This window comes from Pogoniulus pusillus, chromosome 17 (genome assembly GCF_015220805.1).
Source record: "Pogoniulus pusillus isolate bPogPus1 chromosome 17, bPogPus1.pri, whole genome shotgun sequence".
Taxonomy (NCBI): domain Eukaryota; kingdom Metazoa; phylum Chordata; class Aves; order Piciformes; family Lybiidae; genus Pogoniulus; species Pogoniulus pusillus.
The window spans coordinates 12,266,912-12,555,269 of NC_087280.1; the positions used below are offsets into that span (position 1 = coordinate 12,266,912).

Here is a 288,358-nt window from a genome sequence, read left to right on the forward strand (position 1 = left end):
GGGCGGGCGGCCGCGGCCCGGCGGCCCCCGGGGGGCGCTGGCAGCCAATCGCCGCCCGGCGCCGGCTCACGCGCCCTCAGCCCGCGAGGGCGGGCGGGACTCTCTGGCCGGTACCGAAAATCCCGCAAGAGCCCTTCTGGGCACCGAGCGCCGCCCCCGCCCCGGCCGTTCTCCTTCGGCAGCGGTAGCGACAAGGGATGCAGCCGGGACTGTGTGTGTCCGCGCCTTGTCCGCCCGGCCCGGAGGGAAGGACAGGCTCGGCCCAGTCCGCAGCCCTGGAGGGGAAGGCCCGGCTTCAGCATCGCACGGGTCTCCAGCAGCGAAAGGAGCCTGCCGCGTCTCATTTCCTGACCGAAAATATCTGGGCCCGCAGCACAAGTAAACTCGGCTCGGGGTAGGGCTTCGCCCACTGGAGTAGCGTGATGGGAAAATAAACGCAACACCATGAGGTCAGGCTGGCGCAACGGGCTCGGTTCATGCCCCTAGCCGGGGTCTTTCCTCGGGCTATGTTTGCGCTACTACGTTCACCTTCCTGATGCTGACGGAAGTGGGGACCCCACCCTCTCCTCGCCTTCAGTGCTGTAAATCCGCGCTTGCCTCCTGTCCTAGCTAGCAGAGAACGCTAAAATCAGGGGGAGAGAGAGATGGAGGCACACAGAGCACTCAACGCAAGCATTGCATTTTCTCCTCTCTTGCATGAACGCTGCTATTAATCCAAAAGATGTCAGAGCTGCTGCAATAAAGCAGTGGAAAACCCACTCTTACATGCTTCTGGTGAAATACGCCTCAGAGGAAGCAGCTGCTTTTGCATCAATCCTTCTTGTGGAGGATAGCTCAGACTGATCACAAACATTAAACCCAAAGGCAAAACCTAGCCCAGCCACAAGTTACAGAGAATGACTAATTTCTCATGAAGCTTTAATGATAGCTTTGAGCACAAAAGGGGAGAAAATGTGCAGGAGTGAGGAACGGCCCTACTGCTTGTACATAAAGCACAGAAACTGCTTGAACATTTTCCGTTCTTCACACCTTCATTTTGATGGCGCACCCAAACATGACATCATCACGGGTAGAAGAAGCCTCTGGGATGCAGAGGCCACAGTGCCCACACAGGCAGAAAGGAGAGATCTGGGGCTGATGCCCCAGATTTATTACTTCTGTAAAAAAACATGTAACCAGACAACCCTAATCTCTTCCTACCAGATCAGTCTTTCCCTCTATCCCATCTTTTCTTAGAGCACCAAGTATGAGTTTTTCTGTCTTAGAGTTGATCTTGACATAGCTGATGGCACCAGAAGAGGACAGCTTGGTGAGCAGGGTGCTCCCCTAGGCCTCAGTTGAGGTAGATACTTGTTTCTGGCCATGGGGTACCTGTGTCTGTTCTGATCCTTATCTCCTGAGACCTACCATCTGCTCCTTCCTCAGGAGGCAATTTCTGCCTTGCTTATGAGTGCAAGAGAAGGACCAGGCAGGGTCTCTGACTGCCCTGCAAGAAATGAAAGCCCAGCTGTGTCCTACTACAGCTAACAGAGGTGGCAGCTGAAAAGGATTAACAAGACTGGCTTTAAATGTGCTGAGAAAATGAACTTTTTGAAGAAAACAATAAAACGAATGCAATAACATAATAACATGTCCTTCACTGATCACCCAAGAGCTGTGCGTGGAGGCCTGCATGGGACCAACACCTGCTGCCCCCATGGCTAAAGCAGGTGCCAGAAAGACTTGAAGAGGCTTCCCCCAAGGCATGAGGGAACCCAGGACATGAACTGTCACTTGTCATCTCACAGGCACCAGCAAGCGTGACCAGAGTGTGGGAGGTGAAGAATAGCTCGTGTTATACAGCAAGTTCCAGAGAAAAATGCAATTGTGACAAGCTCTGTTTTCAGCACAATCAAGAATTACAAGCTCAACAGAGCAGAACCCAGCAAAGAGCAGCATTGTCCAAGGAATAGTAGCCATTAGGAGGAGGAGGGAAAAAAAATGCTATGCCTTTGTAAATGAAAAAGCTTTTTTTCTTAAGGCTAAAAACAAGATTTCTGTTTAAGATACTGGGAAATCGTCCTCTAACCAGCACAGAGAACAAAGCGCCTTTAAGCCCTGATGAAATTGAGCCTACAGCCTTCCATGCTGCCTAAAAGGAGCCTGTGTTTCTCACAGCTCGAGTTCCCAGTTGCTTGCAGTGCTTGTGGCCCAGGGAGTTGCCCCAGCTCCCCTGCCTGCTACTGCCCCAGCAAGACACAGAAAAGAGTCATTTTTGCCTCTCACATGGTGCTGGCAATGGCAGCCAGGGCTGCCCCATGCGTGTTTTCTCAGGCTCTATGGGGATGCCCTTCCTGGTGCACAGTTATGAGTTAGAGTCTCTCAGTCACTATGTTACCAGCCCCATCACCCCCATCACACACAGCCCCACAGAGTCTCTCAGTCCAAATACGCTGCATGAAGAAGTGATGGGAGCAGCCACAGTCACATATTGTTATATGGGCCAGGAGCTTTAGCAGGTATAGCCACTCTGTCAAGGCAGCACCATTACACAGGAGCAGGAACAAGAAGTTACCAGGTACACCCACTTCTAACAGAGCCACAGAAAAGGAGGCAAGCTAGCAGCAGCCACATCTCCAGTATCACCACAGGGAGCCTTTGCAGCTCAGAACCCCAGGAGCCCTCAGGCACTATTGGAAGTGACACCATTTCAGAGTTGGAGCTGTGGGATCATGGCTGTGGCAGACACCACGCTTCCCCTTGCAGTGCAGAGGCCAGGGAAAGCTGGACATGGTACATGTGGTGCTCACTGACAACAGGAAAGCTCAATGCAAGTTGAGAATCAATTTAGAAAATAGCAGCCATCTCAACAGCCCCACACTGGGAATGTGTGTAGACAGCATGGGGAGGAAAGCTGCTACCCACCTGCAGAGCACACCTGAGAGCAGTCACACTCTTGCAGGAGCTTAGAGAAAGCTGCTAATGTGCTTCTTGCAGCTGGCATGACAGAGCTCAGCTTTTGTTAGAACATGCAGGAAATAGGGGATTTTTCCCCCCATATATAAATAGCAACAGCAAAGTTAATTCATGCCAAGGTGCACTGAACTGATCTTCCTTCCTCATTGACATGCCTGGCTGATGCTGGCAGAAATAAGCAAAGTATTACAGAACAGCAGAAAAACCCCACAAGCAACAGCATGGTGGCAGGTACCTTTGGGAATCCCTGGAGCAGTTATTTGCACTACTGAAAGTCACACACCACCACTGTTTCACTTCAATTGAGAGAAATGTATTTTCCCACATATTGAATCATTTGCACTGTTTTATCTCCTGTACCTTTCCCTTGTTCTGGCAAGTGCAGCCCACCTACTTCTCAGGGGAGTCAGAGAGGGTTTGCATGGGCTAAAGAAACAGAGCTGAGAGCTAATGGGCTTGCGGAAGAGAAGGGCACAGCCCTGGATACAAAGCAGACAGATCAGACTATCACTGCTTTTCTGATGTTCTAGCACTAAAGGATCCAACAGTGCCAGAAAACATGTCCTAGGGCGACATACAGACAAGTTGCACATCACAGTTGACCCTGTTTAACCATTCACAGCAACTCTTCTTTGCCCAAACCCACAGCTATCAGGCAGCAGCAGCACGCTGAAATAAGACAGCATAAGGCAGGGCTGCCCTGCCTGGGTAAAAGGCACATTCTTGCACCTGAGCACAAGTGTGAGGACCCTGCATGACCTTAGGGCTTAGTTAGATATGTATCCTGTCCTTCCTTTTTGCCTCCTCTTTGCCTGGCAACACCACCACTTCAAACACTGACAGACTTTGCCTTTCACACCAGGGCAGTCCTATAAAACATGGGAAAAGAATGAGCAAATGAGAGCAGAATGAGTTCTGTGCAAAAGCCCAAATTTCAGAGTCTGAAGATTGCTCAACAGTCAGCACAAGGTCAGTCCATCAATTCTGAAGGAAAGCTGTCATCAAAAATAAGCCCAATATGCTGCAGGCTATCAACAGTATTTGAGAAAAGGCAAAAGCTGAACACTGGAGGAGCACAACGTGGAAGATCCTTGCCACAGCAGTCCCTTTTGCAAGGTGGATAAATGCCAGCAGCTTCTGCAGACTCAGCAAGGATGTACCAAACATAGAGCTAGTTAGAGTGGCTGCAACCCACCAGAAAACAACACTGCCCTAACCACTGCTTTCTGAAAAGAGATCTACACACTAATAGCTCAAAGACACATTCAGCAGCATTTGCTGACCAGCCTTAGCACTACTCACAAGGAGACTGAGTAACCTTGGGCAAAACCCAGCATTATCTGATGTCTGTTGTACCACAAAGTGCTGAAAGCATCAGCAGATTAAGCATCTAGTACCTGTCTACGGCTTTACTTGCAGCCTGCAGTAAGAGGGACACAAAGACAAATTTTAGCCTGAAGTAGCCTAAAGCTTCATCTCACCACATGAAAGAAGTTGCAGCAACAGCACCACAAAAGTACTGACAGCTCAAAAGGTAGTTGGAAGCAGTCGTGCTTTAGTAGCATCAAAAGGCTTGGTATCCATGCAGCAGTGGGCAGGGAGCATCCCTTCTGGTAGCCTGACTTAGAGCTGTGTTTTCAAAGGACGATCCACTAGTACATACCTGAAAATAATAAATCCCACAACACACTTGAACTTCTCCCAGTGTCTCCTCAGCTTTACATAGGAGACCCCAGGAGATGATGAAGGACACACCCACAACTCAGCATCTCCTGCTTCCATCCGTGGATGGTTGCCTTTAACTTAGTTGTAGCAAATGAGAAAGGAAACCTTGACATCATTCTAATTGCTGTGTTTTGGTTAATTTGCTCTCTTCCTCTGCAGTCAACTTTGCTCTACAACAAAGGTTTAGCAAGACCTTCTTCCAGATTTTGCCACCCATGGCATTTTTGCCAGACAGCCCCATCTCTCCAGTGCTCACCTACTCAAGACAGTTGGTGGCAGAAGGAGCACTCCATTCCCAACCACAGCTTGGCAAATCCCCACAAGTCTGAAACAATTCTCTCAGGAGCATAATCAAACTCAAAATGCACCTTTCCCTTGCAGGAAATGAATGGTAGGTTGCTTACATCATCAAAAGTTTTAGTTTTCCCCTGAAAGATGCCACCCACCAGGACTCCTAGAGCAAGTTCGGGGTTTTATTTTAGGGAACTCTGACACCACATTCCCACCCCTCCAAGTTTAAGGTTATGTTTAGCATTGCTTTGGAATTCTGCAGGAAATGAGTAACCTACTATATAGGCACAAAGTAGTTTTAAAGGTAGTGTGGACACATTAAACTTCCCTATAAATAAGGGCTGGACAGCTGCCTACCTGGTGCTGCTGCAGCCATCCTGGGCAGAGCTGCCACACAGGTAACTGCAGGAAATGCAGCTCACTCAGGGACTCCTCTCCCAATTACTGAATTCCTCTTTACTCACTGAAGAACTATCCTTGGAAAAGAACAATGCAAAAGAGAGATGGGTTTCAGATTGTGTCCAGATGGACACCCACACACATCCACCTCACAGGAACACACTCACCCAGTGTCACTGGGAAAATGGCATTTAAGAGCTACGAGCAAAGCAGAGACTGTGTAGCTGCCATCAAAGTAGATTCCAGCTGAGGTTTCCCTGCATTTTGTGCTGCTGGTAACTTGTAAAAGACCCCAAAAAATAAACAGCTGTCAGCTGCATAATCTCCTTTGGAGTCGAGTGTGGGGTTTATTCAGGCACTACTGGAGGGTGAAAAAAAAGTAAACCCTAACTTGATACAGTGATCCTAAAAATCTGAAAGCAAATCCAAAGAGCAATCACTGTTGCACAAATAGTGCAATTTGACTGACTAGAAGCTTTCTACACGTCACAGATGTGCAGATTTATGAACTACCAGTCCAGTCAGTATGAAACTGATCAAACAGAGCTCAGGTTGCTCTAGCACGCCTAGCAACTTCAGTGCAACAATGTCAGGATCAGGTTTTTTCTTGTGATGGTTCTTCCATGTGTGCAGCAATGCAAAGCACCAGCACCATTAACTTTTTTTTCCAAGAGGCAAAGACCTTTCCTCAAGGGTATAACAAAATGGTGTTTTTCAAATGGTGATGAAATGGAGAGGAAGAAAAATTCAGCTTATAAGGCTTTAGAGTAATTAATTTTCCTGTCATTTCCACAGCACAAGTCACATGGTGCCACCTACTATTTTGTACTTTTCAAAACTCCTCTCAGGCTGAGAAGAGGCAGGCAAAACCCAGATGTAATTTTGACAGCAAGTGTTAGCACCTACAAAGTAAAACTTGTAACAGAAACTCTTTCAGCAAGACAACTGGAGCAGGAGAATTGAAATGTGAAATTAATGCACATAAATAAAAAAACCCAAAATTACAGGATGAAGCTGGATCCTTTTTGAATTGCTGCAAATACTCTCACACGTGGGAGTTGCAAAAATCAGTTAATGACACTGTTACTAAAGCCAGAGAAGGGTAAGCAGTTACCAGTGAGTCACTGGAGAACAGAGGACAACATGCTGAGACTTCCGTGTTACTTTCCAAAGGCAATTTCATGCATCAGCTTATAAATAATGGAAAGTCATCTTAAAGTCTCATTAGTAACATTTGAGAAACCCTAATTTTTGGAGACGCATGTAGTCATTCTTACTTACTCATTTGTTTTTAAGTACAATTTCCTCCTCAATATTCTGGACCTAGTTCAGTCTCACAGACTCTGAAGAATGGTAGGTTTTCCTCAGTAATGTTTTTCTGGTCATCAGATGGTGCATGGCAGCAGACCTGGACTCCAGAATGTGAGCCCTCCACTAATCTTGGTTTTCACTTCAGCCTATCTCCCAGTGACTCTTCGGTCTAGGTGGTCAGAGGTGGGGCTCAGCTCCCTGCACTGGCTGTCATCCCTGAGCTGGGGCCGGGGCATCAGCAGCCAGAGGCCAGGAGCCACCACATGGCTTCTCCACCCTGTGGCCAACTAAGGTGTGACACAGATCTCTTCCATCTCCTGTGATGCCAGGGTGGCATTTGCAAAGAAAGAATAAAAGTATTTGTGAACAAACACATAAATGTAATAAAGCTGTAAATGTCTACAATCATTTTTATTAGTTATGGAAGAACCCCCACTAGTATTTACATAGTGCAAAAAAGCTGTTATTACTCCAAAAAGTACGACAGACAGAACAATTATCCTTCATACAGCAAAAAAAGAAATGGAACAAACCCCTTCATATTGTATTTCATTGTAATTTTTCTACTGTTTCAACCTAAATATTACTATAAATGTTAAGACATTAAAGATTAAACAGCTTTCCTATTAGAATCTATTTTAAAGTAAAATATCTGAACTATTCATGGACATTTAGAGGGTGGGCTGTGCCAACTGGTTTTCTACTTTCAGTGTTACCATCTGTTGGTGAGGAAGTTTCAAGTTAGACGTTCTGACATTCTCTTGTGTGGGGCAGGGTGGGCAGAAACCCTAACATTACCGGTTTCTATGGCTTGCTTCTGCTGGTTTTTGTTCCCTTAACAAATCATCACATCTAATTGTTAAATGGCTAACATGGAATTCGACTCAATAGCTCCATTAGTTGGCACAACTTCACAGGAAATACTTAATGACAGTTTCAGCAAACAGCAGCTTCTCAAACAATAACACTTTTAAACACACGTATCTGAAGTAACAGTATTTAAAGTTTGTGTTAAAGAACTGGACAGAATCACACTGTGTAAGCTCCCACCCACCCAAATGAGCATGAAGACACCCCTTATCTTTACCAGAAGAACACCAACAAGTGCATTACTGAACATTTTCTATAATGAACTTTTAAAACACAGGTCAATACCCTCTGTCATGGTTTAGCTCCAATCCTAAAACTACCTGCACACAACTGAAGCAGAAAAACACACCACTGATACAAGCCAGTGGAACTAATGCTCTTTAGTGTGTGCTAGCAGGATAAGGTCCTTCACCTCAGCCAGACATTGTTACTTGGTCCAACTACGGACAAAAGTTCTCCAGAATTTTTCCCTTTTATGTTATTTGTAATTATTTTTTATTATTATTTTGACAAAGTATTTATATAAATAGGTTGTATACACAGCCACCTCTATCAGTTTTACAGAACCCTATCCCTACCACAGATACATTATTTTTGACTTTACCAGATAAATTAAGTGGTGAAATCATTTCTATAAAGAAGGTCTTAAGAAAAAGTAGTTTTCCAAATAATCATTTTCACAACAAAAATATCTATACACCTATTAACTACAGAAACACCTTTTCCTGGGGACAGTAGCAACCTGTATAACAAACTGCATACTTTTACACTGAAATAGAAATTCAGCTACTTCCAAAAAAAGGACAAAATCACGGTACTGGAAAACAGTTTTATGCTTCCTTTTTTAAATTCTGGTGATAACAGAATCAAAATTACCACAGTGAGATACTCTCCTCAAGTGCTTCAAGTGGCAAGGAACTTCCCTAATTTCAGATGCAAATGGATCACTCCCAAAGGAACTGCAATTTCTTTCTCACAGTTATTGCTCATTCCCAGCTTGCCGAAGAGGAAACGCTAAAAACAGTTTCCTTTACTTAGCCTCAGTTTGCTCCTGAAAGGGTGATCTGCCACATTTTAAAAAGAGACTAGTTCCTTACTTGCTGGCAAATTGAGAGATATTAGAAGTGCTATATCACCTTCAAGAACTCTATTAAACCTGTAGCAAAACTGCAGTTAAATACTGGGCTGAATATTACAAGACCTCTTTGATATAAATGTCAGAAAACTTTAAAATGACAGTCCAAGTTCAGAAAAGACGTATAAAAAGATGCGCCTTTGATGTTAATACTTCAAGATCAAAAGTTATTTGAATCACTGGCACTGAAAAAGCAAAATAAAAAGTTACAAACACCTTTGTTTTTGATGTTCTGGTCAAGTTCTGCCCTCAGTGTATACATGGATCTCAGCTGCTTACACATCCAAGGGCAAGTTTTGCTCATCAGCAGTTCAAACACCTATCATTTCCTAAAGCAAAAGCTCTTTCAAAACATACAGGCAGTAGAAATCTGCCATATGTACAAGAAAAGGTTTAACATTCAGGAGGCATCATTCTTTAGTCTTTGTTTTCCTACAAAATGCCTGTTCTAACATCTACAAAGATTACATTAAGGAACTAAGCACGTGACAGAACAGCCAGGTGTCCCAGCAGCTCTCTATACTGCTTATCTACATAGCATTTGCTATGCTTGTACCTAGCAGAGCATTATTTACATAGTACACACAGCTTCTAGTATTCTTATCAGCATCCAAAACACCCAGGGGTAGATGATTTCTAAACCTGGTGTTGTCTTTTCCCAGTGCAACTTAAAATGCCAGCTTCCCTAGTAAGTACTATAAGCCTTGGTCCTGTATTAATAGGCGTGGACTAAATACCCAAGTTACTGATTTCTTGTGACTTTCAGCCTTCCCAGAAGGTTTTTAGGCATTTTGATAAAGTGATGAGGAAAAGTGAAGTGGAATTAAAAGAAACATCCATCTGCTACAAAAGTGTTATTCATGTGAGTTACTCTTTGGCTGCTCTTGTGATGAAACTCCTGTTGCTGGCAGTTTCAGTACATCCCTTGCCAATATATGGCAAAGACAGAAAGACTCCTTAGACACATCAGGTTTAGACACGTGCTCCATCTTCAGTTTTAAATCAGTTTATCATTGGTTAGTGGATTTCACTTCAATAGTCAGAATGAAACATGGAACAATCCTCTAGCAACATGTATGTTTCAGGGAGGGAGTATTTCTTTTTCTTCTGCCTCTGAACTACTGAAATACCTCCCCATACTCTAGGCATTTCCTCTTTACTTGGAGTAACTACCTTTTCTATTCCAGAGGTCAGCTTCTAAAGCTGCTACAACTATGAGAACAAAGAGAGGTCATATTTTGAGCAAGAACTGTCAAGATATAGCTTGAACTCAACACAAAGGTGGCCAGGATCAAAAGCATGCAGATGAACATGTAGATGCCCTGAGCCACCATTGAATTCACACTTGCTGTTCAAGGATATTCTTGGAATTTTTTTGCAATGTTACATAGATGACAATATGCAAAACAGCATTCCTGAGGTAAGTGACAGGAGAAAGAGCAAATCATCAGTTTACTAGAAGCCCTGGATAGGGATTATGGTTAATGAATCATGTAGTGTGGTTTGGCAGACAGCAACTGGAGAGCATGAGGAGTTTTTGTTTCCCGTTCCCTCCTCCACCCCCCCTTGTAAAAAAAACAAAACCCAAAACAAACCACCAAACCTCAAAAAGGTTAATTGTATCACTCTGGTTTGACGTTTTTCTGGAATCAAAACTGTTATAGCTTATTGTAACCATCTCAACTATCAGCAGCTTTTTAATGATGCATTTGCTGAGACCAACTAAGAAGCGCAAGAATCACACAGATTCCTCTAGCATTTACTTTTCATTAAGACTGCAAATGGGTTTCTCCAGCTTTTCTTTAAAGAGACCCAAAATATTACTTTTATCTCCAGACAGAACTAGAAAATTGTGACCAAATATGCTGATGTGTCTGACAACACTGTAACACCAACATGAAGTGCTGGTAATTTGTCAGTCTTAATGTAAATGATGTGTTTGAAAATGAGCTCAATAGTCACATCCCAAAAGAATTTTGCTTAAAGCTGGTCAGTTACAAGATGTTTCCTTTTTCAAAAGATCAAATGAATACTTACTACTACGATTTTCCACAGTTTCTACTCTGGGCAATAGGAAGTGACTGAAAAGCTAGTTTTTAAATCAACAAAGTAACAGACAGCTACAAAAACATTGTTGTGAATTAAATACACACATTAAATGTTTAACAGTGCAAAATGCTGAGATGAAACGTAGGAAATAAGGGCTGCAACCTTTGCAACAGTTAGTTTTAGTACAATTTCTAAAAAGTTCCTGAGTTTCTGCTTTTTCTCACGGCATGTAGATGGTGTCTGTGTGTTCTTTATTCACAGAACTGCAGATGGTGGGTTTATGTTGAGTGTTGCTTGCGTGCTTATCGTTTGTCCATTCCTCACCATCAGTGGCTGGATCGCCTTGCTCAGAAGTCTCTACTTCTTCCTCTTCACTTTGTTCGGCATTGTCTTCTTCAGCACCACTAAGGGTCTTCCCAAGCTGAAGGGTCTCCATAGTTCTCTGGGTCTCTGAAACCCAAGACTCAATTCTGCTATTAAGCTGAACCTCTACAGAAATTGGTTCGTGGGCATAATCCTCATCATCGTCATCCTCATCCTCCTCCTCCTCTTCTAACATTCCTGGTACAAGAGTACTGGTGGTACTGGTCATGGAGGAATTCAGAAGATCTCGGCAGCTGCCATCCAGTGACCCTGTTTCTGTACTCTGCTGTGAGGCCCACTCCAGATTGTCATCTGGTTTCACCTCATCTTTGTCACCTGGTGTGGATTTTCCATGATTTGTTGCTGAGGTAGTGCCAGTTGTAGCCAGAGGTGGCTGTTTATTAACAGTGGCTTTTTCAATTTGACTACTGCCAGCTTTTTCTGGTACTGCAGTCTTACCCGAGGATTCTCTCTCATTTTCAGAGGTTTCTAACCCATCAGATGTTTCCACCATATTTCTCCAGTTTGTTTCTACAAATGTCAAAAGAAGTTTAAGTAGGAAATATTAATTCTTTCCATACGAAAATATTTCTTCTGAACATTTGAGAATTGTTTAAATAGCAACAGGAGTGAGTAATTTTAATATTCTGTGCTTGCTAGAAAATTTTTACTTTGAAAAATGAAGGCAGATGGGAGAGATGAAGCTGTGAATAAACTTGGGCTTTTACAGTAGCCTAAATCAGACATTACAGAAAGTTTAAAGTTTGTGCATTTAGGTTCCTGCTTAAACTGTGGAAACAGCAAATGTACCAGGGAGTTCCAAAGTGATTACTCCCAAGAATAACCAGGAAGCAGAAGACTGCCTCCGTATTTTGAGAAGTCCTTAAAACAAGTGAAGCAAGTTTACAACATCACAAATTAACTAAAACCAGACAGTAACCTTTAATCCAGTAGGAGAATGGAAAAAAAGAGAAGTCTGACTTGAAGTAAGCGTTTTTCCTCTTTTGCCCCCTCTGTCATCTGGCCTTAAGCAAGCAGAAATAAATTTGGCTTTTGCTCATACTGGAATCATTCATTGCTGCCTCAAGTTTCAAAATTCTAAACCACATGCCTTATCTTCGGAGACCTCGATAAATTTGTTTCTACCTTCTGTCGTTAGTTCTTCCTCAGTTCTGTGTTTGCTATCAACTCAAAAAGTTCAATGAAATGGGAGAAGCTACCCCCACTGATGGGAGGTAATTAACTCCTCTGAAGATCAGAAATTAGTTTTGATACAATTTGGTGGGATAGAAAACAACTTACAAAGCTACCTGAAGACTAAGCAATGTTCTCTTATCTCTGAGAACTGTAGAATACTGCAAGTTAGGAAGAAACACTAGGTTTCACTACACTTTGCAATAATCAGCATTGGGAAAATTCCAGCTTCTGGTTAGGTAACTTTTAAACACACTTACCATATTCTTTCTCATTCACTTCAGATATGGGTTCAGAAATAACACTACAGAATGAGATAGCACTTGCTGCAGAGGGGTTACGAGAATGACCCATGTGATGGGGTGCCTTCTTGACATTCTTCAAGGCTTCTTCTGCCTGCTCCTGTTCCATTGCAGCAACCATATCTCTGTATGCTTTTCTGGCCTCTTCAGTAAGTGATACCAGCTTATTAAATAGGTCCTAAATGAAGGTAGTTTTTATAATCAGTACTACTTATTAAAAATTTTCACTTCAAGTTACTCCTTTTAGTTAAAAACACTCCACAGAGTGAGCCTTAAGCTTATTAAGACCAAGTATTTGCTTCCACACTAAAAGTTAATTCTTTTCTGCATTAAATAAAAAACATAACTTTGAGATGTCCTGGCTTCCAGATACTGTTTTTCTTACAATATTAAGGCCTGCAGAGAATTTTAGATAGCAAATACAAATATCTGAGGGGTGGGTGTCAAGTGGATGGGGCCAATATCTTTTCAGTGGTGAGCAGCAACAGCTACAAACTGGAACATAAAAGGTTTCACCTCAACATGAGGATAAACTTCTCTACAGTGAGGGTGACAGAGCACTGGAACAGGCTGCCCAGAGAGGCTATGGAGTCTCCTTCTCTGGAGGCTTTCAAAACCCACCTGGATGCGTTCTTGTGCGAACTACCCTAGGAGATCCTGCCTTGACAGGGGAGTTGGACTTGATGATCTCTGGAAGTCCTTTCCAACCTCTAAAGTTCTATGAGATTCTGTGATACAAGTCTATTCAAAAGCTACAGTGATGTTGCTAGAGTGTTTTGACATAGTTCTCTCAGTTCTGTGAATACTGAATTGAAAAAAGCTTCATAAACCCCAAGATCAGGTCAGGGCTTAGTGCACATTAGCTAAGTGAGCTCTATGAGCTGTAACGTAAACCAGCTCTTAACTACAAGGCACGTAACTGTTTACTTAGGCAATTTAAGGGAATGGAATTACTCACCTCAGCACCCGAGTAATTGAAGATACCCACGACGCTAACAGGAACCAGCTTGTTCACACAGCGGCCAAGAGCTTTACGGCCAAGCGCAAAGACAAAAGGAATTTCCTGTTCCCGTGCCATGGCTATTACGTTATAGAGAGCCTCATCTAGTCCACCTTGAAGAAAGCAATTTTGAATAGGTATCTTCTCAGTTAAAGTCATAGTACAGTGCAGTGCAAAACTATCCCATTTGAAATGTAATTAGCCAGTAAAACTTCCATACACACAATCATCCCCAGCTACTATGCCTGACAGAACAGCAAGTGACACATTTCATTTAACAGTACAGATTAAGGCAATGTTCTGTGTTCTCTATTAGTCCTGCACAAAAACTAAACCAAAGTTTTTCACAAAGCCTTTCTGGAGCAGAGTTTTGCTCTTCTCTTATCCCAGAAAGCCTTTGTTTACATTTCTGCTTGTGGCAAAATGTGTTGGTTGGCCAACTAACAAATACATCCCTTGTGAATAAGATTGCTCTAGAGCAGATTAGAAGAGGCTCAATGTGGAGCGGCAGTTACCCTTCCCATTTGGGAACTGACTGTGGAAATGTTACATCATGCATAGCAACTAAAAGAAGTCCTGACCTTGCTAACCCGCACAAGAAAACAGTGAACAGCCCAAGTGCACCACTTGTTCTATCATTTATACCTTTTGACTGGATTTTCTCACAGTTGGGAGATATGATGACACACTTGATCTTGTTTAGTTTCATATGCTTAGTAACCTCACGCAACCCCATAACGAGCCTTCTCCTTGCTTTAGCTCTCATGGGATCCTTCTGATAAATCCGTTCCTGGAAGCTGACAAGCTCTTGCAATAGGAGAGTTACACACTCATCTATCTCTTTACTTAGAACTTGGTTACAGTATCTGTCAATTAAAACAAAACATTAAAGTATTGGCAGTAACACATAACCAACACTACTTCAGAGTCTATTCTTTTACCAGAGAAAAATAATTCTGCTTCCCTAGAAGTTATTGAAGTTACTAAAACAATTTCTAAGACTGTATACTTTAAGTGAAAAATAAATTTTGAAAACATTTATATTTCCAGTAACATACCTCACTTCCACAAGTCAAAGAGACTACTAAAAAACACAAAATAAATATTCCAATAGGTGCCACAAGCAACTATTATTTTCCTTAATGTGGTACACTATAATGACATTAATAAGAACACCTAGTAATGTATTAAGGAAGTGGCTATTACAGTATTTTCAGCATTCATAAGTACTCCTACCTTTCCATCCAAACTGTGTGCAGCACTCATTTAAAATCCATTTTTGTAGAGTACTTCTACCTAGGTTATTTCTTGCAGTGACCAAAGAAAAGTCCAAAGCACATGTGTCTGCCCACACATACACACACGTGTTTGTACCCACGCAGCAACCCACATTTGGCAAAAAGCCCAAACAAAACCAAGCAACTTGCAGAAGCAGCTACTGAGGAAAAGGGAGCTCATTTGTTAAACTCCTCCTGCATCCACTAATCCCATCAAACACTTAAAGGGGATTTAAGTAGAAGCCTTGAATTTGTATCAATAATGCAGAACTTACTCTCTAAATCTCTTGCTGTGAATTTTTGTTATGGCAGAAGATGCCATTGGACTGCCTATTCCAGAACTAGCAGGTGAACCTTGTGACACTGGGGTCATGCAGTATGGAGAATTCTGACTTGCTGGTGAAAGTGAAGTATCACTAGGCATACTCAATCCAGTTTCTGAAAGACAATTTTGAAACATTATAAATACCTTTTTACATTAAAGAAGCAGAATCAGACTTGTTATGTATCATTTCCTTGTTTTTTCCAAGCTTAGCTCAGAAAACACTAAACAGTTTTTATCTCTGGAGGGGTATTTGAGGGGCAAAACACAACAAGCATACACCCCACACTCAGTATAGGTTGGGGAAATAATCAAATTTGAATATTCATCAAAAAGTATACTTAGTTTGGGCAGAGCAAATAGGAGTGGAAAACACAGCTAACTGCTACAACGTTCAATATTTAACTAACTTCTTATTCCTAGAATATTTAAGAGTGTTGCACTTCAGTCAAGTGAAGTCAGTCACATAAAAAAAAAATTCTCTGATGTAGTCCATCTGGAATTGTGATTAAGACACTTCCTTTCTTCCCACCTCCCCACCCGAAACACAAAGACACTGAAAACTTTTTGGAGTTTCCCAGTGGCTACAAATCAACAGTCCAGACACTGCAACTGACTGTTTATCAAACTGGAAAAACTTATTTGCAGTTTGCAACTTCTGTCTGGAACATTTTCAGAACAGTCATCTTCAAAAAGCACTACGATCAATCCGGCATGGGTTGACAACATGTCACATTTTGTCTGCTAATGAAAAATGCTGTCAGCTCTGGCCTATGTTTGGAACATCCACTCATGAGAAAATTAAAAAGCTGTATGGAGATTATGTACTTAGAACCCATACTACTTGAGCCTTCCACAACTGATGGACAGACAAGATGGTTCAGAAGAAAGTTCTCATTTGCAGTATTTTGTAATGATAAAGAAGTTAAAAGATAACATCAATAAACTGTGCTGCACAAAGAGGAAGATAAAATATTAAAGCAAGCAAGTCAGTACAAACTGAAGAAGGAGAAAGGAATAGACAAGATACCTACCCTCTTGAGAGGCCAGCTCCTGAGACTGATCAGCAGTCAAATTTATATGGACCTCCTTCTGTTCTTCGGATCCCAAAAGGCCGTGATCAGCAGATAAACGGCCTTTCTTCTCTTCTCTCTCTTTCAAAATAATCTGGGAACAGAACCAACAGCTATCAGCATCTGAAAGTTATCAGATACTTAGAAAAATGTCCATTTGATTGAAATAACAAAGCAAGTTTAACCAAGTTGTTTTGAATCTCCCTACTCATGCTAGGATAGGTATCTCTGAACTCATTTCAAGCTCCTCTCTGATCACAAAGCATTTTGTTCCAGTGTTTTACAGATAGTATACTCAACACTCACACTTCTACATAAACAGAGCTTTCAAAAGCTGAAGTATTCAACTTTGATAGTTAAAGTACTATCATGGCCTCTTTATAATACATAACATTATTTCCTCGTTTTTTAAAGGATGACAAACATCTTACGTAAGAATACTAATCATTCTTCTGAGGCATCACAACTATGGAATTATGTCTATAAAGCTCAAAGGTAAGCACCCATGGATAGATTGGTATCACTGTGGTGAGTAAGAACAAAGTCATTGACAATAAAGAGTTTAGAAAACTTCTCTGAACTGTGGAGTTGTGAATTCCTCTAACTCAAGTAGGTAAACCAGAAAATGAGACTCCTGGCAAAGAAAAAAAACACCCACCCAACCAACACAAACCAGGCAGCTTACAGATACTGTAACCAGTATCAGTGTGTAGCCAGCTGCACCAGATTTTAAGTCATGCGGTGCATGAGTACAGGTAATATGCAAAGTTCTTGTTTTAAGAGGGCTTTCACATCATCTTTTTTAGGGCTTTAAAAAATTACCTTCTGATATTCATACCTACTGCATTTCCTCTGTATAAATTAATCTTGGGTGCATATAGTCACATACAATCAATTATGCCTAAATGGTAGTTTTACTTCAAGTTCTATAGCAATCTCTAAACAGCAAGCTGTAAAATATTAAGTTGGCATACGACATTGCACTGCACACTAGGATTCATCAACATTGAAAACTATCCAAGTTTTCCAAAGAAGGGTGTGTCCAGCAGGTCTAGGGAGGCTCTCCTTCCCCTCTACTCTGCCCTGGTAAAGCCACATTTGGAATACTGTGCCCAGATCCAGACTCCCTAATTCAAGGGAGACAGCGACCTGCTGGAGAGAATCCAACAGAGAGATACAAAGACAATCATGGGACTTGAATGTCTCTCCTACGAAGAAAGACAGAGATCTCGGGCTGTTTAGTCTTAAGAAAAAAGGCTGAGAGGGGATCTCACCAAGGTCTACAAATATCTGACAGCTGAGTGTAAAGATTAAGGTTCCCAGTGATAGGACAAGGAACAACAAGTACAAGCTTCAACACAGGAGGTTCCACCTCAACATGAGGAGATGCTTCTTCACTACAAGAGTGATAGAGCACTAGAACAGGCTGCCCAGAAAGGATGCAGGGTCTCCTTCTCTGAAAAGCAGGAGAAATTGGATTCCCTCTCTGGAGGTCCCTTCCAACCCCTAACATTCTGTGATTCTAGCGTTTATACTTAAATATATCAATAGAGGTTGCAAGAATGTATTTCTATTTCCTTCAACTCATTACAGGCGCATAGAAGTTATGTTACATGCCTAGATTCAAAGGACAGGGAATCAATGCAACAGGAACTAGAGCCAGAATCTCTTGACTTGCACACTCTCACTCCATACCTACAGTTGCTAGCCTTAAGTTAAAAACCACCAGTTTTCAGTTCTGAAGTATGAGTATGGGTCCAACTCCAGGGTTGACATGTTTACCTTTTTAAGTGCTGTAGGGCGTTTCAGTTTTGCAATCTCTCTTTCTTTTCCTCGTTTCACTTTTGGGGCAGTTGAATCCAAAGGATTAAGGCAACCCATAGACGGCTGTCCCTTTGTTAAGGACTTTCTGTTGGCAGATTCTTTGGTATGAAAGGGAGCAGCACTGCCAACTGAGTACAAGATAGATATTAGTTTCACCAAAAGACAAGTCAGCTTTATTTCAATGCTATTTTCAGAAATTCCACTAATGAATTCTCAAAGTACATTTTCCTTCCTTGGAAAAAAATAAAACAACAGCTCCTAATGACAGGAAAAATCACGTCATCAGATATTGTTGCTTCCAGATGGTTATAAGCTTTCTTCAACTTAGCTTCATGTTTTAGGAAAGGAATTACTTTAATACTGGTAAGGCATGTCTCTCAAATGACTACAAGTAGCTTTATTAGTAAAATGCTAATAGTACGGTAACTTGCAAATATTTACCCAAACATTTTTGGTTGTCAAAGACTTGATTAATTGACAGGACAAAACAAATGAGAAAGTGCAACATGTAGTTAAGTATCATCTGCAAAAAGGAATAATGCAGTCTCCAATGGAAATAGCAACTATTCTTTGCTGAGCTGTGTTTGATATGACCTCGGCAACTTGAATTAATGTTTGAACACAGCTGAAACTCAAAGCAGGTAAATGAAACACCACAGAAGCAGCAAAGTGGTAACTATGTGCATAACGATGGGCTCTAGGCTACATCCTACTGCTCAGGAATGAGATTCATGTCTTGTAATAGATAACTACAAGAATGTCAGTTCTGTATTTAGCAGCAAGGATTAAAAAAAGTTGATTTAATGTTAACTGTTGATAAAGAAAGAACAACAACAAAAAAAAAGAGTTAAGCCACTGGACACATTCATGATGGTACTAAATATTGTGTGCATACCTGACCTTATTTTCAAAAAGATAGAGCAGAACCACACAAAGGCACAGAGAAAGTGATACAGATTATTGGAAATGACATGCTTCCACAGTGGAATAACTAACTAGACTAGAACTCTTCTTCAGACCAGAAAGGATGACAGATCTCTGAATGTCATAGAGGAGGAGAGAAGAAAATGATTGCTCATTCTTTTGCAATATAAAAGTGATGAAAGCTAATAAAATACTGAGTAAGGAAAAAAAAAAAACAAAAAAACTCACTGAACTCCTGACCCCATCCTAAAAACACACAGTAGAAGGAAAAAGTGAAGTGATTGTGCCCCTGTTAGTTAACACTGGTGAGGCTACACCTCAAATACTGTGTTCAGTTTTAGGCTCCTCACTACAAGAAAGGCATTGAGTTACTAGACCATGTCCAGAGAAGGGTAAAGCTGGTGAAGGGTCTAGAAAATGAGTCTTATGAGGAGCAGCTGAGGCAAGTGGAAGTGTTTATCCTGGAGAAAAGGAGATGGAGAGGAGACTATTACTTTCCACAAGTCTGTGAAAAGAGGTTATACCAAGGGAGTCAGTCTCTTTTCCCAAGCAGCTAGTGATAGGACAAGAGGAAACAGCCTCAATACAGGCTAAGGGCAGTTTAGATTGGGTATTATGACAAAATTAAGTCAAAGTGTTAAGTATTTGAACAGCCTGCCCAGCAGAATGGTAGAGTCACCATCTCTGGCAGCGTTCATAAAACACATAGACATGGCACTTCAGGGTAAGGTTTGGTGGGTGTAATGGTGTTGGGTTGACTGTTGGACTGAACAATCTTACAGATCTTTTCCAACCTTACTGAGTCTATGAATCTGTAAGAGCTTCTCCACACAAAGTTGTAAGGTTAGAATTCAATGCCATTGGACCTTACAGGCAGTAAAAACATGATGGAAGTTATGGATAGTTTATGTAATAAACTTAAGTATGAGAAAGCCTTGGGCCAGGAAATCCCAAAACTATCAATAGAAGCAGGAAGAATATCTTGAAGAGTATCCCACTGCATTACAGTTGCAGATAACCTCTCCAAGCTTCCTCTAAAGATTTCTGTAAAATCTGTAGTAGGTTTGGTTTGACCTAGTGCAGCTCTTTGATCTCAAATTCTACATGGACTTTCATTACTTTGTACTACAACTTGAAGGAAAATAGCACAGGTGAATTTTTCAAGAAATGCATTTAGAAACTATTCCCAGGTTATCATGTTTGCATTCAAAAATTAAAACTTGGCAGAAAGAAAGCATATTTTAAATGCTCAGATCAATCACATTCATATTGCCACAAAATACATTCAGCAATAATCAAGCAGATTAGAAATACCTGTGTATGAGAGAGGCCTGGTGTTGGTGATCTGACGAGCTTTCATTGCTTGCTGCTGCTTTTCAAGAGCTGCCAGCATGTCACCCAAATCTAACTGAACAGGGGTCTTGCTCTTCTTCCCAGCTGCTTTTGACAGAGCCTCCTGTAACATCAACACCACACGCTGATAAATGCAAAGAATGGTTTGCAGGAAAAAAAGATTCTTGCCATTATAAAGAGGAGCAACACCTCTTTACTGGGGGTGTGGGGAGTTGTGCTACACACTTGAAGTTTTTTCTGTTCCATGCTTATCTCTGAATACTCTTGAGCTGTTGCAAGTGCTGCTGCCAGGGCCTTCTTCTTCTGACTTTTCGCACGCTTTGGTACAGAGGTTGTAATGGGAATGGGAGTTTGGACTATATTGATTGGAGAATTCTCTGGTAAGTCATCCAACTAGGATTTTAAACAAAGTGCAAAAACACCCCCACAATTAAAGACCTCTTCCTCAAAACCACAAGACCTGTGCCACCCCAGAAACCAAATGAACCATTATTTCCATCAGTGTGACACTCCAATTAAGTACAGCTACATGACACAATATATCAGTACAACTAGAAAAAAAAATATGTATCTTATTTTTGTAGGCAAAACCAATTTTATTTATTGCCAATTATGCTTTCAGAAGGTTTTCCAGTCTGATTACTACATAAAGGAATGTTTTTATCCCCCATGAAGATATCAGATAAGGCTTTATTTCCCGGGAAGCAGTCAGATTAACTAATGCCATAAATACATGAAATCAGTTTTCATCTCAAAAGTCCTGTTTCATCTATTGTTCACCCAAAAATTATCATGGAACTCCAAAAACACACAAAGCTCATGAGAGACCATCAGTAAGACAGAAGTTGGGAGTTGGACTTGGTCCTCAGAATTCTTATCTGGGATATCCCATGATTCTAAGTGTCTGTGTTAACGTATTTTACAGTGACACTTGCTAACGACCTCACAGCAGTCTTTGTTAAGATGGGTTCTCTGTACCATTTAACTGGCATTTCTCTAGCATCCAAAACTAGCAATATAAATACCCTAAGAACATCACAATTACCACAAAGTATTGCGGCAGAGATTCATTAAAAAAAGGAGCCTGACCAAGCAGTCTCAGGACAGCTCAAATTACAAATGCTTTGCAAAATGAAATAACTACTTACTACTTTGGGTGAAATCTTTTGCTGGATGTTTTTATTTTTGCTACTGCTGTTGTCACTATTTAGCTCTGGAAATTCTTCTTCATCCTAAACAACATACAAATTAAGATTGAACAGAATGAAACCAGAAGTCACAAGAAAAGCACCAACTGAAACAGCCAAAGCTAAAACAATGCACTGAATTCTGAAGTCCTACAAAAGCTAGAAGGGCTTAGAAGTGACACAAATAGAAAACAAAGAGAAATTAACAAAGCCTTCCCTTATCCAAATAACCTTTTTCAACAAAAGAACAATTTATTAACGTTTTATACTAATGAAATCCAGTTAGAAATAGGGAGGAGAAGGGATAAAGCAAAGAACACAGTAATTTATCTGCAAGCAAACGGAGACAGTTACTGGAAAGTTCTTAATTTGTCAGTCATGGATAGTTCTAAATTCTTACTTTCCACAACACAACTGAAATCATATAATAAAGTTCATGCATTATACTGTACACTTCTGGAGTCATGTGGTTTTTCAGCTTAACCTTGTTGAGTATATTGCTTATGCCAACACCTTGAATGACTACACAGAAACAACGTTATCATACAACACTACCTCAAAATACAGAGGCTCAGGACTCTGCTCTGTTCTGCTCGACTGACTTGTAGTCAAAGGTTTTTCATGTCGTTTCTGCAAAGTCTGTCTTCTTTCTGAAGAAGTGCTGTGGTCTCTGCACCTGAAACTGGACTGAAGAGTACAAATGTGATTGGCACTTCGCAACTTCCATTTTTCAAGAAGAGTGCATGCTCATGTAAGGCATTCTCATGTCTGCTTACTGGCAACCAGGAAAATACAGCTTTCACAGAATTGGATTTAATGAACTCTATTTTGGTGTTTTGTGCTGGTGGGGGGGCTGGTTGGTTGCAGGGCATTTTGGTTTTGTTTGTTTTTTTGTTGTTCTAAAAATCTGCACAAATGTATTCTACAGATCATTCCCCCTCAAAGCCAAATACAGTGTCTCTACATATTCATCCTTAAATTTCTAATTTAAAAAATAGGATCTTTGTGGCCAAACAAGAGAACAAGAGTTGCTGGTGATTATATAACTGACACAAACCCTCAGGAACTATCTGTAACCATGATCAAAGAACTTTCTCCCACTATGTAATTTTCTGCAAGCAATTACTGCAATTATTTCAATGTGTTTTATGACAATGCACAGGCACAGAGCTCTACCAGAGACCTCAGTATACTGATACAAACGCTACGGGAATTGTTGGTATAAACCCATATGCAAGATTGGCTGGCTGAAAGCAAAGCACAATTTGAATCTCTCACACTAATGCATTTCTCAAGACAATTTTTTGCAGACCTCGTACAAATTTAGTTTCAAAGGGAAATAGTTTCTAGGACATTTCTGCCTTGAGGAACAGTGAATTTGGCTAGGAAAACCTCATTTAAAACTCCTTGTGCCAGCTTTGTTTCAAAATCTCTAAAATAATTGCCAAATTTAGTCGGAACTATGAAAGGAAATTTGGTTCTTCTTATTCTCCCAATGTCATAAACCAAAAATAGTGGCTTCTAAAAGCCTCCTACTTGACTCAGAACTGCTACATCACCAGATACAAGGATCAGCAAGCTTATACACATATAAATCCATAGATATCAAAACGAGAAGACTCAAGACAAATTAACAATTCCATTTAAATAACTGAACAGGGCAAGCTAGCTCATCTGTGCATGCATGTATGTCTAAGATAAAGCTTCCACTTCAAGCTCAGCTGTTCTTGTCTACAACAACTAAGTCAAAGCAAAACCCATGTTAAAGCAAAAGACTGATGTTAGCCTCCCTTTGCCTGCTCTGCACCCTAATCTGCAACAAAATTAGTAGGAAGGCCACCTTCTCCCCACATACTAATTGCAGAAATCCTCTTCTGCTTGAATAAAGTTTTACAGAACCTGTAAGACCTAGCACAAACCAAAATTAATTCTTTTATTAATTACAAAATATAGAAGTAGGGTATGCTTTATAAAGAGCGTTTCAAGGATAACAGGAGTGGGAACAGAGGACTCCAGTTCTTCACCACATCAGAGCCTAGAAAGTTTGGCATTATTTTCCTTCTAAAGTGGAAGTGGGTCAAAAATTGAATTAACTTTTCTACACCCATACCATCCTCATTTTACCAGTTCCTACATATACCTACAAAGAACATTAGGTAAAGAACAGCCTATAGGCAGACTGCCAGAAGCATGAATTTATATGCATAGATACATATGCACACATACTTTTATGTATATACATGTATGAGAAATAGTGCTAGCTCAAGAAACATACAAGGCAGAAATATAATGTAAACCGACTTCTAGATTATGTTTCTACACTTCACATTCATTGTTTGAAATATTCATTAAATGATAAATTTTAATCAATTTGAGTTCCTTATTTGCATATATTGCAAGAAACAGGATACTTAAATTTTAGAACCATTAACAACACACCTGTGAACTATTTCTTTGTTCAGCTTGTCTTCCACCTCTAGAAAATGTCTGAGTTTTTTCAATCCAAGGTTTTTTTTGAGTTGCCTGAGAATTAACATTAGTCCAATTTACACCAGCTGAAAAAGAAGTGCCATATATGAGAAAATTAATTAGCAGAACAAAATGTGTCATAATGATACCCATGCCACCATAACCAGAAACACTATTTCGATAGAAATAAAGTTCTCTGAGAAAGCCTGATTATTCTCCTCTGACATTTACTTCTGCAGCTATTTCTAGATACTAGAAGAACTGCCTTTATGCAAGTGTCAGATGACAGACACATAAATTGCCAATAACCAGAAAAGCAGTCAAAAGAAATCTCTGGTTCACAGGTAATAGCCATTAGTGGCATCCATTACTACAAGACTAATGAACATATTTGTTCATGTTACAGCACTCCTTTAAAGCTTCTAAAAGTATCAGCACTTCTGCTATAGAGGATGAGAACTGCTTGGCTCTATTGCTACCTAGGTACAAGCTCAGTCAAATGGGTAAGGAAGCTTGAGAACAAAATGTAACAGTCACAGCCTTGTCTGAATGCTTCCACTGAAGTGCTGGATTTTTTCATCCTTTCAAGAAAGGCAGCTGTTAATAGGGCCAGTCTGGAAAAAGCTCTGAGCAGCCTGGTTTAGTAGGAGGTGTTTCTGCCCACGGCAAGTGGGTTGGAACTAGATGATCTTCAAAAGGTCCCTTCTGACTTCAGCCATTTCACAGCTCTACGAAATCTTTAGTGGTAACTACTCATACACTTGTTCATTCAACAAGTAACAGGGATCTTGATAGAGATGGTGGAAATCACAGCAAAGATATCTTCACAAGTATCTGATCAGTAACATGCTGCAAGTAGATCAAGAGATAGTTGCTAGCAATATGTAAAGCAAAAATAAAGAAGTGGTCCAGCCAAAATTATAACAGCTCACCAATTAAGATAATGCTTACTTGTATTTATTGATGGGTCTGCAACCTGAAAAGGAAAAAGCATTTTTTAGTTATTTTTAGTAGCCGTTAGGGTACAAATATAGCTAACTTATTCATTTATATTTACATACATTAATTGCACAGGAATCTGTATTTCTTGAAGCCATAGCTGCAGCCTGGTTATTGCCATGCTTAGGACTACAGTAGCCACTGTCACTGTCAATGTCTGCTTCACTTGCACCCTGTTCACTAGATGACTCTGCAGCAGGGTGAGAAGTTCTTCTGCGTCTGCCTTTTGATTTCCAAAGCAATGCAGAAGAGCTCTCAGAAAGTGACTTATTAGCTATATCTGAAGGAAAATCTGCAAGAACACACACAAAATCGTACAAGAATTATTAAAAGACACAAAAAAAGGGGACATCATAAAAACAATTTAAAAGCCAAGACACCTGTGCACATGACAACAATATCCTTTATTAAAACTAAAACCAGCAATGAATTTAAACAAATTGACTAGGTACAACTATTAATAATAATAGTCAACTCCTTCAAGTGTGGCAGGAGTACCAAATCATTGCAATGTTACAATGTGACATGTTGAGTAGGTCTCTCCAACCACCAACGTCCTTGCTTCATTATATTTTTGATCTGCAAAGACTTCTCTTAGATCTACGAACCCATGTTTCACCTTTTTTCAGGAAGTACACTAAATAGTATGTAATTCTAGTTGCTTTGTATACCCAGAACGCAACAAATTACCTGTTTGCTGTGATGCATCAACCAACAAAACAATCTTTGATCTATTTTCAGGACCTGATGAACTGGTCTCCTTTTGAGTGGCAACATTTTTCACTGGAGGACGTTTATTTTTTATGTGCGTCTGTAACTGCTGTTGCTGTTTTAAAAGATCAGCCACACATACATGTTAAGTTAAATGAGGTGACTTCATAGTTGTAATCAAAGCAATTAAAATTTCTAATGCTCTCCGCAGAAGTCATATGTTTAATGAGGTTAAGGGAAATATTAATAAAAGTATTTATTAACCTCTTTGCAGCACTTTTTATGAACTGTTTGAAATAATGTGGAAGTATCAAAAAAGTAAAGAAATCACAGGTATAATTCTTCTGTTCTCTAATAAAATAATATGAAGTTCAGACCAAACTAGCAGAGAGGCAGATGAAAGGAGTTTCACAAGTTATAATTGCAGGTTTTAGAAACTCCTGAAACATTTACCACAAAATATCATAGTAGATAGTTCTGCTACAATCTGAGCAGGCCCTTTTCTGACCACCTCTTCTGGCATTGATACTACTGACATACATATTCTAGCTCAAATGAGATGCATGCTTCCCATGCAAAGATGTTTTCTTTATACAGTTCTTCCACTAAAAACAGACTTACTTTTTGTACGACTGGACCTCTGTTACTGCTCCTGCTTCGCTGACTGGACAATGGAAAGACCTGGCCTGATGGGCTGGGACGCTCAGTGCATTCTGTAGTAACTGTATTTACAGCATTTGCTGTTTGAAAGGGTGCAGAATAGGGAGTAGGGAAAGGATGATAGAAACCCATGACCTGAGCACATGGTGCTGGCATCAACTGATAGTATGCATATTCTGTAGAAACAGGTGGCTGTGCAGATATTATAGGATAAGCAAGGTATGGTCCTGCAGGATTTGGGTTGGGCTGCTGCCATCTGATGTCATTGTTGTACAATGGAAACTGTCTGTGAAAATCGAAAGCAGAGATAAATGTTCAGTAAGCTGCTTTTCCCTCAAGAAAATGTACCTTTCTACTAAGCCCTTAAAAACAGCACACCAACCAACCAAATAACTACAACTCATTTGTCTAATGAACTCCCAGCTTTTAATAGTTGAATTTACATTTAATAGGACTGTTTAGAGATGCCAGTTGAATATAATGTGAGTTTATGAATCATTTAAGTGCACAATAAATATCTCTGTTAATTTTGCATTTGTATAAACTTACATTTCTAGTGTTAAACACAAATAAAATATATGCATTTCCTTTGACAAGTATCATAGAGTCAACCAGGTTGAAGATACCTCCAGGATCATCCAGTCCAACCTATCACCCAGCCCTATTCAATCAACTAGTGCACTAAGAGCCTCATCCAGTCTTTTCCTGAAGACCTCCAGGGAGAGCAACTCCACTACCTCCCTGGGCAGCCTGTTTCAATGGCAAGTACTTCAGATCCATTATAATTTAATCATTTCAGAGAACATATAACCTAAGTGGACATAACCTTACAGAAGGTAAGTTAGCAGATAGATGGAACCGTGACCTTCATCAGCTAACTCATGGCCAAAATTCTCATCAAACTGCAAACATGAAATTTGGCATTTACAACCTCACTACAGAAACCAGGAGTGAGAAATCTTCTTGTGTTTATTTGGGTTACAGCACACTACAAGAACTCCTTGGAAACTATTAACCCAACTCTCTTCAAACCCCCAAAAGACCTGGAGACCATCTACATGGAAAATGAGGAGGTACAAACATTAGAGAAACAATAGAAGTAAGTATTCAGGATAATTTGAAATAGTCAAAACAGACAGTGTCTAAAGGATTTTGTTCTTACCTATTCAAGTTCAGCAGCTCTAAAGTCCTGACCTAAGCAAACACTGGGCATATTTTTCAGAAATAAACAGCAATAATCATTTATGCCTTAAATTAAAATAAAAAACCTTAACATTGAAGCTGTGCATTCAGTGAACACCACATTTGGGCTAGAACAAAGAATTCCTAAACTCAATGCATTGTAACACCTTATGCAAAAGTAACTGGATAGAGCAACACTCAGTACAAGCGTCAGCCGCACAGAGTTTTGCAATAGGAGAATTCAAGCTGGACACCTGGAGCCTTGCTTCAGTATCAGAGATTCACACACAGAGCCCTTGACTGCTCTGGATAATGCAAAAGCACAGCAGGTGACCTTATAAAGGATTTGTACCAGACCTCTACAGTCAGGGAAAGAAAAGTAGCAAACACTATGAATAGAGAAATGCAGAGGGGAAGGAAGGAAATAGGTTAAAAAAAGGAGTCTGGTAAGAAAGAAAGTTCATCCTCACCCACAAAGGGTCAGAAGACTAAAGAGTGAACAAAATAAATGCACAGCCAACAGTCACTGAAACCTTTCAAGTTCACCAACAGTTTAGACTCATTTAAAGTTAGATCATCTTCCATGAACACCACAACCACTTATTACCTATTGGATTGGTTCTCCTGCACAAATGGATAGCAAGTGATCAGGTAGCTTGGGATAGGAGTTGGTTCCATGCCATTAATTCCTCCACTGTCATTAGGAAGCGCCATTGGGATCATTAGTGTTTCTGGACCCTTCTTCTGAGGAATAAATGGTTCTACTTCAGCTGACAGCTTGACATTCTTAAGAAAGAAAAGAGACAATGTCTTCATTAGATACAATCCCAAATTGTTTCAGAAAAATAAGACTCATAAAGCTGCATGGTAACTACAACAAGTAGCAGGCAAATGGATGAGTCTTGGGAAACAGTTGGCAAGTGCTTGTTACATCCTCTCAGTCAACATAGGGTATAATGCATATCATCAACATGTAGCATTTGTATTAACCTTTACATTTGCAAAGTGCAATACAAACACTAATTAATTTTGAAGGAACTGAAATTTGGCTCTTGCAGATAATATACTAGTCTAAGCACAGAAAGAAATCAAATTAGCACAGCTAATTTGGAGCACAGCTGTGTAGGCTTCCATAAGTGAAACTACCATATGGAAGATGTAGTAATGCCTGGTCTACTCTACAAAATTGAATATGTTCCTAGACAATTATAAATGAACTGCTATATCACAGAACCACCACACACATAGCATCTACACAATTTTAAAGTATTGGGTATGGTTAAATTTTGTCATGAAGGTGGCATTAAAGACTGTTTACAAATAAGTTTTAAATTGTGCTTTCAGAGAAAAGTATCTCCTCTGATCCTGCAGATATCCTTAAAACTTGGTAAAGTGTTTTTACCCACGTTTTTGGACATGAACAGAATAGCTGGATCTTAAACAAGTGCTGTACTCTGTTGTGAAGCTGAAGTACCCTTAAATTCTATATTCCATTATGTCACACTCAGGCAAATCCCTTTTTTTGTACAAAGACATCAGCTTAGTTATACTTGTCTCATGTTAATATCTTACAGAACACCAGCCTCTAAGAAATTCTCTGTAAAGCAGACAAAGATTATAGAAGATTTTCCTGCCGTTTGTCTAAGAACAAATTCTAAAGCCAACACACAACTTGTAAAAGTATGTGCTTATGTTCCACAAAAATGAGAGTCTGAAGGTTTGATGTGATAAGGACTGACATATGTACTTGCCACTACCTGTCAAATGTCTATATGATCAATTATCAATGGGAGCTGTGAACGTATTGTGGCAAATAGTCCATGTCCTTCCTATGTCAAACCCACAAAGCATCCAGTGACAGTCTCACCATCCAATACCAAATACATAAACTTAGATGAAAAAAAATAAAATGAGGACTTTTAAAATAAGATCCTATATTTACTTTGCAGCATGGGGGCAGAGGACACAGGAGAGGCAAGTCTGAAATGTTTTGCAAATACAGTTGTTCCCACTAGTAAAAAAAAAAGCAAGCTACTTTCACTGAATGAGTAGGCACTACATGTATCAGACTAAACAATAAAAAACAAGGTCAGGACCCACTCACACAGATTACTAGATCTTTGTTTAGTTAATATGACTTACATGCAAGAAAACTTAATTACTGAGCAAAAAATAGAATCAACTAAATTACTAAGACAAGTTAAACTGTACTGAAGTTGCAAATCAATTGGTATTTAAGTACTTTGCAGCCAGGTAATCTTAGAAAGAGGAGAAAAACTGAGACACAGGAAAGCTAGGGAACTTGTACCATGTACTTTATTCACCATTAAAACATAACTGAGTGACTGATACATTATTTTTTCATAATACAGAAGTATTTTCAATACATACTACTTATGATTTTAGTATTATTTTCTAAACTGGCAGGGAACTCTAAACTCGAAGTTCAGCTCAGCACATCCTTTTCAACTCCTAATAAAACATTCAAAGTAACTAACTACAAAGACAGACATTCTATAACTGCTATTTGGATGACCTGTACAAGTGGAACCAAACTTTCCCTACAAAAAGTCTTATTATATATAAAGCATCTGCCTGTTTATTCTTTTAGCCTTCCATTGTCAAATTTGCTCATACCTCTTTTGTGAGATTTTATGCTGTATTAGCTCAAATTTAAACTGTTAGCTGTTTCCGTAAACACAAGTTCACCAAATAATTTCTATTTAGACATCACTCATTTTTTCCCCAAGTACTGTGCACCTCACTGAAAATGAACTTTATAAACACAGGAGGAAGCTTTCTGAGCAAAACACTCAGAAATGTGTGGTATGCCTGCATGTATTAACTTGAGATCAAAGTAACATCCTTCACAAATTTGATAGTCGGCCATTCTGCAAATAACATTGACCAGGACCAAAGTAATTGAACTGTGAGTCCAAGAAGATGATTCAAAACAGGAGGGGACAAAAAGAAAGAATTGTGGAGTCCATGATTATTTTCAACCATATCTTGAGAAACTTCTGTGTCTCTGGACTTTCCAAAGTGTGTGACTACCACCAAAACAAGTCCCTGTTTTGATAAACTTGCTTAGTAGGAATATCTGTCATTTACAGACAAAACTGTCATATGAAAAATCATAAGTTTGAGCAGTAATTGTAAGTGGAAAACAAAACATTAAAAAAAAAAGGATAAAAGTGGAACTAGCAAGGGAAAAAGTATTAGTAAGTGATGATACACTAACCTTGTCAAAGTGGTTATTAAAGACTGCTCTGAAATGCTTATGGCTGTAAGTACCAACACACAAGTACCACTACCTGCTGTACAACTAGGTCTGCAGTACATTGAAAGCATTTCTTGACCAGGCAGTGAATAAGCAGTCCTTCCTTTTATGCTAATTCCTTTTCGATGCCTGAAAGTTTAAGAGGAAAAGCTGTGACGCTGCTGCAGCAGCATCAAACTTGTGCAACATAAATCCAGCACCCTGACCTAGCCAGAGCTTCAACAGCTACCTCAGGCACATCTGTCAACCACCAGCTGACCCACCCACTATCTGCAAAACAGAGACGTTCTCCTCAGGCAGCACCATGAGGATAAACACCATTTATTGAAAAAAATGAAATCAAGTGCTTATGTACAGTGATCATATAATAACAAAAAAATTGACACTAAGATCCCTCCTGGAAAACCAGCTTTTTTCATGCTGTTTCAAGAGTGCCAGGCAAAAATATCTGTTTAAGAATAGAATCAGTTGTGGGCCAGCCTACTAAACTGCGCAGCATAAACGTTAAAAGGAACACAACAAAGCTCTCATCCATAGATTTTTTAACAGTAAGATTAGGAAGAGTGCTTTACAAACATACTATTACTAACAAAGCACCAAAAACTTCCAAACAACTATCCCTAACCTGATGGTCACTATCTCCCAGCAACATGCAAAATTAACTTTAGCCAAGACACTAATTATAAACCACTGATGCCGTCTCAGAAACAGTCAAAATATTTTATTTCTGATTCATGTTGAGACAAGATTCCTTCTTTTAAAGATCTTTCCTGTCTGTCTGGCTGCTCTTATCCCTCTATTATTTTAGCAGACCAATAGGGAAACAAAAAAGAATACTTGATGGCAAGTCACTTCCATAATGCTCTCATTATAATTATTTGTATTTTGTAGTGTACCATCATTCATTATTGCTATTATTATAGATCAGTCTTTCAAGTCAAGTATGGAAAAAAAAGGGGATATGCAACAGATCAAAGCAGAAGCTGAATGACTCGCATCAGCAAGGCTGCCATAGCAAAGTATTCGTCAATTCACAAGGATAATCTCTACCCTACTTTTCCATCCAAGTGTTCTGGATAAAGTTTGGGTTTTTTTTTTCATTCTATCCAGTGAAAACATTATATATATATATATATATATATATATATATATATATATATATATATTAGTGTTTGGGGTTGTTTTTAGTCATTTATTTTAAAACAAATAAACAAGCAACACAGTGCTACTATATAATTTGACCAGTTTAGGAAAGTTTAATTTTAATTAATCTCTCAGTATTTCTAGGAGATGCCCAAGCTAGAAGGACAACTTTAATGTTCCCTTTCCTGTTGTCCAGTCTCTTAGACAGGTAGCAATTAACTATTACTATGAAGGAGGAATTGGCTGATAGTTAATTATCACTTTCTGTACAGCTCATAACATAATTAGTTTACCCATAGTGGTAAAATAAAGACACAGCACATCCTGTAATCATGAACGCATATGGGTGTATTTGAAAGTTAATTTCCTTTTTCGCCTACAGAACTTTGATAATGGCTGTTATTTAAAGGAATTAAAACTGCATTTCAGAAATCTTTAACATGCATTATACCTCAATCAACACTGTCATGCAATGTTTAATCTGTACCTACAGGTTTGTGGAGGCTTTATTAATGCTTCAAAGAAGCTTGTTTCAGCAAAAAATTTAGAAACCTCTGTCTCTAAACATTGCATTTTGTTCTGTAGACACTACAAAAACATATCTGTCTTACGAGAACAGCAACTGAAAACTTTAAAATCTTAAAGCAGGTGTTTCAAAATCATTCCACAAGCACAATACAAGCAATCCTTAGCACAACTAATACATTTCATTAGACAACAAGACCACGTTTGCACTCAAGAATAGAAAACAGAAAGCCAGTTCAAGCATATTAACAACTAAAACTAATATTCAACATATTGCTTTCTTACAGCATTTTACTAGTCTCTAAAATACTTGAAAGTTCCTTTTCATGTAGTATATGCCTTCAGATGAGTGCAGTAAACTTCACTACAACAACTAGGGGAAACAAATGTACTAAGACAGGTCAGACTGCCAACCAACCCAAGATGTAGACAGAATTAACTCCCCTAGGAGATTATGCAGACATTTCAGTACATTTCACAGATGGCTAGTGGTTTCATCCGACGCAAGGGAAACAGCAGTGCTAAGTAATTCCCCCAAAGTTATCCAAGCAATTTTTTTCATTGAACTGTTGTTTTCTCAGATAGAAATAAGGGTAAGCAATGCAACTCCTCTTTTTAATAGATGGCATTTTAGGTCTCCCAGCTCCTAATATGTTGCCAGAGCAACAGAAATAATATTCACTCAACACAAGAAAGTGAATAAAAAAGACAGTGAAGAGAACAACCAGTGTAGAAGTAAAGGTGATGTTAACTTCTCACTGCACTGAATAAACAGCTGAGACTTACTTCTTTTAACAGGTTGTCTTCATTTCTTTGTCCAAATACAGAAATAACAACATAAAATAAACCACTTTGCTTTTTGTTGTTGTTTCTGGGTGGTTTTATGGTTGGCTGGGGTAGAGGGTTTTTGGGGAAGCGGAAGGGTGTTCGTATTTGGCTTCTATATGATAGCTGCATTTGTTTCCTTTGTTGTGTTTTATTGTTTGTTCACAAATAAACACTGACATACTTGAGATTCAGTGGAAAACACAATCAATAACAGCTTAACTCCAGAATAAAAGATGAAATGCTTATTAAAAAGTGGCTTGTTTCAGAAGCAAATACAAACTGAGTGACAAGTGCAGATGAACAGAACTAACAGCCATTCATGCCATGAGTTTTTAACCAAGGATAAACCAGAATAATCTGACAAGAAGTATTTGTCAAATCCTAAAGAATTTGAGGGAAGGTTCCTATACATTCCCTAATCCTTACAAAATATGATACTAATTTATACTCCCATTGCTCTTTCAATTTTGAGATTTATTCCAGCCCATATCCATTAAAGACCAGTACTTTGCCACTAACATCAGTGAATGTAGGGTCAGACTCTAAACAGCCAATAAAAAGTAATACATGTTTTCGACCAGGCAATCTGAAGGCAAACATTGCAAATATTGCAAGACCAAACTTAATTTTGGAGTGCAACTTTTCCATGTTTATTCAACCTTTCACATCATAAAGCTAACAAACCTGTACTGAAATACTTTATTGAACCTCTGATAACCAACTCTGCCCTAAATATAAATTTCAGTCATGCTGAAACATCAGATTTTCAATCAGTTGCCTATAAATGGAAGCACATACCTTCAAAAGTAACCAAGATTTATACAGAAGTCTCTTTTGTAGGTATCCCTAGTTTCAATTTACAAAATGTTTTTCAGTAGCTCATTACATATTTCAGTCCAACAATTACAACTCTTTCAAGACAGCATATATACTGAAGAGACCCTTTGTTTCCTATATAAAAGCTACTGTAGTCATCAACAGCTGCAAAGACAGAAGATGACACAAGCAAGAACAGAATGGTAAACTTTGTCCTATAGTTACGGCACTGTATGTTTAATCCTAGAAAAGTTTTTGTTCACTGTAGGTTACTGTTATTCAGCGTGTTGCATTAAATAGGGTCTCTGTCAGCTTGCGTTCTTAGAAGAGAACACTTGGCTATCAATTTTAGCATTTACAGGGTGAGAAAACAGACACAGATGCAACCTCTCAGAGGGCGGTAATAAAATCAGCTGGCTTACTGTCTCAGTCTGGAAACAATACGTCTCATTACAAACTTGCAATAAAACATAACTGAACACTTTTTTTTTAAGCACCCTGCTTCTAAATTTTGGATTTCATCACTTAAAAGTAATGTTAGTAGTAAGACAGGTCACATTTCATCTATTTTAAGGGAAACTCTACAAATATGGTAGTCATTGTTTCTATAATTAGTGGCTTATAAGTGGCAGATACTTCAGGAATGGTAAATATGCAGTCCAACTGGAAACACCAGCAGCAGGCCACTAAACAAAGTGCAGAATTTATTCCTCCCTATTTAGATTAAATTTCAATGCAACACTTAGAACAAATACACTATGAAGTTAGCCCTTCTTTTCCCCCAGCTCATTAAAGAAAGGAAACAAGGATAATTCTCTACCCTTTCACAGCAGAAAGTAACAAGTTTTTCAGTATGTAGAAATTGAGCAAGTGGCACAAACCGACAAGCTGGCACATTTAAACTCAAACCCAGAATTCTCTCCCCAAAAAAAATTTACACATTTTGTCCAAAGATAAAAGCTACAAATAGGATTCCTCTTCACTTACTAGTTTACAGCACTTCATAGTACAGACAAACTTCTGAACTCTCACTATCAATGTGAAGTAGTAACGGTTGAGTGTTCTGCAGTCTAGGTACTAAAATTATTGATACAAACCACTCACGTAAGTCAACTTTATCTCCACAATCAGGTCAATAATAAATATGATATATAAACACCTTTTTTATCACATCACTAACATTTTAATTCACTGGAGGACATTATATAATAACACAAAACTCTCAAACCTCAAATTCTTCTGCCTTTTCAAGGTTTAAGAGAAAGTAACGTGCAAAACATAGTACAGAAAAACTGACCTTTTCAAATTTGTCTCAGCTGAATACATCTGTCACGGGTAAGGAACACCAAAGGAAATTGGATAGGATAAACAGCACAAAACATTTATCTAGATCTGCTTCTATGGTAAGCATATTATCCAGCCAGCTGTTGAACGGTCAGGAATAGCAGAGGCAAGGAGAACAGTCTGGTTTTAAGCAATACTAATACAAAACACAGGTCACTGATTTTGCAACTTCTCATGATTTCTCAAGTGCACTAATGGAACCAAACATCTTAATCATAGGGCAAGATATACGTACAACACTTACAAAAATAAAAGCAGAGTGGTAGTTTTGAGAGAGGAAATTGTTTCTCATATTTTTTTTTTACCACAATCAGCTTCGATAGAAAGAGCACCAGAAGTTGAGAGCCAAGTTTGATCTCTTGTAGGAAACAACTCCCACTTACCTACTGAAACCATGCACTTTTAAGTGGGAATGGTTTCAGTTCTGGCATAGACAGTAGAAGTAAATTCCACACCCACTGCAAAAATCACAACATGGCCTATCATAATTTTCCTTTAGTGGCTTCATTACATTCTCTTCTATGTGAGAAAGCTTCCAAAACATTGCTGAGTAGATGTTAATAACCACAGTCATACCACAATCTAAATAACAGAAACCCTAAGGGCAGTCTACAAGTAACACCTCGGTCATTTAGCTGTCTGAATATTCAGCTTACTGAGCTACTCACAAATCTCTGTTCAGATACATTCTCTATCAGAAGTATCTTGAAATTCCACGCTTCAAATACAGATTATGAGGGAAAAGGAATTCTGTGCTAATCCCACCTGAGTTATTCCTATCAGTAGGCATGCTTACCATACCACAACTGCCAAATATTCTGGAGCAAAGAGAAGTACTGTTAATGCACATCTACATGTTTTAGTATTCATTTACCAGATGCCAGAAAATACAGGTGCAGAAAAGAACCCAGATGAAAAGATGGAACAGCATCCAAACCTGATGCAACCATACAAAACACACTAGCAAAAGAGATTACATGGAGTTCTTACAGCACAAAGGGCTCAAATCCAAAGCATGTAGGGAGCTCCTAATCAAGATACTAGTGTATAACAAGAAGAGAAAAAGAACAAGATAATTGCATCATTTTAGAAACTCATCAGGTATGAATTATTTGCCTGCCTAGAAGCCTTACTAGTGGATAAGGAATCAACAGGACTAGATATGCTGCAAAGAGAATAAACAAGATAAAGCTCCTGCTTCAAAGAGCTAAACTGTACCTCAAAGTTGAAACACTGTACTGAATTAAGGTAGTCACAGAGTCAACACTGAAAACCACAATGATTCTCAGTTTTCATGAGCTATGAGAATGATTTAATAGGAGCATGTGTGTGAACTTTCAGTAATGAAGAGCTCAAGCAACAGAGAATGACTACAGCAAGTTTTAGAGAATAAAAACAGTTTTTCTATATAAAGACAAATAGTAAAGCATGAAAAAAAGGGAATTTAAAATAATGTTCTTACGAGGCTTTCTGGTGTGATAAAGATAATAGGAGCTATACAGTAACAAGACACACTGTTCACTAACTTCCTTTGACATATGCATAAAAGGAAAAGCAATATATCTTTACAGAGTGCATTATTACTCAGTTACCTACTCTGCCACAGGATCCACAGCTGAAAACCACAAAACCAAAAAGCCACCCAAACAAAAAGCCCAACCAACTAAAACCGGCAAGAACTCATGACTTTTCAACACCTTCTGCTGAAACAGAAGAAAATTCAGATTGCTACAGATTTCAACATTCATTTCAGATATATCACGTAGAGCTACCTCCCAATGATGAAATATTTTATTGCATATATGTAACAAATCATATAAACTCTTAAGTCCTAGCTTAAGCTCCTTCACGCTGTAGGTGTGAAGGGTCTTAAGAGTAATGCAAAGCAATTACCTTGACAAGGCCAAGCTAAATTAAACAAAAGTAATTTTCTGAATTAATGAGCTACACTCAACTCTTCCCCACTCGCCAGCTAAGACCATTAGCTTTCCTAACGCTGAAAGCTTCAATTTAAACCCTGTATTTACAGCCTTTTAACAAGGGTGACAAGTGCCTCACGTTGCAAAGTACCCGAGAAACCTGTAGAAGTCTCTTCGAGTAACCAGGCAGGTTTAAATTAGGTGTCACTAACTGCAATTACTCTCCAAGCTTGAAACAGAGCCTACAGAAACAGGACAAAGCCAAAACTGCGTTTTACATCTCCTTAAGAATTCAAAGGGAGACTCTCAAGAGTTTTTCAGTTCTCTCAGACAGAGCAAACTGAAGCTAGGGCAGGCACGGCGGAACGTCTCTCACAGGAGCCAGCGCCCAGCCTCCTGCACTAGGAGAAAAGAACGCGGACGCGATACAACACGCAAATACGCGCCCAGCTCCCGCTTCTGGCCTTAAAAATGCCTCGTCCAAACCTTCCTGAGGGCCCTTCTTTGGCGGGAACGTACGGGAGCTCCCTGTCACGACAGGTCCCCGCCGTCCTCCCCTACGACACCGCTGGCCTCACAGGCCGCGGACCGCGCCCTGCCGTTCTGCTCGGCCGCTGGCTGACAGGCCGGGCTGGGCCTGACAGACACGGGACCAGAGGAGCCGGCCCGCCACCGCTGCCCCAGAGCGGCGTTCCCCTTCTCCTCCCTCCCGGCCACTGTCACCCCTCACTCCCTCACCGTGGCACCGGAACAGCGAATACCCCTCCCGCCGCCACTGTTTACGGTCTCCCCAGAGCCGACCCGCCCCTCGCACCTTGTCGGCTTTGTCCATGGCTCCAGCTGGGCTGGGCGGCGGCTCTAATAAAGACGGCGCAGACTGCAGACTGCCTCCCCCATTGCGCACGCTTCTCCTGACGGGCTCTCACACACACCCGGAACGACGCGGCCCTTGCTCGCAGCTATCACGGAAACCGAGCCCGGCTACGCCACGGCCGGGGGCGGAGAGGAGGAGAGTGACGGCGGAGCGAGGACGGCGGGGCGGGATTGTCAGGGACGGAAGCCGGGCGGGCCCACGCCGCAGCGAACGGCTGCGCTCGGCCGCGGGCGATCACGGCGCCTGCTCCGGCAGCCTTCAGGCCGCCGAAAACCAAGCGAGCTTGTAACTTAACCATTAGGGACCTTTTGAGAGATAAACGGGGAACAGGGTCGCGTCATTTTCCCGATCCAAGGGGCCTCTGGCTGTGCGCGGGATAGCAGGTGCACTGCGGGCACGGTCTGCTCGGAGGCGGTCTCGGGGGAGCCGCAGACTGGCGATGTCCTTGAAATTATCTGGAACGTGGAAGTTTAAATAAATCGCTTTTTTTTTTTTTTTTTTTTTCCTTCGGAGGCACAAATCTAAAAGTCCCACAAGTGTCTTGAACGCAGGGCTGGGCTGTGAAGGGGATCATGGGCAGGGCCCCGCCGCTTTCCTCGCTCGTCGCGCCCAGCACCCGCGGCTGGAACAGTCCCCTCCTGCTCCAGACCGAGCCCCAGCCCGGGCAGCTGACTTCCATCAGCTCATGTCAGTTGTGACTAGGCCCCTAGCATTTGAAGAGGGAAGTTCTCAGACATGGGTTTTCGCACAACTTTATATTGCTGCCCTAGTTTTAACTTGTGCTTAATTATCATGAGTAAAGCCAGCAAAGTCCGTGAGACCACCCCTGGGGCTGTGGAGGACAGGGAACGAGTGTACCAGCCAGCGCAGCAGGGTATGTTCCCAGATACATGTTCAATATGTAACGTTGCTGCGTTTCATTACCATAACACATCTGTCGCCTGGGGTTTAATGGCAGTCAAGCACGATGTATTTACAACGTGCTTGATACTGTTTTATCAACAGTCCTACACCATGGCAAGGGAGAAGAAAAAAAAAGTAGACTACCTCTGTAAAAGAAATACAAAAAGGCTATTCTAGAGCAGACTCCTGAGCACTTCCAGGTAAAACAGTCATGAAATACGTTAACGCAAGAAGCAGGTTTCTGATTGATAGAGACACTTGCAAGGAATAATGGCCAAGAGGAAAAGGAAGCAAGCCTGTATCTGATTTTGATAGAGGTAATACTACCAAAAATGTTTCTACAGAGCTCCATTGCTAGATCTACCTCAATTTAACCTTTATTTTCTAATTGTTTCATCTTTACAGATTTATGTTTATCATGCTCTGTAATTTGTTCTTTATAAAAAAAATATTTATTGGAATAATTCACATAATCCCTTTGTATTATGAAGATGGCTGTTAGATTGTACAGCAAGATCTCATCTCATAAACATGTCAAACAGAACTTGTGCAGACTTCTCTGCTGTTTCTGCTAGTCCATCCACAGCTGCAGATCACCATGAAGTGTAAGATCTAGCTGTATGTCTGCAACATTGCTTATGTTCTATGACAAGTTTTCATGGGGTTGCTGACATCCAAATCATAGGTCCTGGGGATCACAGGGGAAAGGGAGAGGGCAAAGTTAAAATCCCAATCCAAACTAAATTTAACTGGTGTTTCTATTAACTTCAGAGGGGACAGTGTTTTATTACAAATGGAGAGGACAGGAGAGATGCTGCAGCAGCATCATAACTGATAAATTTCATCTTGACTGCTGCAGTTGTACACTTTATATGCACTTCTGTATCCCAGCACTTTTCTTGACTAGATTAAATAGTCAGCAGAACTGAAACAAGTGTTTGTAACCCTATGAAGCCATTTCAAGGTCGCAACACAGATTAATTTGGCATTATGATGTTCCCAGGAGCTTTTACACAATGACATTTGTTATTTCAACACAATAAGTCATGAAAGTAAAACTAAGGATTAAGCTGGTTCTATCAAGAGCTTTCAGCTGATGCAATGGAACAGCATTTCATCAGTCATTGATGAACTTAAGTGAGATGTAAAGCTACAGATAAATGATTATGAAATATAAAATAAGACACCTAAACTTCATCTCTGTAAATCAAACAACAAATCTGTACTGAGCGAAATGTATTTTATTCCCAAGAGTTGAACGTGGTTTGCTTATTTCTGCAAAAATTAGGTTGAATTATTTAAAACCTAGGCACTTTTTATCTCCCAAGTAATGTGGGAGAATTTGCCCGACTGGACAGAAAACAGTAAAAAAATTCCACTGAAACAACTACAATTGCCTCCTTGTATTAGCACGCCAGCATTTTAGTGTGGAATGCAGCTTAGTTTGTCCAAAATGGTGCTGACCATAGAATATATATTATGACATTTGTTTAAGATAGTTGCTGTATTTAAAAAAAAATAATGACTCATTATGGCAAGGCTGTTCATTATGAAATCCTTCTTTTGTTCCCAAGATACATACCAACAGAAAGGTCACACTTGAAAGGGCTGTTATGCATACTTAAACAACAATAACAAGAAGTTCTAAGATCTAAATTGGCCAGTGATTAAATAGACATCAGATCTACATAAATCTATACAATATACATAATACAGAAGAGTCATGTTGAGTGACCCAAGTGGCCACTTGGGTGAAAAGAACTCAAGTGTCCCATCAAGTTTAACTCTGTGTTATCATCAAAAGAAAAGCATACCAAAGCACTTGGAACCAGTTATGTTAGATCCTCTATCCACAGCTATCACAACTGTGCCAGGGTATCTGGTTACATCAGCACCATCTTGATCGAATGTTGTGTAAGAGAACTCTCTGTTACAGTCCTGAAGGAAGTAATTAAAAAAGAAAAAAAAATGTTTAAACCCTGTTCAATTTGGAGACAGTGGTAACTGCAGTAGCTGTTTTTGAGGTTCCAGTTCTCAAATCTTGCAGTTTGTACACAATTACTGCTATCTTTTTTTCTTTATTACTTTGCAACATGGAGTAAGTGAACAGTTTGGAAGAAAAAAATATGCTTGAACCTAGCAGGTGCTGGCTGCAATTTGCTAGGAAGTTGTTGGGTTTATTGCTACATCTGCTGGATAATGGAGATGTCCTCCTGAATAAAATGGAGGACACCAACGAACGAAGAAAATCTAGGTCAACACAAAAATATCTCAGCAGTTTGGAAAGGCACTTGGTAATGACTGTATTCAGAATTAAAACCACAAGATTACAAACAAATTTAATAGCTACTCACACTCCCTACTTACATAGGCTCTATTTACATCTAGTGGGTATAAAGTCCTACAAAACATAAAAGGATGTAAACAGATCTCACAGAAATCAAGGCAGCTTCTTACATTGAAAGCTAAACATGTATAAGCTTAAATTACCCTGGCATGGGAGGATGAAATAAGGGTAGCTCCGTAACATCCCTCTCCACCCCCAAGGTCTAAGCAGGCTGGGATGGAACTTCATGGCATTACAGCTCAACAACAACAGCAGGTTTGCAGGTTGCCACAGTGAGCAAGTGGAAGAGGCACAGGAATGAAGGTGACTCCAAAATGTCAGTTTTACTGAACTGGGACTAAAATCTTCAGCATAATTATCAAGGACAAATACAAAAAGCACATTATATCTTGGCAAGTAACATTTGTGTCTGATGATCTGACACATAACACCCTGCATAGGCACCAAAGGGCAAACACAACAGGGAACACAATGCAACCAAAGTTGGAAGGTGAGCTGGGAACTAGTCCATCAATCCAGAGTCACGATTCTGATGGCACCATGAAATTACTACCTGATGGCAGCCGGAGTGAACCCAGCACTTCCACTGAGACCACCTGCAAAGAGGCAGCAGAGCCAACCAGGACAGATCCTGCCTTGTAGCTCTTTGTAATATGGCCAGAAGGGGATTAAGCTCTTATTCTTACTGTAATGCTTACAGTTACTACACCTAAAATTTAGTGCTAAACATGCAATTATTCTAACGCAGATGCAGTTTTGAATCTACCTTTCCACAGTTTTACAGATGTTTAAGGCAGCAGATAATCCTTTCTGTCAGTGTCTTAACACTTAACTATGACTTACGTAGCATTTACCTAGTTCTCTACCCTCGTTCTTGCACTTGGAAAATAGTAAAGCAGCAACTAAATTTTGCAAGTCAATATTAACATATGGAGATTTACTTAAGTAACTGCTATACTTTTGAGAAAGCAAGGGCTGCTGCTGAGAGTGATGTCATTTTACTCTTCATATATACAGTTCCTGCTCAAGTAAATTAATTCACTATCTCAAAAAGTAAATTTGAAAATACAATCTTAAAGTACATCCATAATGTTTCACAGCTGACTTCTGTGTAATTACAAAAATCAGTGTTTATTTACAGACTACCATCTTTGTTATCCTACCAGGTACATTTCAGCTGCCTGATCTTTTGCCAGTTTTATTTATTTTATTCAATGTATTTCTAAGTTTATTTAAAGTTTCATTCCTCCAAAGTACGTTTGCTAAAGAATAATAAAAAAAATCTAAAATGCATGCAGCACCCACATCCTCCTGGATTTCATCTGCTTGACGTTCAGTTTTAATTCATAAGCTGCTAGCAACTTGCAAAAGGTGTTTATATATACACAGCTTAATTTCTATTGTAACCTCACATAAGATTACAACAGCCATTAAAACGTGGGGTGGTTTTTCTTGCAAACAGTGTTACTGGTGCTAGCTAAGTTGCCAGTTTGTCCGTCTTATACCAGCAGTAACAGAAGATAAATCAAAAATACCCAAAAAGTTGTGGAAAATGTGGCTCTGACAATTAATGACAATGGCAGAAACTTAATGATTGGAACTGGGATTAAAGAACGCAGTGAGGCTTCTTAGCACCTCTTAAAATGCAGCGCAGTTGCACTACTTAGGAAAAAATAAACTAACAAATCATTCACCTGCTTCCTTCAACTGCTTGTTCACTCTTCCTGAGGCAGCAGAAATGACATCACAGCCAGATCGACCAGGGACTAAGTGGGCTACAGCAACTATTAGCAATTTTGCTGTAGTTGTATGACAACAAAGCTCCTCTCTATTTCCCCACAGAAAATCTTCACCTTCCAGTTTACAAATTATGAGAACTCAGAAAAGGGGTAGAATCCCTTAGGGATTATATAAATCTTTGTTACGTGCCTACAGCACAGATGCCAAGGCACTGTGTGCATGAGTGAGAACTCAAGTCTGCCAAAATATAATAATTTATTAGAGGTAGATTTACACTTTTTTTGGTCTAAAACCACACTGCTAGCCCTCACTGTTCAAACCAATAGTCCATCACTAGTTGGACTACTACAGTTAATCTGTCACAACAAAAAGATAAAACAAGGGAACTGAATAAATATGACAACATTTACTGCACTATTCCCATTTCCTTCTTCAAAGGCCCAAGCATGCATCTGGAGAAGGCATAGCTGGAATGGTAAAGGTTACATCAGTTACAACAGACAAAGTCAACAAGACTCTTTTTGTTAAGTGCTACTAAGTTTACACACAGTTCTTTTTTTGCCCTCCCTTAGAAGAGAGTAGTTCCTGCACATAGCAAGGGTGGTAGGAAATAGCTGAGAAAGGATGAAAGATGTCAAGAGTTCCAATGTAAAGAACCATCTTGCAAGACTGGCTATCCAGATTAAAGTCTCTGGAACTGGAGAGAAGGGTCTCAATTACCATGCAGTTTTTAAAAGTTCAACTTCACATCATCAGATACTAGTGGAATTCTCTAAGTGAAAACTACGTTACCTGTCACATCTCTGCAAGGAAACAAAATAGGAACAATGTGCTTTAGTAAATGTTATCTGCAGATTTTAGGAAGGAAAACACTTCACCTTTTGTTAAAAATTAAGTTCAATTTATATCCATATTTTGCAATTATTTTAGAAACCACTATTGGTAAAAATATGTATCAGTGAAAGAGATCTGCTTACTCGAGATGCAGCATCGTGCTTCCATGCAACACATTAAGTCTTATTTAAACTGTTTAGAGTGTAAACTTAGGGGGAAAAAAAAATCACTTAATTTGAGAAAAATAATTTTCTGAGACATAGCTATGCTGCAGATGAAAGTTACTTTTGTTCCATTTAATTACACAAATACCAATTTAAATCTTCTCCTCGAACATTGAGTTTAGCATGCTGTCTTGCACGTATGTGATAGACATCTAACTCATTAAGCTCTTTTGTTATTTTGATGGTTAGTTGCTCTAGATACATATTTTTCCTTCTGCTGTAACAATGAGTGTGTGTGGCACTGCTTTGTGCACCATTATAGCATACTCCCAGCTTTAAAAAGAAGTACTTGCAGTTATGTAAGAAGTGACCCTGTAACACTTCTTCCATGTTTCTGAGATCTGCAAGAGATTTTTTGTCAGTTCCAGACAAGCTGCTACAGAAAGAAAAGTTGTGGTCAACACTGCAGCTCTACATTTTAAATGGATCTGATGACCCCAAAATGTTACAACATAAAAGGCATGTGCCTACTGTACAGGTAGGACTTCAGGACTTGAGTAGCGCCTCTGAAGGGACTGCAATACAATCAAACATTTCAGATCAGATTCCATTACCACTGAGTTCACTATACTTGGTCCTTACTCTATACACAGTGTTCTTTAATATACATTGAATTCATTCAGAAAGAACACAGAGGCTCTGGATTAGTCAAAGAGTAATAAGCAGGGTCTGCATTTCTATTGCCAGGGTACTGCTTAGCAAACCTGTGTTCCTAAAGTACCAAAATAAAAAATGAGCATGTTCCTGAGAAATGCCAAATACTCACCAACGTCAACTAGATGAGAAAGCTTGGTATCCTGCAAAATATCTAATGCTAAATGTCAGCTTTTAAACTCTTTAGTATTTAACTAAATCAAGGGGGGAAAAAAAGAAAGAAAAATCAGCAGCACGCATACCAAGGTCTAGACTTAAAATCTCCAGATTGTCCTTCATAAGTGATGTGAGGATGAAATAAAAATCGAGTATAATGAAAGCACATCAAGAAACAAACTGTACAATTTCTGAACTGCACTGTTTATTTTGCTGCTTGAAACCTAAGTGACAGTATGCCACTATAATTATGGGGTTTCTTCTAAACCTTTACTACGCTGCAGGTACAGAAATATACGGACACATTTTTGGAGAACTGACATTTTGCAAAATGCAGCAAACATTTCAATTTATACATGAGAAAAGGAAGTGTTCAAAAGGGTATGCATTTCAAGTTATTGCAGGTTATTTCTGTGAGAGAATTTCTGCAGGTAAAACATGTTTAAATTTAACCAACAGTAACGTGTCAGTGTATTTAAAATCATGACAAAAATCTTCTCTCTGGTCATTAATTGCCCTTCCACAATTTACTAGGATGTTGTATGTTTAGGGCAAGATGTCAATACAGCATAAATCCCATGGCATTTTGGTTTTCTTCTGGAGATTAAAGCTGTTTTGGTTTTGTTTTTTCTTGGGATAAATGCAGCAGCAAAACACAAACCAGCTGATCAAAAAAGCACTTCTGCCATAACTCCAATAATTTCAGGGCACACCAACCGACAGCAGTTTTGCCATTCCCAGTTCTTTTAAGGTTTACATCACTGCACTGTTGCCTTAAGTACGGTTGTAAAAGCTTGTTTTCTGTTAGGCCAGCTTGCTGACTACAGCTTGGTTGAGAGAATTTAGTTGGTTGGTCCATTTATCTAATGCAGTATACCGTGCACCGCCTCTCTTCTGATGATCCAGTTCTAGGAGCTGGTTGACTTGATCAATTCGGCCATGTATAGTGCTGGAAGTAAATAAATAATGATAAATCACTAAAGCAGAGGGAAATACAAGCTAACAATAAATTGGATGTAAAATTAAAAGTTGTCTTATACCAGACAGACAAAGCCCATTGTATAATTCAGCAATTTTATAAATATATTGTCTTGCATAGTGATGCCTATTTAGTCGTCATCATGAGTGGAAATCAAATGCACTAATCCACTGTGCAAAAGGATTTGATCTGCCTAGCTATGACCCCCACATAAAGTCAAGCAATAGGAGGCAAACACATTTTCATAGTCAAGGAATCATGAAAATTTGAGATTTATGTAAAAAGACATGAAAACATAAATCCATATAGATTATATTTCCCTCGTAGATGTAATAATCTACCCTCCAGAGAAACATTTTACAAATTGCATTTCAGTTTTTCTAGTCAAGAGCAGACAACTGATTTGTGGATTTGAATATGTACTTGCAAATATGCATGGCTTTAAGCAGCAATTAGAAAGAATAATAATTTTAATAATTTCATAGTAATTCAAGTAATTAATTACATAATTCTAAAGTACAAACATGCCTCTCAATCTTTCTGTAATTTTCTTGGCTTCTAGCTTACAAATAGACTTTATTGCTCGTAAGCCAAGCAGTCCAAACCAAGTCAGCATTATTACATTTGGGTTCCAAAATCAACCATTATTGTCACAATGCACAAAAAGACGGCCTTTATTGCTGTTGTACATTTTGATTATTTTGAAGTAATCAAAGATCAGTAATCAAGAATAAAGAACGTACTTATCCAATATGCACTGCACAAGCAAGCTTTCCACATCAGCTACATCTATGTTTAACTCCTGAAAGAAAAATACAACTCATTATGCTGCTACTCTCTTTTGCAACATCAAATCCTTCCAATCTTTATTTTCATACATAGAATCTGGTTTAATTTCTGTTTCTTATTATTGAAATGCATCAATTCAATAGCAATCTATCCAGCAAAAGAACTCCATTTGAAGTATATGTGGCCAGTGGATCAAGAGATCTGTAATACCTCCTAGAAATGCCTGAATAGGCTAAAGCAAATTTTTGGAAGCTCCAGAAATTAGTTCCTTTACTGACTTATTGAAAAAACAACAAATCACCACCACAAAACAAACCCCAATCAAACAGAAACAAAACAAAAACAAACAAAAAAAAAGCCCCACCCCTCCCAAACCCCTACAAACACAAAAACCCTCAGGAAATAAAAGGAGACAAAATTATCAGGAAAGAATGAGTACACTCAAAACCATTTACAGGGATAATTATATATTCTGGTACAAGCAGTTTCTATAAATGTTACGGCTAGCTTAGAAAGAAATAAAAGCATACACAGCTGTAAAGAGAATTTAAGCATTAAAAAAACCCAGGCATCTCTAATGCTTCACAGTGTATCTTGGAATGCTGTGTATTTTTGCAAGAAATTTTAATCTCCTGTGAGTGTGATTTAAGTTAACTAGTATCACTAGGTTTTGAATTTATCCTGCCAGATTAGCTAATGAAATCAGTGATGCTAGTATAATAGTTGGTTTATTACCCATGTAACACAAACACATGAAGATATCTTTTGAACAAAGAGAAATTAAGTTTGGATTTTTATTTTCATAAAACTTACATTCTGAATGGCATAAATTTCAGTTTTTCTTTTCAGAAAAGTGCTTTTCTACACCAAGTAGAAATATATCCTACACAGTTTTAGAAGTATGTAGGCATTGTAAAAAACATTAGGATGACACTTGAAATTTGTACTTTTGCACTGCAAAGTTGCCAGCAGTGCCTTAGTACTATTTATGGTTTAGATTATGTTTTAGATGTTCTATTTCTAGAAGCAAAGTATTTATTTAAGCGCTTTTATTTACAATGAATCATTTGTTCAAGCAAATGCGAGGCTCTACCAACACATACCTTAGAAATAAAAGGAATATGTATCCTTGTGTAAGGCTTAATTAATTTTATAAGCACTTGTGTTCTGATGTTTCGCAATAGCTCTGTAAGAGAAGAAAAAACAAACAGTACAAACCCACTAGTACTGAAGTAAAGATGCAATACATGTCCGTATGGAAAAACATCCTAATACCATCATCTTTTAAGGTGCTAATTCAGTGAGGTGGGAAAGTGCAGCAAAACAAAGAGGTTTTCTTTTTTCCAGGGATCCAAGCAACTCTGAATGTGGACAGACAGAGTCGAAAAGTGTTTAAACATGGAGCAGTGCACTGAAACTAACTGGAGAAATCATATAGGTATGTCTGCCCCTCTAATTTATGGCTAGAATGCTTCTCAAGTTAAAAAAATGGGGAAAAAAAAATCATCATAAGGCTCTGAAACTTACATGCATTTATATTCCTGGGGAATATTCACATTTTAAGTTAAAAGATCAAGGCCTAATGGTGTAACTATGCTAAAGAACTGAAGAAGTAGTATAAAACAGTCTGCACAAAGATAAGACAGTGCAGCCACTGTTTTAGAAGTTTTTACATTATTAAACTTGGATGAAATTAAAATTACAAAGTAACGGGAAAAAGAGTAAGATCCAGTTTTACCTAACTAGTTACACAAGGACTGCTTATATAATTAAAAATAATACTGATGCTCTGATTACATATCTCAATAAAACTAAGGACATTAAAACAATGAGAAGTATATAAACATTCTAACCACCAACACACATTCTGTAACGGTAGTGAAAATGATGACAATGTCTTCATTTTTCCTGGATATTACTAGCAGACTACTACGATCAAAGAGGTGACACTCCAGTTCTCTTCAATCCTTTTATTCAACTGTCCTCCTTCTCTTGCTTTCCAATTCTGTCATACTTTATTCCCTAAGCATCCATCTTTAATTGCAGAGTCTCCCTACAAGACTTTGAAGCTTACCAGTAGTCAACGTGTAACCGAGGTAGCGGTGTTATATTTAGTTTCCCCTGCTTTTTGCCATGTTCTCTTTTACAAACAAGAAGTGCCAGAAAACCAGGTCTCTGGATTTAACTCTTTCCTTTCATATAGCTATCCAGCTAAATTACCTTGCAATGGCACAGTAAGGCCTACTCTTGATGAAAACAGTCATTATTTGAAAAACTGGATGCTATATTCAAGTGAAGGGACTTGTAAATTCTCAAGATACAGGGCAATTGCAGGGGGCAACTTTATTCTGTCATGTAAATGGAATGGAAGGGCATGTGTTTTTTTGTTCCCCTGTTCTACTAAGTATAGGTACTATAAATCCAAACATTGTTTTCAACATATACATTAGAATTACTTATTTTGTTATATATTTTATTACTATGTATTTATTAATGCAACCTTTAGTATGCTGCCTACATATGCCACCATAGAGGTTATTTTAGAACATCCACTCTTGCTAGAACTTTCTCCATCATTCTTGCCATACTTTGCAGTTCTACTACATGTCTGGATGCATGTTGACCTTGACCAACTTCTAAAGAACTTAGAATGAGAAAAGAGATTATCCACAAGTAATTAAGAGCTCTCATTCTGCCAGGAAGGAAGACAGACCATGGAAACAAACAAACAACAAAAAAAATCCCAACACCAAGCAACCAAACAACAAAGGCAGCTTAGCAAGCAGTGAAACAAAAAAAGACTAATATATCCTGCAAAAATACCTTCAATGTGCTCCCTTATGAAGGGATCATCCATGATGTTGCTGTGATTTGTTTTCAGAATCTTCTCAAATTCAGTGATGTCATTATTCTGATAGGCACTTCAGAGAAGATGAGATTCAATGATTATTTTTCTAAGTTCATCAGAATCATAAGACTGTATTCTACAACTTCTAAACCCCCCCTGTCTGAAGTCTTGCTGGCAAATAATTATGTTAAGAACCTTTGTCAGGAAAAAGTATTTCACAGTGAGATACGACAGAAATTACCTTTCCCCTATTTCAACTTTAACAGCATTTACAGAAGTTTAGCATGGACACTTCATTCATTTACAGGCATGTTTTAGCTTAAAAACTTTGGTACTTTCAGAACTTATACTTTAAAGAGGCCCACACCTTAAAAATAGGCAGTTTTGTAAAGTATCATTACTTGAATTTTGGCAACATGAAGCAAGAAGAGTTAAAAAGAGTGTGGAGAGCTGCTGCTGTCTCTAGAATGTCCATCTTAAACTGATTTCTAAAAATATTGGAAGACATCCTGACTTCTACAAGTCAGCATCAATAATTCTGGCATAGTATTACCTAATATTTAGGTTCTTTATAGCTTTTTCTTGTATATATATCATTTAACTAGTAAATCTTGTTATCTGAGGAAGGGTTACACAAGGGACATAGACTCGGACACTTGTTATTCAATAGTGGCACCACAGCATCATTTAAAGATAAAAAGTTCTAACTTCTGAAACAAGACATTTTCTCTGAAATACCATGGGTTTACAACTCAAATCTGTCTTTTTTTCTTACAGGAACAGTTACCTGTAGTCAGAACCAACTGGTCAAATTTACAAGAGTAATTTAGCTGTATGAAGTTACAGGCTGTCAGTATTTACCTGAAATACATGACCACAACTTCTTATTTAATACTAACTTCAAACAGTTTAAAAACAGTATCTGTTTTTTTCTCCATAGTCTGTGTACATTTTCAAATTGGTTTTAAACTTGTAAAAAAAAAACAACTTTATTATCAAGCAAATTGGGAAAAAAATATATTAAATTTAAGGTGGAGCTTGAATTTACAGATGGAGTTATATGAGTGAAATGTGCTGTACTACAAGAAATCAGAAAATTTTACTTCCTAGTTAAAAGGAATTTCAGTTATTTTATTCTTTATTCCAAAGGCATTTTTTGTCATATAAAAACCTCTCAACTTTCCAATGCAATATATAAGAATAATTAAAACCAAAATTGTAATCTTTGAAATTGATTTTTTAATTGCATTATGAAAGAAACAGTTATATTCAACTGTAAGGATAAACTACATAAATCAGGACTACAAATAAAATCAGATTGGGTAAGGCCACCTGGAGTTCCTTCTGTCTCAAAATTCACATGAAACTATGACAGAGACGTAGAAAAGACATGTCTAAAGGAGAATTACTAAATAGATCCTTAATAAACCACCAAATAATTTATTCATTATCATGTCAATAATGGATGAGCTTCCTCACTGTCAGGAACCATTTGTGTGCGTACAACGGTATAGCAGTACAGCAGTATTACAACATAGTTTGTTCCAACATGAGATTAGCTGTGTATTCCAAGATGTGAGCAGGCATGACTTCTTACATAACGAAAAGGTGGAGCAAATTTCCCTATTGTTTTTCTTTTTCCACTTGATAAAGCAAAAGCAGGATAGAGTGGATGGAATAGGTTATCTTCAAAGCACAGTATATAAAAACTGTCTTGGTTCAATTTCTTTTGACTCATGATTTTAACACACTGGATTTTCTAAACAGTTGCCTCAAGGAAGTAATGAAGACTCCTTTTGATTTTCACTTATTTTTGAAGGATAGAGGAGAGAACCTTTGAGTTCAGTTTTGTATTCCTGAATTATGAAAGTCCTTTAGTAATCCCAACATATCCAATTATTCTACTGGCTCTGGTATGTCAGTCATCTCAGTTTCTGGTGTATAATCAGCTGAACCCTGAAGACCAATTGCAGTACAAGGTAGGACAGATTTACTTAAGGTACGAAACGAGGGGTTTGCCATTGTGTAAGAAACTCACCACAGCAAAAGATAACAGCAGGTTTCTATACCCTGGTATAGCATAAATACTTTGGAATTTCACAGCAGATTAAAGTTTCTTAAGAAAATATAAGTCTACAAGTATTTGCCCAGTACTTGTAAAATAACTATGGTGCCTGTGCAGAGAAAAGCCATTTCTAAAAATATTCCATTTCTGGTTTGGATGCTACATCTTTGTATTTTCTTACCTTACTAAATTCGTCATTGCTAGAATCTCTGGATCATTTTTGTATGGTTTAGCCTACACAGAAGAGAAAGCACAATATGCATGTTTAGTTTTGTATTTTTTTCATTTCCATTTTTGTCTTTTGGGTAATTTGCATATCAATTCAGCAAGGGGGGAAACAAGGAATAAATAAATAAAAAAAAACAACAACCAAACAAACACACAACAACAAACAAACCTCCTGAGAGTCAAATGGATTTATTCCAGATTTCATGAGCATGTTTGCTAAGACCAAGTATTTTAAGCAAGTGGTTCTTCTGGGGCTCCCTGATTCATCATAATTCTTGAATGCTTCAAAAAAATCAGTATGTGCCTTTTCAAACTCTCCTTCTCTTAAGTGCATTTTGCCTCCACATTCTGAAAAGAAAACACACATGAAGAGAAAAAGAACACTGTGTGCTTGTTGCTGACTACAACAATTGTACTCAGAAGTTCCACGCTATTTCTAAATAGATTATTGAAGTAATTTCAAGAGTCTATTCATTCTCTGAAATCACCAGAAAAAAAAAACAACACAACAACAAAAAAACAACTAACCAACCCCCCCCCCCAAGTCATTAGGGCTTTTATATCTTTCATTATGATTTGAATAAACCCATTCCAAAGAAAAAAACAAAACCCAACCACATTGTAACTCATAATAAGAACATTAATCCTCACAGCCAATAATTATTTCAACCCTATGTTAAAATACTGTAAAAAATGAAATTTCCATTTCAGAGGCAATGGACTTCCTGTATTGATGGAATTTTTTCCACCTGATGAGGAAAACCACACAGAAGAATTGAGAAGCTCTGTAGCTTCTTCTATTTGTGAAGTACCCACTGCTGCCAGATTATCTATACAAGTGCCTACACTAGAGGAAGAGGTAAGAAAGGCACAACGCTACTCTGGAGAAAGTTTTTTCAAGCCACATGGCACATTTCTAATGTAATTCATCATTATGGATAATAAATAATATTTACAAACACATCTTAAAGCCTTTCAGTTCCTGATGAATTTTACTGAAGTGAGTAGCAGTCCTGCTGAGCCTTTGTTTTTACCCTTGCAAATGCCTTTACATTTATTCTTTGTTGCCTACCACACTGCCAAACAGTTAAAGTTTTTCTCTTGTTCTTCTATTGCTTCTCTCCTACATTACATGCAGCCAACTGTCCTTCCCTTCTGACCAGTGCTTAGGCACCGGAACAGCAATACTTTAAGTCCTACATGAGGCAAACATTAAGTGATGAGACCATAGCTATTGCATTTATAGTCCTTTATTTGCATGCAGTTTATCTGCCTCTGAATCTACAGGATCCTCTTTCTTTACAGTTGAAATTGGAAAAAACCCTTAACTATCAGATTTTCATGGAACTACTCTATGCAATGGAAGTTAAATGATAAATTTGAGCTTTACTTGCCTCTGATGACTCCCATGATCAGTGGATGAGGAATGGCTGACTTGATGTGCAATGACTGTTCATATAGTGCTTTAAGTTTTTTGTTATTTTTCTGTGCTGTGTACATCTGAATTTCCAAAGCATAAATTTCCAATAGTTGAGTACCTTTCTTTAGATCATCTTCCCCATCATCAGTCTAGGATAGATTAAGTAATAAATACTGTGAAATTTCAAGAGAACAGCGATTTCAGTTTTATACTAGTAATAAACTGATTATCAAATACTCTCAGTAATTTCCTGCCACAAATAAGGCTATTTCTAAAATTTTAGTTTTAAAATAACTATTAACACAAACCATAACACTCAAAGAACTTAGATGACTAACACACATGCATTTACATAAATAATACACACAGATCTTCTGCTGCCACTAACAAAACCATTTCCCTGATACTTGTAACCCACTTTCCATGTTGGAGGAATAAAAGGAGACACAAACAAGCACAGCAGGCTACACAGCTAATTCTCCCCTCCTCCAGGTGAAAAAGTTAAGAACTGTACTTTCAGTTTTGAGTGAAGCTCACTCAGAGTTTTCACTACACCTTGAAATAAATGCCTATGCATTACAGATTGTTTAAATGTGCTTCCCATCCTTGCATCTGACTGAACTTAATTGGAAGTTGTGAACAATGTTTTAAAAATCGTCTTTAAGCAAAAAATAAAACACTCTTATTTTCTGTTCCAAGTTATCAAACAGATAAATTACAGCAGCCACAGCTTTTCTTCCCCCTGCACTAAAGCTCAGGCAGCCAACAACAGATGTAAAAAGAAAACCCAAAACAATCCCTGTTGTTTACTAAGCTACAGTGACTTAGAATATAAAGGTACCTGGCATGACTGATGCAGCTGACGCAGAATCTTTTGTAACTTTCCATATTCCTCTCGTTCTAAATATAATTTGCCAAGCTGTAATGAGAAAGAAGTTGAAGTGCTAAGGTCTACTGAGATTTCACAATTACTATTCATAAGAGTTAGCTGAAGGTGTCACAAACATACAGTAAGTCATATATTTTACCTTTGTGTTTGTCTTAAACCACAATCTATCATTCTTAGCATCTTTCAGAGCTTCGAGTGTTGTTTCATAGAATTCCTGAAGCAAATCCATCTGACATAAAAAATCAGAATTCTATAATTGTAAACAGCAAATTTGTACCTGTTAATAAAGTCAATCTGAACAAACTAAAAGTGCATGCTTGAACTTCAAAATAAGAAAGGTATCTATTACTGTCTGCTTTTAAATCATAAAGACCTTCTTAAGTAACAAAACTAAGTACACTTACTTTTATTATACAAAACAGGTAAAATTTGAAAAGCATTCACATTCTGAGATTTGCAACCATCTATCATGCCAGTGAAAAACGAAAGCTACGTTATACAAGCCCATCTTATATAACCAAGTAATAAAATTCTTATGTTGTGTAACAAAAGGCAAACACAGGCCACAATGCTCCTACTTTAAAGAAGAAAAACAAAAATAATTTACATATCAAAAAGGAAATACAACCTACAAAGAGGAAAAAAACAGTCAAAGGAAAAGATTCCTTCTCATTTCTATACTAGCAACACTGCCTTAAGCACATCAAACTTTTTTCTTTGCATAAAACCCAAAAATAGAACATTCAAAATGGAAACGAAAGTGTCAAGTGTGCCCTTTAACGAAGGTTCTGCAGAGAACACATTAGTATTGTTTATGGCCATTGTTATTTTGGAAATGACAGATCTGTGCCTACATATTAAGATTTCCAGACTGTCCCTCCAGGTCTGACTCCAGCTGCATGTAGATCAAACACACTGATTACTGCCAACAAGGTTCAGCCTAAGAAAACTCTTCAGATCTTGAGAGTAAACTACCATTCAACTATTAAACTTCAATTTCCTATGAGTGGCAGGACAGGAATCGTGATAACAACAGAGGAGTCGTCACTAAAGACTAGTCATCCTCCATATGCAGATGCTACCTCCAGATAGCCAGTTAGGGTAACTTTTTACTCTGCATTTTGCTGCAGTTTTTCAAAGGTTCCCTGCACCCCCCAAATTTAAAAAAAAAAAAAAAAAAAAGAAATTTTATTAATTACAAATTCTATTTGAGAAGACACAGCGAGCTAAAAACCAGAAAGGTCTTCATTGTGCTCACTAGCATAGACATCCCATGGAAATATTGCCAAAAAAAGACAAATTTATGAAAAGTTATCTGTTGACAGAATCCATTAAATGTATTTTAACATTTGACAAACCTCCAAAACCAACAGACCACCATGTACAAAAAGGTCTACAGTTAAAAAATGCAAATAAGTAAGGCCATGAAGGTGAAAGAACTGATGATCTAACCTGCTTGGAAGTAGAGATATAATCAAGAATAGAATTGATGGATTTTTCAGAGTAATTCCTTGTAACTGCACTCCGTATGTAGGTCAATAGCTGTTTATATCTGTTCATCATTTCAGGAAAGTTAGTCTAAAAGAAAACCAAAATTACAACACCATTTTTGTGTTAATGATTAGAACCCCAGTTACATCTTGCAAATACACATACAGAAAAGAAAGCGTAACAGAAGGACTATGCAGTAGTGATTGCTATTAGGAACTTTTACATCATCACTTCATTCAGAAGCAGCAGAATCAAAAATAACTTCAGCAAGACTGCATGGAACAGACATATATTTATCTCAACAACAACAACAACAAAAAACACCCAGAAGTTGGCTATACAACTGTTGGGAATGGTTGCATATATAGCATATACATTTTCCACCGTTAGTACACACATACAGAAACATTGCTGGTTTCAATGGTATGGTACCTCAGGATAGCAAGGACTGAGCCTCAAACTTGTAAACAGTATCAGCTGAGTACAGCAGATATTTTGCATCCATTTTGCCTTTGACTTGCAACTACCACATAATTTCCCTGCCATGTCTGTATTTGCCATTAAGGGCTGCAAAAGACAGGTTCTAGCAGGTTTAGTTGTCACAGCCATAAATCAACAACTTAAGACCTCTGGGTCAAATATATATTTATGCCATTTACTCTAAAGAGACAGACGAAATTCCTACCAATTTAAAGTTTATTTTAATCATCTGTTTCAGGGCTTTGAATCCCCATTCTCCTTTTTCACCTTCAAGCTCCAAAACCTGAAATAGAAGAATTTAAAAAATATTTATAAAAGCTTTATTCAAACTGAAACTGATTTGCATCTTATTTAAAATGTACGTACCCCATACACATCTTTTTTCTCTGACTTTTTTCCTCACTAAGTAATGCTTCACTCTCTACTGTTCTTTCTTCTCTGATATTATTATTCTCTTGCAGGAAATATTTCTTTCCTAATCCAATCTAAACCTCCCCTAGCACAATCTCAGGCCATTTCCACTTCTCCCTTTTAACAGGTGATAGGACAAGAGACACACCTCCCCTCCTACAAGCTCCTTTCAGGTAGTTGTGAAGAGCAATGAAGTCTCCCTTCAGCCTCATCTTCTCCGGATTAAACACTCCCAGTTCCCTCAGCTGCTCCTCCTAAGTCTTGTTCTCTAGACCCTTCAATGGTTTTGTTGCCCTGCTCTGGACATGCTCCAACACCTTGATGTCCTTCTTGTAGCGAGGGCCCCAAAACTGAACAAAGTATTCAAGGTGCAGCCTCACCAGTGCCAAGTACAGAGGCATTACCACTGGCCACACTATTCCCGATGCAGGCCAGGATGCTCTTGGTCTTCTTGGCTACCTGAGCACACTACTGGCTCACAAAAACACAATTAGACGCATGCAATTAACTTAGTAAATCCTAAAGATTAAAAATTCAATCCTGGAGTAAAATAGGCATATTCCACATCCTGTTTATGCTTCCTAAGAAAGATATTGAAAGGCAGTCAGCCAAGAGTCTAAGTCATCCAATAACAGCACAATACTAAGTTAAAACATAAACCCTGCTCTTAAAATTCCAACACATAACTCCAATGGTAAACAAGCATTTTAACATGTGAAGTAATAGAAATATAAGAGATGTAATGTAAAGACAGAAAACCTTCTGGAAACTGCTTAATGCTGCTTTGGGATCATCTTCCTTCAAAGCTTTCGAATTGTAGTACTGATTTTCCAGATCCACATTTGGTTCAGAATTGCTGTCCTCAGAATATTCCTACATTTTAAGGGGAAAGGAAACAAAACAAAAAGTTCAAACATTCAATATTGTGCTGGAAATTGGTAAGATATTGTAAGACTTACTGCTCAGAGTGAAACAAAATGTTTGTACATCAACAAAAAATCTTCCATTTTAGAGTACATAATAGGTATGGCCTCTTAGGATGATTTCATCTCCCTCCTGTTAGTAAGCCAGCCTCACCACCTACCAGCACTTGTCTGTCAACAGATTTCTTTTTGGACTAATGAACTCAGCCCTACCAACTTAGCCTTTATGACAAGAACAGATTGCATTATTAAAATTCTGCCCATTTTGGTGTTAAAGGACAGCTGTCTAATAACATAATGTCATTTCTGTATGGAGAAAAGAACATGCTGGCCTTGTCTTCTACAAGGTGCTCAATTATATGACCTTTGCTATCCACAGAAAAGACTCTGACTGAGCTGCCATACAAGTAATGATTCAGCAATGAAAGATAAAATGCTTCCATGAATCTCTCTCTAATCTGCCTTTTTATGTTGTAACGATTCATACTTGTCTGAGGAAATGGAAAAAAAAAGAGTAATGATGATAACACCAGCTGCTTCTCAGCACAGAAGCGGTAGATGACTGAGAAAATGCTAAAATACTGCCAGAGACAGCAGGGTGGGGCACAGGCACAATAATTTAATCAAATAATTACCCATCGTTTATGGAAGTGCCAAACAAATTAAAAATTAAGTAGTAGTTGGTAGAAGCAAATTCTTCAAAGAAATTATTCTGAGGCTTTCTTTGATCAGAAAAGTTAAACATTTTATTTTTTACTGAAGGACAATGTTGTGAGTTTGAATCAAAGACTAACAAAACTCAAATAATTTGGGGCTGTTTATTTATTTAAATAATAATTTACACGAGGCAAAAGTATTTCACACCTCAGCATTTTCATGCCAACTTCTCTCAAGGGCGCTTAGCTATTAGGAGATGAATTGAATCTATTTAAATCTCAAAACTGCTGTTCTCAAGTAACTTCCCCATGTATTAATACAAAGAATGCATAGTCAGGTGCTCTTCGTTAAGCTAGAATTTCATTACTGTACTTCATCAGGCACACTTATTCTTTTGTTCATTCATATTGATAATATTAATGGGATCCTTTGAAACCACAGGAAGGAATAAAAAAAGAGATGTGGCAAAAGAGTTTCAAATTAACTCTCTCTTCCCTACAGTTCACGTAAATCTTTCATGGTTTAAGTCTTCTGGCATTCTAATGGAAAAAATAATTATGGAAGCTCACAATTATCCCAAATTTTATTAAATGTGGTCCTTGAGATATTCATCCTTTAGTGTTTCTGCATGTTACATGCAAGCATGTTGCTCATAGATGTACATGATGCGTTTGCAATAGTATTTAGTAAGAATGAATAGGCTTAAAAGCCTACTGAATTCCATACACCTGTTTTCTGAAGTCCTCAAGAACCATAAAACTTAACACTGAAAACTGCAAAAAAACCCAAGGAAACAAGAGTCTTATTTCACTGGTTAGCTTTTTTTGATAAATTCTTTACCCTACTGCTCCAATAGACAACAGAACACATGCACAATGTCAACTGCCCTAAGTGTATCAGGCAACTTATGATGCTGCAGGCTGCAAAAGCTTAAACACAGCATTTGAGACACATGCAATCAGCTGATGTCTTGTTTATATTGAACTTCAACATTGGGGAATATTTTTGGCAGAAGTACCTATTTGTAAAGGTAAAAGGAGAGCAAACTAAATTAATTCCTCTTAGGAAGCAATCTGCTTGGTTAGCCTAAAGCCAAAAACATCTCAATTTTCATCCTAGCTCTGGTAGTGATTTGGACTGTTGAGTCATGCAGGAAGCCTGCTTTTCAGCTATTTTTTCCTCATAAAATAAATATCCCATTCAAAATAATAAGCAATAAGAGTTAAGACTAGAGATCATGTTTTTCTAATGGAAACACTTTTAAATGCATCACAGGTAGTGTTTTATGTTTCAATAGCTTTATTTTTGTTTTACTTGATGCCTGTTTGTCTCACTTCAACTTTAGGATGTTGATATGGGCTCACTGTAGGCAATCAAAATGAGGGAAAAGAAAAAAAAGGTCAGCCATGTAGATACTGCATCTTAACTTAAGCATCAATGCTAACTACGCCAGTGCTGATTAATTCAGAAGACCAGCACTCTTCACTCTTCCTTTGATGCAGGGATGGCTTAGAGCAGTATGCTACAAACGTGAGAACGTTCTGGCTTTTGCTAAAAGCAGAAGAGGAGAAGTATTAAGTTGTATTCTCAAACTTCAAGCCAAGAAAACAATACCTTTCCTTCTCAGTACTGAAAACAGAAAATCTCTTTTAATAATAAATTCAGATAACAAATGCTTAAACTTTCCTCACCCTCATTTTTAAAACCCCTGCTTCCTACCTCTACTCCCAACCCTTTTAGGTGTAGTTTATTGCCTCAAACAACGCACAACCAAAATAGAAGTGAACAAAAATTAGTCTGAATACCAGGTTTACAAAAAGCATTTCTACTTAACTCTCTAATGCATACCATCTAGATTTAATATTGAATAATACCTTTAGCCATAGCCTCAAGATATAAAAGCACCTGTGTGATATACTTTCAGTTCCAGTTAAAAAAAATAGAAGGCCTACACAATTTTTAGTAAGCTCTTGGTGACTATTTTTTAAATGGACACCAACACTAATATGGGTATAAATGAAAACAACAGAAGTCCATGAATTTAGAACTGATCTTTGAAAGCTTTTTAGTTCTCCCTTCCTGTGAGAATCAAAACAAACAACTGAGGTTTTTTTGTTATTACCCATGAAATTAGAAAGCCCTTATACAGCTTTTTTAAAATGTGGTTTATAGGAAGTTAGGACACTATTTAAGCATTGGTCTACTGTGTTCTTGTTCTAAATGTTGTCAGTTATGAACAATCTAATCCCATCATATCACTTTTTGGGGGGGGGAAGAAAAAATTGCTGTAACAGCTCAACTATAATGGAGATAAAAATCTCTGATATAGCTTACTCTGCCTGGAACATAGTTATTTCAAATTATTTTAATAGAAGTTAATTAGTAACAATTATTTATTATATTATGTATTAAGTTTTCACTAATTTCATTTCATCTAGTAAACAGCCTTAAAACATTAAGCCTCAGCTTCTGAAATGAACACATACAGAAGACAATTCACCCCAGTCATCTCATATCATCCCTTTTAGGGCATAGATGTAGCTTCTCAGGCAAACAAGCACTGCAACTCTCCCTGTTCATTTCTGGTCCGAGCATCCTGAGCATCACTGCAGTGATTTAACATCTTATACTCTATGAGTACCTGATGATGGCTGATTCTGCCTGGTTTGGGAGAACAGGCCTGTCAACCCTAACACAGATGCAGTCCTGAGGCCGGTGAGCTATGGCAGAGAATCAAGTGACTAGGAAGAGTAAGAAAACCAGATGTAGCAGGAGCCTGTAATAGAGCTCTTGAAACCCAGCACCTCTCCTCAATGACAGAACACAGTACCTTAATTTGGAGACCAAAACACTGTATCAGTGACATTTCAGGCTAGATTTGTGGTATTCTAGCAGATTAGAGTGGCACATGAACCTGGTAAACATTTACAAAACTAAAGATCAAATATTTTTTGAAAACCACTGTTGCCTCCTCTTTTGCCTGGAGCCCTCCCCTAACCTCTATAGCAGAAGTGGAGTAACAATCTAAATTTTTGTTTCTTTGTACATCACCCAGTAGCTGTACAGAAACCAAACTTGTACTTTTCTAACCTCTTTAATAAAATCCAAAACAGGGAAAGCAGCTATACCAGGGATCACTTTCCAGACAAAGACACAATATGAAGAGCTCCATTTCTGTAGGAATTAACCCTTCAAGGACATTGTTAACAATACTTATTACTGACAATTTTCAATTGCTGGTAACTTTACTGGATTTCAACCATTGGGCTGATTTGAACTATTCTGTTTTTTTAAATGCAGCACAATTACTTCTGAGAATAAGCCTGGTACAAATTTGATTTTACTTCAGCTAACTTTGTTTCATAACCATGGCATTTAGAAGGCCTTCCTACTCTAGGGTTTGGAGCAAAAACCTGCTATTTTGCAAGAGTGGCAGTGATGCAAGGTTGGTTGTTTTTAAAAACACAATATAAAAATGCCCAGAAAAACAAACAACCCATTAACAGACAAAAAACCCCACTCATATCCCAAATTTCTCAATACAACAATATATCAGGTTACCAGCTACATTTCTTCAACATTTCACTATTCTTACACAGCTCATATGCACTGGGCCCAAAAGTAACCAACTGAACAGCATGCCAGTGGTAAGTACAACTTCTCTTTGCATTTCTCTTCCTGAACTACTGGCCTCCAGGCACCAGGACAAAAAAAAGCAAGTTTCTATGTGCATTTGCTACTGGTATCCAAGCAGATGAATATAAAGAAAGCAATCAGACTGGAATGCAAAAGACTAAAGAGGAAGAGAACAGAGACAAACCGTGAGAGTAAAAAGCAAGAGTGTGACTTGTGTAAGAAGCCCTCAATCTCTCAATCATGAATTGTGAGTCTTGGTTTTCTTTTCCCTGCTCAGGTCTCTTTGCTCTCCTGCTCCCGTCGGCTAACTCTGCAAAGTCATTTAGTGCCTCTTGGCTCACAGTGAGGTTGACATCAGGAATAAGAACTTCGTGAAGCCAGCAATTTGCAACGGGGTCAGTACAGCTCCATGGAAAGACTTTAGTTTTACGGGTTTTAAGCAGAAGTTGGAAGATGTACAGAAATAAGACAGGAGACTGGCGGTGGGAGGGGAAGATAATAGAACACATAGAAAGTATTGAAAAAAGTGCCTAATCTGTCTGCCTCTATCAGGCAGGTCTCCTATAGTTCTCTGGATCCTTTCTAGAAGTCCAGTTTTAGCATAACTGATTTACTTCTGTGTGAGAACCAACTGCCCATCATATCCTAAGACCTATTTTGAAGAGAGTGCTTAATGACTCTCTCAAAAGAAAAAAATTACACACATCCCCAAACAAACACACACCCAACACCCAGACAAACAAAACCCAGAACACTGTTTATGTTCAGATGGGAAAAAATTACTGATTATTCTCATGCTTTTTGCCTAAATACTTCCAAGATATTATGACAGTTAGAGAAATAAGTTCTAAATATATTAATTCTGTGCTTAAAGATGAGTCTGAAGAGAACACACAGAGGTACTGGAACATGTCCAGAGAAGGGCAACGAAGCTGGTGAGGGGCCTGGAACACAAATCCTATGAGGAGAGGTTGAGGGAACTGGGCCTGTTTAGCCTGGAGAAGAGGAGGCTCAGGGGTGATCTTATTACTGTCTACAACTACCTGAAGGGACATTGTAGCCAGGTGGGGGTTGGCCTCTTCTCCCAGGTAACCAGCAATAGAACAAGGGGACACAGTCTCAAATTGTGCCAGGGTAGGTATAGGCTGGATGTTAGGAAGAAGTTCTTCACAGAGAGAGTGATTTCCCATTGGAATGGGCTGCCCAGGGAGGTGGTGGAGGCACCGTCCCTGGGGGTCTTCAAGAAAAGACTGGATGAGGCACTCAGTGCCATGGTCTAGTTGACTGGCTAGGGCTGGGTGATAGGTTGGACTCGATGATCTTGGAGGTCTCTTCCAACCTGGTTGATTCTATGATTCTATGATTCTATGACTATCAAGACACATTTAATCCATATAAAATGTTAACTAGTAATCAACTCAGAGAATAGCATATTCTGTGTCCTCTATGAAGCTCTCAGATTTGAAGACACATATTTGTGCAATTAAACAAAACAAAGAAACAGAAATGAGTAATGTGAGTGTGCTCAATTTGGTATTTCCCTAGTTCTGTTCTTGCTTTAGCAGCATTATCACTTTCTTATTTGCATTGTGTATGGGTTTTTTTTGTAAGATTACAGCAATACTGAAACAAAGATTTGGGAAGAGGTACCAGCATGAAATTTCACCTGTTTCTATTAAGACTGCATCAACATGAGGTAGGAAAATTTCCTTGTCTACCGGCAAGATCAAATTTGGTTAACATACAGAAATTCCTTTTGAAATGGAGTTTATTTCTCACTGCTGGAACAAGAGAGTGAACCAATTGAAATCTATAAGCTGCCATCCTGACAGCTTGAAATTTAAAAAGACTATTTCCTAAATATTAGCACAGCCTGAAAAGGTAAATCTCAATCATCTGAAAGCATGCTCCCCGCATATGTAAGTGATGTCAATTCTCATGAACCTGCTGACATCTCACCAGGGTGCAAACTGCTGGCTGTACATTGCAATTGTACACAGCTCTTCTAATGAAGTTGCTGAAGTAATACAACTCCATAACATAAAAATGCAAGTAGCTCATCAGGCAGATTTGTCTATCCTTTCCCTAGATTAACTTTGAAATTGAATTTTAGAACACAATGTCTCATTAAGAACACCACAGACAAATTACTTAGTTATTTAAAACAAAACAAAACAATCAGGTAGATCTATTAACAAAAAGCTGTCAATGTGTTGTCATTGTACTTGGAAGAATCATTTTCTGAAGAAATGCTGAGTTTGAAAACTCAAAATCAATTCCAATTACAGCTTTTTGCCTGAGACTAAAAACAAAAATGGAATTTAGAGTGCTCCTCCCTTCTTTCTCCATCTCCACCCTCAAGTTCAAACTAGTAAAAAGAACCTGGACAGAAAACTTATAAGGCACCTAACAGCAACAAACTAGAAATTACATTTGAGTGGTTTTCATAATGACCAGTAAACATTAGTCTGCTCACGGAAGCATAAAGTGGAATAATCGATGTTATAATCAAGGTTGTCACTATACATTACTAGCAAATCGTGAATCTAGATCCATCCACCCAGGAACATAAATGGAATCTTTTCCTGGTATCAAGACATCCAACAGATAAAGTTATCTTCTACAGGAACCACTGAAGTCATTTATGTCCAAAACCTTGATTTTTAACCCAATGAAAAAGTAAGCAGAAGCACTAATCTACGATCTGTAAAGCGAGTAGTCTTCAATTGTTTAACAGTGTAGTAATTAATTATACAAAAAGCTAGGATGAAGCTGGGAAAGAGCTGGGCCTTCAGACTATCTGTTCACATTTCAGCTGAAGTGCAAAATATTTGCATACTTAAGAAAATTTAACTGACTGGTCCTACATAAATCAGCAGGTCAAGAACACATTAAAAAGTGACAGCCATGATCACTTCTAGTAAAAGCTGATGTGATGAAAACACTTTTGAGAACCTTCTTTTCACTATTTTTATGCTAGTAGCTATCCTAGGAGAGCTGAGTATTGTTTCACCGTACTGTATTTTTGACAAAACAGCAATTTCCCCCTTCATCAACTGCTTCTGTAATTACCACCATTCCTATTCCTTTAGAAAGGAAAAAAAAGCACCAACACTTGCATGTGCTTTTTAACTTTTTGTACCTATCTCTCAGTATTGTGCCTTGTGCTCAGTTTGCTTCAAACTCTTCTTCAGCAGCCTTTACACTGAACTTCGGAATCATGCATCCTTTCATAGTCTGCTCTTAACTAGATTCATATCAACATGAAGAAATCAGGCCCTTTTTTCAGGGCCCTTCAGTATTTTCCAAAACAGCTTTGTGGAACGCTGCAATTACATTGTTGAGCATATCTGAAAACAACATTCAGTCACGGTTTTTCAGTCCAAGAATTCTGAGACTAGTGTAGCTGGAATATTTTTATTCTTATGTTCTGTGGTTTGGGGTTTTTTGCATAAACTCAAAAATTTTAAAATCTAGTTTATTTAAGGGTGCCTCTTAAGTATTATTTGATTGTTTAAACGGATATTATGGACTGAAAAGAAAACAATAACTTGTTCCTAATTATTACAAGCATTCTTTTTAAATGTTGGAAAAGTCTGGGCTAGTGGTAATTAATGGCTAGGAAAACACTACAGGAAAAGTAACTACAGTCAGGAACTCAAATTTGTCGCAAGCAAGACATTTCAAAAAGGTTTTCCAATGAGAAATAAGGTACTTATAATAACCCAAATCACAACCTAACAACCCAAACAAACTCCTCCATATGCAAGAACAAACAAAAACAACCACACAGGAGAAAGCCTTAGACCACCATTCTTGGTGAAAACTAACATCATAAGCTTCGAGCTGTATTCTTACTCAAATTTCTACGTAGACAGCTGCATTTAAAGATTGACACATGTATTTCCAGTGCTTTCTCTACACATCCAGTTCTCAGTGTTACGGATAGTCAACACATCAACATCTGCTGTTTAGTATTCCTTTGATTGCTATACATAGGAAAAACACCACATTTTAAATCAGGACGGGAATTTCAGTGGTAATGAAAGGTAATGGAAACGTATTTGGGAACCAACTGGACAAACAAAATATTTTTAAGAGTCTCTGCATTTCATTCAGAAACCTTGTTTCTAGAAGTTTGTGAATTCATTCATGGACTTCGGGAGAATACTAACAGTTCTTGGAATACTGACACAAGCTGCTTATAGGGTTAAGATGACAACACGTGTCAAATAAGCACTCTTACATGAATTTTAGAAACTCAAACCCAAACACAGATGCTTTTCTTGTACATCCAATGTAATCCAGACATTCTGAACAGCTCATAACAAAGACTGCTCAGAAACTATTACAAATAAAACTGGACAAGTATTTTAAGTGATTTTTTTAACCAACAACAATTATTAAATAATTAACAATTTGTTAAAAAAAGGAAATGTTCCAGAAGCAAGTGTCTGGTTTTTCAGTGAAACTGATTTAGCTGAAATGAATGAAATACAGACTGTCGAGCCTCAAGCATACCTATCTTTTTAAAAACATGTTTTCATTTCAGATATCTGGCTTACTCAAGATGGTTTTACTTATTGCAAATATCTGAGGTGTAAGAGTTTAAAGAAGACTCATCACAAACAGGCTCCAAATTTTCCCCGAAGTTGGTCTGTTGATTACTGCAAGCAGCAAGGTTTTTTAACTATAAAAGCTTAGTTACATCTTGATAACAGGTTTTTGTTCTACATACAACAACAAAACCACCAAACCTTGACATTAAAAAAAAAAAAAGCATAAAAGCTCAGAAAGATAAAGAAACAAGAACTTTGAAAAAGAGTACACTCCGGGCATGTTGCATCAGAAATCGGCTGTGTGGCCGTTTCTCCTCACTCCCTTTTCTCTTGCCCCCATTCTTCCCTGAGTTTGACGCTCATGCCAGCGCACGAATGACATCCACCTCTAGGGACCTCTCGCCGCCGTGGGTGGGGAGGACAGCAGGCAACTTTGAGAATTTACTTAGTGCCCAGCACTTCGGTCAGAGGCAGAAGGTGCAAGGGGAAGCAGTGAGTTCACTCGGACACCAAGGGAAAACAAACGGGAGCTGCGCTCGCTCGGCCCGAGGGGGCCTGCCCGGGGCCTAGCTAACTTCCCGGGGCCGGAGCTGGTCTGCTTTTCCGCGGAGAAGTGGCAAAGTGTCTGGCGGTGCCTTCTCCGAAACCAGCACCGTCCTCTTACAGCCGCTGCCCACCACCACCATCCCTCCTCCGCAGAAGGGAAACTCATCCTTTCATCGCTCTCCCACGGGGCAGCACCCGCCGGGGCTGCTGCTCCTGTAGCGGCGAGGGACGCATGGCGCCGACGCCGGCCCCAGCCGACAGCGGCATCGCTCCCGCGAGAACCCTCGACCGCACCGCGGGCCCATTGCGCCTTACCAGATCGTAGTCCTCTTCATCATCGCACATGAAATCATCCTCCATGTCAGACATCTTGGCCGGAGGACGGGCGGTGGGAGGAGAAAGCAGAGGAACGGCCTCTTCTCCCACAACCCCGCGCGGCGCTGCCCAATGCAGCTCCGCTCCGCCCGGAACCTGCCCTTGTCCGCTCCCTTCGCGTCCCCCGGCGCCGAGCACACGGAGCCTAATCCGCGCTGCACCACCGCCGCTTTCCTCTCTCTGCTAGCAAGCGGAGCGTAGCAACGGCAGCCTGCAATCACAGCCCGCCTCGGCTGTTTGTGGCGGCAGCGCTAAGGCACCGTCTCGTCTCCTGACGTCGGAGGGGCCTCCTCGGCGGTGTCGCGCCGCGGTGGGTGCTAAGCAGCATTTCTCCCGCCGGGTCGGGGCGCAGAAAAGCGCTGGCGCCCGTTGCCGTGTATGCAGGTTGCGAGCGCGGCGAGCACGGCTCTCGAGCCTGTCAGCCCTCGGCTTGTGTCTCTGGACGGGAAGTTCAAACAGCCTGGCCTCTCGCCGGTACCAGTAACGTCGCTTAGCCTGAGTGCAGTTATCTGCCTCACGCAGTGCCGATCGATTTATCTGCGCTGCATTTACTATGTGCAGGTAACACTACAGCAGCAACAGCAGATCTATGCTGTACAAATCACAGGGCTTGCAAAGCACTGACTTGCTGAAGATTATTAAACACCAAGTTCTGCTGTGAGCTTCAACTGAGTGAGACAAGAACCCCTAACAGACTTTGCCTATTCCCAGGCTCCAAGAGGCCCATTATTCTCACAGACTCTGAGGTGCATTTGTAGTCTGTATTTGGGTCTCCGGATTTTTGTGTTGTTACAATTTCTGACGTGTTGGTTTGGGGTTTTGTTTGCTTGTTTATTTTTTCTCTTGCTGCAGCTTTCTTAAATGATGTTTCAGTTCTGGTAGTTAATCAGGAGAAAATAGTTTTTACTTGGACACGTAAATCGCAGTGAAACCTCAGTGTTAACCATGCCGCTCAATCCAAGCACTTAAAACTTCACAAATGCAATATTCTGGGTTGTAAGACACACACCAAAACAGACAATGAACGAGTGAGCTTGGAAATGCATTTGAAAGCTCAGATCCCCAAAGTACAGCCATTAATTTGGAGAGTCAAACAGGAGCCATGAGACTGAGGGAAGCTGACAGAACTATAAACCAGAGAAGAAAAGCCAAAAAAAGAAAAACCACAGAAAAAAAAAAAAAAACAAAAAAAAAAAAAAAAAAACAAAATCAAGGGGGAAATAAATAATGCCACGGGGAACCACACTGCCAATGTGTTTTTTTCCATTACCGGCTCTAGCCCAGCGCCGGCCGCTGAAGGGGGACCCCTACCCCGCGGGGCAGCCTGTGCCTGGCTCTGCACACAGTCGGGTGCACGTTCCGAAGCTTCCCTGCTGCCAGCTCTATTCTGAGCGGAACACAGGGAAAAACAAAACCAAAAACGCTTCCTTCACACGTCGCAGCAGCTTTCCTGTCGCGTCGGAACTGTGGTGGGCGAGGACCTGAGGGCAGAGCGGCCCCAAAGTCGAGCGTGGGGGGTGTCTGCGAGACGGGCCCTGGGGCTGAGCACCGTCGCCTCAGCGGTACACCGCCTCTGGGCTCGGAGGAGGCCGAGCCGCCAGCTTCGCCGCCCGGAAGGACGGTGTCCGCCTGTCCCGTGACAGGCCCGCCCGAGGCGCCGCACCACGCTGCTGCCCGCAACGCAGCCCCCATGGCGGCAGACGCCCCCAGTACTCTTCCGGTTCAGCTGGTAGAGCAGCCCAGGTGGGTGGCTTACTCCCCTCGACCCTAGCTCCGCGGCGGGAAGCCACATCCACGGCCGTGAGGCGAAAGCCCGCCTCCGTTTGTGCCGGGGTGGGTGGGCGGTCTGCAGGCAGACTGGGGCGGTGGGCGGACAGGTGGGACGGTCTGTCGCCGCGTCCCTAGTCTGAGGTCTGAATGAGGTTTAAGATCGGGCGGTCTTTTGGTTCGTCTCAACACAAATAGCGCGACACCGGCATTTCGTGCGACTCCGGGAGCACCCTTGCCGCAGCCACGTTGGCCTGGGCGTCGCCGAGCTTCCCGCCGGCAAGCGGGTCTGCTTGGCAGAGGGCCTGTGGCCGGCCGCGGCTCCTCCCGCCCTTCCCCACCAGACAACTCCCTGCAGGCTGGTAGCCCCAGCTGCCTTTCCACAGTGCCACTGTGGCTGGAGGGAGAACAATTCATTCATCTTCCCTCATAATTTTTTTTTCTCCCAGACTGGAGAATGCTGATTTTATCCGCTTGTCCTTTTGGCCATAACAAATGCCCACGCGGATCCCTGGAACAGCATGGGCCTGGCTCTGCCACTGTGCGCCCACAGGACATGGCAGCCCCTGCTCTTTCCCCGCTGGTGCGCCCTCGGTGTGTGGAAGCAACGCACGAACGCTTTGAGCTAACCGTTTTTCCTGTGTTAGCGCTGCAGAAGGGTCATTCTAAAATCTTTGATCACTTGTATACGGTTACACTGCGTTCCCACTGTGTTCCCGCGTAAGTCTTGTGTAAAGGACTAGTCCAGCAATTCCGGGCTTGGATGTGTGAAGTTGTGAGGGATGCTTTTGTTTAACACATCTGACAATCGTCTTGGATGTAGGTGCTTAAAATGCAGCATGGGTGTTACAGCATCAAGGCCAAAGCCTATAAATAGTATTTCATTAGGCCTGCTTGTAAAACCCTCATTAAAACGAGAGATCAATCAGCACTTAGATAAACATGCCCCGATGACTGCTCTGTTTGTTCTCTGTCTCTTAGTACCAGCACCACTATAAAAATATCTTTGAAACAAAGAAGCATTCTAAGTACTGACACAGAAAGGAAGAAAGTCAACACCTAAAATTCTGCCAACAGATCCCCCCCGAGGACTATGATATCGTTAATATGATCTTGAAAAGGGATTGTACAATGAAATGGCAGAAATTGCTTCTGCTATTTGGAAGAGTGATAATAGGAGAGAGATTATAAAAAGGGGAAATTAAAGAGGGACCTAATACATCTTTGTTACTGAACACCAAAATGGTAAAGTACTGAAACGTGTGGTTTTTTTTTTTAAAGCATTAAATCACAACAAATAATATTTTGTAGTTTTTCATCTAAAGAAAAGTTACCAAACATTTGAATATATGTACGTGGGCAGTAACAGAGCTTTTACAAAGAAGTACAAACTAAATAATTGACTGAAATTTTTAACATCTTTTTCTCATTGCTGCCTTCTTACTTACACTTTGCTTAACTGGGCTTCCAGTTCTAGTTCTAGATTACATGTAGGTACCTTCACAGGGCTCATGGTACTTTGTTAGTGGATGAAAACCCCTGTTCAAAAATGTAGTTGGTTACATGCTTTAAAGTCAATAGAGCAAAAGCCAGTGAAATAATTTAAGCCCCATTTTAAAGATTATTTTTCCTATGTTTCTACTGCTTTTTTATAATTTTAGTTTGTTGCATACATTAATGACAGTTCGCGGTTTAATGTGCAACCTAAATTGCTTTAAGGTCGTTTTGAAGTCTGTCAAGTTTCTTACACTTCACTAAGATGATGACCTAATGACTTCACAGACTTTGTTTACCTGTGGTTCCTACACGTCATGCCAAAGCAGCTCAAGTCTGCAAACACAAGGGGGTTTAATGTTGCTCTTCATCTAACAGAGAAACCTCCATGTACTTAAAAAAAAAGGAATTTACTTAAAGAATCATGGAAAATATTGGTGTTTTATGGAAATACAGCCCTTCTAAATGTTTCTAACCTGTCTTTCAGATTGCAGAAGCTGAAGGACATGTTTATATCAAAATTTGGATCGGCTCCCAAGTTTTATGTTCGTGCGCCAGGGCGAGTCAACTTAATAGGTAAAAGAGAAAAAATATTCTGTTATTATGGAAGCCCAATAGTTTAAAACACAGAATCAAAATAATGTTGGTCCTAAATTTTTTTTCCAGAGAAGATGGAAATCCAATCTGAAGTAGCTGCTGAACAGTGCATACAGGAATTAGTGTAGTTTTTTTCTCTTGTTATAATTTACCAAATTAACCAGCCACACAGCAATGCATGTGATAAAACGATTCTGCTACCATCTCCTCTTCTCTACTTTTCCATAGAGTTATATCCACCAAACTTAGAACAGTTAGTTGTGAGTCACTGGCAGACTGGAGAGACACAAATATTTTGTGTTTAAGACTGACTTGTATTTCGGAGTTTGCCTTGGTTTAGCGATTTCTTTATCCATGGTTAGGTTTGTGTTCTCCCTAGATCTCACAGTATCACAGTATCACAGTATCACCAAGGTTGGAAGAGACCTCACATATCATCAAGTCCAACCCTTTACCACAGTGCCCAAGGTTAGACCATGGCACCAAGTGCCACATCCAACCTTGCCTTGAACTGCCCCAGGGACGACGACTCCACCACCCCCCCAGGCAGTTTCTTTTGTATTCATAAAGTAACACTACACATTTGAAGATATTGTAAGTAAAAGGATCCTGCAGAACAAAGCTGTAGAAACTGATTAGTCCGTTGTGCAATTAATTGTATTTTTTTATCTCTGTGTTGTGTGATTGTATAGATTGAGTAGACAGCATATGCTAACTGGGAATTACTCCACAAGAGGAGATGTTTATTACATTTTATATATGAATGTTACTTTATGTGTCATATGCAACTGTATTAGTGATTATTTAAATTTAATTATTATCTTCCTGGTAAAAGGTCCAAACATTTTATGGAAAAAGAAAAAAAAAGTCATGAGCCCTAGCTAATGGCAAATGAATCACTCACATGAGTAGAGATCACATAATGAGGAGTCATGTGGTGTCTTTATCTCTTCCAGTCATCAATGTGATTGATCCAACTTAATTTTTCTTTTATTGCCACAACAGTATACTTGTAGCCATAGTTAGTGCTGAACAATAGCATTTTTAAATTTTTTTCAAGCCAGCATTAAAACTTGAAGAATTATAAACAGATGCAATGGATAAAATCACTGTGCAGGAATGTGGAATCACAGAATTGCAGAATACGTCCGGTTGGAAGAGACCTCAAAGATCATCCAGTCCAACTCTCAACCCACCACTGAAGGGTCAACACTAAACCATGTTCTTGAGTGCCAGGTCCGCACACTGCTTAAGCACCTCCAGTGGTGATGACTCCACTGCTGCACTGGGCAGACTATTCCACTGTTTGATAACTCTTTCAGTGAAGGAATATTTCCTAACATCCAGCCTGAACCTCCCCTGGTGCTGCCTTTAACCATTTCCTCTAATCCTGTTGCTTGACACCAGGACGAAGCTGGCCCCCTCCTCATTACAACCTCTGTTCAGGTAGTTGAGAGTGATGGGGTGCCCCCTCATCCTCCTCTTCTCCAAAATGGAGGAAGTGCACCCCAAACTTTAAAATATGAGTTATAGTATAGTCAGACATTGTCTTGTACAGTAAGCAACACTGAACTGCTGTAGAAGCCCTGTTCCTACTACTTTAGAAAGAACTATTTCAATTTTTTTCAATTGTTGGTTTCTTTGGTAGGAGAACACATAGACTACTGTGGTTATGCTGTGCTCCCTATGGCCATAGAACAAGATATACTGATTGCAGTAGAGCCTGTAAAAACTCAAGTTGTCCAACTGGCAAATACCAATTCTTTGTACTTGTAAGTAATTACTTTGTTTATTCATTAATTTTTACAAACCTCTTTATGCAACAGGTTACCTTTCAGAAATCTGACAAACTTAGATTGCAACATAAGATTTGATTGTGTTAAATCAATGATACAAGCAGGCAGAATCCCATTGACTGTGCATATTGATTTAGGTTCTCTGCTTTTGCCTCCCGCCTGTTTGTTCAAATTTCTCATGAGGCTTCTAATGTTTGCCTTTTTCTAAAAGTGCAATCCTGTCTTCCCTTCTTCTAGCTCATCCTTCCTGATGTAATTCCATAACTAGCAGCAGTTCAATTTCTCCCTGAGAAGGGAGTGAAATGTTTGGTATCGATTACTACACATGTAAGTTAAGACTCCCCTTGCTCTGGAGGACCTGGAGCTATATTTTCACAACACAACTTTAGCAACAATCCTGGCTCAAAGATTCTGTATTCTCTCTGTTCCACTTCCTCCACAGCTGCTTGTTTGTGGAATCACAGACAATTTAGATTGGAAGGGACCTCTAGAGAACCCTTGTAGCCATCTTGATGGCCTTCTGCTGGACTCCCTGTAATCTGCCTGTGCCTTTCTTGTATTGGGAAACCCCAAAACTGGACATAGTATTCCAGCTAAGGTCTCACAAGTGCTGAATATAGGGAAATAATCCTGCCATTGTTTTCAACTTCAGACACATTTTTCTGCCTCCTTCCTTGTGACAGACTGGTATTTGTGTGGTTGCGCAGTTCAGATCGGGTCACTCATCCACATGAACTTTTGTGAGCATTTTGCAAAAATCAGAATAAGCACAAGCTTACTTTAAGCCACTTTTATTAAGCCATTGTACATTACTCTCTGAGAGCACAGAGTATGACAGCACAGGGGCAGGAACATATTGACAAAAGCACATATTCCTGCTTAAAGCTCAGTTATAAAAATATGTTCTGAGCTGCTGCCTGTAACTAAAGCAGTTGAAAGGAATTTTTACTTACATGGTAAGTCTTGAGTGCTGAGGTATTTTTTACTCAGTTTATGGAGTATGTATTCACATAATAGCTTAGCTGAATGAAGGGTTTACCACTGCCAAAAGGCAATGGCTTGCTTCTTTTACCCTTGGCCTCTCTGTTAGCTTCTTGTAACATTGATGCAGTGTCTGCCTTTTACCGGGTGCAGTACTTGTCTAATCTTAATGTCAGATGCACCATTCCCATTTTTTTATTGGTTAATTTTATGCCATTGTAGTGAATTGAACTGCTGTGCACTCAGTAGTATAGCTGACTTGGGGTAAACAGTGGGAACATCCAGTGCTGAGCAGGGAGAAAAGACCTGGAAGACGCAGGCAGGACCTTACCCTGGGTGGGGAAATAGCAACCTCTATCAGGGTATTGCAGAAGCATTCTGCAAGGCCTGATAGTCCCAGGATTAGAATAGCTTTGATTAGGAGAAGTTGTAATAATGGATACTAAAAAAACAGTAACCAAAAGATAAACATTTGTACTTGGTCTTTAAGCTTTGGCACAATACATTGCAATTGGAATGCCCTTCTCCTATGGTACATACAGTCCCTAACAACTCTAGAATTATAGCTGTTGATTGATACTGCATAAACAGTCAGTATATTTTTATACCTGCCCTGTTTTAGTTTGAAATCATATGTTTTAAACCATGAATCAAGAGGAGGTCTCAGAGATGCTTAATACTCTATTCTGTTTTGTTGAGACACTGTTAGTTAGAAACAAAGCTAAAACATGCCCATAATTTCATAACAAAGAAATATTTTTCAACACTTTGAATGTTACACCACATAACAAAACTGTTGACAGTAAAACTTCTTTTCCCAGCCTGCTACACTGGTGGATTTACGCCTGTGGTGAATGCATATATATAGGCCTTTGGCAAACAAGTACTAACCATAATCCTCTCTAGAATTGGTATTTGCTGTTTCATTCTTACTTTGTGAATGGGTGAAATGTGTAACAATACTCTATCCCTTTTCTATCCTGAATACTTCATGTTAACGTTTAGGAAAAAACAAGGCAGAGAGCAAGTTGCAAGTGAAACTATTTATGTGTTTTTCATAGTAAATTATCCCGTCTGATGCCTCTTACATTGTTTAGGCTAAAACAGTATTCAAAATTGAAAGCCTTTCAAAGTTCCCTTTGCTTCACATCAAATCTTCGCAACGGAGAATTATGCATACAGACACTACCTGACACAAAACTTCTCAAAGTGCCACAAGATGTCAATTACCAGTTGGCTTTCATCTTGTGGCAAAATCTAAAATCCATTAAAAAAAAAAAATCAGAGGGAGAGAGGACTTCAATTTTGCCTTCTGTTAATCACTTTTACGCATTGATTTTCATCAGCCTTGCTTTTTATACAATAATAATTTAGGATTATTGTAGAAAACAATCCTATGCAAAGGCAGCATTTTTAACATTTTCATAGCTGTTTGCAAGTATTTTCTATTTTTCAAATACTTCTGTTTTTTTCAATATTCAAATGCCGTAGGCAAAGTTGTGCTGTTTACTCTGGGCAATTGTTCTCAATGCACGTGAATCACTAATTGAAAGAATTTTTAATTTTTCAGCTCTTCTCAGACTTTCCTTGTAATCTCAGTACTCCCTTTCAGATACTCTGTGTTACTCTGCAACCACCACCACCCCATCCCATAACTTGTGACTCTTAGCTCTCACACTAGCATATTCTTTGATGCTGCATTGTTGCTAAAGTCCTGTAAGTGGCACTATTTTGAACAGGTCAGACTGAAAGACAGCAGTTTACCCATTACACTCAACACCAGTCTCTGATATTTCTGCCTTGTATTAAATGTCGAAATGGAATGTGTAACTGACAAAATGGTAATCCTAAACTGATACTTAAAGTGCAAGATCTGTTGTGTAATGTTGAGCTGGGAGTAGGTTATAAACTGGTAATGCAAGTGAAATAGCTCACTGGTGCTTAGCTAGCATTAGACCACATGAAGAAGAGACAGGATTGTGGGTCCAGTTTTCTACTGGTTGTCAGATGTGGGGGCTGCGTAACACAAAAAATGTAACCTGTAATTGTATTAGAATGCAGTGAACTTGTCAGCCCTCACTTCAAGACAATGATATAATTGTAAACACGCTTTGCATTAGCATAGCTGTTTCTCAGTAACAGAATTCTTTGTCAACAAAAACACCTTTACATCAGCACTCATTCCAAGTATTAAGTAGAAATATTGTTTTGTATAGAAGTAAACCCACCACATCACTAACCTACACTTTACAGATACAGAATGAGACTAGCCTAAGAACAAAACAAAACAAGAAATCCCATTAATCTTACTTATTTCCAGGGTTTTCAGCTGCCTCTCTGCATATGGTTTGTCAGGCCTCCCTTTTTATAGGGCATGACATAGCCTGCAACTTCTGAATATTTTTTCTTACCTTTTCTTGACATTCTCATTGCCTTTCCTCTTACTGTGTTGGACATCTGCTCTTATGGCACCAGGTAGATCTAATTATTGGGTATTCAACAGTACAGACTTACAGAAAACCTGCACTTTTTGGTGATGAATGCTTATTCCTCTGACACATCACTTTGTGCCCATTCTGATAGCACCTCTGTGTAGCATTCATTATTGCAGAAACTTTCAGGCTGACCATTTTTGTTATTCTGAAATGGCAGTGGAGAACAAAACCATTATAAGTATTACTGTGGAGGAACCAGATGCACTATTTTAAACTACATTATCTTGATTATATCTTGTAACATACCATCATTTTGCAGCATTCGGCCTGTTTTAGTGAAGTACCATTCTGAACAAAAGATGATGAAGATTAATTCCTGAGCAGAGATTACCAGAGAGCCTGAAGTGTTGTTTTTTTTTTTCTATTTTAGGTTTGGCAGATAGGATTATTTTAGATTTTTCACTTTTAAGAGATCGAGAGAAAATAGGCACAAGTGATGGCAGACACGATGCCTTAATTAAAGATGCTAAAGACAGCTTAATTCCTGACTTTATTTAATAAATTTTGTAACTTAGGCAGAAAGTTTTACACTTCTATTTAAAAAAATGCGCTTAAAGAACTGAGTAATAAAGATCTTCACAGAACTCCCCGGAAAACATGGCACTGGAAAAACCCTAAGGTTGCAATGTCATTGTTCATCGGCAGGTGGCAGTAACAAGCCACGGGTTTTCAAACAAGTTAAAGCCTCAAGGTTTTTCTGTTTTTGCAGGGATTTCAGTGCTGGTGTTAATAACATTCAGATTAACAAAACCAAACCCCAGTGGCATAACTACTTCCTGTGTGGACTGAAGGGTATTCAGGTAAGACAAATCCATTTAACTTATGAAATTAATGTAGAAGTGACACATGACAAACATACCTATTCACCTTCAAAATATTTCCCTGCATCTGATAGTTTTTCTTAAGGTGCACTTGTTTTTCTTAAAGTTTGAAGAGGAGATACAAGTGGGCTCATTAAAAAATATTTGCAGAACACTTTTTATTACATAAATTACAATAACAATTCTGTATTTAGTAAAGTCATAAATTAATTATCAATGTGCTATTTCTGTATTTTGAAGCAGAAAAGAATGCTTTGCAGTGGAATAATCTGATTTAAAATTTGCTTTTAAAAAGGTTTGGAGGGGTTTCTGTCAGGACACTAAGATCCAATTCTAGTACTTTTCTTCCTATGGAAACATTTTAAAAACATTAATTGCCAGTACCACAGCTTGTACACAACACTGAGTGAAGCTGACTCCTGCAATAGGCAAAGGAAAATGTAAAACATAAGTAAACAGAATAGAGAAGAAATAGTCGAGTAAGAACCATTACTTATCCAGATTTTCTGTGTGTGGAACTTGAATGGGATTTTCAGAATGTTCTGAGTTAAGAGTGCAGCCATGCAGGAAGCAGCACACTTACAGTAAAGACAGGAACACTGAACAGACAGACATTTTTCTGTCTACTCATTTGAGCTGTATCTTCTCCTTTGTGAGTTAGCTTGTCTGCAGACTGACTTCAAGACTGAACTGCTTGTGAAACCAAGTGCTGATCATCAGTGTTGTCCTGGGAGGCAGTCTGATCTCACAACTGAAACTTGGTGACTTCTTAGCTTGATGTCAATTGAATGATGTATGTGGAAAGGCAGATGGGATAAAAAGTGATGGCTAGGTCAAGAACAGGTTACCACAGCCAGCCCAAATTATAGGTAAACTTTCTTTTTAAGCACATGAAGCTTGCCTCAGGATAGGCCATTTAGATCTCATCCTGTAGATAAGGACCACAGAGAGCCAACAAAGCTTGCCTCAAATCTGCCACTTCAGTCTTCAAAATACAATATTTGTAGTAATCAGTGCCAAAGATCACTTTATAATAATCCACAGTTCCTAAACAGAGCCCCACCTCTCTGTTTAGACCCCAATAAATTACTTAGGTTTTCTGTAACATGAGTATTTTCAATTTTGTATTGCGCAGTAACACAGGCATGTAAATTGCATTGACTGTGAAGATATAGATTGGGTTTCTTTACAATATATCCTTTCATATATTAAGGCTAGCATGACCAATTGACTTTATTTATTTTGCAGTCTGCTACTGAGATTTGTTTCCTAAGGACAAGCTTGAATATTTGAAGGTTAATTTGCAAAGCAGGTTTGCAGACTAGCACTGGCAGAAAATAAGCATAAATCTTACAGACTTAAGAAATACTGAAATACAAGTACTCAGAGGGTCCCACGGGATAATCTGTTTATATTAAGTTGAACATGCTATCCTTTTGGGACAGAACTATTGCAGAACTTGGCAAAGCCCATTTTAATTTTTGAAACTGAAGTAAGTTTTCTATTTAAACATTGCGTGATAAGTTTGCAATCCTGCTTCACATTCAAGACAATCCTGAAACTATGGATCAGTTACTGGTTACTCAAGCACTTACTGGTTCTGAACAAGCCTGTATAGTATTCTATATGAAGGGCCATGGACAGCAATGGTATTTTAGGTATGAATTCCCTTATATGTGTAGAATAAGAAATTTAAGATAATTTGAAGTGATGGCAGAAGACATTAAAAGAAGCTCTTTACTGATTTATACCATTGGTATTTATGGTTTAAGTTGTTTCAGGAAAAACAGTAAAAATCTTTTGCAAGTAGGCATTTCTTTATGGAAACTGCCATTTTTCCTGACTGCTGACTCTGTAACATAGTTCATTGATTTAGTAATCTGAATCAGAATGTGGCTATTCATATACCCCCCCCATATACTTTCAATGACTTTTTAATAAGTACGGCGTGTTTATTTTAAACTAACAGCAGAGGCAAATTGATATTAAAAGTGTTTATAAGTAAAAAGACAAAGCAACTAAAGGGTAATTAAAAGAGCATGCACACAAGGGTTTATGACTTGTGGATTAAATGTACTATCAGTGATATCTCTCATGGATGTAAAAATATTTTGAACTTTATTCTAAAAGTGGCCTGGCAGAGACCGTCACCACTGGTCAGCATCTCTTTGTGCCTCCTGGAGCATGGTACCTTCAGGTACTGCTGTGGTTCAGTGTCAGTTTTGGTGTCAGTTTTGTGGCTGCTTCAGGAGCTAGGAGTATGGGAATACAGCTGCATGGTGACTAGCTTCCCATCAGCATGATGCAGCTCCCTAATGTGATACATCAGTATCAGAAGCATAAAGTGGACCTTAAGCTCTTCAGGATGCCTTAAGTGAGGAGCTGTGGAGAAAAGAAAGGTAAGGTATAAAATGGATGATAACCTCCAGTACTATCAAAACAGCAGCTCAGAGCAGAGGTAGTTGCTGCAAAGCCCACCCACAAAGCTTGGTAAATTTACTCCATATTGAATTCTGCTTGGAATACAATTTTGTTAGCTCATACATGTATGTGAACAGGAATTGCAGATATACCTTTGGCTGAAGCCATTTGCTTTGTTCTTAAGGAACAGAATGAAAAAATTGCTTTATTTTGGAGATACCAGAAACAGGTCTTTGGTCCCAGCAACTCAACAGAAAGATTCTCTTTCTAAGTATCAGATAATTGCAAGCCTGAGCCTGTCTGTACTTGAAACTGAGATTGTTTATTTTTTCATTGTTAGGAACATTTTGGTCTTAATAACCCAACTGGAATGAATTGTCTGCTAGATGGAACCATCCCTCCAAGTTCTGGTCTCTCTAGCTCCAGTGCTTTGGTGTGCTGTGCAGGACTCGTGACACTAACAGCTAATGGAAAAACCCTCTCTAAGGTAATTTACTGTAAAACACGAGAGTGTCAGCAGTAAAATTCTACTTAAAATTAAATATTGTTAATGCCTGTAAACATTAAAAACACGATAAAATTGTTTTGCAAAGAGTTGTTGGATATAAACTTCAGATATTGCACAACTGAGCAAACATCTTTGGCCAAATTTTGGCAGGATTTGAATTTGGCAAGAAAACAGGCTTACATTAAAGCTGAAAAAAGGAGCATTATTGTAAGCCTGTACTTTGGCCAACCATCAGGTCCATGCCTGGACCAGATGTGCTATCTGCAGGCCAGGACTGAGGATATATGTGCTGAAGCATGTGGACCACACCCCCGAGGCCTTTACCCTCTCCCTGAATGACTTTTCATGGCTATAACAGCAGAGCATCTGTTGAAGGCCTGTGCAACAACTTCTTGATAAATTATATAATCAGCACAAAATAGAGATAAAATTCTTCCATCTGACTGCCCTTACTCTCTTCACAGTTTTTTTGGAATGAATATATTTACAATCCAAAATGCACTCCTTGCTTTTTTAAACAAACATTAGTCTGAAAACAAACCCCAAGTATGTGACCTGTTAGCAGTACAACTGTTAGTAGAATTTGGCTCATGTAATGCACATTTCTGGAGGAGTCATGGTCCTTGAAGGTGCCATATGGGAATGAGGTTCTCTCCAGTAAAAATGTCTGGTTAAGTGAAACTAGGATCTTAAATTAGAACATTGTCAGGAAGAGAAAAGAACGATCTAAATGTGACTGTTACGCATATTTGTCCCTATTGTCTAAGGCAGACATTCCCAACTTGTACAAAGCCAACTTGAAGTGGTACATGATGATGGCAGCTGCTAACTGTACTTGTATACAAGCACTTATCTGAGCCATGAAGTAAACAGATCCACACGGAAATTGTGACTTGTAGCTGCAGCACTCTGCTCAGCAGTAATGCTCAGTACCACAGTGCACAGCTCACAGGGCTTGCTTCAGGAAGGAATCAAGCAGAGTTAAGGCAGAAAGAAGCAGGGTAGCTTTTCTCAGTGCGAGGGTGTGGCTACAGTCACTGTCATCCAACTTTGTGTTGGTGTGATGTATGGTCACATGGTAAGTCAGGCTTGGACACTTAACAGAGGCTCTAGTTTGTGAGGTAAGACATGTAATGCAGTCATAGATGGAAACATGGAACTGAGGATCCCATCTTGATGTTTGAGACTTTGCAGTAAGAGAGGTGGAGGTGACACACTTGCTTTTTTATACCTATGAACCTAGCCTGGTAATAAGCTTCTGGTGTTTGCGTAGAAGGTCTTATCACAGATCAGCATCGTCTCTGATGGTGGTAACCAAATAAGCTAAGCTTGGGAACTGCTGATGAAAATCACTGGAGTGCACATGTTCAGAAACTGGTTGTCTGCAAAACTCATAAAACTGACAGAGGTCAGAAAACCCAAATTTTACTAGGTAGTAGAAAGCTGTATCTGGAAAACCAGAAGCCAGGTTTTCATTATTCCAAGAAATACTGCACAGCAATCTTCAGAGAATAAATGATACAGCGTGTATCTTGAGCTGAATTTACACATGGCTCGGGGGTACCAGACGGCATTATGCCAGACCTCTTTTGAACAAACGTGCTACAGCTCCTTCTGGCACTTTCATAGAAACTCGTGGAGGAACAGAAAGAAGACAGAGACTCCACTGAGTGTCTTTCCTTCTCGTGTCCTTTTCAATCAACCCAAAATCTCTTCTGCTTACCAGTTGGAAAATGTGCCGAAAGTTATAGTTGAATGAACAGAGGAGACACAACTGCATGTTTTTGTTAGGAAATTCTGCTGTCTGCAGCCAAATGTTTTTCACTTGTGTTGAAAAATGAGCAATTAATGTATAGATGAAAATTCCCAACAGCCAAAATAGGAGCACTAAAGGGCATGTCCAAGGTTTAGTGAGCTTTCATAGACCAAGACACCTGGTTGTGGTGGTTGAGACAGGATGATAGCTCTGAAGACAGATTACTTTTGCCCAGGCTCTCAGATCTTACAGGACAGTAAAAACAAGTTCAGTGTTCTTGCCTAATTTATGATTTAGCATTAGAGACCTCTTCTATCTAGCTAAATCCAGATTCTCCGTTGCACCGAATTTATGCTTAGCCTCACAGAACTGCCTTGTGTAGTCTGAATATAAATTAGAGCAATCTAGGTATGTGAGCCTTCAGAAGTATAAAACGTGCTCTGACCACTTCTTTCCAGCTCCTAATGCATTCTCTGCTGGTGTCAAACGGTATCTGTGCAGGATCCACTAATGCTGGCTGTGTGTCAGCTGTGAGCTCCCCCATGGCAGGGGAATTCTCAGCTGAACAGAAATAGGGGCTTTCCAGATCCTTTCTACTAGAAAGCAAACCAGGACCTTGCATTTTTAGGGCTCTGGATACTTCTGTATTTGTTTATTTTTAAGGAAGAAGCCTCACTTTACCTCTTCCCTCTGTCGTTTTGGGTTTTTATCCCCAAATGCTTGAGAGTTGCGAAAGTTGTAAATAGTAGTGTTTATAAGTAACAGTATTTGGTCATGGTGGTAATTTTATGAGAAAAGATTGACTTTTTGCCCCTAATTAGTCTGATGGACTTTGCAAAATCTTAATGTGATGGTCTGTAGCAGCAAGACATAGAAACTTTTTGGCTTCAGAATCAAGTCTGGCTGAATTGTAGGGCTTCTGTAGCCAAAGTTATGAAAAATTGACCTTTTCCTGAATGGAACATTTATCTGTTTTGTTTCTGTGAAACTATTTTTATGAGAATATTTCCGTTTATGCCCTTTTGCCTGATAAATCTAAGTTTAAAATAGTAGCTGTAGAGTAAAAGTCATTGAAATTTTGAGCTTTTATGAGATAACACTTCCAGTGTGAAGTTTGAGCCTATGAGATTAAAAGCCAAAAAAACCCCAAACCAAACCCAAAGTGAAAAAACAGTGCTGTAAAAGCACGGCTAGGATTCCATGGTGGCTTACTTCAAAAATAGCACTTCTTTGATGTTGAAAACAAAATCAGAAAAAAATATGCTCTTACTAATTATTGTCTGTAGCAGTCTGCAATAGGGCATTGTTTCAGTGTGCATACAGTATTTTTTTTGTAAACCCGTCACACACATACACAATAGTTTAGGGAAAATACCAGTCCAAGACAATTCAGCCAGATGTGCAGTGCTAACCAGTTGCAGCAGTGCAATTGCATTCAAATAACAAGATGGAAAATTTAGAATCTGATCTTTAAAAAGAATCCATTTTTCTCCTCCAAACAGGATACCAGTCTAAGACTGTGTTGGCATCACTCAAAGAACAGCAATGCTCAGTATTAGCTTTTGATTTTAAAGTGATTTTTAATTTACTGTTACAAAATCAATCTTTTGTACAACTTTTCATCAGGAGAAGACACTTTTTTCCTAAAGGAAATAAAATAATGCTCTAAATTGTCCCAGCTTTGTGTTTCGTGGTAGGAATTAATGAGTACAGAAAATCACTTAGTACTTTTGAGTTACTAGATTTACTTGAAATACATGAAGCTCTGGGACAGCCTTGGTTGCAGTGACCATGACACAGTTGAATTTAAGATCCTCAGGGCAACCAGGAGGAGGTATTCTAGGTTTACAACCCTAGACTTTAGGTGTTGAGACTTTGATCTCTTCGAGGATCTGCTGGCCAAAGTATGGTGAAATGAAGCCCTAGAGGGAAAAGGGGCCCAGGACAGCTGGTTAGTATTCAAAGATCACCTCCTCTGTGTCCAGGAGCAATGCATACCAACAAAGAGGAAAGCAGGGAAGAATGCTAGGAGGCCTGCCTGGCTGAGCAAGGAGCTCCTGGACATGCTGTCACACAAAAAGAAACTCTACAAGGAGTGGAAGAAAGGACAGCTAGAATGGGGGTTATATAAGGAAGCTGCCCAAGCAGCTAGAGATCTGCTTAGGAAAACTAAGGCATAGTTTGAATTGAATCTAGCCAGGGTAGTCAAAGGGAACACCAAGAATTTCTACAGGTATATTAATGGTAAAAAGAAGCCTAGAGAACGTGTGGGCCCCCTCAGAAAGGAAACAGGCAAAATGGTCACAAGCGACATGGAAAAGGCTGAGGTTCTCAATGCCTTCTTTATCTCAGTCGTCACTGCAAGGCCTCCAGCCACACTGCTGGAGCCATGGAAGATAATAGCAGGGACTGGAAGGAAGAGCTGCCCATCCTAAGTGAAGGTCAGGTTCGTGATCACCTGAAGAACCTGAAAGAGTTAGGGATGTTCAATCTGGAGAAGAGGAGGCTTTGAAGTGACCTTATTGTGGCCTTTCAGTATCTGAAGGGGGCCTACAAAAAATCTGGGGAGGGACTTTTCAGGATATCAGGGAGTGACAGGACTAGGGGGAATGGAGCAAAGGTGGAGATGGGTAGGTTCAGGCTGGACACGAGGAGGAAGTTGTTCAGTGTGAGAGTGGTGAGAGCCTGGAATGGGTTGCCCAGTTTGGCGGTTGAGGCCCCATCCCTGGAGGTGTTTAAGGCCAGGCTGGATGGGGCTCTGGCTAGCCTGATCTAAGGTAGGGCGTCTCTGCCCATGGCAGGGGTGTTGGAACTAGATGATCCTTGTGGTCCCTTCCAGCCCTGAGTCTATGATTCTATGTGATGACAGTGTTGATGTCCAAATGTTAAATCTTCTTGTACTGAGTTCTGTTCAGCCATTCTTAACATTTTTTAACTGTTGCTCAGGACTGGACAGCTGTGCACAAACTTATTGGGAAAAATAGATGAAAAGTGCATAGGTTTTATTGGGAAAAATAGATGAAAAGTGCATAGGTTTTATTTATTTTAATGTGATATGTTGAGCACAGGAAGTTGAATTGTATTTGGCTCTATGTAGACTGAAAAGTCTAAGTCAGACACCATGACAAAGGACCTAAATCTAATCTGTAATCTCATAGTGTCCACTAGCTTCAGTTTTCTCAAATGTTGGCTCAGATAGATCTGACATTGGATTTTCAAAACATGCAGCATTGTCCTGTATTTATAAACAGTTACAAGACCTGGTAATGCCATTGATTTCAGTGGAAGAATAGACAATTGGGATCCTTTTTGTGTTTCTGAAGCCTGTATACAAGAAGGAAAAGTTTTTACTTGAATATGTTACTGCTTCCTGGTATTTTTTTCTGACCTGCAATAGGGCTTTAGTATCTAGCAATCTGATAGGAAAATCTGTGGATACTCACATTGATATTGTGGCTTGAAAATTGATAATGTGCATTGATAATATAGGTTATTTTATAATCTTGCTGCATCAAAAATGTTTGCTGCATGAATGCTTAGGTTATTAATATGAGAAACTCTAATCACACAGAAATGATACACAAATATTGTATTTTAAAACGCTGTTAGTACTTAAAAATGTTGAAGTTCCTTTCTGCCTGTGGACTTAAAAACCAGGGTTCTTTAACGTGTTAAGTTTGATTACGTGTGTTTGCAATCAAGGGGAAAGAGAGTACTTTGGAGCAGTGGTAATCAAAGACCGTAATCTCTCATCAACTAAATTGATAACCTTCTATTTGAGCATGTTAGAGGGCAGACAAAGTCAAGCTAAGATTGCTGTGCTTATGAGGACATCCAGATACTATCTGACAAATATCTTCCCATTTGGGGAAAAAAGTAAGCATAATTACCTTGCAAAACATATATGAAGTTTAGCTAATTGGGATTTTGCTTGCAAACTGGAAGCAGATGGTAACTTTCAGTAATCCATTCCTAGTCAAGACCAGATATTAAAAATAAAGACATTCCTGGTGATAAAAGCAACCCTAAAATTTAGGCATGGTTTTATACCTTAACAAATGAAACACAGTGCCTTGAATTTCAGAAGTTACTTTTGTACAGATACAAAAATGTGTAAAACACCCACAGATTGGAAAAAGGTCACCATTTAACTAGACTTCAAATATTGCCTTAAGTGATGGAGACTACTTTCTTCTCACTGTAAACACTCATCTTTACCTAGAAATGTTTATTCTCCAATTGCAACCTTGTGTGCTATGAATCAAACCTTGTAGAATTTAATAGAAAATCTTCACTAAATTCACTGTAACATCACTAACATTATTTGGTGCGAAGGGAAGCAGCAGCCTGAGTCTGACTTTCCAGATTGAAGTGGCCAAAATGTTAATGAAAGTGCATTAGAGAACCATTACCTTATTATTGATGTATAGACAGTAAATGTACACACAGGTCTTCAGCTCAACAGATATTTAAATGCTCCAGATACTTAAATTTACCTGCTGAAGAGACTTTGGCAGCACTGAAAATGACAGTCTGAATATAATTAACATGAACAAATGTATTTTCTTTATGTACCTTTCATTCATGTACAGTAAAATGTAAAGCAGGTTTTTGGTTGTAATTGTAAAGATTAGCTATTGCTACACCTTCACTGTTAGCTGCAGAAAATCTAGCATGTTTAACTTTGGCCAGCATGAGCCTCTATAAAAACACCAAGGAAGAGGTAAATTAATACTATCATTTTATAGGGAAGGTTGCTTTAGTTTAGCTGCTGTCATTCTGGGTTTGTCTATATCAAGTTTCTGGGTAATGTAGGGTGAGCTGTTCCAAAAAAATACTAAGCAACACTAATTCTGTTTTAGTAACAAATACTTGCCTGTCTCCTACTCACTAATTGTCTTACTCTTTTAAGGGGTTTAATCTTACACAAGTTTATTTCTTTAAAGTTCTATGTGAGACTGAAAGGGATTGATCACTGGTATGAAACATATTGACAGTGACAGTTATATAGGGACAAATTCTGTCACAGTTTACATACTGTCCAGACTCACTGGGTGAGTGAAAATCAGAGCAGTTGAACCCTGGCCTCTTTGTGAGCAAGGGGACTATTAAAGGTGAAACTCTCTTATCTGTTCTCACCCAGATAATTCTCTAAGCTCCATTTTTAGGAATTTTTTAATAAGGAAGTGATCCTCTGATCACTTTCTCTATCAGATGCCTAAATACTTCTGTATATTTAGGCCTTCATGTTCTTTATCAATAACATTGAACTGAGAGAAACTAAAGTAAATGATGGGGCAACAGAGAATCAAGTGAGTTGTATTGGGTGGTTCCTAATATATCACGCCAGTGAACTATTAACGTATATGTGGCCAAATCTCATACAACGTTGGATTGTGCCTGCAAACAGTCAGAAAAATATTCTTCCATCACTTCTCCAACGTTTCTTAAATACCAAATAATTGAAAATCAAACCCTGAATTTTAGAAGCTCCATATTTTTTAAATAAAAAATCCCAAACAAAGTAACACGATGCAGAGCTGTTGCTGAGTTCTTATTACCAAAAATTTGTCCATCTAAAGTAATGAAACATAAGGCAACTAATAATAAAAAATCAATCCCTTTTTTTTTTTTTTTTGTGTCAGACTACATTTTATCTCCACTAATATGATTTCCCAGATTAGACTTTCTGCATGCTGGATAGGAAATCTTGTGGCTCAAAGATAAAACAGATTTGAGTGGTAGTAATTTCTTTCTTTGTAACCTAAGATTGACTTGCTTCTTATCAGGGAGAACCTTAAATTGTTTCAAACAAAAAGCAGAGGTAGTTAATAGAGCTCTTAGATCAAAGGCTAGCCTAGGTCTGCACATGGGGGCCAGTTGCCTAGTAGACAAACTGGTGAATGCTGCCTCCTGCAATAGGAGACATTCTGAGCAGACTTTAGAAGTAAACTTCTAAGTAAACTTCCTAAAAAGGAAGAGTCTGAAAAAAAAACCAACCAACCAAATATATTTGTACATTGTTACTTTTAGATTTTTCCAAATGCTTCAACTAAAGTTGTCTAAAACCTAAGAGCTCAGTTTTGAAATTTTTGAGATGCAACAGATTCCTTAGATAATGACTTCACATAGATTTCTTAATTTCTTAAGAAGTGTCTTCATCACTTAAGAAGGCAAGTTAGTGAATTGTATGCACTGAGATTCTACTCTTAATTATGTTGCTTTGCACTGGTTTATGTCCTGTAACTTTTTTGTTGGCTAAACAACAACAACAAAACCAAAAATCACTGATACTAAACATGTTCCATGGAAGCACAGCCAACCTGGTTGGCTGTGTACTTGCCAACAGCTGTAAAAGTACTGTTTGCCTTTGTGTGCATTGGGTCTAGCTTTCAAAACCGGCAATATTTAGTGTTCCTTGACAGACCACCAGGGAGACTTCAAGCTTTAACTCATCTACTAGCTACTACTACTGTCATGTTATGCTCATCCTTCTCCTGCATTCAGAGGCTGAACAGACAAATTGTACATATGAAATAGCCCAAGGTATTGCTGGACTAACTAGAATTTTGTTTCTATCTCAGCCTCCCTACATGCTATCACTTATTTTTACAGACCTCACTACAGTCACCAGAAAGCAACAGTTTTCTTCAGCCATGCCACTGCAAAGCAGGTTTAAACATAGGAACTTAGCACAGGAGTGGCTGGAAATGCGGTCACAGTCTCTCCAGTTGACTGCCGTGTCAGGACAGTAACCTCAGTGAAAGAAGTGGAATAGCAGTGCTGAAATGGATGAGGTCACATTAGCATGTGTCTGTGTCAACACTAATTGACACACGTGTTATGTGGCTCATTTGCCACATCAAAATAGCAAAAGATACAGTGACATTTTCTCTGAGGTACTTCAGGGAAAGCTGTAAATCTTCCACTCTCCTTTCTTACCAACCAACAGAGTTAAAAAGATTCAGGGAAAAGCTACATGGATGATCAAAGGTACAGAAAAACCTCTGTAAAAGACAAGAAAAAGAAGGAGGAAATGATGAACAGACAAATTGTACATATGTCCACAAAATTATGAATGCTTTTAATAGACATCACTTGTTCTTTGCCCCACACATTACGAGAGCAAGAACGTATTTAAGTTAGTAAGATGCATGTTAATAATCAACAAAAGAGATGACTCTTCGCCTGACAAGTTGTAGCTGACCTTGTTATGGGATGTTTTACCTTTAAAGCAGGAGTCTGGAGAAGCTCATATATAAGAAATTGTTGGTAACTAAAGTGTTGATCTCTTCTCCCAAGTAACTAGCAACAGGACGTGAGGAAATGAGCTTAAGTTGTGCAGGGGAGGTTTAGATTGGATATTAAGAAAACTGTCTTTACTGAAAGAGTGGTGAGGCACTGGATCAGGCTGCCAGGGAGATGGTGGAGTCACCATCCCTGGAGATGATCCAGAAGTGTATAGATGTTGTGCTACAGGATATGGTTTACTGGTCATGTTAGGTTATGGATGGACTTGATGATCTCAAAGGTCTTTTCCAGCTTTAATGATTTATGATTCTATAACACTACTGTTCAGATCCATTTTTATATTTTAGTATCATTACCATAATCTGAAAAATGGTTTTAAACTCACACTGCAGCAGTTTCCCTGTGACCATATGCTCTAGAAAAATAAGCCACAATATTGGAAATAGGGAGGGGTTTGGATTTTGATTTCAGCTTTATGACTGATTCACACAGCTTTGAACAAATCATGTTAATATCTGTGTTGTCTCTGAACTGAAGATAAGAGCAGCCTTATAGGAATACTTTGAAAGTGGAGCATGCAATATTCCATTAAGACAAATTATGATTTATTAGTGTTTTTGAAATACTCCTTCAGGGAAGGAAAAAACATGCTAGAGAATCTTGGGTGTGTAGAACTAGTTATGTTTTGTGGTAGGCTTGAAATGATCTCCCGTACAGATCAGAATACATGGGATGGAAGTGTCTATGTGCAGAAGGGATTTATGCTGTTAGCATATTTCTTATGGTGCTCCACAAAGAACAAATGCCTTCTTTCACCTATCTCTACAAGAAAGCCTGTGTAGGACTTCTGCAGAACTCAGTAGGGGTGGCACTGTTTCTTCGGTATGCATAACAGTTGTACTTAGAGCCCTGCCAAGGAGTGCCTGGCTCCCTCTGACCTACCTGCCTGGCAGGTGGTGCTGCAGTGTAGCCTGCGATGTGTAGTCACCATAACTGTGGCTGCCAGAACTCTCTGAGTTACTTCTGTGCTGGAAGTGCAGTGCAGCCCTGAGGAAGAAGGTGATGCATGCCTAGGTATTGTTCAGATGTACGTTTGAAATGTTGCCAAATTGTGCAGTGAAATCTGGGACCTGAGAAGCTCTGCATGTTTACAGGTGAGACATACACTACAGAGAGATACAAATAACAGATGAGTGAAACGGTCCCTGCCCTAGTGCGCTTCTGAGTGTTGCATATTGAATGGAAACGAGGCGTTGCTCTGAGATAAGCAAAAGTTCTTTCCTTTCACAGCAAGATTCTAGCAATATTTTTCCTTAGCAATATCTTCTGTAGAAGCATAAATTCAGAGGACTTAGGTAGCAAAACTATTTTTTTCTCATGTTGTAGTAATGAAGTCACACATAGTTAACTGCATTACCATCTAGGAATCCCAAGCAGCAGTTATAGTTCAAAGAAGGGGAAGATACTCCTCATTTTACTAAGGAAATGGAGCCATGATGAATTAAAGGGACTTTCCCTGAATCACAAGAAAGTTAATGTGGAGCTAGAAATTGAGCCCAGACCTCCTGACATTTGGTTCACTCTTTCAGACCATCCTTCTCCAAGTATCAAATACGTACGCAAGGCTTTCCAGTTTAGTCTTCCCATTAATTTCCAGTGCTACAATTGAGTCCCTCTGAACATTGCCCTTTCACTCAATTTAGCAAAAGGCAAACATTTGCCCATTTGTCTCAGTAAGTACAAACTGCTTTCTATACAGATGACGATTTTCTCTCCATTCACATGCTTCTCATCCTAGTATTAGAAGGCCAGCCTGTGTCAGCAAGGGCCTGTTTAAATTAGAAACCAAATAATGTTTCAGGGATGCCTTGGGCTGTCTTGTGGAAAGGGTTCTTCTCAACCCTTGCCAGTTACTACTTGGTGGTCCTGCCAATCCTCGCTAAGTTTCAAAACAAAAGTTGCTCAAGCTGGAACAGCACTGTTAGTCCAGCATACGCAGCTGGACAGCTGGTGAGCTGGGACGAAGCAAGGCCCAATGCTTAACGAGGCACAATTCACCAGACCATGTAAAGGGACAGGGGAGTGGCACTCTCCTAATTGTTAACATTCCTCCTCTGCAAGACGTCTCCTGATATTTGTTTAATAAGCCCAGCCTCATAAAGTCTAAATGATTTAAGCAATCAAGCAGTAGCTGATGTGTATATTGAGATGACATGCAGCCAGACTAAGTGAAGGGTGAAATGCTCCATTTCTGACTTGGCAAAGCTCTATCTGGCAGTTGCAGATGAAATAATACCTCAGGCAGCTGTGCCAAAGAGTGGAATATAGACTGCAAGTACCTCAGGAGCTGTACTTCAGGCCAGGTTTGCACAGCCACAGCTCCTGTTTAAGTGTGCATGACCAGGGTACTAGCGTGGTCTTCTCAGCCAGTGAGGAGAAGTTTCTGTTGCTGCCAGCAAGTAATGTTCATGAACTCCACTCTGATGTTTTCTGTCAGTGGCTACAAAAAATCAGGGATGCTGTATTGCTGTGTTTTCAGAGGGGTGAAAAGGCAGGTGCAGCAGAGCTGGCTGAAACAGCAGCATTTCCACACGGCAGCAGCAGCTGCTTTCTGTGTGTGGGCACATCTTAGGTGCAGAAGGAGTGAGCATCTAGAGATGCTGCCTGTGGAGGCTTGTTCTTTCTTTACTGTGGAGCTGTTGCTGAGTATTTCAGCATCAAATGGGAGGGGGAAGAGCATCACTACACCCATTAGCATTTCATTCAGAATTATTTCCAACTTGTAATGGAGCAGGGCCACAGAGTTGCTGGATGCTAAAATTTCATTTATGTCATGAAGAGGCCTAAGGTTCAAACTGGAAATAGGACTGCTTGGAGTAGGTGTGGAACAAGGGAGGAAAAATGGATTTTGATGAACCTAATGTTCAGCAAAAGTCAGGCACCAGGACATGGCTTTTGTTAGAAAGAGACCTCAAAAATTGTGATGTGCTTATAATTCTCCAGAAAAGTAAAAGCAACATTATCTCCAGTACAGCTCATCTTTAAAATGCACAAAGGCAGTACAGAAAAGGAGAGCATTTTTGCCAATCGTACCTTCAATGGTCTCTCATTAATGGTTGTTTCCTTGTAAGTGTTTACTTACCATGTTTGATCAAAGAGATCAAAGTTTTGGAGTTGTTTGCTAACTTCTGCTTATCAGCCTAAGGGTTACTGCCCACAGCTGCAGTGTGAGTTGAGTAAATTGATTGGTGGTGTATTTGCAAACAGCTCAGCTTGACTACATTAAGCACCAATTTTACAACTTTGTGGTGCCATTACAGGAACTGAGCAGCAGGCACTCTGTACATGCCTCTCTCTTAGCAAGGTGATTTACTACTTCTGTCTGCTGCCTTTTACAGTTGTGTGCTGGCTAATGTCCCTTCCTTGCTTGTTAGCTAGTTTCAATCCTACGGTGCTGCATCCTTGGTATGAAATCTGAATCGGGATTTGCCTCCAGACTGAAAAACAGCCTGTAGCTTTTCTGAAGTTCTCTTCCTGTCTTCCCTGTGGTTACCCTGTGCTTAGAGAAACAAACTGGTAGGCTTTATAGCAGGTGGACATGGATGTTTCTTTTCTGACCTTTTTTTTAATTTAATTAATCTGTGTTCTTCAGCCATTCTCCAAGGCTTCTCTTGTGGTTTGTTTTCATTTTGTTTTACTTTCATCTATCAGCTGAAAGCTTTATATTATTATTTTTGGCAGTTACAGTAGTGATATTCCACCCTCCCATAGTATCCTCTGACCTGCAGGTATCAGAATGCACCAAGATATGCCTAAAATGGCACAAAAGAATGCAGATCATATATAGTTACAAATTAGTTTTGATAAACAATGTAAGCAGAGTACAGTATATCAAGAAGAAATGACAAACACCACTGATTAGAATGTTTACAGTGAGAAAGAGTTTCTAAGTTCAATACTTTTTTTTTTTATGGATTCAGCACATTGAAATAGTCTGAAGTAAAAAAAAAATCCATTTTTTGTAAGCTACCAAGATGCATATATCAACTGACTCAGCATGGGAGGACAGCTACAAGAGTCGAGCATCTAAACAAGTATACTCTGAAAAGCAGCTGTCTTTGGTGGGTCCAATGGAAGCTGAATAGTTGATTTCTTTTATACTTCAGAACAGAAGGAAAAAGGGTTCTTGTGGTATCTTGGTTGTTACCAGTTTACACTACTTGGTGTGTGAGAGACAATGATTTCAGAGCTCTGTCATTAAGTCCTTTGTTTTGTCACTGGTCCATACGTTAGCAGAATAAAAGTATCACCCTTACCCTTGGCTGAAGATTCATGTTAATGTTCTTTTCAGGTGGAACTTGCAGAAATTTGCACAAAGAGTGAACGTTACATTGGCACGGAAGGTGGAGGAATGGACCAGTCCATCTCGTTTCTGGCAGAAGAAGGAACTGTATGTGGATCTTTGTAATGTAAACTAACACTGTAATACTAATTTATATAAACAAAAAATAACTTCAGATGAATCTAGCAGAAAAATAAGAAATGAGTATACATTAGTAAGCAGTATAAGCACCACTGGTATGCAAAAGAAGCAGGAATTATATGTATAGCTTGTGTACAGTTGACTATGACAAGGCTAAAAGAGTAAGAGAATGAAAAAGAGCAGTGGCAAGAAGAAAAGATGTGGGGAAAGATGCCCTCTAGAAGAGCCTTGGGTTCCACAGTGTTTGGCGACTCACTCACTGAAGGTACAACACTTGACATATAATGAAATCTGAATGGTCTGTATGCCTTGTATTCAGTGCAAATGGGATAATTATTGCAGAAATGCTTTCTTGAAACTTCTTATAACCAAGCAGTTCTAGAAAGTTTTGCCAGGTCTAGTTACAAAGACAATGAAGATTTTTCCCCTCAGTTTTGCTAATTCCAGACAATTCTTTGTCTGGCTTCTGATGTAACATTCAGCTGCCTTAAACATAGTGACAGAAGGTATACTAACAATGACAAACAGGACTTGCCAAGTTATGCACGAGTGTTTGCAGTGGAATTTACCTGCTTTCCAAGAAGGTACACAGGACTGCAGCTGCCCAAATCTAAACGTATCAAAATACTTTTATTGCAATGAACGTAGTATTTCATGGCCACCTTTCCTTTCCTTACAACTGTCATGTCATACCTCTATGGCTTTTGTTCCTTAATGCTATATCTCAGATGAGCTTATAAGGAAAATTAGCTATTTCATAGAATTATACCAAACATTTAAATTCCCTCAAGAGACACATGTATTTTCAATTTCACATGAAGTGTGCTTACTCTACACTTCACCTTCACACTACATACAGTTAGTAGTAAACACACAGCTATTTGAATGCTGAAGGAAGCAGTGCATTTTCCTGACACACACACAGATGATGATGTAAGTGGAGGCTTGCCTGGTATATAGAGGTGAAGATCAACAAGGCAAAGAAAACGTTAGAAAAAAAAAAACAGAACAGAAATTTTGAATGAACCAGAAAATCTCCTTGCTACATTGTACTTGCAGCTGAATGCAGTTCTGGCTTCCCATCTCAAAAAAATGTCCTGCAATGAGGAAAGTACAGTAAGAATACTGAGGTTGATCAGAGCTATTTTTGATACCAGCATTGAGTGAATAATGAAAAACTTTTCCGCTTAGAAAACCAGTATCTTCGAGAGTAATGTTTTGAAGCTCTGTAAAACCTCTTAATGGGTAAGAGAAGGTAAATCAAGAATTCAGTGGTTTTCATAACTGAAGAACTAATAGAAACACAATGACATTAGCAAGCAGCTTGTAAAAAAACAAACAAGGAAGTTTGTTTTTTTCCAAAACAGTCATTGTTAAATTGAGAAATACCGAACATTGTGGAAGGCAAAAGTTTATAAAGGGTTCACAAAAGAACTTCTTGGATACACTAATGGAGTATTAGCCTATTTGTAGCTATTAAACATAATAGCCTGATGTTTCTCCCAGGGTAAGTATAGCTGCTGTAGTCTTTGCTTATGGGATGCTAGAAGAATACACCCCAAAAGAAGATTGCTTTGTTATATGTCCTATTTTTATGTTCTCCCTAAATAGCCATTTATGGCTAATGTCAGAAACAGGACAGCGGATCAGCTCAGTGGTACATTCTGATCTAATGTAGCAGTTCTTAAAGGGTCTATTGAAATGTAAGCAAGTTTCTCTGTCTTGATAGTAATTTTGTGATGTGGTCCAGAATCTCAATGGCAGGGAGTAACACACATGCTGCACATAATGTACAAGCAGATTTGTCATTGTTTATTTAGCACTCTAGCTGCTCAAGGAACTCTCTGGGGCTGAACAATGCCAAAACCAGTGAGACGACCCTGCTTAGAGAGTTGCAGTCTATTCTAAGAAGCCAAAGCAGGGCACATGATTTACAGCTTATCCCAATGAAAAACCAGATGTGAATTTAATCTCCTGATTACATTACATCCTGAATTATTTAATTAATGGATGCCTAGCTTATTCCTTGAAAAGGTCACAAATGTTGGGAGCATCTTAGGCAGCCTGTGTCAGGCATCTGCGAAGCAAGGCAGTCTCATCTGAGAAAGGAGACAACAACTACATTCTTACATACAGTGTTATTTCATTTCTCTCTCTTTGGTTGTCCATATGTAACATGACCACTGTCTCCATTCAGTCCTAAAATTTTGGTGCTGTTTTGTACCTCAGCAAAATAACCTTGATTTAGGGGAAAATCATAGAGCTAAAGGGCAGATGGGTATTAGTGAAGGGGAAGGGAATGTGAAGCCCCTTGTTTCTGGTGGCATGCACATTAGCTTCAGTCAGGCCTGCTACTTTTCGGTAGATCAAAGAAGAACTGTTGTCTTAACTAGGCAAGAAAAATAGGTTAGGTGGGGTTCTGTGAAATGCTGAAACAAAGAAAGACTTAATGGAAACATTTTAACATCCAACTACAAGTGAAAGATTTTAAGTGTATGTGTAACTTGGCCAATGAGGTTAAACCTTTTTTCATGCTGTTTCATGTCAGTTTTCTTTCCTTAACTGTCCCTGGATTTCCAAGAGGAAAAACGTGCAAATTTGCATTTGATTTATAGGACTGAGTGCACTGTTAGGTAGTAGTAAATTAAAACTAACCATTCATTTTTCTGTCAATAGGCCAAGTTGATAGAGTTCAGTCCTCTGAGGACAACTGACGTTATACTTCCAAGCGGAGTGGCATTTGTTATTGCTAACAGTTGCGTTGAAATGAATAAGGCAGCAACTTCTCATTACAATATAAGGGTAATGGAGTGTCGTCTGGCTACAAAGGTAACGTATGGCTTATGTCAAGCTCTAATGAAACCTTCATCTGAGTATCTGCTTTTCACCACTTCTGATCAACCATGTCTTTAACACCTAGCTAGGTGCTACTTTAAGTAGCACTTTTCTTTCCAGAACCAGACACCTCCATTTCTGCAGAAACAAAAGTCCTGCTGAGTTACATGCAAGTGTAAGGACTGTGCCCTTATATAGAAGATTATGTGATTTAGTTCCATTCAATTTTGTATTATAATTCAATGGAGAAAATAAGGTCCTTTTCAGCAAAAAGTATTCTCAGTTAATAAGATAGACTGTTTCTAATTAAAGCTGAATAACGACAAATAATGGAAAGCAACCAGTGTGGTCACATGTTTATATGTATAAATGGCAATAGATGTGTATTTTCTAGGATTTAGAGGACATCAAAGCTCCCAGTTGGAGGCCTGGAAGTAATATTGGAAATGCTGAATAGTAGCATGTATGTCAGTGTAAAGTTTAAAAATGGACTTGCATCAAACCACTAACATTTAGGCTGTGCTCCCAGTTTACAGCTTGGAATTATCTCTAAAATGGATGGAATTTGAACATGAAAAACCTAAGTTCACTTGAATTCTGGATTTTGTAGACTGTACATTTAGGAATATGTAAGGTTTGTTACTCATTTATATATAGTATCACAGTATCACCAAGGTTGTTTGATTTCACTTTCGAGGAATACAGTGGATATTTTGTGGATTAGACTATAGGAGAAACAAGCAATTATCCCTCACATAGTGTGCTGTGTAAAAGAACAGAATTTCAATCACAAAATCTAAATGAAAGTTTTAAAAACTGCAACATAAAACCCTTTGCCACAAAACATTTGGCCAAAATTTTGACAGTACTCAAAAATACATCGAGCCTCAGCTGGAATCTTAGTTCTATGAAAAATTACCATAGCTAGTGCTAATAAAAAAAAGATCATAGAATCACCCAAGTTGGAAGGGACCTCTAAAGGTCATCTAGTCTGACCCCTCTGCAGTGTGCAGGAACATCCTCAGTTAGATCAGGTTGCCCAAAGCCCTGTCAAGCCTCACTTTGAATAGCTCCAGGTATGGGGCCCCGACCATTTCTCTGGGCAACCTGTTCCAGTGCTCACTGTAAAGAACTTTTTCCTAACGTGATCAGATACTGACAAAATGTAATGTAAAATGCAATTTTATTAGGCAGCTAAATTTCAGATGACTTTTTAAATGGGCTTTACACTTAAGTATAAAGAATACAGCTGCATTTTAGGTCTATATAAGACATGCTAAAAATAATGAATGACCATGGTTAAAGCTGTTGTCACTAAAGTGACTCTTACACCATTAAGGAAATGAAAGCCCTGTCTGTGTGTTGGTTCTGGTATAACTGATAAACCTCTAATTTTAGACAGTTAAAATTAACTAAGCATGTCATTTAGGAAAAGCTTCTTTTGGAATGTTTTGCATAAGAAACAGAGAACTTTCAGAGCTTACCTGTTCTAAGAGGCAAACTACAATGTGTTCATTGTTACAAAACCTTTCAAAGGATCGTTCTGTATACCAGATTTTGTAAATTGAATCACACTTTCCTATTTTGCTTTAAATTACTGGTCCTGTGCAGGGAACTGAAAAGATGGTAAGGAAGGTTTGGGTTTTTTTTTTTTACATTTTTTTTTAGCTATGATGCAATCTCTGAAAAGGTAATTTTAGCAGATGCTTGATTTTCAGGAGACTAATAACATACACCTGTCCATTTTTAAACATATGCTACCCACATGGAAAGTTGCAGACACTGTAAAACTCATTGAGCCAGGAAAAGACTGCCTTAAGGACAGGTTACAGTGGAGTGAAGGAGACCAGGTATGTAAGTGAAAGCAGGGAAGTCTTTTAAACACCATTAAGTTAATGGAACTAGGAAATAACATGCTGGGCCTCGCAATAATGCTTTAAAAGAAAGTCTCCTTGGTAAGTATCTTAGGGAAGGCTTTTTCCTTCCTGGTGTAAAATTTGTGCTCACGGGCTCTCATCCTGCTAGGGGATTTCGACTACCCCAGTATCTGATGGAAAGGTTAACAGAGCAAGCTGTAGGCAATCCAGGAGAGGCCTGGAGTGCCTTAATGATAACTTCTTCAGAGAGGAAATAGACAGCTCTACCCAAGAGGATGTGATATTCCATCCATTGGTCACCAATACAGGCAAGCTCATCAGGGTTGTCAAGGCCTTATGCTTGGGTGAAGTTCACAGTCCAAAGGAATACAAGTTAGGCAAGGAGCATAATCAGGACCTTGAATTTTAGGAAAGCAAACTTTCAGCTCTTCAAGTGAGTCAATATGGTCCCTAGGGGAATGTCCCTCAAGCAGGGACAGGTATCTTGGGAAGAGGGATGTTGCCTGGTTGTGTAGGAATAAGATCAGGAAGGCCAGGTTGCAGCTGGTGCAAGACTCTCATCCTGTCACTGCAAGGACAACGTTTTTAAACTAGGGAAGGGGAAATTTAGATTGGATGTTAGGAAGAAGTTATCTACTATGAGGGTGGTGGAACGCTAGAACAGGTTACCTGGGGAGGTGGTGGAGGCCCCATCCCTAGAGATATTCAAGGTCAGGCTTGGTGGGGCTCTGAGCAACCTGATCTAGTTGGGGATGTCAACCCAATGCCTTCTGTGATTCATACTATTCACAGAAAGGTCTGTGTAAATAAAGATGCCAACACAACATATCCCTGCTAGCATTAATGTAGAATTAATGTCAGTCTGTCCTACAGCAAGGGAGCTCCTGATCATCCTCGCAAAATTATCTTCCTCAGGTTCTGTTCCTCTATTCCTTTCCTTTCCCTTCTGGATAGTCAGTCTTCTACTTGTTTTTCTTGGTTTGTTTGTTTGTTTTGGGGGGAGATGTTTTTGTTTCTTTGCTTTTGCTTCTTCTTTCTTTACTTCTGTTGTAGCCTCCAAAGACTTTCGTGTACTCTATGAAGCAGTCTGTTTAAAGACACTGAGGTACTACAGAACACACACAGTTCCTAAGGAAATTAATTTGCCTGTTGCACTTCAGGAAACTCACGCAGTAGGTGCTGCAGGATGGAGACAAGCGTTACTGAAGGCTGTGCTCTCCCCTGCTTCACTGTGTGTGGTTTGCTTCACTGTCAGCTGTAGAGTAGCGCCAAGAATGCCTGCAACTGGAATGCCATGTGGTTAAACAACTCATGTTTGTTAAATGTGGAAAGATGCACAGATGACATTCTAGAAATGTGTAAGAAAGTGATGTTGCTATATAAGGGCTTAGTATTGCTCTACCTACTGCTAGTCAAACTTTCTTTTATTTACACTTGTCCAGCCATTTACTAAGCATGTTTTCCTCTCAGTTCTTATTTCTCCACTGTGCCTGTAATGAACAATAAAGGGCAATAAAACCTACAAATACTACATCCTGGCAGTTAAGAGCCAGCTGCATGATGTCCACCTCTTTAATCCGTTTAGTCAGAGCTCATCAAGAAAACAGCGAACTGTGGGATCAGTATTAGGATTACCATCTTACATTAAAGAGATGGGACTTCTTCCTATTTCAGTTCTGTGTCCATTACAATACAAGCTGCTGCAGCTAGACTGTTTAAAAAAAAAATTTCTGTTTGCCCATAACAGGGTTGCTGAGTTGAAACTTTGCTATAAGCAGTACAGGCCTTTTGTACAGACCATTCCAACAATGTGCTGCCTACTGGCCTTCCTGGGTCAGTTTCCAGGTGGAGCATTTGACCTGTGAAACCCCAGTGTAGTCTCTTCTCAAATACAGCACCTTCTTTGAAGTACAGAAATGGGAACAGATGTGCCAATGCATGGGATGTATTTCTACATGGGGCTTATTTATTTTGAAAGGAAGTAGGAAAGTGTGTGTTTCCTTATAGAACATTATTTTTTGGTAAATTCTTGATTCTGTGTAATTTTTGGTAACAAAGTCAGCATCTAGAGAGAGCGCTGAACATTAGGATTACAATATGAAGAGAAAAAAATTGATTCATTTAGCACCTTGAAGCCAAGAATGGCATAAGAGAGAACAAGTATTGACATAAAACAAATGAAGTAATAATTGCAATTCTAACTTATCAATAAGTAAGCTAAACTACAATTACATAAAGGCTGTGGAGTTCTAGGTACTCAGAGCCTTTGAAAAGCAGACTAGAAGCGACTTAGTCTCTTAGAAGAACATTTTCTCACCTCGGTTTTGCATTAGCCTCTAGACAGTGCTGCTTCTTTCTCTACCATTGAACATACAGTACTGTGTTTTGGATGGCAGCAGAGTCATATGGTTAGGATTTTGTTTGTTCAGTTCTACAAAGCCTCACATAAATCATAGCAAGTCACTAGATGGCACCAAAAGTAGTTATTTTTTTACACTGTAATAAAGCAAAACGAAGACCCACTGCAAATGCACTGTTGGAGGAGAGCAGGCAGTGAGACTGAAGTATAGTTGGGCAGCAGATCTGCTTAAATTTTGTGCTGTAATAGTGCACAAAGCAAAGCAGTTATTTCTCAGACGTGTATGTAAATCTCATTATCTTTTTAACACAGGAAGTTAAATGGCTTTGCTATACTGAGGTGTGAATGATTTCAAACCAATCTCACTTAAAACCAGTTTGTGGAAAAGAATAGCACACACACTGTGTGAAATATTTGCCCTGTTGATTAGAGGGTTTAGTGGTGATTTGAACAGGAGAAGTATTTCATTCCCTGGTCTTGCTGCGCTGACTTAAACTCTTTAGAAACATACAGCCTGCTCTGGTATATTTAGAAGCTTTAATATCAACTAAAATGGTGCAGAAGAGGAGGTATGCCAGGTACCTAAGGATACAGTAAAATGACATCCGTCCATACCTGCTCATCTGCGTTTTAGTCAGTAGTAATCTGTTAAGTGTAGCCTGTCAGTAGGGTCCCACAATGGCCACTTAATAGTCTTCTGTAATTTGTAATGTTAAAATTTGCCCACCTAATACGAAAAGCTGCTGTCCTCAACCATTTTCATTAGGCACACGAGAGCATCAACACATGTAGCAGCCTCCCAGAGAAAAGCCACTTTGGCATTTCTTTTCAGGATTCTGTTATGTTGAAGTAACCACTGTCAATTGCCAAACCATCACTAAGATACATAAAGCATGATATCATTGTCTGGAGTAGGAAAACCAGATACATCTATAACTAATTAGCCTTGTAGCAGTCATACGGCAGTAGAGCAGACTAGCACGTCATAACCTTCCTGTAAGGCTCAACATTTCCTTTCAATTGCATAAGAATGTACTTAAAATTTACTTTAAGCTCTATAGAGATTGAGCAAGCATACAGTTAATTCTCCTACACAGACCTTAGGCCCATGGTCATATTTTTAAGACTGTTACGAGAAAAGGTTTTAGTGACGACCTCAAATGTTTAATCAGAAAACTCCAAGAGCATATTGGAAAGGTCAAAATGCTAGTGCAAATTCTCAGAGCATTTGTGTTAAGCAACTGGCTGAACGTGATTGCAAAAGGTTTGTGTCTGAGGTAAGAAAATCCATGGAAAAGGATACTTCACCAATTTGATATCACACAAATAATGGCAGTAGGGTTTTTGCAAACGGTGTCTGATTTGAGGGAAGAATATCTGTCATTCAGACCTTTTGTAGATAAAGACAGTGATTACCTGCTCTGTACTGATAGAAAGAAAGTTGCTGATGGGTCCTAGTTAAGAGGTGAAAAGACCAAGCAGGTCTTAAAGGAGCTTAAGGACAATTCCATAGTTTTAAACAAGAAGGCACAGCATTTTCTGCTTTACTTTTTGAATTTTAGCTTCTCTCAAAGGCAAAAGGCTTGGACTGGAAAAAAACACTGCGACTCCATGATGTGCAAACCAAGCTAGGAGTTAGCCTAGAGGAAATGCTGACCATTGTTGAAGAGGTATTACATCCTGAGCCTTACAGCACAGAGGAAATTTGTAAATGCCTGGGAATTAGCCTGGAGGAGCTCCGCTCTCAGATCCTCAGTCAAAACACGCAAGACGGTAAGTATACATGAACTGGTGGGGTTTAGCATACAGGGTTTGTATTGTATAAAAAGTTCATGTATTAATAAGTAGTGCAAGTGAAAGTCTTGCCAGAATACTTCCCTGGAATTTTGGGTGGCAAGTAAGAGAACTGGTATCACAATTTGCATTGTAACTTTAAACTTCAAACAGTGCAAAGCCTTGATTTCGATTGAACTATTTCAGAAATGGCAGCAGTGTCAGGTCCCTTACTATTTTAGGTTAGCCTGTGCTGTTTGAGAGTCATCTCTAAATAACCCAGGTTTGATTCTAGGGAAAAGTCTCAACTGGACTTCCTTTTTAGGCAATAGCTCTAACAAAACCAAACATTTTAGATGGTTACGACATCAATGTGTTTGCTCTCCCTCAAACTGGTGTTAAGCACCAGCAGAGATGGAGCTTGTATTTCCAGGTTTAAGTTGATCAATGCAGAAGCACATCCTAAAACGTGCAGCAAGTCTTCTAGGCCTCTCCTGAGAAAGGAGTTTCTGTCACTATCTTTTATTTTTCTTTTTTCTTTTGGGAAAATATTGGTGGAGGTGAACAATTTGCTCTTTAAAGTATTCCCCATGCATTATTGCATATGATTATAGCGTGCCGCCATAAGCACACCTGAAATGGATCCTGGATGCATGTGGTAAGGTTACTAATAATACTGAGTAACAGAGCACTTAGGAAATAGCCAGTTTATATTAGTAACCAGTTTCCAACTGAGACTGCAGTCTTTAAGAACCATCCTTGTTTCCATTCAGTAACCTTAATATTTCTACTGCTTTGTGGCTGAACCAAGGCTGCTTTAAGGGACATACATCTTTGATGGAGCTGTTCAAGGCAGGATTGGACGTGGCACTTGGTGCCATGGTCTAGCCTTGAGCTCTGTGGTAAAGGGATGGACTTGATGATCTGTGAGGTCTCTTCCAACCTTGGTGATACTGTGATACTATATAAATGAGTAACATATCTGTGTGCTTGTATTTAAATAATCTGTATACCCCTAATGGTTGTGGACTTTATATATAGACTGAAGATCAGCTCCTGAATCTATGACCTGTTCTGCACTCCAGTGGTGCTGGAAAGTATAAAACTAGCTTACTGTCTAATGACACTACCAGAGAGTCCCAGGATGGAATATGATGTCTTCATCCAGGTCTTTATCTCTGTAGAGTTAGGCTAGCTGTACTGTAAGTACATGGGGAACACACTGAGCCATGTACCTGCGCTCTGCAACACTTGCATGGGAAACTACAAGGTTGTAAATCTTTTTTGCTGTCCCCCTTCATGAAGCAATACAAGACCATTAACTTACAGATATTTATACTCCTTCTATCCGGCTTCTGACCCAAAATTCTGCAGAACTGAGTTGTTTATACACTGATTTTAATTTTTTTTTCAAAATAAAGATCAGAATTTAAAAAAAAAATATAAATGAGATAGGAGAAACACGAAGGAAATGCTATACTGTGGCTCTGAATAGCATTTGCAGATGTTAGCTGAACAGAATCTCTTCAACTTGCATGACCATAATTTCATTTGATAAGGCAAATTAAAATGGGTTACGCTGAAAGCTTCCTTGCATGTACAACATAAAATTAAATAACAGATTCTTGTAAACCTATATACAAAGAAGAAACAAGACAGACACAGAAAGAAGGAATCGAAACCCACTGTTTGTTTTTGTTACACACTAAACAAATTACATTTCATGTTTGCTTTGGAAAACCAGAGGCCGTGTGACAAAAATGTTTTTCTTGTTTCCCCTCTACTTTCCCACTGTATTTTAATGACAACGCCTGGCTTCTTCATGTGAGGGGAAACACACCAAGCAGTAGCCTCTGCAAAGAATTTCAGACTGTTGTGGAACGACTTTGTTCAACATGAGAAAAGAACCATAATGTTTAGGGTAACTTTCTTCCTTTGCACATGTTTTACCACCAACTTTTCTAATAAAATATTAGTGTTCAGGGTGAATGATTTGCATGAGAAATACTATAACATAACTTACTGTATTATGACTTTTCTCTGAGGTTGAATATTAATTGTCAGTAGTTTTAAGTGAAAGTGGCAAATAATGTTATGTATTGGCATTGCATCTCGTTGTTTAGGGACCTGAAATCACTAAGTAAGTATTCTTTTAGTCTTAAGTCTAACTTCCACTCCTCCACTGTTGGTGCTGCATACTTAGGTAAAGTTTTACAAGTACATGAGACTGACCAGATAAAAATTCCATGCCTTAGAGAAAAATAGTAGGAACAGGCCAGGGCAAATCCTAGGCCAGGGCTTCCACTTTGTGGAATTACACATCAGCTTTGCATCTCTTCTATAGGCAGATACTCAAGGATTTCTGCAGTTCCCCACTGTACAGCCCATTTGTTCACCACATTTGGAGAAGTACAGATGGCGCATAAATTTCTTGCAGTCATTCCTTGGTCAACTCAAAATCCTGAGTTTAAATCTCCCTTGCAAAAGTTTACACATGGATTGAACTTGTGGCTTCTAAACATCTCAAGAAAAATAATTTTTATTACTTTCTAAGGTGCACAGTGCCGTAATTTTGGCTTGGACTTGAGTGTTTCACAGAACATTTGGTGTGTGGTGATTGTGGGACATTAAGTATTTATAAGCCTTGCCACAAAAGTATCCTTCTCCTGTAAAACTGTATTCTTTAACCATAAAATGTTGGGTTTTTTCCATCTTAAATGAGGTATTTTTAAACCCATTTTTCCTTTTCATGTATAAAACTGTAATCTAATTTTGACATTTAAACTGGGGAATGAATTGCCATGGGAGCAGCAGACATCCATTTGCTGTGTGGATTTGGCTGTTTAACTGCTCTCCTATTTGTATTCTAGAAGGAGAATTTGAAGTCTGTGCTGTAGCTCCAGTGAGTGGTGCCTCAGCAGCCTTTCATTCCCATAGCCAAGTAACTTGTATTAATGGTGACTTCAGTGCAAGAAGAGTTTCAACTTTATTTGCACAGACAGGTGTACATGGAAGGGGACTCTCAGCTCTTCTGTCAGGCTGCCCTGGGATACATAAAGCTTTGTCCCGTGCAGCAGTAGGGTGCCCTTATCTTACACTAACAGAAGTTATCTTCAGAATGGTATACATAAGAGCACTCCCAAGCCTGAGGGTCCAGATGCCTACTCCAGCCTTAGCCTGATCTGTGTCATGAACAAATTTGGAATGGCAATTTACTTGGGATGATTTTCAGAGAGGTGGCCACTCTCAGGGGATGCCATACAGCTACGTAAAGGATACAGGCCTCTGAGGTGTAGCGCAAGTTAGGTACAGGCACTGCCTAGTCTGAGTTAGTTGCAAAAGCCTTGCTAAAGCTAGTGTTCCTTTGGAGGGGAGAAAACCACTTTAAATCAATAGTTACCATAATCTTGACGCAGGTGTCTGCTAAATGGGTCACCACATCCAGCAAGGACTCATCCCCTGGTTTATTTTCAGAAAGCCAGATTGCAAACAGTTACTTGAGCAGTCCCAGCAGAGTAACTGTTCCCCACTTTGAGTAGGGGGTTCACAATCTGGCTCAAATTAAAGCCATCTGGCAGCATTTTCTTACACACATTATAAGCCAGCAACCTTCACCCTCATCATGTTCAATCAGCAGGATGCCTAACAGAGAAGGTACTACTCCATATGAGTAATGGTAGTAGAAACTGTCCCCTACATGATTTTGTGTCGGTGAGTTTTTCCTGTTGTAAATTTCCAACAGAACCCATCAGCCATGTGTAGTTTATTAATCTACAGTGAAACATATCTTAAGAAGTTGCCAAAACAACTAGAAAAAAAAAATATATCGCCTGAAGAGGTTGGTCCTGAGCTAAAGGTCAGATAGAATTGTACAGGAAGTCTCTAAAGAAAGGAATCTGCTGAAACTGAAGTAACAAATAGTATGAGTTGCTTAGAAGCCACAACATTCAATTATAAAGAACAGAAAACCTGCCTGTAAATGGAGTGGACAGCTTTGCACTGTTTTTGTAAAGCTCAAGTTGAAAATATGACCATACCATTGAAAACCCACAATAGACTTTTCTGTTACATTTAATTAACCCACAGTTATTTGGGAGTAGTGGCCCAAGATTTTTGAGTTTTAAGATATTTTATATGGATTTTGGACAAACTTTCCTTAGTCTGCTGTGTCTTAACAACTTGGAAAGTTCTTGCTACAACGTGAGCTGTGAGTGCACTAGAAAACGTCAGTGTTTCTTTCAAGCACTTTTGGTGCTTTGTAAGGGAATTGAATCTACCTGTTTGTGGATGACATTACTGACAACCTCTGCAGAGGACAAAGTCAGGGTGCAGAGAATCCACAAAGGGTCAGCAGGACATGCTGGAATTCTCTGAAAGAATAGATGAGGACCAAAAATGCAAAGCAGTTGACAATGGAGATTCCTTGTAGAAAGTTCACTGTGTCTGCTTTGAAACTGCGTAAACACGGTTAGTGAGGCAATGACACAGAAGGTGGATTAGCTGTTCCGTTAGCAAGCCGAACACCAGTGAAATCGGTGTCCTGCTTTGAGTTAGAACAGAACTAATTCTGGGATTTCACTTTTCAGCTCAGTCTCTTCTGAGTAGCTGCACTTTCTGACATTAGCAGCATGTTTTCACAAGCAGTGTCTGCTTTTCATAGTCATAGGCTCCGTGTTTTTAGTTAGTTGCAAGAATTGGTGTGCAGTTCAAGGTCACTCCTAAATCTTGTGTACTGTGTTGGGGGTGCAGAGTAAAAGTCTGCACCTGCATGGAGGAGCAGACAGTTCAGGTGACCCTATATGAGCCATTCCATCTCATGAATATCTTACTCGATACAGAGCTGGGGGATCATGAGGGTCATGTTCTTTTTCTTCAATGACTGGCATCAGAGGAGGACTGCCCATTCTGCCTGTGATCCTCATCCATGGGCTCCTGAATCTAGTTCCCATGTGTCACCAAGTCTAGCCTGGGACTTCTGTCACAGCATCAGTGACTAACTGCCATCAGAGGGGATGGGTTCAATTTGGCTTTCTATATGTAATCTTGTTATTGTTTGATTAGTTTTAGTCTTCCAGTTCTGAAGTCTCTCTCGATTATTCTGTTTCTCTTCCCTTTAGGAATGATGTGAGGCTGTCATTTATTTAGTGACCAGCCCCTCTCTAACCCTTGATAATGTGTTAAAAACCTGACTGACAGAAGGTCACTAAGAGCAGACCCAGGTGTAGGATTCCTTGTCCTTCCTTGTCCAAACCATTATTTGGTTTCATTTTGACTTCTCAGGTTTACTTTAGTATCTAATGACCTGTATTTGTTTCAGTCCATAAAAGGTATTGCTTACCTTCACTTGAATCCATAAGAAACTTTCCGTGCACAGTGATTTATTTTGTACAGCATCAGCTATGTCCATGCTGTGCTTCTAGGAATCCAAACCTCTGTCAGTCCCAACAGTGCTACACCACTTTGAACTAGCAGAGCACCTGAGCTGAGTATTGCACAGGTCCTCTTCAGGAAGAGACTTCAGACATTCCCTAAACACTATCTAAACTCTAATGCCAGCATAGCAGCCAGCTGGTTTCATTGGATCACAGGTTGTAGATTTCCCTCTAAGTCACCAGAGAAATGGGTATCACAGGGCAATCTGGATCGTGGAAGGCTAGGGAATCATCCCGCACATTTTCACTGAAGATGGAGCTGATGGTACCTAATTTCCATACACTGTAATAGATTTAAGGATCCACATGCTTTTAAGAATCTGGTATTAACTCCCTAAGCCCTGCTTTGCTCTTCCTTGCATGACAGAAGGTGAGACCCAGTCCTCTGCAATACTGGAAGGTTTACTTTGAAGGCTTCAGTTTTTCCCCTTTCAAGAGCACTCCAGCCCTAGTTGTGCACACTTGGGTTTTGTTTCTTTTAACCATGACAGAGCATGACTTAGGAAATTAGTCAAACACTGTGGCTGCATGAAGCACACAAACTCTGTTCAGTTTCTACACTCTCCTAAAAATCACAACTTCCATAGCTCTTTGGCATGTCCTGTTAATTCAGATGTTATCTGTGTGGAGCCAATATACAGGCTATGGTGTATGCAGCAAGGCGGTTCCTACGTGAATGCAATTTTTAGAAGTATCACATGTGCTCTGCTGTGTTTGTGGGGAGATGGGGAGTTGAGCTACCCATGCAAGCAAAAGGGGTTCAGGAGAGTTGCTGTATTACCAGATGTATGGCATTGAAAGCTGAAAACACATCATTCTTTTAGGACAGAGTACAGAGCTGTTTGGTATCCTGAAGATAATTTTACCTGAACAGTACACTGCCAAAGGGGAAGAGCAAACTATAAACCCCGTTTAAACACCGATGGAATGTTCTGAAATACAATGCTGCCTATAGCCAAACACTAGCTGAGATAGCAATGTCGGCCGTTAGCCACTGCTAATCCAGTAACCATGCACAGAGCAATCTGAAAACAGCACACAGCCACTCTTCGTATGTGAGAGCTGCCTGAAAGGATTGCTTTTGCAGCCAGAGAAAGTCCATGTCAAGGTAGCAAATTCCCCCCTACACGGAGTGGCTCTCCTGGGGGCAAATGCTCTCAAGGACACAGCTCAGACCTTTTGGCTGGCATCCAGTGCCCTTTCTGGTTGCCAGTTCATAACGTGATGAGCACAACACAACCCCAGAGATTTTTAAGGTAATCTAGCCAGTAGAAATTGCTCTTCCAAAGGGTGGTCTCTGAATCAATCACAGCCTTTGGCAAGTCTCTTGCCTTACAATTGAAACCAGACATGTTTTCAGTTCATTCTTTGGGTTACTACTGTTCAATGGTGATTTACAAGAGAGTGTGAGCTATGGCAATCTCTCACGCAACTTTAGATATTCCCTAAACAAATGCACATTTAGAAATCTCCTTGCTCTAAAACAATGGCTTATACAAAGACTGTTTAAAGAGAAATCATCCTTAAAAGTAGGCCAAGCTCCCTTTCTTCAATATTTATAATACTGAGACATTGCTCTGCAAAAAAACAGTGCAAGTAACTCCAGCAGCAACAAAACCCAGTGGATTAAAACACACCTCTAAATGGGAAACTAAAACAGGCTCTTGCTTTGTGATACTCTCCAGGATGATGTTTCTGGGGAGTTTTCTCATTTCTGTCCTAGAATGGGGCATTCAAAAGGCTTGTTCAAAAGCAACCCAGGGTTTCTCAGGAGCAAACTCCATTGAATTACAAAATGAGTATCACTAGAAGCCATATCCCCAGTAGCAGAACACTGCCATGTTCAGTGTTTTTCTCTCTCAGTGCTGCAATTTACAACATTTACAGTTGTGATTTACACTTACTCTGGGGAAATACAACAGAATAACACAGGTACTGAAGAAGTTTTTCGTCTGTAAGGGTTGCAATCTGGAATATACATGCAAGAGACTTAGTACTGGACAATTTTCTTTCCAGTCTTTTAAAGAAGATTTCTGCATACGCTTGCAAATGTAGATTGCTGAAACCATCAGAAGTGGTTCCAGAACTTGTCTGTCTCTGCAGATTAGCCAAATAGGAACTCCATGTGTCTGGGCCAGATAGCAAGTTCTGTTTTGAATACAGGGCTTGCATCTCATCTCCTTTTGCCTCTGAGTAGTTCATCAACCATTTTAGGAAGCAAGAGACCAGAACCTGAAATGAGGAAAGAGACCTTACTCTAAAGAAGAATTTACACATAGAAAGAAAATGAAAGATTATTTGAGGTGCTTTCACGGGAGTGTGCTTGAATTGTGATGAAATAAGGAAACACACTGCAGTAGATGCTCCACATAGAGAATAGAGGTCATTTATCTAATATTTAGCACCCAAACACCTCAAGTAAATCAACTTTATCAAAACCTAAATTATGTCACATGTTTCTGATGAACAAAACTTCCTCAACAGCAGTCACAATACTGAAGCAAACAGAACTATATCAGGAGAGAAAAACAGCTATAAGACAAGCTTGAGGAAGACAGATCACTTCTGAGATATTAGTTACAATCCAAGCACTCCTGTAAGTAGGAGTAACTTGAAGAACCTTTTACTACAGCCATCCCTTAATTTTAATGTCCCACTGTTGAAGTCTTTATCCCAGTGGCCTTGAAGTTTTGGGCATTCAGATGAACTGCTTTTTAATGGCACAATAGAAAAACATTACTCAAAATCCTTACACTAGATTTTGATCTCAGTAAATCCATACTAAGCAATACCTGTCAGGGCTTGATGTCTCTTCACAGACACAGCACTGACACTCTGGCCGGTAACACACACCAAAAATAAACCTTGAAAACCAAACTGAAAGTACCTGAGCTCTTCACTATACCTTTTATCTAATATTATTTCAAGTCAGAGTGAGCCTGCATCATTGTGACAATAATTGAGAGTGTTTCCTTACCTATGCACCAGAAAATATGGATGACAGCATTTTTGTTAATCTCAGGTTAAAAAAAAAACAAACAAACCAAGAAATAGTTGGGGGGGTTGTGCTTTGGTGGTTGTTTCAATTTTTTTTTTGTGGGTTTTTTTGGTTTTGCTTGTGTTGTTTTCCAAGAAAAGGTCCACGTGCACAGCTCTGTAACTGATGCAGAATTGGCCTGAAGCAGTCACACACAAGGCCCTGGGCCAGCAAGTGCTAGCTAATGACTGCCCTCGAGGCACTGAGTGCCATTCTGATGTTCTCATGACCTGGTTTAGCTGGTATTTGAAAACCTGGAAGCTTTAGATTAATGCCCTGAGGCATATTGCTTCAAACTCTTGCACTTGTGGCTTGCTGGATCTGTTCAGTGACACAGCAAATAACCAGAGCATGTGGATGAAGTTATCAACATGAAAAAAATGTGTACACTGTATTTTGATGAACTCTAAATACTATTTTGTTAGGGCTTTAAAAGAAGACATAGGTGAGCTTTTGCAGAAAACTACTAGCCTAGCAAATCCTAACATGAAATAGAATCACTACAAAATAATTCTGCTATGTTTGTTACTTTTGCAGTGACTCTGAATGCATTATTGTAGTACTTCATTTGCTACTTCCTTTTGTTTAGTTTCCAGCTTTAAGCTATACCAGCGTGCAAAGCATGTGTACAGTGAAGCTGCCAGAGTGCTGGAATTTAAGAAGATATGCAGTGAAGCACCTGCCAATGCAATCCAGCTGCTGGGAGAATTAATGAACCAGAGCTATATCAGCTGCAGGGAAATGTATGAGTGCAGCTGTCCTGAACTGGATCGGCTGGTAGACATCTGCCTGTAAGTTCTGACCACAAGGAAGAGTAATTACCTGTAGAGAATGTTGCTTGAACTGATGAGAAAATATAACATCATTGGCTATTGCAATTTTAAAATGAAAGTATTCTTGTCTCTTTATTACAGAATTGATGTCCTGCAGGGCCCTTACATGGTCAATTGTTTCCCTACTGACATCTGTGTAATACTTTTAGATGAAAGCTTCAGTTTATGACTTTATTACAGACATTGCTTTTGCACTGACTCATCATCACAAGTGTTACATCAGACTGTTGGCTATTCCACTGAGTCGTAGAAGTAGTCATAACTAGTTTTCTTAAAACATCATCTTACTTGTTCTAATTCAACTCTGTTGCTTTTTGTCTATTTCTTCACCATTTCAGAACTGCTACTGTGTGAATTCCAGAGCATAAGCAAACTGTTCTGCAGACTTCAGTTGCCTTGAAATCATAATGGTATATTGTGAAACACTATTTCAGTTCTTTGAAATCTGAAAAAAGATGTTGTTTGGGGTATCAGCTAGCTTGGACAGCATTTCACTGTTTAAAAGATGAGTGCCTTAACTGTTAGAACAGCTAACACTGCTTCTTCTCCCTGCATTGTGTCTTTGAACTTTCCCCACAATTATTCTGCCCCAGCTTCATTATTTTATCTGGGTTCCTTAACTCAGCTTGGCCACGATAAAACAAGTCCTCTCAGCTCCAAAATACATTCTCCCATTTTGTCTCTTCTCATCTCTCACTATTGCTCCCCAGCTTCCTATCCTCTAGCCAGAACAAACCAAGTTGGAGAAATGAAGAGAGCTGGAAGTCACAGGTTGTTGTATTATGGCAGGTTGCTATTTTCATAGGTCTGCTGCAGTGGGTGATGAGATCTGGTATAACCATGTGTTAACGCAGACAGTAAAAACAAATACTTGGTAGTCACATTCTACATAGTATTCATCCGTACCACAGGATCAGCAGGAAAGATTGTATACATTTCAGTCCCTCTTAATTTCCATTTTTATGATACTTGAATCTTGGGGCAGACATTTTTTCACTGACTTCAATTTAATTTCAGTGCCTATAGGAGGAATTCAGTGGTTGGTGATCATTTTAACAGTGGCTTGGGGGAATAAACAGCTGCCCACCCGGGCTTTGCCAACACTACTCCGTCCCCGCCTTGGTCACAGCCATCTTCTCCCAGCTGCTTCCCTCATTCACTTAACGTGGCTGCTGGTGATGCTGCCTTCTGCCTACTGCTCATCTGTTAGAAGGGTGTGCTTAGTTTGGGGAACTCTGCCTTGAGTCAGAGTGTTACTGCTCTGCCAGAAGGGAAATGCAGGCCTGAGGCCAAGAAATGTTGTTTCACTGTATTTTATATGCAAGTACCCCATCCTTTCTGTATATCTTTCAGTCTTGGAAAAGAAAACAAAACAGAAACTGTTTCAATTCAAAGCTAAAAAGAAAAAGCAATTCTTTCCACACAAAGATGGAAGTTACCAAAATAAGGTACGGAAGTACCTTCTTCACCAACAAATGGCTTTTGATTTTTTTATAAACTAAGAAAGGAGTCAGGCTTCTAATACGAATTTCACAAATGTGTGGTTTTGCCATAAGCTTGCTTGTGTTCTCACCTGGATGTTGTAAGTTGTAATGCCCATTTAGCAGGTTTGTATGTTGATAGAGTACGCTAGAGATGATTACTTAGGGTAGTGCGATTTCTGTTTCAGACGAGATGGAGTGGCCTGTCAGCCATAAAATTACAAACTTAAAAACTCAACAGAAGACTTTTGGACATTTGCAGATTATTTTGCATATGGGATACACATGTTGTTTTGTGATAAAACACAAAGAAGCCCTGATAGCCATTGGACAGTCTGAGAGTAATTTAGCAGTACAATTTCTGTTTCTTCTCTTGGGATCTGATCCAGCTTGTAACTCACTGGCTGTGTTCAGTTTATTGTATCACTTAATGATCACATAATGGAATAAGCTACGACAGTCACTCAGCAGGGCAGTTGCACTGTGGTTATTCCCAGCTACTCAAAGGGAACTGCTGATCTGTGTGCAAGAAGGGAGAACTGTCTCCAGAGTGCCACTCTTCAAGCTAACTATCCTGTACTGGGTTATCATAAATATTGGCCTGCGAAGTCTTGATCCAGAACAAGGTAACAGCACTGCCCATTCTGTGACACTTGACAGAGGAATAGCCTTAAAACTTAGTATCTATGGTTTATGTACCCAGGGTTGATGCTTCAGTCAGCAGCAGCTGATTGAGCTTCAGGAAGTGACTAGCCATTTTAAGCACCTTCCCAGGTTGAATCATGCTGACAGGGCCTGCTCTCAGAAACGCTGTGAGGAAACAGTCCTGTTTCAAGTAGGGGAAAACAAATAGGTATGAAGTAAGAGGATCTGTACTACAGTGTGGGGTACCAGTGCTCCATTTCAGTAAACTCGTATGGATGCTAGCAACAACCAATTGCAGTGTGAAGTTCGGCACAGGGATGGAAATTCTGTTTCTTATTTGTGCTGAGCCCTGTGCTTTCACAGCTAGGCAGCAGCTGCTCTCTGAGCTAGCTTGGGTATCGTGACACTGATTTGCAGGCAGTAGCATTGACACAGCCACAGAACCCGAAGGAAAGGAGCATGCAGTTAGGATTTTACTAAATCAGATTAAAACTAATCACAGCATTTAAATTCCAGCAACCAAAATATAAATAGCAAAGGAAAAAAAGTGTTCTGTGTTCCCATGTTACATCAGATTTCTAACTTACCAGCAGAAGAGCCCACAACTATTACCATGAGGAGAGCTAAGCACTGCAGTGGAGTGTCATGTATTGCAGTTTGAAATCACTGCAGACACTGAAGTTATTTAACCTGTTGGGTTTTTTAATTACAGTAATTGCACAGAAACAAGTAAATTATTTGTTAATTATTCTTTGCAATCTTATCAAGAGTACTTCCTAGGAAATATATCTTCTTTGGAAGATTGATATTCATTAATGTTTTTCTGATTCTGTGCTTAGATTTTTAGAAGTATATAGTTATTCTAGGTGAATGTAGCCCAAGTCTGCATCTAATTTTTGGAAACAAGTCTTGGCTTTTCTCGAGTTGTACATTAAAAAGCTAAGGGACATAAAATCACTGGTCACTCTAGGAAAATCTGGCTGATAGGATTACAAAAATGGCCAAGAACTACATAAATGATATTCTTTACTTACAATGGTATACAGCTGCCCTGTAACTTTAAAAAGCCTTTCCAAAAATACATTCCACAGAATTGCCCGAGTCTACTGCTGTTCTCTCCTTACAAGGTCTAAACTGTGAAGAATAATCTGCATATCCAGATGTTTTCTGTTTCATCTAGATCTTTATGTTTTGCTGTACAACCTCTGCCAAGAAAAAAAGAGATCCATACTTGCTGTGGTTTGTGCTGCTGAAAACTGTAACCACTAGTTGGTCACTTGCTTTTTTTTTTGTTTTTTTTCCCTTTTGCAAAGACAGAAGAGTTGCGCTTTCTCTAACCTATCTTATGCTGCTAATGACTGTTTTTCCTGTTAGCCTTTTAAAGTAAATAACACAGAAGATTTACTGAGCAATTACAAACCAAAAAACTGAATCTGAGCTCCTGGATTCCTTTTGAAAAATCTCTCAGAATGAGTTTTGCAAATAACTTTCTTTCATTCTCTCATTCTCCATCTTGTCGTGGTGTAAATCCCAATAACCTGTGTTACCAGCCATGCCCCTTCCCACTTGAAGACAGCTGAATCCTCTAACATACAGTTTTTACATGACATCCAGGCGCATCATGGTAGCTTAGACAACTCTGCTTTTTATCAAGACTCTTACCACTGATGAGTTTCTTAAACCTGCAAAGCCTGGAGTCATGGCAGAATTAGACAGTCTACCCTACAAAAAGCAGTTTCCAGCTCTTTCAGAGACAGAAAGGAGTAAGTGTAATACCTGCCCTCTCCGTTTATGCATTTAAATCTCATCACGTTAACTCCAGCCTTTCTGAATAGCTGGTTCATAAGCTTGAATATTTGAAATTACCAACATTGCTCTATTTTGTTCACCTCTTACAGCACGGTGTTTTTGCAGTGAGTTACTGCAGTATCTTACCTATCATTTCCATATATCAAACTATGGGACATCGATTTTTAGCTTTCTTTGCTGTCACACTCATGCGTTTTCTCACTTACACACCCTCTCTTCCTCATGAGATAATTCTTTTCTTTATCCAATGAACATTGGAACAAGATGTAGAAACTCTTCCAGAATCATAGGCCAGAACCGAGGGCTGGGAGCCAAGTGCCTACTACACTGCACTGCTTTACTTTATCCTTCTTACGTGCTCCATCTCTGCCTCTATCACTTCTCCTCACAGCTGCAGCAGAACCCAGGCAGTGCCACAGGGTACTTTCCCCATACACTGAACCCATGTCACTCACCATGTGGCTGAGCACTCCATCCACAAGAATGTCTACTCATACTCCTCATAAATGCATGACGTAGATGCCAGTGAAGAAGAGAGTGTCTGGCTATGAATCCCACTTTACAAGAGGAGTCTAGCTTGGAGGTAAACTGATGAAGACTTGTTCAAGACAGTTTCAGACCTGTTCCAAAGTTAACTTTCTTGTGTTTGCTCTAGATACCAGCCATACACAGCTTCTCCAGTAGATGCAGAATTAAGTGCTCACTTCTGAAGCTGTGTAATACTAGATACCTAGTTTTCCAGTCTTACAGCAATGCCCATCGAAGTGCCAAGTTCCTCAGCCTTAAGCCTCAAGTGTCTAATCATATCACCACATTTGAAACTGTTAGCCATGGTATTTTGAAACACAATGACTTCAGCTCTGAAATGGGCATATTTTCTGTCTACGTTATGCTGTGTTGCTGTATTTCAACTAAGTATTTTTAAATGACTCAGTAAAAATGAGCCATGAGCATGACCACAGAGAATTACGAAATCAAGAAAAGGTTTAGAACAATTCTGAAGGGATTTCAGTTGCCTACCAAAATAAAAGCCAGATACCATCTGAAATACGAAGTTCTGACTGAGGTAACAGACCAAATGAGCACAGACAGTTGATCTAGCAGACTCTGAAAAGTGGATTGGATCATATGAAGGCAAATGAAATCTCCCTATTGATTGCAATTGAGACTGGATTGGATTCTGCTCATTTTGAGTTTGCTCCATGGACCAGAAATGACAAAAATTGCATCAGAGAATGAGTGGCTTACAGGAATAATAAGTAAAATAAAACACCAACAGGAAATAAAGAATGAACATAAAATTGAGTCAATATGAAGGGTGGCACCACACAGACACACTGAAGAAAGTGTTTCTGTTCAAGAAGAGATGTAAGCGTGTTTAGAATCAAACACACATGTAAGTACTTGCTTGAAATATGACCTAACCCTCTAACCCAGCAGTATACCAGATTCATTTAACATAAAATGTACATATTAAAAATAACTGTAGCCTACTCAGAATGAGCTGTCAGTTTCCAATGTTCTTCACATGATGTTGTTCTTCCTTCAAACACATTCTAGGACTGGGAAGTCTCTCTGTGCATGGCTTTTGAAAGCACAGCAGAGATACTGGGTTGCAAATCAGATTGGATCTCTTATTCTTACAAGATTTCAAATGAGTTTTCTAAATCATCCTGTGCTGACTGGGTCAAAAAAAGTCCCCAAGAAATGCATTACATGCTAATTTCCCACTTTTTTCTGAATCAAACTAAACGTCAGGGACACAGGTAAGCAAACTAAGGGAAAACATTTCAACTAAATTCTAATGAGACAGCATCTGAATCTTGAAGAGTATTGGCATAGGATTTGCTGTAGGACATTTCTAGCAGACCAGTAGCTTGAGGCTAGGAATGGTTTATATTTTAGATGTAATTTGTCATTGTTCTTTCTATCCACTCTCCTTATTAAGAGCCTTTTTTTCTTTTGGGACTGAATTCTTATTTTACCTCTAGTGCTGTAAATCTGCTTAAGTTCATGAGGTTCTCCTGAAGAGAGATTCCTAACTCTGTCCGTTCAGCATAAACAGATGTTTGAGTGCAATGACTCTGTATGACTTTTTAAGACTTCCTGAACTCTCCTTTTCTTGACTGGCACGCTCAGCAGTCCTGCAGAAGCCTGTGAATCTTCAGTTTTAGATCTGTCCTGGAAGAATAGAGCTATTTGTCTTTGCCACATTAGAAAATGGCTTGCATGCCTACATCCTGTGCAATTAGTTTATGAACCCTCTTTTGTGATTTTTGTCATGTATTTCTGTTTTCGCTTCTGATGTCTTATGAATGTTGCTAATAATTTCCTTCTTGTGCCTTTTCTTCCTCCTCAGCTGTGCTGTGGTCGTTCACACAACTGATACTGAAGCATTATAAGAGAGAGTGACTTTTAGAATTGACAGAGATTACTATAGTGCAGTTTAAAGCATCAACATCTCTCATTTTTCTTTTTGTCTGAAATGGAAACTGCAAATTGCTGTCATGTTGGCTGTAACCAAATGAGCATGTTTTGAGTGAAATATTCACCAGTTTTCTACAGGAATTTTATATATGACAAATTACCCCTTTTTAAGCTTATTTTACAGGATTTTCTTGTCTTTTTTTTCTTTTTAGACAATCTGGGGCCACTGGGTCACGTCTGACTGGAGCTGGCTGGGGTGGCTGCACTGTGTCAATGGTGCCTACTGACAAGCTGAACACTTTCCTAAAAAACGTTAAAAAAGCTTACTACCAAACCAATGTCCAAAGGTTAGCCCTGGAGAATAATTGCCTGTTTGCTACCAAGCCTGGAAGAGGAGCTTTGGTTTTTGTTGAGGCCTAAAGGACGCAAAAATTGTAAAGCAACTATGTAGGGCATTTAGAACTGGCAGTACTCCCCCATGCCACAGCAAGGGAATGCCTCTTCTGGCTTTGATTGTAATGAGCAGTTGCTATTATCAAAATATATCCCTGAAAAAGTGCTTAAAAGAAAACTCTGATTACAAAGCCTGTTTTTTCTCATAGTAAAAATATCTTTCAGTATAAACACTGACTTAAATCTATTGACAAGGAAAACAAATTGAAATAAAGATGATAATTTGCTACAGTGGATGTCTCTTCTGTTTACTTGTCATAAAAGCAAGATCAGGTAGAGCGATGAACTATTTCATTGTAGGGTAGGAACCTTGCAGGGCTGTTTGGTGCTTACTCTCTTTGGATGCTGGATATTCTTTTGTATCGAGTGTCTTGCGGTAGTGGAAGATTAAACTCAGCCATTCAAAAAATTGGAATAACCTTGCTAAACATTAGAAGCTTTATACTCTACTCAAATAGGATTATTTCTGTTGCAGTTCATGATGGTGCTGGAGGAGCACCTGCGGGCCAAGTCAGACGTTAGGAATACATCACATTAGGCCAGAAGACTTGCCTTCTAGCTGCATTTCTTCTGTTTCTTTGTGCAAGGGTGACTTGTTATGAGTTTCAACATGCCATCTATGAGCTGTACAGTAAGACTACATACTTCTTTAAGTGAATGAAAAAACAACAAAGCAAAGTTTTCTTTTGAGCTATCCAAACCCCACATTCTAATTGTTGAGTCCCAATTGTGCTTTTACAAGGCAGAATATTTGTATTTTAATGGAAAATTATTATGAAGGCATGTCTATGCTCCATTGACCATTTAAACAAATAACCAAAAAATAAAGTACAAGGAATAATTAAGGAGATAATTCACTCAAAAGGTAAATAGATATGACCAAGAGTAAATAGGTCTGACGAATTGCTGACAGACACGTGTTTCACTTCCAGTTCATGCTCCTGACAGTCACTGAATGCTTTGGGTTGAAAGGAACTTCTGAAGGGCAGTCTCAATGTGCTATCTGCAATGCATTGGAAGTACAGCCTCAATAATTCATAATCCATCCTCAAAGTGGGACAAACTATTGTGACTGTACAGCAAGATACCCCAAAGATGTCCTAACTCTGCTGCTAAATGGAAAATTAGGTTCCTGTGCCCTCTCTCCCACAGCTCACAAGCTTCCCCTTCTCTGATATTCTACAATGACAAGAGAAGTTTTTGCTACTGCCATAAACAACACAGCATCACGAAAACGTGCACAGGGACAAATCTTGCTAACATCCAGAAGTCTGCATCAAATTAGAACTATCTCATAAGAAATCCTCTGTATTTTACCCATGCTAATTCAGGCCAAAAACTAGTTCTTGGAGACTACTAATTCTGTGACAGGGCTCTGCCAAATTCAAACACAGTCCATGAACAACAGCCAATGCAAACTGCCAGATCTTTTCAGGAACCTTAGAAGGGATGCAGAATGGTAATGCTATCACTAGAGAAGATTTCTAGTTTTGGACAGCCAGGAAAACTGGAATGGAATGTGCTGTAGATCAAGCAAATGAGGCACTTGAGAGGAAAAGGAAGGTGTCTGGGCATGATGGGGAGAGATCGAAAGACAGAATTTAGTGACAGTGAAAAGGATGCATCTGTGAAGGGAAAAACGGATAATGGAGACAGTGAAGAATAGTAGGCAGAATTATAGAAAGGTTTCATCTCAAAACATTGATTATTGCTGTCTGTGGAAATAGAATATCCTGTATTTACAGAAATGGATTGTCTTGTAACCTATTTGTAATGTACAGCAGATAGGTTTGTACATTCAACTCAACTTGTAAATACAGGATTCCAGAAATGAAAAAACAGAAGGTAAATTAAATAGCTTCTAAAATCTCCAAGGTAACCTTAGAAATGTTGAACAAAATCATATGGATTTGTTTCCAACCACCTTACTAAATATGTAATCCTTATTCAGCAGGTTTCTATTTCTTGTGCTATCATAAAGATGGAGTACACCACAGCAAACATCAGTCCCTTCACTGATACATATGCATTGAACTTCTTCAGCTCTGCTGGACTCATGGAAGCACTCACAGGTTTATGAGCAGAAGACAGATACATTAGGGTTGATTATTTTTCCTCTTCCTTTTTCAGAGTCCACAGACTCATGGAATCTTACCAAAAACATGCAGACAAGTTTTTGGGCTGCAGTGCCTTTCAAAATTTTTCTGTCAATGAATCTTAAATGATATTCTCAGAAACAAAGATGAAGAAAACAGAAAATTGGCACAGTATAAAAGAGTGAAACTGAATGTTCTTAAACTTCTGATTCATTTCTTGCTTTTTATTGCTTCAAGGTCTTTCCCATACTTTTGCTAAACTCTTTAAACAAAACTGAGACTTAACTTCCACTGAGAGACCTGCAATATTCAAACTATATACTTAAAAATGGCACTCTGGCATTTTTATTTACAGTTTCTTTCTAAACAGTAACAAAATACACATTGGAATGAATTGCTGGTTTGGGATGGTGTTTTTTTGTTTTTCTTCTGTAAGATCTCAGAGTATAGCAACATTGTCTGGTGCTATATCAGTGCTCTGCCTCATCTTAATCCGACTGACATGGGCGTCATCATCGCCATTATTTGCTAACTGCGTGTCCTGTATCTCAGGCCAGAGCAGAACCACAATCATTTGACCATTCACTTGGTGCAAGGGGATCATGATTGTGTGGTTGACATTTGCTGTCCCGGGCACAGCACACACATATGGCAGCCTAACATACAGTCATTATTTACTTACATAACATCTTCAAGAATATTGGTTTCTGGTTAATATGATCTGAATGCCAACTTTTATTTTAGTAACTGCTGCACACTTAACTGTATAATCCTTCTGAAATTCCTCTCTGAGTCCATGTGTCACTTTAATAACATCTTGATATGCTGGAGCAACTGCTGAGCTACAATTTCAGTCAAGTGAAAGATTTGTGTTTTCAGCTAACTACCAAGTTTCTGTGCTAGACCCCATTCAGAGTCAAAGAAAGATACAGCCAGAAGAACATTCACGAGAGCTATCTTGTTCTAAAAAGGTATTTTTGCAAACCATACTTATTACGGGCAGGACTGAAGTAGTGTTTTCTGATCCTCATGATTATATGCTTCATCAATAAAAATTAACTCTATAAAAAGACTTACACTGCAAAGGAACAATAGCATGAAAACCAGAGTGGCAAGACTTAACATCACAAATCCTGTGAATATATGTTACGTTCTATTTTAAGGGCTAATTTTGAGGTGTAAAGCTAGGTATTGATAAGAGACTAGCTCACAAGGCAGAAAGGGAGCACAATGGGGAATGTGAAATTGTAACTGCAAGTTGCTTCCTGTGATACAGCCTTGTTTGACAGATTTTCCCTGCACACACTGGATTGGCAGAAAAAGTTCTGCCAAGCAATACTGCTATCACATCTGTCCTGCCTCTTCACTTTAGCCAGCTTTTTCATTGACCACTCTTCTAAGATTCATTATCTCATAAAAGAGGGACAAAAGATTAATTCTGTTCATGACCTTATTTCTTAAACTCTGCCTTATGCTTTTGGACTTGTGTCAAAAGAAATTAACTACAAGATTCTGCAAGGTACCACATCATAGCCTCAGAAAACAGCACTGTATTCGCTGGAAGGCAATCTGCCATGATGCTGGTGGTGGATGGTACCTGAGATCCTCTGTAATTTCTCATGCTTCAGTGGGACTGCGGTACTGGCTATGGGAGTAAGACCAAGATTTAATTAATATATTAGGAACTGCTGTTCCCTAGGGCAGACTTCTTGTCCTCAGGTGAGCTACACTTGTTTTACTAGTGAGATCTGTAGATGAATGCCTTCTGAAGCCCTTAAATACTCTGCAGATTTGGTCACTGAGTTCAGCAGAACATACATTTATCCCAGCCCATATTCCCTAGCAAATAGTTCACTCAGCAGGGTAACACATAGTAAGTGTTTGCACATAAGCTGATGTGTCCATAACATATAGTTAGGGCACTCATGCTGAATTCATCATACATGTAAGACTTACTAATGGAAAATCTGAAAAGTAAAAGCTACTGAAACTGATTAGATGAGAAGGCACTAAGGAACTTTCAAAATTGACCAATAAAACATTTGAGATGGATTTTCAGCAGCACTGAAACAAACTGGATTAGGATTCATACAAAAGCATTTGGTATATTTATTGGATTTTAAGTCTAATGCATTTAGAGAATTGCTATTGTGTCCTAAGCACTGCTTTGTTGGCCAAAATTACACATTAATATTAAAAAGAAAAAAACCAACAACACTCCACTCCCCATAAAAGCCTTTCTGCACTTGGCACACAAGGCTCAAATAACTCAATAAAGATTAGATGTACTTAGAACTAAAACATACTAGTGCCCAAGCAGATGTCTTCTTTCCAGACAAGCTGTGTGTGATTTGGGGTGGGAATAAAAGTGTGTTCTATTAGCCAGCGATCAAGCCAGATGTGTGGGTTGGTCTGGATTTTTTAAAGTCCAAATTCATTTTTCAAGGGGCACTGAAACAGGTTTGTATGAAATTCTTACACCACTTCCCAAGGAATACAAGGGTCTTAATTTTTGTCAGACTTGATGCAATGGAGGTTTTATTTAAGTTGGTTAACATTTTCTGATTTCTGTCCTTTGTGTGATAAACACATATTTTTGTTGGCTAAGCTGTTCTGACTTTGAGCAGAATTCTTTAGTTATATTTTATTGATCAATTAACAACTAAATCATTCTCATTAAATGTTGAAGATTTTTCCATTGGCTTTCTCCCAGTGAACATCCTTTCTTGTAACTGTTTCCCTTCTTTCTAGAGAAGAATTAAGAGAACAGTTTTACCAGAAGAATTCATGGGGAAGAATTTGGTGAGCCACTTTAAGCAGCAAAAGCAGCAGCATAATTTTTTTTTATGAAGGTCTGAGCCTTATTTTCTGTCAGAAAGAAAGCTCCAGCTTCCATGGCTGAATTAAAAAGTCTAACAGAAAACAGGAACCAACACGAGAACAAAAAAAGAGCCTAGTGAGGATTTACAGAACTTCTGTCATATAAAACTATGCGGTTGAATCAGAAACTTAAATCAGAGCCAAATACTACAAATGGAAAGATTTGAGGACAAAGGGTTAAAGATCAAGGGAAAAATACCTAGCTGTTTTCAAAGCTAGTTATGATCAAGTCTCGTCCACAAGAATATATCCAGTTCAATTCCTGTCCTATTCTCTCTACAGCAAATCTAACTATATCAGCAGCAGAACAGTTGATCAGCTTTGAAAGGCCTGATTATTTGGGCCTTTTTTTATTTTCAGAAGACCATTTGAGAGAGTGAGAGGAGGCCTGGGCAGCTTTTGTTTCTGAAGATCTATAACCTGATGATGGCCATCAGGGAGAGAGAGGGACTGTTGCAAAGGATTTTCAGTACTTCCTCTAGAGGGAATAGCATGGCTAGTGTGAGCTGCTCCAAGAGACAGACTTACAAGCCTCTTGCTATTGTTGTTGAAAAACTCCAAAATTTATTGTCTTGTCTGAAATTACTAAAATATTTTGCTTTCTTGATTATCAGATATCAGGAGTTTGCCTTTGCAAGTAAGTACCTGGTCAAATTCACTGAAAGCGAGGGCACATCTGTGTCAAGAAATGCACATCATCCCCTGCAGCACAATGGAATCGGAGTCTTGAGACATCAGTGCACGTTTTATACTGCAGTTCCATCACCAGGAAAACAACAGCGACTTTGCAAGCTCTTTCAAGTGAGCTTAAAGGGTTGGGTTAGCAGAGTCTGAATCCCAACTATCTGTCTTAGTTCCACTAATGAGATTTATTTTATTTCTACGTAGGTGGTCTCTTATTTCTCAAATGCAATTAGCATGCAGTTGTTGCCTGATGGTTTTATTTATTTTTGAAAGTGCCGACTACTGGACTTGCTTTCATAGTTCTAGAGTTTCCAGAATTGAGTTTTGTGCTTCACAGGACTATTTTCAGGAAATACTTTGTAAGAGGGATAATATTTTGAGTTCTGCTTTTATGGCTGCAAAGGCTTCTCCTTTTTTACTCCCTTTGTCTGTTCATTAGGGGCCATCTTTAATTCCTAGATTTGTTTTTGGAGATAAGTTCCTTTCCTTTGAAATACATACCAATAAAAAAACACCACTAAAAGTACTTTAAGCCTTTAGACAAATTTATGCATTTATTTTATGAGATTCAGTGTTGTGTAATGTTCCAAGTGGTGCACTGAAATTAAGCTATTTGCCCATTTTTAGGTTTTCCCTAGATAATTCATTAGCTGCCTTTTGTTCACTATGTGAAATGCATGAAAAAACAAATCCCTCTTGCTCTTTTAGCTGTAAAGCGAACAGCAACTTTTAGCTTTTAAACAGCTAAGAAAAATCTCTACACCCTGCATCTTGTGAGGATGACATAGATGAATGCTGCATAGTATTTCCAACTTTGAAGTGTTACTACAGTCCTGCTTTCTGCAATTCATTAATTTACAATTCATATTCTCTCTCCAAAAAAAAAAAGGGAACATTTTCGAAGACCAACGTCATGCATATTGCAAATTACAATAAACATGTCAGCAGAAGTGGATATACTAACAGTTTATGGTGTCTAATTTGCTAATTTGTTCTTTTTATATAAATGGACAAATTACAAATGCCCATTGTGGTCACATTAAAGGCAGGATGGTGTGGAAATTTCTGTTCTCAATAAACCCATAAAGTGGACGCAACTTATTTTTAGACAGAATTCTGCTCATTATGTCTACAGTCACCTAAAAATCTGCTGAGAAAAACAATCAGTTTCACAAGAAGTCCAACATTTTCTTTTTATCCCATTAGTCAGCTTAGTAACTAGCTTTACAATTTTCCATGCAAAGTTCATAAAAACAATATCACAAAAAATATACTGAAAGCTGGAAAAAAAGAAGTTTTCCACACTTCTATATGATGTTGTGACATTTGTTGAAGCCTGTGAAGTTAAACTACTAGAACACAGAATCTTATGCCTAAATACACTGCTGAGAGGTCAGTATTCTCTATAAGCAACGTGTGACTTCTCTATGCTAAAAACTCTACACTGAAAAGCAGTGGCTAGATATGTTGTGTGAAAACTCTTGAGTACACAGATCAGAACTCTAAGAGTACCCAGAAAATATTTCAGGGGACCTTGATTAATTCTTCATTAAATCCTCCAAAACCAGTCTAGTTAGAAGAATTTCATACATATCAGGGAAAGGACAGAAGTCTTTGCTTCAGTTTAAGAACTAAAGACAAAGGGCTCCAAGTACTTATGCTACACAGCAGATAAATGCTCTCTACACTTGCAACAATGGGCAGAGAGAAGTATGTCTAAATTCAGAAAAAGTCTAAAATTCCTCAAGATTTATAGATGTTTGGCTCCAAATAGTATAGGTCATGGCCATAATAGAGCCAAATCAATATTTAAAGCAAGAATCCAGATATGGTAAGAGTTCCATTCTGCTTTGTCAGGCTTGATTTACATTTCTCATTCAACTTTAATCCCCCCGAAATCTAACTGGGACAAAGTAACCTAGTTAAAGTGCCTTCTCACTGAAGACCTTTTAAATCATGTTAGGTTAAAAGATAACAAGATGAAGGACCAATCAAATTCTTGTCTGTATTTCTAAGTTTCTCTCTTTTGGGTAAACCACTTGCTGAGATTGTCTGCATTACTGTGGTCTGTCTTGGTCTAGAAAAGAGAAAACTCTCCCAGCTATTGTGGATCACAGCAGAAAAAGGAAACAAAATAAATGACCGAGACTTCAGCAATGCATTCTTCTCCCTGCCCCAGCTGGTGGCAAAAAAACTATGGTGACAAAAAGTGACAAAACGTTCCGAGGAAAGGATTTTCAAAACAAAGCAGGTTGGGAGTCAAAAAGCTGGTTTGTTGTTGGTTTTGGTTTTTTTTTTAAACCAGTACCATCAGTCCTGCAGGTCAAGCAATATGACAGCAGCATTGCCCATTTCATGGCTCTAAGATAGAAGACCAAAGCACTTTTTACCACTGAAGCGTGAGGAACACAGGCTTGAATTCTGGATCTGATCTGGTACAAGAGGACTGGGTAAATGGGAGAAATATCAGTAAAGGATATTATCAAACTAAATCTCTTAAAGTAACAACAGAACAGACTATGAATTCCTGCATCCATATTTCCAAAAAGCATTTATGCTGAAAGTGTTTTGGAGGGGGAAAAAAAGAAGAAGAGTTTAAAACACCCACCACAGTGTGATATACTCCATCATGGTGATATCATTATAAGAAAGGATCAGAATTTCTGACAAAGACTGATGGCCATGATCTAATGTTATAGGAGATTGTTCTCTATCTCAAGCAGCAAAACTGCAGACTACAATAAGCACAAGACCAAGTCCTTGGCATGAATTATGAACACCTGCAAGTAAGCCTGAGCTATCTGAAAATCAATGCAATATTTTATGCACTGTAATAAACCAAATTCTTTTTTAAAATCTAAGTATGTGATATGGACTTGAGTGAGCTGTTCTAGTGGGAGGTGTCCCTGCCTATGATGGGGGGTTGGAATTAGGTCATCTTTGAGGTCCCTTCCAACCTAAACCACTCTATGATTCTATAAAATTAGAATTTCATCAAGAACAAGCCTAGTGAATCTCAATTGAAACTGCAGTTTATTACCATCACATTTTACCTTAATCTGACCAATTAATTTTATCTAAGACAAAAGAATTTTCCCCTTGTAGAACACTGAAATATATGGAAGAAAGGAAATGTAAAATACCCCACCAGAAATACAGTTTATAAGAAGGAGAATTTCAGCAAAACACAGAACTATTCAAATCCACTGAGAGTATAATATACACAAGCTTGAAGATTACATTGATGCCTGATCTTCTGCTTGCTTTTCTTTTAAAAAACACACCTAAAATTATTGCAAATGTAAATCAATAGAGCAAAAACTCATTGTAGCTTTCTCTCCACAACTCTCTGTATTCTGTTATTGCCACTGTGTAGACAGCTTTACTCTGTAGACTGTTTTAATTGCATAGTTCGTAAGGATTAACAGAGACATGGTTTTTGTTTCTGAGCTGCCCATAACAAGCACCTTTTAATATCAGAAGTATGTAAACCAAACCTCTATTATGAGTTGGATTCCTTTGGAATATCACTTACATGATCACCATCTTCGCTTCTTCATCAGCCATATATTTTGTACCTGCAAGTAGATCTTTCTGAATTATATCCTCTGCTAGCAAAAATAGAGAGACCATACACCTGCACTTGCTGGCAATAGGTAAACCTTGCTGTCTTCCTGTTTTTCTGACAGCCTTTTTCATTATGCAGCATTTTCTTGGTACTGTAGGATACACATCACACTTTCAGGGAAGTGTTAATAAACTGTATTTCTCCTTCATGCATTTTCCACTATTTTTTCCAGACCAAACCACCAAAAAAAAAAAACAACCAAAAACTAGGCAAAGAGATTTCACAACTGAAAATTAATCACTAATGAAAACTGGTTCTCAGAAGGTTATTTAGTCCACTTCCTGTACCTTGAAATGTTGAAGTGCATTATTGGGGACATACTGATGTGTCCATTCATTGGAAACTAGACAAGATCTTACTAACACCAGAGATAAAACACAGATCTTTAGTTCTGCCAATCTCTGGTCTTTTTAAAAGACTACTACTAATAATCCTGGATGCCCATGGTGGTAGGAAGTCGAGATTAAATATCCAGTTTCACAAGATTGAGGTTGTGCTAGTTTGAAGCAAGCTAGAACTAGATTACAGATTGTAGAAAGAAAACAATGGTGATGTTTACTTCGCTCACAGGCTTGCTGAGATGAATAGGAACAAGAAATAAAAACATTAGATATCACTCTCACTGGGGCTGCTGGATGAGCTGCATCTCTCTAACCTCACCCTCCATTTTGGACTTATCCACTTTGCTTCCTAACCCCCTGGCCAAACCTCTATGCTTCCTGGGGACTGGGGCAAGGTTGAGAGGGGTAGGGGGAAGGTGAAGGGGTGGTTGAGAGCCCCTCCTGGGGACTCAGGTTTCTGGGAGGGGAGTTGTGTTTCTGTATTACCTTTTACCTTGTATATTTCTGCATATGACTGTATATACTGTAGATATCTGCTTGTATATTGTGCTAGCTGTAAATATAAGCTTCATTCAAATTTCCAGAGCCAGCTGAGTCTAGTCTGGGTGATTTCTTAAGTGGGGGGGGCAGGGAACACCCAAACCATCACAGAGGTCTTTCTGCCCACATGTGCCCATCATGCCTGCCTACTGAAGTGAAAAACAGGCTGTAAAACAGAAGCATGGAAGTATTCGTGCAGTTTGAACAGGGAGATGGCTGCTGGGATTTTGCCAGAGCCCCATGTAGAAGCACTGCACTTTACGAGGTGCACACATATGCACACACACATTGTCCAAGTGCAAGCCTTATATTCTACAGAACTCTACTGTAATTCTTTGTTACTGTTTCTAACAAATTAGTACAATTACTGGACAAATGGAGTGTGTAAGCATAACATGCTTAATTTTTCAGCTACATCTTCAGAGCCCTCAGAAAAGCTGTTAAAAGAAGTTGGTCACTTCTTCAAGGTCTTGAAACAAAAAAGCAGGACTACTAACTTGCAGATTTACAGTAAGCTGCCAGGCATCCATGAAGACAAAGCCAGATCTTAACTGGGCAAATACATCTTAGCCACAGGTCGTAAAGCAGACACAGATGTAAAAAAAAAAAATATCAAGACAGGAAAACAAAAGTTTGGAAGAACAGTGAGAAAAACTTTACATTTTTGCATAACAGGAAATCCACTGAACAAAAAAGAATTACAAATAACCACTAACATGCCTCATTTGCCTTAAAGAAATACAAATGCTCCTAAAATAAGAAATATCACCAAATAAGAACCACAAAGTGAAGAATTCTATTTCAAAAATATGTCTTTGAACACAGCAGCTCAGTGCACAGAGAAGATGGTGGAGTTGAAGACAAAGGACTGCTAAAACAGAACTGGAATGAAAGCCAACATGAAATAAACTCCTCAAGTTCTGATGCTTTTGCAGACAAATAGCATTCAAAACCAATTTTCCAGTAATGACAATTATCCCATAGGAGTTCAAAACAATTTATAGACTCACAAGAAGAATACATGTGAGAATAATGTTCCAGACCGCTGAAAACTAGCAAAATGAGGAAGGAGGTATGAAGCACTTTCACATCAGTTAACATCTTCCTAGGAATTCAAATTAATGGGAAGAAATGTTCCTCCACACTGAGATATGCTGGCTCACGGGCAAACTTTTACCCCAGGAGCCTGCATCTCACAATTTATCTTTTTGCAGCATACACAGATGATGCAGACACCTTTTTCACACCCTGCTATGTGCACAGGGATACACAGTTCTACACAGTTTCAGAAGCTTTTAAAAGAGATCTGAAGAAGAAAGATCTGTGACAAAACAATGACTCTTCCCTGGTTTCTACTTGTCTTTTTCTACAGCATGACTGAGGAGGCTGCACACCCCTCCTGAAGCTCAACAACTATTTCAAAATGTGTCTGAGTTCTCACAGCAAAGCAATAATTCAAGGAGTGCAAGGAGTCATTGTAGTCAAGCACAGAGCTTCAGAAAAGCATGAATGCAGCTCCAGGTTATCTCCACTGCAGAGATGTGAAGTCGAACAAGTCTTTGGCCTCATCCTTGCTGTAGTAAACTCTTCCTGGAGCAGGTCTAATCACAATGAAGAGTAGAATTTTAATTGCTTCACAGCAGTTGTTTCCATGGCCCATCACTTAAGTGGTCACTCCTTCTGCAGAGATGTGTGTAGTAATGTGTCTCAGCAGTAAAACTGAATGAAGAGATCATTGAAAAGGCCTGTTTTTTCAAACACAGATCAAGACTTCCTGAAACCACTGAGCACAGGAACACTTTAGCCCCAGGATGTGAACTTCATCAAGAAAACAGATAATGTCCTGGCTCAAACTGAACCAGAGTCTAACCTCATTCACAACATGGAGTTCAGACATATGCTATCTGGGAGTAACAATTGTGTGCTGTATGAAAGTCTCTCACTGAGCGCAGATAAGCATGAAAAAAATCATCCTTCCATGGAAAGGTGCAGCAGCAAGCAGGCAGACAAGTGCCTGAAAGACTGATCAACCTCTGAGAGGAAACATCCAAGTTCCAGGAATGGAGAAGACAGAAAGCTCCTCTGATGGGGTACTAAGGGCAGAAGTTATACTGCTTATTAAAATCAGGATCTCAAATCCTTGCAGTGCTCTTATGCTATGCAGTAATGTTCTCCTTGGAAAGCGTAAAGCAGATAGAGTGGAACTGGATTGGTCCCTGACAAGATGGTGCTAAAGAAAAGCAGCTGTCAAAGACCATGCCAGATGATCAGAGAGGAAAAAAAGGAGGAAAAGATACCAGTGAATGTGAACACTTGCTCCTCCGACCTTCATACCCAGAAGACCTCTATGTCCCAGGCTGATCGAGATGGGGAGATAGTACCCAGCTCAGTTTGACAGCCTGTTGAGAACAGCAGTAAGAGAAGTCACATTTCAGAACATGTTTGCACCCTGCAGCCTGACAAGTCAATAACAACATCTTTGTTGACAAGACTGGAGCGTGACCTGAATCACTGAGTACCTGTCAAATAGAGGAAGGAGCGCAGGGTTACCAATGATACCTCTTCCCCTTTGCTGCACTCCAAGCTCAGTGGCACTGCTATAGAAGTGCCATCAGAGGCCACACTTAAGTGTATCTCAGCATTTTCCAAGTCACTGTCTGTCTCTGATAACATGAGGATGAAAACTGGATCTAAGAGAGGGCCTGCATGTCTGAAAGCTGACGTTTTTCAGATCACATCATTTGGTTTAATTAAAATACAGCTTCTTCCCACAAACTTTTCTCATTTATGGTACACATGGACACTAGATGCTCAAATCCTTGAGAAATTTAAACTTAAGATAGTCAGTTTGTCAACAGGGCTTCTTTTATAACTCCTATGACCTCACTCATCAATCCTTATAAGTAATGCAAAAATAATAGCTCTGAGGTTTATTCCTCTTCCTTTTACATTCCTCCACAGTAGGTACATTCAGAAACCATTTCAACAGATGTAAGTACTTATAAAGAATAAGAAAGAATTAAGGAAGACTTTATAAAAAAACAACTGGGACTAGACAAATCCTGATTTTGACAAGCTTCTCATCAACAGAATCAACATTCATTTACAGTCCAGTGAAAGACAGTTTAACTAAAGGTATACTATACTGTGAAGAAACTTTTTACTGCTGACAGTAATACTTGGATTAAAATTAGCACAGTGTGATTCTTAAATCCCAAACTGAGTTTGCAGAGAAGGCAGTTTTTAAAAGGTTGGGTTTTTACTTGCAAACTGAACAAACTTGATCTGGAAGTCATTAACAGATAATAAACATAACCTTCCCCCACTCAATCCCAAGATGTCATCTCTCCAGTCACTTTTCAGATTACAGTTGTATTTTTACAACGTCATCCTACAGAGAAAAGCCTCACAGGCTCTCATTTTATCTGCTTTGTCCCTTACAGCGAAGGAATTAATGCCTTCTCTTCAATAGGACTCAGTTCCTAGCAAGGATAAAGAAACTGTATCAAGAGGAGAAGGAAAAGTTGAGTTTCCTCAGTGAGATATACTACTAAATTATCTTCAGGATGACAAAACCACCCTGAAAAAGAAAGAAAGAAATTATAGCAAGTTAAAGTATGCTGCAACCATCAGCCTTAAAAAGATACCTAATATAGCTAGCCTGTGATCAAACAGGCAAAGGGACCACTTCCCACAGGATCATTTCTTAAAGGAATCTTTTCAAGTAGCTTTGGATATTTTAAACTAATCTTGTCACGTGAAGTATTTGCATACTCTGGGGTTCAAAAGCAACTGGCTTATTTTGCAAGACAGTCTTGTAAGTGAAGTTAGAGTTGTTCTCTCTGAATTGTGACTGGCAAGAGATTTGATGAGCCACACACTGCTATTATCAGACTAGGCTTGGAGATGAACCTTTTTTCCATTTCTTGCTTTTCAGATAAAAAAAATAAGTAATTTGAACCAACAGCAATAGTGGCCTACTAGAACAAAACTTTTAAATATATTTAATTATAAAGAATTGCTCTGCTAGCCACTGCAAGAAATCTAATCTGGTGTCTCCGTGAGTCCTTTACAGCCATGGTGACATGGGGAAAATAGATCAACCTTTGACATTTAAATGAGAAACGTTGTCACTGATTATCTGAACAGGGGACAGCACTGCTGTACAAAGTGCTCTAACCTTTGACTTTTCCAGATATACAAGAATTATAAAAGTACATTTCAAATCTTTATAGGAGAATATTATTGCCATCTTGGTTGAGATGTGATATAAGGTTTCTATTGAAGAGAACCTGGTTTGCTACTGAAGACAAATGAACAGCTTAACTTTTTTCCTTACCGTGTAAGAGATCTGAAACTAGAATTAACTGGTCCTATGGGCTTCAGAGAAAGATGGCTTTGTTAGAAGGAGCAACAACTGGTGACCCAATGAAAATTAAAGGGGAAGACTTTCAGTACTGAAGAGATTAAATGCAGAATAAAACAAAGATGTACAAAAGGTATAAGATTCTCACAGGTAAACAGGGACAGGAGGGAACAGCCTCAAGCTGCAACTGGGTAGGTTTAGGCTGGACATTAGGAAACACTTTTTTACAGAAAGAGTGGTCAGGCATTGGAATGGGCTGCTCAGGGAGATGGTTGAGTCACCAACCCTGGAGATGTTTAAAAGTCATTTAGATGTGGTGCTTGAGGATATGGTTTAAAGATGAACTTTGTAGAGTAGGGATAATGGTTGGAGTTGATGATCCTGAGGGTCTTTTCCAAGTGGAACATTTCTGTGACAAGATATCAGACAGAGCCTGGACATTCAAAATGTTCAAGAGATCAGTGGTATATAGATATTTCTAAACTTGGCCAACACATCACTCTAACAGCAACACAGAAGAGCAATGCCAACAACCATCAAATACCACTTAATTTCTCTGAATCTTCTACAATAATAAGATAAGGAAAAGATATTGTGCTAGGCAAGCCTGTGAACCTAAGGTATGCAGGCCCTGAGTGGAATTACATAAAAAAAAAAAAAAAAAATCAAGAAGATCTGCTATTGGTTCCTTCTTAAACAGAGAATCTATGGATTAGGTTTTCCACTCCTTGTTGGATGGGAACACTTGAAAAATTAAAATGGACATGTTGAAAGTTTGTATGCTTAGAAGTCACCAGAGCACCAAATGCTGCATCTGTTTTACTGAAAACCTGACTTCTCTCAGTGGGCAAAAAATAAAACATATCTGGATTGTTTCCTATTATAACAGGCAAATACAAGAATAGCTGTACTCAGTCAAACCAAAGGTACATAGAGCACAGTATCCAGTTTCCAGATCTGACCAACATCAGATGCCTAAGGAAGACCAAGAACGGTGCAAGCACACAGTGATATTTCCACAGAAGTCTCTCTTGCCCACAGGCATTCTGTGGCTCAGGGACCAGAGGTAGTGACTGTTTAATGGCTCTGAACAAGGTTTTTTTTTTTTCCTAACTAGTTCAATAATCTTTGAAATGTTGAAAAAAGTTACTATCTATAGCATCCTTCGGTGTTTGCCAATAGTCTATGAAGAGACATTTTAAATCTGGTAATTGGCTACTCTTACTTAAGAAACAATCAGAGAACTTCTCCAAAACTATAAAAGCTTACTCAGAACAGCTGAAGACTTTTGCATATGAAGGCATCCTACAAACACATCATTCATCTCCCAGAATGTCCTCTGGCAGAAGGAACTGAGGTTCCTTTTCCTCATCCTGCTTAATTAATATTCCCAAACTATTGGATAAGATTTTCTGCTTTCTTGATTCAGCATTTTCGAGTTCTTATACTATAATCAAAACTTTGAAACACTTGATGAAACTGCTATTAAAAGTTACAGTGTATTTTTTTCTGACTCTACAGCACTCCTTAGCCAGATGAAGCTCAGCTCTTCTCCCTACCATTTCATAAACCACCATGAAAACACACTTCTTGGCAGACCAAGATACTGAGATGCACACTGTTACAGTGCACCTTACTGATCTCAGCTCTTCAATAAAGCAAACACACCTCACTTCATTCTTAAGCAGAACAAGTAGCTTAGAGATTAAACAGCTTTCCTCAGTAATTATTTACTCTGAGGCAGTGCCAGCATGTAGCAATTCACAACCCAAGCTTCTCAGTAGGCCTAGCAGCAGGAATAGGAAACAGAGAGAGCAGCTAAACTGGACAAGAAGAGCAGAGCAGCTCTGAATAAACAGTGACGTTTCAGGATTTGCCTGGCCCTAATTCACTTATTCCTTTATTGATATTGTTAGCTTTATGCAGACATTGTTTTGGCGAAATAGTGGACAATCACAATGCTGTCTAGGAAAAGTAGAAAATAAACTATATAGAAAAGCATCATCCTGAAAACAAAGGCCACTTGAGTGAAGCTAGTCTGTTGCCCGAGATGCACAGACATGCTCAATCTGCATGCCTACCTGGCATGCAGGTAGGATCAACCAACTAACCATGAAAGAACAGTTTACTGTTCTGGTGCAAGCCAACTACTGTAATACATCTTCTTGCTGTCAGACTTCTGTTTCTGCAGAACCAGGATTGTTTCTATCAGTAGAAGAATTGTTTCTATTTTTCCTTTCTATTTTTTCCCCCTTGATAACTTTGTTTCTTAGAAGCTGACTTCTACTGTAGCAGGCACAATGAATTAATTATAAACCACATTTGTTCACTGATTGCCTTGATAACAATGCTGCCTCCCAGAAAGTAAGGGAAATCTCTGACACTAGGTTATTTTAGACATGTGCATAGTGCACAGAGGCACAGTTATTGCACCGCTCCCAGGTAGAAATGTTTCAGGAACATGGTTCTGTAAGTCTAAAGTCTTTAGAGACTACTGCAAATTATATGTTGCATATGATCAAATTATACCACATGAGCAGTATGCACACCTTACCTCATGAATGTCTGAGTAGTAGTAGTGCCTGTTGATCTCATCACACCAGCAATATCAGCAATAACTAGAAGTACATATCAGGCTTGCAGCTCACATCCAGTACTTTGCATCATTTGCCTCTGGTGAACAAGTGATTGGGAGTTCATGACTTTCAGTCTTATTACTTTTGTATCACCTTTAGTGTTATCTCCCATATGCAACTGGGGAATAGTATGGGAATTAGCCAAGCAGCCCTAACAAAATATGGCAGTAATAGTAAGACCTTAAAACAAATATGTTTGTATTACTTCAAATGCTGTCTTTCTTGATATCTTACCTACATCTTATCTCAGCAATATCTTTATGTGTGGTGGGAAGGACTGAAATGTGGTGTTGCTAGCTGAATGACCTGAAAGCATCTTGAGTAACATTCAGAATAGATCAATTGAAGAGAAGATAAGGAGGCCACCCAGAAAGACCAAACCATCATGACTGGCCTCCAGAATATTTTTAATCTTCTGCAGTACAAGATAATAATTGGATCAGAGCTTGGCTTTAACATCTGCTGCTGGTTGAGATCTCCGAGTGGCTTTTCCAGCTTCAATCTGAGATATATTTTGAACATTATTAATCCCCATGACCTAGTGTCAAGGTCTGATAGGGAAAGTGATCTGACTCTGTTATCTTCCAGTATTTAATATCAGTTCTAGGTAGAAACAGCTGGAAACAATATCACATTTGCTACAACACATTTTCAGAGGAATTTGTTGAAACAATCTCACACCTACAGAGATCCAAATTAGAAAACAGACTTCTAAATTGAGGTTGTGTATAGGAAAAGCCACACGGGCAAACCACTCAAGGTAAGTACCTCATCAGGACATTTTCAGACATCTGACACCTTACAAACTAGGTATTATTTTAACCCAAACTCCAGATCCAAATTTTCTCAATTAAAATGGAATCAGATTATCTCATATTAACTATTTCATAATCATTAAGTTCTGAATGAGTTCTGCAGTACTTCCTTATGCAGCCATCAGTGATTTCAATAGATTCTTAGAACGCAGATATTTCTGAACCTGCTCTAGCATCATACACAAACTGAACTCTATGAGCTTTTACTCTGCTGGGTTTTTTCCATGTTCAATGAAAGTAATTAACTTTTTTAAAGTGTTTTTTATTATTTTGATTTAAAAACTGAGATTATTCAGACTGTCATTAGTTAACATAGCATGCCACAAATGAAAGTAAGAAATGAAGAATTACTAACAACTCAAAGCAAGGCTTTATTTCTAATTACCTAGTCAAAAAAGCATGACATGATTTAGATGGCTCCCATCCTCCACCCTGTAATGAGGCAAATAACTGTGGGATGCACATCTAGGAAATTCTACTAACAGTGTGTGCACTGTCAGAGAGACTACACGGTGGATGAATGCTTCCAGAACCTTTCTCAGCAGTATTTGCATGTCAGAAGAAAATGGGGGGGAGGAATTCTCCATTTTCAACTAGGGATACCAGAAAAATATTTCTATTGTCTAGAGCAACAGATTTTAGGACATAGAAGGGGACTCAGTCCATAAGAGAAAATAAGTTTTCTCTCTTTTCATCAATTGACAATCAACAAACCTATATAAAGTGTTTTGCATGTTTTTGCATCATAGAAGAGGAGAAGGCATGAAAATTCTTTCTTTCCAGTTAAATACTGCATGAAACCCTATGACTAACAGCAGGAACAGTTTTGGTGACAAAAACCTGGTGCATTTTTAGCATGGTGGCAAATTTTTTATACACGAATGTCTTGAAAAATGGTTAGCAATACCTTGGTCACTCAAACATTCATGTACACAAAAAAACCTTGCCCCAATAAGCAGGTACAGAAGTTCTGTTCCCCATTACTGTCATTCCAATGTGAAGATACTTTTGACTGAAAGAACAACTTCCAAGAGGTTTTAGGAATTCATCTTGTTTCCATTTTTTTCAACAAATAATGAAACACTCCAAGGCCTTTTTATTCTCTGAGGCTATTTAAGGCTTAGAAAGAGGAAGGAATTATGATTCTGGTTCTAATTATTACGGTAATTTTGAAGGAACAACTATCAGGTGATGAGGATCTGGGAGCACTTTATGATGTTCCCTGACTTTCAAAGGTGGAAGCAGGAAAGAATTGGTGCTGTAGATGGAACTCAGATCTTTCTGAGGTCTGTTTTTCTTGTCAGTTAAATACCTGAAGTTGTATCTTCTGCACAAGTTTATACAAATCCAGAAAACTTGCCCTTATGTATGATTTTCTCTTCCACAGTAATGGAAATTGTGCCTTGGTTTTGTCCCTGTCTTCTTGACTACCAGGAGATATCTTACAATTCCTAATCGCTAATTATTGCCACCTATAAAGCAATTCTGAGTGCTTTAGAAGATGACCACCAGAGTTTCTTAAAGATAGGCACTGTAAAGGTGCATCTGAGTGGAACAGCACAAATATAGTTAAATCATTTTGAGAGTCTGACAATGAAGTTGCATATGTAAATGAATACAGACAACATCTGAGCAAAAATATGTATTTGTCTATATTACTGTGTCTTGTGATTGAAACTAGCATTAGATGTTAAATAATAGATCTACTGCAGTTTTCTCCAATGTAAAGGAAAGGTATTGTGGTAAAGTTTATCAGCAAAGGTTGTTGATAAAGTTCATCAGCAAAAACGTCTGAAATGAGGTTCTGGATGAGAAGTCATTTGAGCTCTGCTCTTTATCTCGAGTTCTATTCACTAAACTGCACCATCAACTTACAGATTAGAGCATCTGAAATTAAAGAACTTTTTAACCTGAAATTGCAGTAGTAGCAGCGAGGGAAAGCATGATTTCATTTTTTTTTCCTTTTCAATTAAGATGTCATCACGAGTGGGAAAGCAGTATGCTCTCTGGGTCTCTGAATACAATGGCTGCTGTTGCCCAGAAGGCGCTAGACACACGTCTCCATTCAAAAGGCAGCTGAGTTGCCACACACACAAATGTATTCTCAGAATAGCAAAAACCTTGAACAGGTGCAGCTAAGCAGAGAATTGCACACACATGCAAGCATGTGGCAGAGGATCTAACAGGAGTCCAGTTCTATGACATCAGGCACTCTCCTACAATTTGAAACTTTATCTCCAAATAGTGAATTTATCTGTTTGCAATTTTAAAAAAGGGAGGGAAAAAAAGAAGGGGAACAGACTGGGTCAAACGCACAGGCTGACTCATCTCTTCAAGGAGCTGCCAGAATAATTTATTCTGGCAAGCATGATCCTGACCTAGTCCATACCAGACTTAATCTGTCACTCTTGTGACTAGATTAAAACAACCAGAATAAAAATTAAACAGAAAAACTGCATTAAGTAGTCTTTAAACTGTAAGCAAAGATTAAAGTAACATTTTAAACTCAGGTTATAAAATATTTTCCATACTATGAATTAGGGAATGAAATACACAATTAATTTGGAATTAACTTGAATTGCCTTGGACTAAGCATGAAAAAAATGCATTGATTTTAGGAACTCATTCTAGGATAGTGTTTAATTTAAAAACAAATCTGGCATATTCCAAGTGTAGTTAATCAAAAGGGATTGATTTCTGACAGATGTTATTGTTTGAGAAGTTAATATCTAGGAATTTCGTATTGGTTTGAAAGGGCATCTGTTTCTAGAATGTGTAAAGCTTTGATAATGCAGATATAATTTATTTGCTTTCTTTTTGTACAAAAAAAAAGCTGCTCTTAATATACTTATCTTGGAATATTGGATATTAAATAGAGTGACTTTATCATGCCATCAGTTTTTAAGATAAGTCATTGAATTCAGGTGGGTTTTCTGTTCCAGAACAGAGGAATGATATGATCCAGTATCATCTTACTTGTAATGGGAAAGTGAAGGAAAACTAATGATGTGTAGCTATAAAATGAAACAGAAAAGGCTGTATTACAGTACTTGTTTATATGTAAGTTTGCTCATTGAAAAGATGAGAAAATTTACTTTAGAAACTATACCTAAATTTGTATTTCATTCTATCGTAGATTTATGAAAACTTACTTGACTACTTGGAGAAAGTGAGTTGGCCCCAAATATTTCTCTCAGCCTCTCTCCTACCCACCGCCCATCTTATTTACTCATTTAATTAGCAAAATTCCAAACTGATACTACACAAAGAGAAAGAGTAATTTTAGCAAACCAGCTGTTTCTGGAGCCAAAGGAAAGTTTGAACCAAATTCCATGAATAAGACAACAGCATCAACCAAAAGAGAAGGTGCAGCTAGTGACTTCCAGTCACAGAGGAGGAAGGAAGTGTTCTGGCAACAAAAGCACCCATTCTGGTACTGAAGTCAGGGAGAGAGTTGTGAAAAACAACATGTTTGGGCTGTAACTAGCTGAGAAATACATTGGATGGGGGCAGAAAAGTAGTTCTCAAAAGCCACAGAAATTCCATGCCTTCCAATCATTTACTGAGCCTTCATCCCATCCTGGGAATGTGTTTTATTTGACAGTGCAGATACTGTTCCTAAGTACACATACATAGAAAACAGCAAACATTTGTGTTCTTTTAGAACTAGTACAAAACTGAAAAATATGTAAGAGGGGAAAACTAGAAAGTGAAACACACTCCACCATGCAGCCCAAGTGGTTACTTTCATTCTGAAAGCTCCTGCAGTGAGGCCACCTGGACTTAACTCCAAGTTCTACAGCTATCTCATTTTACAGTCTTGGAAAAATTACATTTTAAATCCCCCCCCCCGGTATATATCTCTCAGTATGGAATTTGCAAACTTTATTTTCTGAAGAGAAATGCCAAGTTTCTGAAACTATCTATACACACATATGTAGGGAAGGATTTTCTCCTTCATTATTTACACACTTATGCCCAAGTATCCTAAAAGCATTTATGCAACTCATGTAAAAGTTACGTAGAAGACATAACAAGAATACAGAAGTTAAACCCAAGATCTGTATTCAGGGTAAAATTTCAACACCAGAAACAATAGCCAATGACTTCAACAGCAATGGGTACTGAAGCAGCTTGAAACTGATTACTAGAGAAATCTGAAAGTGCCAAACAGAGTTAGTCTCCAACCCTTTCTTCAGTAAAACAAAATTATTTTCTGTCTCATGAAAGTCCTTTCAAACTGGCACACTGTAAGCATGAAAATAGTTCATAAAAATTTCAGGATTTTGACTGTATTTATGTCAAAATAGGAATAAAAGCCAAACAAATAACATCCATTTTGCCAAAGGAGCATTTAAAAGAATCTTCCATATTTCCATTGTATAATTCACCCCTAAATGAAGTATTTATGAATAAAAAAAATTAAGGCAATCCAACAGAGAAATAGAATAGCTACACAATAGGATGAAGGTTGTGATGTACTTTTGCACATAGCAGGTAGTAACATTTCCAGTTACCTACCCCACTGAAATGTGTCAATGTCTACCAGGAAGGTATCATCAGTTTAAATCAGAGCAATGAAAAGCACTTGACAATCTTACAGAGATTCCCTCTTGTAAATGGGCAGCAGATAATAGAACACCACATTTGATGATGATGGAACAAAACTATTCAAGACGTTTCCTCTGCCAACACAGGGCTGTGATACTATATATACTCTGCACTTGTCCCCGATTTAAAAATGCAAACCAAAAACTTAAGTGATGAGAGATAGTTTGGCTCTTGTGCTTTAATATGTAGTCATTGGATATCCCTGCCCTGATAGTCTGACCTCAAGCGCAGGTTATTTACAGAAGTTCAGATACAGTATTTCAAAAGCTTAGCTCCTTCAAAATTTGCATTGCTTTGCTCTGATGTTTTGTAAAACTCACACATTTAGAAGTACAAGAAAAAAAGCTTATTTTGCTCCAAATAATAAGATTATTGAAATAAGATATTAATCCATTAATCAGTTGTCTCAAGATAGGAAAGTGAGCTGATAAAACAAATTAAGATCAGTGCTTCTTAGAGAAGTAAAGAAACCTGCTGTGGAGTTTAATTTGTATCTCTCCATGCTCTCCTAACAAGAATACTCATTTTTAGGAGAATTCCTCACAGTGACCACAGGTACAGTGCTTTAAAACATAACCACTCCTGTGTTAAAAAATAAACAACTATTTTTTTTTTCTTTTAATTTCAGGCTTTACCTTTTCCTAAAACCAGCAGAGCAGAAAGAGATCAACCTCCGAAACAACTAATGTATATCACACTGTCATCTTACCAGGAATGTCACACCTGGTTTGACCACACCTGTATTAAATCTGACTTTCCAATTTCAAATATCCTGCATCCTGCTTCAGTGAAAAGCTTTGCTGAAGTCAAGAAAGAAGCAGGTATATATTAAAGTGACAGTTTCAAGAAATTATTTAAAGCCTGGATGAAAGGTTTAGAGTACCATAGAATCAACCAGGTTGGAAGAGACCTCCAAGCCCATCCAGTCCAACCTATCCTCCAGCCCTATCCAGTCATCTAGACCATGGCATTAAATGCCTCATCCAGTCTTTTCTCGAACAGTGACTCCACCACCTCCCTGGGCAGCCCATTCCAATGGCAAACCACCCTCTCTGTGTAGTATGCTATCACAGCTTTCTCAGTGAATAGAGCATATTCCCCCCACCTCTCAAAGTTATTTCTGAAGGAGACTTTCTTCAGATTTCTCTGTAATATTGTGAAGCCTCATCTGCAGATGGTTTTGGAATGGATATAAAAGTGACAACACAAATATGAATGTAACCAAGATAGATCCACACTCCAACAAAGCCTTGCCTTGTCACGTAAGATATTGGAGTCTGCTGCTTTTCTGGACTATTGCAAACTTAACTTGTTTTACATAATTGTGTGTATATATCAGGGAAAAAACACTCTCCACTTCATTGCTGGCTCAAACCAAGACAAGAAATACAGAAAACAAGTTCTACCAGTTGAAGGCTGTTTGGCAGCCTATTAGAAATGGCAGGTCACTGTTTAACATCTAGCAGACAGCTTTTTTAATACAATAACTTCTGATGCTTTCTGGTAGTCTTACCATATATGCCAAGTACTAAATTAATTAACAAAGTACAGAAAAACTACACAAAGACCTTTAGTCCTATCACTTCTAGACTCAGAACTGCATGAAATGAAAGGCAGAACAAGTCTGCATGTAAACTAGCATCAGGGCTACTTTAGCCAATTCCTTTGTCAAGTGATTTAGTCTCCACAACTGCCAGGTTTGCACTTGCTCAAACGAATCAGAAAAAAAACCACCACACAAAATAGGAATTCCTGATGGTTTTAAGCATTTGCCTATGCGGATGTCAGATATTCCTCTGTTTTTAGGACCCAGGGTGGGTTTAATCTACAAAGCGATCAGTTGGCCTACATCATTAACACACTTCTACAAACAGTGGATAAAATGGTCTTAAATTACCAGAAGTTGCATCATTATGGATTATTATTTTAGCATTGTTAGCCTTCTATAATATGATGTTGCTCTCACAGGAATACTGATTAAAATAGGAACCAGATGTGCTTTTCATGACCAGATTGGAAAAGATAAACAACCAGAAAATCAATTCAAATAAAAAGGATGCCCTAGGGGTATTTCTCAAAACTGAAGGAGAGAATATATATCCTTTAGAAGGGTGGAGTAGGAACTGAAAAACATTTCAAACCAGAACTGTCCTTTTCCATAAAAAACACCTCAAGAAACATGAAACAGCCTAGTTGTTCAGACACCTACTTTGATTATACTCCAGTGCACCATTATCTTAAAACTCAGTGCACTGGCCAACACTAAAACAAAGAAAAATCAGTAGTTTTGGTTTAGCTTATAAATACACAAGAAATAAAGCACATAAGGAAAAAGAGCTCGTTCACATTTAGATCTCAACATTTTACGGGGATATTATTTTGGTTTATTGGCCTCTCAGTATGGATGGAAGGTTCAAAAAAGCCTTTGTCATCAATTCCAGAGAGCCACTTAAAGTAAGCCTTATTCTCATGCCAGTCCTAAAAGGAGCTCTTTTTGTGCTAAATGCTTGATCAGCTCTGCAGTCTTGAAGACCGAGTAGGACTCAATGAGACTATTTCAATTAATAAGTAAGTAGCTTCTTCACATTCATTCACAAAGGAACAGGGGTCACAAATCACAAAGGAAATTACAGAACCAATCCTCAATTGCATAGCTTCTGTTGCAGGTACAGTGTGAGAAGCAGTATTTATAGATACTGAAAGGCTGGTACCGGATCAAATTTCCATTCCTTGATACATCTTCTGCTATGCATAAGATGCTGTACCTTGACATTGCAAACTGCCCCTCCGGAGGCATAAGAAACAATGTTTCCACAGAGTAAAACAGTAGTAATGGAAAAAAAAAAAGCAGCTTGGGGGAGAAGGGATGGGAGAAGGGTGTTAAAGTTTTTCCATCTTATACTTCCTCCTCACTCTACACACAGTAAATCAACAGTTATAATTATCAACTACCCTAATATCAGAATAAAGTTAAGACCCCAAAGTCAAAGTCTCCAAACTTGGGAATCAGAATTAAAACTGTTCATGTATCCTTACTTCAAATTTTCTGTGTAAGGAGATAATCTTTCTTTGCACTATCACACACTTCCCTCCCCCTGCCCCATTTGTACACCTAGAGATACCTGTAAAAGATATCTTCTTACTGCTGCTCAAGTAATAGCTATCAAAATCATGCTGGGATTTAGGAGTATTGATAAAATCTCACTGAAGAGTAAGAATTGGAACAAGCCTGCAGATTTCAGGATACTTGAAAAGAGCTGCCCCTGCTTCCACAGCCTTCCCAATCAAGAAGTGATACAAAAAGTTGGTAACTAATCACAAGGGGCACAGCCCATTTACTTGAGCAGAAAAACTAATCTGCAACTCAAGATTATAGAATACATCTTAGATTTGATAAACTGTTCACCAGAGATCTTTTAGAGACCAAGAATTCATAGCAGGCATTGCCAAGGTATTGTTCCTCTCTAACAATGCTAAGAAACAAATAAACAACAGCATGATCTTCAGAAAGGAATTTTATTGAAAATTACAGTTAACAAGAACAAACTTTGTGAAAATTATTTTTTTTAAAAAAAGCTTTTCAGTAACTTTTCTTAAATATTTATATCTCATTCTGTAGCTGGAGTCAATGGGATTAAAAAGTACAAAAACTTCTTCTGTTTGACTGCCATGTGAAGGGATCACCACATTCCGTACCTCAGCATGGTGCAGTTCAGCACAGTTACTTCAGCACTGCAGCTCATACATCCACCCATTGTGAAAAATGTTTTCACAAAACCTTTTGTTTCTGGGGAAAAAAGAGAGGTTGGTGGTTTGTTCGTTGTGGGGTTTCTTTGGGTTGGGTTTGGGTTTTTTTTTGGGGGGTGGGGGGGTGTTTTGGTGTTTTGTTCGGTGGGTGGATTTGGCTTTTTTTCCCCCCATTTATAAAGTATCTAGAAAAATCAGTCCAGTGTATGTATAACTATGGAATAGATATGAAAAGTGATTTTCAAAGTATTGGTTATTTAAGAATTAGCTCCTGGACTCTGTGTGGTCATAGCCTACCAAATCAAGTATTTCTACTGCCTAAGCAAGTTACTAGCATTCTTAGAAACACCTATTCCTTAAACTTGTGTTTCCACACATATGCAGTACCCATGACAACTTGTACTATTTAAGTCCTTGAAGCAAAAGGTCATATCCATACGGCCTCTGACAATGTCAGCTTAACCAAGTTTTTTACTATACAAAAAGTCTTTGTTGCTAACAAGCAATGCAGGAGGTACAAACTAGACAGATGCTGCAGATGTACTCAATCCAACACAGTAAAAAAGGTAAGGAGAAGGTAACACTACACTAGACAAATTCCTACCAGGGAATTGAGTTTTCCCTTCTCTTTCACAGGATTAAAAAGTTATCTGCCCTGAGATAAAGGGAATACAGAGATCATTCAGTCCTAGCTTTCCTTCACCCCCCACCCCTCTTTCTATCTATCACCTCCCAAATGTTCTATATTCCAGCTTCACATAACAGTAATATTTAGGTTTGTCTGAAGACTAGTTTAGTTGCAATGGACAGTTTTCATTAGAAGCAAGTGTGAAAAACTAGAAACTGGAATTAACATTAAAAGGGCAGAAATTATTTTAGTAATATGATAGTTATGATAAGCAAAGTAAGCCAGAAGTAGAGAGGCAGATCAGAACATCAATTTCAATTAAGATCTGTTTCAAAGCCTGACCTTCATCAGTTGCTGACAAAATTCAATCCTCACTGATGCCACAAGCCAGGCAAATAACCGTCTAACAGCAACAGCTGCAGTGGAAGACATTTAAACTCTTGAAGTACAGCTGTTCACAGACAGAAGGGATCATTCCTTCATTCTACGGAACTACATGTACAGAGGAGCAGGATGGTGCTATTTGCTCAAAGTCCAAACTATCTGGCAATCCTCAGTTTAGGCATCTTTAAATTACAGTCAGTTCAAAATCAATAGTGTTCCATCTTGCCTAATCCTCATGTGTGAGCTCTGGAAGTAACTCTGCCATTTTTGCATAGTCTCTATTTGCCCTACTACTTTGAACACAAAAGTATTTTGACTTTTTTTTTTTTTTCCTAATTATAAAAAGAAGAAAAAAATAGGCTTATTGGTCCCTGCACACACTGGATGCCTCAAGAATGATACTGACATGCTCATTCTAACTCTGCACTTAATACAGAGAATTGCACTCAGATCCCTAGCCCTTTATATATTCTCCTTTCACATCCTTACTAGATTATTGAATTATTATTCTGGCCTGAATTTATGAAGACTTACTAGCACTTCATTATCACTAAATGAGGGAACAGAAAAAGTGAGGAACCTGCAAACCTATTACTAAACATAGATTGTCTAGTAATAACACCCTTCCATTAGATTCCCTCAGTCATGGAAATGCTTATCAACCATTTAAAAAGCTCACGGTTTTTGTGACTAAGTGGTGTCCCTGTCTCTGACACGAGTAACAAATAATGCAATTATTAGAGAAAATTGCTCTTGTTCTGCATCTGCTGCTGAGTTTTTAACTCTGCAAAGAACACAGCCTTTCAGGGGAACAGAACACTTTCCCCCTACGTTATTTTGCTTTTAGAACATGTATAGTAATAGGCCACATAATTAGCTGAAGATCAGGAAAGGTCTTATTTCAGCTGTTTCCTAAAGTTATATATTAAATGCACAGTAGTAATCTATTTTGCCATACACAGTTACACTTTTAAAATTATTATTTTTCATGCTTTGGTACTAATTCCATCAACCTGCATTATTGCATACTTTTTTTTTTCCAGTGGCTTGCTCTTCTCTAAAGTCTAGTTAACTCTTGAGATCTACGACATGTGAATATATTGAACTACATAGGTACTAACACAAGTCCAAAACTATATTTTAGTTTGTGTTTATTGCTACGAATAGATTAAATAATGACAGCTAAAATGGAGGATATGTAAGGAAGCTGCCTGAGCAGTAAGAGACCTGGTTAGAAAAGCTGAAGTTGTTAGAATTCAATTTAGCCAAGGAGATGGCAAGCATTTCTACAGGTATATTAACAGTAAAAAGCAGACTAGGAAAGGTGTGGGCCCTCTCAGGAAAGAAACAGGTGAACTGGTGACAAGTGACATGGAGAAGGCTGAGGTTCTCAATTACTTCTTTACCCAAGTCTTCACTGGCAAGAGCTCTAGCCGTGCTCCCAGAGTCACAGAAGATAATGGTAGGGGCTGGAAGAAAGAACTGCCCACTGGGAGCAAAGATAAGAGTTGTGATCATCTGACAAACCTGAAAGCATTCAAGTCCACACACAGGTACTGAGGAACTGGCAGATGAGGTTGCCAAACTGCTTTCTATTATATTCCAGAAGCCACAGCAGTCCAGTGAAGTCCACACTGAATGGAAAAGGGGAAACATAACTCCCATTTACAAAAAGGTAAAGAAGGAAGAGACAGAGAACTACAGGCCAGTCACTCTCATCTCTGTGCCCAGTAAGATCATGGAGCAAATCCACATGGAGGCGCTGCTGAGACAGAAAAATAACAAAGTGATGATTTGGTACAATCAACACAGCCTCACCAAGAGCAAATTGTGCCTGACAAACCTGGTGACCTTCTATTAAAAAGTTCACAACATTAATAGATGAGGGACAAGCAAGTGATATCATCTACCTGGACCTGAGCAAAGCTTCTGACACTGTCACACATGACATCCTGGTCTCCAGACTGGTAAAACATGGGTTCAATGGATGGACAAGCCAGCAGATAAAAAACTGGCTTGATGGCCACAACCAAAGAGTGGCTGTCAATAAGTCCATATTTAAGTGGAGGCCAGTGACAAGCAGAGTCCCTCAAGGATCAGTACTGTTTAACATCTTTATCAGTGACATGGTCAGCGGGTTGAGTGTGCGACACCAAGCTGTGTAATGCAGCTGGCACGCTGGAGGGAAGGGATACTATGCAGAGGGACCCTGAGAGGCTGGAGAGGTGGGCCCAAGCCAGCCGCATGAGGTTCAACAAAATCAAGTATGAGGTCCTACATCTGCGTCAGGGCAAGTCCAAGCATCGATACAGGCTGGGCAGTGACTGGCTTGAAAGCAGCCCTGAGGAAAGGGACTTGAGGGTACTGGTGGATGGGAAGCTCAACATGAGCCACTAGTGTGCACTTGCAGCCCAGAAAGCCAAACACATCCTGAACAGCATCAAGAGAAGCATAGTCAGCAGCTCAAGAGAGGCGATTCTCCCCCTCTACTCTGCTCTGGTGAGACCCCACCTGGAGTACTACATCCAATTCTGGAGCCCCTATTACAAGAAGGACATGGATATGCTAGAATGTGTCCAGAGCAGGGCCGTGAAGATGATCAGAGGGCTGCAGCACCTCTCCTATGGAGACAGACTGAGAGAGCTGGGGCTGTTCAGTCTGGAGAAGAGAAAGGGTCCAAGAAGAGCTCATTGTGGCCTTCCAGTATCTTAAGGGGAACTACAAGAAAGCTGGTTAGGCACTTTTTAGGATGTTGGGTAGTGATTGGACTAGGGGGAATGGAGTAAAACTAGAAGTGGATAGATTCAGATGGATGTTAGGAAGAAGTTCATCATGAGGGTGGTAAGACACTGGAACAGGTTGCCCAGGGAGGTGGTAGAAGCCACACCCCTGGAAGTATTTGAAGACAGACTGGATGGGGCTTTGAGCAACCTGATCTCATGTGAGGTATCCTTGCCCATGGCAGGGGGTTGGAGCTAGACGATCTTTGAGATTCCTTCCAGCCTTGACAATTCTATGATCTATAGTCATTGGAACAATAGGTTTGTGCAAGGTTTTCAGACACTTCAGCAAAAGTCCACAAATCTAGGTCTTAAATCTGATTCTTGTCCAACCATCTTGTATATAAAAAGATGCTGTACATTTAAGACTTGTGGAAAAAAATATTAAGTGAGGCAAAAGAAATCAATTGCATCTATTTTGGTAAAAGTAACATTTGAAAACATGATAATTTTAAAAATTGAGAATTCTGAACCTCATAACTGGTAATAAATAAAACATTTTCTCATATCAGTTCTACATTTTCTTTGTATCACCACCAAAAATGTACTTTTACAGTCCAATTCTGCAACAACTTAAGTTATTATCATAAGTCTGAGTGTCCTGATGCCATCACAAGTAGGACTCCCTAAAGCTGAGGGTTATAAAGCTGTGCATAATAAGACCACTTATCCTAACCACATACTGTGCAACATCCATTAAAAAGGATAACTGCCATTGTATTATTTTTTAATTCCATCTCCTCCAACAGTCAGTATTATGATACTCAATTTTCCTATTGAAGTAGGCCTGGATGGCTTTATCTTCTAAGTTTCTTACTGACTGAACTAAGGTATGCCCAGCCTTTGTTTTCCTTAAAATAAGCTATACAGAACACATTTTCTGTAGCTAATGAAGAAAAAAAGGGAAATTGTAACATAGTTGTCAACTATTTGATAGTTTGGTGTTCTGGGGTTTGGTTTTTGTTTATTTTTTTTTTAGCGTCAATTGCATCCCATTCAAATTTTCCTGTAGATTTAAATCATCTCAATATGATCTGGATGAATAGGAGGAAACAAAAAAAAAAATTAATGGTGTTTAAAGGATCTGTGTTGAAAACTGCTAGGAAAAAATATTGTTGTCTTTTCAATATGATTTTAATAACTCACATCAAAACAAAAAAGACATTCTTATAGTTATGCAGACAAAGGATTTATAATTGAAGGTTTTAATCTTAATTTTACACTTAAACCCTGAAAAGATAAATCCTCCTTCATCATCTTTCTTTTGGTTTTACTACCTTGTTAAATGAGTCCACTTTTCCAAATATCAGTGTTTACAGAACATTTTCTCCAACAGCAACACTTTTCTTGTAACATTCACATGTAGCAAAAGTCAACCTTGACCCGATCCCATTTTGTAGATCAGGGAACTTGAGATAAGGGTTTAACCACAAGACCATTCAGCACCTTCACATCTGTGTATTTTTTTTCCATAGGACCTTCCAATCCCATTTCAGCTGTTGCTGCAGAGCATTGCAACTCAACAATTCAGGTTTAAAGTCTGATACAAAGATTTTTATATTCCTACTGTCTTAAATTCTGAAAATTGTAGAAGATATTCTGAAGTAAATTTGAAAGTAATCAGGAAACGTAGAGAAGATATGTGTCACCCTGAAGGCAAGCTGGACCAAAGGGAGGTTGTCTTAAAAAAATTGCATTCATCACCCAATGCCAAGCTTCAGCAGCACATATTACAACAGGCCAGCCTGCAGATAAGGAAAGCATGGATCCCTGTGGTCAAGTTTTCATCTAAAAGGACATAAAAAGTCATTTCCTACCTAAGGGAAAGGGGACAGATTTTATTAAACAGTTTCTATTTGAACTGGAGGTCTATGCAGAATCATTGCAATTGGAAGCAAAAGCACTTGCAACTCATTTCCACTTGCTCTCTTTCACACGTGCACTGCGGCAATGCCGTGGACAACAGTTTACCAATGCAAGGGTTCATATACAGGGAACAGATTTAAATATTAAAGGATGGCTTACAGCATGTGTATTTTGCACCTTTTACATCTCATGTGGTCTTAATACTGTAACACATTCCTTCAAATACAATCTCACCAAGAAACACAAAATCAGTATCATTTTAGGTGAGTAATTTTTATGTATATCATTAAAGACATACTCAAGATTAGACTTTCAAAGTCATGGGTATGTATGATTTTAAGATGATGAAGAAAAATGTCCCAGTCCAGCCATAAAACAAAAACAGTTCAATTTGAGAGAGATACTAGTTATGCTAGGTTTAAACAGAAGCGGACAGAGACATTCAAGGGATCAGACATGCATGCAAAGAATTCTGACTTGCACGTGCAGCTCAAGATGGCATCCTCTCAGTAAAAAGAAAAATCTTTACTAGTTGTGTAGCGAGGAATAAAACAATGATTAATACAACTGCAGTTCAGGTATTTTGGAAAACAGTTACTTTAGAAAATATAAGGATATTAATGTTATCAACAGTAATTAAAGATTAACTGTATTGTTGGCTGACTGAACTTATAGGTAGTGCTTATTGAAATTGCTTTTCCTTTATTCTAAATACAACACAGACAGCACATGATTTTTTTTTTCAGAGCCAACAAAAATACATACCTATGCCTGGATCATAAGTAACTCCAGCCTTCTGGAGCCAGTGCCCCAGGTATATATTTTTATTTCTCTTACTAACTATCAGAAACAATAAATGAGCAAGGAAAAAAAAAAGAAAAATTAAAACCCACATAGACCTGAAAGTGAAAGCTGCACATAAAAGACCTGAAATATTTACAGAAACATTTCTACTTGTGTCCTGCTTTGGTGAGTAAAACATGGATTACCTTTTATCCTTGATTGCTTTTTTTATAATACACAACAGATAAGCCTTTTGAATACCACAAATTTTTTTCATTGCTATCATTCTGAATTCAGACTGTGGAATGGATTAGAAAACAGACTGATAAAAATGCAGCAAATGTACTGGCAAAGGGCACAACTGAGATAAACCACTGCAGTCCCTACTTCTTGTCAAAATGGTGGTCATAGGTTGACACGATACAAGTCAAACCATAAATAGCTGTAATCACAGTTTATAAGGGTTAAAGTCACTTGTTCACGTATCCACTGCAAGCATCCAGACTTGGAAATTCTTAAGTACCATACCTCTCATATCCTAACAATGCATATATTGCAGCATGTGCTGAACCACAAAGTAAGTGGAAAAGCCTAACATGCTGAATGGAGATAACAGCAACAAAAGTTGACCAACCTTGGACTTTCAGTGAAAATGTTTGAAAAAAGAATGCAAAGTGAGTTACAAATGGGATTAATCCAAGTGAGCAATGAGAAGGAAGCTGAGGAAGGATATTACTCATTCTCTGTGCATAGGAAGGGTTGAGTAATACAAGGTTGCCTGGTGCCATACACTTTTACGCTCATTTTGGATGGCTCCAGTGAAAAAGCCCAGTTTACTTATGTCCCACTCACCACGAGGTGGCACATATGTACACCCTATAATCTTTAACTGCCTCTACAGTTTGCTCCACTTTAAAGAATTAACAGTTATCCATTTCTACAGCGAAGGAGTGGGGGATGAGATAAAAGCAGGGAGTGATGGATTGATTTATAGTATTGGGTAGAGACAACTAGAAAGTAAACTATTCTTAATATGTGGATTAATTTCACACTTTCCTTGTTACTATTATTTTACAAAGGAGTCCAGGTGTATTCCCTTCAAGAGTGAAGAAATCAAATAGGATAAGGAGCTACTGAAAACCTGTGGAATTTCTGGTGAATGTAAGGGTGAAGTGGAACATGGACTTTGGACAGCAGACTGGTGGCAAAGATTGAAATAAGCATAGAGAAGCAGAAAAACAGGCATATCTATCAATTATTTTGTTTATCTGTATTTTAAGCCTACTGACCACCTACTGGTTAGCATGCAGTTTAAGGGTTTTCCTGGCATTGCTGCCACATTTCAGTCTCATGTTCCAAGTTTCAAGAACTAGTAACTACGTATGCTAAGAAAGGCTGTTCCCTAGCAGCAATTTTCCTTCACGCTGATAAAGGTTCTGTTTGAACATCAGACTTGGAAACATCCAGATACCTTCTCATTTTCATCCCTGTGCAGTTGTCCCTCTTTTCAAGTCTGTGATATAAAAATGTAAGGCATCATCTATAATTGCTACTGCAAGCCCTTCTCCACAGTGTAAAATAGACCCAAGTTTCATACATCCATCAGAAAGGCACTAAGGAGACAATGAATCCACAGTCTCAGAAGAGATTTGAAAGCAAACCGAGATAAGCATGTGAGTACAAAAGACTGGAGGAGAAATTTCTTTTGTGAGTAGAAAAACACTGACCTAAATCAAAGCACAGAAACACCAGCTGGCATGCAAAGAAATTCTATCCACACAGCACGGAATATATGTTTTTTAGAAAGTAGATTCTTGGAGACTTAAAGCATAAGCTATGTACATAGCTCCCTCTGATGACCACTGGACACGATACAATGCAAGTCTCTTATTTTTATTCGTGCATTCAACTGACAGCTGAGTGGTTAAATTCTAATTGCTTCCAAGTGAGGTCAGCAAAGGTATTTATCGAAAAGGACTGAACAACAGGCTCGACACACACATGCACGCATAAGCACATACACACCATCTCTCCAGCGTGTTGATTTATGGAAACAATTATAATTCTGGTGGAGTCTTTCTGAGCTGAGGACATTTATAGCTACAGTAGAGTGTCTCATGTTGCAAAAAGCAGACAACCGAAATGGAGTGCTCGGGTATTCAGCTCTTATCAACAGCAACAAGTAAGTTATCTGTCCTTTACAAGCACATTCAACAGTTTCTAATAGCTAATAACTTTTATCTTCATTCATATATGCTAGATGCTAAGAAGGCATTAAGAAAACTATTTATATTAAGAAACTGAAAAGGATCGGAATAAAAATACAGGGCTGAAACTATGAGGTCTATTTTGAAACTTGAACTAGAGAAAAGTTGTCTGATAAATTGTGCTAATGGTAAATACATAGACAAGAAATCATCAGCAGAATTTTATCATGCATGAGAAAGTAGCTTGACAGAATGGCTAAGGCATTTTTTGGAAGGACTTAGAACTGAAGACAGAGCTATGTTTATAATCTGTTTAAAATGTCTGTGCAAAATTTTATATGAGAGGTATCTTGTATATACATTTGCATCTTTTTAAATGTGGGCTGAGCATGTTATGTGTTTATGTATAGTTCTTTGCAGTAGCATAACGTATCCTTGCACGTTTTTAACAACTGAGCATAAAGACTTACACATGCACCTTTTCTCACAGATCTTTTACTTTCAGTGCAAGCAGCAAATTCAAGTAGTACAGAAGGTCACAACAACAAAGGTTTTTTTAACTTGTGTCTTTAAAGGATATTCTGACTGAAGAGATATTTAAGAAGCTCTTCTGTTTCGCCATTAACTATTAAGGAATAACGATCAGAATTCTAGAAGAGGGAACAATCTCATTTAAAAGAATCTGTAACTCGTAAAGACAGAAGGCAGGTCGGTGACCTAACAGCAACAGTCTACTTGAGATTTAATTTTCATTATGTTGTTCATGAACACCCAGAACACTGCACTATAATGCACAAATGGATACTGACATGGATCCTGCCAATTTTGCTCTACAGATCTTACTTTTACATTATCTTTCTAATGGGCACTATATCTTTAGCTTGCAATGACATGACTCCAGAGCAAATGGCTACAAATGTGAACTGTTCCAGCCCTGAGCGACATACCAGAAGCTATGATTATATGGAAGGGGGGGATGTAAGAGTGAGAAGACTTTTTTGTCGAACTCAGTGGTATATGAGGATTGATAAACGAGGCAAAGTAAAAGGGACAAGAGAAGCAAACAACAACTACAGTAAGTAATATTTTTGCTTTTCCTATTTCTATGCTTTTAGATATGTACACATTGTTTCCCACCCCCTGATTTACTCTAATTTCCAAAGAATTTTGTGTAGTCTACTGAACATTGTATAAGACACGTTTTCCAATTAACCCTACAACAGGACATTTGTTATTGATTTTGAAATGCGTCATTTTAAATAATACATTGTAGATCTGCTAATATATTAGCTACAGCTGGTAACTATTAGCAAACAGAGAGCCTATTTTAACAAGTGAATTAAGGTTGTTAGGATGAAAATGTATAGCCACAAACTCTGCTCATAAATTGCTTATGAAACATTAAACCACATTCGTATAGTCCATGAATTATCTCAAAGTTTGGTCTGTTTGAGTTAACAATTAAAACATATGCAAGACTAGAAAGTTTAATGGAAAGAATTATGTAAACTCTTGCAAAATCTTTTAGATAGTTTGCCAAGCCAGGAACAAAGTCTATTATGGTTTCTGCCGTTCACTATTACAATGATCATGATGCTGGGGATGGGGGGGTGGGGAGGAAATCTCTCACTTTTCCTCCAAAAACATGACTCATCTAGGGAGAATGGACATACAATATTTTGAAAAGCTGTACCAAATACAATTTTTGGACTGGCAAGAGAATTGTTTCACTAGTGTTTATTTTTCCAGACAAATGCCTATATATCTTCCATTTACAATCAAAAAGCATCAATTTTTGCAGCCATTACCTTTGCCCCTTTGGCTTTCATGTTATTACAAATATCCTGTTTATTTATAGAAACATGACATCTGCTCACAGAGACATTATTTTACTAAGATGTAACAGGAAAATACATAGGATTATATTGTGCATTTTAAAATTAAATTATGAGGAAAAAGGGGCCAGATCCATGCTGGTCTAGTGTTTATAGCCAACTGAAAGGACAGCTGTATTTCCAAGGATGCTATTAAGTACAATTTTAATGGAGGTTGTTAGGATTATTTTGCTTTCTATAATGGCAGCAGCAAAATTAATTGCATTTCAAGAACTGTAAGTGTGATTTAGCTTTGAACTGAAGTTCACTTATTTTCTGTAAGAACAGCAGTTTTGCATACTAAGCGCCTGGCTAGTAGGCTTCATAATTGATTTCTTTACTTCATAACTTCGTTAAGTGCTTGGCAACTTGCACGGCTAAAACTTCACTGACTAATGTTACTGTTTCTTTTAAAATTTGTTTCCATGTGTCTCCTTTCATCCTATACTATTATACAGTGAATAACCATACTCCTCTCAAAGCCAAACACATGGCCAGCAGCCAAAGAAATTATCTGGTCCGTGTTCAAGAAGACTCCCATTGAGTTTCAGGACATTGCTACAATAGAGATCCACAAGGCTAGTTTTGAAATGTTGTTCCCATAAGACTCACTAGAAAAAAAAAGTTACTAATTGTTGAAATATTTTCTTCTAAATTTTTGCTGAGAAGTGAACATTGACACAACTTTTTCTGTTACTGAGATCATGGCATCATATAGAGCTTGAGTTATTCTTTACATTCGTGTTTTTGTTTCCCAGTTCCACAATGCTTAAGTGAAAACTTTGTTAGAATTTGAAATTATGCTAAATTACAAGCAAAGGTTCTCTGCATGATCCCATGCTGATGAAGCACACTAACAACATCTTGAATCCTTCTGCAGCAAGGCCATTTGAGAATATCAGATCATATACTAAAGGCAATCCATTTTCTTGGAGTTTTCTGAACACTTCAAGAATAATTTGTGATGATGAACTATTGTAAATTACAGAAAAAGGTAGCAAGTCGTTAAATACATACATTTATATTGCAGTAAAAAAACACCAAATTAATCTCTTTTCTCGTAAATGTTATGAGCATCAGAATTAACACAGCCAACAACAAATTAACCACCAGAAAACCAAAATCCGATAACTGATGTGAACTACAATGAATGGTCTCCACTAAATTTAACTAAAGCAGGTGAGAAGTCTCTTTCTATAATTTACCTACTGTATACTATGAAATAAGGTCCAAATGCTTTTGTTGGGAGTAGGGAAATAGAGGTAAAGGGCATTAGAAGTATGTGAGTAGTGATAGTTTAGATTACACTTAAAAAATAGTGTTATGAAAAACTTCTTTTGTTATGCCCTCTATGGAAGAGAACATAAGACAAAGGGTATGAGAAGAGATCTGCAAAACAAAACAAAAAACTCCAACTAAACAAAGGAAAAACAAAACAAAACCCTGCATCTGAACTATTGCAAAAAATTTAACGCTAGAAGACTAACTCAGCTTATCCCAGGTCTCTGAAAAGCATAATTTGAAAATCGTACCTATTACAAAAGTGTATTAATTAGGGTGTTCAAATATTCTTGTTCACAATTTCAAGTGCTGAAAGTTAGCATAAATCAGACCTGTCTCTCAGGATGAAATCCCAGAAGAGCTGCAGTCAAAGCAATCAGTGGGTACAAAAAGTGCTGCTCTGAGAAGAATCGTATTTCCACATTGTAATAAATAAAATTATTCCTTTTTGCCTTCTGAATCACTACTACAAGCTACTAAAATGAAGACAACAAAATATGTTTTATCTGTCAAAACTTTGCTTCATAAAGGAAGCTGCATTTACAGTTTTGCAGACAGTCAGCTACTTGCTTTCAACCCAAGAATCATGAAGCATAAATACAAATAGCAATCTTCATATTGAGAAGTGTCTGTAGAACAAATTCACCATAACTTTGTCAACTGCTAAAATCGACAGAGCTTCTCATCAGTTGAGACTATAAATGTAGGAAAGCCAAGACACTGAGGAATTAGGATTTTGATACTTAAACTTTCTCTAGTAAATTACAGGAAGAAGAAAAAAAATCCATGTCTTACGAAAGTAACAGTGAAAGTGTTAACATTTCCCAAGACTTTAATTCAAAAGTCATGGTCTTAAGTGTTTGCTAATTGAATTTTCAGGATAGAATTAAACACTGAACAAAACTCTCAGCCATTAAATCTAATTAATCTGTATTTATCATTCACTTGTTTAAAAACATATGAACTTCCGAGTCCAAGAAATATGTATGTGTACTGTTTCAGTTAAAGCAAATCATTGAATTCTGTTTGCTGCAGTGATGACCTTATTAGGTACCCAAAGAATACTCATCTGTGCACATTTCACAAAGCAGTAGAGCCTTCTGGTGGACATAAAGGTGGACACTCAAGAGTAAACTAAACAAACCAGAGGACAGTGACCTCCACTGAGCAGAGGAAATAACTTTGCACCTGCTAGTTTTCATCCTGAACGCTAAAAGATAGAGAGGAAAAACCAAGAGTCACATTCTCAAAAACTAAAGCAAGAAATTAGGAAACAGTCCAAGAAATGAGGTCACCCAGAAAAATCTGTTGTTCTTCACCAAACAAAATTTCTCTTTGACAATCACTTATTGTACCTTGCCCAAGCCTAAACTGTATGCTTTTCATTTAAAAATAAACTTTGTATCATGTTAACACAAAATAGCCTATGTGGACTCACAAAGCAGATTTTTAAGTTAATGACTGTAAGAAGCAAGAGTGGCAGATGGAGATAATATGATAATTTGTTAATTTTGATAGAAATTCAATTTCTCCTCATCACTACTGACTCCTTTCATGTTAGTGTTTATGAATTTTATTTTATTTTGTTCAGAAAAAAAAAAGGCAGTAAAAATCAGAGTTTGTTTTGACTCTGTTCAAGAGGATTTACAACTACAACTAGATGATGCTTTAGGACTTTCCACGCTCTGTTGCTTTTGGAATCTCATTTTAAGACTTCAAAGGGTCTCTTAGTTACTAGAAAAGCCTTCCCAGAACCTGAATCCTAAGATGTCTGATCCTATCATATTCCATGTGTGCTCTAAACCCAGAAAGTGTCCATTTCCTCTTCTTTTCAGTGGATAAAGCTAATAATAAATATTTTTTTGTAAAGGTAAAGTAAGAGCATATAGTCCGATGAGATCATGGCACAAAAAGGCTTGACTGAAATTTTTATCCTGGAAAACTACTTCAATTTTGATCAAAATCCAACAAATGACAGTTTTCAGCAATACAAAATGAACTCTAGTTCAATTTCTTCAAACCTAAACGCTAACTGATGATATCTTGGTAGTTAAATAGCAAGAAATCAAAACTATTTTTCATAGCATTTTATATATGTTTCTTAGGGTAAGACAAATGTTGGACTACATATGATGTGCCACTACATAAATAGAAGGGCAAGAAGATCCAGTAGACAAAAATCAAATATTTGAAGGCAGGTGTTAATGTGCCAGATTGAGTTAAGTATTATATGTGCTCCAAACAAAGAGAACATTTCAACTGCATTATTGATTTTTCAAGAGCTTGTTGTCTTGACCAATACATTGGCATCAGGAGAAAACAAACTTTCATTAATGTGGAAGTGCCTTTGGTTTGCATTAGTGCTCTCCTATTCTTTTCCATGATATCAAAAATACGTCCAATTCCAACAGCAATATATCTCAAAACTTAACCTATAGTGCCAAGAATAACATCCTGTCCTACAACAATTAATCAGATTTACATGTAACATTTCCCTGCTCACTCTCAAGCTCATTGGCTAGCACTGGTCGCAGATAGCACATCTCAAATTTCAACCAGTAGAAGAGAGTCTATGCCTGTACCTCAGCACAAACCCCAGGTTTTGCCCAAATGTTGGCAAGTTTTAGCAAAGATGCAGGTGACAGATGCAGCTGAGTGATGCCTGTTCTCTTATAGCTTCTACTGACTTTTTTTTAATAGAAGTATTTTTGGGAGAAGCAAGGAGGAGGAGGGAGTAAAGTCTTGAACCACTGCAGCAAGATTCTTCAGATCTCACATATCAATGCCCAGACCAGTGCTCAGTTGACACAGTACATGACAGGGGTGCCAGAAAACACAATTAGAGCTGCTCATCACTTCTCAATTCACCTCCTGAATCTTCATCATCTTGTCTATTCTGTGGTATTTACCAGATGAAACATACGTGTAAAGTCAGCACAGTAGCTGTTCATATTCACTTCTCACTCAGGACAGAAAATGATTGCGTGAGCTCTGCAAGGCAAGAATCAGACCTCTGGGCTGAGGCATAGGCAGCAGCTTCAGAAGCCTGAACCATTAGGGCTACGTCTGTGTGTGCTGCTGGAATATGAGCCAAAAATCAATGAGCAGTGAAAAATATCTAAGTTGAATCTGTACATACCATGCTTAATCTGATCTTAATGCACCTTTGTAATTCAGCAATTTATTTGAGTTTCTCAATATCCAGATTTCTCAGAAACAGGAAATGCTACATTTTTATAGAACCATCAATCAGCTTTAGCAGCCAACTGCCAGAGCAGTTACAGGATACATTAAAAAAGACAAATTGCAGCCTCTTCTCCCCCCTGAGCTTTTTTTCCCCCCTAGTTGTTTACAATTTCTAAATGTACAAACATTTCAGTATTGTATCATTAAGCATATTATTGCTCCATCCTGAAGAAAATGTGCTGAAGTGGCCCTGACCTGAGACTCAAGAGACTTGAGGCTAATTCAAATTTTTAAGCAATATGCTTACAGACTTTGGGAAAATTCTTCAAGCTGTCTGTGCCTCTATGAAAAAGAATTACTCACTTCTCACAAAAAGCTTTAAAAATTATTAGTGTACACACTTCCAAGCCTACAAAAGAGTTGTTTATATAATGTTGTTCATGTTATAGATATTAAATACTTCTCTTATAGAATATTGAGTAAAAGAATGTTAACTAAACTAACTGAAGTCAATATATACAACAGAAAAACACAGAGATGAGATGAATCTTAAGGAAATAATTTTCTATACAGGCAAACAGAATTGGGTAGACAGTTTAATTCCTTATACAATAAAAGCATCTCAAAACAAAACCCAAAATCCAGACATCTCCCTTCACAACTTTCAGCTTTCCATATTGTTCAAGTGCCTGAAAGCCATTTTCTTTAGATTTCTAGGATATTGGAGTACGGAACACAGCTGATTTTCCTCTCCACCTTCCTTAAACCTAAGGGAGATCTAAACTTCCTAGTTACACTGTTCCACACTACAAGATGTATCAACTAGCAGCATTTTTCTGAACACCTTCCTCATAAGATCACAATAAGTTTAGGCAGATGAAGACTGTTACTCTTCTTGGGTGGCACACTGCTTTCATTGCATAATTGACTGTCTATGACTATATCTGGCAGCTGTGTTTCAATTGTCTTTTTTGACCTTTGACTTAATTTTTAATTTTAAACTTTGGATAGGAGCTAGTGGAAATGTCAAGTTAGCCTTTTGGTGTGTATAATTTGGAAATACTTTTAAGTAAAGAGTGAAAATTCCTATAGCAATAACATAACAGAGGTTAACAATCATAGCACTGAGTTGTCACACTTGAAAACTTTCATAACACATGACATCATTTACACAAATGGAAAAAATTATTTGTAACAATTGGTGCTGAAAAGTTGGGAGTGGATGTTCACAGATGGCCCACAACTTCATGAAAACACAGCAAAAAAAAAAGAACCCACCAAGACCAACCAATGCAATCAATATGTGCTCTCAACTATTATTTAGCTTTTGAAGCAAAGAACAAAATGAGGATTTTTGCAGCATTCACACACTGTCTATAACATGATTTCAGTACCTGCATAGTTCGTCGCCAGAAGACCACAGTGTTCTAAACAGGATGAGGGGATCAGACAGGTAAATCCCAGCTAATGTCAGAAGAGCTATGTCAGTTTATTCCAACTGACCATTTGCTCTTTTGAAGTTAAAATGGGAAACTGACAGTTCAGAAGCAGGATGCAATTATTCAAAAGTCTAGGTATTTTCCTTCAGTATGCAATCCTTCAAAACTAAACACAGTTAGAACACTGATAGATTAATGCAAAAACCATAAACAAAACCACTGAAAAAGTCTGTTTCATAGCATTTATAACCACAATAACTTCGACAGGCAGTCAAATCACTCATCTACATCACTTCAATCAAAACACTTTTTGAATACTCCCATTAACTGTGGCTTGGGTTTTGTTTTTGTTTGTTTTTTTTTGAAGGACTCTCCTAGTGTTATTACTTCAAGGTTTAATTGCATACATGTTTACCTTACATCCATTTCTGGTACGCCAGTTGTTTTGTTTCAAGCATGTTAATCGACACTGGGAGGTGCTACAGACTATAAAAAGCAACTGATCAGACTTGTCCTTGGCCATTTTGATACCTTGGAGTTTTGATTTTTGTTTAACTAGAAGGGAATATATTTCAAACAAAAAAAATGCCCACACTTGTTAACAAGAAGCATATTTTTGTTAATAACCTGTACTAATCTTCTGAGATTTTATTATAACCTTTAACTATCAATATTTTAACCAGAAGTAACTGTTTACAGGGTAGGGAGGAGGCAGAGTAGAGAACTCTATAACTGTTAAAGACACAAATTATTATAGATTAACGTACATTATCATCAGGAGATGAAGATGTTAGGGGGGAAAAGACGGCCACAATCAACATCAAATATTAAATCTGTGCTGAAGTCTCAGAGCTGCTCAGGTGAACTGGTGGCATAGTTCTGCTGGCTGTTGGCATGCAGTGCTGCAAGCAGCACAGCAGCAAATGCAAAGTTTTATATGCTTGCCAGGTGTTGTGACTTCTCGAATGACACATGCACAACTTTGCATTATGATGATGGATTTGCCCTTTGAGTCATCTATGTGAAGTCTAAGGGTCTAAGGGCTGCAGTGTTCAGGCCCTCCAGTTAGCCACTAGGCAGATGGATCTGAGAGAAAATGTGGATCTAAGTCAAGGGAAGAAGGCAGTAGAGAGAGTGAAGAATCGACAGTGCTTGTGTAGTTTCTGCAGCAAAGACCTGGTGAAAGCAAGAGATGTACTCCCTGATCAAGTGACATAAAAAGGGTATCTGAATCCTAGAGGGTGCAGCCAATACCAGTATCACTTGAAAAATGCAACTTCCACCAGCAAAATCAACAATTCTATAATATTAATTTATCCTTTGGAATAGTCTATGTAGCTTAGTGCTTGAACATAACATGCAAGATGGTACAAAGATATCCAAGCAGTTCTTGAGTGCTTAGTGCTGACATCTCATAGTTAGAGAATTAGCTATGCAAATCCACCACATAATGATTCAACTAATGAGACTTGATTGTTAGGGCCACCTTGCAACAAGAGACAGATTTACGCTGTGGGAAAGGCCAGTACAAAATCTTCCCCTGCAGCAGTCCTTTGCTTATGTGGGGAAACTGCACTTAAGAAGTCATCACAGCTATGTCATTTTCCGAGGCTACAAAAATTGTAATGCTACCTTTGCACAGGGACAAATACTCATGCCTAAAGTGAGACTCATGCCAATCAAATTCCCAACCCAGCACTGTTGCTTGTATTTAGCAATACCAACAGAGCATAAAAAACCTGGATCTCTGCCATTTACTAAGCACATCTCTAGCAACACATGAACTGAAAGCATGACAAATACTAAACAGTACTCTGGCTACAAATGTTGTTACTAATCAAAACTGTAATTGGATAATACTTCAAGAGACTATTTTCAAACTAACTGGTGACAAAAAGGTATTCTTCCAACTAACATAAGCTCCATTCTTCTAAGTGAAATTTTTGGTTTTCTGAGTATGGGGATCCTGGTCAATATTTCCAACAAAGACCAAAACCCAAAAGCAAAGAAAAAGGTATCTTTTATTCCATGGCACACAAGTCCTTCTTCAGAGCATTTATAACACTGCATACATGAGAGAAAAAAGGGGTATTTTATATCTAAATTATGTTTCCCAAAAGACCATTCATCCACTCAGGAAAGTAGTATTACCACCAGGTAAGAAACACAGAGAAAACCACAGTAGGAAACACAAAGTTGATCCTCTTCTGCATTAGAAACCCTCCTCCCTCACTGCTGGCTAGTTAGAAAGACCTGGCCGTGCCCTCCTTCCTCCCACTTACTAATGTAACTAACCTTACAGACCTTTTGAGCCTCACTCTCTTTTACCCCATGCCACACCAACAGTCCTTGCACTGTGTTTTAGGCTGCTGAGTAATCTGTCTGAGCATCTATTTCAGCAGTCCAGAAGGATGTTTTCTTACTGAGTACACAAAAGATAAACTGTCTGACTTGTTTTCCTACCTCACTAACAGTGTAATAGCCATGTATTTGGATTAATTGGTATTGGAGTTGGCAGTTAGTAGTTACTAGTTGAAAGGAAAGCAAGTATTATATGAATTGAGAATAGCCTTAGCAGAGTCTCCTCAAGTAAATGGCAAGAGTCCTACACCACTTACACTTGTCCTTTTAAATGCCTCTTAAGTTGAATAATGATAATACAGCTGTTAATAAAACCATTCTTTAAATTTATTATACACCAATCTATATCAGAATGTTCAAGTAGCAAACTGATGCTGAGGCTACTTAAAATTCCTCACTATCTTTTTGTGACTTGGAAAATCCAGACTATATAACTGAACGTAACTATCAAGCAACAAAATTAAAGAAGAAAATAATAATATTACCACATCTTTCTAGGAAACTGTTTCCACATCTTTCAAGGAAATCAGGCTCTGTTAATTTTGGTTTTTTAAGCTAACTAATCCAGTGTTGTGAATTCGAATTAATATACTGTAATCATATTGTTCTAGTACACATTCTGAATGATTTAATGAGAATTTCTGAAATGGCTCTTTTGCCATCCAGAGGGGACACTGGAAGCAAATCCAGTTCACACCCAAATCATAAAACTAGCATTAGACAAAAGCAGGATTTTTCAGGTGATTCATAACATGAGGCACAAACCTCTTAAATTAGTAATGTGGTGAACACCCTAGTTCCAATCCAACTGGAATACTTAAAAGAATGTGATGAGTTCCAATGGCTATACCATTTCAGCAGGAAATGACCTAGTGACAGAAGGTACAAGAATCATGATTTCTATGAGAAATAATTAGAAAAAATATTCAGAACTGTTTTAACACTTGGAATGTAATAAACATGTATCTTTGCAAAAAAATAGACTAAATACTGATCCCACTTTTTCTTCTCTGTAAGAAAACAATTGTAAACATGAATGGATATTTTGTAGTGTCCTTCTCATTTAGGATCTGTAGATAACCCAAAGAAAATTTTCAATAATTACTGACAAGTGCTCAAGGGACATTTCAAGTTACATTTCAAAAAGTGATACTTAAGACTAAGCCCCACAGCATATATAGGTACTTAAATTTCTAAGACACTTAAGATGATACTTCCCAAAATGTGCAAGTAGCCATTGTTATGTAACTGTGTGAAACAAAATAATAGAAACCACATTTCCTGACTTTCTCCTAATCACTTGCAAATGATCATCTTGTATCCATAAGTTACATAATTGGCTGCCATTGAAAAAAAAAATATTTTCCCCTTTCTCCCAGTTAACATTGGCTGTTCACACTTTTCTGCCTGTGATACCATTTTGTTTGGGGTCTCCTTATCCATATATGACAAAATTTAATAAACACCAGGTTTGTGCAAATTGCATATGAAAGTAATCATGCTTATCTCTCCAAGCAATTAGCTATGTGAATTCCAAAATCAGAATGCAATGATCACCCCTTTTTAGGTGATGCAGGAAAATGCAGGAAGTTTCTGTATACAATAATGAAGTATTTGAAGCTTTTGGACCTCATCTTATTATATTGCCTCCTTCTTCATATTTCATCAACACAGTTACAACTTCTTCCAGTTGAACTCATCTTAGCAAAGGAGAATTGCAAGTTACAGCTCCCATTTCATGAGCTTACTTTTTCTGGCTCCAGACCCACCACAGTGGGATAGTTTCTCTCTGTTTTCCTCCTAACAGTTCCCTGGCAGCTGCATCCCAAACTAGCTTCTGTCAGTGGACCCCTAAAGAATTATAGGCACGTTTCCTATAGCAATATGACGCAATTTACCTCACAGGCAGTATTGTATAAGATAGTCTGATCTGAGGCCTGTCAGACTCTGCTGTATTTATTTGATTAACACATCTAAAAGATATATATGTGTGTGTGTGTATTTCCTGAAGTGTGTTTGGTACTTGATTGAAGTAGCTTCTCAACAACAGAGACACATAATCCACATGAGAAAGTAATTTTTGGGAAGTACAGAATTAGCTCTCCTTTCAACATACAGTCAAAATGCGGCTCTTCTATTTATACTGACTTACTGATGAAGTATAGAGAACTATCAAAAATAGTCTAAATATCTGCTGTTGAAAGTTAGAAATATTGCACAGCTGTGGAGGAGTTAAGTTACTGACTAGTGGAAAAGCTATCTAACCCTGTGATTCATTAGGAAAAGTTTGCTCAAGAGCTGAAAGACCCATATTAGGAAAGACACAAATACATGCCATTTGTAAAAGCCTGGCTCTACTGAAATCGGTAAGAGTTTTGTTACTGATGCCTATCAATGGCTGGAGAAGCTAAAGAGATGGCAGAAAATAGCTATTGCTTATACAAATCCATGTGCTTTTACTTTAAGATATGGTTTCATGACATAGGTAATACAGGCTGGGCATAAAGAAAAATTAAATTCCTGTTCCACCATTAACCTATTCCTGACTTTCAAGTTAGAATGACTTGTACAGATAATATCTATCTAGGAGTAACATTGCTATATCTATTTATTCTGCTCAAGCTACAGGCTTATAAGGCAATACACCAGGATATATACAGTCCAGAATATTCAAACTGAAAAATAGTTAGCTATTACTTTTCAAATATATGTACAATTCTGTATTTCTGCATGAAATATATTAATGAAAGGGGCAGGGTTAAGTTCTCTTAAAACCACAGGTCCACATTTCTATACTAAGTAGAAACTCATTCCATTGTTTAATTATATTACATTTCTCCTATATTGAATAGGAGAACTATAATCTATTATGGTTATTTTTTTCCTATTTTATAACACTTGAATTCACATACGAATGCAGATTGCACTGGTAGTCATGAAGGGATTAAGGTGGCACAAAAGGACCAAGTTTAAAACAGGAAAACAACTTTGTTTTGCTTGGTGTGGTAAAACCATACTTTTTCCTCCAGCTTCTTGTTGCAATACGCAGAAGTCTCAAATATATTTTTCCCTCAAAGAAAGAAAAAGGTTTCGTCACCATTTCAATAGCTGGAAATAGCCATAAATGTTTAAGTCAGAGCAAAAATCATAGTAAGTTCTTTACCATAAACCAGGGTTTTGCACTTTAGCAAATACTGCAATGGGTACAACCAAGCTCTGTGCTCCTCTAACTGCATAGTCTTCAAGGCAGTTCTAGAATTTCCTGCTGAGTTCAACACTACACAATAACTTTTCTTTTACTTTCATGTTATAAACACTAGAACAGTACTATAAGGAGTATAAATGGTCATAAATACAATGCAGAAATTAAAAAGGCCTACAAGCAGAATCTACTATCCACAAAACTATACAATCTTAACATTTTTATTTTGTGGGGGAATTGCGTAAAAGCCACAAACTCTCCATTTACTCATACAGCTTCTGCTACCCAATCCATTGCTTAGTATTAAACTCCCACTTAAAGAAACCCTTTTAACTGAGTCCTCTTCTTCTATGAGCCTGTGGAAGAAATAACTACCATTCTGCACTGCTTCCTTATAGAGAACACTCGTTCCTGCTTGAACACAGTCTTTAAGCGCACTATCTGAAATGCATGTGTCCAAACATCTACAATCATAGACCTGTTTTCCAGATTTTAAATGGCTCCATGTATTCTGCTACAGATTCCTTACATATCACTTCTGCAGAGCTCATCAAAACTTCATATGTAAGCAATACATATGCAAGTAAAATAAGAATTATGCAAATTGTAGCAGAGAAATTGAAAAGGGAGGCATTCCCAAAGGGCCCTGCCTGAAGCTGTTATCAAATATTGGAGTGGTATGAAATCTTCCATTTGTCTCCAGATCAAGAGAAATCTAAGAAATGTATGCCTTTATGCTTATGCCAGCACACTGCACTGTAGTCTGCCAAACAGGTTGTTCAATTACTGGGAATTTGGAATTCTGCCAATCTAATGACATGGCTGGCAGGATGGATCTGAATGGAAGATATTAAGTCCTTTAGCAGACTGGTCACAGGTAACTTTATAACAAACAGCCACCACACAGTCAAACAGCACATGTCTGCTCTGAGAGCCAAGGAAAGTAGCTGCTGCAATTTACAGGCACAGGAGAGCTCACACCCTTCCTTAAGGAGCTCAGGATCACAAGCTTCCTCAGCTGATATGATACCGAATGTTTCAGTAAAAGTGGATTTAAGCAGCATTGGATATATATGGAAATATTCCTTTTGAATTAGCCTGTAGGTGGGGTTATTTGTGATGATGCAAAAGCACAGCAGAAAAGCAAAAGGCAGGTTTCTAACTTCATAGTTTCTCTTTTATATGTCACCTTCATATATTTTTAGCAGACTTTAACAACGATAATTTAACTGAAATTAACAACTGCACTAACTCACACCTGGGCATATAAAAAAATGGAACAAAAGCAATGAGAAACTGGGTTGTTTACAAACATAAAAGAAGTGGGTTCAAGCCAATTAAAAAGTTTAAAGAATCTTCTCATATAATGTGGTTGTTCCAGTTAACTGTTGTCCTGTTAATTGTTCAGTACTGTTACCTCTTCACATTTTAGCTGTAACTGACAAGTTTTCTTCAAAAGAAAACCTCATACTACTCTGTCACAACACACTGGAATGTCTGTAGCCCTTAGTTATCGAGTCATTCTTTCTACTTTCAGGGTACTAGTAGCTTCCATTCAAAAAACTAGGACCCTGTACCTATGTAGCACTTGCGAAAAGCAAAGCACAGACTGTGAACTGCAGGTATTTACAGGACACTAGTTGCAATGGTTTTCATACTGACTTACTGATATTGTGTACATGGGCAAAAGCGAGTGCATGGATATTTGGATCATCAAACTCAAAATCATTAACACTTGATTTCCTAAGCATTTGAAGTCAAAATTGAAAGCAAACAAAACACACACAAAAAAAAAATCCACACCAAAACAAAAAATCACCAAACAATTTCAAACTCAGTAATTCATCTGAATTTAAAAAGACAGATTAAGAGGGGGAAAAAAAAAAATCACACAAATACAAAATAAAAGCCAGATTCGGCTACAGCTCCCATACTAAATTTGCTCTGGTAATAGCACTTGTTCCTGAATCAGAGGAACAGTTTTATCCACTACTGCTGCTAGTTTTTCAGTTCCAACATGGAACTGTAAAGCTGGAAGACAACTAAATATTAACCGGATGCCAGTAACACATTTATGTCTGATGATGTAAACAAAGACACACATTTCAAAGAGCTGCCTGCGCTGAACAGAGAAATGGATAAGAGGATTTGCCAGAGTCAAGCTTTCATCTTAGACAGAATTTGTAGATGGGTAAAACCAGTGTGTAACTACAAGCAAATTAATGGCAATAGGCAAAAGTGAAAAAATGAATAAATGTTATTTTAAGAAAAAGAGAGAAGTTGGCTAGTGGACATACATTGATCAACATAATGAGACAGGAGAAACACCAAGTACCAAAATTAACATTCAACAGAAATTAATTAAATCTTTAGTTTGATTTTGAGATGGGTTTCATTTTCTCTCTCTATTAGTTTATACCTTAGCCTTTGGTCTAATACAGATGTTGAAAGTTCACTTAACACTAAATTATTTGTCAGCAGCAGATCAGAACAATTTGAGAGACCATATTATATATACATATGCTCAGTAGTGTTTTGAGCGCAGATCGAGTGAGCCACATGTCTTTTTAACAATTCCCATTCAGTGGTGCAGCAAGGGATTAGTATGATTTTCCCAGCAGCTTCTTGCATTATGCACCTTGAAAGGAATTACTGCCTAGTTGTGATATTGCAGGCACTGCATTTGGTACATTTAGATGTCTGGCAACAAGCAGCAAATCTAATTCAGAAACAATAAAATGTATTTGGTGGAGTAGTGCTTGCTCTACATTTTAACTAACTACTTAGAGTGGGAAAAGATTGCTATCTCTTGCAGTGCTTATGAATGAAATACTCTCTTAACAGTGTGAAACAAGATTTTACTGTCTTGAATTTCAAACCAGTTAAAACTATTCCCTCTTATGCCAGAGGCTTCAAAGTATATATTCAAGCTCTGGAATACTGCAGCCACCTGCCCTCTTATGCATTCACCTTTTGAATCTTAGTGATTTAAAATAAATTAGTTGCTAGCTAAAGAAAGGAACAACTTTAATATTAAAAATACATTTCACTTCATATTTAAAGTTCTTGGATTCAGGCTGTTCCCTGAATACAGGTCTGCCACTGCTTCTGTCAACTCTGCTTCAAAGACCAGAAAATCTGCTGCAGGAACAGCTGGAGACAGTACAACAAGCAGAACAAAAAAGCTAGACCTGGTAAGCAAGGGAATAATTCACATAAAGAATAGGTTGACATATTCTTGCCCCCTCTAAGCAAGCCCAGCACACAGTGCCATGTCACATTTATGCCATCTTTGCAACTACCCGCAGCCAGCTTGCACAGGTGATAAGCCATAATATCACACAAAATGCACCTTGTGCTTAAGTTCTTCAGAACACAATTCAGATAATGAGTAATTAGATTTTTTTATATACAGAAAACACTGCAGAAAGTCTTTCACAGAAATAATGCAACTAATATGTCATATATGATCACTAATTGTACCCAGAAAAGGGGGAAGAAACTTTAATCTGCACTGGTGCTGGGGCAAGACACCAGAGCACCTGCTCTTTACTAGGTGAAAAAACAAAATTGTATAGTAACAAAGACCAAAGAATAAAATAATATATTTGCAGAAGAATTGAGAATCACTGAAGCTCTAAATATGGGAAGCTTTGCACCACTAAATAGATGTATCCCATTTTGCTGTGAAAATTGTTTTACATTCACTGTAATTATTTTGAAGCTAGACTCTAAATGTCTGAAGCTAGAAAATACCTTTTCTTTTAGTGAAAAAGTATTTAAATACTAGAAATACCCTTCATCTAAGTTGTAGGCAAAGTATTTGTTGTACAATATTAGCCTTAAACTATGAAATAGTTAATTCTCTTACTGCTTGGAAGAAGTTGTATTTTGTAAACAGTCCTTCCAAGCTTTTTTCCATTTTTAATACCAGTAAATCATTAATCCTGTAGTAAGAGAATACCTTTTCAGACTGAGGAAAAAGACTTGGATTTTACATGACAATTCTAAAAAATAATATTCTTTTTCATTATAACCATATGTTTAGCCTCAAGGCAGGTTGGTTGTTTTTTTTGAGGGAAACACTTTCCTGCAAAAATGAGAAATTACCATGTGCTGTATAAAAAATATTTATACGAAAGGCACAATAGTGATTAGCAAAGCGAAGGCTTCTAATAAGTTTAATGGGGAATTCACAAGCCAATGAGTGCCTGGGGCAGCATGTTATTCAGTCATTACAATGTAATGCTATTCACAAGTCCGACCTCTAAATTGAAGAGTTCCATAGTTTTACAATCTGCTTCACTGAAAAATGTCACACCCTTTTGGTTCTGAAGATCAAATCAAGAGAAACATTGGAAAGACAATGGTTCAAAGGGATAGCGTACCAAAGAAACACACACAGAAGGAGAGAAGGTAGTTTAGAATAAGAATATCCTAGAACAAATTTTATCATGCTATCACTTTCAGTTAAGAATGAAGCATTTGATTATAAACCTAACTTACCAACATTAGGAGAATGTTAATAAGAAACTGAGACCAAACAGGCTGTATGCTAAAGAAAAACACTCAGAAATGATCACTTCTCTTTGGCAGTATTCCATTGCAATATAGCCACAGAAATCCTCACTACAGTCATCAACAGAGCTTTACTAAGGATTGCTAACTGATGCACATTTCTCTACATTTATTTCCCTTGAAAAACAATTAGAAAAGGCATTATGGCTTAAATATTTCCCACTGCACACCAAAAGCAGCAAGTTTTAAATGAAGAGGAAGGTCTATTTCATAATTACGAAGTTTGAACCAAATCCTTCTTCTCCATGATGTGGTAGTAGTAAAACATACTCAAAAGGACAGATTTTACATGGGATGATGTGCATGAAACTGTGTAAATACTTTGAACAATGCAGAGTGGGATTTAGCTTACTCCTTCCTTTTCTGTCATAAAGGGAAACAACCATAACTTCAAGCACACATATACATCTTCCAAGTAAAGTCACAGCATTTCTGAATAGTCATTTTAATTCCCTGTTGCACCTTCTCTCTTCTGTTTGGTTAGCATATGGCATTTTTAGATTATCTTTGCAGAGTTACAAAGTTAGCAGTGCCTTTCAGAAACCCTGACAAAGCTCAATTCTACATGAGAATAAATGAATACCTTCAGGACAATGGTTTATTATATACTTCTTATACCTATACACGTCTGTATTAATTGGTTTGTAGGACTGGCAAACACTGGAGAAATTTATGGATAAGCTAACATCAAGTAAAGAATCTTGTACAAAAAATAAAGCACTTCCATGGACCTCTGTTTAGCAGCAAGTTGAGTTTTGTTAATATGCTATGCCATCTCTTTTAGTGCCAAATAAGGCAAAATTTAAAAGGTAATTAAACATCAACTATTTAAACATGTTCTTGCACACAGACTATATCTTACAAATTCTGTTCCTTGAATAACATGCTGCACAAAGTCCTCTAGGACTGCCTCTGCTGTTAATCATGTTTCCTTAGACAACTACAGCTTTTCCTGCCTGGAAATTACACACAGCAAAACCCAGGGGCTCCAAGTGCTTTGAATATTTGCCCATGATATCCAGATGTCTGAAGCAGTAGCTTCAATGTTTCTACTGTAAATCCTTGACAGATCCATTGTTTATGTGCAGGATCATTTTTACAGTCATATTCATATCTAGAGTGCTTCAGACAGTCTACACATGCACAACAAATGCACGCATGGATACAGCACAAAGACTCAGCTATTTTATCCTTTCATATTAATAAATAGCAATGTATTTTATATGTCCTTATGCCATAAATGCAAATTCTGATTATCACTATGAGAAACAAATATATGACAGTTAAAAAAAAAAGTTAAAATGAATGTATAACTTCTATGAGTTACCACCGATAAAAATCTTCCACTCTCTTGCTAAGGAAAGTACAAAATACAAATTGAAATTCAACTTTCTATCAACTGTAATGTAATAAGAAGGGTTAAAGAAGTGTCATATGTTCTACTAATACTTTTATTGACAGAGTTTTTTCACTACTAGATTTTATATTGGAAAGAGAATGAGCACACAAACTGCCCTACCCAAAACCAAAGCTTAAGATGCATCCATCAAAAAATATTACTAAGACTCAAAATAACATAAGCACAAACAAATACTTGACAATACACACACTGTTATTTCAAAAGAGATAGAAAAGCGTAATGTTTCCTGGAACCAGTGACATGCAAAACCATCCAGTGAAAGTATTTGGCTCACCAAATGCATGCATGCACTACGAACACCACAAGATTTTCCAAAATACTGTATGATTTACCATCATGATTTGTATTTTCTCACTTTCAGAGGCACAAACATTAACTTATTAAATCCCAGAACAAAAGAACAAATTACATTTAACACCCCATTAAACACTGTCTTGTAAGCAATCATGAGAGCACTTTTCTTGGCCTTGAATCATCTGCAAAGGTCACTTGAATTCATAAATATGTGCTCCAAGTATAATTAATTAGAAACACAAGCTAGTGAAATTTAGAGTTTTGTTTTGACTTATTCTCCATCCAACTCCCTTCTGCCCACTCTTTTCCTAACTGAAATTCCACATACTTCAGACTACTCTGCATAGAAAAGGGTATTCTACAAACATGTTCCTTGCAAGGGCTCAACTATCAGTGTCAGGCTTCCTACCCTTAAAAATCAACAACAGATTGTTTTTTTCCACTCCTCTACATAGAGACCACAAGATATAAACTGCTGTAAATATTACACAATATTTGGTATTGTAAAGCATTTAGAATATTTTATCAGTTAGATATTAAGAAAAATAATAATGTGAAGGAACAACTAGCCTCTGGACTTTTGGTTGCTTTCCTTTAAAAAGCATGTATTTTCTTCCTCTCCCTTTCTTTCCAGCATCCAAAAGACTACAAAAGTCTTACCAGTTTCCACCTCACCCTTAGACATTTCCCCATAGTATACATACCTTACAGAACAGAAAAATGATGGGATGAAATTCTTGGCAGCAAAATCATGAACGCCAAAACTTCTATTTGAATTAATGTCTACAGAAGCTCTACTAAGGGCTTGAAGAGCAGTGACCAGAAACATGTGATTGGTAATCAGGGAGTATTGGCAACATGTGAAATGTTTGGACAAAGAGCCAGCTGATAAGGAACTGAAAACACCTGAAATCTTCCTGAACAAATCTTACCACCTGACATATTGGGGCAGTTCTCTAGTGTGTGAAAATATATCTAGCTTGGTGGTTCTGCTCTCTCAGCTCTTTCAGGGACCCATAAAGCAAGTTGTTACCACCTGCTGGATCTTCAGTAATGGGCTGCACTCGGTGGTTTCCTTACAGCAATCAGATGAAGGACTGCAACTGCTCTTTCAGCCACTTGGCCGCAAAACAATTAAAGACAAAACGACCCAATCACGAGGCTCTAACCACTTTACCATAGATAGGATACTGTTATTTGAGGTAAACACAAAGAAACTCTGTATATTCATCTATATTAGAAATTAATTAATTATGCAGCAATAAAAGCAAAGATTTGTTAAAGGCTACAGTATAGTTGTGTTGTAAATGCAAAAAAAAAAAAAAAGCTTACAAATAAAAAGATAAAAATGTGAAAATATTAATTAAATCTGAAAAAGATATTTAATATCAGGTGACTAAGAACAAAATTGTCAAATACAATTTGTCAGGAAGGAATTCCCTCTCATGAGAACACTCAATTTTGTATCAATGTTGTCGCTAATTTTTTTTCCAGGTTAAAATCCTGTCCAGTCTAAATCTAGGCATCGAAGTATCCACTTGTAAAGTACTAAGCCACTGTCATTCTAGACCAGAATGCTAGAACCTAACCTCATCTATTATGCAAATTGTCTCTGAAACCTGGTATCTCTTTAACCCACTAAACCTGTTGTGTAAGGCTAAAAGATTGTTTTACTTTGCTGTTTGTTTGTTTTATGAGATTTGATATCAACTATCTGTTCTTTAATTGGCACCAATAGTTAAAAAGACTGCTGCCAGCAGCCAGGTATCCTCTTCTAAAAAGAAACCATAGCCCATCTCAGCTGAGTGTCTTTTACGTACATAGGTGAGAATTCCAGCTCTGTAGAAAACTTCATTCACTACAGGAATTTTAAGCTGCATTTGATACACTGACCATACAACATTGTTTGGAATTTCATGCTGATTTTATAGAAATTACAGTTGTTTTCAATTCTCTGTGCCCATTTTCAGTTTGTTTTTGTTGGTGGCGTTTTTGTTTCTTGGGTTTTTTCTCTTTTTCTGGACTTAATCTGATTTCTTAGTTACTTTGTGGTATATTCAAGTTGTCTTCTGAAAAACACAGTTCACATTTTCACTCTTAAACTAAGGATATTTAACACCTTGTTGAAGTTTGGCCTTCTGAACGTCTCGTTATCAGCATTTTAGCAATTTCAGCATATCTTTAAAGTAATTAGGATTATTAGAGTACTAAGATAGTATTTAAATAAAACAATCTATATATAAGATTTTTTCTCTTAGCCACCCTATCTTGGTGACATTTTGTTTTTCAAGAGAACTTTCAAAAGAAAGACTTGCTGATATTAAGACAAGAAATGCTAACTATTAGATTGAGAAGAGACTTCTTTTAGTAGAATTTCTGACAGCACATTTTGGTCCTTTATAATTTCTCAAAAGTATCTGGAATGAAGTCCTGACTCTTCTGGCTTAGCTTGTATCTTAATATTCATTTTAATAAGAATATAATTTTGCCTTTATGTATAAAATGGCCTACAAACATAACACAACATAACTGGTTTACTTCTATTTACATTTTTCTATGGATATAGGGATTTATCTTCTTCCAATGAATCAGCTAATAAGAACTAGCATGAACACTGAAGTTCAGCTACACTTAGGTTCACAGGACAGGAGGAATGAAATGACTACATTTTAATTCAGTTCACATCATAAAGATGGTATAAAAATGGTATATTGAAAAAGACATTCTTTAGCTTGGGTTAATTTTGCTTAACTCAGTTGTGGGTTTTTTCTTAAAATCCTTCTAAATCTAGCCTTTTATTAACATAATACCGCTTTGTTGTGATTCTAATATCACCAGTTACTCATAAGCAAAATTTTCCTCACTTGTATGAGATTATTGGGTTACTTTACAGTACAGCAAACATTGTTCCTGGCTAGTTTTATTAGAAGACATTGCAATGATGCAGAATTTCAAAACAAAAGAGAAGTGAAAACACTCCCAAACAACTAACTAACTAAAAAGATCACAATTACAGACTTGGCTGAATGTAAAAGTCACAACCGTATAACAAACCACTAAGATCATAAGGATAACCATATCAGCTTGGATTCAAATTTAATTTAGCCCAACATCCTGCTGGCAAGAATTGCCAGGTAGCAGATTACAGAAACTACAGAAGAAACAGGAAATATCTGCAGTTGGCCAAAATGCTGGTTGGAAAATTTTATCATCTCTTGACACCTGCTAATGGATTAGGTTTCTATCTGCCACATATCCCAGTGTCCATTTACCATTATGTAATTTCTCTTACAGTTATTGAGTACCAGGAATAAAGACAGATCAATATGACTATAATGTCATATAGCGTAAATTAAAGTGATATTTTGACTTAATAGAGAGACTGAAAGGATATGAAAAAAGAGGCAAAAATATAACTAATTTTGTCTACTTCATGGACTTATTCTTTTGTTCTTTGGCATATACTTTAGGAATCTCCCACTTCGGTGCTATTTATTATTGAAAGAGACAGTGATTTTCCTTATCTTAATCTTGTGTTTATATATCAAGATGAGTGTTAAACAAATAGAAACTTAGTTTAGATGTTTTCACAGTGAGATAATGCTGTTTATAGGTGTTTAAAATTCCATTAACTAGTTCATCAAAGAACTTGTGCTTTGAGAATGATGCAGTATATAGTAACTGTGCAGGAAAATGCTGGTCACCTTATGAATCTTATATGGTCAGAAGCACCTTGAAAAATAGTTACAATTACTGGAATGTCTGTCTGTATTAAATTGACTATTACTCAAAAATCATTATTCCTGGTCTGTAAGAGACCTTTGATAGGGGATACGAAATTTAAGCATGTGCTACAACTGCAATGCTGACACTGATAAACTAATAAACTTTTTACATATGACTTCTCAACCTTAATAGTCTCTTTCCCTAGTTTCTGGTCATAAAGGAAGATATTTTAAGTTCCTGTTTGTACATAAATGACACAATTAACAAAACAAGTAAGTTCCATACAAAAGACTGTATACTGAAAGATCATAAATAAACTTCTCAGGTAAAATCTGGAATCACAGCTTTAACTACACAGTGAAGTTTCACTTTTCACAGTTTGCTAATAAGAATGCTTCACTTCCCCATAGAATTCATTTACTTAAAGGAAAAAAATATGCACTGAATTTCATCAATACTACATTTCTGAAATAAGAACTACTGAGGCACAACCTCCAGAACAGGAAAAGGGAGCTTATAAGTATGCTGTGTTACTGCGTAAGGAACTTGTGTCATATGCTTTAAAACAGAAAGAGAAACTCACTCAAGTGATAAATCACTTGAACATCAAATACAAAAGGCTCATGTGAAGTGCTGCTTCAGAAACCTAAATCACATCAATGCTTTGCTGAGAAGGGGAGAATTCATGCTTTGTTTCTCCTTCAGGGAGATGTTAAGACACATCAGAAGAGATGAGACATGATCTAGAACTGAGAACAGAAAAAAATGCACACGCAGTGCTTAATTCCGATATAACATGATGTGAGCAAAGAATCAAGAATGCATGTGCTCTGTTTCCACTGAACTCTTCGTGCTTGGTTGTGGTTTGTTGTGGTTTGTTTTTTTTTAATTTCTCTAATATTACAACATTTTTAACGTGACATAGTTATTGGAGAGTTTATGTAGGGCTCCTTCACTAAACTTTAGAGAGACACACGGAGGATCTGTAAAGTGCCATTCAAGGACCTAAGGGATTCTTTAGACTTCATATTGCCTCACAGGCAGAGTGTCAAGCATCATTTATGTGAGATCTAGCCATAATTCTGAGGTACACAATTGCTTAATATTGTGAAAGGCACATTGTGATACAGAAAATAGCACTGAATATGCTTAACAATTTATGAATCTCAAATTGTCAGTCTTTAATTAAAATGCACTGCTTTACATGGGCAATGGGATTGTAAGGAGTAAGATGGAAAAAACATGTAAACATCTGAAGACAATAAATCTATCACATATTGTGTCCTTGTAAATTATAAGCAAAATATAACTTTGAGAGATGTAATTTGTTTTACCACTCAGATTTGCTGTATGGAAGTCTTGGAAAATAATTTTATTTCCACAGTTTTTATCCTATACTGCATTCTGTAAGGACAGTGTAGTTTCCACATAAAAGACATTTATGTCTCCTCTGAGAATAAAGTAGGAAAACAATTCCCCAAAACCAAAATAAAATAATTCCTACAAGTTAGTATCAATGTCACCATCTCCTTCAGAAAAAAAAACCCAACCAACCAACAAATAAAACCCAGCAACAAACAACCTAAGCTAAAAAAATAAAAATCTAATAATAATATTGCTTTGGACCAAAGTTCTGGCATTTCCTTTTAAAAAGTAGTAGTATTTCTTACTAGTGTAATTTCAGCCAACATCAGCTTACTTAGGGAAATCTCAATTCCTACTATCATGACTTCTTTAAAAAAATAATTCTGAGGTCTTTCATTTTTCAAAATTCTGTATAAATGAGAAACTCATACATAGATATTTAAGTTCTGTTAAAAGTTAACAGCCAGTACAGACAGAACAAATGGATATAAGCTGTCACTGAAAAAATGCAGATTGCAAATTATACTATGAAGTCTCTAGCCATTAAAATAAATCAAATTCTGAAACAGCCTTCAGTGGGAACACTGGGGGCAAAGAAACAACAACTTCAATTTACTATTGGCAAAGTTCATGAAAAGAGAATTATCTGATGCAATTCCCAGGCTAGCAGAGCACTGGACTGGACGACCCAGAGATCCCTTCCACTGTTATGCTCTTTGTTTGGCTAGATGCAGATGCTCATCTGTTTTTCAGCCTCACTGTGGTTTTTCTAAAGTGAAATTTAAATGAAAGTTAATACAATTTTAGTAAGTTCCTGTTAGAAATTACCCTCTGCAAGCATTGTTGCTAGGCCCGCAGCAGAGCAGAACTTGTCAGAGAATTTTAAAAGCTTTCCTTAAATTTGTCTTAGCATTATAGAGAAGTACAGAAGGGTTCAGAGATGAAAGCCCAGCAGGGCACACACAAGGACATGAGGTAAACTGATCTACTAGTAGGGAAAATAGGAAGAGAAAAGCAATCAGTACAGTCTAGGACTGATAGCTCAGTACTAAATACCAAAGAAAGTAAAACTGAACAGCAAGGAAAGCAAAGGACATACAATTATTTGTTACATGGATATGGAAGAAGAAATAGCCTTGATATTTAATGCCTTTCAAAAAAAATTAAAAAGGAAAATCATTATCACGTGCGGTGGTTGTGAAGAGTCATTACAAACTCGGAAGAGAAAACAAGGAAAAGTTTTGTTAAAGATGAAGGCAGTCATCTTTTAGTGACAATCTAACACAGACCTCTCTTTCATCTCACCCATGCTTAGCTCTTGGAATTTACCTAGAGTTGTCTGCCTTTGAAAGACCCCATTGCAGAGAACAAGCCACAGGACAGACCCAACTGAGATAAGGAAGAAAAATACTCAAACTCAGAAGTATAGCTCTAACCAATTGGTTAATTAACTTAAACCCAACATGGTGTTCCTTAATAACCTGCATCATCCTCCTGACTTCATTGGATGGTTTTGGTATTTTTAAATTAAGAATATTTTTTTATGTTGCAGGTAACCTAAATGTATCATAGGGATTACAGAAAGCCACTGCAGATATCCATCAGTGAGATGAAAATAATTTATAGAAAACAACTCTAAATGTTTTCTGGTTTTGAAGAAAGTAGTTCTCACAGAAGGTTCTAATGGTTTTCAAATACACATATCTTTACAACTCTGATCAGTCATAAAAGCATACAAAGGTCAAGCAAATACTTTATCTTATTTAAGCCACTGTGGTCTGTTTTCTATCACTCACAAGTTCTAAGGTTTACACTCTTTCAAGGAGCTGACACTGCTACACCAGTCTTCAAAATAATGGCTTTACACAGTTTCTGTGAACCTTGATGTCTCTGTACATAATTCTTCAAATGAAAGCATAAGCCTGGCAAATTCTAAGATATGTCAATTCTTTGAAAAGAGAAAAATTACTTATACCAACATCACAACTTCAGTACACATTTAAAAACTATCACCACAAGATTTTAAGTGGCTGTGCGCAGAAAAGATCACATAGAGAGGGTTGAGTCCAGCCCTTTCTTCACATGTCAAAAATACATAATATTTTGTGTTTTTTTAAGAACAGTCAATTTTCAGTAACTCACAGCATATTCGTCCAACTAAGTCTTCTAAGCTGACTGGAGAATGACCCAATCATTTTACAGCCTTTACTGTGTATCTTTTTGCAGGTATCCTAGAAATTCGAACGGTGGCAGTTGGAATAGTGGCAATCAAAGGAGTGGAAAGTGAATACTTCCTGGCAATGAACAAGTCAGGAAGACTCTATGGAAAGGTATGGATACAAACTTCTCTTTTCTGTACAATTTCTGAAATGACCAGAAGAATTGTTGAGGCACAACCTCCAGAAGAAGTATGCTCAGTGCTTAAGGTGTCATACACCTCAATACAGAGAGATGAGTTCACTCATGTGATGAATCACTTGCACATCAAATAAAAAGGTGCACATGAGGTACCTAAATCACATCAGTGGTAGTCAGGAAGGTTCTATGAACATGAACTGATGCAAACCTCTTGTGTCTACGATCATCATGTACAATCTGAAAGCTAAGCATTTTCAGATATAGCCTCCTTCTAGGAGTCTATTTTATACAAACTAACAAAGTAAAATATACACTGCACCTATTCCATACATCCCACACTAGACTCCTATGTCCACTGATAAAATCAGTGATTAGAGCTTAAGCAGTTTTTAAATGTGTAATACTAAGAGAGAATAGGCAAAGCTGAAATATTCAATGCTCAGATTTCACAAGTCAGATCTATTTATGAAAAAGATTACTGATCTGTGGGATTTAAAATGCATATTCTTTTCCCATGTTCCACAGTCCAAGTATCTGAAAAAAAAACTTGTTTTATTCAATGTTATTATTTACTCTTAACAGAAGGTATGCAATGAAGACTGCAACTTCATAGAACTGATTGAAGAAAACCATTATAATACATATGCTTCTGCAAAATGGACGCACAAAGGAAAGGAGATGTTTATTACATTAAACCACAAAGGGGTCCCCATGAAAGGTAAAAAAACAAAGAAAGAACATAGAGCATCCCACTTTCTTCCTCTGGCAATATCCTAATCACAAGTGATCTATAAAGAACTAGTTCCAGCAGGAAGATTATTTTAAAGAAGAATATTTCACAAGATATCAAGAGAGGCTGGAATACTACTGAGAAATTGAACAAGCTGGACTTGCGCATTTATCTTTATTTTTAAGAGACTACATGAAAAAAGATTTGAAGATATACACAAAACCAGATTTACTAACTAAAAGCTGTAAAAAATTCTAAAGAGTTGTACAATCATTACCTTAGTCATTGTAACTGGGTAGTTTCTTAAATTAATTTACCCTGAAGAATAAGTCATTACTTGATTATCTGATAATATTTTATTTAAAAAAAAAACTTATCTGCTTCTTAAATATGGCTGCTATAATAATTAAAAGCAGATGATAATGTTGTGTAAAATATGTCAGACTTTAAGGCTGCTGGAATGAGTTGTCAGATTATCAAGTCAATAGTAAATGTGGAGGCTGAGCAGTATTTTAAATACTTCCCCCCCAAGAAACTGATATCCTATACATAAACTATATGATCAGAAAAAAAAATATAACCTTGTAAATGTTTATTGTTGTATTCAGATAAAAGAGTTAGTTTGGAAAAATTAAGTTTACTCTACAACAAAATGTTCCTATCTATTAATGAAACAAATACCTAATGCTGCTCTAAAAGATGTTTCAAATAGTGTATGTAAAATAAGAATAGGAATAAATAATGTACTTCATCTCACTTTTCACAAACCAACATTTTATATAACGATGAAGCAAAATTCAGATATATTAAGGTTTTTTAATGTAACATATCCTATCTTTTGTATAATTCCTGTTAGGGCATACAGCTTTCAATATTGTTTTTCCATCCTTATACATGCTTTTTCTGTTGTTACAGCATTAAACTTTATTTTAAGTTGTATTTGAACTTTATTGTTCTAAGTTATTTAAATGTTATTTATAAAAAAAAAAAAAAGACTTATTAAGCTGCATCTGTTTCATATGATTTTAATTCTAAAGGAATAACAAAATGGTCTGGCTGAGATGCATGAATTTTTTTTCTGTGACCAGACACAAAGACTAGTACACAACCCTCTTGCCAACATACATTGGATGGCAGACAAAAATGACAGCCTCCAGCAAATCACACAATGGACATCTCAAAAGAAACAATGCAAAAATGTAAAATATCTTTGCCACATACTCCTGCCAATTGAATTACTACCGTGCTCAGAGTTAAACCAGGTAAAAGACGGTTAAGTTCCAGGAGGTGCTGGAGCTAATCCTCATATTAGTGCAGTAGGTAAGAGCCTATATGACTGATTTGAAACTCCAGCTAAAATCAATGCAACCTGGTGAAGACAAGACACCCTAATTTTATAGCTATTAAGGTATTCAGTCATAGCTCAACGTGACTGATGCATTGTATCATTTCGTTCAGTTCAGTTTGCATGCAAGTTTTCTTGGTATTGTCATATATGCACTTAAATAAATATCACCAGAAACTTAGCTAAACCAGCTGCTAGATGACTGGGATAAAGTCTGGTTAATATCACTAATGGTCCTAAATGCTCTACTTTTCACTACAAATGTCTAGTCAATCTTTTTTTTTCCTGTACAAGACACTTACTGCATTATAACTGCACTCACAGAAAATGACAACAATTCTCTTTAACAAATATTGTTGGTTTTTTTTAAATAATACTTGTTTAACAAATACTATTATTTGGAAATAATTCATGATTTTTGATTTGTTAATATCAAACATCAAAGGGCAGATATAAACTGGTCTATGCTGAAAAACGTGTCAATACAACAGTAAACCTTTATTGTGTTTTTGCTATTTTATCTATTACTTGTTCACTAGAGAGTGTACTATAACTTTCTTTGCTGGTAATTGTCTGCACCACTTTTTGTAACTATATTAAAAAAAGTTCACACTCATCATCTACATTAACAGGTTATCAAAAGTTTCTAGATCTAAGATAGGTTAATTGATGCTTCCAGCATTTTAACAATCAAACAGACTTAAAGGTCAAGACATCCTGGATTGTTCTGTTCCAGGACATAATGGAAAAGATTAATAGAAAAGCAAGACCAGATCGACTCAGTTGAGCAATTTTCAATGTATCTGTAACTTCTGAAAGATAATTTCAGCTGTTTCAAAATAAACCAGTTCAATATTAAATCAGAGAACAACAACTAGAAAATTTATAGCTAACTGTTAAAAGGAATAATTAAAAAAAAAGACTCCATCAGACTTTAGCAAGTATTATACAAACAGATATCAGAAATCCTCACAAGAGCCTTTTATATCACTTACATCACAATCCAGTCTTAACATCAATCATGGAATATACCATGTGGGAGGAAAACATGTTTGCATGAAAAGAAACAGATATACCTGTCTGGATATGACTCATTACTAACCTTTTGAGTACTAAAGGTTCAAGAAAACCCAAACAAAGTGGGCTATAAAAGCCACTCTGTTGTATTTCCTCTGTTTTCACTTCAGATGCACTGGCTTTCATCTAGCTTTTTTCTTTGTTTACCACAGGCACTACAAAGTGCAAATAGACGGAGTTCAGAACTGAAATACAACTCCTGTGGCTTAAATGGCAATTCTATTTAGCCACCTTAAATAACCATTGGCATTTCCCAGAAACTGATCCATTATGCAGGCTCTTTAAATTTAATTAACAAGGTTCTACTGGCTTATCTTTTGTATTAGTGCTGATAAATACTCCATGACGCAGAAACAAGCTAATCTCATCTATGGAATTTCTAGAGGGCTGCAGAATCTCCATTCTCAGAGGTCTTCAAGACCTCCTTGGACAAAGCCTTAAGCAAATTAGTCTATAATTGGTGTGGGACCTACTTTGAGCAAGAGACTAGACAAGAGACCTGCAGCACCCTTCCACCCCAACTGAGTCCATGATGTCAGATGGAAGTTATTTTTCTTAAACCAGACATTTAGAGTGCAGTTCCTAGCCTCTTTGAACAACTACACAAAATGAACACTTACTATGTTCAGGGCATAATCATAGTTCATCTATAATAACTTGTGTGTCATTCAAGGTACGCAAAATGGTGTAAATACATTCCATAGCACAAAAAAAATAAGACAATTGGACAATTTCCATGACCTTTAGGAGATATGATATGGTACTATATGATCTCACTTCTAGTTCTGGTGCAAGTACTCTAAAACACCACTCTGCATAGTATCTGTAATAATCAGATTACTAAATAATTAATGGAGTAATCAGTAAAATACACTTGCCTGTGTTTTAAATTACGTTTTGAAGATGTATGTTCTTTTTTAATAAGCTAAAAGCAAATGTAAGTTAATGTTAAATCAATAAAGTCATAAGAGAACAACAGTATTTCACTGCACTCAACCATCAGTATCTGAGTAGTGCAAATACTTCACAAGCCTATGCAATCTAATTCTTCAATACTAACTTTTGAATAAACATTGTAATTTCAAAGCATTTAACATAAGTAGAAAATGAAAGTGACAGATTAGATTATTTTCCCAAAATTCAGGAAACAATCATCCTCAGAGTTGAGATCCATACTTAGAACTAATATCATACTTTATACTTATAAAAACTAACATTTAAGAAAGAAACAAACAACTGTTTACATCATTGGATGTACTTTAAAAGTTAACAGTTATTTAAATCATGTTTACTTAAAGCAGGAGAAAAAGTGAACTTATTGGCAGAAAAAAAAAAACCCTAACTTCTCCATGATGTTAGCAGAGCACTTCTGAAGATTAGGACTGTCTCTAAAGCAGCACATCTGATGGGAAAATATTCAAGGATTTGCATGAAGATATTAACTTCAATGCGATGCAGACAGTAAAATTTCTACAAAGGCTTTTTAATGCCACACATTTAAATTAACAGTCTTTTGTAAAATACAACTCCAGAATTTAATTATAAAATTATAAACATTTGGAGAAGCAAAATAAAATTCACATAGTGTTAAAACCAACAAGTGCCAAAACTTGAGCTCTGTAAATAACTCCACAATACCTGGCTAAGGAAAGCTAGCTTGTAAATCCCAAGCATTCCAGACACTGAAATTTAACTGCTTACATTCCAGACTTTAAAAGGGAGATTTTCTTCAATTCTGTTTGGAAGACAGATCCTAGCTTACCAAGATCAGCTGTTTCATTAAGAAATCTCTTTTATTTAGAAGTCTAGCACTTGAAAAGAGTGACTCTTAAAAAGGAAATTACTTGCTTGTGAGGAAAATCTATTTTCCTTCATTTTCCTTCAGTGCTAACCAGAAAAGAAACAGAATGAAGATGCATGCTTTTCTCACCTAAAGATTGCAGTGTTTTCAGACTGTCCAGTATATTTGATATAAGAATCCTTACTTTTAAATAATTTCTAAATCAGTGTCTCTGTGAAGACTGTTAAAGATCTGAACACCAATAATTCTCCAGCAAAGTAGACTTCAAAGGATAGCAGGTAGCTAAAAGGTGGATATTGGCACCTAGTGAGAACTTGAAGGTGTCAGATAAACTCAGTTGCTAAGTTCAACAGATTTCAATAAGAAGTAGATATAATGTGCTCAGCTACATGAGGAAAGTAGCTATCTGCTGCACTTACTATCCAGATAATACTTGGTTTGCACCTGTTTTGTGACCATGTGCCAACAATGGACTGACACATCTACAGTGTGATATTAACTGAACAAGCCATACAAATCCCTATGTAATGTCTTAATGAGATACTTCTGGTTCCATAAAGCAGCAAATACACTGCTTTTAGCCTATATCACTCTTCCTGAAGGGGCGAACCTCAACTAAATATGCTTCATTGTTCCATCTTTATTTAAAAGAATCTCTGTCTCATGTTTTTCACAAATCACAGAATGGTTGCTCTTGGAAGGGAACTCTGGAGGTCATCTGCTCCAACCTCTCTGCTCAGACAGGGCCACCTGGAGACATTTGCCCAAAATTGTGTCCAGATGATTTTTTAAATATCTCCAAGGAGAGGTAATCTACAATCCCCAAGCACAACCTGTGTCAGTGTTCACAATAAAAAAGTGTTTCCTGATGTTCAGATAGAACCTCCTTTCAGTTGGTGCCCATTGCCTCTTGTCCTGTCACTGGGCACTACTGGAAAAAGCATAGCTCAGTCCTCTTTGCATTCTCCCTTCACTTATTTACATTCATTGATATGACCCCTTCTGAGCCTTCTCCAGACTGCTCAGCCACAGGTCTCTCAGCCTTTCCCCATAGGAGAGATACACCAGTTCCTAAATCATTTTTGTGGCCCTTCATTGAACTTTTTTCCAGCACGTCTACATCTCTTTTGTACTGGAGCCTGGAGATGAACACAGTAGTCCAGGGGTGCTGTAACCAGTGCCAAGCAGAGGGAAAGAACCACTCCCCCTAATCTTCCAACTAATTCAGCAATATCTTCATTGCTATGAGAAATGTTTTAATAATATCATGTGGTATAATTTTCATAATAATTCAGGACCAACTCCCTTCACAACTACTACAGGCTAAGAGTGAACACAATTTACTATTACCTTGGACAGCACCAGTTCTGACACAAGAATCAAGTCATGGACTACTGAGAGTTGAGCTTTCACAGTTTATCTGCCAGCCTTTGAAACTGGATCATGCTACAAAATTCTTAACTTTAAGCAAGCCATTTTCTGTGTCCTATTCACTAAGCAAGAAAAAGAACTTCAATTCTGGTACATGCTGCTAAACATTGGACGTACACTCATACTAGCTTTAAATTGCCAGGGTAATCACAATGGGGCAGTACAGTATATGTAGTTGTTTCTGCCCATATTCATAGCGCCTTCTGTTGCTACACATGACAGCACACTGTCACAGTTGAATTATTATCTATGTTCAAGCTATGGAAGGTTAGCTTGCTTATGTCCTCACATGTTGCTGTAATATTATTGCACAGCACAGGAAGACCAGATAAGACCTTTAGAGGAAAGGAAATATTTGAAAATCATGGACACTTAATTCTTGTGTAAGACATTATATACTTGTTGAGTTGATCTGAACAAGCAACTAACTTTGCAGTGGTCATAAAAGAGAACAAGTGATTGCTAGATAAAACTGTGAGTATCCTGCAAGCCTAAAGTAGCAAGGTAGGTAACAGAGTAGGATATTAATAGGAAGAGCTGAAGTAGTAGGGATTTTCCCTTTTATTGTCATAGGAAAAAATAAAGCTACTATATGTTGGAGAAAAACATCACTATAATGCCTTTAAAACAGACTCCCTTAGGTCAGAACAGTTACTATAAACAACAGCTGAGGTGATTCATTGAACCTGCTTCACAAAAACATCACTTTCTACTCAGTTCATTACTGTCACTTTCATACACTTGTAAAGTACTACAGTGACTGAGATCCAAAAGGAAATATGATTACCCAAACAAACCCATAAAAATCATGTGAATGTTTCCACTGGTTTAGGTTTTGTGAAAACACGTTGTTTTTTAAACTCAAATGTTCCTCTGTTCAAAAACATGGATACATTTCTGTTTCTAAAAAACGTACTGCAAACTGAGCAGCATACAAAAAAATGATTCTGAAACAAGAATTTCCTTTCAAGACTGTAACTTGATGAGAGTAACACTGACTTTCACCATTAAAGAAACCACTTTTTTTTTTAAATTGCATTTGAAAATAAATACTTCAGTAAAAAAGGGAGAATTCTTCAGGAAAGCTAACAGGCAAAACAACAATGGTAAGATATTTCATTCAATTAAGCCACAACAGATGCGCGAAACCAATCCATACAAAGATTCTACAAATCTGTGTTCATTTGTTGAGACCGAATCCTTCATCTAGATCCCAAAAGCAACTCTCTGCTTTGCTCAGATAGCCTGTTCCACTGGGAAAAACCCACACAGTTCTCTTACATCTACATTACAAGAGAAAGCTTTATGGGAATCATGGTACATGCCAGAACACTTCCCTTTTTCTTACATGTCTAGAGTACTTCACTAATTCAGGGTTTCCTGAGTACAGCATGTTCCAAACCTTCTCTCTTTTAGATTAACAGATACAAGAGACAAGCCTCTATCTTTTTCTAAGCATTTAACATAACTATAGAGAAAACATTATTTAAAGTGCTATCAAAGAAAACAGTAGGGGCTGGGGAGTGAGATAACTGTTATGAGCTGAGTGGGGTGAGGAGCCTTGGGAATTTGCACAGAGAGATCTTTTCTCAATCAGGTAAGTTCCATCATTAAAGAATTTCTAAAATAATCATTTGACTTGTCTTAAAGACACTTTTTTTTCTATAGCAAATTAGAAACTGGAAAATGCAAAGTCAAAGAATCAGATACTCCATTGCCTTAAATGACATATATAACACAAATTAATGAGTTTTCCCACACACATTTTCTCTGGATCATTTTGCAACGAAACAAATCTTTTCCTACCTTGGTGACTGGGAATGATTTAAATGTAAAAAAGCATATGAGCCCAGGGAAAGAAGGCAAGGGGGGAGAAGTTTTTTGTTGTGGTTGAGATAGGAATAAGGCAGAAAAGGAATAAGAGAAGATTGGTAACATAAAATGCTGGATGTAGAAGTTAGAAGAAATATTAATTTCAGACAGGTGGAAGAGAGAAGAAGCTGGGTAGTTTGAAGAAACATAATGTTGGGTAACATTCAAAAAGGGAGAAAGCTAGAAGCAATATCAGCACAAAAAGCTTGGAAAAAATGTCAATATAATGGCCATGAGAAAGAACAGAAGGCTAGTATGAAAAAATAAAAACTCAAGATCTGATCCATCAGACAGATGAGGACAAAGGGGTAGCAGTTATAGGCTAGAATGCAAGGTGCTAGAGAAAGGAGTAGATAAAAAAGTAGATGTCATTACTGTTAGAGGAACTGACAAATCGAAGCCATTAGCTTTTACTAGATGGAATGTCAGCATCTTCTTCGAATACACTGTAGTACTGTTTACATCTTAGTCAAGTGGAAGGGTCAGTATACTGGGAGTATATGGTTAGGGTCAGTTGAAACTTACAGTTCATGTTTTTATCGCTATCCCATCTTGAGTTTGTGCTAAACAATCTGAAAATACTACTAATAATTTATGTTGACAACCAGATTTTGCAATGCACTGTAAGTTTGACTCCAAAATGCCTGAAGTTACATGTATTATGTGTTTTAAAATAGTTACAAGACTTACTGGCTGTTGTAGAACTGACAGATGGCACTAGCTTCTATGTTAACAGTAGCATCTTTACTAGTATGATTTATTGTGGCAGCCTAAGGCTTTGAAGATTCCATTTCCTCCATTCACAATTCCTTGGTTTTAGACCTGAGAAATAAAATGTTACTTTAGAAAATTGTCTTATGCTAATTTTGAAATCACCCAATGAATATTCTCCACTGAAACTAAAGTTGCTGTATTTTCTGTCTCAATCATGCAAATTTTTATGCTCATAGTCACTTTTAGGCACGGGATCCAAGCTTGTTAGTTGAAATAGTCACATTCACATACTTGAAGCCAGCCAAGATAGTTTTTGCTGTCTCCCTTCTGCTTCTGCTTGGTTTTGCACGAGTGAATATCCTTACTCTGTGGTTGTTCCAATTCTGGTAATTTAATACATTTGTATATGTTTTGTTGAGGTTGTGAATTATTCTGGCAGCAATACATATTTTTTTCAGTGGTTTTCAATATTTATTCCAGTAGAACTTTGCTCAGCTCCCTCACCAGATACAGAATCTGTACCATGGCAGTGGTGTCCCAGTTTCTTGGAATTTTTGTCTGTCCTGACTACATTTCAGTTAATTCGATTCATTATCTATTTATAGTGGTTACACATTACAGAGTATACTGTGGGTTTACCCAGCTCTTCCAAGTTAAAGGCTCATTTGGAGTTTGGTGCATATATAACTTTGAAGTATGTAAACCTGCTCTAAATTAAATTTTTCAGGGTGATCTTTTTCTACATACAATTTTCTCTGTCTGTAACTAAAAAGAAAATTCTGCCCAACAAATAGTGACTGACACAGAGAAAGGTTTTTGAGAACATATTTCTGTATTTCATATCTACTTCAAAAACATATTTCTATTGCATTTGTCAATCAGCATACAAGATAATGAAATCCACATTGTCATGAAATCTAAATAAATAAGCACTAAAGATAGAAATCTGCTCTAAATCTAAGTTTTGGGATGGATATTAAATGACATGTACAATCCCAAAATCATAAATTGTTAGTTAAAACATGTAGATACTTAATAGTAATATAATACTGTTTCTAGTAGAAACTTCTGGGACAGGTACAGTCTGAATCCTTTAAGAATATTTAAACGAAGTAACTATTTTTTAAAGAGACACCTTCAAGACTATCTACAAATAGTTACTGGGAAAAAGCTTCTCAGTCTGTTAAAACATAAAGCAAAACAAAAACCACACACCCATAAAAAAACACCCCAACCAACCAAACCCACAAACCCACAAAACACAAAACCTTACTATGTTCAGCAGCTTTTCCATTAATTTTCCATGAATTAGTATAGGTTTGCTTAAGGCTTGAATTTTAAGGCTTCCTTCCTGACTGCATTTAGGTACTCACTATAGAGTCTTCCAGAATATTCCTACACAGTAATACAAAGAAAGCAGTGAAATGAAACCTGCATTCATCAATTCAATCACAACTTATCTCTCTGGGTATGATTATATCCTTGCTAATTCTGCAATAGTTAATCACTTTAGCAGCTAAAAGATGTACTTCTGAACAGTCTGCATCGAGGCAATGACTGGACTGGATTGGAGCCTATAACTTTAAAATCACAATACTTTATTTTCAGTATTATCCTGATATCAACTCTAAAATAGGTTTTCAGTTCCCATCCACTCCAACTTTGAAGCATATAAGCTTTTAAACAGAGTGACATCAGAATCAGATCTTAATTAAATGCAGAAAAATATTTAATTAAATTTGATGGGAAAACACCAGTCTAACTTCATCCTCAGTTACCTTACACAGGAAGAGTTCCAAAACTGGATCTAATATGTATCATCATAAAATGCTAGAGACACAAGCAGGTTCTGAGAAATGTCTCATATCTGCAGTAAGACTTCATCATTATCAAACACTGGGTGGTCCAGTCCAGAAACTCTTGCTACACAAATATTTAGAATGCAGTATGCTTCCACTGAGTCAGCTGTAGGCCACTAAACAGCTACAAGACAGATCTATACAGCACAATTTAATAATTAAAGAAGGCTACATACTTTGCCTGACATTTTTTTTGCCAAAAACATTTTGAAATGTCTGATCCACTTTTATTTCTCTTCTAGAGCAATAATGCCATGGATAGTCAGCTCAGATTTTTTTTGTCCCCTTCACAGACTAGTGTTTTAAACTATTTATCCTTATTTATATATCAACAATATGAATTAAATTGTCATCATGATTATTAATGGGAGGAGTGGCTGGCACTCCGTCAGGCTGCGATGCAATTCAGCAAAGCCTGGAGAGGTTAGGGAGTTGGGCAGAAGTGAACTTCATGAAGTTCAACATAGACAAGTGTAAAGTCCTGCACCTGTGGAGGAATAACTCTTTGCATCAGTACAGGTTAGGGGTTGACCTGCTAGAAAGTAGCTCTGCTGAGAGTCCTGGTATGCAAGTCCACTCCTCAAAAGGTTGCTTAATGATTGTCTAAGTCAAAGTTCCCAGTTGAGCCTGAACTGGTGCACACAAATTCAACAAATTACATACTTTGAACAAGTCTCTCAGGGCTAACACTGGAGTGCAGAATTAAGTATTATTTGTTAATACTGAACTGGTCATTATATTTAATGAAACCCAAGACATTTTTTTAAAAATCACCTTTAAATTTTAACTCCAAATTTTACTGTTCACACATTACATGACCAAAAAAACTACGTTGCTCTCCTAAATGTATTAACAGATTTTTTAATATATACATCACAGTAATGATTCAAAACAGCACTTAAGAACATGCATTATTTGAAGCATATGTTAAGTCTATCAGCCAACAATTAAAACAGAGTCTAAGTGCTGCACTGAATCAAAGCCAGAGTACATAACTGCAGTCTCCTGCCACATGAATATTTTCCTTCTCTTCTCAATAAAGACCACAGTGATCACCTAAGGTAATGAAATTTATGCATTTTTGATGTTCTTAATCTAAATATTCCAAACTCATACCTTCTATAAAATCCATCACCATCACACAAAATAAACAAAGTAAAATAATCAGGTTTCTTTTAAGCTTGATGGTATAAACTGCTAACTAAATTAGTTCTTCGTATGTTGAACTGATGCACTTTGAAGTTATGTGAAAAGGCAGTTTTATGCCTACACTTGCTGCAGTTGAGGTTAATCAGTAAAACAGGCAGAACTGGGACTTAAGCTTATTAGAATTTTGAACATTATAAATTTAACACTTGACACTAGTAAACTGAGGAGAAGCTGAAAAAAAAATACAATTCATTTGAGCCAATGTCTGTCAGTTACTCTGTTCAAAGGCAGCACAACGTTCCTCTATATCCACTGGTCCCCACTTTAATGAAAATACTTTTTTCAGCATGTTTCTCTAGTTCAGTGATACTGTATTTATTCTCCTCTCCAAATCCGAGAGTGGACTGGTGTTCAACGGCACGTTTTCACACAGCATTTACATAGAGCACTGAAAGAATAACCTTTTTTTAACCAAAGAATAGGCTCTTCAAGACAGCCAGAATTTGGCAGTCAGTATGTAGTTAAAATAGTTATTGTGTAAAATTAATCAAATGTAAAGATTAGTAAAACTTTGAAATTTATTCTACAAAAAGAATAGTTATACTGTATAAATGTATTGAAATATACCTTCTATGTATCATTGGTAACATTGTTAACATAGACTATGATTTCCTCTTCTCCCACGTGCCGCATTTAGATGCAATTACCATCATTTCAAAACAAGAGAAACAGGACAGGGAGGCCCATTATGGCATACACTAAGTAATTAAAAATACTATAAGATTTTAGCTGGAGAAAGGAGCTAAGGGGGGGAAAGGGTTATTATGTTTCTAAAGAAATTAATAAAATGATGTGCAATTTCAGTTCTCAGAAGGAACATCTGCTGACAATCAGCTTGGAAGCATAGGAGGAAACTGTTCCTTGATCTAGCAAAGAATTTAAACTATCAGCTTAAATATTTGAGCAAATTTTTTAGACCAATAGTAGTGATTTGAAATTAATCATCCAATTGGTCACTGTCTCAAATAATTTAGTAAGTATTATTACAGATAAATAAATGTGGTTTTAAACCTACTAGTTAGTTGAAAGACAATGGCATGTTCTGTCTTAATAGCAGGACAGCAAGTCAAATAATTTCTTTTTTAAAAATTTAAATGTAAATTATTAATATGGTAATTATTGAGTAAAAAGAAAAAGGAGAGCAAAAGCAATTAGAAAATGAAAACATATTACTACTCTGTTTCAACATCAGTCCAAACTAAAATGTTCCCATTTTTATGTCAAATTGCTCCTCTTAAAAATGCACCTTCTCATGAAAAATAATTAAATTTTATAATGAAATGTTCTGCCTATCAAAATATCAAACTTTTTTTATTTTGACAGAAGTTCTGTTTTGTAGCAAAAGAGTAATTTTTCTGACATCTCTGTAGTTAATCAATAACTGCAGGAAACATAAGAAGGTTACAATGAAATGTTCCGTTTCCTCCAGAGAGATGTAATTCTGACAAATCACCACTAACCACACTGTATTAAATTCACTAATAAAATGCAAAGGCAAAGATTTCCTTAGCAGCTTTACCAATACGAAGAAAGCTCATGAAAAAAAACCACCAAAAATTAGATATTCCCCCTTTCATGCTAAATTAAGCACCCAATGCTAGATTAAGCAGGTGGGGGTTGGTCTCTTCTGCCAGGCAACCAGCAATAGAACAAGGGGACACAGTCTCAAGTTGTGCCGGGGGAAGTATAGGCTGGATGGTAGGAGGAAGTTCTTCACAGAGAGAGTGATTTCCCATTGGAATGGGCTGCCCAGGGAGGTGGTGGAAGCACCGTTCCTGGAGGTGTTCAAGAGAAGACTGGATGAGGCATTTAGTGCCATGGTCTAGTTGACTGGATAGGGCTGGGTGATAGGTTGGACTGGATGATCCAACCTGGTTGATTCTCTGATTCTAAGCACCCAAATAAATTACACAAAGTACACTTAGCAAAATCTACTGTAATTCAATTTGGACAGGATGAATTTTAGAAACTATTATAAAAATTTTGTGTGCAATAAACATTTTGTTCTTTTGGCATAAGAATTTACTGCACATCAAGCCCTGTCATAAGGAAACAAAAAAATATGGACAGTGACATGTAGCCTTCTCCCAGTGTTGCAATGTGTTACATACTGCTAGCATGAAAAGAGGAGCAGGACAAAACAACAGAACGCCAGCAGAAATCCTCTGACTGAACCTAATACCACTGAAGTCAGTGAGGTTTTTGGGGTGTAACTGAGATCAAAGTTTGGCATAAATTCCGCCTACAATGTTAACTTTTCCCCTGAAGGCTATTACAACTAATATATCACAGACTTTATTTCACTCAATTGAAAGAAATACTCTCAGTACCAAAATTACTGTTTAGTTTAGTCACTTCAACCAAAAAAATGCAGTTTTTAAACACTGAATCTCAGCTAAATGCTACTGTAGAGTAGCACCCTCAAGGAGGCCAAGGAATTCCACAGAGAAGATTGTATGTGCTGCTTGGAAGGAGAGATGCAAACAAAGAAGAAATAGAGCCACACCATTCTTCCAGCCCTTGGTATCAACCCTGACTGAGCACTTGCCCATCTCACTGCTAAGTGAGGCGGGAAAGTCCAGGTTAAAAACATTCTAACTGCTCTAGGTTTGCTGGAGCTTTTAGCAAAACCTTCAACCTCCCAAGGCAGTGGTTTCCAGAAACTTCTACCGGGTGAACAGAACCCACAGGACAGCACCACCCCCGATGGAAGAGGCAATGCCCCAGGAAGTGAACCCTTGGGACCTTCCCACATGGCAGAGAGACCTGGAACGGAACCTGGTGGGAAAGGCCAGGCCACTCCCTTCAGGTCGTGGTTTCTGTTCAGGTTTTTGTGACATAAAACCTGAAAAAGAGGGCTCAAGGCGGGAGGTCCTCAAATAAAGGCAAGAGCCAGGTTTAGGCGCCACACACTGCCTGGGCCTCTCCATGCCACCCATCTCCTCTGGGCAGGCTCCAGCTGCAGCAGGTGTGTGTGGAGCGCGCACCTGTGCAGGGGCAGACCCCCAGGCCCTCTGTGCTGTCGGTAGTGCCAGTCGCTCGGCCACAGTGTCAGTCTGTCTGCCTGTCCCGCCGCCTGTCGGTCTGTCAGTCAGGCAGTGCCAGCCGCTCGGTCACAGTGTCAGTCTGTCTGCCTGTCCGCTCGGTCACAGTGTCAGTCTGTCTGCCTGTCCGCTCGGTCACAGTCCGTCTGCCTGCCTGTCCGCTCGGTCACAGTCCGTCTGTCTGCCTGTCCGCTCGGTCACAGTGTCAGTCTGTCTGCCTGTCCCGCCGCCTGTCAGGCTGTCCCGCGCGGCCCCGGCGCCCGCGGGCGGCACGCGCTGCCCTAGCAACCGGTCCCCGCCGAACAGCGCCCTTCCGGCCCGTGCCTCCCGCGGCGGCAGAGCCCGACATCTTCGTTCCGGGGACGGTGAGGGCGACAGAAGAGCCAGGCGGCCCTTTGGACCGCGGAGAGAGCGGGTGAGGACCGTAGCGGATTGGGGCTCTTCGCCTACCGCGAGGGCGTCGAGGCCACGGGAGGGGGGGAAGGAGAGAGGAGGGAGCGCGGCGCGGTGCCGAGGCAGCGCATCTTCCGGCCGCTGGTCGGCCTGTGATGGGGCCGCCTGGACCTGCGCGGGGCGGCCGGGCAGCTCTTCGCGATGGGGGCCGCTTCTAGCCGGGGCCGATTGTGGGGTAGTCTGCGGGAGGAAACGGCTTCCCTCCCACAGAGGCTCCGCTCTGCTGCAGTTCTGTGCTTTCGTGAGGCTTTCTTGCCACGGCAATTTTCAAGCCACGCTCTCCCCGGACATCCGCCGCCTCGGGAGCTGTTGTCGCCGAAGTCTGGAATAAGGGTACCCTCCAAGAGCAGTGATTTATCTGGGATTTGGAGATTAGGGGTAGATGGGCTTGTTATTTACGATCTTAAAGTGCTATGTGTGATTCGAGATTTGCATCTTAGAAGTTTGGTAAACCGTTGCCGTCTTTCAGAAAGCATTTTGAGTGTACATTGCTGTAACCTGGTGAACAGCTATTATTTGGAGGCCACAAAGCTGTGCTTGTGCCGTTAGAGCAGCATATCTCTTGTCAGTATTAGCGAGGAAAGTGCTTGAGGGTGTCGTACTTGAACAGCACAGTGCCTTAAGACATTACACTGAAAGGAATCAGTTTGCAGGCTGGGAATGCATGTCCAATTATATGGCCTCTTGCCCTCTTTGCTTCTTGAGGAAACTTGAGAATAGCGTAGGTTAGTCTGAGGTAGATTTGCTTCATCTTGGAGGCATTTAAAAGCAAATTGCAGTATGCAAATTGGATTTTGTGTTTATGTGAATGGACATCCCCGACCTTTCAGATGGCAGGAGAGCAGATAGCATTTAAGTATTTAATTTTACCAGAAAATGACAAAGACTTTTTGTCTGGGATTAGTTTTAAATTTTGATTCGACAGGTAACTGTTCTGGTTTTGTTATTTTTCTGTTAAGTTACACTCGATTTTATTTAACATTAAATTTTAGATCACATTTCAGGAATTACTGTTTGTTTGGGTTTTTTAAACATGACTTTTTTTAGATCATTTCACAAATGTGATCTCTCACATTAAAAAGTAAACCTAAATTAGCTGAAAGTAAATAACAAGAATTAGTTTTTTTCATTTTAAGTGGTACAGCAGAGAGTGCAAAAGGCAGTTTGCAACTGCTGGAGACTCTGTGTGCTGCTGATTGTAGGCTGCTTTGAAGGCCAGAGAGGATGCTGAGTTACCACCTAGTCCAAAGAGTTTCACTACAACTACGACACAACAATACATGTCTGGATCAGGCATGGGCATACACATTGCTCATAGCACACAGTGGAAATTTATGCCAGTTGCAGAGACTGAGGCATCTTTACTGAAGAAGACCTGAAAAAACAAATCCATCAAGAAGTCTAGACTTGATCAGCACTTGTATCACACATACGGAGCACCAAAGCAGTGGTTTTGCCCTTGTGACTAATTTTTAAAGCCTCAAAGCTTAGTCCTGAAAGATTTCTTGTATCTCACAAAGTTCTTTCCACAAGGATTTCATACGGATAGTTTGGTTTGCCCACACAAAATACATTTCAGGACAAAGATCTCAGTTTGCACAATTAAATTTTCATTTAGAGATTTCTCCTCTGTAGAGATTCGATTAATTGTAATTAGTCATGATGAAGAGTAATGGGACTGCTTATCCAGGTAACAGTGCCTGCCAGTGTTCATAAGCTTTTAGATCCTGATGCCACCACCAGACAGAATCTGTGTGAGTAGGAGTAGGATAACATAGTGCACTGGGGATAGAGATTTCAGGTTCCTTCTGCTGTCCCGAGATGTGTTTGGAGTTCTTCACACTATAACAATTGAATGAGATTATTTCCTTTTTCTTGTTGGAAGTGCCTCTGATGTGTATATTTTGCTAAATATCATAGAGAATAGAGTATACTGGATTATTTAACAGCTATAACATTGCATTTCAGCTAACCATGTCTTTAAATTCATCTACACTTCTAAATGAAGAAAACTCTGAAGAACCAAAAGGAAATACCGAGTGTTTGGGAAGTGTAGAACTGCAGACTCCACCATCATTTCAAGACAATCCACTTCAACAATTACAATTAGCATCGCAGGAAGTACTTGAAAAGGCAAAAAAGAGTGGGAGATCAAAATGCCCTCGATGCAGCAGTTCAAGGATGTTTTATTGTTACACATGCTTTGTTCCTGTTGAAACTGTGCCTACCAAAGAAATTCCAACTGTGAAGGTTAATATTTCTTTCAGATTTCTTAACATTCTCTTGTGCCTTGTAGTTACCAGGGACAGGGAACAGTCAGTCGGTCTATGACCATTTTTCTGATTCATTCTTTATGAGTATACATCTTTAACACAGCTGCAATTAAACTACAGTTAATTAAATTATTGTTCTTCTTTGAGGAATTACATGTACAAACTCTGACAATGTTTCGGTCCTCACATCAATATTTCATTAGTACATGGGAAGATAAGCTTCTCTTAGCAGTCAGTCAGCTTCTCATGCAGATTACTATGTTTTCACTTAGGTCTTAAGAGTTTCTTTACTTCAGTTTCTAAGAACTCTGGCCAAAATAGAGTATATTATGAACAAAAAATGTGATTTATCCATAACTACATGTGAATTTTACATAAAATGTGACTTAAAAGATATTCCTAAACATCACGGCTGTGTAATTCAGGTAACCACTCTTAAAATATAGAGTAAAAAGCGCAATGCATTACAGATAAAATAGTTGAAAAAAACATCAGAGAAGACTGAAATGTTTTGCAAAATCACCTAGAAACTAAAATGCATTTTTAAAGACACTCTCTAGTTTGAAAGCCTTGTGAAAATGCTTTACGAGTGCCGTGGAAGCTGGACCAAGTGGACTTAGGTGTACTTTCACTGAAATGGCAGTTTTTGCAATAGGGTGAAGTATTCACATTTGGGACCATTATATTGCTCAAATTAAGACCACCTCTTACTTTAATGATACTATTTCTGGAGGTCTTACTGCACTGCTACTGCAGCATTGCAAATTGCATTCATTTTGTACATACTTTGTTACTTACATGAACCCAGAACATGTAACAGATGCTTCTTGTCACTTGCCTCTAGTGCAATCCTAAACCCACTGAAACAAAAACAATGTCAAAAATTGTTGAATATGCCTTAATTACATGTCCATAGGGATTTCTCCTGAATTTTGCATTTATTTTTGTGCAAGTGCTCATACCTGCATGTATGACCATCAATATTGCTTCTTTTCTTCTTTCTGTAGTTACCTTTGAAGATTGACATTATTAAACACCCAAATGAAACAGATGGCAAAAGCACTGCTGTGCATGCTAAGCTACTGGCACCTGATGATGTTACAATATATAAATACCCTTGCATTCCAGAATATAAAGAAAGAAGACATGAAGTAAGAAATTCTACACAGATAACTGGGCTTTGTACTGGGGAGATGCTGAAGTGTCCGTTGTACTTGCCCCTGCAGTGGTACTGCACGCTGCTGGGAGGGAGTGGGAAGTAGTTCACTTTGTCCTGTGCTCTGACAAAGCTTGGGCCTGCAAATGTGCAGTGGTTATGGACTGACTTCCAAAGCTTAGAAAAACTGTAGCAGTGTTTAAATTCCTTAAAAGTTTTACCATCCATTATCAAAAAAAACTGCTAAATTGCCACAGTCAGCACAGAGCCTGAAAAATGGGAGCTATGAGCTTGTATTTATACACACATTTAAATGATGTATTTAGTTCAAAATCTAATACTTACACATTTGATGTCATAATTAACTCTTTCATTATTGTTTAACTATGTGAAGACGATGATAATAATAATTTCTTCAAGTAATGTTCCGTCCAGAAAAGCACAGGTGGCAGAGTCAGGAGTCTGAAATAAAGCAGAAGGAGCAAATGGGAAATGTAGGCAAAAATGGGAGGAAGATGCAGCAACTTTGTGTTGTCCAGGCTTTCCAAGTCACAGGTTCTGAATGCTGCAGTAAGCTACTGAAAGATTACTTAAAAAGCCATCATTGACCTTTTTCATGCAAGGTAGTTGTAGGACCTACAGACAAGATTATTTATTCTGATCAAAAATTAATGAAACTAGGAACTATTCTTTGTGGCCTTCCCACCCCATATACTGCAATGACAAGTAGCATTTGAACTTCCTCAGGGCTGAGCTGTTGTCTTCCCTGATTATTTTTTTAAGGAGTGTTAGAGTTGGTAATAGAAGCATGAGGGTGACATATAGTTAAAAGATCTCTAAATATATTTATTCACTATTTTAGTGTAGTCCTATGTCCTTTTAGGTAATAAAATGTTTTTAAGAGATACTTTTTCATCTTGTTCTGACTTGAATATTTGTTGGTGGGGATAGAAAATGTCTGTTCTTTACTGAAACAGCTCCTGGTGGTGTACTAGATTCTGTTGACACTAAGATTTGTTTCTTTTCTTCCTTCAGATAGCACTTGTATTTCCTGGCCCAAATTCAGTTTCAGTGAATGATATTGCTTCCCATCTCCAAAAGTACACTAAGAAAAGTGTTTCTGATAACGACGATGACTGTTCCAGGGAGCCGTTTCTTAAGCAAGCAAAAATAGAACCTGAAGAGGAAAAAAATGAATGCATCTCAAGCAACAAGAGTGAAGGCACTACACTAAAGAAAATAATATTTATTGACAGTACCTGGAATCAAACTAACAAAATAATAACTGATGAACGACTTCAAGGTAAAAAAAAAAATCTATACTGAGATGGTTTTGCTGTAGAAATGACTACGGGAAAGATGTGTGTATATAACAGAGTTAATCATCATCATTTATACCTAACCCTGTTTCGCAGTATACATGAAAGATTCAACAGCCTGTTTCAGGTCTGTGGAAGACTTCCTGAGCAAAGAAGTTATTTTCCATTAGTTTCAACATCATAGAATTTGTATGCTCCAAAATAACTCCAGTCATTAATTTTTCAACTGATACACTACATAATTATCCACAGAAATCTTCAGTTCTCCTGGCTGCCTGGTACTTTCCTTAAATTCATCCTTTAAAAATAAGCTCCAAATATTTTACAGTAACTTGCAACATGCTCTTACTCTAATCTTTACAGTAACACTTCAGTTTATTTGGTAGAGCATGTTTTGTCTTAAGCAGTGTATTTTAGTAACGGGGTTTTAATTAGCCAATACATTACACTCACATGGGATTCTTTAGTAAGTGACTAGACAGCAAGGTAACATTCATCTTGCATGTCTGTGAAATTCCACATGGGGTCCAGTGCACAGCATGCACCAGTTAGCAGTTTTTCTTGCATGTAAAATAATTACATATAAAGTTGATAGCCTGCTTCCACACTAAGTGCATCTTTTGCACTAACAAAAGCATTTTAAAACTCCTGTTTATCTGAAAAAAAGGTGGAATGGGAGTGACAAATTGTGGTCTTGGCTTCAAGGGACTTTTGGTTGTATACTGCTGTTAAGGTGGAAACATCACTAAATTTGATGGAAGTTTTCAGTTTGGTAAGGTCTGAGAATTCAAATATTGAAGCCTATTGGGGGAAACAAGCTTGATGCAGTCTCTCAATATTAATATTTTTAGAATATACATGTATATGATTATTAGAGGTAATAGTTATACTGCATTATTTGGAATTTCTGGTTCTCAAATGCCAATAGTAACATTTAAATTCGGTGCTGAAATCTTCTGTTGTTCAGGTTTTCTTTAAAACCCCATAGGACAGATTTCTTTCACTATGCAAGATACATTACTGACTGCAAAGCAAACAACTAAGTCCATCTTGAAATTACAGTACAAAAAACTAAACGCAGTTAGAAGGTGAAAAGTACAGAATTACCAGTGCTGGGCTACAGGCCAGTTTGTGCTCCTGAATTTGGACCTTACAGAAATTTATCTGCCCAAACTTCTCTGACCATAACCTGCAAGCAATTCTTACACTATGTTGTTATTTATACTACTACTTGTACAAAACCATCCCATGACACAGATAGAGTATCCAATTTTAACATTCAGAAAAAGAATTATACAACCTGATCCTGAAATTCTTAACAGATGTATGCACTGTTCTTTATAATCCAGCTGTCCATCCTGATTACAAAGTGATTACATATTAAGGTGGTTTTAATCGTGAGTAGTTTGTATATCTTAAGGAACATAAAAATCAAGTTGCATGTTTAAAATCAATCTGAATAATAAAACAGTTTAGAATATTTTCTTGTGCCTTTCATCTCAAGTGGGCATACATCTAGTTTCTAATAAAATTAATGACCAGATTCTGTCATACTCCTGAGTAATCCCAGTGAGATTTCAGTTTCTTAATAAGCATAAATATTTTAGTAATGGGGTTTTAATTAGCCAATGCATTATACAATACATTACACTAACAAAAAGTGTCTGTGTCTTAACAAATATTCCTCAGTTCAGCAAAGCTAACACTTGAAAGGCATTAGCTTTGCAAAAGATTAAGTTTATTGATAATTTTGTGGATATTGATGAGTCTTTGTTTCACTTTTCCCACCTGAAGAGATCCTGCAGTTTACTGAGGACTGCTGATGCTGTGTGAATGAAAGGATAACCTATAAGTTTTCACTGTAAATGAAAGGGTGGTAACCTAGAACTTACAGTGCTTTTTCATCAAATTTTTAAGTGATCCAGAAAGAAGGACACAATTACTGCCTCCATTTTACGGATGAGAAGTGGAGGTACAGGAAGAGAAATTATTTGCATGCAGGCATCTATCAGGCTAGCAGCAAAGTCAGAAAATAAACCCAAATACTTGTTTGGCATCCCATCCATCCAACAATTCACATTGTCTAATCTGTGGTGGTTTGTTTCTTTTTTTTTTTAAACAGGCTTGCTGCAAATTGAGTTGAAGACAAGGAAGACTTGCTTTTGGCGTCATCAGAAGGGAAAGCCAGATACATACCTTTCCACGATAGAAGCAATTTATTATTTCCTTGTGGACTATCATCAGGAGATTTTGAAAGAGAACTACAAAGGACAATATGATAATCTGCTTTTTTTCTTTTCATTTATGTACACATTGATTAGAAATGCCAAGGGCTGTGCAGGGAAAGAATAAGATGTCTGCCTGTAGGTAAGTAACACTGGATTTTATTTTGTTTGTTTTGTAATGATAAATTGCACAAACATTCTAACTGAAATCTGCAAATAGATTGTACTCTTTATAATGGTGAAAATGTTTGTCCAAAGGTAAGCTGCAAACCTCATGTTCTGTACAGTTAAGGCTGTAGAACTACTCAAGATGAGTAGTCTGATTAGAATTGCTGGTTTGAAAACAGTTCTGCTACACTAAATACTGGTGTGTTTGCACCTACAAACCTGATAATGGTCCTCACAGTGAGAGCATTTCCTGAGGAGGATAGACAGGAAGACATGTTCCCTCTTGCCATGGAGTAATCTTTCTAACTGTAAAAAGGAATTAACATGTTAGCTTAGTAGTAGTAGTACTTTGTTTCAGGTGTTTTCTTTGCATTTTACCCAACAATAATGCTTTCCCTTTCATGATATCTAAAGCTTACAGAAGTTATTAGGATGGTATTTAAGGAGGGGCAGTACAAAATGAAAGGCCACATTAGGTGACTATAAATGATGAATTTTAGACTTCAAACATTAATTTAGTTTGTAATTTATTATGATACCATGATAACTTAACAAACACTACTATGTCATATCATAAAGCAGGAACACTTTGTAGATGCCACATACTTGCATTCTAAGAGGCAGAAAGGGCTCATTGCACTGTAGTAGTTGTCTGAAAATGTAGGACTTTTTGCAGGACCTAAGATGAAGTAATTTGCAGGGATAAGAAATAGGGAGGGTGGTGGTTCTGACCACAACAATTCTGATGTGACTGCATTAAATCATACAGACTGTGATCTGCCGTGGTTTTTCTTTTGCAGTAATAGTGCAAAATTGAACAGCTGACAGTTTGTCCATGCTGATGAAGTTTTTTGCTGATGTGTAGCACTGCTGTCAGAATGTCATTATACAAGTGTGAATTTGCCAAGCCACACCAGAATAGCTAATGCTGGCAGAGGTAATAAACCTAAACTGTATCTTTATAAGCAGAATTATATGAATCTATTTTTACTGTACTAGGGTGTTCTCCCAGAAAAAATCCTGTCTGTAAAAATTACAGTCTTAAAGTGGAAAAAACCCTCACATTTCATTAGAGGTACAATGCAAGAAGGAAAAGTATTTCTGAATATTCTCAGAAGTGTGATACTTAAGGAAAAAAAACCTCTTGTTTTAGTGACAGACTAAAAAAATATGGTTTTTTAAACAAAAATTCTAATTTTTTTATTGCATATTTCCTTGTAAAAATAACCTGTAGTGCACCTTCCAAAGGGGCACTCTCACACCCTGGTAAATGTTGAAAAGGTGCCTTAAAAAACACTTGAAGAGTATCTTTCTATAACAGCAATCCAGGCAGGCTCAAAGAACTGATCCATGCTTTTCAATGTCTTCAAACATTCAAAAGCAATCAGACAGACTTAATATTCCTTAGAGCATGAGCTCCAAATACACTCTTCTCTGCAAGTCATACTTGTCTTCAGGTTTGTTTTCTTGTCTGCACAAGTAAATGCATATGAAAAGCATATTTCAATAGACAAACAAAACACATCCCCTCCATTTGCAAAACTAAATGCTAGTTAAGTGACTGCATATGAAGTGTGCACAAACTATAGCAGTGCAACAAGAAACACAGGATGGAAGTTAGAATGAGAAAGATCGTATATATCCATTGAGTTCATGTGCCAGGCAGTAAGAAAAATCAGCCCTCCTGTCTCAGTGCTGGTGAAGCAACACATTTCTTACTCATTTGGTTCTTACTGCTGTGGAGAAGTTATTTTGGCATTTTACAGTGATTAATACGATTTCCTTCAGTATGAATTGTGATAGTCTTCTGACATTTTCATCTGCTGTTGTGTTTCTTAATCGGGGATTGTTGTAGTATTTTCTTTCTAAAAGCACGCAGCTATAATAGCTTGAGAAGGAAACTTTCACCCACTTGAAGCAATCAAAAATAAAATGAACCCACTGACCTAATGTTTTACAAGAACCAGAGAGAAAAGTCGTGCAGGGGGGGAGGGGGAGTTACTTCCAAGGCATTTCCCTGAAAACACATTTTTTTTATTTAAGAAGCAGAGGTCAGATAAAAAGCTTATATAAGCTGTTCTTTGTTACTTTTGGAAAAGAGTTTCATGAGGTTAAAAATGGTTTCCAAATTGAAGTTTTGTGTACCTCACTTTATTTGAACAATGGGAATTAAGAGTCGCTTCCAAAAGTAAATTAATTTTAATTCTCAGGTGAAATCACTGTACAGAAAATACTTTAAATCTGGAACACTGTGTCCAGGAATTTGGTTCAGATTCTTTTCCTTCCAGCGCAACCTCAGTGCAAGAGTTTTTCTTACACCAAGTGACAGAAGTGCATCTAATATTTGTCATTAATTATGGTCTGCTGATATTCCTGTTACCTTTTATGAGGGCAGAAGGGTGGTTATTGTCAGTTCTGCAGCAAATCTGTTCTGTCTGACCAGCAGATGTAGTTTCTCCTCCTTCCATCTCCTGGTGTCCCCCTGTAAAAGTGTTTAAATCCTCTATTTAATGTCAGTACTGGTACAAGAAGCCAAGCTAACCAGGTCATCCACCTCACACTGTCTCAACAATGCCAATAGGTTTTTCCAGCTTTGAGACTAAAGAATAATTTTGTTCCACCAAATGAAAGCAATCAAGTGATTAATCCTTTCAAGTGCAATTAGCAGTACTGACCTCCCTGTTCTTTAAAATGAGGGTCATGGGGAGGTAAAGTCCAGTTCTGGGCCTTTTCTTTCATATCGGAATACCCCTTCACTATCTCTTCTGTTTCCAAAAACATCAGAGAGCAAGGGGTAAAACAGGCTTCTACTTCCATTAGCAGTAACTTAAACATCCATAAGTTAAAGAGGGAGGAAAAGGAAGAGCATCTCTATCTATCTCCTTTCACAACAGAAGACATCTGGCCTCCTGTCGGGAGGCCCCAGATAACAACCTGTCATTACAAACCTCCACGATGTGTTCAGAGAACCATTTTACCTGCAGTCTGGCTCATTCATTTCCTGCCACTGAAGCCATCTGCTTTTGCTTATTGTGGGTATTTTTGTTCTTTCTTTGGCCAGGAGCGTGAAGTGGCTTCACTTTAACATGCCTGTCTGCTTCGTCAGAGGGAGTATTTAATCCTTTTCTCAAAAGGAATAAGAGAGGGAACTGTGAAAAACAATTCCTTTCCTAGAAGGTAGCACAAATGTCATCCAAGCCTAGGTTGAATAAAGGGTCAGGTCAGTGCATGGCGTAAAGATACATTGAGAAATGGCAACTTGGATTATACAGAAGAATCTTCCAAGGCATTTGAAATCTCACCTGATTTAAATCCTTTGCTACTGCTTCTTGCATTTTTTAAATCCATCTCTTTTCCCACTTAGGCTTCTTCTGGGCCATTTCAGATAAAGCACTGATCTGTTCTTGCTTTCTTCTTGCACTGAGTTTCTGTATTTTGCCTGAATGCTTTCAGTATGTCTTCATAAACAGTGGGCATGGCATACTTAGCATAAAATGTAACATGTAGCAAAAATCAGTTGCACTCTCAGCTACCATTAAACTGTGCCTCAAAGTATTCCAACAAGCTAAATTCAGACTTGGTTTGTGAAATAAAGTGGCAACTGCATCAGTGTTCAACCGGGAAAGCATTCCCACTGAGATGAAGAGGCAGCAAGACACTGATCTGGTGACACCAGAATATGAGCTCACCCATTAAAGTATTGAACAGCTCAGCATAACTGCTGAACTGTTATCCCTTCTCCTAAGAGATGTTATTTTAGTAACATTCCGATGCTGTCATTAGTAGGAATGTAGATTTTGACTGACGATAGCAATACCAGCACTCAAAGTAAGCATTTATATGAAAAATGTACAACATTTTTCCTCCTCATTTGTTGGGAAAGATAACACATTGCTGTCATTTCATAGATTCTGAAGAGAAATCAGATGCTGTGGAATTTTGAAAGCAGTGTATCACATTAAACTTTAGAAACATTCGTAGTGGTGTGACTTCTTCAGCACTACCTGCCAGAAAAAAATCCAGTTAGTTCTTGAGTCCCACAGGAAGGGGTAGGAGCAACTCCTCTAATGCAAAACAGACTTTGTGTTTTTGCCTGACTAAAAATGGGAGGTCTTGTTTAACCTTAGCGATACTGCTGCTGTTATCACATTCAAACCAAACTCTGATTTTACTGTTGATTTTCAGACCACAGGTGTTGCAATTGGATGTCTAGAAACATATCACAGAAGAGTGAACAGAAGAGAATGCTCCACACCACTCTACCCAAGATTGAGTCCTGCTCGGCCTATGATCCTGTGCGCTGCACTTCCCTTACCTGTAAAGTTAATTTCTGCCTCTGAATAAGGTCTCTACATATGAAGCTGAACCCACAAGCCTTCTGAACTCAGCATGAAAACAAAAGGCTACTGCTACTTTGAAGGTTCTGATGGTAAAATTTCCCAACAGCAGGGACAGAAGAGCTGCACAGGAGTAGGTGTACACCTGTATCAGTATATCCATACCTTCCTCCTAGCAATAAATGCATTAGGGGACAAGCCAGAGATTTTTTCCTGTGTTGTTTCTGTATTAGGGAACATCAAATCAAAGTGTGTTATCAGACTTTAAAAGATTAAAGAATAAACTGTTATAGGTGCAGGGCAAATAGATACTTTAATTGGATATGGCCATATAGGTCATCCTGTTAATACACACAAGTGAGTAGTTGGGCCAAGGTAAGCACATCATCCAGGCTGAACAAGGCATGCCAAAGAGGTGAACAGGTTATTCCAAAGGAGTTAAAAGAATGAAACTGCAAAGAAAAATGTAGAGTGTTGAACTACACTGAAATTCTGATTCGTTTGTATGCCATGGATCACACTCTGCCATTTGTTTAACAGAGAAAAGGAGAAAGAAGCAAGAGCACTGCCATCCTAGTACTAAGGAAATGTATTTTCCTCAAGTGGTTCGTGCATGAACACTGGCAGTGAACATGTACACCTATGACTCTCAATGGAAGATGCATATATAATTCAACATGCTGCTTTCTTTACTGTCTTTTGATTACTTACTGGAGACTTAAATCATCACACCAGAGTTAGTTTTTCTCTGATATTTTGGGGGTATATTAGTAATACACAATTAGTTTATAATTTCCTCAGTTTATGCTAGTATGTACTCAATGTAATTTTATTACAAACAACATAAAAACCCATGTAAATTTTATAATACACCTTCTGTCCTACCAAAATGAGATAAGACCTGGAATAATGCATAGCTTTAATAAAACCAATTGTCTATCAGGTAACACAAACTCTTCAAGTTTTGAGTCATTTTGTATCTCAGTACCATCTTCAACACACTTGTTATCAACAATGATTGGATATAATCTCTAGTCTTACTTATGTCTTTACCTGTTAACGTCTACAGGTCCTGGTTCTAAACATGCTTTAGGACTCAAAATGAATGAGACTGTTTTCCATATGGAAAATTTCAGTTCTTGTCTATTCAGAATTGGATTCTAGAAAACACTTCTAGGATGGACTGTGTTCTGTAGTGTCTCATATAGTCAGCAAGTCTTCTTTTTAACTCATACTCAGATGCCACCCTCAAAGACTGGAAACTGTGCTAGTGCCATTCCAAAACTACTTGCTTCAAAGACAGATGCTAATGATTTGAACAGAGCCAGATTCTTTGGAAGTCGAAAGAAGGTATCCTTAGTGTCTGCTCTACAGAAGAACAATAGTTTGGGTTACAATAAAAAATACTTGCTTAAGCAAAAACTACAGACTTAATTTCAGATGTTGCTGTTAAGGCTAAATAAAAATTCTGTATTTCAAGAACATCATAAATGCCTTTTTTTTTCCTTCAAAAATTATTTTTGGGGATTCAATTTCATGACTGCATCATCTGCCAAATACAGCATGAATTCCAGCTGACCCAAAGCTGCATTTTCTAGTGGTTAGTCAGTGCAACTGAAACATTGCATCTAGCATTCTCTGTTCACAGGCCTCCTTTGGGCCAAATCAATGCCACAGAGGGTTTTTTTTTTCATATTTATAGCAGACAGTGAAGCAACTTGATACAGCTTTAGTTTTCAGAAACATTATGCAAAGCACCTCAATCTACTTGAAGCAGTTGGATCATGCTACTTCCTCTTTTAACCTCACACATGTCTAAGTGTGTTTAGAATATTGGCTTTGATCTGCATACCTATGTCAGTAAAGACTACAAAAATGTTTTCATTGTCTTTTATCAGGACTATATTGGCAAAAAAATATAATAGAAACCTTTGCATCATCAAACCTTCCTCTGTTCCTCAAATAGGGCTTACTTTAGCTGAGGAACTGGTTTAAAATGAATGCCTGAAGCAGCTGCCAGGGAATTTGCCAAAAAAACCTGTGTTTTGAAACTCTTAAATGCAGAATAATCTAACATGGGCATCGGCTAACTGATTTTGCTTGTTTTAAAAGGAGAATCAGTTGAAAAAAAATGGGGTAAGAAACAAATCTTGAATCTTTTGAAGTCTGTGTAAGTAAGCAAGGTAACATGCAATAAATGTAGCTGCTCCAGCACCTGGATGATCCTACAGAAATGACCAGGACTGCTTTTTCTAAGCCCCTGCAAAGCTCAGCCTTCTCTGTATGGGCAGTGACCATTTTCAGTTAAAACTGTGCCAGAGAAGACATTTCTTATTAACATGTTGGCACTTGTAAGAAATTAATGATAACCAATGCTGTACTGAAGACTCTTGGGGGCTTAGTACCCTTTCACATTTACCAGAGTGCCAGGGTTGGCATGCTAGAGGTAATAGAATTGGGATCTTCCTGTGCTTACCGTGTGTCATTTGCACTTACCACCAGAGCCAAGTCTGTATCTGAGACAAAAAAGGAAATCTATTACAAAATGTGTTATTATGAAGGAAAAAGCCACTGCTTCAAGTTATCAAGACAACACCAAAGCACATTAATCAACCATACAATAAACAAGGACAGTTTGTTGTTTCATCAGAATGAAAAAAAATTAGGTCCATCTGTTGGTGTTCAAACCTAGAATCAAATCTTGGCAGTTACATGTGCTAATGAAAACTATGTAAAAAATTGTGTGTGTTCACTGAGTAAGATATCATGAAAATAAATACTCAGATTTAAGAGGCAGTCTTACGCAAGGCCCTTGTGAGGCCACTAAACAGAGCACATATGTGGAATCAGGATGACGTCCATTATTTTACGTGGTGCAGTTTATTTCAACACTACTCAACTTCAAGTCTACCATCTCTCCTCTCTTCCATGCAAGAAGCACTGCTTTTACTCACAATACATTGTAGCTCCAGGAATTAACGTTTTAGTAGTCTAAGAAATTCCCCAGTTTGGGTTAAGATAGTAAAACACAGCTCTGTAACCTGCTAAATTTCCTAAAACTTCTAGCCACAGTGCTCTTGAATGGTGTATTTCTAGAGACACAGAAATTAGGTTTAGCTTAGCATTGTAGCACCATCAGTGTCAACTACATCACCCTTACGCTCATGCTCATTGAATCTTTCCAGGAACTCTGAATGGGTTTCTGAAATGCAGCCTCTGCACTAGTGATTCCTCTGCCAAGCATACTTACCCATGTGCCTACCAATTCTTTTTTTTAAGTTGTTCACAGTTTGCCCAGTAAAAAAGTCAGCACTGCCTTCCAGCTTCCATTCCTCTTAACCTTTTTAACCACAGAGCTGGCCTGTGCCTTGAATGAGCCTGGCAGCCTAAGAAGACAAGGATGTTCTGGCTCTACCATTTTATATCTTCTGCAACAGCCCTCCAAGTGACTAAGATGCACGAGCCAACGGAATTTAGTGTACTGTTACATGGAGAACAGCCTCCAGGTGTAAGACAGCCATGGGTGTAACTTAAGCAAGGAGGGGAATGAAAGTCTAATATGGAAATGTCTTTCCCCTGCTGATTCTAAGTTCCTAAAAGGCATGCAAATAAAATGTCAACAAACTGGCAACATCAGATAGAACAGAGTCACAGAACTTTAGAGGTTCTGTGATGATCCAGAGATCATCGAGTCCAACCTCTCTGCCAAGATAGGATCACCCAGGGTAGTTCATTTAGGAACACATCCAGGTGGGTTTTGCAAGTCTCCAGAGGAGACTCCACAAGCTCTCTGGGGAGCCTGTTACAGTGCTCCTCAGTGTTCCAATTTGTAGCCATTGCTCCTAGTCTTACTGCTGCTGACCAGCAAAAAGAGATTGGCCCCATCTACTTGACATTCACCCTTCAGATATTTGTATACATTGATAAGATCTCCTCTCAGTCTTCTCCAGACTAAACAGCCCCAGGTTTCTCAGTATCTCTTTGTAGGAGAGGTGCAAGCAGACTAGCCTCAGTTACAGCAATGAAGCTACACCTATTTCAGACCTTTATGAAAAGCTGATCTTGCCTTTTCAGAAGGGTGAACAGTGAGTCAGAAACGTTTTAAGATTGCCTTCTGAAAAGATCCGATACAGAGTCAACTTAGAAGCAGTAAATTCAAGGTCCTGAATTTAGCCCATAAACCTTCCTTTATGAGCTATCACCTTCATATTTGCCTGGAACAGAATCATATTGTTTGACTTCCATCCATTAAATTGGGTGCAGTGACGCAAAGCAGCCCAAAACCAGTTGAAGCAGTGAAGAATTCTTATGTGCTGGAAATGCGGCAAGTGCAAGGTGACATAAAGATCCGAAAAGATGCCATTGAAATTACCAGATCCCTACCTGTCAGTAGCCTATGCAGTAGTTTCTGGCAGCCTAAGAGGGAGGGGAAAGGCCTAAAGGCAGTATAGAGCCATTTTTCCTTTCTTCCTGATGTTACAGGTCAGATACATCTCCAGAGAAACAATCACAGCTGTTACAGCCTTCCTTACATATTTAGGGCTTATACAGAAGGAAAAATCCAAAAGAGACAATGAAATGAATGAAAATTACAACACAAACCATTAACACCCTGAACACTGATTTCTCTGTGTATGTGTGTGTGTGTGTGTGTGTGTGTGTGTGTTTAACACCGCAGTGTTCTACTTGGAATCCACTGCTTTATTGCAAATACAGCCTCTGACCCTTTTAAAAATAATTTATTTAATCTTCAGGGGAAGAGTGTATAAACATCTTGACTAATAACAAATTTCTAGGACTTCAAGTGTTTTCTGTTGGATTTTTTAATGTGACTATACAAAATCAACAGCACTTAACATTACCCTCTACAGCAGCCTGCTTTGCTGGGGGAGGCACTTTGGCACTTCTCTTCCCTTTTTTCCACATCCCTCTCCTTGCAGAGGCCCCTCATCACGATGACCCATCCATTTGGCTAAGGGCTTCATGCAGCTGCATCTGAAAGAAGCCAACTGTATTCTTGGGTCAGCTGGAGAAGTCTGCTTGATTACAACTGTAGGTATATGCAGTGCTTCTAATGCCCATAACTTAGGAGAGAGAAGACCTAGGCCTCACTTCAGATTTCAGCAGAGGTGCAAGACAGACCAACTGCTCACATAGCAAGTGCTCAACAGCTTCAGGCAATGCTGTGCATTAAAACTATTTCATTTAAAGATCTTCTCCTACATACACTCCTACCATGGTCTCTTGTTTGTGTACGTTCATAAAATACTGTAAGCTGTTGCCATTTGTTACGATGAAAACAGAATTATTATTAGCTGCCACACTTCAGCTCAGTGGCTACACTGCCCTGTAGATAGGAGGTGTAAAACTTAAATATTTCCTGATATGTCATCCATGTGCAGAAATTAAACTCCCCTAAAATAGCACGACACAAACTTTTTTTTTTTGGTAATTGCTGCAAATTGAATGTTGGCCAAAACTTGCCATTCATAGAGAAATCTCAGATGGAATAGCTGATTACCCTGCATAAATCTTGGCAGGACCAAATTACCCATTTCTAGGAAAAGCAAGGTCTGTTTAATTGAGAATTATCATGAAGAAGGAGGCTCAGTGTAGTAACTTTGGCCATTTCATCTCATATTTCTGTAAACCAGTACCATTCAAAGGGGCTGCACTGGAGGCTTCCATTATTTTTTAAGATAAGAAAAACTTCCCAGTGGAGTTCATAGACAAAAAATGAGGCATTGTTCACTAAGACCACAGGATCACAGGATGTTAGGGGTTGGAAGGGACCCAAGGAGATCATCGAGTCCAACCCCCCCTGCCAGAGCAGGACAATTCTACCTAACACAGATCATAGAGGAACACATCCAGACAGATCTAATCATAAAGAGCAGGTCTGACATCATAGATGGAATACACATCAATAATAAACCCTCAAGGTTCCAGGATGTGGCAAATGGTGCAAACCTGATGAAATTAAGATTAGTGTAGTATTATATCTAGGGCCTTGATTGTACTGTCTTACAGTAAGATAAGGACTGTTGTACTGCCAGGATGTATGCTGTATTATCAAGCACAATACTTCTGGTTAACCAATATTGCTCACCAGAACTATAACATTAATTATGGTTGTAAATTCACAACATCAGGAAGAATTCAGCTTTCACTCCTGTCATGTACATCCTAGACACTGTGTTAAATGGGTTTACAGGTGACCAATATGCACTGAGTTCCAAAAACATTTTACCTTTTCAAATATACCTGAACAAAATATTTCACTATAAACATAGGAAAGAAGAAATACAGCCTCATATTTTGTGGCAAAACTTTTGTTATAACCCCTTCCTGAGCTTATACTGAGGTTTTTATGTCTAGAACACAAATTTTTAAGTCTTCTTCATGTTTGTAGATCACTAACATAATAGCTAATACTTAGCATTAGTCTGCAAAAGACGGGAAAGCAAAATCTATATCCTGAAACACTTAAAAGCAAGGATAAGAGTTTGCATCAAAGGCAGAAGAGTAGACTTTAAAAGGTGAAGCTGGGCAATGCTTTAATAGCATGCATTTTGATATCCCACAAGCAAATGGCTTGGCAAGCTTAAGCTTTCAGGACAGATTCAAGGTAAAGAAAAATGATGCTCTGTTGGAAAGCTCAGACACTCCAGCTTCTGAGGAAGCATAGCATATACACTGGAACAGAGACAATTAGGCAGGAAGTTGACTAATGATCGTAGAACTCTGTATTTATGGGCAAAGCAGAGGCCAAGAATGACTACTAACATCTGATGAGACACAGGTGGAATAAAAGGGGATAAGAGGCATTTGGCAATATTTGGATAACAAGCATGAATTGGAGAGATTCGAAAGGAAGTGGAAACAAGAGTTTGACATGATTGAAGTGACAGTGAACAGTGAAATATGCAGAATGTTATGCAAGACTCAAGGTAGCTTGAAAAGCCTACTATTGAGTAACTGAACAACAAATATCTGAACCCTCACCTACCAGGGTTATGACAGAATTAGACTCCTTTGTCATTTCAATAGCTTGGTCTAGCTTCAGTGCAAGTTCCAACAATTTCCATAGGTTTCCTTGTTGCTGTAGATGCTTTGCCACGCTTACCCAAAAATCACATTTGGCAAAGGTCTGATCATGACCTAAATGTGAACATATATAAATGAGCATACTGGTCAAAACAACAGTTCCAAGTCCATTAAAAGAATCCTAAAATAAATAGTTCGTTTGCTGTAAATTCCCATGTAGTTTGTTTGGGAAGGCAGACTGCATTATTCTTCAGCTCATTAAAGTTTACTTTAACAAGCTGTGAAGCTGATACAGCAATGGTTCAACAGTTCAGTATTGCATTTCTTTCTGTTTCTTTTTGAAAGCTTCAGCATCCCAAGTGGCATAAAAATCACACATTTCAAACAGATTTTCATATGTGCCTTGGAGAAAAGCTTGTTTTTTAGCCATCTTTAAGCAAAAACTTTCTTCTCCTCCCTAAACTACCTTAACATTTTTCCCGAGAAAAACAAAGATGTCCTTTGTTTAAATAACAACTCCCATCTTGCTCATTATGAAACAGCACATTCCCCATTTCCTCAAAGTCAGTCACTGGGTGAGATCCTTCAGGGAAGGCTATTCAGCATTTTGTAAAATATAAAAGTACATTGTTTGGTTTATGAGTAAATCACATTGCTGTTACTGCTTTTCCTGGTTGTTGCCAAAGTTCAGTTGCCAGATTGAGTGTACTAGTGACTGTTTACATATAGGATGCCTAAGACTCGGGCAAAGTTCTGTAAGTTCTCTTACAGTGCAAGACCATGTGTTAGGCTTGGCTAAGCTAGAGTTAACTCTCCCCAGAGCATCTCTCTAGTGGCAAACCCAATACAGACCACCATTCTAATCTGAAGGAATCCACTCTTTCAAGGGCAATAGTTTAATCTTGGTGCTGATGCGTGAATGCCACTCACTGCTCAGTTCACCATGCCTGTGACCAGCCAGAACTGAACTGTTAGTATGTTCACACTGTTGTTTGATGAAGTGCCACATGGAAGTTCCTGAGCTATGGGTAAAGGAGCTACTAAAAAGCAGGGTAAAAAAGAGGAAGGGTTCCCTAGCACACATTATACTACTTGGAGTGCTTGAGTTGGCTGGATATCTCTGCAGAGCTCCGTATCATGCAGCCCCGACATACTCTGATTTCTTTGCTGCCCTTGGCATTTAAGGAGTTTATTTGCCAAATCCCAGTTCTAGAAGATCTGCCAGACACATATCCAGTTGTCATAACTTTTCATAATTTACTATTATTATGAGCAAAATTCTGTCAAGGAGCCAGTCCAGTCATCCAATCTCCTGCAACATTTTATTTCTGAAAGTTCCCAAAGTAGATACTCTAGCCCTATTTCACACGGAAAATGGGCCAAACTAGTGGCATTTCCTTACCACATACAGAACACATGACAGGATAGCTCCATCCAGAGGAACCAGTTAAGTCACTCACAAGAGTCAAGTCCGTTGTCAAGAAAAAATCCTTTCGCACGCAAGGCTCATCCAGAGTAACTGTTTGGCATTTTTAGTAGCAGGCATATCTGCTCCACTACAGCTGTCAGTGTCAGTCCCTGCAATTCAGTAAATGCCAAAGTGAAAGAAAAAAATAATATTTCAAGAAATTATATCATTCCTAAAATACTAAATCAGTGAAACAGAAGCAAACAAAAGTTTATTCAAGCAGAAGATTGTTGTCTATGGTCACTGTTGGGTTCAGTCATGTAAGCAGATACTTCTGTAAAACTTTTGCTGAGAGATTATACAGGCATAATAGGAGCAGAAATGATTTGTTATTTTGCAGGACAAGACCCTTACTCTCTTGTTTAGTTCCAGAACTAGTCCACAGTTACAGAAATGGCTACGATCACATATACATCTGACTAGGTAAACATCCACAGCTTATTTACAGCACTTCCGCTGGCTAAAAAGTTTCAGATCTTTGCAGAGTGGTTTGTGGGATCCTGCGGAGTCCTGCAGACTTATTACAGCATTTCTATGGGGCTAGATAAACAACAAAATGCTCTGCAGAATGACTGCTTGTAATTTATGCCAAATATTTCAGCTAACATGCAAGACTGCATTGTGGATAGCATGCAGCAAATGCTGGACATGCATGCAAACACCTTATATTTACTTGCAATTAAGAGATTCAGAAATTGCTCTCTTGATGCTATTACCATAATTGTGGAGAATCCTGTAACACCAAGACTGCAAAATAATCCAGGGATATAGCCTGAACCCACAGTAAGAGTTACCATACTTGCCACATGAATGCTGTCATCAAGTCAGCATTCAGGTAGAGGTACCCACATAGAAATGGTTCAGCAAGCCTGGAAGCAAGCACAGCTGCTCTAACACTGTACTGGCTTTAGCACTAACATATTCTTAATGCTAAAGCACTAAAAATTAAGGTAGGCCACAGATAGAGAGTAAAAATCCAAAGGTCATTGTTCTCCTTTGAAATTAGTTTAGCTGGAAGAAAGATCCACTTATTGCAGATGTAAGACAAAAACTTAGACATTTTTAGGGAGAGAATTCTCCGAAATGGAAGTGTTCAAGCTCCTGTCATATTCCATGACTCCTCCTATTTCAGCCTTGTCAATTATGGGAAAACAAAAAGCAGCTTGATATATGATTGCTTTGTAGTAGCAAATAAGACACAGTAATGAATCAGAAAACAAAACTTCAATAGTCCTGTACCATCACAGTAGGAAATAATTGATATGTAAGGACCTAAAAGATCTCTTACTACAATTCCTCTAGCCACTAGTAGTTCATTTCAGAATCTTAGTCCTATGGAATCTAAGTCAGACTCAAACACTCTAGGGCAAATCCAGCAAAAGAAATTTTTGAGACCAGCATCCACATCTCTCCTAATCAACACAAAAGCCATTTACTAACCTCACCCTCCTCATGTTCCAGTCCTACCAAATTTAAGCTAAGTTGTAAAAGGCTACTTCCCTTCCCTCACAAATGGCCCAAGAGAATTAACTCCCAGCTCCTAGAAGCCAACTGCATTTTGAAAGGGGAAGAGAAAGAAACTCTAGTCACCTTCGTCCTAAATTTCTTAGGACAGACTAAAGAAAAGGGTTCCCAGAAGTTTTCCATGTATCACTAAAGAAGCACTGAAAGCTACATCTCAATATAGTGTCCAGATATACCACAGCTTTGAAGCAACACATGCAAGAGCCACTGCTGCCAAACCAAGTAGACTGTGAAATGCAGCTACAAGCTGAGGAAGGTCAGAGATTTCAATTCATTTTGTAATGGTGAGACCTGCAAAATTAAATGGTTTAGATCCAAAATAAAATATTACATTGTGTTTCATACTCAAAGCATAAACAAACCATTGAGCAAGAAGGGATTGTTTACTTCTTAATGTTGTTTTCCTTTTTGTACAATGAAAAAGAAATATAATAGTTAGAGGAAATTTTAACCCAATTTAAGTCTTTTCCAGAAATACATAGCTAGAACATTTTGGGATGACAGCTCGTAAGAAACAGAGCCAGAACAGCTCTTTTGAAGCCACTGTTTCTTATGTACGGGAGACAGTTGAGTGGATGCACTTGCCAGTTTCCAAGCATATTTTGCCTACAGAAAATCAAGGCAGGCAAAACAACTCAGGACGTGTTAGAAGACTGCCACAATCTAAGTGACAAACTGGCATAGAAGTAGTCTCTTTCTCTCTTCTCTCTTACCAAGTTTCACAATAATAACAAGAAACAAGAAGCAAATTAATAAACTTCCCAGAACACATCTCAAGCACTCAAGCACTCATTTGTAAAACCACTGGAAACAAATATAAGCTTCAGTGATTTTACCTTTATCTTTAAAAAGAAACAATGCAGCATCTTCAAGAGAGGTGATTCTGGCCCTCTGCTCTGATGAGACCTCACCTGGAGTGCAGTGTCCAGCTCTGGGGCCCCCAATGCAAGAGAAACATGGACCTGCTGGGGTGGGTCCAGAGGAGGGCCACCAAGATGATCAAAAAGCTGGAGGACCTCTGCCATGAAGGTGGGATGGAAGAATTTGGACTGTTCAGCCTGGAGAAGAGAAGGATCTGGGGAGACCTTAGAGCTACATTTCAATATCTGAGGAGGACCTACAGGAAGGATGGGGAAGGACTGTTCAAAAGAGCTTGTAGGATGAGAGATAATGGTTTTAAACTGGAGAAGGGTAGATTTAGGTTGGATATAAGGAAGAAGTTCCTTACAGTGGGAGCACCCAAGGATGTGGTTGAGGCCCTGTACATGGAGACATCCAAGGTCAGACTTGATGTGGCCCTGGGCAGCCTGATCCAGTTGGAGGTGTCCCTGCTGACTGCAAGGGTGTTGGAGAACATACCTTTGAGGGTTCCTTCCAACCTGATGCAATCCATGAATCATTTTGCTCCAGTGTTAAACTTGGTGGTCACGGTGAATAAGGTCTAAATTTAAGTGTAAGAATTAGAATCTTCTTTATCTGTATGGGGAATATAAACTGAAAATATCTGCCACTGCTTGGAGTTCTGTCTGAGCTCTCTCAGTCTTTGTCATATTTATTACTTCTAAGATTTTATTGATCCATTCCTTTTGTGTGTTATAGCACAGAGAGATATGTTTTACTTTATTCTTTTGATACAGAGATAAGATATTCTAGCATAGCAAGACGGACGGTGTTACTTCAAAGAATTGGGTTCCAATGCAAAGCTAACTGTGAAAAAAACATTTGGAAAATAAGGTTTGTTACCTCTGTGTCTTGACTGCCATGTAATCTTCTGCTAAGTTCTAGGATATCCACCAGATTTCTCTCCAGTGATGGCATTCTTTGAAAAACTTTAACGAATTAATGAAATCCAACACTTCATTTCTTCCACATTTGTGCTGAACACTTTTCTAGGATGTAGAAAGCCTTAAGGGCAGGTAAAAGGACCAGTACAGGTCTGATTACTATCAGATTGTTTTCCACCCAAAATACTTTCTTTGTCTTTAGTAAAGATAATTGCCAATTAAATTCTACCCCTAGTAAGAAATAGCTCAGCTTTAATAAGTTTAGAACAACACATGCATCTGGAAGTGGATTTAAAAAATAGCAAATAAAAGTAAATACAGTCTCTTTTTTCATGTACTTGCACTAAATTAGATACAGATTGATGTGTCTACAAATGAATGAAGTTCTTTGATTAATGTGTTGCTGCTTTGTCACTGATTGATCATTATGGAACTGGAAATGCAATGCTGTTTTCTCTTGAATTAAACATACTGCAGTCAAAGGAATATGCTCAAATAAGGTCAACAGCAAACAAAAAGGCTGTAAACTTGTTTCCCTGGCCCTAGGGATAACAGATTCCACGATCTAATGAAGAGGGATGGCAAATATTTGCCCATATAAGTGAACAGCTTTTCCTGGAGGGCCTGATTCTGCACATACCCATCATTCCTTGTGGCTTGTAGGATTAATATTTCAGGCAGAATCAGGCTCTTTGCTTGTTTGTATGACTAACTTTGCTAGCCAAGACCACCCTCCTAGTTTTGGATTACTTAACTATTGAACAGAAACACTGATTAGGGAGAAGGCAGAAACAATCATATTCTGGAATAGGTAATTTGAACATATCCAGCATTCTGTGTAATAAGAAACCACCTGTTCAAATCCAGAAGTTTTATATGTAAAAACTCCTGTGAGAACACTTTCTTTCTCTGCACATCCTTTTACATTAAAACTGCTATAATTGCCACTTTGTCTTCTCCATCTTTTACCATGTTTTCCTTTGAAGAGAAGCATTCCCAATTTTATTAACTATTTTTGCCTTTTTGAACGCATGCTTTATACTCTCTCTCAAAGACAGGCCTTCCTTAACCATCTTAATGCCTAATATTCCAGCACAGCTATGATATACTAAAAAAATAAGCGAATGTACCATATGTAATTTTCTACTCAGAAGGGATTTTGTATTGATTATGTGATTTTTTTTCAAATAATGCTATAAAAATCTACCTTTGCTTTTGACTGAGATGTACAGAACTTCATTCTATATCATTTATACCTTATTTATCTAATTTATTTGTTTTTTCTTGGTCTTGCACTTTGAAAAATATCCTAAAACCTTTATAATAAATGCCAATAACCTTTCAACTTCCATTTGCTAGAACCCATCCTTCTGATGTAAGCTCTATTCCGTAAGTTTCCAAAGCATTTTTCTTTCCTATCAAAGTCAACTTTGTCTCTTTGGGGAGTATTTGAAAAAAAAACAGGCTAGCATGAAGTTTCTTGTCTTTAATCACTGAAACAAACTGAATTTTGATTTTAGTGATTCTTGTCCACTTTTATCACATCCCTGATTGACCATAGATTACTACTCATAACTCAGATATTGACTAGATATCTTTTGAGGTCTGCTACATCTGCACCCACAAATTACTGTCAGGTCCTAATCAGCATGATAAATCCATTCATTGAAACAACTGATGAACAGATGCCCCAGCACAAGGCCCTGGCACCTGGGTTAAGTTGATTCCTGCTATCGTTACAGACTGGGGGATGAAGGGATCAAGGGCAGCTTGCAGAGGGTGACTCTGAAGTACTGGTGGATGTCCTTGGCCCAGTCCTGTTCAATATCTTTATTGATGATCTGGACAAAGGGATTGAGTCCATCATCAGTAAGTTTGCAGATGACACCAAGCTAGGAGCAGGTGTTGATCTGTTGGAGGGTAGGAGAGCCCTGCAGAGGGATCTTGACAGGCTGGATGGATGGGGAGAGGCCAATGGGATGAGATTTAATAAGGTCAAGTGCAGGGTTGTGACCTGTTGCTGTCTACAACTATCTGAAAGGAGGTTGTAGCCAGGTGGGGTTGGGTCTCTTCTCCCAAGCCACCAGCAAGAGAACAAGGGGACACAGTCTGAAGTTGTGCCAGGGGAGGTCTAGGCTGGATGTTAGGAGGAAGTTCTTCACAAAGACAGTGATTTGCGATTGGAATGGGCTGCCCAGGGAGGTGGTGGAGTTGCAATTCCTGGAGGTGTTCAAGAGAAGACAGGATAAGGCACTTGGTGATATGGTCTAATTGACTGGACAGGGCTGGATGCTAGGTTGGACTGGATGATTTTGGAGATCTTTTCCAACCTGGTTGATTCTATGATGATATTAGCCAGCAAGTTGCGTCCTGTGCTGCATAAAGACAAGCATGGTCAGCAGGCTGAGTGAGATGATTTTGCCCCTTTATTCTAATCTGCTGAAACCCAACTTGAAGAACTGTGTCCATCTCTGGAATCCTCAGCAGAGGAGAAGTGTGGACATGTTGCAACAGATAGAGAGGCCACAAAAAATATTAGAGGGATAGAGCACTTTTACTGTGAGGACAGGTTCAGAAAGTTGGGGTTGTTTCTCCAGGAGAAGATAAGGGTCAGGGGCCCCCTTATGGTGGCTTTTCAGTACTCAGAGAAAGACCCATAAGAAAGACAGTGACAAACACCTTAGCAGGGCCTGTTGTGACAGGACCAGAGGCGATGCTTTTAACTAACAAAGGGGACATTCAGACTAGATACAAAGAAGGATTTTTTTTTACAATGACAATAGGACACTGGCACAGGTTGCCCAGAGATGTGGTGGATGCCCCATTCCTAGAAATATTCAAAGTCAGGTTGGACAGGGCTCTGGGTAGTTTAGTATTTCAAAAAACAAACAAACCAAAAAAAAAAAGTTACTGATTTTGATATCTGATTAGTAACATAGGAACCTAACATTAGGCATACTGAATATGAGAGATAGGTGTGTTGTATAGACAAAAAAAAAGAGTTTATTACCCCAGAAAATGCTTTTCCAGACCAAAGGCCTTGAATAGCAACATCTGTACTTGGAGTACTCACAAAAAACTGTACACAAGTTCTTCTGACTAAAGTTCTGTAAAACATTAAATTGGAATTTGAATGCTTCTAAAGCCAAACTGATGTCCTCTTGCATTCAGCTTCACTTAAAACAGAATCCAATTTTTAAACACTTTTTCCATAGTAACTGAAAATGTAAAGCTGAAAACATCATAAAAAGTCTGCTCTGCAGAATGCTTTAGTCAACGAAATTGACAACTGACTCTGTGGGGATGCTGCTCAGATTATGGATTCCCACATGCAGCTCCATACCTCTTTGTCATAGCAAACGTGCATAGTATCTCGGTTAGGCAAAGTAACTGCGACAGATTATGCAAAATTAATAATCTGTATTAACTTTGATATCCAGGGGAAGATGGTTAATAACTATGAGAACCATTTATTAACATGAAAACTTCACGGAAAACTTATTCACAAGGTTCAAAACACACGGTTTGGAAATTCATACACACAGGGAACAGGCAAAACTAGACCACTTATTTCTCATACTGGAAGAGAAGATTCTTGCAGCTAATTATACCATTTATCCGCTAGAGGACACAGGAAGCTCCCTTCTGCTTGTGGCAGAAGGCAATTAGTGAATTACAAGAGGCTTTAAGTATTTACCCACACAATATTATCAGACAGTACCCAAAGCATGTGGCAGGGTTGCTGTCGGTGGAGTTTACAAGCAGTTTCAGGATGCAATGAGGCAGCAGCAGCAGCAGCACACTGTTCTACCTGCTCATCCCTTTTATCAATACCGCCTGAGACTAATGAGCCTTTGGACATAGATTAGCCAACCAGAATGGCATTTTTCCAAGCTTGACTATATTAGGTGAAGCCAGGGCTTTGTTTTCCTTTCCTGCAGTTGCTTCCCCCAGCACAGAAGGAGGGGGAGCAGGGGAACATGTTTGGACAAGTCAGAGTCCTTAGACTCAATGGCTCCAGGTCCTTTGTCCTCTTTCCTACATTTGCTTCTCCCCACAGCAGAAGGGGCGGGGAGAGAGCAGAAAAACATACCTGGGCAAACCAGGACATAGATAAGCCCATTTTTGGCCTATCAGGCCTACCACAACTGTAACCAAGCTAATTGTATATCAGTGATCTTTGAAAATGTAGCCAAGCAGTTTCATCAGATGAAGAAACACTTATTTTGGAGTCATCTTTTGGACAAGATCCTGCAGAAAGAAGCTGCTCCATCCTATGTGGATGAAAAAGCAGAGGATATACACAAACATACCTGAGGTGACTTCAAAGTTTACTCATCATGTCTTCTCACTGTTAACATTAATTCTGACCAAAATTGTATTCATTGGTCATCACTCAGAGAGATATGCATACTTACTGCAGAGACAATGGGTACAAACACTAAGCTGATGTTTATGTTGGCATTCCTGTATCTACCAGCCATTATCATTATACAGTCCTTTGGTTGCCAGTAAATTTTTTGTGCATGAATATGCATCTAAGTAAAGATGAAAATGGTGTTGTTTAATGCCTGGAGTAAAAGCTTGCTGGCAGTAACTCATAAATTCTAGATGTCATTAACCTTGTTTTGACTTCCTGATTTTCCTAATGAAAATGAACTCAAATCTGTCATAATGGAGCACACAGGAAAAGAAAGCTTCAGAGAGTACACTTAGCAACAATAAATACAGTTTCTACTGTCAGAGGCAAATGGAGGCCAGGTGTGATTCCCTGAGTAGTGTGACAACTGCTGGTTTAAACAAGAACAAATCTGGTCACCATTTGAGTAAAAGCAGGATTAGGAGAAACAAGCATCAGTACTAAAATACCTGCCAAGCCTACAAGGAAAAAAAAACAGGGGGGGAGGGGTGGGGGTGGGGTGGGGGGGAGTGGGGTGTGCACTCAGAAGAATACAAAAAGCGTTTTTCTTTATTGATCATAAAGTGAAAACAGGCAAAGAACCCAAACCTAACTTCTGTTGAAGCTATGTCACTGACACCCATGGCAGTAGGAGGCATTTCCTGCACATGCTTTTACACGCAGAACTTGTATACAACGTTTTTGCCAGAAAACTGGTTTTAGAATAATAGAATCTTTGTCAACCTGAGGATGAAGTGGGGACCCCAGGATCCAGCAAACACATATGGGAGTGCCAAACAACATTTTTTTACATTAAAAAAAATATTCCACTTGGGCAAATATAGAGAAATAGTTCATCAAAATAAATTCCCCACTGACTTCTCACAACCTTTACTGCTTTAGTAGGAATACAGACCACAGTGTTGCATCTGAATATTGTTAAAAGATGCAGAGACCACACAGAGAGTTCTACAATACTTCCTTGGGAGAAAATATTATTGCTCCCAGTACTAGTCTCTTTGACCATATGTGTTGGTGGTTTAAGGAAATGTTTTTCCCTCTTTAGGAAAATACTAGATCATCCAAGATAATATGATGTTTTACTCAGAGACACATTCTGTCATCACTTGCAAAATGTTTAGTTAAATATACCCAGGTTAGCTCTGAGCAAATCAATGTACAGTGTGAATTTCTCCAATCAAGGCAAAGCCCAGTGTAGAAAGATGTCTTGCTCTTGGACAGCACAGTTTAGTTTCTGTTGGGTTATCATTTCAGGAAGTTTGTAATAAAAACATTAACATTTGTATCCAAATTGCCCAACATTAGTCAAAGAAAATAGATGTTCAATAGAAGATGATCCTTCGGACAAAATATTTTAAGTCAATGAACCCGTGAGGAGGCAGTAAAGAATGTCCTGCAGACAGAATCATAGAATAATTTTGGATGGAAGAGACCTTTAAGATCATCAACTCCAAGCATTAAGTCAACATTGCCAAATCCGCCACTAAACCATGTCCCTAAGCACCACATCTATGTGTCTTTTTAAATACCTCCAGGGATGGGAACTCTACCACTTCCCTGGACACCCTGATCCAGGGCTTGCCATCCTTTCAATGAAGATTATTTTCCAAATATCCAATATAAACCTTCCTGGATGCAACTTGAGGTTGTCTCTCTTGTCCTGTCACTCGTTACTTGGGAGATCAAACTGGCTCACATCTTGCAACAGTCTCCTTTCAAGTCATCATAGAAAGTGAGTCTACTTTCCTCACAGCTAAACAACTCCAATTCCCTCAGACACTCCATGTAAGACTTGTGCTCTAGATCCTTCACCAGATTTGTTGGCATTCATGGGACATGTTCCAGCATTTGAATGTTCTTCTTGAAGTGAAGGGGAAAGTACAGTGCTGAGGACAAGGGGACAATCACTTCCCTAGTCCTGCTGGCCACACTGTTTCTGATACAAGCCAGGATGCTGACAGCATCTTGGCCACCTGGGCACACTACTGGCTTATATTTAGCTGGCTATCAACTCTCACCCCAAGGGGTTTTTCAATCAGGCAGCTTTCCAGATGCTCTTCTCCCTGCCTGGAATGTTTATGAGGTTGTTGTGCCCAAATACAGCACCCAGCACTTAGCCTTGTGCAACCTCACATCATCATACTTGGCCCATTGATTCAGTCTGTCCAGATCCCTCTGTGGAGCCTCACTACTTTGAAGTACACATACCTAAACTGGTGTACAAAGCTTTGTTAGGGAATGGTTCACTAAAAGAAACAGACTTCCTTCTCTTTTTCTTCCTTTAAAATCGACTTTGTTTGCAACCAAAAACTGGTTTTCTTGGACTAATGGATATTTCTGCTGTTGCTCATTTACCTTGCACAGAAGCTCTAAAGGTAGTGAACCCTTCAGAAGTTGTGCTATGTATATCCTTTTCTGTAATCATTTGCATTATTCTTTCTTTAGTTATATCATTATTTTTAAAGACACTCAATGCAAAGAACATAACAATCTTGTTTATGAGGATCATATTATTCATCATAATCAAAACCTTGCTATACAATTCATTTCCTATTTCATATATATATATATTTCAACACAGATAACTACATCTGGAGTTCTGCAGTGTGTACAGGCCCTGATCCAAAAGCTTTAGAGAACAGTCTGTGTTAATTTCAACTGGCCCTGGATTGGGTCCCTAACCTATACCATATTGGCTCTTTATTTCATACATAATCAACATCAGAAGAAATTTCTCGGTAACAAAAGATATACTGAGATTCAGTAAGGATCCTGAAAAGTTGCATCTTTAGCTTTTCATTTGTTTGCAAAGCAGCATAACAGGTTAGAAACCCTGACTTACCACTGCCTGCTGCTTTTCAACATTAATCCATGCTACGTTTTTCAGGAACTCATCTTAGAGTCATAGAATCATGGAATGGTTTAGGTTGGAAGGGACCTCAAAGATCATCCAGTTCCAACCCCCTGCCATAGGCAGGGACACCTCCCACTAGAACAGGTTGCTCAAGGCCTCATCCAACCTGCCCTTGAACACCTCCGGGGAGGGAGCATCCACAACCTCCCTGGGCAACCTGTGCAAGTGTTTCACCACCCTCACTGTAAAGAACCCTTTCCTAATATCTAGTTTGAATCTTCCCTCTTCCAGATTAAAGCTCTTACCCCTCATCATGTCATTACAAGACCTTGTAAATAGTCCCTCCCCAGCCTTCCTGTAGGCCCCCTTCAGATACTGGAAGGCTACTATTATTCTTAACATGGTTCATAATTTAAATGCCAAACAGGCAACAAGAATTAAAGATAAATTAATTCCTTTGTGCCTTCTATATACATTCCAGCTGTGGTTATCCTTTTCCTAAAGTGCAAGACTATGGCTCTTCCTGCTCTTGTGCCTTGGTTTTTTGTAGGTTGGTTGTTGTTGGGTTTTTTTTCAATAGAAAGGAGTGCTGTTCTTGGGAAAGGCTACTGAAATAACAGTTTACACCTTCCTCTTGTGGAACAAAACAACTATTATGGTGGATTCCTACTGTATCTTGCCTTTCATTGTATTATAGATTGATCCTTCAGGCAAAGCTCTGTCATGGTAATACCTGTGACCTTCTTAAATTAGAGGAATTATGCATGAGTAAATAGAGTGGGATTTGGCCTTTACTTTATCTTGATTATGATAACCCTTGGTCTGCAAAACAGCACTGACTATTGCATTCAGTGAGTTGTTAAAATCCTCTTGTGTTCTAAGTGCACCAAATTGGGCCTGATATATTTCAGATGGAATATGCTTGACACTGGAGGAGAGAAGGAATCAAGCAAGTCAATCTCACAAGCACAAGGGAAAAAAATAGCCCAGAAAACAAACAGTAAACAACAAAACCTACCTAAATCCTAGACTACATTCCTTAAAAGCTGAACATGAATACAGTTCTCTTTATAAACACTTTCTTAGCCAAACTGTAATTCCAGTCTGCCAATATTAAATGCTTAGCATAACGGTACTTTGGTTTAATGCTACCTGCAGGCAAATATGGATTCCTGTCAATCTTCAACTTACCATGACTACAGATATTAAGCCTTCCTCTCTACTACATCCAAAATAAACTTAACTGGAAAAGAATATATCAGTCTATCTCAAGAAACATCTTGCACACAGAAAATTGCAGCCAACATACAAGTAATATCAGTTTTCACAGATCTTAAGACTGCCTCAAGATTTAACTGCATATCCAGTTCCTTTTCTTCTCCCAGAATAAGGGGCCAGAGGGTGCAAGAAGGTATGAGGGCTACTGCTATTACAACAGACTATGCAGGACATAGCCCAAGGATGTCGTGTCAGGGTTGAAACACATTTCATATTCTGAGGCTAAACTCCTGCTTTTTCAATAGAATCCATTGTATCTTTACAAGCAACAACGCTCTACCTCTCCTGACCTTGGCAGAAAGACCCTGTAAAGTCAAACCATTTGGCCTTCAGTGTACTTGCACTGCTTGAAGTCCTTTACACTATCACACATGGCTCACCTATTCTTGCTTGTCTGCGCCTTTGTAATACTGATCTGAGTCCACAGACAACTAGCACTTCAAGTCATATTAATAAGGCACACAGTTTAGTAGCTCAGGAGATGGGCAAATTCTCAGTAACATATGCTTTAAAAACACAACTCTCAAGTACAACAGTAATTTTATAGTATCGAAATGGTTATAAATCCTCTTGCCCCATATTTCAGTGCTTGAAACATGCAAGAAATTTCCTTCATCACATTATTACTAACATAGACATTGAATGATAATGTTGCCTTGGAATGACTAAACTCACTAGCAAAATCACTGCTTTCATACAACATATTTTAAACATTGCTTGATAAAACCATAAGTGGTGTTGAAACTCACCTTCATTACCAAAATTCTTCTAATGACATGATCAATAACCTCTTTTGTTCGAAGTGAAAATATTCTTTCTCAGGAGAAACAGCTTTAATATTTTCAAGATGTTATTGGAATAAAGGCTACTGGCTTGAGTAGCCATTCTGCTTGGCAAATGCTTGTAACTAGTGTTCACCACACCCTGATGGGAAAGAAAAATAAATATTTGTCAAAGCTTTCATGTATTGGAAACTTTTCAACACGTTCTCCACAGATCTGATGCTTGTTTTATACATATTCGTAAATCAAATTTGCATATTGCTTCAGACTTCTTTTATAAGTTAAGAATTCTGTTTAAAAACTCATAGGTTACTCTGATGCATGACCAAAGAGAGTCAGCAATTTTGTCGGGAAGCCAGAGACTAAATGAGCTGGGAGGCCAGTCAGGGAACGGGTTACAAAACCATATGGTGCTTATTTTTGAGAATAAGAAATCAACTACTTCTTCAAATTCAAAAACACCTCATGGTTGTCTGATAAGAATCACATTGCACAATGTGTTTCATGGATTAATTGCACTCCAGTCATTCCCAAGAAGACAGAGATACCTTCAAAACCTAAATTCTTTGCAAGTACATCTGGATTAAAATCACATTTCCTTAACATCCCTTCATATTACTATGACTGCAGAACACCAAAAAAACAACCCCACAAAAGAACTCTAATGCCATGCTCGGAAAACAACTTATACTGAATTCTGATCTTGAACTTTGTACCCTAAGTTACTGTTTCTTTCTTTGATTGCATCATTCCAGGATAGCCATCTGGACATTGCAGTTGCCAGTTCATCCCATATGCAGCCACACATGGTGGCTGCACTACACATCCTGGAGTTAGTCCTGACGTGACAGTCAAGTATGGCAACCACAGAGAAGTCAATACAAGGTAAAACTGAACTACGTTTTGCTGGATGGTTCTTGTCACCTAGCCGTCCAAAACAGGCCATTGCATGTATCTACTACCAGGAGGACAGCGAAGGCTGCAAGTATCCTGTCACTGCTTTCTAGCCCACTTCCCAATTTGACTTGTGATAAGACACTTAGTTCTTGGGTAAATTTCCACATACTTAAATGATAGGATTTTGAATTTCAAATGATGGGTGTTTACAAAGGAAGACAAGTTACACAGTACCAGAAAGAGGGGGGAAAAATACAGCATTAATGTTACTGGTGAAGGGAGCATGGTAGAGAATAGCAGGTGCATAGTGGATTTGTCTGCTATACAATAGTATTTGAAGTGGTTTTGCACTACAGAACTCTCACAAGTTGGGTAAGTATTTCACTATGTAAGTGGAGTATTTTAATTGACTGATCAAACCTTGAAGCCTCACAGCATACATGCAGCCCACTGCTACACACACAGAGAGTGCAACATGGGATATGCATTCTAGGAAGTACATGTAGGGAAGAAAGGCAATCATTAGCCGTGCTGTCGATTCCATATGACACTTGATCAGCTCAAAATGCTTGGAAATGGTTAAGTAAGGGAAGTAACTAGATTTTTTCAATATCTACATAAAACCAAAGTATTTCAAATTTTCAACAGAAAATTAACAGAAATATTCCTTCCTCTCCTGAGAGAAAAGCCATAGCAAGACTTTCTCCATTAAGAGAAGATGATAGCAAATTTCTCCTCAGCTCTGCTAAACATAGAGTTGGGAATTAATGCAGAAATTACTATCTTTAGCCAGGCCGAGACATTACAAATCTAAAATAGCTTGGACTACCTGTACAGCACATAGCTGGAGATGCAAAAATCAAAAGACATAGGTAGACAATTCTAACAGAAGATATGTGTAGGCCAGCAAGTCTACAAATATTTGATATCATAAGTTTTATGATGTATGTGACTGAGTTTTAACTGCTAGAACTACATCATTGCATAAATAATTCCATTTTGATGGAGGCCAAGTGAATTGTCCCCAGACTTTGGTAGAGAATTGGAGCCTAATCACATCTACATGACTGACTGAATAAAATGGGGGGGGGGACAGGACGGGAAGGCATTTCATGACAACAAGTAAATAGATGCCCAAGTGATGTGAGAGAAACCACAGGAGTTCAATTGCTTAGGGCACAGACTTCACCAGTCATGTAAAAAGGGACTGTAGTTAATGAATTATATTAGCACTAGGAATAGACTGAATGATATAGCAGGGTTGTTTGTCCCAAATTATGATGATTTCCAGTTTTTGAAAGTTTGAATATGAAGCACTTGACTGACAGGAATACAGCATTTATAACAGGATGACAGATAGAAATCTGTTTCATTATCTCCTCATTTGAGGCTGGGGATGATTAACAGTATGTACTATTACAGGCTTAGGACCAATGACTGGAAAGGAGCTTTAAGAAGACCTGAGGTCTTGGTGTACAACAAATGTGCCCTTGCATCAAAGGAGGCCCCTGGTACCCAGGACAAATTGCTGTGTTAGCACATGAGTGCACAATTGATTTACCCATGAACACCCAATTAGTAAATACATGAGTGCTTAATCAGTTCATGTGTGAGAGTTGTAGTAGGCATAAATTGCAAGGTGTGGTGCAGGGACTGCAGAGGTCCTGTGCCATTTGGTTTCAGCTGGCTCTGAAACACATGTAAACACTCTCTCAACACATCAAAAGCTGCCAGAACAGCACATGACACCCCTGCTCACAATGTGAGCAGTAGCTGCTAGGGTAGGAGATGTGAAGAGATATAGAGACATGTGGAATGCTGAGGAGACAGGCACCTGGTGAGACACCCTTGGAAGCAGCCATACCAAAGGAAATGGTATTGTGTTCAGTTCTGGGCCCCCAGTTCAGGAGGGACATTGAGATGCTTGAGCCTGTCCAGAGAAGGGCAACGAGGCTGGTGAGAGGCCTTGAGCACAGCCCTACGAGGAGAGGCTGAGGGAGCTGGGATTGGTTAGCCTGGAGAAGAGGAGGCTCAGGGGTGACCTTATTGCTGTCTACAACTACCTGAAGGGTGGTTGTGGCCAGGAGGAGGTTGCTCTCTTCTCTCAGGTGGCCAGCGCCAGAACAAGAGGACACAGCCTCAGGCTGCGCCAGGGGAAATTTAGGCTCGAGGTGAGGAGAAAGTTCTTCACTGAGAGAGTCATTGGACACTGGAATGGGCTGCCCGGGGAGGTGGTGGAGTCGCCGTCCCTGGAGGTGTTCAAGGCAGGATTGGACGTGGCACTTGGTGCCATGGTCTAGCCTTGAGCTCTGTGGTAAAGGGTTGGACTTGATGATCTGTGAGGTCTCTTCCAACCCTGATGATACTGTGATACTGTGAAATTCTGTATCTGAGGGACAGTGACCTAGAGGTGGCACACACTGGAGTAGAGGCAGCCATGAAGGATGATACTGTGATACTGTGATGAGCCAGAAACAACCCCACACTTAATTGAGATGAACTGAATTCAATATGCAGGACAAATGAAGACAGTTGAGACTAAAGTAGTGAGGAGAAAGATAATCATGTTTGGCTTAAGTCAGGCCTACAAAGTAGGGAAGAAGTATATTTAAGTGGTTTGTTTTAATTACATTATCTTTTTATGAATATTCAAATCAGTAACATGAAGTTTGTGCTAATTAGCAGTAAATTAAGTAAAATTTCTGATAGTTAAGACTCTTTTTCCTGTGACAGAGAAACCTGGCAGATTGTTTATGAAGAATATCCTTCAGTGCAAAGCAGATCACAACTTTAGGCATTAAGCAGTGTTCTAGATTCTAAGCCCTATTTTCTTACTTTACCTGGCATGAAATCTTCTGACAGTAACTCCCATTTCTTTGGCAGCTCCTGCTACAGCCAGCCCAACAATGCCATCATGAATTATCAGCATCTAGAGAGATCAAACAGACAGTAAAGTGCATTTAGTGTTCACTTATTCCATCATATGCTGTGTCTGCAATATGCCTTATCTTCAAAAGCACGTGAACTTTAAAGACCATCAGAGGCTAAATACTATAAATACTTCAGGAAAGGAGGAGAAAAAAAAATCTTATCTCAACAATGCAACATAGTTAAACAGCTGGTTTAGGCTATAAGAGCAGGTGGTCATCCGTAAAAAAGGTGCCAGATGTAGACAATAAGATAGAAATGTCAGGGGAAAAAGAACCCATGACTGAAGCCACTTTTTCTGTTCCACAGACCTTGACTTAATCTTTGATAACAAAGGATGCTAACTTTATTTGCCCAGCTATGCAGACGTTTTCCTTTACCATGGCTCTTCTCAGACATTAATTATAACAAGTATGCTGAAATAGGTATCAAATGCAGCATTCAATCTCAGAATGAAAAACTGAGTCTTTAAAGATCCTTTAAAAATAGTGACTGTCCTTCTGAGGTATAGTGTTATTTAACATACTCTTCTTACAGTTGAAGTAATTGCAGTTGATCAAGTATTTGCCAAAAATACATGAAAACCCAAGGCATAACTGAAATATATATTCACCTACAAACAACAGTTGCCCTTGGCTAAACTGCATGAAGGCAGCTGAGAACCAACAGTACGAGTCCTTGATGGAAGGAGAAGCAGATGGAGAAGCAGGTAGAGTACAGCATCCTTTTTGGGATCATCCTGTGAACAATCCAATCCCAACCACATGGGGAATTCTTTAAAGGTTCTGATCAAGAAAATTCTGCATTCAAAAAGACTTAAATACAAGTTAAATCAACTTCTACTGGCTGGCTGAAATATGTAAGGCCAGTATAATACAGCAAACCCAAACAAAATCAAGGAACCCCACAGAAAAGCTGAACTGCTTTGCTACACTAGTAGTCCAGCCTTCTAGTACAAAATATTACTCAAAATATCAGTTGGAGCAACTAACTGGACCCTCACAGGAGAAGCTTGTCCTGCTGAGATAATCTAACCAGTAAAATCCCTAGGTTCAAATAAGTAGTGCTGGTATCTAATAACTTTGTAGATAGGTAGTGACACCTCAGATGAAAATAACCTCAAGTATCCATGCCAAAATCATACCATGGAATATCACATTCCCTGGAGTTCAGATGTCAGCATACAAACTGCAGAAGAAGGACCAAGATTTTGAGACAAACATGTAAACCAAATCAATTAGACAATTAATAGAAGCCTCATAAAGATAGTATAATGGACATCTCAAAGCAAGACATTTTGAAACGATACATTCAAATGCATTCCAACTTATGACAGTGAAAATTAAATGTTTGATGGAGGATAAAAGCTGGGAAGAGAATGCATACCAAAGGTGGTGACTCTCAGTATAAAGTGCTTCTTGCCACTGTAAGATTTACATTATTTATTATTAATTCTGTGGATCATCTCTCATGTCTATACTTGGCTGTCATCCCTCTTGCACAGAATGTGGACAGTGCACAGGGCTGCTCGTAGCTATTCCAGGAATTTACAGCACAGATTCTTCTGCTAAAGTTGATGATTATATAAACTTTATATGAACTAGAAAACACGACAAACCATTCAGTTAGCTTCAAAAGGAGATATGTTTGAAACATGCAAACTGTATTTGTAATTGCACACTGCTTAAGCATTCCTGGTCAACTTATCCCTCACGATAAGCTACTGATCAAAAATATTTTCTGATTATTTTTCTTTTTTTAGAGAACAGGAGGTGACCTAAAAAGTGTTCACTAAAATGCTGTCTTGTGTCAAAATTTTATAACTGTATGGATCACACTAGAATATACCTTTGGTACAAAAGGCTTTCTGTTAGCAACTTCTTATATATTTGAAGGTTTGGGTGGGTGGTGGCTTTGAGGGTTTTTTTGGTTTGTTGGAGGTTTAGTTTTGGTCTTTGCTTTGTTTTAATCTTTCTTTGGTTTTGGTTGGTTGATTTTACTTACTATGGAATTAAGGAAAGAATTATTTGTTCTTTGAAAGTACTGCAGATACACAGTAATTTGAAAGGGGGTTGCTGTTGTTTTGGGTTTAGTTAAAGATTTTCAGGCCAGGTAACAATGGGGTTTCTCAGTGCTTGATTTTTGAACAATTGGAAAACTCTTTTTCCATCTTTATAATCTTCTTACTTGAAACCTTTTCCTATCAAAGCTTAAAATAAAACCAATCTGGGAGTAAGATCCTTTTTGTCTTACATGAAAAAAAAAAACACAATTTAATATTGGTGATCTGAATGGTGAAGCAAAGTGCATCCACTGCAACTCTCTTGATACCTTGGATACAGATGGCAGAGAAGTTCACTTGCTGTCACTGCTGAAGGGTAAGATAAGCAGTCATTCTGGAAAAGCCCATACATCTCTGCAAAATTAGTATTTTGTAGGTAATGGTGAGTGCTAATTTTTCCCTACTTAAATTAATGGAAACATTTCAACTGGCTTCACTGAAGTGCTATTTCACTCAGTGGAAGGAAATGAAAAACTGGCCAAAAAAAGGACTGCTAATACTAAAGTTAGGCCAGGGCAAGAATGTCACTGTATACACATGCTTTCTGTATTACTTGAAAAACTGTTTTTCTTCTGTGGATACCATCTGCTTCAGTGTCATAGCCATATAACCCCGAGGTAATAATTTATTTTGGTCTACAGGCAAATAAAAGGATAAATGTTAAACCCAAATATTTTTAGAAAAGTTGATATTAAAAAAAAAAACAAAACACACACCAGCATTGTTTAGGGCCCTGTGTTAGGACACTGGAAGGAAATCAGAAAGCTTGACACTAGGTTAATTAGACTTAAATAGCTTCAGAGAAAGGCAGAGAATGTGGAAAGGGGAAAATACCATTCATCTGTGTAGCTAGATTGCATAAATTTACCAGAGCTGTCATCAAGACCTTTTAGAGTCTAGCTATGTGATTTTGTTTATGGTTCTGCAAAGAGAAACAATATTGAATGCTGACACTGTGGCTTGTATTTTTTTCCCCCTCAACTTCACTGTTTGACTACATGAAATGTGATTTGTCTGCCTTCATCTCTTCTTGCAACAAGCAAGAAGGGTACTTCTTTTAATAAGATGCATCTGAAGGGCCAGTTCTAAGTCAGGAGGTCCAGTCTCATTCAGTTGCAAACATCACATATAATCCCCATCATAAACATAATTTAGCTTTGGAAAAGTTATCCTATTAAAGGCAATTTGAACTGTGATGTGATAGCCAAATTCCTCAGAGACATACAAACAAAGGAGTAAATCTGCTGTACTGAATTGTTCTGCTGTAGACACTTCATATATGATCCAGTTCAAGTCCTGCTGAAATCTACTGTATTGTATCTCTAGAAGCTTTACTTTGTTCTTCAATTCAGATGTAATAGTTGAAAGGAGGTTTCTAGGCCTCCAGTCCTGCTGCTCCTGGTGTCGCTGAACTAACACCACTTCTTTCTGAGGGGAACAAAATAAAACTGCTAATCCCCACTTGCTGTCAGCTAACTCTCAGCTTGTCTTCATCAACACACTATACTGCTCACCAACTTACCTCACCTTGTTTTTTTTCATTCTCAGATATGGCTAGAAAGTAAAAAAGGTAATTACTGTCTTGTATAATATATTATAGAATCATAGAATCAACCAGGTTGGAAGAGACCTCCAAGATCGTCCAGTCCAACCTATTAATTATAAATTAGTCTGCATATGTAAGTCTAGTTTAAAGACATCAAGAAGTGAAAACGATACATACAAACTCTCCAAATATTAGCATATATGAATTTTTAGTTCTTCTTTAGCAATCATTACTGAATCTTATTCTGTGGTTTCTTTGCTATTGAGAGGTAGAGGGATAACAGGAAAAGAGTAAACTTATTGCCCTACGTTATGGATAGTTTACCTATTTCAAACTATCTCTGTTTAACTAGCCAGACACTAGCTCAGATCATAACAAAATTAACTGCTTACTTCTGCAAGCTTTGCTTCTTTAGCCACTTTTATGTTTTCTCTCAAAGACATAAATACCCCTGATAATTTATATTTTTCAAGTAAGAATAATAAAAATGTCTTAGCCTGAGGGGTCTAGAGCATTAAAACATTAGTAGAGGCCTCATTTAAAAAAAGAAATCATGAACATGGGGTTCTTGTTCATTTAGCTTTCACTCACTCCCACCATACTGATCAATGAACGCATCCTAGACATGCTTACTGCCAGAATGGAACACATGGAACATGTGAACATTGGTATAACATATTTAGCAGGTACATTAGAACATCCATAAACTGTATGGATTCAGAAAGTAAGGAAACAAGAACTATTAGAAGATGGACTTCTCTACTGGCTGAGTCTTATTCCAAGAGGGAAGTGCAGAGGGCCAAAACAGGTAGAGTGCATAACAAAGCAATCTCTTTCCACCCATCTGCAAGAAGACAGGAGTCATAGAAAACAATTGCTTTGCATCACTGTTCTGAGCCTGACAGTCAGAGCTGCTACTTGCCAAATAGGTGTCAGTGTCACCGTTTATCTATAGCTGGCTCCATCAAAACCACAGTGAGGTTTTGCATTGTAATGATGAGAGAAACCTTAACTTCAGAAAACCTAAACCACAAGGTATTAGCCCTGTCTCTTCTTAACTGCCACATTCTTAAAACTGCATCCCAGTATAGCTCCCTCAGTGTAGAATGGGAGGTTGAGAATTAAGAGAAACACTGGCAACTGAAGTCCATTGGAAACCAGTGGTGGCAGCATCATGACAGTAAACTGGTAAATAACAGAACACAGTGGAGAAGATTGAATTTCTCTTCTTTCTCCTTGGTGCATGCATGGCACAGAGCATGAAGCATGCACAAGATAACACAGAGTTATAGTGGAATTGAAGCAGGGTTTGGGTGAGAGCTGACGTGACTTCAAGCACTCATGGGGCACTCCAGGAAGTAACAGCATGAAAACACAGGTATTGAAAAGTGAACGAGTTCTCTCCCTTCAGTAACAGCTCAGTGTTTACCTCTAGTGGGGAAAAGAAGGGAGGACAAACTGCTGCTCTGCAGACTGCAGCAAGTGTCAAGTCTTATTGCTAAATGGGTCTCCTATAAAGCAACATGAATTCTTAGTTTGAATTGTTCAATGACAGCAAACTACTTAAGCTTGACTCAACTGAACTCCCTCCATGTCCTATTGCTGTTTTATTAGATACACCATGGTAAAGGCATTAGCCTCTGAGTACATCAGCCCAGCTGTACCTTATTCTTGGAATTAGTCAGGATTGAAAGAAAGTCTTGTCTAAAAATAGCGATTTTGTAAAATTTAACACTAAAAGTTAAGCTTATTGATTCTCAAGACACTCAGATGTCCAGCTTCTGAGAAAATAAAAATCCCAGGAAAGAGTTGTTTCTTTTGCATAAAAGATGTTACAAGCTAAGAAGGATGGACCCAGGGATGAGCCTGAACATCCTTCTTGCTGCGAAAGAACAGTTAGATGCACAGAGAGCAGAAATTCGTACCAATTACTTTGGCACAACATTACACATGATGTGGAAAACAGAAGACTACATTCCCTCTGTCATCCACAGTAAAATGCTATGATACCATAAGCACTGATACGAAAAGAGCTGTTTTCAGATCAGGCAGCAAATGGCAGGGAGAATGCCTTGTTCAATAAAGCACTTGTATGGGTCTGATATCTTTACCAAATTGATTCTGTTTGAGACTAATCAGTTCAAGTTTTAAACCATTTCAATATATAGCCTATGTACATAAATAATTGGTTCAGTATTTAAAGCAGTAGTTTGTGGGTGTTTTGTTGAGTTTGGGGCTTTTTAAGAATGAATTCCTTATAGAAATCTAAATGGCTTTGAAATGAGTTCCAAGTCTGAATGGTTTCAAAATGTGTCTTACACTGAATGATGACTGGTCTTGACTGTTTGGCTACTAATGCAATGTGATACTACGTGGGGACCCAGGGTTCAAAATGAGCAGAGAGAATTTTACACCTTTAGTTGTCAGAGGCTGTGAAATTACAAAGGGTAAACAGATTATTTTACCCAGTTCATAACTGTCGCCAGGCCAGGCCTCAAATTAAACACAGCATCATCAAAGACAGCATATTACAGGTTCCACTCCAAACTGAAGAGAGTCCTGTTTGCGTGTTGTGACCAGTTCACAGTTTCCTTTGCAAACAATCTTATATTACACTCCTACTTATGTGAGGCATTATCATGGAAAAATAATAAAAAGTGGTATGTCAAAGCTATGCCAAATATAAGACACATTTATCATGCTGTCAATGGAATTTCTTACCATATGTCTCAATGGGTTTACTAAAATTAGGGGAGTTTTATACCTCTAATAGCTATTGTTCTTAGAAATGGTATGTATAATGTATCTTGTAAAATGAAAGGGTGATGTCTAAGCAGCAAAAACCCCTCCATGATACATTAGCCCTACAAAATGCTCAACCTTTTGGTAAAGCAATCAAAACCATTTCTTCAGGACTGCTTTTGTAAAGCAAAACAGACTAAAATGTGAGTATTCTTAAAGCTCAAGTTGCTCTAGTTTCTAAACTGACAACATTTAGCTGACAAAGATTAAGTTAATTGAGTTATTTTTTCCACTTCTTCCTGCAGGTTGTGCTGGGTGCCCCAGCTGCTGAGAAAAAACATCCTTTGCTAGCTCTGTTTTTGCTTCATGTAGGCAGCATTAGAGTTAGTTCCTCTTCTCCCAGTGCCCATCTGGAAAGCAGGTTCTAGAAACCACCAGCATTGCTTTCATCTCCTTTCTGAGATAATTCTACCTGTGTGGTAAAGCACACAGCAGGACAAACAATAATCCAATATGATCTGGCATGCAAGACTAACAGTAGTGCACTAGTGTCTGATAGTGCAGATGTTGGCCATCATGCCAAGGGCATCATAGCCTTGAGCAACTTCGTCCATTGCTGGAACTATAACTTTGCATTCAGCACGTTTGTCAGGAGAACTGGGTTCTGAGCTGGATAGATGAAGCTAATAAGCACTGGATTTTTACTACACAAATTTGACTTGTGCACTCCTAGACCCTCATTTAAGCTTGAAGACAAAATGTATCACACTTGTTGAATTAAACATACTAAAAATTAGAATTTAAGACTGTATTAAATCTAATTTAAGATTCAGCTTTAAATAATCATACAGAATCTTCTCCCTTGTGCTGTCCTCTACTATGCCCTCAACACATTTCCCATACTAAGCAGAGATGTAGCAGATCCTGGCAAAAGTAAACAGAAATAGGCTAAATTTATTTGCATTAAGTGAGCAGAATTCCACCAGTTGGGCATGTGACTTGTCTAGCTATAGGTGAGACAAGCTAAAAGCTCACTAATAGAATGGACTGGAACCTATGTAAATCAAGATCTCTAATGTCAAAATAAAAAAATAAGACAAGTCTGCAGTGCTGTTATACAAAATACCCATTCCTTCACTGCAAATATGTGAAGCTACAGCTGCTTGATGAGCACTTCAAACTGTAGGTAATTCAGCTAATTTGCTACAAATATGAAAAGGGTTTCAGAATAAATATGGTTACATTATTCACACCAAATGACAAATTCACCTTTAAAGGATATTTGATCCAAACATAGTTTTCACAACATTAATTACTACACCAGCTTGTTTGCACTGCTCAGCAGAGAATTTTGCTTCTTTGTCGGCTTTATGTTCTGCTTACAGAATTGTTTCTTTACCAAGGACTGGATACCAGTCGCAGAGTGTGCAACACATTTCTCACCTTTGTGTTTCTCTGGTTATTCCTACAACCACGTCCATGTAAAAGGTCCACTTATAAAACACATAACTAAAGACTTCTCCCCCTCTAGTTCATATTAACTTGTGGTGGTTTTTTTATTCCAAAGACACAGATTGCATTTCAACATCCAACGGATGTCAGCAGACATGGTTTATATAATTCCCTGATGAAATTTGAAAATTCCATCCATATATCAAATCCAGTAAAGTTTTATGTGCCTAAGTTATCCTTAAAGAAGCAGATTCACTGGCTGACCCTAGTGCGATGGTTAGCGTGAGAGAAGGTGGCAGGATTGGGCCCCAGGATTTCATAAATAACACAGAACATCTCCAGATGAACATTCCACTGTTAGTTTTTATAGTATGTCTACCATAGCCAGCCCACATGGTCTCACACACACATTCATAGATGCCAAAACAATAACAAATTAAAGTTTGGTTTATAAAAGGGCCTTGGCTCAGATGCTGCTTATACAAGTTTGCATGCTGTTTACCCTGAAAAAGGTGTGGAACTGACCACAATGAGGTGACAGCCTCAATTCTGCTCAAACATGAGGTGGGAAAACCAATAACAAGAGTTCAGGATTAGAAAAGGACACTTTGTTTTTCCTGGCTTGTGTGTGAATAAACTGTGTTTTGCTAATAAAGAAATGCAGTAATTTTGTGAAGCAGACTAAGGAACATCTCTCTTCCCCTTTCACACATGCATGCCTGTAAACACTTGTTTATATATATACACATCTACCTGTACTAAAGGTGGTGATCCACAGAAGAATTAAATCTTACATTATTATTCTCCTAGCTTGCTATCCCTTGGAAGAAGTTGAGGTTTTTCACTGACTTCAGGGGAAAAAATACTTCTAAGCATTATGCTCCCCGTGCACAGGTTCAAAGGCTACAGTATGATACAAATCCTGCCTGTGCTCTCAAAACAGAGTCTAATTGACAGATGAACTGCATACTGCTTCCTTGAACTATTTAGATTTATCTTTATGGTTTGAACCTCCAGACCATCGTCAAAACCCAGTGCTGTCTGGTGAAGTAGTATGCACAGAGAACAAGGAACTGCCTTAAAAGATGAATTGGTTTCATCCAAGTGCCTTTCCCATATAATTCAACAGAATGTTCTCACAAACATCAGCCAGACCTGATGTTTAGCCCCCAGATAGACCAATTAAAAAAGGGAGTAGAATGTTTCACCACACCACCTACATCCCCATCATTTCACCAAAGTTTTTCTGCAAAAAAAAGTTTTTCTTAAATATACACAATCGAATTCCAGATTGCTTAACAGCTCATTACAGTTTGGTTGTCCCCATAATTAGCTGGGGATACCCCAAGCTATACATTAATTACTAGCAGCAATGCAAAAACTAAGGCATTCTTGCTTAAACATACAGGCAGTTCAATGCCAGAAAGCATTCTACAAGAGATTACACAGAGCAAGCAGATACATGTGGCAAGGACATTTCTATTAGAAACACTCTAAACAAAGCCATTGAGGACAGAGCACATTTTACTTAAAAGATATACACATGGCATTAGAGCAAAGCTGGGAACAACTATAAGAACTTTAACTGACACTAAGAAAATAACTGCCAGTATTTATAATTCTACAAAGAAAAGTGCCATAATGAGTTCACTGGAAAAACCTCAGCTCTGTCCTGAACATGTGTGCATGATATTTTCAGGTCATTAAGATAAAAACTAAACTAAAATGCAGTTTTATTATTATTAACAAGGAAAAGCTTTAGATGTAAAGTGCTACAGAAAAGAGAAGCTTTTCGCCACAATCCTGGGAAGATGCACAACCAATTTTGTTAAAGAGAGAAACCATGCTTCAGATACACTCCTCAAATTGATAGTTCTTCCCCATCCTGACTGTAATTCATCTTTATCAACAGTTACCATACACAATGCACTTGCAGTATGTCAGCTGCTTGCTTAATGAGTAGCAGGTAAAGTAAAACAAAATGTCCCTCTAATCCCTGTCCATTTGCTGTAGGAACGAAGGAAAGAAGCACAGAATACCTCCGTTGCAAGACCTAAAGAAAAAGTAAAACCAGTTCTGGAAATGCTTAGCCTGTCTCCTGTTCTATCCCATATGGCTAATAGAATTATACAAATATAAGAAGAAAAAAAAAATTATCCTGTGGTAATTTTTGTCTCCTAGAGTCTTTTAAGGTCAAACAGAAAAACATTTGTTGGCATTTTGGCATTTTTTTTAACCCACTGTACAACTTCACAAATTGGTTGCACAATATAACTGGATTTCAGCACTAGACTTCAATCTGCAGTTTATTCTTTAATGGTCATCTACATCAACTTCCATTCCTTCATGTTATGACACCACTACAGACCAGCATCTGATCTTCATGGATTAGATTTGGGGTTTATATTGGAAATTATATTTTCATTTATATAGCAATTTTGAAAAGACTGACTCCTCTAATCTCTTGCATGACCTATCACTACTTCAGTGTCATGCAAGCAACCATGACTATTACCTTAAAGTGAAATACTGTTCTAAAAGGTGAAAATAAAATCCTTCGGTGCCACAAATCAACCACAAAAGAAACAACATAGTTCTAATCCTTAAGACAGGCTGTCATCAAACTAGAATGAGATCTCGAGCCGAATGCTCTTGTTTTCTCTTAAACATCACTGCATCTCAGTTGCCAAGCTGAAGATTCATTTCAACTTTTTGCTGGTGAAACAGCAGTGCCATAAAGCTGGAGCTACACGAGGTCCCATGAATAACGCCTTCACTTACAAACCATACCTATTTCAGGCTTGACCATCCTTCAAGCACATTTTACCAAACAGTCAAAGGTACATTGTTCATTAATTATGTACAAGACAATAGATTAGAAACAGTAAATCAGTCCATGAGCTTACAGAAAAATAACACACTTGAATTTAGAATGCCTGCCTAAGATAATTATTGCTGGCACAGCGTAAGGCAAAGTTCTCCATTTGTACAGCAGGAAGAATAATTACAGGAAGCCTTACCACTGCATTTGAAGAATTCAGCTAATTTATTTTCTTTTATGGTTTTAACTAGGATGCATATGAGGTAGGTTAATTACATTTTTTAGGTGCCATGAGCAAAACCACAGGCATATTTCTGAATTTTGCTCCTGAGACCTTCCAGTAGTGTAAATAGTTCTGAATAATCACACATTATGCCCGAAAGCAAGTTTAGAACCTCATTAAGACTCAGCTGGTGTACATGCACATGATTAATTACAATCATGCTCCTTTCTGTAGGTCAGTAAATCCATTAGTTTTAACCTTTGCTGTACACACGAGTGCTATGTCCTTCCATCAGGAAGGACAGACAATTGTAAAGTACTGAAAATCATTTCTACAATTATTTTGTTTTAAAATATTTTTGTTGTCTCATATATAGTAGGGCTCCCATAAATTCAACATTCTTTGGAACTTGGACAGGCATACTTTTATAGTTTTTTTTTTACTACATTTACATTCATTCTCCTAATAATAACATCACTATTTCTATTATTTCATTCCACACAGATGACAGATTATGCATTCATTCTAATAATTTATAGTTCTTCCTTTCTGACACAATTAATGTCAGGCACTTAAAGGTTTAAAATCCCTCTGCAACAAGCAGTTGGCATATTCAAGTCAAACCTCCTCCAGAAAATTTAAATTTCCCACAGCTTTTCTCAGTCTAGATATAGTTGGCAGAAAGCTAAACCACATCCTTATGTGTTCCTGCATTCTAAAGGAACTCCAATAGCTTAGTTGATGACAGAAAGAGTTCTGTAATACACACATTTCCCATTCAAGGCTCAAGCTCACTGGGCAAATCAATAATTTTTTGGAATATGCTTTAAGACCTATTAGAGGCTATTCAGGGCTAGCCACTTAGTGTGTTATTTGTCCATAGCTGTTCATAGGATATGCTAATAAATTTCCAAGAATCCAGGGAAAGATAGCCCTGCATTGAGAAGTTAATAGTCAAGACAACAGGTAAGTCCATTAAAGAATTGTGAAGAGTTTTTTTTAAAAGCATTTTTAAAAAGCAGATTTTCACTCTAGATGAGCAGTGACATCAAAGTTTACCAAGACAGTCTGAAGGGGTTACCATTGCTTTCAAAGGGAAGGCAAATGTGTTCAGGGTATACACATTGAGGCAAAGAACAGTTTTAACTCGTTTACATGTAGGTAGTATATCCAACAAGAGAAAGCACCACCTTTTCAACCATGACTCAATTCATGAAGTCTATTCTAAACAGAGAAGAATTAATAGTCTGAAATGCTTTGTGCACTATGCTTTAGAGAAAGGTTAGCGTATCTCCAGCTGTTTGGGTATTTTTAATTTGGTTTGAAGGGGGCTATCATTATTTGTATGGTGAGAAATTTAAAAGCCTCATTTAGGAACAGAAATTAATGTGATAGACAATTTCAACCACTCAAAGAGTAAGCTTTAAAGTGGCTAGCTCAAGATCAGCTAGTAGCGTGTATCTGTCTGTGGCAGTGAGCCTCATTGCAGGCATATTGTGTGTTTACTCTGCCTTTCAAAATCCACCACTGATTGCAGTAAAAAAATGCTTCTGTTACACTATTTGCCATACATTCTCTAGGTTAATGTAGTTTAGCTGTGTCTGTAGTAGACTGAATAAAAGTTGCACACATACATGTGTGCACAAAAGCATGCAGCCTTAATACCACAATTTATAAGTGTCTAGCTCATTTGATTTTAGGAACAGAAATTGCACTTAAGCAATATTCCTCATATGATTCATTACATTATTGCTTTAAAGGCTTCCTGCCACAGGAAATCTTTTAGGTTTTGCTCTTTATGTAATTTTTTAACATTCTCTAATCATTTTGAATGAAATGCACTTTTCAAGTACTCCTTTATGGCAACACAGTTTCTGTATTTTACTGATTTGTCCTCAGGTTTCCTCAGCTTTTTCACTGAAATGTTTGAAGACTGTTCCTAAGGAAGCAGTGGCATATTAATTATTGTTCGGTTTATTCTTTCAAGAACAGTAATGTAGATTGTTTTATTATGTTCCAGACAGTGATTGCCTAAATAGATATGTAAGCAAAGTAAAGCCAACCAGAAAGAGTTTAATTACAAAAATCACTGCTTGGGGGTTTGTAGCGATGCATTTGTAGTTGAGAAATACCCAATAATTCGGTTCACAGTGCAGGGAAAATAATTACAGTATCACACCGACAGTCAAGTAATGCAGAAAAAAGTTTTAGTCAAGAAGTAAATAATGTAGTTGAAGATAGGATGCAACAAAGGTAGTGCATTACCACTGCAGAGAACTTCTAATCTTGGTCTTATTAAGCACAAGATTGTGTCCGAAATACAACTACTACAGGGGTCAACAGAAATTACTGTGGCATTTGGAAAACAGATATATATATGCTCTTCCCCTTTCTTCATTAGCATCACAGCAATAAAACTGTGTCAGAACCATTATTTCAGAGAACCTTACCTTAAGATGGCCTTCTGGAACCACATACACAGCCTGCAGCACTGTTAACCTATGAAGTAGGGTCTAGTCACTTCAGGATTCCAGGTCCTGTGTTCATAGAATTAGATACAGATGAAACAGACTCAGACCACTGAGGAAAAAATGTAGCCCAATAACTGTACGTTGTTGAACATTACAAAGTAAATTCTTGCTATCCCAGGTAGATCTGTGGGAGACATTGAAGAATTGAGGAATTTTATCACCCTTATAAAAATACAGAAGAACCTCAAAGTCAAGATACACATCAAATAGCTTCTCCTCTAGCCCCAAGGCCTGCTAACAGTCTGGCAGGCAGAAATTAAACTAGTTTGGTAAAATGTTCCCATGACAAATTTGTTCTGACTGTTACTCATCTTGGTTTTCTTTTTCTTTTTTTCCACAAATATCTTGGTCATTGGTGATAATATTTCTTTTTATGGGAACCAAATCAAAGTTAATTTGCCTATCAGACTGTACCTGCTTTATTTTCCATCTCAGAGAGCTACCGATTTCTCCTTTCTCCATTCTTTTATGTATTATCTTGCCTTTTAAAAAGAAATTCCAATGGATAATGTGGAAGACCTTAATAATTCATTAAGAGACAGTAACATAAAACTCAATATAGATACACTAGGTGTGTTATTTTGCTGCCAAATGGACTGCTTGTATGTCTCAGTCATATGGTATCCTAGAGCAAGAAATTTAAGTGTCAGCATAATGCAGATAACAATCAATTGAGAGCAGTTCCTGTGTTCCTCTTTAGATAATATTAAAGTGTCATTATGATAAGATAGTTATCTTTTTTAAAAATAAGCCACCAGTAAAGTATTATATTGTTCAAGTTGTGGATTTTGTTCTTCACCTAACCTAAGAACTGTTTTGATCATTTGCAAAAGATTTTTTGTTTTAAGAACAGAACCTGCTGACATTTGAGGCTGAGCTTTACTCATCTATCCTTTTCCTGGAGCCTGAAAAATTGGCATGCCATTAATCCTGAGCAGCTGCTTTACAAAACAATAGGAATTTGTTGTAGAGAGCCATTTTAAAAGTCCAAGTAGCAGATTAGTAAGCAAATTTATAATTTAATAAAAACTTTACCACATGCTTGCATTCTTTTCTGATATAGTCCCATTAATTTTGGTTAATATTTTAAACTGCAGAAAGGGCCAAATTATCACAGAAACATTCAGGTTGGAAAAGACCCTCAGGATCACCAAGTCCATCGAATAACCCTACTCTATAAACCTCACCGTAAGCCATATCCCCAAGCACTACCTCCAAATGACTTTTAAACACACCCAGGGTTGGTGACTCAACCACCTCCTTGGGCATCCCACTCCAATGCCTGACCTCTTTCTGTGACTTCATTTCTCATGAAACATGAAGCATTACAACATGAAGCCTTACCAAGTTTTAGAAAGTGCAGAGGGAACACAAATTGTGAGCTATATAGAATAAGGCTACTGATGCATAATTGTGACAGCTATGGAGGAAAGCTATAGTCTCCATAGAATCCCATTTAGGAATTATTAAGTATTGTTTAATCTTGAAAAGTCAAACTAATATTCTGATTTTATTAGAAAGCATGTTGGAAAATGTGCAAACTGAAACATCCAGCTTCGAACTTTACAGAAATAATACAGGCACTAAAAGACAGCTGTTAGATGAAGCAACATATCATGAAAGAAAGTGCAACATTACACTTTAACAAATGATGTCCTGAAAACGAACTGCAAAGATTCAAGCTGTGGATTTAGAAATTTCCAAAGAACATCTCAGCAGAAAAGGTCATGCAAGAGATGTTGTTTATGTAAGCCTCATATTGCAAAGTTTAAAATTATTGCCTTGCAATGATTTTTACATCACAGTAATAGATCTAAATCAGATTAATAAACCACTTTAATCAAATAATGACTCTTCTTAAAGGTCACTATATAAGGCAGCACATTACAACAAAACAATTAATATGAATTAAACAACTATAAAACAGTCTTTCTGAAGAGTATGAGAGAGAACTGCAGAGTCACAATGGCACACATCTATGAAAATTTACCAGATGGAAAACTGACCATTATAAAAGGCACCTTTTGGTGAAAATATCTCTGTTAATAACAAGTGCACAGGAACTTATTAGATCAAAAACATAAACTTGAAAAAAAAAACTGATTAATGTTCTTTGGTGAAAAAAAGAAATGATGCTCGGATGTTTGGTTCAGAAGCACCTCACAAGATCAAATTACAGCTTGCATTGTGCAAAACTATTGTTACCTCCTTAAATATGCAGCTGGGGTTGCTTTTTTCTCTTCAGTCTCTCCAGTATCACCTCATCTTTGAGAAACAAAATGAAAGTCTAAATGAGAAGTGATGTATGAGAACTCAGTTTCATAGGAATATTACATGGTTAGTCACACCTATTTAACATAGGAAAGCACTTCTGATGACATATTGATAACAGATGATAACTAATTATGTGCAAACACCTGATAGAGGTTGAGGAGAAAAAAACCCAAAATATTAACTTTCAGAATGAGAACCCAAATCCTGCAAGTGATGAATCCACTGTTCTTATTTATGTACAATCCTCAATAACTGATGGCAAATGTGAGTTACTGATGCACATATTCCTTCCAGATGTCGTGTTTCCCTCATAGCCCTGAGTAAGCAGATCTTATTGAGCTTGATATGATTGGTCTGTCTTAAGAATGTTTTCTCTTTGCTCATACTTAAAATACTATGCATTTGTTGCACTTCATTGTGTTTAGCACTAGCAAATGAAATGATCTTTCACCCTCTGCGCCTCATACCATTTTTCTGCCAATAAAAAGCCTCCAGTAATTTCTGTACTATATCCATTCATCACATCCTCTGAGTAGTAGAATTCAGGGAAAAAAGAAATTGTCTTGTCTGAAAAAAAAAAAAAAATTATTCAAAAATCCCCAGCCCCTAAATAACTCGTTGACTCATAATTCATTGCTTCAGCTATAGCTAGCACACTCAAAGCAATCAGTGAAAACCAGGAATCCTTAAGTAACCTCTTCAAGGACTTGTCACCTGATGCTGGGACCACCTCAGCATTTGTCACAATGTCATTATTGTCAAATTACTGCTTTTGTTCTAAATATCAAACAGAAATCTACCTGGTGAAATAACCCCATATCTAGTATAGACAATATTAAACAGAGTGATAAATTGTAGACAGGGGTGGAAGACTCTGAACAGCAGAGGATGTACAAAAGAGAGATCAAGCCCACTATCTGTTTAGATTCTCAGGAATCTAGTTACAACTTTTATTTTATTTTTCTTAATACATGACATATTGTAGCATTTGTGGTTTGGAGGTTTGTGGGGTTTTTTTTCTTTTAAATATATAATGCCACTAAGTGAATTAATTTGGGAAAAGGAAAACTAAGTCTTCATTCTCAAAAAATACATTTGAAATGCTCAGGATGCATTTTTTAGGGCTCTGATTAAAATCTCCAAACAGGGTCTCACAAAACTCTGTCAGTCCGACATAGTGATAAATTGTAAAACATGATATTTAGCTTGCAAGAACTCCACTTGTGGCCTGCTTTTGTATTTCTTACATCACCCACTTAATGTATCCTGAAGAAAAATGCTCACAGACCATGAGGTTCAAATTTTTTTAAAAAAAACCCTGTAGGTTATTTCTAAAGAAACATTAAATTCTAGACAGCTTTTTACCTTAGAAAAATTGCTTACTGGACAGCTTCTGTAGTGGATGTAGTTGTGTTAGGCACAGTCATTTTACCATGGCTTATCAACACACTCTTTACAATGACACAGAGAAGCCTGGGGCTTTCCCATTGAAGCAGAACATATGGTTCTCTTTTCTTTCTAAGTATATGGCAGAAGTAAATAACATATGAAAATAGTATGTCTTAACAAACTGGGGAAATGAAGGGAATCATTAAGTGTAATAACTACAGTTGTTTGTTTTCAAAAGAGAAATAGAAACAATAATTATTTTATTTAACATCCAAAACAATTGTACTCAAATATTTTGCTTACCTCACACATTTTGATTTCCAGTACTTGTGCTTCTGGGTATCTCAAGAGTACAAGTCACCATTTTGTTCACCTGCAATGCAGAAACAAGCCTAAGTAGAGAAGTCATAGAAGACAGAAAAGAAATGCAACAGTGTTCAAAGCTTTTCTAGAAGAAATAACACAAGAACTTGAACATTCTCAAACAAGAATGGCTACCATGAATCTGCAAGAGCCTCTGAACCAGGTAAAAGGAAGGAATGCTCTTGTATCAACACTTACTTTCATTATTCACTGATAGAGTCCCTCCCATCCCAGGAATTTAAGCAGCAACCTATGCAAACTGATTTTTTGTTATGATTAGTTTTTATCTAATCCACAGTTTCTCCTCTTTTTGCTTCCACATCCTCTTTAATTTTTCCCTTTCCATTTTTGCCCCTGGAAAGACTGGAAGACTATTTTGCAATTCTTCACACCAAAATAAGTGAACAGATAGATGTACTTGACTTTATAGCAACCATAACCTTCCCCAGGTTTAGATGGTAACAGTAAACTGCTAAAAAACAATCCACTTGACAAACACTTTGTGGAGCCTCATTCTCATATCATTCCCACCACAACAGTAAGCCATTGGAATCTGAAATTCTGACAAATTTACAGGGCAAATCTAGTAAGAGCAAGAAAAAATAATGCAAGCAAGCAATTTGGGCCATTACTCATCATGAGTTCATCTTATATCATTTCAAGACAGCCCATCAATTAGAAAGAAAGTTACATATTTATTGTATGATGTCACATAGCTGTGACAAGGAACTCTCAAGTATCCAACAGTAAAATAAGCAGAGCAGTTACAAACATTAACTTAAGCATAAAGCATTTTCTGTTATTAACAGCATCTGAAATTCTCACCCAGTCACACTGCATTCTTAACAGAAACATGAGTCAGCTGGGAAATTCTACAGGTTATCAAAGCTATGTTTAGCACAGTAGTTTACACACATATTTACATATTTAAGTAAGGAGAGTGGTAAGTAAAACTCCTCCCATGGACTTTCAGAAGGCAGACTTTGGACTGTTCAGGATACTGGTTAAGAGTGTCCTTTAGAGGACAGTCCTGAAAGGCAAAGGCACCCAGGAAGGCCGCATGCTCTTCAGGAAGGAGATTCAGGAAAACAAATTCTGTTATTGTCTGCATATATAAAAGAGGATTACATTTGTTAATATATACAAAGAGAAAATCTTTCCAAAGGCAAAAAGTAGGAGTCTCAGAAGTTTTGGAGTGCTGTAAAGCACAGGATGTGGCAGTGAACTATGAGAAAAAAATGCACAGAAAACAAGGCGAGTAAGCATTCCAAACTCAGAAGAGGTGGAGACTAAAACTGTTAACTTTTATCTTCTAATGCAGCCACATTCTCATGAATGAGCCATCAAACTCTATTTTAGCAAACCAGAAAACCTATGATTTTTGTTCAAAAGTTCAAACCCTGAATACATGAAAAGAACACAAACTTGTTCTCATGACAAGAGCCAGATTTTCTGATCAATGCAAACTGTTCTGGCATTCCCTTAAAATGCTGATATTTAGAAAATATCTGGAGGTAACTTAGTGACATCAATTTGATGTAGTAATGATTTTAGGGTCAAGTTGTGCTTTTAAGCAAAATGAGGAAAAAGTTGCGCTACATCTGCCTGCTTTCCTTTCAGTTAATTGGCATTGGCCCCCACACGAGCACTCAATAGCAGCAATGATAGGACCTATTCATTAGAGTGGATAGGATCGGGCATTTTGACTACAAGACCCTCTTTAGTAAAACTTATGTTAAGAAGTTGGACAGAATGCTGATTGTTCCTTTCCTAAACATTTTTTTTCTTTCCTTTAAGGTTGGAGCAGTTCTGGGAAAAAGCCATTGCCTTTCCTGGAACAGAACATGTATACAATTAGAGTGGGAACCAAAGCCCAAAACACAATAGAACTACTCACCAGGCCATAACCATTAGCTGCTAAGGTGTTAATTAACTACTAATGACAGTCTTGTCTCAAAATGAGCCATGGGGTGCCTTTTACACTTTTCTCACGGAGTAGTTGAGAACTGTAAAGTTCTTCACTTCATCCAAATAAGACAAACAGTCCTTGTAGCATTCTTTTGATTCCTTTAAAAGAGAAAAAAGAAGGGAGGGAAGACAAGATAAGAACACATGACAATGACTTATGTGTCACCAGAGAGTCAGTCTACAGATCTGCCTCACCTTTAATTTAAAAAGTTGTTGTTGTTATAGTATTGTATGTTTGGTGGTTTTTTTTAACCTGGAATTCCTTTACTGTTTTTTCTTTCCAAATGTTTTGTGTTAAATTTAAATTGGTGGGTGAGCTAATACCATTCAGTAGACATTTATTAACACTGAGTGTTAATTTCATTGCCAGGATGTTTCTTGAACAAATATACTGTAATGCTCCATAAGAAAAGGAATAAGAGAGAAGTTGAAATAAGGACAACAGAACAAGCAGCATTCTTGACCTCCTTCTGAGCCTGTTGGATTGTTTTTTTCTCAAGTGAAAGAAGTTTTCTGTCTCTCAACAGCAAGGAGATATTTACTGACAATTTGTTTTATGAAATTACACTGATCTAGCTGTAAATTAAAGTGTTACTTAGAAGCTTTCCTTGGATGGGACACTATTACAGATGAAACATGCATGGAAAGGGGCTTTTAATAAGTATTTTTCAAATGTCTTATTCCTATGCTATAACACTGTATTTCAGAATGTTTTGTCACAGTATGGACTACCTAACCTGATAGGCATGCAATTCGCTAGTAAATTATTCTAACACTTGGGCACATCTAAACACTTACATATCTCATGAGGGGGACATCTTTCCAAATTCTAATTTAACAGGCATCAATTATTTAATTTTAAATTATGTTCACTTTTTTTTTTCACTTCCAGCATCAAAATAGCCAATGTGTTGTTACAGCCATCTATTCATTTTATCACATATCCAAACTCTAAAATTGGCCACAGTATAACACAGGTCCAGTTTTCACAGATGTCTTGATGCTTTATTTATTTATGTGTATTTCTCAAAAGGCTGCTTAGGGATTCAAAGAGCAAGCTTGAATAAACGTAGGCTGTATCAACAGGAACAGCAATCAACAGCAACAACAGCAATGATTGTAGCACCAATAGCGAAGAAACCCTAAACCAAACATCGATGGGCAGAGGTGAGCTTTTTTTTCCCCATCATATCCAGTTTTTGAAGGAAAGAAACTTAGCTCTGAACAGCCTTATTTAGTGTGTGTTTGTAAGGCGCAACGATGCCATGTGATAAATTGTCAGTAAGCTGACCACAGTGTGCTGGAGCGGGCAGTAGCCCACCGCAGCCAGCCAGCTACTGCCCAGAGAAAGGCTGCTGCAGTTCTTTGAAAGACACCTGGTGGTAGAGTTTTGATTCAAGGTCAGGAGCGTGTTCCTGTGCAAAAATCACCTCAAGGAACAGAGAGTGTGCTAATAGGGAAACAAAAAATGATCGCTGTGTGTCAAGTTAAACAGTTAAAAAGTTGCACGGAGGTCCTCAGCTAAAGGTGGAAGCTACTTTTAAAAGTTTTAATGTATTTCCACAGTCTCAAGTGAGAGAATGTTAAAGTTATTTAATTTATTAAGTAGTTTCACATGCAAGGAAGGTGGACCTTCACTAATAACAACTTCCAAGTGGATCTTTCTGTATTTAAAAACAATCTTTGTGGCAGCTCTAACACTGGAAATTACTACAGGATCAAATAGATGTTATTAAAAGCTTCACAATGAATGAGGTATTGAAGGGAATTAGTAAGACTCAAGTCCACTTATTCACCAGAAAAGTCTTTCTATCATCAATAACTGTAAATACTTAAGTTTCATTAATAGAAAGAAATTGCCTCAACTATTCCTCAGAACTAGCTATAATGAACTCCTCATTTCTTTCTTAATCTAGCTCTTTCAAATGTAGTGTGCATGACTCTTACTTTCTTCCCCTTTGAAAGTTGTTAATTTCAAAGGTGAGTGAAATGCAAATCAAGCTCACTTGCGTATTTACAGATGACTTTAGAGAAATGGAAGAATTCAAGTGAATTAAAATACCTGATGCTAACTTTACATTTTCCTATGGTTAGGGGTGGGGTGAGGGTTGGGGGTTAGTGGGTTAGGGGGTTAGGGGTTTGGGTTAGGGTAAGGATTGAGGGTGGGGGTGAGGGGTTAGGGGGTTAGGGGTTGGGGTTAGGGTAAGGGTTAAGGGTGAGGATGGGGGTTAGGGTTTAGGGTAAGGATGAAGGGGTGAGGGGTTAGGGTTTAGGGGTGAGGATGAGGGGTTAGGGTGAGGGGTTGGGGTTAGGGTGAGGGATGAGGGTTAGGGTTTAGGGGTTAGGGTGAGGGGTGAGGATTGGGGGTGAGGGGTCAGGGTTGGGGTGAGAGTTAGGGGTTAGGGTTGGGTTTAGGGTTAGGATCGGGGTTAGGGGGTTAGAGGTAGGGTTAAGGGGTAGGGTTAGGGGTTAGGGTTAGGGTTGGGGGTTAGGGTCAGTCGCACCCCATTTGGGTTAGGTTTAGGGGTTAGGGGTTAGGGTGAGTGGATGGGTTAGGGTTGGGGTTAGGGTTTAGTGGTTAGGGTTGGGGTTAGGGATTAGGGTTGGGGGTTGGGGTGAGGGTTAAGGTTAAGGGTTAGGGTTGGGGATGGGGTTGGGGATTAGGGTTTAGGGTTAGGTGGTTAGGGGTAGTCCATTAGGGTTAGTCCATTAGGGTTAGGGTTAGTCCATTAGGGTTTAGGGGTTGGGGTTAGGGGTTAGGGGAGAGGGTTAGGAGTGAGGGTGAGGGGTTAGTGGTCAGAGTCAGGGTTTTGGGGGTTAGGGTTAGAGTTTAGGGTTAGGGTTAGGGATTAGGGATTAGGGTGTGGGTTTGGGTGAGGGCTAGGGTGTTAGTGTTAGGGTGTTAGGGTTAGGGGTTGGGGTAGGGTTAGGGGTCAGGGTTAGGGTGAGCGCATTAGGGTTAGGGTTGGGGTTGGGTTGGGGGTTAGAGTGGGGGTTAGGGTTAGGGTTGGATTAAGGGTTAGGTTAAGGGTTAGGGTTAAGGGGTTAGGGGGTAGGGGTAGGGTTGGAGTTGAGGTTAGGATTGGGTTTAAGGTTAGAGTTGGGTTTAGGGTTTAGGGGTTAGGGTTGGGGTTAGTGGGTTAGGGGTTAGGCTTAGGGGTGACGGTAATGGTTAGGGGTTAAGGGTTATGGTTGGGGTTAGGGGAGTTAGGATTAGGGAGTTAGGGTTAGGGTTGGGGTTAGAGGTTAGGGGGTTAGGGTCTTAGGGTTGGGGTAGGGGTTAGGGATAGGGTTAGGGGTTGGCGTTAGGTTTAGGGGTTGAGGTTAGGGTAGGGTTAGGTTTTTGGGTTAGGGGTTAGGGATTAATGTTTGGAGTTAGGAGTTTGGTTTGGTCACCCCATTAGGGTTAGGGTTGGGGTTGCAGTTAAGGTGTAGGGATGGGTTTAGGGGTTAGGGTGAGCAGTTAGGGATTAAGGTTGAGGTTACATCTGGGGTTAGGGTTGGGGGTTAGGGTTGGTTTAGGGTTAGGGTTAGGTTTTTGGGTTAGGGATTAAGGTTTGGGGTTAGGAGTATTGGGTCTAGGGTTTAGGGTAGGGGTTATGGTTCGGGTTGGGGTTCGGGGTTAAGGGTTAGGGTTAGGGTTAGTTTTTTGGGGTGGGGTTAGGGTTAGGGGTTAAGGTTTAGGGTTAGGAGTTACGGTTAGTCACCCCATTAGGGTTACGGTTGGGGTTGGGGTTAGAAGTTAGGGTTAGCCACCCCATTAGGGTTAGGGTTGGGGCTGGGGTTAGAGGTTAGGGTTGTGCTTAGGGTTTAGGGGTTAGGGATAGGGGTTTGGGTTGGGGTTAGGGTTAGGGTTAGCGTTAGGGTTAATGTTAGCCTTAGGGTGAGTGGCTAGAGTAAGGGGTTAGGGTAAGGGGTTAGGGGTTATAGTTAGGGTTAAGGGTTAGGGTTAGGGCGTTGGGTTGGGGTAGGGTTTAGGGTTGGGGTTAGCGTTAGTGTTAGTGTTAGCCTTAGGGTGAGTGGCTAGGGTGAGGGGTTAGGGTGAGGGGTTAGGGGTTATGGTTAGGGTTAAGGGTTAGGGGTTAAGGTTTGGCGTCAGGAGTCAGGGTTAGTCACACCATTAGGGTTAGTGTTGGGGTTGGGGTTAGGGTTAGGGGTTAGGGTTAGGGATTAAGGTTTGGGGTTAGGATTTAGGGTCAGTCACCCCATTAGGGTTAGGGTTGGGGTTAGGGTTAGGGTTAGTCACACCATTAGGGTTAGTGTTGGGGTTGGGGTTAGGGTTAGGGGTTAGGGTTAGGGATTAAGGTTTGGGGTTAGGATTTAGGGTCAGTCACCCCATTAGGGTTAGGGTTGGGGTTAGGGTTAGGGTTAGCGTTAGGGTTAATGTTAGCCTTAGGGTGAGTGGCTAGGGTGAGGGATTAGGGTGAGGTGTTAGAGGTTATGGTTAGGGTTAAGGATTAGGGGTTAAGGTTTGGGGTGAGGAGTTAGGGTTACTCACACCATTAGGGTTAGTGTTGGGGTTGGGGTTAGGGGTTAGGGTTAACGGTTAGGGTTAGGGGTTTGGGTTGGGGTAGGGTTTAGGGTTAGGGTTAGCGTTAGGGTCAATGTTAGCCTTAGGGTGAGTGGCTAGGGTGAGGGGTTAGGGTGAGGGGTTAGGTGTTATGGTTAGGGTTAAGGATTAGGGGTTAAGTTTTGGGGTGAGGAGTTAGGGTTAGTCACACCATTAGGATTAGTGGTGGGGTTGGGGTTAGGGTTAGGGGTTAGGGTTAGGGATTAAGGTTTGGGGTTACGAGTTAGGGTCAGTCACCCCAGTAGGGTTAGGGTTGGGGTTAGGGTAAGTGTTAGTGTTAGGGTTAATGTTAGCCTTAGGGTGAGCGGCTAGGGTGAGGGGTTAGGGGTTATGGTTAGGGTTAAGGGTCAGGGTTAGGGGTTTGGGTTGGGGTAGGGTTTAGGGTTAGGGTTAGCGTTAGGGTTATGGTTAGCCTTAGGGTGAGTGGCTAGGGTGAGGGGTTATGGTGAGGAGTTTGGTGTTATGGTTAGGGTTAAGGATTAGGGGTTAAGGTTTGGGGTGAGGAGTTAGGGTTAGTCACACCATTAGGGTTAGTGTTGGGGTTGGGGTTAGGGGTTAGGGATTAAGGTTTGGGGTTAGGAGTTAGGGTCAGTCACCCCATTAGGGTTAGGGTTAGAGGTTAGGGGTTAGGGGTAGGGATTTAGGTTTGTGGTTAGGAGCTAGGATGAGTCACCCCATTAGTGTTAAGGTTGTGGTTAGGGTTAGAGGTTAGGGGTTAGGGTTGTGGTTAGGGTTAGGTTAGGGTTAGGGTTGGGGTTTACGGGTTAGGGTTAGGTGTTGGGGTTAGGGGTTAGGGTTGCTGTTGGGGGTTAGGTGGTTAGGGTTAGGGTTGGGGTTGGGGTTAGGGATTAGGTTGAGGGTCTAGAGTAGGGGTTAGGGTTCTGGTTGGGGTTCGAGGTTAAGGGTTAGGGTTAGGGTTAGTGGTTTGGGTTGGGGTAGGGTTTAGGGTTAGGGTTAGTGTTAGGGTTAGTGTTAGCCTTAGGGTGAGTGGCTAGGGTGAGGGGTTAGGGTGAGGGGTTAGGGGTTAGGGTTAGGGTTAAGGGTTAGGGGTTAATGTTTGGGGTTAGGAGTTAGGGTTAGTCACAGCATTAGGGTTAATGTTGGGGTTGGGGTTAGGGTTAGAGGTTAGGTGTTAGGGTTGGGGTTCATGTTTGGGTTAGGGTTAGAGTTTAGGTTTGGGGTTATGGATTTGCATAATGGTTAAGGGTTAGGATTAATGGTTAATTTAGGGTTAGGGTTTAGGGTTTAGGGATTAGGTGATAGGGTTGGGGTTAGTTTTGGGGTTAGGTTTGGGGTTAGGGTAGGGGTTAGGGGATTAGAGTTAGGGGGTTAGGGTTAGGAGATTTGGTTTTAGGTGGTTAGGGTTGGAATTAGGGGTTAGGGTTAGGGTTGGGGTTAGGGTTAGAGGTTAGGAGTTAGGGTTAGCCACCCCATTAGGGTTAGGGTTGGGGTTGGGGTTAGAGGTTAGGGGTTAGGGTTGTGGTTAGGGTTTAGGGGTTAGGGATAGGGGTTTGGGTTGCCGTAGGGTTAGGGTTAGCGTTAGGGTTATGGTTAGCCTTAGGGTGAGTGGCTAGGGTGAGGGGTTAGGGTGAGGGGTTAGGGTGAGGGGTTATGGTTAGGGTTACGGGTTAGGGTTAGGTGTTGGGGTTAGGGGTTAGGTGTTTAGGGTTAGAGTTGGGGTTGGTGGTTAGGGTGAGGGTCTAGGGTTTAGGGTAGGGGTTAGGGTTAGTGTTGGGGTTAGGGGTTAGGGTAGGTTTTGGAATTAGGGTTAGGTTTTTGGATTAGGGGTTAGGGTTAGGGATTAAGGTTTGGGGTTAGGAGTTTGGGTTAGTCACCCCATTAGGGTAAGGGTTGGGGTTAGGGTTAGGGGTTAGGGTTGTGGTTAGGGTTAGGGTTCAGGGTTACGGGTTAGGGTTAGGTGTTGGGGTTGGGGGTTAGGGTTTCTCTTAGGGGTTAGGTGGTTAGGGTTAGGGTTGGGGTTGGGGGTTAGGGTGAGGGTCTATGGTTTAGGGTAGGGGTTTGGGTTCTGGTTGGGGTTCGAGGTTAAGGATTAGGGTTAGGGTTAGTTTTTTGGGGTAGGCGTTACGGTTAGGGGTTAAGGTTTAGGGTTAGGAGTTAGGGTTAGTCACCCCATTAGGGTTAGGGTTGGGGTTGGGGTTAGGGTTAGAGGTTAGGGGTTATGGTTAGGGATTAAGGTTTGGGGTTGGGAGTTAGGGTTAGTCACCCCATTAGGGTTAGGGTTGGGGTTAGGGTTAGGGTTAGGGTGAGGGGTTAGGGGTTAGGGTCAAGGTTTAGGGGTTAGGTGTTAGGGTTGGGGTTCATGTTGGGGTTAGGGTTAGAGTTTAGGGTTGGGGTTAGGGCTTTGCATAAGGGTTAAGGGTTAGGATTAATGGTTAATTTAGGGTTAGGGGTTAGGGTTTAGGGATTAGGTGATAGGGTTGGGGTTAGTTTTCAGGTTAGGGTTGGGGTTAGGGGGTTAGAGTTAGGGGGTTAGGGTTAGGAGATTTGGGTTTAGGTGGTTAGGGGTTAGGGTTGGGATTAGGGGTTAAGGTTAGGGCTGAGGTTAGGGTTAGAGGTTAGGAGTTAGGGTTAGCCACCCCATTAGGGTTAGGGTTGGGGTTGGGGTTAGAGGTTAGGGGTTAGTGTTGGGGTTAGGGTTTAGGGATTAGGGATAGGGGTTTGGGTTGGGGTAGGGTTAGCCTTAGCCTTAGGGTGAGTGGCTAGGGTGAGGGTTTAGGGTGAGGGGTTAGGGGTTATGGTTTGGGTTAAGAGTTAGGGGTTAAGGTTTGGGGTTAGGAGTTAGGGTTAGTCACACCATTAGGGTTAGTGTTGGGGTTCTGGTTAGGGTTAGAGATTAGGGGTTAGGGTTGTGGTTAGGGTTAGGGTTGTGGTTAGGGTTGAGGTTTATGGGTTAGGGTTAGGTGTTTGGGTTAGGGTTAGAGGTTAGGGTTGCTGTTGGGGGTTAGGTGGTTAGGGTTAGGGTTAGGATCAAGGTTTAGGGGTTAGGTGTTAGGGTTGGGGTTCATGTTGGGGTTAGGGTTAGAGTTTTGGGTTGGGGTTAGGGCTTTGCATAAGGGTTAAGGGTTAGGATTAATGGTTAATTTAGGGTTAGGGGTTAGGTTTTAGGGATTAGGTGATAGGGTTGGGGTTAGTTTTGGGGTTAGGTTTGGGGTTAGGGTTGGGGTTAGGGAATTAGAGTTAGGGGGTTAGGGTTAGGAGATTTGGGTTTAGGTGGTTAGGGGTTAGGGTTGGGATTAGGGGTCAGGGTTAGGGTTATGGTTGGGGTTAGGGTTAAGGGTTGGAGTTAGTGGTTAGGGTGAGTGGTTAGGGGTTAGGGTTGGGATCAGGGTTGGGGTTAAGGTTGAGGGTGAGGTTTAGGGTTACGGTTAGGGTTGGGGTTAGCAGTTAGGATTAGGTTAGGGTTAGGGTTCGGGGTTACGGGTTAGGGTTAGGTGTTGGGGTTAGGTGTTTAGGGTTAGGGTTGGTGGTTAGGGTGAGGTCTAGGGTTTAGGGTAGGGGTTAGGGTTAGTGTTGGGGTTAGGGGTTAGGTGTTAGGGTAGGGTTTGGGGTTAGGGTTAGGTTTTTGGGTTAGGGGTTAGGGTTAGGGATTAAGGTTTGGGGTTAGGAGTTTGGGTTAGTCACCCCATTAGGGTTAGGGTTTGGGTTGGGGTTAGGGTTTAGGGCTTAGGGATAGGGTTACGGGGTTGGTGTTGGGGTAGGGTTTAGGGTTGGGTTTAGGTTTAGCGTTAGGGTTAGGGTTCGGGTTTAGGTCTGGGGTTAGTGGTTAGGGTGAACGGTTAGGGTGCACGGTTTTGGGTTAGGGTTAGGGTTAGTGGTTATGGTGAGGGGTTAGGGGTTAAGGTTTGGGGTTAGGAGTTAGGGTTAGTTACCCCATTAGGGTTAATGTTGGGGTTGGGGTTATGGTTAGAGTTTAGGCATTAGGGTTGTGGTTAGGGTTTAGTGGTCAGGGTTAGGGTTCGGGTTTGGGGTAGGGTTAGGTTTAGGTTTGGGCTTTAGCGTTAGGGTTAGCATTAGGATTAGGGTTAGGGTTTAGGGTTAGTGGTTAGGGTGAGCGGTTTTGGGTTAGGGTTAGGGTGAGGGGTTAGGATTCCTGGTTAGGGGTTAGGGGTTGAGGATAGGGGTTAGGAGTTAGGGTTGGTGTTAGGGTAGGGTTTAGTGTTGGGTTTAGGGTTTCGTGTTAGGGTTAGGAGTTAGGGCTAGGGTGAGCAGAGAGTTAGGTTTAGGGGTAGGGGTTAAGGTTTGGTTTAGTCCATTAGTGTTAGGGTTAGGGGTTGGGGTTAGTCACCCCATTAGGGTTAGAGTTGGCATTAGGTTTAGAGGTTAGGAGTTAGGGCTGTGGTTTGGGTTTAGGAGTTAGGGTTAGGTTTGGGGTTGGGGTAGGGTTTAGGGTTTAGGGTTGTGTTTAGGGTTTAGGGTTAGGGTCAGCATTAGGCTTAGGGCTGGGGTTAGGGTTTAGGTTTGGGGTTAGGGTTAGGATACTCTTCAGGAATCTGTTATTAATACCACATCTTTAGAAGCAGAAAGGTTCTTTTTGCATGCATGGGTGGCCTGTTGAGTCGCTGCTGGACCGTCAGGCATTGCAGAGCTGACTATTCCAGTGTTTAGGAATCTTTGTGGCAGTGTTGCTTATCAGGTATCATCATCTGCAAGGATGACAACACGCACACACCCACCTCCAAAGAACCAGTGAGCACACTGCCATTTCAAAACAAATAATTAGGAAGTGGCCTCTGCAACCACCTGCCAGTGCACACTGTGATATGCGTGGGCAGCATCTACTGTGCACATGCTACACAACCTATCTGCACAAGCAAATTAAGTCTCCTATGCCAACTATGCTACAATAATAGCAGTCAGAACAATAATTCTAATTTTCAGAGAGATACAGTTTAAGTTGATGTGCACCATAACTGTCACAGGGGAGGAATAATAACATTGAAAATGAGATTGGTTCTAGAATATAAGTGAGAAGGAGAAACTAGATATCACCATTGAGCCATAGATATAACACTGATGCCCAAATCTGTAGATATTACAACTAAAAGTTGTTACATTAAACATTTGGAAAAGACAGAACAATCAACAATTAAAACACTTCCACATTAGTGCTTCATGGGTAAGTGAATTCTGCTTCCCTTGCAGTATGTCCCAAGATAATTTTAGATTTAATTAACACCTAGGAAAGTAAGGATATAAATAAGTAAAAATTTACCAGTACACAGATACTATATTTATATACACATACACACACATACACACTTTACTGGCAAATTGCAAGACTCCAAACATACTAAGAAACAGTTGTGATTATGATTTTCATCCTTCATGCTGATATTCTAAAGACCCATACCCATTACAAATTAACTGGGCAAAGTCCTATAACTAACCATTGGGGGAAAAAAAAAACCCAGATAACTTATTTCTTGAATATCAATACTACTACACATGTGATGGGATTCAAAACATGTACTTTTACTGTACTCTTTTGCACAACATAGCTTTGTTAATATTTACAACTTTAAATTTTAGTGAGTAAATGTCTTTGAAATATGGAGATCATGAGCAGCTTCATTGTCAAGGAAATGTTTTTCACCTTAAACACACTGTTGCACAATTTACCACTAAGAACAATTTAACTGTATCATTCCTAATATTCTGGTGTAAGATTTGCAATGAAAAACCAAGGAGGAAAATGAAACATAAAAATTTGATAGACTACCGGAAAAGTTTTGACTAAATGAAATACTAAGGGAAGGTAGTGCTTGTTTAGTGAAAAAAGCCTGCAGAAGTTTGGAAAGGAGAGGGGAAAAGGCAGAAAGGGAGAGGAGAGCAACTGACTGTCAGGACAGAGGTGCAAGCTGACAGAAAAAGGTTAAAGGAAGTAGTCTTGCCAGCCAGCCATCATAATCTACTCCAGTGTGTGCATGCAGTCCACTGTGGCTTCAATTATACCACTGTGTTGGTCCCCCTTATCCAGATGGCAGCTGTACCCAGGCCACACGCATGACCATGCAGCCCTCTCTTAACCTTATAGAATGAATATGGAAACTGAAGAGATTCTACTATCTAAGGAACTGGGGGAAAAAAATCATATGCTTATGATTCCAGCTTTGCTCATATAAAACATGTCTGCCTTCTGGAAAAGATTAAAAGAAAGCCAACAAAGCTCTATTACAGAGAGGAAAACAATAGTTATGTTTGCAACCCATATTAAGTATATGTTATGATGGTTTAGTAATGTCACAGACATAATTTAAAAATCATGGAATGGTTTGTATTAAGTGTGGAGACTTAAGGAGAACATGAATTCTTAACACAAAGAGAATTTTATCCGGCTTTCCTTTAAGTTCACATTACAAGAGACCCCTGAAAACATGCAGAGAGAGCATGCTTTTTTTACACAAGATGAAATGGGATAATTGATATTCCACTTCATAGACCTGCACTTATTTCAAGCTAGGAATTCTGAGATCTGGATTACATGTAAAACGAAGTATTCTAAGCATTTTGAATATTAGCATAAAACCTCAGAATCCATTTTACTTAAGTAGATTTAGTTCTCTAATCAGCTCTAGGAACACAAAAGACTTGGAACATTTGGTTAACTCCACAGTGAGGAAACATTCTAGAACTGTTTAAGGAAGTTCTTCTGCATTTATATATATGCTTACATTAAGAAGACTCTTCAAATCATGACATCTTAAGCCTCCAACTTAACTTGAATATATTGACTGTTTGGGGGTTTTATGAATTAATATCAAGTAGAAGCACTTATACTATAACAGTTAGATGCTAAAGACATCAATATTCCATGAGATGGATGAAGCTGCTCAAATACAATGGTATCTGCCTCTTTTACAGCAGCACTTCGTCAGATCATCTGGATTTCTAACTGAAACAGACAACAATAATTTGAAGCAAAAAAAGTACTCATTTTTTGGTGGGGTTTTTGTATTTGGGTTTTGGTTATATTTTTAAGAGTTGATTGATCTTCCATGTTTAACTACACTATTGTGAAAATATGGAGTAAACCAATGAGTAGATAAATTATCTGAAATAGCAATGTTGATACTGCACACTGTGAGATTAGTATGCAGCATCACTCACAAGAGCAAGAAAAATAGAAAGAGTAGAGATGTAAGAGATGTGAAGTTTTGTATCCAGTTTGCATCTCTTGAAATGGCTCTCCCAGAAAACATCACCATATCACAGTATCACAGTATCAACAAGGTTGGAAGAGACCTCATAGATCATCAAGTCCAACTCTTTACCACAGAGCTCAAGGCTAGACCATGGCACCAAGTGCCACGTCCAATCTTGCCTTGAACAGCCCCATGGATGGCAATTCCACCACCTCCCCGGGCAGCCCATTCCAGTGTCCAATGACTCTCTCAGCGAAGAACTTTCTCCTCACCTCAAGCCTAAATTTCCCCTGGCGCAGCCTGAGGCTTTGTAATATATTAATTTTTTTTTCTTTTTGTGGCAGGGCAAGGAGGGCACATCAGGACAGCCCTGCCCAGCACACAGAGCTAGGAGAGAAGTTTCCCTCCCTCCCATGCCCCCACCCCCTCTCCCTGACCTCCCTAGAGCTAGGAAAGAAGTTTCCCTCCCATACACCCCCAGCCCACCCTCTCTGCACCAACAGAGAACCCTAGGGCAGAGCCTGTGCCTGTGACCTACCCTAGCAGGGACAGGGATTTACATTTGCAGGTAGGAAAAAAACCAAAACCTTCCCACGACTCTTTTTATTAAAAAAAAAAAAAAAGTGTATTTTAGATCCTACAACTTAAAAGTTCCTTTAGAAAGTGAAGTAACTGAATCTCAAGGACACACTAAAGTCTTCCTGCTGCTATTTTACCCAACACACACACACACAAAAAAAAAAAAAAGAGAAAACCAAACAAATTAAAAGAAAATAAAATTGTCCAGAGGACATGAAAAAGCTAATATTGTATTTGCTATTCTAATAATAAGCTATTCATTATAAGCTATCTTGGAAGTTCAGAAAAAGTAGTTCTATTACCTACTGGGCAATTTTTAGTATTACATGTTTATCTAATGACTACCCTTCACCTCAACTTCGTCATTTTAAAATAGTACTCTGTATTATTTTACATTTTCCAGCCAAAGCTATCATATATTTCATCTCCAAAAGTTATCAAAAATAAATGTAGAACTCAATTTTTTAATATGTTACTTGGATAATTTTTCAGACTCAAACAGACAGGCAGAGAACAAGTACCACAACAAGACTGAAAGAACACAACATAGGTAACATTCAATGCCACAGTTATAAACACAATCCTCTTTGTGGAACATCTGGTAAATCAGCAACAGTGATTAACCATCTCTGTATACCAATAACATGTATTGATGGAGCACACATGACATCACATTATGAGCTAGAATCCAAGTGTGCCACAAGACAAATAATTTGCACACTAAGACAAAAACACTCTTCAAAACCAATAAAAATTTTGCAACTGTGATAACAGCAACTGCATTTGTGTTTAGAGTTTAGAACAAAAGTTGCAAGCATAACAAGAATGCCAGCTACAATCCACACAGAAGCCTTACTTACTGCCCTGTGGCAGGACTGACATGGAAGTCGTTTCAGCCATTACAGGCTCATAAACATGTAAGATAAGTGTCTATGAATGAGAAGTGAGAAAAAGAAATATTCATATAACAAATTTAAGAACATGAATTTGTCAGGAAAGTTCTCCAAACTCCAATTACAATCATTAAAGTCAGCAAACCTGAGCCTCCTCTGAATCATTTGTTAAAGGATGGTAAAATTTATCTCCACTGTCTTCAGGGGGAAGCAAACATCTTGCAGCTTCAATTTAGCAAATTACAACAGGTACCAAATTTGACTCAACTGCCTCCTAGGCTGTCTGCATTGGCTGGCTCAGAGAAGTAAGATAGCCTTATGCACTAGTTGGACCACACCTTGAGTGCTGTGTTCAGTTCTGGGCCCCCCAGTTTTGGAGGGACATTGAGATGCTTGAGCCTGTCCAGAGAAGGGCAACAAGGCTGGTGAGAGGCCTTGAGCACAGCCCTACGAGGAGAGGCTGAGGGAGCTGGGATTGGTTAGCCTGGAGAAGAGGAGGCTCAAGGGTGACCTTATTGTTGTCTACAACTATTTCAGGGGTGATTGTGGCCAGGGGGAGGTTGCTCTCTTCTCTCAGGTGGCCAGCACCAGAACGAGAGGACACAGCCTCAAGCTACATCAGGGGAAATTTAGGCTTGAGGTGAGGAGAAAGTTCTTCACTGAGAGAGTCATTGGATACTGGAATGGGCTGCCCGGGGAGGTGGTGGAGTTGCTGTCCCTGGGGCTGTTCAAGGCAAGATTGGACGTGGCACTTGGTGCCATGGTCTAGCCTTAAGAATTTTGGTAAAGGGTTGGACTTGATGATCTGTGAGGTCTTTTCCAACCTTGGTGATACTGTGATACTGTGAAATAAAGAATCGCATTAAATCCATAGATAATAGCCCAAAAAATGGCCAATATTATCCACTTCTTTGCTTTTAAACAAAGATTAAACTAACCAACATGTCTCATTACTCGTTAGAGCTCACATTCCAAATTCACCTGGTAACTGTTTTCCTCTTTAGAGAAACATCAGTTAAGCTACCACAATAAAACAAACCTGCAATTGGGATCAAATGATCAGCATTAAGAATGCAATAATGCTACCTGTCCTTTGAAACATCCACCTGTCAAAGATCTCCCTGAAACTTTTTCACAGTGAAATATTTGGATTTTCAAGAAAAATAGGAGTGGAGTGGGAAAAAAAGCATTTCTAGTATTCAGCTTGTGACTGAACGTCTATTTCTGTTGTGTAATAAAGCCAGGCTGCAATTTTAGTGTCGTTGTGATCAAACACATATTATTTCTCTAAATATTTTGGCAAAAATAGAAATGATCCTTTGGCTAAATGTTATGTACTGCAGACAGAAAACTGAGGCTCAAGGCAAGCACAGTGCATGTTTAGCCATAGAACACAGCTTGTGTTTATTTAAAGAGTGTATTGGAATGCCAGTGATTCTTTTCAGCTGTCCCATTAATTTTTGCCTCAACTTTTATTTATTTTTTTTCCAGGGTCCCAATTAAATAATTCTCAAATTTTGAAAAACCAGCAAGCATACAGCACGGAGCAGCAGATGACAAAATACTCCAATGAGAATATTTTAAGAGCATCTTGGACATCATGTGATGTAAAAAAAGCAAGCACCTGTAGCAGCCAACTGGAATCAATTGTTCTAGTGGCAAAGATGTCAGTCTACAGTTTGAAGGAACAGAAAGCTGAGTGACATCACAGGCCACATGCATATGCAGAGGTGATGTAAAAATTGTACCATAAGTTTGCTCACTGGTTCTAAATTAACAAAACTTTGTCCTTAATTCATGTACACTGAGGGTTAAGAGTGAAGTGCAATATAAAATGTCAAAGCTGAACTACACTGGTTAACATGGGTCTGCTAAACTGGGTTGCTCAGTGCAACGTCTTACAATTGCCTGTTGCACAATATACAGCACATTTGGTGCTCAACTCCCTCCCCCCTCAAAAAAAAAAAGTATGTATTTAGTTTTGCTAGAAGTAGGTTTCTTCATGTTAAAATTATTAGTAAAGATGTCATCTAAGATATCCCATCAGGTATGTACTATACAAATGTTTCTTTTTCTGGCAGATTTTGTTTTCACTTGCGCAAAAACCTTTTATCATGAACTATATCTTTTGTGTCATATGAACATTATTGGTTACTCATTTTTTTTCCTTACTGTTGTGAGATGTTTTAGAGCTAATAATTTTTTTCTCTAGCTTTACAGTTACATTAATAATTCACAAGAAGCAACTGTTTAATAAGTAGATATTTCAGAAAAAAGAGAAAATATTATTAGCAAGATTATCTGAGTGGTTTTTAAAAGTTTATTCTTTAGTCTACTTGATTGATACAACCTATGTATCTCACACTACAATCAAATCTGAATACAAAGCATAAGGTTTAGAGCTTTAGTTTCAAGCTCTGTGCCATATCGTTCACTTTCAGATACCTGCATTGGCTGGCTAAATCCCTATCTTTAAAATCTCCATCTCATAATCAAGATAAAATCCTGTGCTTAATCTGTGTGCACTGAATAGCCCTTTGGAAGAATCTCTTTAGGGTTTTTGACCACAGAAATAATGTATGTAGACAAACAAGAGCTGAGCAAGATGAATACACTGCTTTTTTCTACTTGCTTTTACTATTCATTTACTTCCCTGTGCTAGTCAACCTGTTAACATATATATGAAAGTGATTTCAATTTACACTGGCTAATTACATTAAAAAATAGAACCAAAAGTATTTAAAGATTTCATGGAGCTGTTGTTGGATAAGACTGAGCACCTGACTCATCAACAACACTAACACTGCTAGTCTGTTTTGTCATAGAAAAAAAAAAAAGAACCTTAAGAGTAAGTAACTGCCATTTGATATATAGAAATAGGTCTCAGTTATTTGGCAGATGTTTTTACACCACTGTTATGTGAAAACAACTGAAGATCTCAAATCTAGAAAATTCTACATTATAGTAGAATAAATGTAGTGGGACCTGTTCACAGCTACCTCAGGCTGACTGCAAGACAGAATTTCTGAATTTCATCCTTGTTCCTCTTAAGTGTTCTATAACTAGCTAACCTTACATTGTTTTTAACTCTGGATTTTTCACTTGTAAAATGATTTTACCAATTTATAGCCCAAAAAATGTTGCATATAGGCTAAGTCTTTTGCCACAGAAAAGAATTAACAATTAACTCCTGCTAATCAGGGAATGATATGTTAACATGAACTACAGTTTGACCAGTCTCACTGATGTAACTTAAAAGAGCACAACACCTTGCAGTGATTGATAATAGACAGGGAAGATGACAGGATAGTGGAATTTACACTTCTTTCCTAAAGCCACACTAGACCTTGGGTATCCTATGGTTTCACTTTCACAAATAAGGATGTGTCTAAAGTCTTTGATTTCAGTTCTTCATTTTGTGAACTGTTTTAAGTTAAGATAAACATAAATACACTTCCAGTCCTGTACTCTGTCAGGAGAAGTGAGTACTAAAACATGGATATTTTTCTAAACACAGATATATTATTTTTCTCCTTTTCCATTTCATGATAAGTTGTCAAAATGCTCACATGGTATTGGACATTTCCTTATAAAAGACTCCTAAACCACTTGCTGGTATAGAATTTACTATTAACGGTCATGAAAATATGTAAACTCATCATAAGTTACATAAAGCAGATCATAACAGCAGTCAAAAATCAGACTGCTAGGCAGGCCTGTATTAAATGCAAAATGACATTTACTGTACTTTCATCTAAAAATAAGGCTGAAGTATGCACAGCTTCTGATATTTTTAGTTTACCCTTAGTTGGAAAAGTTATAATGCCCATAAAATTCTTATAAGAAACTAAAGAAATGAACACCAGTTCAGTATAAATATTTGCTTCAGTGCTAAAAATATTTGCAAAAGTTTAACGATTGTCTAAATAGGGGAAACTACCCAATTTTTAATTTATTTTTTTTTTACAAATGAATGAGATTTATTCAAGATACCAAGGTCATATTTTCATTGTTATTAAAAGCTTGTAAATATGCCATTACAATAGACCCTTTGTACTGTGCAGCATAGCCTCTGTGCTCAGTAAGTCTTGAAAATAAAGCTTATAGTTTAGAGAACTAGTAATTTAATATTCTTCCCACATAACTTGTTTCTGAAGCCATGCAGAAGCTTAGAAATAAGTGCCATGTAATTTATAAACAGGGCCTTAAGAAATCCTTTTCTAGATTCCAAAAAAGGACATCATATTCCCTGAAAGTCATCCTAGTTAACATCAAACAACTTTGACTAAAACACAGGAAAATAAGTTTCATTTAAGCTACAAGAGGGAAACAAAAGCAGTCCATATTTGCTACCATGCATTCACGATAATGTACAAGACTTCTTTTAACTCACAGGTGAGTTAAATCAACTCCTTACATTTATAATAAATATTCTTATTATAAATACATGTAATAAATGCCCACAATCCTTCAAATGAAGTTTAAAATTCACTTATGTTACACTGTTCTCCTGCTGCATCCTCTTTGACTGCTTATTAAACAATTGTAACAACCTCCCTGTTTATCAAACTAAACAAATGAATGAAAACGAACACAAATAAAGCAGTGTGCCACAAAATCACTATGTTTAAATACAACTAGCTTATAAAACATGTGCCATAACTTCAAGTAGACTGATTTAAGCCTAAACAAACACAGTTCATTCATCTGAATGGACTTCATAGGAATCCTTCTTCCCTTCCAAAGGAACAAGTGTACCAAACATTTGTGAAGACTTACAATATCTTCTCCCATTGGTACAACTTCTCTTAGAGCAAAGTCTTAGCTTCAGTTATAGAAACACCACATACCCGTGATGGTTTGGGAGTTACCTGCCCCCACACACAATTAATTCACCCAGACTAGACTCAGCTGACTGGAAGTTAAGGAATTAAGCTATATTTACAGCTTAGCACAATTATACAAGCAGATATTTACAATGTATTACAAATATTTGCCGCTATATACAGAAATACACAAGTTAAAAGTAATGCAGAAACAATACCTCTCCCAGAAATCAGAGTCCTGAGGAGGGGCTCTCAACCACCCTTCCACCTTCTTTCCACTCCTCTATCTTATCCCAGAGTCTGCCTTACGTGCAAGGTGGGTTAGAAACAGAATGATTAGTTGGGTTACACAGATCCAGGTAGAGCAGCAGAAGCCCAGGGATAAAACACAGGCACCCAACTCCGATAGATAGAACTGTCTTATCTATGTTTGTGTCCTTGCTTTTATACATCTCAGCAAACCTATGAGTGAAGCAGACATCACCACTGTTTCCTTTTCACAGCCTATAACCTAATTTCTCATTCCAATTAACGTCAAACTAGCACAATACCATTTTTACCTGCATTGGCCATTATGTTGTTTACACTAACAGCACACAACCTCCTGTTCATATGAATGGCAAATTAAAGATAACAAAAGATAAGCACCAGTTTAGCCTCTCCCTCCCACAATAGCATATTAGAACAAAATGTATACCCTACAAGAAGCAGGGAAATTCTTATTAGAAGGACTAAGACTACCCTAAAGACCTGGGCAGAACTTTACAATGCATGAAAACAAGATGCTGACACATTCCTATATCCAAGCACCTGTAGTAATCTCCTGCCACAAAATCATCCCTCTATCATGTTTCCTAGTGGGTAACTTGATTTTTCCCATTCCTTCAGAGCAGCTGTCTTGATATTTTAGCTAAGCCCTCCATCTCAGGAAGTTTCTGATACTCTCAGACACCTATGAATCAACTATCTTAATCTGTCCATTCAGGATTCATAATTATCTTTCTACCATAAATGGGACCAGATAAGAGTTGATCCCAAAGTCGGACTCTCATTCCACTTGCATGTATACTTATCCAATCAAATGAACTTGCCACTTTCTCCACTTTTTCTTAGCAGCTTCCAGAGAAACAATTAATTTCCCACCAGCAGCAGGACACAAGACGGTGTTAAGCCTTTAAAAAATTGGTTCCTGAGTAAGTCCTATAATGAAGTGTTATACTAGGAACTCAATCACAATCAATCAAAAATCTGTTCACAAAAATGATAGAATTATTTTTATGTTAAGTTATTCAAGAAAGACCAGGATTTTTAGTTACCAAGACTCAAATAATTTTTCTGTATTTGCTGTTTAAAATGTATTTCATAAGTTAAAGAATTTTCAGCACGGCCCAAATGTAAAGAAACAAAAAAGAAACTAGAAAAATACTCAAAGGAAACTAGCAGCCAGTTAAAAGCAGTCATGTTTTGAAGAATGATTGTAAAAGAGCCTAGCAAATACTTTCTATGGTCAGCACAGTGATGCAAAAACTATAAATGGAACTAGGAACATTTTGAAGTTAGAACTGAACAATAGGAGTTATAACATGTCCTTTTCTGGCCTCAGAGAATGAAATTTCAAGCTATTCAAGAAATTCAGAAAACACCAGTACCCCACAGAGCAGTGCATTGTAGACATTTGGAACAGAGTTTGAATAATAAGATAGCAATTCTCTACTCAAGGAATACAAACTTGCTTTTCATTGCAAGCAAGTATATGAGGTCAAGTGCTGTACCAACACAGTTAGACTGGTTTTAATACATTAAAGATCAATGAATGCCTATTTTCATTACATAATATATATATGATATAAATTCACAGCACTATGAGTTTGTGTAATAAATCAGCATGATGATTCAATAGCTCTTTCAAGCAAAATACAATCTTCTGGCCAAGAATTTCTATCCTACCTGAAAAAATACCTTTCTCCTCTTTATTTAAACTCCCCACCACAGATAAGATACATAAAATATCTACCTTGGAAGACAAGTGATGCAATTTTGAGATTATAATATGGAGAGCTGCAGTATATCTATACTCCATTTTAGCATAATTTTAATATAAAATCAGTACTGTATTGTCTGGCAAAATACTAGAAGTGCCACATCTTCTGTGGAAAATAATGACAAAGTATCAGTTGGTTCAGTTATAAAACTGATGGCTACTAGTCTCCCCATAGCAGTTGGTTCTACATAGCATTAAAAAACACTCCAAATTTGAGTAATAATTATTACTTGCATTATTACTAGGTTTTTAAAACATAGTTTGATAGTATACTGCAATATGAGATATTTACAAAATAATGAAATCAAATATAATATCCTAAGATGTAAGGATATTAGTTCTTAAGCAGTCTTCTCAAGCAATAGTTCTTAATCTTTACAATAAAAAAAATTGGGTTAATATTTAAAATCATTCATCTCTTCATTCTGAGTCATAGAATGAAAACAGGCCAGAAGGAAAACATCAAGGAAAGGGAAGAAAAGAAGCTGAAAATTCTGGCAATAAACAATTCAAGAAATACTTCCCTAGTGTAAAGATGTGCCCAAAAACCAGCACCAGACACACCAATTTACTAAGACAGTCAGATTTAGTGATATGCATAATAGAAGTGTTACAGTTACACATTATTGTTTTAACTTAGAGCTATCTTCTTGAGCAGACCTGCAGTCTTTTTAATCTCTTCAAGCTATATTGGCACAAAATAGCAGGTTTTCTATACATTCACGTAGCATCTTAAACTGTAGAACGTTTTTACCCAGATCATATCAGACTTTGATCACAATATCTTTTTACTGTGAGAACTACTACATATATTTTGAAGTTTAATGATGCCACTGACATATTTTCCATTCTATAATCTATGTAAAAGACACTGACACTTAATACTGTTTGAGGTTATAGACAATTATTTAAACATACAGCAGTATAAAAACTCTTGCATTAAAATACAAAATAGATGCTTAAGACCATCCAGTGAAGTTGACAGTGCACTCAATTTATTAACAAACCTTCTCTAAAAGAAGGCATGAAATTTAATTTTTTCCTTTATTAGTGACATATGTATTTAACTTTTTCCACAAGATTCCTCAGTGATTCCTATATACTAAAACAGTCTTTGACAAACCACTGCATGTGCAAGCACAGAGCAGAAATAGTGGCTGACAGAGAAAGGAAATGAAAACAAGCAAAGCAATGTGAAATGTGTAGATAAATGTAATGAAAGCAGAAATGAGACAATAGTTTCTTTCTCATTTCCTTGAAAAATATTTCCTGTTGCCAGCATTTGTGATGATCTTCTGTACTGGTACTTATTATAATGGTGGAAAACAACCCGATCATTGATAAATATTACTTCAACTTGAAGAACTAAAATAAAGTGGAAGTCTATTGACATTTTTACCTAAAGACACAGTAGGTGTAACAATGCAGCTTTGAGAGGTTCTTTTAATGCCAAATAGAAGAGCATGTCACATATTCTGTTTCCTCAAATCACTAAGGGAGTGCTTCTCTAATAGCACTATAGCTGTACTAAGCTACTAGAATCAATTTCAGAACTAAAAAACTTCAGACAGACAGGTTTGTTTTGCTTTAGCTTAAATTCTACTTTACATCATTTATGGACTGAAAAAAAAGAGTTTAGGTAGTTGTATAACTGTGAAATATGCTCTGCACTAGGTCATTTGGCTTAAACATGAACAATACTTCCCTTTAATACAGATCCAAGTACATGTTGTTCTGGAAAGAGTTCAATAGCAGTATTTTCATCTAGAGCCAGAATGGACTAGTTTTCCATTTCTATTGTCTTCTGTACTTTATCTTAAGTGGGGAAATGTATATTAGTTGCAGCATATTTAACTTAATTTTATTTAGTTTTACAGGTGCACTAATGCATTTGGATTCTCTTTAAAGAAAACAGTTGTAAAAAATGTAATTATTTTCAGAATTATTTCTCCAGATAATTTGTAGAACAGAGCTTAGGTCAAGCTAGAAGTTTTAATCTTTACTAGCAATCTAAATGGAATCTTAGATCCACGGTCTTCAGCTTTATATCCCAAACAAATGCTATATATATCATTGCTCATTCATATCTAAATGACACTGCCTAGACAATCTACTGTTCATCTATTAAGTATGGAATCAACAACTAAAGAGTACTAATCACAACAAGAGTTTGGCTACCAAGTTGCACTCAATATGAAAGTCAATCACAATCCTGTTCCAGTTAATCAGCTTGAAGACAGACTCCATTTGTACTGCCTTGGAAGTAATAAGTCATTATGAAACCCAACAGGTAACATTCAGAAGGAAACTATAAGCACTGCTACAAAACCCAGCTGCTTGCTAGCACAGGTAACCTATGACATCCGGTACAACACAGTCAGATTAGTTGGAGTTGGGGTTCTGTATTCGGTACTGAATTTATTTTCTTATGGGTGCAAGATGAGAGAGAGTTCTTAAGCAAAGAAACACTGTCTGGCTTCACATGAATATGATTTGCAAACAGTAAGATATTATTGTTACTTACAAAGCCTCACTTTTGATTCCTATCTTGAGGAAAACTGGGCACATTCTGCACAAAACAATTCTCTGGATCACTACGTTTGTGCTCTTTCCCTACCTACACACACTTTTGTCAGAAGTGACCTAACCAACATTTTTAACAGGTCTGGTAGGGATGGGGAGAGAATTGCACAGTAGACACCAAGTAGGTATTAATATATTTTTGTTGTTGTTGTTAATAAGGAAGCTGTTTGTAAACATGCAGCTTCAACATTAAAAAGTCCAAGTCTAAAGTTTAATATGAAACCTATTTCATAAGATCTTATTTTTCCTTTCTAATATAAAATTCCATAGAAGAGTCTGCCTGGAAACCAGTGCAACACTAAAGCATCCACATTGACTGAGAACAGAGTCAGGCACAGCAGCTTAAGTAAACAGAAAATCAGTTTTCATACATGTGAAGTATCAAATACTTTTGAGTTTTTCCACACGGGAAACTAATTAGCTCTTGAATCAGATATTCATAGCTCAACTCAAATCATCCATTACTTTTGGTAAAGGCCATCACAATACAATGCCAAGTACAGATTAATTAACTGCTAATGTGCTGACCTGTATTTAGAAGCAGTGAAGTTAAATTAGTAGCACGACATACACAGGTTGGTTAGCCTATCCACACTGTGCTGTGTACAGATGACATTCATCAAAGCATCTGAATTTTCATTTCCCTTTCATATCACTTTCACAGCTTCAAATACTTCTTTACACTTTCTGGCACTGAAAAGTCTTTCTAAGCAATCTGGTTTTCAGTAAGTAGTTTTTTAAACTGTGTTCCTTTAAATTGTTAAAAAATCCATGTATGTGCTACGCATCCACAGACAGAGACATTCTAAACAAACCTTTAGAAACATACCTAAACTCTGGAACTTCTGATTATTAAAGACTTTTGCTTCTAGTAAAGCTAATGTTGTTTTGTTTTGTTCTTCCTTGAATAGTTTGGCAAGCTTATCGATAACCTTTGGAACCATATAATAGTTTGACTGCTTTGTAGTTATAATCCTGGGACAGTAACTATATCCAAAGGGTTCTTATTTGTCATTCTGCTCCATTCCTACACAGAATGGAAACACAGCTGGCTATAAGCACTTCTCTGTCCAGACAGCTTATAGATTATGTTCAAATAAATTAAATTTTAAGTTTCCATAAGAAACACCTGATGCATTCCAATAGCTTTATAGCTTTTAACTAGCTTCAATCTTTCATCCGTTTATAGCCCAGATGATACTATTATTTATTCCAGCCAAGATTCTACTAAAAAGTAGCAATAAGCAAAATACAGCTTCATGAATGCTTATAAAATTATAATGTTCCAGTTTCTATAGAGTAAGAAAATTAAAAGGATACAGAATGATTTTATATTCCTTCTCTAGTAAAAAATTAAAAGGCTCGTGCACTTTATATGGGTCTATTTTCATTCACATCATGAATGCAATTGCTCCTATTGCTTTGAACAATCCTACTCTAATACAGAAAGAGAGCAGGATCCAAATTTACAAGAGAAAGGGTCACTTTCATAAAACAGAAGTTTTCTCTTAAGTTTCCAAGACAGGCTATATTTTCTGTGTTTCATTATTAATTCCCCAAAGATATCTGGGGCCCATCAACCTCCTACAAACCATTAAAATAGGTCCTCGATTCCAAAAGAAACAGGAAAAGCAGTAGGAGACAGTACCAGTGATATTCTGTCCATGATAAAGCTGTTCTTTTCATTCCTCCTATAGCATAACCAGACAGTCTAAAGCTGTCAGGGAGTTGGAAAACATAACAGTTGATGTGAAAATGAAAAATAAGTGTTGATGTCTCATGAGCTAAGAATTTGGATCAAAGAGAACCCAAAAGCATCAGCAAAGTTGTCTGTATATCATCAAGATTCCTATGAGCAAATCCTCAGCTGGAGAGCTGCCCCCTACAGTTCATCCTGTGTACCAAGCAGATGCGTACAGTGATTCTGTCAGTCCCCAAGCCACTATCTTCTCTGCAGTCAGATAGGGAAAAAAGGGCAATAAACTACAACCTAAGCAGAATCACTTACGCCAAATCAAATGTCTTACTACATAAATACTAGTCAAAAGAGGAGTAGCGTTACCAGGCATCCAGGTCCTAGTAATACAAGAGTAATGAATATAATGTTTTGGGCAGCACAAGAATATGTAAAAGCAGATGAACAACTTAGACCTAGTTTGAAATGGGACAAGTTAGAAAAGTTTTTCTTCTGGTATTAGTACAAGAGAACCTATTCTGTATACATTAAGTGCCAAAGACCACATTGGTTTTGAGAAACACACGCACACAAAAAAAAAAAACCAAAAAAAAAAACCAAAAAAAAAACCCCAACAACAACAAAAATTAAAGGAATTAAAAAATAACAGTGGAATAAAATACTTCAAAAACACAATTTAATTTTTGGTAATTCAGTAATCAGTTCCAGGTTGAATCCTCTCACTTTTCCTCATTTCTCGTTAATGCCAGATGCCCTTCAACAGGCATTCTACAATGTTTCTGGCTTTGAGATCAACAACAGGACATTACTTCAGCTTCCCTTTTTGAGCATAATTTATAGCCAGAAAAGTGTAAGCTACATATTTTGAATAAAAATAACTAAAATAAACTAAATAAAAATAACTAAAATAAAATCACTCATAGCATAGCAGAAAAGCTATGGGATATGATTACAGAAATATTCTCAAAACCAGTGATAGCACTTTGGGACAAGAGCCTTTCATCCAAATACAAAGTGACAAACAATCACAATTTTCAGTTCTGCTGTGGTTTAAAACAACACAAAAGAAAATAACTCAATCTACTTTCAACAAGAACAGAAGAAGCTAGAAGTTTAAAGAAAATGCATTGACAAATTGCAGAGCTCCTATAAGAATCTCTGGTGATTGTAACAGCCAAGCAAGAGTTCAGTTTTCAAACATACAGATACAGTAACCCACCTCATTCCTCACAAAAGGAGAATGACCAGAAAGGGAACTTCAGTCTCAGGTTAGCATAATCCTGAGACAGGTACCAGAGTGGTGACTAAAATCCATGCATGTTCATAAGTTTTCATCTTTATACTATATCATCTTTGCTACATATGATCAGCACTAGTAGCATCCCTCTGTTACATGGCCATTTTCCATTATAAAATATATTTGTCTCTTCCACAGTTTTCCAACAGTTAAATCTTGTAGAACAATAATGAATATTATAATATTTCTTAAAAGACATGAAAGAAACCAAAAAATGTAGTTCTGGCTTTTTCTATAAATATAAATATTAGAATTAAGACAAAACATACAAATAAAATATTTTAACTGTCTTCCTTTCACAATTGGCAAGACATCTCATTCCAGAAATCATCTGATTATCTTGCAAATTACATAAGACTGACTTAGAGACCGACCAGCTCCTTAGCACTACACTTCTGTGTTCAAACAGGAAAAAATAATCAGGAAAGTTCCGGCTGAGGAGAATTAACCTGGCACTGGGCTTTTTTTCCCCCCCTTTTTTCTTCCTATCAGTGTAATAATCAGTCTGTACTGGACAGTAGAAACAAAACAAAATATCACTGCTGTCTCCATACATAAAATGAGAAGGAAGAGACTGGAGAAAAGAAAATCTGACTTGAATGTTTGGGCAGAGGCATTTATGGTATAATTTTATATGGAGATACTTTCAAATATATTCAAATACAGAGTTGCTTTTCAAGATTGAGAACTATCCACATCACTTACTATATAAGGACAGTGGATCCAAGCTCTGCATTATTCCATTTTCAAACTATTTAATAACAGAATCTGTTGCTAATGAAAAAAGTTAATGTGTTGCCATGTTTGTCAAATCTGTTAGATGTTTGAGAAACACTCAAAAAGAAATGTACCAGAATAGAAACTGTTTCTAATATTCTTCCCTGTAAGGATGCTATTTATTCAAATTTCATTTGTATGATGCAAAAGATATAATTGTAATTATGATAGCATACAAAATTCTGAAGTGACTGGACTGCTTTTCATTACTGCTCTGTGTGTGACTTACATCTGTCAATAATAATATCAGCATGATTTTAATATGGTGTGCTATGCAAAGACATTTTAAGATTTGGATGAGAACTTCCAGCATCTGTTTATAAGCAAAAATTTTACTAATACAGTAGAGCTGAAGTCAGAAATTTTGATCTCACTTATCTGGTTATGACTAACTGCACTGATGGATGCTTTGTCTGGTGCATGTGCTATAGAAGTGGTGAAAGATTAAGGGCAAGACATCAGAGAGAACATGGAAAAAAATTATGAGCATCAAGTAGTCCATCTGCTTTGGCCATACAACAGATACTATCAAGTAGCGAAGAGGCCAAGTTTTAGTTTGCTTCAACAACTGGATCATCTGAGAAGCAGTTTCAAAATCTCTCTAAAACACGTTTAAGACTTCCCTGAGTTCTCTTTGGATATGTTGTTTCACTTAAAACACAACAAGACAAATACAGGGGTTTCAGCGAGCTACAGAATCAGCAAAACTTTTAAAGAGTATATAGCACTTTCATTAAAAAACTACCTCACCAAGGAGTTTGTTCTGAATGTAAATTTAAGGGGCATTAAGTAAGCTGTAAAATTTAAACACATATCTCTTTTGAATTAGCATAGAAACAACTCCAAGATATTGTTCAAAGTAAGCAAGGCTGCCACTAATCTCAGAAATGTGGCTGCAGCTTCCTCCAATTCAATGTGCATCCAGTTAGTGTTAATAAACTGTTTGCAGTTCTACATCTAGTGTCCAACTACAAATAATAATAATAAAACAACTACCTGCCTAAGTTAATTGTCTATACTTTCTTCAATGCTTACAATATTTCAAATCATTACCTGAATTTTAAAGTATTTGGAATGCTCCTATTTGACCTACTTTTTCCAGACTGCAGTTTACCAGTGTTATTTAAAAACTTACTTAAAAAGCATTTCTCAAAAGCATTTTTCCACTGATTAAGCAGCCCAGTTACATTCAAAAGCATTAAATCCTGCAACAGTTCAAGCCATAAGCCTATTCTCTGAATAAATATACTGTTCCATGTCACTTTGAAAAACTTGTCCCACATTCCTGGATTTGAACTCTTTGGCTACAGTAATCTCTTTTCAGTTCTAACATGCATATGGCAGAAAGAGACTTGGGGGTACTGGTAGACAGTAGGCTGAACATAAGCCAGCAGTGTGCCCAGGTAGCCAGGAGACCAAATGGCAGCCTAGCCTGTATCAGGAACAGTGTGGCCAGTAAGACAAGGGAGGTTATTCTGCCCCTGTACTCAGCACTGGTCAGGCCACACCTTGAGTATTGTGTTCAGTTCTGGGCTCCTCAGTTGAAGAGAGATGTTGAGATACTGGAACATGTCCAGAGAAGGGTGACAAAGCTGGTGAGGGGCCTGAAACACAAGCCCTCTGAGGAGAGGCTGAGGGAGCTGGGGTTGTTTAGTCTGGAGAAGAGGAGGCTCAGGGAGGACGTCATTGTGGTCTACAACTACCTGAAGGGAGGTTGTAGCCAGGTGGGGTCCGGCCTCTTCTCCCAGGCAACCAGCAACAGAATAAGGGGACACTGTTTTAAATTGTGCTAAGGGAGGTATAGCCTTGATATTAGGAAGAAGTTCTTGACAGAGAGAGTGATTGGCATTGGAATGGGCTGCCCAGGGAGATGGTGGAGTCACTGTCCCTGGAGATGTTCAAGAAAAGACTGGTTGAGGCACTTAGTGCCATGGTCCAGGTGATTGGATAGGGCTGGGTGCTAGGTTGGACTGGATGATCTTGGAGGTCTCTTCCAACCCATTTGATTCTATGATTCTATGACTAAACTTACATTATTTCTAAAAACTCCACATTCTCAGACCAACATCCAATAACCATTACATTTGTTATTACTTTTTTTTGAAGCTAGTACATGTTAAAAAAAACCTATTTGCTAAAATAAGTCTTTTCACCACTTCAAATTGATCTATTACTATCAACCTTCCTACATTACTGTTACACATTAAGGAAATGTAAAGCAACTTGGCTTTTCAAATCAGATGTCTTCTTTTCAATACAGTGTAAGAATAAAACGGCTTACTTCAATTTATTGTTTTTTTAACTTAAATGTCTTCTTCCAAAGTCAAGTCTCATGAATATTTTGGCTTTGCCTTTGATGTAATTGTCTTTGACATAATTCTACAAAATATGGTTTGTTTAAAGTTACCAGAGTTCTAACACTTTACTAGTGCCTTTAGGCAAAGCCTCAAACTGGAAGCCAGACAACAGTAGTGAGGAGATCAAGAATACTGCTGCAGTATTTTGCTCTGAATCTAGCCTTGTGATTGTCAGCTCAGGAAAATGCTTTCTCTGTGAAGCAAAGCTCAGCATTTGTAGTTGTTTAACAGCATTTCCACAGCATCTCCATAGACACTTGAGTCATAACCAACTTCAGTGTGTATCTTTTTCCTGCCTCCTACATGAAGAGACAATGTTGCTACTTAAGGGTTGGACTTGATGATCTGTGAGGTCTTTTCCAACCCTGATGATGATGATACTGTGTGATACTTCCATTTACTTATGACAGCCCACCACATACACCGAAACGTCCAAAGGGAAGTCTACACTAAAGACTGAAATCAGTATTTTAGCTTTGCACTAAAATAATGTCAGACACATTAACCCCTATGAAGGCAAGCTACATAATGTACCATAAATGTACTAGTGACTATGTAGTACTCTGATACCACAGCAATTGCTGTTGTGAGAGCTTATTTTACTTTCCTGCCAAGCAAGTTGAATTAGTGTGTTCTGAGCCAACACAATGCTATTGTAGTCACCGCTAGAGCAGAGTTCTGTTTAGGTAGTAGCTATGGTAGCTGCATTTCTATAATGTACAATAATCTTTTTTAAATAAGTTGTGACTTTGGAAAAAAGATTGTTTCTCATGAAATTCATGTGCATCTACACTGCCTGAAAGGATACAAACAGAGCAGAGAACTATTTCTGGGTTTAATTTCATGCACTACTGAGCTCTATGCTGCCACAGCCAACCTGCCACTTTTATACATTTTGTCCAAGATTAAAACTAGCTTGAGTTGGTTTACACTACACCTTTGAGACCCAGCTCCTAATTACTTATATCACTGCCAAGAGTAATTACTTTGTCTCTCACAGTGGGGATGACAGATTTGCCTGCACTGTCTTCAGCACAAGTTCTTCATAAACACAAGAGAATGGACACAAGATTTTTTTTTCTTCTACCTAATACCTTATGTGCTCTGACATTTCTTACATCTTGCTGTGTTTTACTATACATTTTACTAGTTTTCAGAGGCATTCAAGGGGAAACAAGGGGAAAGCAAGCTCAGCTGTTAAAAATACCTCAAGCATTTTTTAAAATTGGAGAAAAATAGTTACCCATTTATGTAGAGTCCAGAAAGCTCCATTATGATCACATAATGCAGACACAGCAAATTTGCAGTTCTTGAGCCACTTGCAACCATCAAGCACGGCTCTAATAATGGGGCTACATCATCAACTATCCAAACCTACAGTTCTTGGCAATCAGCCACAAAATAAATACACTATCCATCTCTCTCATCAGCTGATAGGTAAAAAAATATCATCAAAGCTTTTTTATATCCTGTAATAAAAGTATGCATGTTCAAGGTGGTTTTGTAATCTTATTTCATAATATTACTGAAGATTGTTTACTTTTTCATCTTCTCTAATACTTCCCCCTTGAAATTATTCTTTTAAACCACTTTCATTTCATTGTGCTACCTTAGGACAAGGATCATTCAGCTTCTCGTTTGGTCTCAATCTCCACACACTGCTTGACTACCACACATAGCATTTTTTGCTTCTGAAATTCTCCTAAAATAAAATGCTTCTCTACATTACTTAGATTTCCCCCTGTTTCTCAAACCCTTTCAGACTTGGCACAAGTATCATGACAGATCAGAAAAACTCATATGTTCAGCCGTTGATGAATTACCTTTGAATGCCTATATCCTGAACACAGAAATATTTATCTTCATTTGTTTAAAGCTAATTTGTTAACTGATAGAGATATAAAACAGAGATGCAAATTCACTCAGAAAGAGAAACACAAAATACATTTTAGGGGAAAAATAACAATAAAGTTAGGTATCTCTTGTAAAAATTGGAAGAAAAAAGAAATAGGGATTTATTTGGAACAGACATGACTAGGGCATTTAAAATACTCTAAGTCACAAGGTTGGCACTATGGGTGTTTTGTAATCATTCCTAAATACATCAACAATATATATGGCTGTAGATAAGGGGGAAAAAACTACTACAATTCTAACTGATTTGAGTTCTCTTTAAAAAGTTAATAATGAAATGCTCCACATGACCTACGTCTTAGCAGCAGCACCAGATTTTTGCACAGGCAAGTATACATGCTTGGAAGAAACATATTTGCAGTATTTATTTCGAGATTAACCCTCATTCCAAACTGCTGTCTTTATAATAAAGGCTTCCTGCTTTTCCCAGTAGATGTCACTGCAAGGCAGGTGCAGAGAAGGCACGTATGCTGAAACAATCTCAAAGTGCAGCACAGGCCATGCACACTTAACTGAGCTGATAAATCCTGCCATTTTGTCAAACATCTTCACATGGATGACTTTCCTTTGCTATACACCATAAGCCTTAAAACATTCTTCTATTTCATACTGGTTGCACACATGATGTTGACATAGGTTCACATGCACAAAGTTATGTTTGCACAGTCCCTGAACACCACCCACTGGCCATAAAGTTATGGGAAGGAAGGTGTTATGAAAACATCACAGAGCAGTCTTCTCTGGGGCTGGCTGACTAGAAATGCAATAGGAGTGATAAAACAAGAATCCTTTCTCTGACGTTCTCCAGTGCAGCAACAGATAGTTACTGTCACAAAAGCAGTTTTCACCGTACTTTTCCCTAGTATTATAGGCTCTCCACAATACTCCTACTAGGATCTCCCTACTCCTGGATTCAGGAGCTGGACTCTGGAATCATATTCAGGTACATGCAGATTAGGATTGAAGGCAGAATGGACAGAGTCCTCCTCAGACACTGGCCACTGAAGAAGAGGGTTTGACCATGATCCCTTAACTTTATAAAGAATATGATGTATATGGAGTGGAATATTGGTCAGTGTCAGGTCACCTGAACTGTCCACTCCTGTGCACCACCAAAGTAGTACAGAAGATTTAGCAGTGATATTCACATGCATCCATGTCTCTGCATCACGACATCAGTTTAATTTGTAAATTATTTATTTCAGAAGCTCTGATTTCATAGAATTCCCTGAGGGGGAAAAACAGTGCATTTCATTTGAGATTAATGTAGGTGTTGTCTAGTTTGTTTGTTTAAAAGGCAAAGACTGCCAAGAATTTCCTAACAAACCTCTTTTACTGAAGAGAACAGAGAGGGACAGAAAAGATAAGTTTTCATTCATGTGTTTGAAATGGTAATAGTTGTACTTTTAATGTCACATCTTTATGAAATGAAGAATTATGAGTTTTAACCAATTGCATTTTGGAAAGGAATGTATTCATACTGTGCTAATCATCAAATACAACAAGGACATTCAAATTCACAATTGGATCTCCCATGACTGGATGCAGCTTCACCAAACTCGATAGGTTAATTATTCAGTGATGTTGCTGCAGAGACCATAGTTCACCACAATAACAAACAGCTGTTTACCATTAGCAAGATTCTATTTGACAAGTAGCTTTATTACTTTTTAATTATGCTCTTTAATCTTTCAAAAACCTTAATCATCATTTTCAATTACAACTGAAACTATACTTGACAACAACCTCCTTTGGGAGAGATTCTGGAAGTACATTTTCTTCAGACTACTGATGTTCATGATGCTTTTCAAGTTGCAACAGCCACTTGAGAGATGTAATAAACTGCCCCTAAACTCGTGTTAGCTTGGTAGGTTAAAACACAAAAATATCTCCACTTTCTCCATTACTTTTCTTTTCTTTGGGATGCTAAATAGAACACATGTAGTGTATGTTATTTTCACTGCTAATGACTGCTATAGTATGAATTCATTTAACATTAATTTGGGAAAGTATTCCTATGATTCTGACCTTCTACTTCAAACAGATTATTCATTGCACAAGAAAGGCCTAAACCTTTGAAGAAAAAGGTATTTCTATTGAAAATACTTCTATCCTTTCCCTTTTTTAGTTCCTATAACACTATTACTATTTGAATACCTAAGTTGAAATTTCAAAACAAGGTAGGTATATGAATCAAATAATCTTCTGTATGGGTTTAGTTAGCTAACTCCCTAAAGCACCTTTAAAGAACAAGATAAGATCTCAAAACAGACATTATCAGTAGAATGTTTCTTAGTTACTTCTATGAACAAGCTATTTAACTGAAGATCAAAGTCTAAATATGACATCGGCTCCATAGCACTAAGCTGATCTCATTATAGACAGGATGAATTGGTAAATCTTCCATCAGGAGGAGTTATCAAAGGATTAAAACCCCACTCCTTTATTAGGAAAGACAGATCCTGGCAGCAATTTCTCAAAATAAGACACAGCTTTACTACTTACAAAAGTACAGGAGTGGCCTTGGTAACACCTGAATGCTGATGTAAATTCAAGGTATAGATATTGTTTCAAAGGCACAGTTTGAATGATCAGCTCAATGCAACATAATGTGAATAAACATGCTTCTTTTATGTGTGCTGTACACTGCCCCATACACCTGCAGCTGACAGAAATAGAGCACTATGAATGCAGAGTAGCAAATCGGCATCTTACGGAAAGTGATGCCATCTTATCCACAATTGCACAGGGACATTAACTCACTGTGAAAGGTTATGAAATGTTACACTGAAACTAGGTTAGACTGGACCAGATTTGGCTGACGCCTGTCCACTGTTTCTTTTTAGCTAATGTTACCATAACTAACACTACAGTACTAACTGTCCTTACCCTAAAATGGAAGAAAAGGCTACTCATGAAATCAAGTGACTGCTATTAGACAACATTTGCCAGGTTTCTTGAGAAATATCACCAGTAAGAACTCCTTTTACAGCCTTCAGAAAATTCACAAGCTCTGTCCCATATGTACTAATCATAGGTGGTATTAACACCTATGGTCTTATTTCATTACTGTTTATTACAGGATAACATTACTTAATTGCCAGCATTTGAAAGTCAGTATGTTTTAAATGAGTATGTAATTCTCTTAAATAGTTTGCAGTGTATTATTTTCTGAGGTGTGAGACTCTTCTGACAGTCCTGAAATAATTACCACTTCCTCTCTAATTAAAGTCCTAACAGTCCCAACACTAACAGCTCAGTAAGGCTGGGAAGTAGAAAAGGTGGCTCATTCCAGAAGCATTAAAAAAATTAAAAGAGCAATAAGAGAAAACAAATAAGAGAAAACAAAAATGGAAAGGCAAAAAACATAGACACAGAAGTTAAAATTCATACAAGCCTAGAATAATTAATCTAAATTCAAGGGATGATGACAAGGGAAAAAATGTTGATATTCAGGCATTGACTTTGTTCCAAAATTTTTCTTTGAGGAAAGAGGAATGCTGAAGGCATAAGTTTCCTCCCTATGTCAGAGGGTAAAACTATTATACTACTCAAAGACAATTGCTCCTAGCAGCAGCTGGATTGACTGTCTCTCCAAAGAGTTGCAAAAAGTTCTCATCAGTTAAAGCACAATGCCATATTATTTGTAGAATCATTCACACTCCCATAAATATATGTATCACTGTAAGGATAGAAAAATCACTAGGGTTTGTTCAAAAAACCTCCTGCTTTTCCCTTCACACTTCCCTACTTTATACTACCCTAATGGAATGTATTCCAAGATTCCTGACTGTTCTTTGCTGTCTTGGTCCCTTTCTACTTTGACTGTCATTTGTTCCTTTTAAGGAACACAGATGACTTCTATTAATATTGTAGTGTATTTGATGCTTGAAAGAACAATTGGTATAGCAGAAAAAACAAATACACTGTACTCAGTTCAGAAGACAATGGTTTAACTAACAGAATTCATGATTTACCACTGCATGTGGTCTATCTGTATCAAATTACTGGTATTAAGTTGAAGTCACGTTTTCCAACGCAATCAGCATTTCTTAGGTAATGCCAAGACCTCGGTTGTCTCAGGAAGTAGAAGGTGCTGGTAAATCTCCCATAATGAGGCTGCTTTGGGTTTTGTTTTTTTGGGGTTTGTTTGTTTGTTTGTTTGTTTGTTTCAGTTCTTTCTAAACACAAGAATGCCATAACAAACTCTCATCTTCAATTCTTTTGTTAACAGGCTACTGCATGCTGTAAGTTAATGTAACTACCTTTAATTAACTATGCTGATGACCAAGTATACCATATTATTACCTCTCCTAGAAATCTTGTCTTCCTTTTGTGAGGAAAAAAAAAAAGTGGAAAGCATATGAAGAAAGTTCTGCTTATTCATTTTAGAACTGTTCTAACAAATGTTTTAATATGCTCCTGTATAAACCACCAAAACAAGAATGAGGCAAGTAATTTATAACTGAATTTCCACGTAATGACAAAATAAATATTTTTTCCAGCAGTACATTTCTGTAATACAATGATCCTTAAACCAAACAATCTACATTAACATTTTTAACTAGCATATTGTTTCATAAAAGAAACCAGCTAATCCATTTTTAATTGGCCAAGAACACCAACAATACTCTGGAGTGCATTATGAAGAGTGTGGCCAGCAGGTCAAGGGAGGTTCTCCTCCCATTTCACTCTGCCTGCATGAGGCTGCATCTGGAGTATGGTATCCAGTTCTGGGCTCCCCAGTTCAGGAGAGACAGGGGAAAGCCCAACAAAGGACCACAATGGGCTGTTCAGCCATGGAGAAGAGAAGACTGAGAGGGGATCAGGGATCACCAAGGAGACCAGCTCCAGTATAAGTCCACACTAGGAAAGGGAATCATAGCAAAAAAAGGCCAAGAAGGAGATCTTTTGGGGGCTTTTTGAAGCTAGGAAGGTAGCATGCCTCTGCTAAGGGTTGTCAGCTGATGGGCCAGCTCTCAGGAGGTGTGAGCTGAGCCAGCATTCCCAGCCAGTGTTAAACGAGGCAGAACAAATAACACCCAATAAGAAGCCTCAGGGAGGCTGTCGAGGACAGAGAGAATTTACCTGTCTCAAAAGGGAAGAAAGGATTCTCACGTGTCAGCTGGTGAGAATCACTGATCACGCTTTAAACTAGGTTCAAAGAGGGAAGAGGATAAAACCAAGCTCACTAGAGATGAGCCTAGGGGTGGCATGCCCATGTCAGAGGTGAAACCAATCAAGTTCATCTATACCATTTCACACAGCACAGGCAACGAATAGGAGAAACTAGAAGCCACTGTGCATCAGGGCAGCTGTGACATAGTCACCATCACAGAAACATGGTGGGATGACTGTCATGAAGTTTTCAATTTAAAACAACAGCACATGCAGTCCTGCTCTAAAAATCAATCTAAATGAAAGTCTGACA

General features: G+C 38.4%; 5 protein-coding genes and 3 long non-coding RNA genes across 17 annotated transcripts; 3 read left to right on the top strand and 5 right to left on the bottom strand.

The window, feature by feature from the left end:
• Window positions 1-7,073: 7,073 nt before the first annotated feature.
• Window positions 7,074-38,471, bottom strand: SECISBP2L (SECIS binding protein 2 like). Its single transcript, XM_064157664.1, has 18 exons — window positions 38,245-38,471; window positions 28,183-28,361; window positions 26,355-26,679; window positions 25,713-25,848; window positions 25,085-25,314; window positions 24,975-24,999; window positions 23,994-24,109; window positions 22,110-22,241; window positions 21,516-21,599; window positions 20,593-20,760; window positions 20,329-20,470; window positions 18,049-18,218; window positions 16,228-16,360; window positions 15,147-15,309; window positions 14,240-14,460; window positions 13,553-13,707; window positions 12,553-12,772; window positions 7,074-11,629 (listed from the first exon to the last, which is right to left on the bottom strand). Exons 1-18 carry the CDS (start codon window positions 38,260-38,262, stop codon window positions 10,956-10,958), a joined length of 3,291 nt encoding a protein of 1,096 aa, XP_064013734.1. The 5' UTR covers window positions 38,263-38,471; the 3' UTR covers window positions 7,074-10,955.
• A 6,874-nt stretch (window positions 38,472-45,345) lies between these two features.
• On the bottom strand, window positions 45,346-67,555 carry COPS2 (COP9 signalosome subunit 2). 2 transcript variants are annotated; one of them, XM_064157671.1, is made up of 13 exons: window positions 67,399-67,555; window positions 57,522-57,635; window positions 56,557-56,634; window positions 55,833-55,958; window positions 54,520-54,630; window positions 54,333-54,410; window positions 53,466-53,640; window positions 52,241-52,419; window positions 52,025-52,077; window positions 49,754-49,851; window positions 48,034-48,116; window positions 46,885-46,943; window positions 45,346-46,111 (listed from the first exon to the last, which is right to left on the bottom strand). In XM_064157671.1, the coding sequence occupies exons 1-13, from the start codon at window positions 67,450-67,452 to the stop codon at window positions 45,967-45,969; spliced, it is 1,353 nt and encodes a 450-aa protein (XP_064013741.1). In that variant the 5' UTR covers window positions 67,453-67,555; the 3' UTR covers window positions 45,346-45,966. The 2 variants fall into 2 exon arrangements, with proteins under 2 accessions (XP_064013741.1, XP_064013743.1); XM_064157673.1 differs by having other exon boundaries at window positions 54,520-54,609; window positions 67,399-67,554.
• An 83-nt stretch (window positions 67,556-67,638) lies between these two features.
• Window positions 67,639-119,020, top strand: GALK2 (galactokinase 2). Of its 6 annotated transcripts, XM_064157665.1 has the most exons (11): window positions 68,685-69,201; window positions 69,675-69,819; window positions 71,207-71,295; window positions 72,965-73,088; window positions 77,298-77,388; window positions 80,171-80,317; window positions 93,697-93,795; window positions 96,505-96,657; window positions 102,462-102,672; window positions 111,731-111,932; window positions 118,549-119,020. In XM_064157665.1, exons 2-11 carry the CDS (start codon window positions 69,683-69,685, stop codon window positions 118,754-118,756), a joined length of 1,461 nt encoding a protein of 486 aa, XP_064013735.1. In that variant the 5' UTR covers window positions 68,685-69,201; window positions 69,675-69,682; the 3' UTR covers window positions 118,757-119,020. The 6 variants fall into 6 exon arrangements, with proteins under 6 accessions (XP_064013737.1, XP_064013735.1, XP_064013736.1 ...); XM_064157667.1 differs by lacking the exons at window positions 68,685-69,201; window positions 69,675-69,819 and adding an exon at window positions 67,639-67,768; XM_064157666.1 differs by lacking the exon at window positions 69,675-69,819.
• LOC135182986 (uncharacterized) lies at window positions 108,849-174,487 on the bottom strand. The gene is made up of 2 exons (XR_010305370.1): window positions 174,121-174,487; window positions 108,849-110,336 (listed from the first exon to the last, which is right to left on the bottom strand). It is a non-coding gene; the product is annotated as an uncharacterized LOC135182986 (long non-coding RNA).
• FGF7 (fibroblast growth factor 7) lies at window positions 154,571-182,487 on the top strand. Its single transcript, XM_064157674.1, has 3 exons — window positions 154,571-154,856; window positions 180,734-180,837; window positions 181,448-182,487. The coding sequence occupies exons 1-3, from the start codon at window positions 154,571-154,573 to the stop codon at window positions 181,640-181,642; spliced, it is 585 nt and encodes a 194-aa protein (XP_064013744.1). The 3' UTR covers window positions 181,643-182,487.
• Window positions 182,488-195,808: 13,321 nt separating this feature from the next.
• Window positions 195,809-209,360, top strand: DTWD1 (DTW domain containing 1). 4 transcript variants are annotated; one of them, XR_010305371.1, is made up of 7 exons: window positions 196,498-196,778; window positions 198,369-198,650; window positions 199,681-199,824; window positions 200,865-201,132; window positions 203,271-203,515; window positions 207,450-207,590; window positions 207,727-209,360. XR_010305371.1 is itself a non-coding variant. In XM_064157677.1 (6 exons), the coding sequence occupies exons 2-5, from the start codon at window positions 198,375-198,377 to the stop codon at window positions 203,498-203,500; spliced, it is 918 nt and encodes a 305-aa protein (XP_064013747.1). In that variant the 5' UTR covers window positions 195,809-195,871; window positions 198,369-198,374; the 3' UTR covers window positions 203,501-203,515; window positions 207,727-209,360. The 4 variants fall into 4 exon arrangements, 3 of the variants coding, with proteins under 3 accessions (XP_064013747.1, XP_064013746.1, XP_064013745.1); XM_064157677.1 differs by lacking the exons at window positions 196,498-196,778; window positions 207,450-207,590 and adding an exon at window positions 195,809-195,871; XM_064157676.1 differs by lacking the exons at window positions 196,498-196,778; window positions 207,450-207,590 and adding an exon at window positions 196,290-196,362.
• Window positions 197,983-207,731, bottom strand: LOC135182988 (uncharacterized). Its single transcript, XR_010305372.1, has 7 exons — window positions 206,844-207,731; window positions 205,922-206,023; window positions 203,761-203,847; window positions 200,175-200,291; window positions 199,636-199,684; window positions 199,472-199,524; window positions 197,983-198,981 (listed from the first exon to the last, which is right to left on the bottom strand). It is a non-coding gene; the product is annotated as an uncharacterized LOC135182988 (long non-coding RNA).
• A 15,358-nt stretch (window positions 209,361-224,718) lies between the features above and the next one.
• Window positions 224,719-232,853, bottom strand: LOC135182706 (uncharacterized). The gene is made up of 3 exons (XR_010305277.1): window positions 232,773-232,853; window positions 229,003-229,177; window positions 224,719-225,514 (listed from the first exon to the last, which is right to left on the bottom strand). It is a non-coding gene; the product is annotated as an uncharacterized LOC135182706 (long non-coding RNA).
• Between the last annotated feature and the right edge of the window lie 55,505 nt (window positions 232,854-288,358).

Bases quoted from the DNA above. Each gene is read 5' to 3' on its own strand.
- SECISBP2L (XM_064157664.1), bottom strand. The intron at 20,761-21,515 runs GTAAGTAGTTAT...TTAAAATCCTAG, and splicing joins AAAAGATTTCACCCAAAGTA to TTGGATGACTTACCAGAGAA. The intron at 11,630-12,552 runs GTAAGTGTGTTT...TGACATTTGTAG, and splicing joins AGTGAATGAGAAAGAATATG to AAACAAACTGGAGAAATATG.
- COPS2 (XM_064157671.1), bottom strand. From the start codon at position 67,452: ATGTCTGACATGGAGGATGATTTCATGTGCGATGATGAAGAGGACTAC. The intron at 48,117-49,753 runs GTATTTTTGCAG...CTTCTCTTACAG, and splicing joins CATAAGGGAGCACATTGAAG to AGCTATTGCGAAACATCAGA. The intron at 46,112-46,884 runs GTACGTTCTTTA...ATTTACTTCCAG, and splicing joins GTGCAGTGCATATTGGATAA to CACTATACATGGCCGAATTG.
- GALK2 (XM_064157665.1), top strand. From the start codon at position 69,683: ATGCTGATTTTATCCGCTTGTCCTTTTGGCCATAACAAATGCCCACGC. The intron at 73,089-77,297 runs GTAAGTAATTAC...CTGTTTTTGCAG, and splicing joins AATACCAATTCTTTGTACTT to GGATTTCAGTGCTGGTGTTA. The intron at 102,673-111,730 runs GTAAGTATACAT...CCTTTTGTTTAG, and splicing joins CAGTCAAAACACGCAAGACG to TTTCCAGCTTTAAGCTATAC.
- FGF7 (XM_064157674.1), top strand. From the start codon at position 154,571: ATGCACAAATGGATACTGACATGGATCCTGCCAATTTTGCTCTACAGA. The intron at 154,857-180,733 runs GTAAGTAATATT...ATCTTTTTGCAG, and splicing joins AGAAGCAAACAACAACTACA to GTATCCTAGAAATTCGAACG. The intron at 180,838-181,447 runs GTATGGATACAA...TACTCTTAACAG, and splicing joins CAGGAAGACTCTATGGAAAG to AAGGTATGCAATGAAGACTG.
- DTWD1 (XM_064157675.1), top strand. From the start codon at position 196,542: ATGGGGGCCGCTTCTAGCCGGGGCCGATTGTGGGGTAGTCTGCGGGAG. The intron at 198,651-199,680 runs GTTAATATTTCT...TTCTTTCTGTAG, and splicing joins AAGAAATTCCAACTGTGAAG to TTACCTTTGAAGATTGACAT. The intron at 199,825-200,864 runs GTAAGAAATTCT...TTCTTCCTTCAG, and splicing joins ATAAAGAAAGAAGACATGAA to ATAGCACTTGTATTTCCTGG.